Source organism: Rutilus rutilus (assembly GCF_951802725.1).
Source record: "Rutilus rutilus genome assembly, chromosome: 19".
NCBI lineage: Eukaryota > Metazoa > Chordata > Actinopteri > Cypriniformes > Leuciscidae > Rutilus > Rutilus rutilus.
The window spans coordinates 7,211,916-7,459,025 of record NC_140232.1 but is presented as its reverse complement, the minus strand read 5'-3'; the positions used below and the strand labels follow the sequence as shown (position 1 = coordinate 7,459,025).

General features: G+C 39.4%; 8 protein-coding genes and 1 pseudogene across 18 annotated transcripts; 7 read left to right on the top strand and 2 right to left on the bottom strand.

The window, feature by feature from the left end:
- The first annotated feature begins 4,241 nt into the window (after positions 1 to 4,241).
- tp73 (tumor protein p73) lies at positions 4,242 to 48,154 on the top strand. The gene is made up of 15 exons (XM_084389397.1): positions 4,242 to 4,258; positions 4,505 to 4,528; positions 4,775 to 4,843; positions 7,389 to 7,524; positions 13,076 to 13,321; positions 29,227 to 29,413; positions 30,366 to 30,481; positions 33,966 to 34,075; positions 34,295 to 34,437; positions 35,276 to 35,364; positions 35,478 to 35,602; positions 37,106 to 37,254; positions 38,805 to 38,937; positions 43,590 to 43,683; positions 45,949 to 48,154. Exons 4-15 carry the CDS (start codon positions 7,483 to 7,485, stop codon positions 46,261 to 46,263), a joined length of 1,749 nt encoding a protein of 582 aa, XP_084245523.1. The 5' UTR covers positions 4,242 to 4,258; positions 4,505 to 4,528; positions 4,775 to 4,843; positions 7,389 to 7,482; the 3' UTR covers positions 46,264 to 48,154.
- Positions 48,155 to 49,343: 1,189 nt separating this feature from the next.
- rer1 (retention in endoplasmic reticulum sorting receptor 1) lies at positions 49,344 to 62,326 on the top strand. 4 transcript variants are annotated; one of them, XM_084389623.1, is made up of 8 exons: positions 49,344 to 49,521; positions 52,493 to 52,578; positions 56,824 to 56,928; positions 57,156 to 57,255; positions 57,354 to 57,432; positions 60,509 to 60,644; positions 60,777 to 60,831; positions 61,846 to 62,326. In XM_084389623.1, the coding sequence occupies exons 2-8, from the start codon at positions 52,498 to 52,500 to the stop codon at positions 61,854 to 61,856; spliced, it is 567 nt and encodes a 188-aa protein (XP_084245749.1). In that variant the 5' UTR covers positions 49,344 to 49,521; positions 52,493 to 52,497; the 3' UTR covers positions 61,857 to 62,326. The 4 variants fall into 4 exon arrangements, with proteins under 4 accessions (XP_084245749.1, XP_084245747.1, XP_084245748.1 ...); XM_084389621.1 differs by having other exon boundaries at positions 60,777 to 60,905; XM_084389622.1 differs by lacking the exon at positions 49,344 to 49,521 and adding an exon at positions 49,953 to 50,069 and having other exon boundaries at positions 60,777 to 60,905.
- Positions 62,327 to 64,425: 2,099 nt separating this feature from the next.
- aak1a (AP2 associated kinase 1a) lies at positions 64,426 to 127,036 on the top strand. Of its 7 annotated transcripts, none has more exons than XM_084390327.1 (19): positions 64,426 to 65,261; positions 85,834 to 85,952; positions 89,087 to 89,195; positions 89,312 to 89,454; positions 90,469 to 90,590; positions 90,679 to 90,760; positions 90,889 to 91,021; positions 91,461 to 91,564; positions 93,640 to 93,719; positions 94,139 to 94,296; positions 95,480 to 95,655; positions 98,764 to 98,957; positions 99,764 to 99,942; positions 100,082 to 100,168; positions 105,152 to 105,253; positions 105,649 to 105,717; positions 109,487 to 109,642; positions 113,372 to 113,473; positions 124,299 to 127,036. In XM_084390327.1, exons 1-19 carry the CDS (start codon positions 65,108 to 65,110, stop codon positions 125,078 to 125,080), a joined length of 3,051 nt encoding a protein of 1,016 aa, XP_084246453.1. In that variant the 5' UTR covers positions 64,426 to 65,107; the 3' UTR covers positions 125,081 to 127,036. The 7 variants fall into 7 exon arrangements, with proteins under 7 accessions (XP_084246453.1, XP_084246458.1, XP_084246454.1 ...); XM_084390332.1 differs by lacking the exon at positions 124,299 to 127,036 and adding an exon at positions 115,318 to 120,512; XM_084390328.1 differs by lacking the exon at positions 105,152 to 105,253.
- A 1,537-nt stretch (positions 127,037 to 128,573) lies between these two features.
- Positions 128,574 to 143,149, top strand: ddx51 (DEAD (Asp-Glu-Ala-Asp) box polypeptide 51). Its single transcript, XM_084388403.1, has 16 exons — positions 128,574 to 129,000; positions 130,292 to 130,608; positions 131,566 to 131,756; positions 131,840 to 131,990; positions 133,017 to 133,162; positions 133,859 to 133,930; positions 134,037 to 134,143; positions 134,882 to 134,990; positions 135,956 to 136,098; positions 138,692 to 138,869; positions 138,960 to 139,075; positions 140,323 to 140,439; positions 141,237 to 141,338; positions 141,427 to 141,490; positions 141,680 to 141,814; positions 142,989 to 143,149. Exons 1-16 carry the CDS (start codon positions 128,978 to 128,980, stop codon positions 143,013 to 143,015), a joined length of 1,998 nt encoding a protein of 665 aa, XP_084244529.1. The 5' UTR covers positions 128,574 to 128,977; the 3' UTR covers positions 143,016 to 143,149.
- A 962-nt stretch (positions 143,150 to 144,111) lies between these two features.
- golm1 (golgi membrane protein 1) lies at positions 144,112 to 155,727 on the top strand. The gene is made up of 10 exons (XM_084390121.1): positions 144,112 to 144,270; positions 145,757 to 145,927; positions 146,393 to 146,563; positions 151,478 to 151,532; positions 151,613 to 151,715; positions 151,803 to 151,908; positions 152,014 to 152,194; positions 154,264 to 154,398; positions 154,485 to 154,667; positions 154,920 to 155,727. Exons 2-10 carry the CDS (start codon positions 145,796 to 145,798, stop codon positions 155,033 to 155,035), a joined length of 1,182 nt encoding a protein of 393 aa, XP_084246247.1. The 5' UTR covers positions 144,112 to 144,270; positions 145,757 to 145,795; the 3' UTR covers positions 155,036 to 155,727.
- Positions 155,728 to 171,477: 15,750 nt separating this feature from the next.
- Positions 171,478 to 195,885, top strand: LOC311278848 (taste receptor type 1 member 1-like; the record flags this gene model as incomplete). The annotated part of the gene is made up of 6 exons (XM_084389942.1): positions 171,478 to 171,659; positions 171,787 to 172,084; positions 172,230 to 172,976; positions 173,220 to 173,432; positions 174,162 to 174,282; positions 194,951 to 195,885. 6 exons carry the CDS (start codon positions 171,478 to 171,480, stop codon positions 195,883 to 195,885), a joined length of 2,496 nt encoding a protein of 831 aa, XP_084246068.1.
- A 10,717-nt stretch (positions 195,886 to 206,602) lies between these two features.
- LOC311278719 (uncharacterized protein) lies at positions 206,603 to 209,942 on the bottom strand. The gene is made up of 2 exons (XM_084389728.1): positions 208,473 to 209,942; positions 206,603 to 208,375 (listed from the first exon to the last, which is right to left on the bottom strand). Exon 2 carries the CDS (start codon positions 207,694 to 207,696, stop codon positions 206,761 to 206,763), a length of 936 nt encoding a protein of 311 aa, XP_084245854.1. The 5' UTR covers positions 207,697 to 208,375; positions 208,473 to 209,942; the 3' UTR covers positions 206,603 to 206,760.
- A 9,793-nt stretch (positions 209,943 to 219,735) lies between these two features.
- On the top strand, positions 219,736 to 229,765 carry LOC311278716 (taste receptor type 2 member 40-like; annotated as a pseudogene). Its single transcript has 2 exons — positions 219,736 to 219,885; positions 228,829 to 229,765. The product of its transcript is annotated as a taste receptor type 2 member 40-like (transcript).
- A 4,985-nt stretch (positions 229,766 to 234,750) lies between these two features.
- Positions 234,751 to 238,747, bottom strand: LOC311278714 (uncharacterized protein; the record flags this gene model as incomplete). Its single annotated transcript, XM_084389723.1, has 2 exons — positions 238,727 to 238,747; positions 234,751 to 238,587 (listed from the first exon to the last, which is right to left on the bottom strand). The coding sequence occupies exon 2, from the start codon at positions 236,107 to 236,109 to the stop codon at positions 234,751 to 234,753; it is 1,359 nt and encodes a 452-aa protein (XP_084245849.1). The 5' UTR covers positions 236,110 to 238,587; positions 238,727 to 238,747.
- Between the last annotated feature and the right edge of the window lie 8,363 nt (positions 238,748 to 247,110).

The window sequence follows — 247,110 nt, the reverse complement described above, 5'->3', positions numbered from 1 at the left end:
CTTACGCACACATATTTAAGTGAGAATGTAAACGTCAAGCTTTAATCGCATTTTAGCGACCTATTCGTTTGATATTAGTGTTTCCCGCTCGTGTGAGCCCAAACGGCGGCTAACGCCTCCTCCCGTCCCCCTCCAATTCCCCCAACCCAACCCTCCACAGCCAAGTGCACTCACACTCCGCGAGCCTATTTACCCTATAGGCTATACCTGCATAATCAGCCTCATCTGCCTCTCTCTCATCTTGCTTTTTTAACTATCAGGAATGGTTCAAGTTGCGTTCTGTTGTTCAATGGCTTAATTCGGAGCTCATTTGCTACATGACAAGGCTGTAGTTTACAAGGGTCAGCTGCGGGTCAAGGCAAGTGATTTTGGGGATCCACCGTAAGAACATCGTTTGTTCCAAGCCGCAGATAACTTGCTTGGTAAGTAAATCTATTATAAATATAGTATTTGTGGTTCGTTTGAACTCTTCGTTTTGTATGGGAAGTATTGAGCGCTCGTATTTCTGAAGGTGAGCATTTAAACCCACCCACTTTAAGTGAACGCAGTAAGATCTCCTCATGTTTTCATCATCCACTTCAATAGCTTCTTATAGACTAGATTTGTGTTAAAAGTAGCATTCGAATTCTTTAACGTTATATTTAATGCTAAAATGTATAAATATGTTTAAATCACTCAATTGATCGATTTATTTGTCCCATTATGTAACGTTAACCTAATTTAATTATTTTTTTAACTATAAAAAAAACAAAACAATGAGTGTACTGTTGCGATTAAAATGTTCTTTTTTGTCTATCAGTTAGAAAAATCGATGAGTGTCCTACAAAGGTGATGCAGTGGTCAGAGTTCACTATGATAAATGTCTGTCAACATGTAATACAGTAGACTAAACCTTATGCTTGATAAGAAACATGAATTTCTGTAGAGAGCGATTATGTTTTTTCACAAGCCACTGTTATCTGTTTCTCTACCCTATAGCTTAGTTTTACAGATATATTATATATATTTATATTATATTATGTTACAATATATTATATTATATGCACTTTAAAAATGATGGGTTGTTTCTACCCATGGTTGGGTCAAATATGGACTAATAATATTAAATATTATTTCCAAACAATGGCCTATATAGACGGCAAATAAAATGAAATAAATACATTAAAAATACCAAATATTAATAATAAAAAAATTGCTTGGTTTCAACCCATGTTTGAGTCAAATATGGACAAACCTGACCGTTGGTTTATTTTTTCTTTTAATTAGGCTACATTTTAAACCCAACCGTTGAGTTTGTCCATATTTGACATGGTTTAAAACAACAGCATTTTTTTTATTTTTTTATATATAATTTAATACATTTTAATTAAACAGCAAGCAGTGTAATGCAAGAGGTAAAATGAAGGCAGGAGATGTGTGACGGCTTTTGTGTAATTCGTTGTCAAGGCTGCTGCTGTATTAGTCCAGATACTGCGCTGAATAGAGTAGCCTAATGGTCGCTCGAAGGAGTTTGCTGTCTTTATGAATATTTTCGCAAAATGTCCTATGCATCTTAGGCTATTCTGTTTTAATATATGCTATGTTTTGAAATCCTGCCTGAAATTAACCGGGGCAAAGAAAGAATTTTGCACTTTTTGTCCATGACGCATTAACCGGTGAAGAATAAGCTGTAACGTTACTTCTCCAGTGTGCTCACTATGGCTGATACATTTTTTTGGGGGCTGTTCGGTATGAACATCGGTAAGATACAGCTTCATTAGTTCTAAAATACAAGGCCTTTGTCAAGTGATAATTCAATTCTCCGCTTGAATCCCTGTTGTGTGTGTGTAATTGCTGGCAGAGCTTTAACTCCTCTCCAGGTGGCAGCTACCACGGGAATACAGGTCAAAATTAGTAAACACGATGTTGCCTCGTTCGTAAAACTACAGAGTTTGGACTTGTAAACGAAAACCTCCACTCAATCCAATTCGTTTTATTTATATATATATATATATATAAAAAAACGATTTTATTTTTGCTTTACTAATGAGAACAGTGTCATTTGTTGATTTGATGAAAGTTACATCCGAAATTATTGGGAGAGTGGACTAAAATCCTCGCCGAAAAAGCTGATATTAAGAAGCATTTATAGGACAAAAGATGGTTTTATGAGGTCCTTTTTAAATGAGTTTTGTTTGAGTAAACATTAATTTGGCTTAGGCTATGCACTTTTCCAATAGGCCGTCTTTTGCACGCGGCGTTACCGAGGGAACAGACGCGACGCGGGTTGAGCAACAGTAAACAGGCCTGAAGGAACTTAAGATATGAGAAAACGTTTTCTTTCTTTTTTTTTATATAATTTTTAAATTAGCACATTTAGATTTAGGTACTTGTCTATTGTTTTTTTAAATTAAGAGGAGACCGGGCTAGTTGTCACAATAATTATCTCAGTAATAGGCTATCTTGAAATTTGTTTTCTCTAGCGGAACGTTGGTTTTAAACCTTTCTAAAATCTCTTAAAATTATTCGTTTAATCTAAATTACAATTATAATATCAAATTTTTGTTTTGTATTAGCTATAACAAGTGAACAAAATAAAACTACAGAGTCAGAATTGAACTAAAATGCTAAACCTTTTTCTCACAACAAAAGTAGGCTATTTGTAGCCTACATACGCGCTATAAATGTATCCAATTGATTAAGTTTACTTTAACATTTGTGTGTGTGTTTAACAGTTACGTTACTATTGAGATTTTGTTAAAGAACCTAGGCTGTGTAATGCCAGGTTCAAAGTCAACGTGTGTTTAATAAACTAAGCTATTTACAACAATCATTTTTCCTAGACAAAAATTTGGGGAATCTTCAGTCCCTTTTTTTAGCCCATACCGGAATTGAATTTTAAATATAAATGAGAAATATTCACTGAAGGAAAAAAAAAGGCTTTTTGTTGATTGATATATGTATATATAGCCTATATATTTTTTTTTCTTTCAGTTTAAACCTACTGTATGTGGAAACAACAATTTATCAAAGAAGAATAGCATTGTGATTGTCACCCATATTTATGGGTGTTTAATATGTTATTTGAGTTAAGTATAAACTCAAAGCTTAAAGCTTGAGTATAAAATAATTTGATTGCAAAACTCATGACCAATAAATTGCTAATTAAATGGCATAACCTAACCTGCTGATCTTAGTTGTCTATGAAATTTGAGATCTTTCTATTGGGTGTGTTATACTTACAGTTTTGATGGTCCAAAACTGCAACAGACTCACTTTCTGTGTTGACTTGCTCTTGTGTGGGTAGGATACACTCTTCTGGCCCTCATTTCCTGTGAGTAATATGATGGAGGAAGTATGTGGTCACTGTGGAGCAGTGCCAGGCAGGTTTGGACACGTCAAGCCTGGCATCTTTATTCTGAATCTGTGCATCCAGCCTCAAATTCTGCTGGGATTCAAACTCAGAAGATGCATTGGCCAGCAGGGTGGAAATTACTTTAAAATCGAATCCTGTGTGTGTTCAATTTCTACACAGTGATTCAGTTATTTTACAGAGCATGAGTTCAGAGCAGTTATAGTGTGCTCCTTTAATAGATAGGGGTCCATTAGAAAATTACTGGGTCCATTAATGCATAACGATTGTGATTAAAATGTATAATCATTAGGTATTAAATATAATTTGTAGAACTATAATGTTAAATGTTAAACATTTGAATTAACCTTTTTTTTTTTCAAGTATTCAGACCAATTTCAATCAAGATTCTGTAATCATTTATTCACCCTCATGCCATTTCAAACCTCCTTTTTTTCATGTAACACAAAATGTTTTTTCCCCATACAAAAAAAGTGGATGGTGATTCTTTCAGTCAAGATCCTGTCCAGACAAAAATATACTTCACTGTAAAACGTAAAATTGCAGTAACCTGCAAAATTTGTTACCTTAAAAACTGTTTTATTTGTTTTCTTGTTTTGTTGGCATAACTTAATGACTTTAGGTTGATTCAGCTATATTAATAATAATCTTGACTTGAATAAAACCAGTTAATTTAGATGTTATTTTCAGACGACCACTTTTTTTCAGCGTACTAAAGAAGTCTATGTGCGCTATACCTCATATTTCGCTAGTTTCAGTTGCATGTATACTGTATGTAACTGACTTGTAACTTTGGTATGTGGTTTTCAGTGTGATCTGCCCTGCGGTGGATTGTTCAACATCCAAAATGTCCCAGTCATCCACCGCTGATGAGGGTACAACCTTTGAACATTTGTGGAGTACCCTGTGAGTTTAACCAGCAGTTACATGCATTTTTGTTGTGTTGTCATATGCAGTGTTGGGGGGAAACAAATTACAAATAATGTAAGCTACTTAATCAGATTACTGTTTTCAAGTAACTAAAGTAACACATTACGTTTAAATTTACTATATATATATATATATATATATATATATATATATATATATGTATCTGAGCTACTTTTTCAAATAAGTAAACGCTAGTTACTTTGTTTTCCCATTTATTGACAGACACTTCTCCTGTCCCCATGCAATGTGAGCATGCATTTACTCATCTTGCACAAAAACAGATTCAGTATTCCTCAAATTGAACAAAAACAGTGAAATGCAAACTCAGAATATTACGCAAACCTGTAATAATTAAAAATGTTAAATTACACAAATATACTTTATGTATTTAATCTCACTTTATTAACCATCCAAACCAACCATATACTAATAAGCAAAATGACTTAACCTTAAACATCACATTTGTGTTTCATTTTGTTTTTATTGCTGAAGTAAAAGTGTTGAACTTTCTTCTCCTGGGTCCTATTCTTCTACATTCCAGAATGGCAGCGCAGCTGAAAGGTTTGTTTGAGCTGCGCCCTCTACTGTACAGGCGTGCATTTGCATTTCCTTACATTTTCCAAAAATATAACTTTTGTTTGTCATTAAAAAATAAACAAGCAAGCCCAGCCCAGGTGAGAAAAAGTAACGCAACACATTACTTTCCATAAAAAGTGACTAAGTTACACAATTAGGTAACTCAATATTGTAATGCATTACTTTTAAAAGTAACTTTCCCCACCATTGTAAGCTTTCGGTCCGAATGCAGCAGTATCAGATTTATTAACAAACCTCAAAACAAAATACTCAGAACACTTGAAAAGCAAGAACAGAACAACCGATTATGACGAAGAACAGACTACGAACAGAAAGAAACCCAGAGCTTAAAGTCGCCCTAGCAATAATTGTATCCCTTAAAACTCATCTTTGATGACAAAATGACATATTTAAAAAAAAAAATTCAGTGAAAAACATTTCTTCGTGCCTTAAAATAGCTTGTATGTACCTACACCCTTGCTTCATTTAGTATATGCGAATACATGAATATGCTAATTAGCCCCGCCTCCACTCACTCGCCGGCCCAGAGATCCACTCGCTCTGTCAACTTACTGAGGCAAATGCTGCACAATGGTATCGCTCTTTATAACGTCAGACACATAAAGGTAATTAACATGATTAGCCTTTTGCTTGATTACGTTATCAAACAGCTAATAATGTGTTGCTAATGTTACACAAACACAAACCGTTCGCATCTCAGAGTCAGACAGCTGCCATTTAAAAATCAGCCTCGCTTTGAACATCAGAACGTCAGTGGAGAAAGGCATATAGTTCATCATACCATCGCAATATACATTATTTGTATAATTCATAATTTTCATATAAAAAAAAAAGAAAGAAAGAAAACAAAAAATACCGGGATACCCTGGCTTCTCTTGAGACTCCCCTGAATCAGAGCGGTAATGAAATGCTAAAGTCTGCCCGCACATTGACATTGATTGGCTACAAGTTAGTTTGTGACATCAAAAACACCGGCGATTCCAAACTGCGTTTTTTAAAACTGTATTTAGTTGACTGGAGTTTTAAGGAGAAAATACTCAGCAATGGTAGGGTTTTTTTTTGCATATGGTTGTCATATAATGGTACATGCACTTTTACAAGTTGATTGCACTGAAATGTCTGTTGGCAGTGCCTGTACACAACCATCCTATCATGATTAAAATCCATCCAGTGGTTTTGTTTTAATCTCCTTATATGTTTGACCATCTATGAAATCAAGCCGTTCGATATTGTGACGTCATAAGATCGTACGCCCCTCCCACTATTGTGATTGACAGCCGTGCTTCAACACAAGACCCGCCCTGAGCAAGCTGTGACAGCCGTCGTCATAGTAGTCCGCCATTGTTGATATGCTGGAGTAGAATGGCGTCTACGCGATTGTGGTGTTCTGTTCTTAGATGTAATAAGGAACACAGCAGTCATTTGGATGTTCCTAAATCTGAGCCGTTATAGATGCAGTGGCTGAGTTTTGTTTTTGAAGCGATATGCCCAAAGGATTGACGCGGGGATTCCCTCACGAGGATTCCCCACGATCGTCCATGCTTTCATGTTTACGCGAATCATTTCACACCAGACAGCTTTACAAACGAGAAAAAACGGATCGGTACCAACGTGTTACTGCTGAACCTCCAGAAGATGTGAGTGTAATGTTTTATTAACCTTTATATTAGTATTTATATTAATCTTTGCGAAATTTGCAAACCTTGCTGCAGGCTTCACGATGAATGCATCTAAGGTTTACACTCAGGGTACATTACAGCATGTTTTCTATGTACGACGTTCTCAATATAATTCATAATCCCACGTTTATAATGAACAACGCGTGGTTATTGTGTTACAAACGGTGTACGCACAGAACAGAGGGGCGGGGTGAGCAAAGCTCATTATCATTTAAAGACACATGCACTGAAACGGCGTGCTGAAAACAGAGCTGTTTTTGACCAGGTAAAATTAGTGTTTTCTTACAATACTAATGAGAATTTTTAATTAAAGTATATTACAAACTTTTAATTTAGACCCTAAAGAATCATATTAGCTTGTACAAAAATGGCATTATATGACCCCTTTAAAGCACATTAAAAACACCATAGACATATAAACAACATTAAAAACTTGATTTTTACCACAGGGGGACTTTAAATACACAGACAAACCAATCAACAAAATTAATAACAGGTGCGAAAAATGTATGGAACCATTAAAAAAAAAAGAACTGAAAACTTGGACACAGAACCAAAACACGTGACAAACCCATCCAGAAACAAACCCAGATTATCCCTTAGTCATATGTCTGGTAACATTTAGCTGTAATATCAGCAGCACGTTTTGATATTAGTAACAATTAATTTGCACTATTTCGAGATAAACTACAATTTGTTTTCTTTTGAATTACAGGTACAAAAAAATTAAAACAGATGCACTATGGGAAAATCTTTTACATGACCTTTTAATATAAACTGGACCTGCTTATATAATCCTTTTCTTATTGCCGTACTGTGTCTTGTTACAGGGAGCCAGACAGCACATATTTTGAGCTTCCTCAGGCAGGACACTCAGGAGACCGGGCTTCCAGCAGCCTGCCCAGCAACCGCGCCGAAGTCTGCATGGACGTCTACCACATGAGAGACATGAACGACAATGTCATGGTAAGAAGCCGGCGGAAAAGTCTCTGAGTGCAGATTTGTGTCAAGCAAATACAGCTGCAATCTATTGATTCACAAACATTCAATACATTCTCAGTAAAATCAATCAAGTGAATCCAACTTGACAGGATGTGCTAGTATTTTTTTAATTTTTTTGTGGTTTATGTTTGTTTATTGTATTTTGCTTGTTTGCAGTTGTGCAATTATAATTAATATGAACTAATTCTACGTAATCTGTCGATTAAATTTGGTGACATAAAACTGGAAGTATAATAATTGTAAAAGAATCACAAAAATTAAGTGAAGAGTTTTAGTTAGAATATAGCAAAGTCATTTCAACCTCGCATACACACACACACGCACATGCACAAAAAATTTAAACTCAGCCTGTAATACTGAACTTTTCTGGTTTTCCCTCCTTATCCATCAGGATTCCCTCCTCAGTCCCTAGTTTCCCTCTCGTGCGCTGTTTTTTCCCTCCCTTCGGGCTCTGCAGGCTAGGGTATTGAGTGGAGGGTGTAGTGGGAGGTTGTGATGCCTTAATTAGAGAGAAAAGCCAAGCCAGGAACACGACACCTGCTACTGCCTCCCATCTGGGGCGCACGTGCCGGGAAACAGAGAGCAGAGAGATGGATGGATACATGGCGAAATCTCACAAGGTCACATTTCACCTCAAAAAAAAGAAAAAAAAAAGAAAGAAAATTATATATTTTTTTGCATAAAAAAAGGAAGCATATTTTAGCACCCATTTAAAACACATATTTTAGGATGTTGTGACTTTAATTATATGACAATTACGGTATGCACATTTCCCACAGTTCTTATTAGCATATTAATGCATACCGAACATTTGACTTTTTTGTGTGGAATTTTCATTATTCTAAGTTGTGAATCTAATTTGATTCTAAATTACTGTTCTTACTGTTTCTTATAATGATTGATCATAAAATAATTGTAATTAAATCAGCAAAAATTAAAGTAGTACAACAAATACATAAAATATTTAGTTAAAATATCAAATTATTTGTACTTTAATATTTTCAGTTATACAATTGATCATGTAGTAATACTATTATACAATAATGAGGATGAGATTTGTTTGCATTATCTTAATGAGAATGGGGGAAATATGCTTAAAATGTGATGAAAATGTTGTGATGCATAAAAATGGTAACTGTACTTAGCATTAATAACATTATATATATAAGCTATATATATAATATATATATAAAAATAATAATATATATATATATATATATTATTTTTTATTATCATTATTTTTATTTATTTTTATTTTTTGAGGTGAAATATGATGTTTTTGCGAGATGAATTCATTATATCTTGTACATGGTTTTGTGCAGTTTTTACTCTCTGCATCAGTGGTTCCAGAATTCTGTGAAATATCTATTCTAGGGCATATGGATTTCCTTTGGTTGTCCGCTTTAGACTTGGACAAGCATTTCCAAAAATGTATTGATTTTCAAGTGTTTGTTTTTCACTTGGCCCTTATGGGAAATTGCTCTAACCAGTTGGTTATCTCTCTTTTGTGAGGTCTAGCAGTAAGATTAATTTCACCATTAATTAAAAAAAAAAATATCCCAAAACATTTATAATTGGAAAGCCTAAGCTATCTAACCATCCCCCTTGCAAAAAAAAAAATGGTATAGTCTAAGACAAGTGGGCAAGTCTAGGCCTGCTTTTGTTGGTAATGAATAGTCATGAGGCCAAAAAGTGGGAGGGCCAAAGATTTGTTGTTGGCTGCATCTAGAAGCTGACAGGGCAAGGAGAACTGGCGGAAAATCAGAAAAAGCGACTCGCAGTGCGTTTACCTTTCCTGGAGTTGTTGTGTCAAGTTAGTTTCATTCAGAGCATCTAAAGTGAAGAGGTGAGACGTGCAGAACTCACCTGTGTATTCTGTGAGGTCACATGACCAGACCAGTGGGAGAATCTCCCCTGTCTTTTGCCTGCCTAGCGGGAACGTGACAATGCTGTGTGTCGGTGACCTGCCTCATTACTACAGCACGGTAGGTGAGCAGTTCCTGAATCATCCGCTTGATTTTTCCAGAGCAATGTTGTTTCTTTGCTCGCTGTCATTTTTATTTTATTTTATTATTTATTTTTTAATTAAAAAATATACTTAAAAAAAAAAATGTATTATATTATTTTGTATTTTATTTTGCGTTTTATTTTATTTTATTGATGACTTATTAATCATTATATTAACTTAAATGTATAAGTTAATCTTCTATTGCACCTTATATTGATGTCAGTCTTTGGTGAGGCTCTTCAGTGTAAGGCTTATCTGTAATTGAGTTTCAAATAATAATTTGATTATAATTGGTGAATATACATATAATGTGGTTTGATTATGTCCTATCTTGCTTGATAGAACACCTTCAGCTATACTGATGCTATAGTTTCAGCACATCTGTAAGATGGACACCTGTTGATGTTCCTGACTGTGCACTTTGGTATCGGTTTGATTCTTTTTTAAGGGGTTTCAGAGATTTTGTTAGTTGAACTAAGCAAATGCAGAATTTGATTGTTTTGGTTTTATTAATATTTTGCAATTTAGGGTGGTCATCTCACACCTGTTTGCGGAATCCAAAAAAAATCTTCATTAGGATAATAGTAATTCTTTCTGTTTTCAGCAGAGGGTGCTGTTTTTACATTATTATCATACAAAACTTTTCCCACAGACACATCTGCACACTGCCTACTGTTACTGCAAGATCTGACAGATGTACATGGGCTTGTTCTCACACTGTATGAGGAAAGTTATCACAACAGAACCTGGCATTAAACAGCATATTACAGGCTTTACAGCAAAATATAAACTGAAAAAAGTAAATAAATAAAAAGAAAAGATGTAAAATGCAACGCACAATTTTGTTGACAAATGTTTAATAAAATTAAATATGTAATTACTACATTAAATATAATATAATTTGTAACTTTTTTTAATGGAAAAGTGTGTTTTCGGTCAAAATTTGCCTTCATTATATAGTTGAATCTTGTCTGAATGAATGTCAGTTTGGTTTTATTTTGTACGTTTGTCAGTTGTATAAAAAATATTAATATTTAATCAAATATGTTCATGTTGATATAGATTTTAGTTTAATGGGCAATTCATTCATTCATCATATAGGCTATAGAGAGAGAGAGAGAGAGAGAGAGAGAGAGAGAGACATTGCATGTGTGTGCCAAAAATGAAACATTGAATAATTTACTCACACAGCACGTCTCTCTCTCTCTCTCTCTCTCTCTCTCTCTCTCTCTCTCTCTCTCTCTCTCTCCTCTCTCTCTCTCTCTCTCTCTCTCTCTCTCTCTCTCTCTCTCTCTCTCTCTCTCTCTCTCTCCTCTCTCTCTCTCTCTCTCTCTCTCTCTCTCTCTCACACACACACACACACACACACACACACACAGCAATGCTTCTGTTCTGTTTCAACTTGCCACAGAACATGTTGAGACTTACTGATGAGGCACACCTGAGTGTGTGTGTATGTGTGGTTAACTCTGAAACAGCGTTTCTCACATTTTCTTGTTCATTTTAAGAGATCCTTTATGGAAAGCCCCTTATATTTGAGCCAAAAACTAAATGAAGAAAACTAGGATGTATAGGATATACTGTAGGTACGTGCTAAAGCAAGTATCACAATTACTGCTGAACATACTTAGGGTTATGGATTTGAACAAACCCTAAAGTTTTAAACTTAAGCATGTAACTGCACCTTTTGTGTTACAAGCATGAATGATTCCTCAAATCTTGCTACTTGTTGAGGAGAGATGCGGCTTGAAGTGGTCAGATACAGTTGCCTCCTGGTGGATGATAAAACAGTTTGAAATGTCCCATTGACTCACATTGAAGGAGGGATATACATCTTTGGACTGAGCTTTTTGACTTGGGCCAGTAAATAACGACTCAGACCACCCTAGCAACCACTTAGCGACATCCTGGCAACACCCTAGAATTTTTATTGGTGAGTTTTGCACAGGAACCATGACTTGGTTCTAGTTTTCAATTAATTGCATGCATGAAAACTCACCTCTCTACCTTTGAACCATTTGCTTTTTGTTTCTCTTGTTCCCTTTTCTCATGTGCATGCTTGAATGGTGTTATTCACACAGGCAGAGTCTTGAGAAAGTGTATTCCGGCAAGTATATTCTTGTGCAGGTGTTGTCCGATGTGCCATAATTAGGACAATGTGTGGTTTCTGACCTCCGTCCCTTTGGACTCCACCTGCTCTCATTCACCATGTCCCACAAGGATCATGACTCCATATAGAGGAGATTTCTCGAGGAGAGAGAGAGAGACTAGCGAGAACAGGTGATAAAGTCTCAGGTTGAGTTGACTGTGAGAGATGAGTGTTTTACTCACTATGGTTTCTATGGGTTCATCGGTGTGTCGTTTGACAGCAGAGGATACGTGATTCTGTTGGTTTGGACAATGCACTATCTGAAAAAGAAGGTAAAGACTTTTCCCTTTGCTTGACTTGTGTTGCAGTTTGGTTATCTAATTTCACAGGTCTCTGATTGGTCTAGAGGTTTTGTGGGAATCATTACCCATCATGCTTTTTTCCTGAACTTTGAGTTAATATATCAAGACTGCATGAGTCTTGATTTAATCATGCTCTGCATGATAATGGTAGCATTTTCTTTCAATTTTTTTGAGGTTTTGAAGATAATTTTTATATCATATTTATATAATTATAGTGTAATTTTGATTTTTACTTTGGATTTCTGTGGAAAACGCAAGTGGTGCTTGTCCATGAAAACCATGAGTGTTCTGGGTGGTTGCTAGGGTGTTGCTAGGGTGTTTCTAAGTTGTTTTGGGTTGTTTTTTGGTGGGTCCTCACTGGCCCAAGTCAAAAGAAAGTCTCTTTGATATTATAATTTTTAGCTATCACTCCTGCTTCCAAGTGAATGAGTTTTTCTCCCCACATTTTATAGTCTGCCAGGTGAAATCATAAGTCTGATAACTTTTGAGCAAACTGCACAATTTGAAATGTCACACAAATGGTATGGGATGATTCACTAACCCTAAGTATGAGTAATAGCAATGTTAATATTTATAAAGCTTGGAATAAAAAAATGATGAAACAAATGAAAAACAAAGAAAAGGTCTATATTTGAGGACTTTGAACTCTTCAAAAGCATGAGAATACATCGTTTGTTACCAAATTTGTCCAGCTGAGCTTTACTTTTATCACACCTGTTGAGGTACTACTAGCCCAACAGTTATGGAAACATAATTTATGAGTGGTGGGTATGATCTGTGAGTTTTGTGTTTGTAAGTTAGAGAAGAGAATGGCAGGCAATTAGACATGGGACAGATTATGGTTGTGTTTTACAACCTACCCTTTGCCTGGAGGCATGGCTCCCTCTCGTACGTCCCAACAAGGTGTAACTGGAGCTGTAGAAGTGGAGTGGATGGAGTCTTATCTCCTCCCTCTTTTCTTTCAATATCAGCTTTTTTTTGCCTACCTCCTTCACCTGTCTCCCTCCCACTATTTTACCTGTCTCACCCTCCTTCACTGTCTGCCTTTTCACTCAGTCTCAGTACAGCCTACTGAGCAGCAGTATGGAACAAGGTTTGGGGAACAGACCAGCGTCTACCAGTCCGTACAGCTCAGAGACCACCTCCAACGTGCCAACGCCGTCACCCTACTCTCAGCCAAACTCAACCTTCGAGGCCATGTCTCCAGCCCCGGCCATCCCCTCCAACACTGACTACCCTGGGCCGCACAACTTCGAGGTCACCTTCCAGCAGTCGAGCACCGCCAAGTCAGCCACCTGGACGGTGAGTAGAGCGCCTCGGTTGTGGCGCAACTGCATCACGTGTTTCTTTATGAACCCATGCACACACTATGCTTTTCCCACACTAACTGGCGATCGCACGCAGAACTTTTACATTTCTCTGGTTGCTTTTGCCCTTTCTTCGACGTCGACTTCTCTAATAGATTCTCATGTTGGCTGCATTCCCGCTTTGTTCCTCTTTTTAATATGTTTCTGAGAACTAAACATCTGTATATGGGTAGATGACCTGAAATTTCAAGCAGTGACAGTAGTGTCATGTGGTGTGATATGCTATTAATCTCCTTATCGCCTATACCACCTTTAAAATGTTTGATTATGCTTTTGAAAAAAGGATCTTATGCTCACCAAGGCTGCATTTATTTAGTTATAAAAACAACCAGATACATTAATACTGTGAAATATTATTACAATTTACAATAACTCTTTACATTTTAAATTATATTAAAATAGTGAAGACAAAGCTGATTTTTTTTGCAGCCATTTGTCCAGTCTTCAGTGTCACATGATCCTTCAGAAATCAGAAATTGTGAAATCGCAATATGTTTTTCTTGCTTCAGAAAAACAATTAGTTATTGTTTAACGAATATAAAGTTCAAAAGAACAGCATTTAATTAAAATATAACAATTTTGTAACTATTTTGTTACTGTCAATTTTGATCAATGCATCCTTGCTGAATAAAAGTATTAATTTCTTTAAGAAGATTCTTAATTTTCTATCTTATTTTTTCTGTAATTATTATATATGCAGTATTATGACCACATTTTTGGAATATTTGCACTTCATTACATAAAAATGTTAAAACACTTGTCATGCAAAATGACTTTTAATGCAAACTGCAAAAAAAATGTGAAAATAAAACATTTTAAGAATTGAAAATATGATGACAAGTCACAAAACCTGCAATATATTCCTTCCCGTTAAAAGCGGTATGTTATTTGTCATCTATCCATAAATGTATATTTTTTTAAATAATTCAGTCTCTGTCAGGTTTCTTGTACTTCGATTGTTGTTTTGTAAGTTAACTGCGACAGTTCCCTGATATACTGCTCTCTCTCTGAGAAACAATCATTCAAAAAGCTTTATCAAAAAAGTTTGCCTTATCAAAAAAAACTTTTGTAATTAAATTACAGAAACATAAAGTTTAAATTCTTTAGTGTGTCTGAGTCCAACATGTTTGTTTGGATTTTAGAAATAGTTCGAGCTCGAAGCAAGTTGTTCACAAACTATAAAGATCTATATCATGATACTCTGCTCTGTTACCATTTCCACATGGTTCTTCTTGAGGTTTAAGGAGACTAATGAAACTTAGGAGCTGAATTGCATCTTTTTTTTTTTTATGTTGTTGATCAACATTTACCTTGTAAGTGGTCCGAAGTGGTTGCTCATGCACATGTTGCTTAACTGATGCTAGGGTGTTCTGTTTTAAGTGGTTTCTACAGCATTGCTAGATGGTTGCTGTAGTGTTCTGGTTGGTTGCTTAAAGAAATTATGCATCAAAGTTTAATACTTAGGTTTAGTGGTTAGTTCAGATATTTAATAAGAGACATAGCGCTTATACTTTCTTCTTATACATTATTGCATCCACCGAAGAAAAGAAATCACAGTGATGCTTGAAATGAGAGCAGTCAGTGTTTTCCCCAAAGTCCAGTGTCGCCCTGATGAAAGGTGCTACATCAGTCTGTCATGAAGATGACCCTCTGAAACAGGAGATGGGGCTCTTTCTTGTGTTGGTGGCTCTTAGGTTGTTTGTTGGATGAAGTCAAGCGTGAGGCTTGGTCTCTGACTTGATGTGGATGTGTAAGATGATAGCGGTTCCAGGAAGGTGAGTGCTATGGCCATCACTCAGTGTCTGCCTGTGAAGACTGTCACCTTTGACGCGCCACGTTCCGCTCCATTCTCAAAGACTAGGTCTCTGTGAACAACAATAACAGGAGGATAAGCTTCCAAAATGGGCATACGTGGAGTTTCCAGCACAGATTGCTGTTTACGTTTCAGGGTAAGAGAAGCAGGCTTTAAATGTGAGTGCGTTTGGTACCTCAGTTACCGCCATAGCTAAATAATGATACATGCTATTAGTCTTGTTTTCTTTATATTATATATATTGGAAATCTATATGTGAATATTCCTTCCCTGTTCAAAAAACACCTGGCTATCTTGTTTCACAAATTCCTGATTGGTCCATATTACCCATCCGACTTCTCTGGACTTTGAGCTATCACCTCATGTTTTCGAGTGTTAAATGTGCATGAATCTAAATATTAATGTTAGCAATTTCAGTAAAAAAATGACTTTACTGTGTTTTTAAGTAAATGTATAAATTTATCTTTGACATTTATTTTATCATATAGAAATAACTTTTAGAAATTATGTTATTAGCTTAACCCTAACCCTTTCCGAACCTGTAAGACTTTCTTTCTTCTTTGGAACATAAGATATTTTGATTAATATGTTTTTGTTTTTGTTTTTTTGTCCATGCAATGAAAGTCAATGGTGACCAAAACTACTTGATTGTCAACATTCTTAATTTTTAATTATAATAAAAAAAAAAAAAATTGTGTTACACAAGAAAGAAAGTCATGCAGGTTTAAAATCACATGAGAGTGAGTAGAGTGAGTGGTTTTTGGGTGAACTGTCCCTTTAAAAATGCACTCAATCATTTTCATGCGGTAAACAGTTTTGTTTAACAAAATATGAAAAAAGGTTGTAAAATAAAGATGACATGTTATTGGACACTTTTTCTTACAGAATAAATGAACAATGGCTGACTTCAAATTGCATTACTTCAATGGCATCCATATCTGAAAGGTTTTTTTTTTACTTGTTTTTTTTTTAATGCTACATGCAAATGATCCTCCATGCCACTAGTTGTCAGTATAAGTCCAAGATGACTGCTGTATGATCCTGTGCAACATAAACAAAAAGGGGATATATTTTTTGATTATTTTGCACTAGCTGATATCATACACTGAAGCAAATTTGGAAGGATTTACTTTGGGAAAAAAAAATTCACTCGTTTTTTTTGTAAAACATATTCCAAATACATAACCAATAATAAAATCCATTTTCAATGTAGTAGTTTGGGATTTTATAGTGACACTTACTGGTGTTGATGCAGCAAACAAAGTGGGTTACCAATATGCCACTGTAGAAATACCTCATTGTCCTAGTAATGTAAGGATTATCAAGATAAAGAAATTACTATTCAGCTGATCATGTGACATCAACTTTTCGGCCTAAATTTTTGCGGCATCAACTTTTAGTATGAGTGTGTGTATGGATGTAATCCGGACATACTACATTCGCCATGTTGTCATTATCGTGTGACCTACCAGCGTCAGTTACGTCGCTTCCCCGCCATTCACAAATCCACTGAATGCACACTTCAGAATCTCGCCAGAAGTAGGTTTTCTGGGTACTTTTTGCCTACTCTTTTGTATGTGAATACAATTCACTTTTGAGTGAATTCCGATGTACTTCTTTCAGATGCAGTACTTGTATTGGTTCTCCTATTTTAAGTAACATCTAAAGGTAGTGTCAGGGGGAGGAATGTTCGCATTCTTGCATTTGATTGTACAGAAATGTCTATAAGATCATGAGTGCAAGATGACTGACTATTATTCTTAGTCTGTGTTCCTGGTTGTAAATTTGTAAATGTGTCTGTTAAAAGTTAAATTACATATTTAATATCTTGTGGAAGTACACTAGCACATTAGTGTTTTGGCTTTAAATCTAAAATACATACAAAATGTCACAAAAGGTCTTTAAAGCCATATCTTTTTTTGAAATATTCTTTACATCAGGGGTCTTTAATGTTTTTCAGGGCAGGGACCCCCGATACAAAAAGTATCAAAAAGAGTTACTTATTAAGCATGTAGCCTTCCATATTAATAGAAAAATTAAATTGAGATTTATGCATCATACAAAATCACAATTCATTAATCGTTCACAGTTGTTGTAAATTATTTTAATGGATTTGCAGAGTCATAAATTGTACTAGTCAGATGGACAATTAAACATTTACCTGAACTTTGTAGCTTAGGTTAGTTCACCCAAAAATGGAAATTCTGTCATCATTTACTCAACCTCATGTCGTTCCAAACCTGCATCTTCATCTACCCAAACTGATGTGTGTTGATGATTCATTTAAAAAAAAAAAAATCTGTTGTTCATCATATAAAGCGATCAAATCTCTTCAGAAAATTTGAAACTAAACTGCTCAATTCATGTGGATTAGTTTTACGATCTCTTTATGAACTTTTTGAAGCGTCAAAGTGGTAGTTGCGTAGCTGTCAATGGAGGGAACCAAGATATTATAAATATCCTCAGTTGTGTTCCGAAGATGAACGTAAGTCTTACGGGTTTGGAATCTGAAATAGGTGAGGGTTCTCTAGTAAAGTGCAGATACAATATGTAAGCAACGGCTCCACCAAAACATGAAGAGCAATGTAACTAAGTTAGATGTTGTGGGAAGAAGGAGGCGGGAACCGGCCCATCACGGACGACTGCTGTCACATGAAAAAAAACATACACATCAAATAAAATAGCCCAAGCCTGGCCTCTCTCGTCCTTCGCTGTCGTCGCTCCTCCTTTTATGCTTCCGCTCCGCTCCTCTGTGAGAGATACGAGACCGGTGCGTCGCGCTCATTAGTAATCACGCCGCTGGTCTCTCACGGCCCTCGGCCTCGTCCTGCTCGCCACAAGCAATTTACAGTGAGACTTTTTTTTTTTTTTTTTGACTTTTGACTTTTATTAGGATAGGACAGTAGCTAGAGACAGGAAGTGAGGTGGGAGAGAGAGGATCGGGATCAGGAAAGGTCCACGAGCCGGGACTCGAACTCAGGTTGCCCGAAGCACAACGGCGCTACACGTCGACGCACTTGCCCACGAGGCTATTGGCACCGACTACAGTCAGACATTTAAGTCATTACTTTTACAAATAATTGGAACTGAATATCCCAAATATATTGATATGAATATTTTTCTATGAATCTATTAGTCTGCTTTTACATTGCGCACATCTATTTTGTCCCGTGCTAGTTATCACTATGTCAGTTGCAATTTCGAGAGTCAATCATGCATTTATATATAGATGTCACTTCTGAAATTTTGCAGCCGGCGATCCTCTTAGCAGCATGAAAAACTAAACTTTTTTTCAATGGATTATATATAGCCTCGAAAGCGTGAAAAGACTGCTCACTTTACAATCACTATAAAACTGTCACTTATTTCGCGATCTCACAGAGTTCCATTAAAATCAATAAAGTTGTGTACACTGCATAATGAATCTCTTACTTACATTGTGTCTTTGTTTGTTAATGAGATGATTTGTGTGCGTACAGAACTCTGAACAAAAACTCCTAAAACTGATTTAAACACCTCTGATTGGCCACTGCGTTCAAGAGATCAACAAACATGACTGTGATTGGATAGATGACTCAACGCTGCAAAAACACGTTGTAAACAGAAACATTTGACATTCTCTAGAGCGCAAACACAAAACCTCACTGCGCATTTGCCAAATCTGTTTCGCCAGTGTGATATTATTACAGTATCAACTGAGGGTTATGCTTTCATTTGAGGGTGCTAATATTTAATTTTGACTTTTTACCCATGTTTTAATTTACCCCTAGTGGTCGCGGACCCCAGATTGAAGACCCCTGCTTTGCATAGTTTCATGTAAAGAATATCTATAAATAATAATAATAAATAAATAATAGATTCTTGTTATTGTTTGTAACTCCAACACCTTTTTTTGTAACTTGATGTGAGTGTCAGGAAGACAAGAAGCTGCTTGCCTTGCTACTTTTTTTTTGCAACAACTTTCAGTTTCATTCTGCCGCTCACTCTAAAGACCAGTAAACGTTTTACTTTATCCTCCAAAAGAAACAGAGAAAGGTAAAAATGACTCAGGATTATTGTGATATGTGAAATCTCAACCTCAAATTCAGGGAATTTCCAGGCATAATACAAAGGCTTGCAGGATAAGGATATCTGAGATTAGTGTGTAAGTGGGAAGTGACTCATTGTGTGTCGAACTGAAGGGTTAAGACATGATGCTCTTGGATTTGTGTAGCCTCGGGATGCTTTGGGAGAGGCATGGGGGCATTTTGACTGTAATCTACTTGATCCGCAGTGGGCTTCACACCGCTACCTGAAACAACATTCCTCTTAGCCAAACTCATGGATGAACCATTTGTAAATCTGGAGTATTGCACAATTGACTGTTAGAATTGTAGGGGTAATGTTACCTCTGCTTGTGATGTTTGCCAATAATTATGCTTGCATTAATTGTTTTAATTAAGCCACGTCACATGATCAGGAATTGCACACGACCTGCTTAAAGGAGTGTGTGAGTGACATGTATAAATGTAAAATGTATAAATATGCAAAAGGAGATGCTTTGCAGAATGTCTTGACTGCTCTTTTCCATATGTGGAACAGTGGAATTTTGTAAAAAAATTCTGTTTAACTTTAACTTATTTCACTTTTAGTTTTAGTAATTTCAGTACTTCAATTTAAATGTATTTTTCAGGTCATTTCTAATGTTTGCTTAAGTTTTCTATTTCAGCTTTTTTTGTGTTAATGAAAATAATTTTGAATAGTTTTAGTTAAAAAATAATAACACTAATGAGGACTGTAGCTGTCCGGTTCCAAAATGACAAAAAACAAACAATAAAAGTACCTTAAATTTAGTCCATATGACTTTTGCACTATATTCCAAGTACTAAGGACCAGAAGTTTTATTCTTTATTCCTTGACAACATTCCTATCAGTTGTTTGTGCATATTTGAAATTAGTACGTCAAGACATGCTACACCAGGTTTGATATTGGAGGGGAATATTTTTAGGGAATAACAAATTACATTTTAGGCATTTCATCGCACATCACATGACATTTACATTTAATCATTTAGCAGACGCTTTTATCCAAAGCGACTTACAAATGAGTAGAGCAATAGAAGCAATCAGACCAACAAGAGGGTAACAGTATACAAGTGCTGTAACAAGTCTCAGTTAGTCTAGCACAGTACACATAGCAAGTTTTTTTTTTTTTTATCAGAAAAACAACAACAAATAGAATAGAAAAGGTAAGTGCTAGTGCTATTAAAGGCACACTATGCAGTTTCCGTTTTTCTCAAACAGCGACCCCTAGAGTCGCTGTTGAGTACTTGTATTTAACGTTACTGTCGTAAATACCGCAGAGTCGTCGTTTTCTTTTCCTTGACTCTTCCGACTGCGCCTTCTTCATTTTCTTCGTCGACTCTGCCATGATTCACGTCTGAAATGCGTGCTAGTGTCTTCCATAGAGGCTGCTTCATATGTTGTTGATGTGTGTGACGTCGTGCCGTAAAGCAAGTCGTGATTCTCGCGAGATTTGTCGGGGCGCCACCTCTCAAACCTGCATTGCCTGCGGCATCTTTGCCCACTTTGCTATCGGGATGATTCGCCCTACTATGAGTTTGTTTACCATCTAAATGATTTCGAAGCTGTTATATTAAGGTACAAATCTTGCATAGTGTGCCTTTAATTGGTCAGGCGCTGACGAAAAAGATGGCTAAAGACTCAGCTGCTCGAATTAAGATAGGCAGGTCATTCCACATGATTTCAGAAGATATCAGAATATAGTATTTATGATACTATCTTGCGTATATTTGACTGTTTAAGCTCAATAAGCAGCGAAAAATAACTCAATTTAGTGCTGAGAGGCGGCTTTATCTGCGCGCACTTTGGGTGTGAGCACAAAATATGTGTCAGAGAGATGAGAGAGCGAGAAAGCGCGGCTGGTATCAAGTATCTATTCTGTAGAAAATGAGTATCGGAAGCGTTCCAGATATTTCAGTATCGATATGTATCAAAAAAAGCGATATTTTTTGGCAACACTACATTGCAGGTTGGCGGGTGTTAATGTCAAGCCCTGTGTGTTACAGTCGGATTGGTGCAGAGTTCAGAGACCACGTCCCTGTCCTTGGTTCTGAACCCCTTCTGATCATTCAGCTTTCTCAAATGACCTTGTGCAAGCTCCTAAAGGTGTTTTTTTTTTTTTTATCGCTGAGCTTTTGTTAGGGTCATTTTATGTTATCTTCCTAAATCATGTCTGTTTCTGCCTGGGCCGTTGCCTCTGTCTTCTTAGGTCCCAATTAAAGTATGATATCACTGAGTGAATCATAAAAACAAATTGTGTGTTAGGGATAACTGTTTAAAAGCTCCCTCTCAAATGTACATTATAGGCTTAAAGCATGAGCTGTCATAAGGGATGAAAATGAGTTCTGACACCTCAGCTTTTCCAATAAAGACCCCAACACTTTCTTTTTTTTTTCATTGTTGGCATATAAGTTGGGCAAGCCTGAGCATGTTTATGCTTCTGGAATATTTGAGGCTGCTCTTCTTAGTTTTTACCCTCATAGTCAGCTAGCGGGTCTAAACACGCCCCAAAGCCAGCGCATCCTTCCTCTCCAAATGACAAAACCTAACAGCAAACACAAATGATGAGATTTCCTACATATGTGCACATGCACTGCATGCATACTTTGTTCATTTTTAGATGTAAAATCAGGTTGGCCCTTCATTCTTCTAGTTTGGTTTTGCCTTATTTGCAATGAAACTAGAGTGATAGTTCAGCTAAATATGGAAAATCATGCACTCAATTTCATGTTATTCCAAACCGCATGAGTTTTTTTTCTTGCACAAAACACAAAAAGGGAAATTTAGCAGATTGTACAAGCTACTTTCTTTTTTCCACACAGTGAAATTGAATGGGAACAATGGACATCTGTTCACTTTCATTGCGTGGAAAAGTACATCTTGGACATTCTGCTAAATATATCAGTAGCATCCTCCACAATATATATTTCTTACTTTTACACTTCCTTTTATAGCCAATTTTATTTGAACCTTTTACTCTAACCTAAAATTTTGTGCAAAAATGTTATTTGTCGTCTTCCCAGTCTCTGAATTCAGAGATCTTCTTATGCTGAACATTTTAACAAAACAATTATTGTTTTAAGAAAAAAAAAGGTCTGCCCCTCCCTGTAAAGAATACTTGTTTCCACATGTCTGCAAACAGCAACTCCAAACTAAGTCCCTCTAAAAATATGGAAATAAGTTAAGTGCTCTGAGCTCAGACGAGGCTCAAATAGAAGTTAAGTGAATCTGAAAAACTTGAGAATAAATGTGATCAGTGTGCTGTAAAAATGGCAAATAGTAGTTTTGACATGACATGGAGAAAATCTAGAGGTGATTTTTAGAGATTTTTATTTCTGTGACAGGGCCTTTTATTCAAGAACATCTGGATTATGTTAGAACTGCTTTTGTCCATACAATGAAAGTAAATGGGGTCCAAAAATGTAAAGCCTCACACGTCATGCAGAAAATACAGTATATATATACCGTGGCCACAAATTAAGGATTCATTCCCACAACTTATTTTTTTGTTCTCTCGTTTTAGCAATTAGTTTCCTTCCTTGATTCAATCAAAAAAAGGGAACAGGCCACAAACGAGGGAACAAATCCTTAATTCGTGGCCACGATAGATAGATATTTTCCTGCATGTAATATGCAGGGAAACCTACAAAACAACAATGGAAATGAGACATAAAAAAAAAAAAAAAAAAAAATCTATTTTGATCTATTGTGACAACATGAGGGCAAGTAAATGATGACACTTTTTTTTTTTTTAATGCTGTATGTTTTTTCTTGCTAATGCAAGTCTTTATTACTATTTAAAAAGTTCTTTATTTGTGGAGTGCAACTATTTCTCCCAAGCATGTCCTTGGAGGGACAGTGGAGCAGTATGTGATGCTGGCTGCAATTTCACAGCCGTTAGCATAGGCAGCACATTTGTGAATTTATCGACGGAGATGGGGAGTTGGCTGAATTTGCGGGTGGCATGCTGAAACATGTCCATCAGGCTGTCAGACTCGTCATTATCACTTAGGCCCGCGAGCCTGCCCGAACGTGTGCCTTTCCAATGCTCACCTTCCTCCAGCCCATCATCTTATTTTACCTTACATCACTTCACACCGTCTCCACACTGCAGGCGAGCGATGCAGCGCTGCATTATAATCAAGCAAGATGTCTACAAAGTGCACATTTCGTGCTTTGTTTCTTTTGCTTGCAGTGCAAATGGCTTTGTGTGTTTTTGTTCGTTGCATTGCTTACAATGGAGATGATGGGTTTTATCTTTATTCATGATATATACATATTCATTCACCTTGATTTCTTCTTCAAACTAATAACTTTATTATATTATATTATTTATAAAAGTTCTTCAGGGGTTGTTAGCAGCATCATAATGGCCTAAAGGGGCCATATGGTTATCCATAAGGACAACAAGTATGAAATGTTTTTGTGGAAAAAAAGTTTTTTGAAAAGCTGTTTTCAACAACACACTGTGTAACACACATTGTAAGCAATCATTGACCACTGTGAATTTCAGACAGGTGGGTCCAGCTTTCGGAAATCCAGTTTATTGGATTGCCGCTTGATTTTGATCCCTCAACAATAACACCCTTTATGGATGTTGCACATATTTTATTGAATCAAAATCCTTGAAGTGGAAGCACTCGTAAAAATGAATCCAATTAGAACCAAAAAGTTTGGTTCTGAATATCTAATATACTCTTATATAATAAAGTTTTTTTTTCATAAATGGTTCCACACTGTAAAAAAAAAAAAAGTTGAGAAAACTTAAAAGTTTAAGGCAACCAGCTGCAGGACATTTTTGAGTTTTCTCAACTTACGTGTTTGAGTTATCTCAACTTTTCTCAACTTTTTTCATGTTAAATAGTTGAATAAACTTTAAAAACTGAATTTGTCATACAAAACGTAAGTTGGATTTTTTACAGTGCATGAAGAGCCTTTAACATCCATGGACCTGTCGATTTCACAAAATTTCTTTATAGTAAAAAAAGATTTTTCAAATGATTAAAATGCTCTTCACACTTCACACAGAAAAGTGGTTATTTTAAGAACTTAGTGGTTCTTTTGGGAACCCAAAATGGTTCTTCTATGACATTGCTATGAAACCCCCCTTTTGGCATCTTTACTTCTAAGAGTGTAGGAGAAGCTTTTCAATTCTAATAACTATTTATTCTCTAGTTCTTATAAAAGTTAAGTTCTTTCAGAAAGAATCCAGAAACCAATACATTGATCTGGAGCACCTATAATGTAAAGTAGAATGATTAGCAACTCAAGAACCCAATGCAGCAAAAATGGTTCTTGATAAGAATTGTGTTGGTTGAAGATGTGCTACAAAGGAAGAATCTATAGAAGATACCGTAGTAGATCATTCACATCATTAAAAATAAAGGTTCTTTATTAGCATTTATGGTTCCATTAAGAATCGTTAACATTTAATTTGCACAAAAGGACCTTTTTAGTGAAGAAAGGTTCTTTTTACTATTTAAATGTTTTTCATACAAAGAAAAAAAAATGGTTGTTTTATATTTAACGGTTCACTAAAAGTTTCACCAAAATGGTTCTTCTGTAGCATCGTTGTGAAACCCACCATTTTGGGACCTTTATCCATTAGCATCACCAATTGAGCTCTTCTTGTTCCACTTTCAGTTGGTGGTATAAACACATTAATGTTCTTATCTTTCAATGAGTCCATTTTTGAATTATCACGCTTCTTTCAACTCAACAATAATTTCAACTAAATTCAACTGAATGATAAATGGTTTATGTCCAAAGTAGAGGGATTAAGTGTAAAACAGTGGTAAGATGATGTGAATAAGGGTGTGTGTGTCACATGGGCGTGTTGAGACGTCTCCCTGTGCTGACACATCTTCACCCAATGATCTATGCGGCTCTCTAATGTGTGTATGTGTGTTTATGTTACTCATTTACATAATCTCTCAGTGAAAGTTGTGCTGATGTTCTTACAGTGAAATAACTGCAAAGTTAAACAATACTACACAGAAAAGAGACTATTACGCCACTTTTACTGTATATTTATAGGTTAGCAGGGGAATCAAATCACTTTGTGGTGTTTTTTATTATTATGGCAATTGTAGATGAATAAATAAATAAAAATAATAATAACTTAGTGGTTCCTCATAATGGAAACATGTTATCCCTACTCAAATACCTTATGTATGATGAACTTAACTGAATTGAGTATTAATTGGGTAATAATTGACTCATCTCTAAGCTTTGATAAACAGATAAATTCTGTTGTAAAGAACAGTTTTTATCAGCTTAGATTGATTTCTAAGATAAAACCCCTTCTCAGTTATAAAGACTTGGAGATTGTTATTCATGCTTTTATTACTTCCAGACTGGACTACTGCAATTCTCTTTATGCAGGGATCCCCCAGCGTCAACTATGTCGTCTGCAGTTGGTACAAAATGCCGCAGCAAGATTTCTGACTGGCACTAAAAAAAGGGACCACATTACTCCAGTACTATCTTATCTTCACTGGCTGCCGGTTCAGTACAGGATTGAATATAAGATTTTATTAATGGTTTTTAAAGCATTGCACAACAGGTCCCCCAAATACATTGTGGATCTTTTAGACTCTTACACAACAGGCAGGACACTAAGATCCACGAACCAATCTTTGCTGGCGGTCCCCTTTTCTAAAAAGAAGTCAAAGGGTGACCGAGCTTTTTCAGTTGTGGCTCCTAAGTTGTGGAACAGCCTCCCCCTTCATATCCGGTTAGCTCAATCAATAGAAATATTTAAGTCGCAGCTAAAAACTTACCTTTTTAATTTAGCCTTTAGTTAAGGGTGGTGTACACTGTAGGTATACACTTTTATTTAGTTTTATTTCTTCATACACACTGATCTCATTATGCTGGTGGGTGAGGGAGATGTTTAAGAGTGTGAAATATGCCTTCATCCGCTAGGCTTGATATGTTCTGTTTTTATATATGTATGTCTTTTTACTGTAACTGTGAAGCACTTTGGGCAACAACGTTGCGGGTAAACGTGCTATATAAATAAATAAAAGTTGAAGTTGAAGAAGTTGAGTAAACTTAAACTTAAACATGTCCAAATAACTTGATTAAATCAAGTTCATCCTACCTAAAGTATTTGAGTAGAAATAACATGTTTCAATCACATGGATCATTATAACCATTATTTAATTACAGTAAGATATTTTTTAGTGTAGCTGCTAATAATAACTCATACTAACAAGCCAATCACAGCTTTTCTAGTATGACATCATGGTTACATCCATGGCATTTACATAGTAGTTACTTTTTTATTATTAAAACAACTAAAGTTCTTGTTAGCAGGTCCTCAACTGTACTAAAAGCTGTCATGGATGTTTGTTGCACAAAATCTGACTGAACGAATATAGCGTTAAAATAACGGTAATTTCCGTTTGTTATTTTAGAAGTGCGATAAGATTTAATTTATTTGAATGAATTCAAACAAATTAACGAGAAAGCGAGAAAGAGAGAGAGAGAGAGAGATTGTGAGTGTGAATGTAAATGTGCGTCTGTATGTAATAGTAAAGCTTGTTAGTTTATTTTTTTTAAAAGTGAATGTTATCACCTCTTTGCTGAGAAATGGCCTGTAATGTAGCTTTCAGTAGCGAAGCTCTTTTATTTTTTTTAAATCACGGGACAGAGGTTGGTCAGGTGTCCAGATATTGGATATGTATCTGATTTAAAGCCACATTTGGAAGTGGCTCAGAATGAATGTGAAAAAATCAGATTTTTGCAGATTTTTGTGTTTACACCAAGCGGCAACACAGAAGTGACTTAAACTGTTAATCGACTGGCCGCTAGAGACAGGCTGCAAAAGGGAGTCAATCCCATAGACCCCACATGTTAAAAAGCCCAACTTTACAGCAGAAAAAAAATGAGTTTACAGCCTGGTGCAAAAAGTGTTTTTGGTCTATATAGCAAATTTTGCCCTTCATGACAACTGTGAGGGGGGTGATTTTTTTTTTCAGAACTCATCCGTTTAAATTATATTAAGCGTTACATTTCTGCATAATTAAGGGCGTGGCCAGGTGGATTGCCGCTTATGTCACTACTAGCCGTTTGTCTGCTGTCTGTTAGCGTCACGTCACCTCAGCTAATCGCGCCTTTGTGCGGTGACGCGCTACAAAGATGGCGACGGCTGGCTCCGCCCACTTTGGGATGCAGTAATGCTCTTTAGAAACCTACGGGTGACGTCACGGACACTACGTCCATATTTCTTTACAGTCTATGGTTTACACATGTGCAACAAATTTCGATCTGTGTCAGATGTGGGTAAAAAAATCTGATATTTTGTGCTAGTGTAAACACAGCCTAAATTCATTTAGTCAGTCTCTACATGAGGGATTTTAAGCTGTGTTAACAACTGGCACAAAATATGTGATAACATCTCAAATGGATTAAGCAAAGTGGTTTATGTTGTGACAACATATTGAAAATATTGTGTTGGTTTAACTTGTTTTAAGTCAACTGAACAAGCAGCAAAATTCATTTTTGACCTACTTGATTGAAACATCATTTTCAAAATGAAAAATGAAAACATTGAATTAAGCCAAAAACGTCAGTTTAACACAAAGCAATCATGTTTAAACGAGAAAACCAAATCAATGGTGTAAAATCACAATGAATTGTTTAAATAAAGTGAACAGTATCAAAAAACGCTTTTTTAGTTTTTGTTTAGGTCTGAATAATTAAATAGTCATAATGACAATATGTCACAAATTACTATGCTGTGTGTTTGCTAGGGTTTTCTGGGTGGTTGCTTACTGACCCAAGTCAAATCTCTATAATACTCTTACCGCTATATGCCTCACATCTCTTTGATGATATTATAATTTATTGTGATATTAACTAAAATATTATGAGATTATCAATTCATCATTCAGTAATTGAAGTTGTCAGATCTGGGCTGAACTGGACTTTGTATTGAATTTTAGATACAATTATGTTAAGATAAAAAATATTTAGATAAAATTAATGTTTATCTACCAATATTAGAAAGTGAGTTGTGAACAAAGTCCGTAAGTAATATAAATATGTCAAAATATTTGTACAAATATATAGATATTTCTTGAGTTTCTTTTTGTCACAATTTACCGGCAAGTATTTGTTGACATTCGTTTTATTTTTTGGGGTAATGCATAGCCTTGTGTAATTACTTACTTCTAAATCAATAAATATATATAATTATTTCTAACATATTTCTTATTTGCTTCTCCAAAGCAAAAAAACTAATTTTATTGTTTTCTTGCTAAGTTCATTCAACTATTTTGGTTTTACAATGCAGTTTCTGTTCAATTCTAACACTTGTGACAGGTTTTAAGACGTCAGATGTCATTTGTACTATGTAAGTTACACAATTGTACAACTTCATGAACTCCATGAGCTTTAGTTCATGAGATGCATTAAAGATATGAGTATGATTGCAAAATCAGTAGCATTCAGCAAACAGTGCTCATCACATTTGTTCTTTTGCCGCACCTGGTGTACAATCTCCCTTTCATAAAATCTGAATCACATTAATACAAGTCCGCACAAAGCGGGCCTGTACATTTGGTTTTTGAGGGAATATCTGGGATGTCTTTATAGTTTTAGACAAGCTCTGACATGTGCCGTGTGTGTGTGTGTGTGTGTGTGTGTGTGTGTGTGTGTGTGTGTGTGTGTGTGTGTGTGTGTGTGAGTGTGAGTGTGAGAGTGAGAGTGAGAGAGAGAAACCTCGTCCAGTGATGATAAATTTGTCTTAATTTATCAAAGAAGGAAATTCAGAACAAATCTGGTTATTTAGTGTAATGAAAGACCAACATTTTGCCAAGACGGACTCAGGACCAAATTAGTTTTCAGAAAAATTTGCATTTTTAATATTTTGTCTTGGCTTCACTGTATAAGCAGTATTGATTCAAATGCTTATACATATGCATAACCCATTGTTTATTTCCATATTTTTTCTGCAGTACTCTCCGTTGCTTAAGAAACTGTACTGTCAGATTGCCAAGACCTGTCCGATTCAGATCAAGCTTGCTTCCTCGCCCCCAAACGGCAGCGTGATACGAGCCATGCCCATCTACAAGAAGGCTGAACACGTCACAGAGGTGGTCAAACGTTGTCCTAACCACGAACTTGGACGGGACTTCAATGAAAGTTTGTAAACTTCATTCTTGTTTGATATTGTGACATTTCATTGTGTAAATGCAACTTTTTCCGTTGCTTGACTGTTCATGTTAGTGTAATAAAATGTAAATATGCTTCATAACAGATCATAACAGATTGGACATCTGAAAGCATTTATAAACCAGTAAAAATAGACCAAATTGGTTAACAAAGACATTTGAATAACTATTGAAGTAAAGTCTTTAATTATTATTATTATTATTATCATTATTCATTATATGAACACAAAAAAGTTGCTGAATGAATTTCAAATAGGCAAATGCTTAAGAGTCTATTATTGGATCATTATTGCAGTGATTATTATGTTTCTAGCATGTTATGTGTTTGGCAACAGACCTTTACCAAAAATGTATGCACCTCTTGATGGAAATAACATCACAACATTTATTTCCATCAAGAGGCGCGTCAATTTATGGTCAATATATTGTATTGTCAATGCAAGAGTCCAGCTCTCTGTAAAGTCTCCTCCAGCACATCCCAAAGACTTTCAATGAGTTTAAGATCTGGACTCAGAGGAGCCGATTCATGTGTAAAAATGATTCTTCATGATCCTTACAACCATTCTTTCACAATCTGAGCCTGATGAATCTGCACATTATCATCCTGGAATATGGCCATGATGTGTCTTCCTACATGAATGTTTAAGAAATGAAAAGCTACACACTCCATCAATTAGGGTAAGAAGAGCATAACCAAACATATAACATGCTAGAAACATAATAATCACTGCAATAATGATCCAATCATAGACCCTTAAGTATTTGCCTATTTACATCCAGTGACAGTGTATTATTCTGGGTATTCACCTCAAAATAACCAAAGCTATCATAATTATGAGAAAGATTGTCAAACACAAACAGAAATATTCCTCTTGTCCTTCCTCCTCTAATTGAGAAGCTTTCTTTTCCTGCTCTCTGTCCAGGTCAGACAGCTCCTGCCAGTCACTTGATACGGGTGGAGGGCAATAATTTGAGTCAGTATGTGGATGACCCTGTGACAGGCCGACAGAGTGTGCTAGTTCCCTATGAGAATCCACAGGTTAGTTGAATAGTTGCAGATGCATGTCAGTTCACAATGTTCAACAATTCTCACGCCTACTCAGAACGCATTAGCAACCCCACATAAACAGGGTGAATCACTCACATTTTCATCAGAAAATGTAAAAAATGTATATTGTTTCTCACACTTAACCTTGTGAAAAACAAGTAGCATGCTTTACACTCTTTCCCTGCCAGCATTTTTGATAATTTTCACAAAAATGTCATGACTCCCATATCTGAACATGCAATATATCATAAGAAAGAACAGACCCTCTGCTTTTAAACAAAATTAAAGCTTCATGCATTCTTTTTTTTTATCAACCCTTGAATGTGGGTAAGTTTAATAAAAAATGCAACATTTTGAGCAAAAAGTTGAGAAAATCACGTTTTTGTCAAGCACTACATCCAGATGGGTTTCAGAATGATGATCAAAACATACCTCGTCCTGGGTCGACATTTCATTCGATAACTTTAGGCAGTTTTGATTTATATACTGTTTAATGTTGATGATTGCGTTATTTTACATTTCCATCTGCTTACATATGACATCGCTTGTTTCTGCATCTTCTTCCCATGTGCTTTGATCAGGTAATTCAGAACTCTTTCAGAAGATGTCATAGCGCCCCCCTAGCGTTTTACAGTGAAAACACGGAAAATTCTGTGTTTGGCGGGGAAGCGTTTCTCTCACAAATTAAGGAAAAGTGTATGTTTGGCGAGGAAAGAGTTAAAAAAGAGTGCTTATACGGAAATAATATACTTTAAAATATATATACTTAAGTGTGAACTAATTGCAATTATTTGCTAATTGTTATTGTCAATTAAATGAAAGTGTAATTTAGTTTAAATTTATATTAAATGCAGTTAGTTGATGTAAAGAGGGCTGTTTTTGACCCAATTAAGAAGGACTTAAAGGGATAGTTCACTTTGAAATTAAATTTTGGTATGTTTTAGCTTACCTCAAGGGCATCCAAGATGTAGGTGTCTTTTTTTCCGCAGTAGATTCAATTTTTATATTTTTAGGTCAAACCGTTCTTGTCTGTCAGTCATATAATGCAGGTCTATGGTCACCACCTCAAAGGGCATGCACAGAGTCCAAATTAAAACAATTCCCCATCGTCCAAATTAAACAATTCCCCATCGTAAGTACACATTGATGGCCTGAGACACGAAACGAGCGGTTTGTGTGAGAAAACGAACAGTATTTATATCGTTTTTACCTCTTGTACACAGCGACGTCCAAGTGATCTGATCTGACGTGTACGCAGACTGGTGCATAGATATATACACTAGATGTCGCCTTGGCTACGGCATTCGGTCAATGAACTGCCGTCGCCAAGGCGACATCTAGTGTATATAGCTATGCACCAGTCTGCGTACACGTCACACACTAGGAAGCGCCCGCGCCCTCAGATCACTTGGACGTCGCTGTGTACAAAAGGTAAAAACGATATAAATGCTGTTCGTTTTCTCACACAAACCGCTCGTTTCGTGTCTCAGGCCATCAATGTGTACTTACGATGGAGAATTGTTTAATTTGGACGATGGGGAATTGTTTTAATTTGGACTCTGTGCATACTCTTTGATGTGGTGACCACAGACCTGCATTATATGACTGACAGACAAGAACGGTTTGACCTAAAAATATCAAAATTGAAACTACTGCGGAAAAAAAGACACCTACATCTTGGATGCCCTTGAGGTAAGCTAAAACATACCAAAATTTAATTTCAAAGTGAACTATCCCTTTAAGTACATCTTTATAAGTTAATCACAATTAATAAAACCTAACTGTTAAAAAAAAATATGAGAACAAAATAATACTGCTGCATTATTAATATCATCAATGATTTTGAAAAAGAAATAGCCTATCTAAAAAGAATATGACCATCTCAAATAACCCATAGTCAGTAATGTTGGGAATTGCATTTGAGCTGAAACTGAACAGTTAATGAACAACGGTCGGTAAACTGCAGTGCTTTGCTATAGCTGGTTAATATACTCAACCCAACACGTCCTATATGAGATTAATCAGATATAGACAACATATTTTACAGTAATCTTAAAGTAATCTTACAACTTACATTTGCACAAAAGGACACGAATGCGCACGTATTTTTGAACCATGTAACCTTGTTAACAGTGCTTTAAGATTTTCAGGTCTAACAGGTAAGATATATATTGAATAACACTTCAAACTCTTTACAGTATTCACTGCATAAATTATCAATTAAATATAGATTAATCGTTCTTAAAGCTACAAACGTTATTCAGTCAAGAGATTTGAGTGATTTTCTCTGTCTTTTGTTCTTTGAATAACTTTAATCACAGACATCATAGGCTGCTGTCAGTTTAAGACCTGACGCACATCCTATTTTCTCACAACTCTTTACATACATTTAAGACTTCATTTAACTCATTTAACTGTGCTCGAGGATACTCGACAAAACAGCCATTTTGGCATAAATTTGTGTTTTTGTTCATTCAAGCGTTGTCTGAAGCAGCTTTCTGTTGCGCACGAAGGTGTGTGTCACACAAACAGGAGATTCACAGATGCGCACACCAATAGTACCGCACTCTTGTGTCTTGTCACGCATTAAAAGTAATAAGCCACAAGAAGCTGTGCTTTACAGTTCATTTATAACAGCTAAGGAACATTGTTAGGCACGACACGAAGCATATGTACGTATGTACATATTCATTAAAGTCTACTCTCTTTAAGTACACTTAAGTGGCCTTTTATTTGAGTAATATTGTATTATCTGCAAGTAAAGTTTTTAAAAAATATATATAAACTTTGAAGTACACTACGAGTGTGGTGTGCTTAATGCTTCAGAGAGAACATTTCTCGTTATAAACTGTTTCTATGGTTTTCTATGTGCAAAAGCACACATACACAAACATACTGTTCATTCATGCACATACTCTCATAACACACAACCCATATTTTCACAAATTTACACATATACATGTTTGATGGATTGAAAATGAGTGAAACCATGCAATGATCACTCGTTTCAGGACGCTTAACATGTTCTGACTGGCTATAAATAGCCTAAGGATTATTCTCAGTAACAATACCTGTAGTTATTCCTCTATTACTCTGTTGCTCCGTTTTGCGGCAAATTGGTGGCGCCACCTAGAGGCACATATTTCTTGCGTTCTGTCAGTGCTGATGTTTGATTAATAAATACATTTCTGGTTCTTTTTAATAGTTGATTTAAATAAATTCAGTGTTTTCAAGTGTACAAAAAGTATAGCCTATAACAAAAACTGCATTTTAAAAAATGCATGTAAAATAAAAAAGGGACATCTTTATTGACTGATGACAATTTTTTGAACTGGTTCATTTCAGTGTTTCTGAGTGAACTTAAATTAAATTATTAAAGTGAATTTGACTTTCCAATGCCGTATGATATGCTATATTTGCAATATAATGCAATTATAGAAAATGTATATGTTTCTCTTTGTTTCTCTTTCTCAAGGTGGGCACTGAGTTCACAACCATTCTGTATAATTTCATGTGCAACAGCAGTTGTGTCGGTGGAATGAACCGCAGGCCTATCCTCATCATCATCACGCTGGAGACACGGGAGTGAGTGAACGCCTTTACTGTTTTCTTCAGCAGTGATTCTTCACTTATTTTGCTTCAGACAAACATGTACTTAAAAATGAGCACTGAAATGTATTAATTTAACTGTGAACTGCATGACAACAACATGCTAATTATTAACATGACTAGGAAAACTGAATGGTTAGATTCAGTTTGGTTATGCCAAAAGTTAAAGCTGAACTCTACCATCTTTTCCCACAGCGGACAGGTTCTCGGTAGGCGTTCGTTTGAGGGCCGGATCTGTGCGTGTCCGGGTCGTGACCGCAAAGCAGATGAGGATCATTTCAGGGAGCAACAGGCGCTAAACGATAGCGTGGCCAAAAATGGAAATGCCAATAAACGAAGTAAGCCATGAATGCATTTCTTTCTTCATATCATATTTAAAATAAGTTTCTAATCTTTTAAATGTTATCATAGGGTGTTCACACTTGGCAGGTTTGGTTCGATTAAAACGAACCCTGGTGTGATTGCTCCGTTAGTGCTGTTCATTTGAATAAGTGTGAACACTGTCATCTGAACCCTGGTGTGCACCAAACAAGTGCACTGAAGCCCCTGAAAAGAAAAGAAAAGCCTCGGTCCACTTCCAGAAGAACTCTGGCGTGGTTCGACTGAAATATGAACGCAACACGGACCAAAGACATGTAAACGAATCCAAAACAGGACGTGATGCATCTTGTGACATCATGTCCTGTTTTGGGTTCGTTGACAGAATGCTCAAGAATGGATCGGAATGGATGGATTTAGGAATGGATTTAGGACAGAATACCCTAAAAATGACAGAATGCTCAAGCATACCTGATCTTTCTCGTCATAGGAGCTACGTTGCCCATTACAGTTCGGTACAGGCATCAGAAACACAATCACAATTCGTTTGTGTGCGACAGGGGTATTCCTGTTGCTGGTTTGACTCCTTTACAGTTCTCAGCTGGTAAAAATACCATCATATGTACGCACAAGATGTCCGTAGCAAAATATACGTCATAAAAGCCGTTTTTTTGTTTGGCATCTTTAGGTTTGTTGTTAAAAATGACAGTGTGAATGCTACATGAACCAAGACTAAATATATGATTTTCTTTTTTGGTCTGGACCAAAAGAACAAAGAGAACCAAAGTGCAAGTGTGAACACACCCTTAGTTATTTTATCTCTGGTTAAAACTGGAGATTCTGTTTATGAATTTACAGATTTCAAGCAGACTCCAGCCAATATTACAGGCCCTTCCATCAACATCAAGAAGAGGCGGCATGGAGAAGAAGAGATGTATTACATACCAGTGAGTGTGGAAGCATGCAAAACATACTTGTGTCATTTTTGTGATAAAAAAAAAAAAGTCCCCCCCCCCTCAAATGTCTTAAGTTATTGTAATATTTTTGGTTTGATTTGAAGGTGCGTGGTCGGGAGAATTTTGACATCCTGATGAAGATAAAGGACAGTCTGGAACTTGTGGAGTTTGTACCACAGCAGTTAGTAGACTCATACAGACAACAACAACAGCAGCTCCTACAGAGACAGTGAGTGTTTATATATGCATCACATGCTGCCGTTTAAAAGTTCAGAGTCAAGTGACAGACAATCAGCATTTCAAACAAATACTGTTGAAGAATCGTTCCTGGACGAATCCTGGAGAAATAATGATCAGTTTCCACAAAAATATGAAGCAGCAGAACTGTTTTCAACACTGATAATAGTTTCTTGAGTAGCAAATCAGCATATTAGAATGATTTCTGGAGGATCATGTGACACTGAAGACTGGAGTAATGATGCTGAAAATTCAGCTTTGCCAGCACAGGAATAAATTGCATTTGAAAATATATTCAAATTGAAACCAGTTCTTTTAAATTGTTATAATATTTCACAATATTACCGTTTAATTGTATGTTTGATCAAATAAATGCAACCTAGGTGACTTTGAAAAACATCACCAACCTCAAATCTTACCGCCCCCAAACTTTGAACAGTACTGTATATATACTTATACAACACTTCTCTGTTTTATTTTATATTTCTTTTTTTTTTTTTTTTTTTTGCATTTTTGCTACTGTTACTTTAAGACACAGTATATAGAGTAACATTTTTGGACGATTCTTTTGACTTAGACATATTTCTAACATGTAGTCCAGGGGTGCCCAATCCTGCCGATGGACTGTCCTGCACAGTTCATCTCCAACCCTAATCAAACACACCTGCCTTTCATTTTCAAGTGATCCTAAAGACCTTAATTGGTTGCTTCAGGTGTGTTTGATTAGGGTTGGAAATGAACTGTGCAGGACAGTCCATCGGCAGGAGCAGGATTGGGCACCCCTGATGTAGTCAAACGTGACACTCAACAAACCTAGCCAGTTCAGATATTTTGTGTGTTCTAGCTCAAGCACTCCTGGAGCAACTAATGAAGCCCTTGATTAGTTGCATCAGGTGTGCTTGAGACAACATCTGTTTTGCAGATTTGTGCTGTTGTGAGGGATTCAGGGGGTTGAATCATTTTGAGACTGCAGAAGTCATTAAAAGTTGCATTTTCAGTTGAAATTGGGAAACCACTTGAAACATTTGTTGTGTTGAGCTATTTCAATTACTTTTGTTTGATTTGTTCATTGCAAACAGCTGAAAGTCTGTACATTTTGCCAATAAACCTGATTTGCAATGAGGGTTGAATAACTGTGTGTAAATTACCTCTGTTATGATTTGCTGACAAAATTGCATGTACAGTCAATCAGTAATATCATACCTACCAATTTGATGAATACAGGCCTTGGTTAGTAAATGAGTCACAGTGTTGTTTGTAATATCATAACTGCCATAACTAAAATGTCATGCAAGCCAGCTCAGTTTCAGTATATGGCTTGGTGAACTGATGAGAGGGCTTTGCACTGTGAATAATAAAGTATGTCTACGTATCAGTAGAAAAGCATTTTCAGCTGTCCATGATATGGCCTCTTTCAGCTCATTCTTCAGCATCTAGTATTGTAGTGTTCCACAGAGGGCCGGAAATAATTGTGTTCCTCTCATGTGATTCACAGGAGTCATGTTACCTCTCCGTCTCCATATGGCACACTCAATAACATGAATAAGATGCACGGGTCCATCAGCAAGCTTCCCTCAGTGAATCAGCTGGTTACACAACAGACTCAGCAGAGCGCAGGACCCTCTGCATCCATGTCACATATGGGTAAGCTCCTCCACAACATTTATATATATCCGTATACATATTATATAAAACTGTTTTTTTATTATTTATATATATATATATATATATATATATATATATATATATATATATATATATATTATAGTTTTTCTTTTATTTCATGTCATATACCAGTTCATCTCTAAACAGCTCTTTAAAAAATGTTATTGATTTTGTCTATATATTTGAGTTATTTTAGTCTAAATTATTATAGTTTAACCCAGTCAAGTAGGACTTACAAGTACATCTTTATATTCTGCCAAATGTACTGACATTTATTTTACACTACAATACACTTTAATGTCATTTCTATTGAAACGTGTACTTCATGTGTTTAAATATATTTGTAATTGCACAGTTGTGATAATGTAGTTGCAATTTAGTACAATTAAAATATATTAACTTTAAATGTAATCTCAAATAACACCAGTTAAAATTATAATCAAGTACTTTACATGTGCTTTAGTATATTACTCGACACATCAAAATAGGTGTACTTTAAAACACAGCAAAAGATTAAAGTAACACTTTTAATTTGAAACTATTACAAAGTGCACTTTTCAAAAGTGTCTCTCACTCTTTAAGTAGACTTAAAGGGATATTTCACTGCTGGAAAGATGAATGTGTATTTAAATTGGGTCATATATGTAGTAGAAATGTGAAATTATTTTAAAAGTTGGTGCCTTCTAGACTATTTTTGGCTCATGTGGATGAAAGACAACGACTCCCAGAATGCACTTGCTTCGCTGCCCTACGAGGCCACTCCCAAGCCACGCCTACCGGTTACAGAGGGCAGTATCGGAAGAAATGATACAACTAGGCTACTAGTTGACTCGAAACTGAAAAGACGCCGTTTTATCGTGAGTCTCCGTGACGAGTTAGTTGATAAATTAATTTAAATACTAGCGTATTTTCCATCGAAATTGTGCTAAATTGCTTTGTACCGGGATGTACAGCCAAAACCAGGAAAGGACAAGCAGCAAGTTTGGGCGGGTTGAAAACATGCGGAACGAGCTCCTACTACTGGCTGTAGTCTCTCGCCTCTGGCCAAAAAAGCCTCCGATGACGCAAAATGATGATTTTTGCATCATCTGAGGTTTTTTCCAGACACACAACACAGAAATCTCTCGTCTCAGGGGGACATGAGGGAGGGAAGCACGGTCATTCGAAAATACTACCGGGTTTCTACTGATACAAAGCTTAATGCTAATCGGTGAAGTATCCCTTTAAGTGACCTTTTATTTCAGTAATATATTATCTGCAAGTAGTTTTTAAGATTTGAAGTACACTACAATTGCACATTCAATCAAGCACACTTCTTTTTTACAAGGGTATCTCTTTGATTTGATTTCCTTTCATTCAATGAAAGCGAGACTATTGTTCTAGCAATGACATTTGCATTCATGAAAAGCTACCAGACATTTGGCCAATAGCAAAGTGTTAATCTCTATATCCCATGTGATGCTCATTTGATGTTTGGTGAGTGTTCATTTAGGTTTTGACGATTGGCTCTTGTGGTTTTGTTCATGCAGGAACAAACATGCTGGGTGGACACCACATGCAGTCTAACGGCGACGTGAATGGAGCTCACCCGTCACAGTCTATAGTGTCCACCTCTCACTGTACCCCTCCCCCACCTTACAACCCCGACCCCAGCCTCGTCAGGTACTTCACCCTGCAGTAGCACCAACCTGACACACGCGTACACACAGACTACAAATGATGTTCAGCTTCTTTCATATGGATTCTTACAGCAGTGCGACTGAAATTAGCCTCATGTGTCTCATCAAGAGTGCCTTTAGATTGTCTTATTCTGTAGAGCAGGGGTGTCAGATTCAGTTTTAGAGGGCCAGTGTCCTGCAGAGTTCAGCTCCAACCCTTATTAAACACACCTGTATCAGCTTATCAAGGTCTTCGGGATACTAGAAACTGGTGTTTAGGAGCTGGATGGAGCTAAACTCTGCAGGACAGTGGCCCTTCAGGAGTGAACTTTGACACATGTGCACTAGGGCTTATTTACACCTAGTCACTTCATGCATTTTTTCCTATCCGATAGACATCTGATCGTCAAAAGACCAGGTGTAAATGCCCTACGAGACTAAGCGATCCGACCAGTGCTGATGCCGCTCTTTATCCTATTGCGGTCCTATTGATCCTATTGATAAATAAAATGCACGTTTATCTGTTTCATTCGTTGACGTGAACTCCGTTAAATTTGCATATAGCACGGGAATTGAATATCGGATTTACATCCGTTTTGCGGAGACACATTTATGTGGCCATGTGTAAATGGAACCGTTTTAACATATCAGATATCTATTCGATCAGTAAAACCGCATGAAGTGACCAGGTGTAAAAAGGCCCCTAGACATAAAGAGCAACCTTAAATCATTCAAAATGCCCCTTTAGATGCATCTCCATTTCACCATGACTTGATCATCTATCTTTACATAGTTACAGTTTTCGAATTACAGTATACAAATAATTTTTTTTGTGCTAATGCACAAAAGAGGATTTTGATTGTAAAGAAATCTTTGCTTTTTTAAAGAGGTTCCTATTTCAGACTTGTACATAAGAGTAATATCTTTTTTAAATAGTTCTCTGCTGGTCAGAGAAACATTTTGACTTTAAATCATACGGCCGATCACATGCAGTTATTTATCACATTGGGCTGGGTAGGGGGTGGTGAGGTGCCTATATGGCCTGTACAGTTTTCATCAGGTGAATCTCACAAAAACATGTCTGGTACACCCCAAAATCAAAAGGAAAAAAATGCATTTGCCTTGATTTGTTTTAAACGGATATTTCAGCCAAAAATGAAGAAATTGTAATCAGTTACTCACCCTCATGTTGTTCCAAGCCCATAAGATTTTCGTTCATCTTTGGAACACAAATAAAGATCTTTCTAATGAAATCTGAGAGATTTCTGATTTCTGTGTTGATAGAACACGCAACTACCACATTGACGCTTCAATAAGTTCATTAAGAGATCCTAAAACTAATCCATATGAATTGAGCGGATTAGCCCAAATTTTCTGAAGAGACACACTCACTTTTTATGATGAACAGATTTAATTTAGGCTTTTATTCACTTATAAACATTGATTAGTGAACATAAACAGAAGCTCAAACTAATTATCTTGATGTGCGAGATACATTGCTGAACCTCATTGGTTCTTGCTGAAGCTCAAACGTGCTGCGTAACATGAGAATGAACCTCATTGGTTCTTGCTGAAGCTCAAACGTGATGCGTAACACAAGAATGAACCTCATTGGTTCTTGCTGAAGCTCAAACGTGCTGCGTAACAAGAATGAACCTCATTGGTTCTTGCTGAAGCTCAAACTTGCTGCGTAACAAGAATGAACCTCATTGGTTCTTGCTGAAGCTCAAACGTGCTGCGGAACAGCAGAATGAACCTCATTGGTTCTTGCTGAAGCTCAAACGTGATGCGTAACACAAGAATGAACCTCATTGGTTCTTGCAGAAGCTCAAACGTGTTGCGTAACACAAGAATGAACCTCATTGGTTCTTGCAGAAGCTCAAACGTGCTTCGTAACACAAGAATGAACCTCATTGGTTCTTGCAGAAGCTCAAACGTGTTGCGTAACACAAGAATGAACCTCATTGGTTCTTGCACGTCAAGAAAGAATGCTTGAGCTTCCGTTTACCCATGGCCGTAGCCAGATATGAGGTCACTAAGGTCCGGATCTCAATATTTTTCAGAGGTGTAGGCTATATAATAAATGTTGTGACATAATTGCCTAATATAGTATTATCACTACTTTAATGGTGCAAGGATCAACATCACCAACACCGCTTGTCAATATCAAAATATTTGAGATGACCAATCAAATCAAAGTAGGTGGGCTTAATGTTCACAGAAGCTGCTGAGCGCGAATTCCAGCACAACTCTATGCTTCAGTAAACAGTCATAAAATGTGAGATAAGATGTAAGTAGCTAAACTAAACATTTCATATTTGACAGCGGTTTTAGGATAAAAATGTTAAACGACTGACAAAAATAATCAGGCAAACTAATAAACTTTTTTCTAATGTCGCCATTTTGAATTGAAAACAGGCCTATGTAATTTACATGATTCATATAACGTAATAATTAGTAACTGTCATTGTGAAGGAATAAGAAACATAAATCTCTCAGAATCTCTCCGGGGACAGAAATCTCTCAGATTTCATTAAAATATGTTAATTCATGTTTCGAAGATGAACGAAAGTCTTACGGGTTTGGAACGTCATGAGGGTGAGTAATTAATGACAGAATTTTCATTTTTGGATGAAGCACTTTTAATGGCCTCTGCATTGTGACAGATTTTCATGACAATTAAGCACATTTCCTCCATAAATACTAATTTCTGTCACCGATCTGAATTTTATTTTTGTAATTCTCATACATTTTTCATTAAATTCTCCCTACAGTATAAGCATTTATTAGAGACCACACAACAAATACTACAATTGTATTTAAACTCTTTACAATTTAAGTAACATTTCTTTTTTATTACAGTTTTATAAGAAATTAGGAAAATATTATAATGTTATAATAATTTATTATAATTAATGTTATTTAAAAAATGTATATTACACATTTTAATTATAACGAGGGCTATCACGATTCCTCGATTAAATTTGAGTACTCGATAAAAATAAATAAAAATCCTCGATTGCAATTGATGCAAGTTGATTGTTTATATTATGTATTTTAACAGTGTTGTTCTATAAAACCATATGATTACGTCAAATATCGTCAAAATAATCAACCGACTACTTGATTACCAAAATAATCGTTAGTGACAGCCCTAGTTGTAATATAATAAATGTCAAAAATGGCCACAATCTTTTTTCTTCATTTGATTTTTGGATTAAAATACGTATGATATATTCCATTCAGTTTTTTTGAGATTCACTTTCACCCAGTTATGTATTTTAGTCCATTGCCACCAACAACCTGTTTACATTATTCACTAAGTTAATAGCATTGTCATTGGTGCTACTTTGCCAACCAAGTCTTATATATTGGCACCTAGAGTGATATTTATTTTAAACTAAATGTGTCATTTTCCATGCACATTGCATTGTTTTACCGACTCCATTGTCAAAAATTTAATTTATTAATATCAATGTTCCATCTCCATTTAATTATCAATGTATCAGGGTGAAAATTAAGGGCAGCATCTATAATTATAACAAAGCAACCACATGTGTTGGAAACTATGTTTAGTTTAAAATGACCAAAACTGCTTTATTAAATCAGATATTGTGATCATTAAGCCATTTCAAAACACTTTACAGTCAGATGTTGAATTTGCTACACATACTTTACTCACTTTCTTGTAGTTTTGTTTGTCTTATTTGCTCTGCCTTTAAAATAACTCTGTCGGCTTTAAATTTGCTACATTTCCTGTTTTGATTGTATCAAGCAAATCTTTTTTTTTTTTTGGTGAAATATTTATAATAAAAAGATCAATACAATGAAAATCTTGTTATGCATCATTAATGTAATTGCATGTTTTGATTGCATTTTTTTTAATAAAATGAAATCCTATGCAAATTCTGAAAAAGAATTTGCATGCAGCATTTCATTTAACTACCATTCAAAAGTTTGGGGTCAGTAAAACTTTTTTATTTATTTAAAGAAATTAATACTTTTATTCAACAAGGATGCATTCAATTAAGAGTGACAGTTAAAACTTTTACATTCTTAAAAAAGATATATATTTCTAGTGAATGATTGTGCTTTTGTATTTTCTATTCATCAAAATGTATCACACGTTCCACAGAAATATTAAGAATTATATAAAAAAAATTAAGAATTATTTGAATTAAGAATGATTTCTGAAGGATCATGTGACTGAAGACTGGAGTAATGATAAAAAAATTCAGCTTTGATCACAGGAATAGATTACATATAAAAACATTCAAATAGAAAAGTTATTTTAAATAATTGTAATAATATTTCAGCCTTGGTGAGAATATGCGACTTCTTTAAAAAACCTTTATACATTTTTACCAAACTTTTGAATGGTGGCATATATTACATTCACTTCTAGCTGAACATTTCACCATATTTAACTGGTGTTTGTATAATCAAAGATTTAGATTAGAATACAAATGCTTTATTTTAATGAAGTATATTGTTGCCTAAATACACTGACATTATTATTCCATCAGTACTTGATAATAATCCCTGTGCAGATGCAAATGCCATGGTGCTTTGCTTGTTATGTTCTCCATGGGTGAATATGTAATTCACAGGACGCAGCCGCTTGGTCTTAGTGGGGTTCCTTTTGTCTCTGAACAGTTTCTTAACCAGCCTGGGCTGCCAAAACTGTATCGACTTCTTCACGTCCCAGGGACTCCAGAGTGTGTACCACCTTCAGACTCTTTCTATGGAGGTAAACCAACAGTTCGGTCAATATGGATTTTTCATTCTTCAATCATTTGTGTTTTATCCTTATAGAGTGCATTAGTGTCCAGCCAATTTTGGCCACTGTGATTTTGCCACATATTTTGTTGATCCCGGAACAACATTCCTGTCTGAAAATTTGATCCTAAACCGATCCCTACCCATAACTTATCCCTAAAATGAATCAGAGGGAAATGATAGGTGAATAACATCTAACCCAGTGGTTGAAAGCCTGAACTTGACATAAACTGTAAACTTGTCTCTCAGATCTGATTGGTTGATTGGAATGTTTCTCCAGAACCAACAAAGACGTTGATCCAGGAACATGTTACACTTGGTGAAATCAGATCTGAAATACTTGATTCTGATTGGTCAGGACTCAGCAGCATTTTGTGGACAAATATTTTTTGTATAACAACACAACATTTAGTGGGATACATAGATGTAACATGTAATAGAGTGCAACAGTGCCCGCCCACTTTTTCAGCGTAGTTGGGAAAGAACTACAATCCCATGAAGCTTTGTGAACAGAATAATTGAATTAAACACGATTGAGAAATATTTAAGAATTTTGAGAGCGTAGAGAGACTCGATTACGTCATTTGCAGTGCTTCATTAAAGTGGGCGGAGTAAAGTTTGGTGCGTTTGATTATCGCGATTCTCTGATCGGTGGAATTTTCTGTAGAGCATCATGGGTAATGTAGTGTTTCACCAAAATTTCGGCTGTTAAATGATTATTTAAAAAATAAGTTAAAAGAATGCAGTCTGAAGACTTCAACAAAAGAAAATACTCTCAATTAACTCTTTCCCGGCCATTGACAGAAATTCCCGGCTCTCTGTGTTTTCACCGTTCACTGGGTAGGGGGCGCTGTTAGGCATCTTCTGAAAGAGTGCTGAATCTCCTGATAAAAACACAGGTGAAGAAGCAGAACCAAGCTATAGCATATGTAAGCAGATGCATAAGTAAAATAACGTGATCATCAACATTAAACAGCATATAAATCAAAACGGCCTAAAGTTATCGAATGAAATGTCGACCCAGGACGAGCTTTAGGACTGTGAAGCTTTAGGAGTGTTGATGGACTTGATCTACTCCATCCATGTTTTGATCATCGTTTTGAATTCGATCTGGATGTAGTCTTTGACAAAAACGAGATTTTCTTTTTTGCTCAAAATTTTGCTTTTTTTATGATACTTACCCACATTCAATTGTTGATAAAAAAGAATAAAAAAAAGAATGCATGAATAATTTTTTTTTTAAAGCAGAGGGGTCTGTTCGTTCTTTTGATAAATTGCATGTTCAGATATTCATACATATTCTGGGGGCCATGAAACTTTTGTGAAATTGTCAAAAACGGTCGGTGACTGGCAAATTTTTTCAAAAACGCTGGCGGAGAAAGAGTTAACAACCTCGTAGCTCACAGTAGGTTTGTCTTTAAAGGAACACGCCGACTTTTTGGGACTTTAGCTTATTCACCGTATCCAGAGTTAGAGAAGTCTATATATACCCTTCTCATCTCCGTGCCTGCCGTAACCCTGTCTGATGCATGCTAGCCTAGCTTAGCACAAAGACTGGAGGTGAACGGCTCCAGCTAGCATTCTGCTCCCAATAATTGACAAAATAACGCTAACATTTTCCTATTTACATGTTGTGATTTGTATAGTCACAGCGTGTACAAATAACAAGGTCACATGAGACACAGCCATCTTCTAACCGTATACATACTGGGAACTATATTCTCAGAAGGCGAAGCACTGCTACTTGGGCGGAGGGATTTGCTCGCAGCACCCGAGAAGCGCCGTGGTGAGGAGCGGAGAGTTCGCTCAGAATTGGAGTAAATCACTCCGCCCAAGTAGCAGTGCTTCGCCTTCTGAGAATGTATACGGTTAGAAGATGGCTGTCTCATGTGACCTTGTTATTTGACCTGCACTTATTGGGAGCAGTATGCTAGCTGGAGCCATTTACCTCAAGTCTTTGTGCTAAGCTAGGCTAGCGGTGGGTGCGTCAGACAGAGTTACGGCACGCACGGTGATGAAAAGGGGATACGGTGAATAAGCTAAAGTCCCAAAAAGTTGGCTTCCTTTAAGTTATCATTAAAAATGTTAAAAGAGTTTTTACTTCCAGAACCCGACTCTTGCACTCTATAGTGAGATTTGATTCACAAAGGCCTGTTTTTTTCTACCGTGAACGTTCATAGCGTGATGTTTACTGTAAGCACAATGTACTAACTACCTGTGATCTTGTGTTCCTCAGGATCTTGGGGCCCTGAAGATCCCTGAGCAGTTCCGGCTGGCGATCTGGAGGGGCCTGCAGGACATGAAGCAGGGCCACGACTACATCCGCTCCAGCAGTAACATGGCCACGATGGCCATCGGCCCCGGAGGAGAACTGCAGCGCCAGCGCGTCATGGAGGCCGTGCACTTCCGAGTGCGTCACACCATCACCATCCCGAACCGCAGCGGGGCCGCGGGGGGAGACGAGTGGGCCGACTTCGGCTTCGACATGCCCGACTGCAGGATACACAAGCACTCCATCAAGGAGGAGTTTGCAGAAAGCGACCTTCGCTGAGAACTGTTTTCCAACTATATTGTCCGTACTGGGTTCTTAAAACTGCAATGGACGGTTTATATTTTCCATATAGTCGCACTTCCATGTTTGACAACTAATGATTTGACGAGTAGCAATTCCCCGGGGTTCAAGCGAATCATTTTATTAGATGGCCTTATGCTAATATTACATCACACACACAAAAAAACGTAACTAAAATGAATGGCATTATTAGGACGTAGTTATGAATGGTTAGAAGCAGTGTATGATTTCAAAACGTTGCCTTATTTATTTTTTTGGCTTGTTGTAAATTATAATTGTGCAATTATGTATGATAAAGGGGAAAAAAAAACGTAGCTAAAGTGGATACTTTGACCCATTAAATCATACTTTATATTCACTTATTTTGACAAAGCTATATATGTATGGCTTGGTCAAAAGGCATTCTGTATTTGATTTATTGTCTCATTTCAATGTCATCCCATAACTATTATTTGTACGTTATCAAAGTTTCACAATCACAGTGATGAAGACCGCACCATAAAAGTGCAGGTACATTTATAGGTAACAGAAACCATTATTATTATTTTTACTTTTACTGCTTTTGAAGTGGATTTTTTTATGCATTTGTTAAGTATTATGTTGTTGAAAGGGAGACTGTATCACCATAAGCATTTTTTTTTTCAATGCCTTTACAATCATACTTTTAAAGTTCACCTGTTTTGTGGTATTAGCCTTGCAGGACAAGGTTTTATTTATCATGCTGTACTGTTATAATGTCTATTTTTCCTTTATTAGATGCCTTATGTTATCGTTTTAATTGTCTCTAATTTTAGGATGTTTAATAGTAAAATTATGGCTCAGCCAAGGTACTAAGGTGAATCTTACAAAAACAATTCCCGGTCACATTTCATCCCAGAATTACAAGAAAAAATAGACATAGACATTAGGGCTATTATAATTTCGACATTGTGGCATTATTTGAAAAACGTCTCATCATAGTAATGCATTTTTAAATCAACATAAACTACCATGATGCATAAATACATAAATATTAATATTTTGTGCATTACCCCAATAAGAATTGTGGTGCTACAAATTGTAATGGCCTTAAAATGCTAAATTCGGTCTTTAATCAAAATATAATTCTATTTTATTTTTATGTTTTTATTTTGCAGCTGAAATATGACCTGAACATCATTTTGTGAGTCGCCTGTCTCAAGACAAAATAACTCAATCTTGTATCACTCTTTAAGACCCAAACTTTACTTTAATATCACTACAAATACTACTAAGAAGACAAAGTACTTTTTCAGCTGACCCACACAATTATCATGATATGATCCCATCAAAAACCTGATATAGACAGAGCCTTCATCAGAGGACATCCAGGAACATTGTCCTCTATTTATATTTCCTACTCCTATACAGTCTGTGTATAAAACTGAACTAAGAGCTGTCTTGAACATTAATAATTTGGTGGATTGTATGTAGTTAAAGGTACATCTGTAACCTTTATTCAACAAGCAAATGCATTCGTAAATAACTAGTGTTAACCATATTGTTCATGTGATGATAACAGCACATCTTAAATTGGATGCCATTTAAGGGTCCCAAGAGGTTCATTGAGGACGAAATGAGGTTTTTAAATTGGCCGTGATGGTTAAATGCCATCATAAAGATCCAAGCACTTTATGGCTTTAGGATATTGTAAACAATGTTATATTTACAGTAAATATCAGTCAGTATTATGTCACGCTGTGTCATTTTGACAACTACAGATTTTAGAAATGTTTTTAAGAGTTAATATCTTGTGTTTTCATTAAAGAGCTGTTATGCTGTTTCTTTTTTTTTTATATCGCCATGTTTGAATTATCATGTAAAGTGATTTCTTTTTCAAATAAATACTAAAGTGTGTAAAACTGAGGGTGTTTTAATTATGCAAGGTCAGTATTGGTTGAGGATCACCCACCAATGCATTGGTCTGTTCTGGACATAAAATTTCATATTGGCCATCTGTGAGACGACATCAAAAATGACTTTTGCCAATTATCTGAGGGAAGAATGTGCTCTTTTCGGCCTTTGGTCCATTTCTCACCATGTAAAACTAGTAAAACTGGTTGATCTGCCCAGTAAACAATCATGGAATGCCTACACATTTTAGTGGGTTAAAAGTATTTCAGACATCTTTATTCATTAAAAGCTATAGGCTAATTGAGTAAAATCATTCAATTTGAACCTGACATATCTTTGACATATCTTTAATTAGAATATTGGCAACTAAATATGTGTATATATTCATATGCCTGTGGCCTGTGGGCTTCTAAGACAGAATAATTTACATACCTTTCAGATTCATCTCTTTTACTGCTTGGTCTGTCATCGCTTATTCAAGTGTTTAAATAATTGGCAAAACAAAATTTAATTGATTTAGTGTTATATTAATGATACTTTAACACACACACACACATTATAGTGCGATCAATTCAATTAATTGCATCTAACATAAAAGTTTGAAAATGTATAATACTTGTATACACACACATAAAAGTACTGTCAAATCGATTCATATATATATATATATATATATACACACACACACACACAATATATATATATATATATATATATATATGCACATTCACATAACTACACACACATATTATACATTTACAAACTTTTATGTTAGATGCCATTAATTTGACAGCACTATATTGAGTGTGAGTGTGTGTGTGTGTGTTTTAAAGTGTTTTTAAAGTGGAGAAGCTTCTTGCCCCAGGTAAAGAAATTAAATTTGTCACAATTTTAAAAAGTAAAAGTAGATTGTTCTTAAGGGGGAATCTTCACCCATCTTACCCTACTTGGATTTTTTAACCCGTTCATATGGATTTGTGTTGATGGGCATATAGATACTTATAAAATCTTCTTATTCTCTTTTTCTAAAAAAAAAAAAAAAAAAAAAAAAAAAAATCACATACCCATTTTAAAAAATAAATAGTATCAGTATTGTAATCGGTATCGTTACAACTGTAACAAAAAGTATCGGTATCATATCGAAGAAAAAAAAGTTAGGTATAACTGGCGCTGAGTTTGGATCTGCTGAACAGGGAGTGATGTTGTCTGCACTCGGCTGATGTTGAACAGGGAGCGATGTTGTCTGCGCTCGGCTACTGCGGTCTGACGGCGGCTGCGTCTACAGAAGAACTGACGTGTTGTGTTCACAGAGAAGCAGCGCGACGCGCGGATCGGCAGCCGAGAGTGACACAGCGGCACAACCGGGTAAGAGAAACAGATTTCCTGTCATCTCACTCCTGTTATAAACCTCTCACAGGCGATCCGACTCCTCGAATATGTTAACTGTCCGCCTGATTTTATTTTCCTCATGTGGCATGACGATTGTAAATTTAGATTTTCTAAAAGATGCCGTAAAAGGCAGTGCTAGCAAAGTTTACCACTCGCCTGCGTTCGGATTTCCCCGGAAGTGAGTTGTCAACTTTTCTGCGTGTCTGCTGGTCTTTGTAGTTCATTCTCGATGCCTCCCAGAGGAAGTTTCAATTACAAATTCGAAAATGAAAACTACAACGCTTGCGTTTCCGTCTTGTTGTATATAAAATGGGAAGTGTAGTTTATAAGTAGTCGTTTGCGTTTTGCGTCAAACGCAGAAGATCTATTTTAGAAACTACATTAACCAGCATGCTTTACGCCTTAAAGGAATCGGCTACGGCTAACAAACCGATGCTAAATAGCAAATTAGCTTAGAATGTCTGACCACTAGCCTTCTAGTTAGGTGGTTACATTAACAGCGAGTTTATGAAATAAACATTGAGGTAAGTATCTGTCGCACTGGTTCGCTTATGACAACAGACTGAGAACAAGTACCGGAACTTTAGCTAGTGTTAATTTGCATGCACTGTCCTGTTTGGTTCAGATGTCAGGAAATAGGCTAGACGTATCTGGATCAAGAATCGCTGGTTCTGCTCTGGGATCACTATAGTTTATTTAGCAAATAAATACACATGTTAGTATTCTCTACAATGATGCATTAGATTCCACTGTAGCCGACAGCAGTGACTGAAAGATGAGCTGCTTCTACCTTTGGCAGAGACACCAAACCATTTATTTAATGCGCCGTTATACTGAAGGTGATCTTGATTGAGGTTGATTATTTTCCTCGAAGAACCTCTTGTTCATTGACGTGGTGGTTTTTGGACTTTGCCTCAGATTACATGTGTAGATCATCATCATCATCATCATCACACGGAGGCTTACCCTGTTGTACGATCAGGAAATCAATTCTTTTAAGCGCACTCGTGAGTGAATCGTATATTATCATCGACTGAAACGGGGGAAATGCACAGATCTGCAAGGTTGATAATGTAGTCAACAGTAATTTAGATTGTAAGACCTACGAACTTTAACGTAATACAACACCACCCTTATCCCCGCCTGTGAAATGTCATTCAGTCAGAAACTGTTACAGAGCAAATCAGGTGATCTAGAGAAAGAAAGAAAAGAAATCAAGGGATTCCTATTGGGATTTCTGGAACCCGGGTATCTTTATAAGAAACGTCCCCTGTTCAGAATACAGTATTTTAAGGAAAATTTTGTAAAATGTAAATAAGCTTTTACATATCTTTATTGGAAAGTGTTTCAATAGTGTTTTTCCATGCTTGTTCAATGAACCGTAATAAATGATTGCACATGTACTTGTGGAACAGTCCTTAAAGGATTAGTTCACTTCAGAATTAAAACTTGCTGATAATTTACGCACCCCAGTCCACGTCGTCCAAGATATTCATGTTTTTCTTTCTTCAGTCGAAAAGAAATTAAGGTTTTTGAGGAAAACATTCCAGGATTTTTCTCCATATAGTGGACTTCATTGGTCTGAAGGTCCAAATTACAGTTTCAATGCGGCTTCAAAGGCTCTACACGATCCCTACACGAATAAGGATCTTATCTAGCGAAACGATCAGTAATTTATATATATATATATATATATATATATATATATATATATATATATATACATACATGCATGCATACTTTTTAACCACAAAAAACAATCCTGGAATGTTTTCCTCAAAAACCTTAATTGCTTTTTGACTGAAGAAAGAAAGTGGGGTGAGTAAATTATTAGGAAATTTTAATTCTGAAGTGAACACATCCTTTCAGACACTAACAGATTAATGGTGGTTGACAATTAAAGTCACAGTTTCAATACTTTAGGACACTAAAGAGACCTTTTTACTGATTGGGAAAAACAGCAGGAGAAAGATGACCTGGGTCCCTGATCACCTGTGTGAACATGTCATGGTCCTGCTGCAGAAAGCATGAGGACTGCTGATGTGACCAGAGCAATAAGAGTCTAGAATCCGTAATTTAAGACGCCTTAGACAGTGTTACAGGGAGACAGGAAGAACAGCTGACTATTACAATTTTTTTTCTTTTTTTTTCACAATTTAAGAAATTGTTAGAAATAATATGAATTAAAAAGGAAGTGAACCCTGTAACCAACAGGGAAATGTGTTCGGTTTATGTCTTAGTCGTTTTTATGTGAATCTGTTTAAAAATTCAGAAGAGAGATAGTAAACCATACACAATGCAATAGGGCTGTAAAACATTAGAAAAGTATAAAATATCCTAAATGAATGTCAGATTTTCCAGTTGGATATTATTATTTTTTTGGTAGGGTTTTATATGGTCTCAATAGATTTATAGGAATTGAGTAAAGGATTTATAGAAATGTGGAAATAAAATATTTTTAATAATAAACGAAGGGATTGCTTCAAAACACTATTTTAGGACTTGTTAATTATGGAAAATTAGAAAATAATAGTGATAAAAACAAAATGAGAACTTTTTTCACATTCCATTTTATTAGGTTTAAAAAAAAAAGTTTTTAAATGAAGGCTCGATTTAGTCATACTAAATTTGCTGCAACTTAATGAATGCATCAGGTTGTAATTCTCCATGCTTTGAGCGCAAAACACTTAATTGTGTTGATGAGGCTGCTCAACACCATTATTAGCTATATGAACACTTATAATGTGCAAGAAAGCATGCTTGCTTAGGAGACATTAGGATGGAAATGTGCAGCTACACTCAGTTTTAAATATATATTTGAGTGAGCTCAATGAGGAGATTTATATTGTGTTATTTCTGGGTTGTTTACTGTCAATATAAAAATAGCAAGCAAAAATAATCCTTTTTTTTGTCACTGTATCCTCATTATGCTACCCCTCATTCACAGACAGAATGCCAGAAGGAGACAGTGCTGGTGAATCCATCCATGGGAAACCATCAGCGATCGGAAACTTCTTTAAACGGCTCGGGCAGGTGAGGCTCTTGGAAATGCCACTGTCTGACTATTTAAGCAATTTTAAGAAATGTATGCAAACTATTGAAATTGATCATTCTTTTCACCAATTTCAATATCACAAAAACACCCTAATACTGGCCTAGGTAAAAAGAAAAACTCTCAAGCTTACAGAAGATATGTGAACAGTCAGTGATAAAATAAGATCAAAGAAATTAATTACAAGCAAAACTACAATAGAACAAAGACTCAAATTATATAGACATACCTGAAAAATGTCAAGCACTAGAAATTAAAAATACTACATAAATTGAATAAAGTAATCAAATGTATAATAAAAAAAACAACACTGCATAGTCTTCTCTGTGATTCATTCAAGAGAAGTGATTTCTGTTGTTTGATTAGCATTAATTACACAGACGTCAGCAGGTATACATTACATTACCTTTTACATTAAAATCAAATGCACAGATCCAATTTACTGTTACACATGTGTTTTCTTTCTCAACCATTTACTTTCACTTAAGACATAAATGCCTGTGTTTGAGGATACTTTCAAAGATGGGCATTTTGACACGCAAGTAAGTGTATTTAACCGTTCAAGCCCAATTACGCAGCAGGCGATCTCCCAAAGTCTGGTTCGTTTGACTAGTGTGATTGCTGGGTGATGAGCACACTGCACCATGCCCTGGCCTGCTTGAAGAGGTGGGCTTGGGCACGGGTCGATTGGGCTCGAGTGCAGTACGCATGTATTGTGATCACTAACCGTGCCGGAGCATGGAGCAGTTACTGCTTTTGTGTGCGTTATTGTCATTATTTCCAAACTTCTATTACTACTACTTGGATGGTAAACTTTTCAATTAATTTGAGTATATTTATATTTATAACGTGTCTGCTTCTCACCTTATTGACGAACAGGAATTGTAGTTTGTGAGTAAAACTGCAAATTCCTCTATCAACGTCAGTTACCACCGTAAAAATTCTTTTGATATGTGCAGTACAGTGAAAATTCGCTGCATAAGTGATAAATCTAGTAGACAGTCATTCTGTTATTTTCTGCTATTTACGAAAGCGATTTTCTTCCTGTTTTCTTCAAAACAAAAAGGTCCATCGTAATGACGTAACCGTGCTACGGCCCGTAATGTTAAAGGCACAATATGTAACTTTTTTGCTTTAAAAATAGCAAAAATCACTATATCTATGTTATATATTTTTTTTTTTGTGTGTGTACTTACATTATCCCGACTGTTTCCAACAACTTTCAAACCAGGAGAAATTAGTAATTTAATTCGAAGACACGGACCGTTTCTTTATTTCCGTTTTGTCGCCGTCAATGGCGTCATATCCGCGTTCTCCCTGGTTTCCGCTCGTACTGCCGTAGCAACCAGAGCCCTCTGATAGTAACCAAGGCGACTGACGTGGACAACTGTGTCGTTCGTAATGTCTATCTGCACGCTGTTGTTGTTTCGTTCAAACATTATGGACCATGGCAAGCAGACTTTGGATAAAAAAGGATAACTAAAACGAGAATCAATATCAGCGCGGTGTTTTCGAGATGCCGAGAGCTCCCATAGACAGTATATAAACGAGAGCTCCACGTCTGAGACTTCGACCGCTCCTACATGTACTTTATTAAACAGGTGAGCACATTTACATAAAACTAATCAATGTTATATAGTGATATATATATATATATATATATATATATATATATATATATATATATATATATATATAATGATAAAATGTTAGAATATGATCTGTATGTTATTCTAATGTTGATCTAGCTTACTGCTAGTCTCATACAGACAAACTAACACATAAATTTCAACACATTCAAATGCAGTTTAGTGTGATAGTGTAATGTTAGACCAGGTGAAACAGCGCTGCGTTACCTCACAAGTTTAATTTGTCTAATAAACTGACCTGTGAGTTGTAATTCTGCACTTGCGTGTAGTTCGGTAGAATGTAAGTTAATGTCCATATTCCTTTTATATCCGCAGGACTCGCGTCGCATGTGGAGCTGATAGCTGTCAGCATATCACAGTCATGATAAAAGCATCGATGTATTCAGTCATCCATAAACATTATTAGATCGGTCGGCTTGACATTGACGACAAGATCCATAATTCTTAGCAAATGTTGCGTCATCAAACTACGCCTTTGTTATTGTAAGAGGTTAGCGACCCCTAGCGGCGAAAAATTCCATACTGTACGTTTAAAGAGATAGTTCACTCAAAAATGAAAATTGTCATTATTTACTCGACCTCATGTTGTTCCAAACCCGTGAGACTTTCGCTCATCTTCGTAACACAAATGAAGATCTTTTTGATGAAATCTGAGTGATGTCTGTCCCTCCATTGACAGCTACGCAACTGACATTTTGATGCTTCAAAAAGTTTATAAAGAGATTGTAAAACTAATCCATATGAATTGAGGGGTTTAATCCAAATTCTCTCTTTATAGCTTTATAAGATAAACTGATTGAATTTAGGCCTTTTATTCAGATATAAACCTTGATCAGCAAACATAAACAGAACCTCAACCGAACCTGCTTGACGCGCGAGAACAAACCTCTTGCTGAAGCTCAAACGTGCTGCGTAACACGAGAATGAACCTTATTGGTTCTTGTAGAAACTCAAACGTGCTGCGTAACACAAGAATGAACCTTATTGGTTCTTGTGGAAGATCAAACGTGCTGCGTAACACGAGAATGAACCTCATTGGTTCTTGTAGAAACTCAAACGTGCTGCGGAACACGAGAATGAACCTCATTGGTTCTTGTGGAAGATCAAACGTGCTGTGTAACACGAGAATGAACCTCATTGGTTCTTGTGGAAGATCAAACGTGCTGCGTAACACGAGAATGAACCTCATTGGTTCTTGCTGAAGCTCAAACGTGCTGCGGAACACGAGGATGAACCTCATTGGTTCTTGTAGAAACTCAAACGTGCTGCGTAACACGAGAATGAACCTCATTGGTTCTTGTGGAAGATCAAACGTGCTGCGTAACACGAGAATGAACCTCATTGGTTCTTGCTGAAGCTCAAACGTGCTGCGTAACACGAGGATGAACCTCATTGGTTCTTGTGGAAGCTCAAACGTGCTGTGTAACACGAGAATGAACCTCATTGGTTCTTGCTGAGGCTCAAACGTGCTGCGTAACACGAGAATGAACCTCATTGGTTCTTGTAGAAACTCAAACGTGCTGCGTAACACGAGAATGAACCTCATTGGTTCTTGCTGAGGCTCAAACGTGCTGCGTAACACGAGGATGAACCTCATTGGTTCTTGCTGAGGCTCAAACGTGCTGCGTAACACGAGAATGAACCTCATTGGTTCTTGTAGAAACTCAAACGTGCTGCGTAACACGAGAATGAACCTCATTGGTTCTTGCTGAGGCTCAAACGTGCTGCGTAACACGAGGATGAACCTTATTGGTTCTTCTAGAAACTCAAACGTGCTGCGTAACACAAGAATAAACCTCATTGGTTCTTCTAGAACAGGGTTCACCAATCTCGGTCCTGGAGGGCCGCTGTCCTGCAGAGTTTAGCTCCAACCCCAATTAAACACACCTGAACCAGCTAATCAAGGTCTCATTAGACATACTAGAAACTTTCAAACAGGTGTGTTGGAGCTGGTTGGAGCTAAACTCTGCAGGGACAGCGGCCCTCCAGGACCGAGATTGGTGAACCCTGTTCTAGAAGCTCAAACGTGCTGCGTAACACGAGAATGAACCTCATCGGTTCTTCTAGAAACTCAAACGTGCTGTGTAACACGAGAATGAACCTCATTGGTTCTTCTAGAAGCTCAAACGTGCTGTGTAACACGAGAATGAACCTCATTGGTTCTTCTAGAAGCTCAAACGTGCTGCGTAACACGAGAATGAACCTCATTGGTTCTTGTGGAAGATCAAACGTGCTGCGTTGCACAAGAATGAACCTTATTGGTTCTTGTGGAAGATCAAACGTGCTGCGTAACACGAGAATGAACCTCATTGGCTCTTCTAGAAACTCAAACGTGCTGCGTTGCACAAGAATGAACCTTATTGGTTCTTCTAGAAACTCAAACGTGCTGTGGAACACGAGAATGAACTGATAAGAAACTATAAGCTAACCATGCAGCACGTCAGCATCACATGAGTGTAACGGCAATAGAGAGAATAGTCCAAAATCTCAACCTGTTAATAGTGTCTACTGGTATATCTTCCGCCCCTAGTGAGTGTTGTTGGATAATGAGAACTACTTTTTCTCTTTTAAATGCAGATTTATCAGTCATGGTTGGACAAGTCAACGCCGTTCTCAGCATTCCGATGGGCAGCCACTCTTCTTCTAACGGCCATATATATGATCAGAGTATATATTCTACAGGTAAAAACACCATCTGTTTAGGAATGTTTGCAAAATACTTTCATTTATTTAATTTATGCTTTGACAATAAGGGTAGAGTTATTATGCAGTTGTAGACTTATGACAATGTTCTTGATGTGTAATTGCATCTTGCGGGTCTACAAAGTTAATTTGATTTGAGTAACTGTTGCATTTTTTTATCGCAAAACATTAATCAAATGCACTGAATCATTTGTGTCTTTTATTAGGGCTGGTACATAGTCACATATGCTCTCGGGATCTACCACCTTAACCTCTTCATTGCTTTCCTCTCACCAAAAGTGGATCCCTCATTGCTTGATGATCCAGGTAAGACCGGTATCTTCTTATCATCAGTGACATTTGCATCGCTGTGGTGATTTCTTTTATTTTTTTATTATTCCCTAATCGATGTCTCCCTTCACTAGATGAGGGTCCAGCACTACCCACAAAACAGAATGAAGAGTTCCGGCCGTTCATTAGGAGGTTGCCAGAGTTCAAATTCTGGTGAGTTGTCACATTAAGGGGTGACATTTTAAAAATCCCATGGAATCGCTTGATGAGTGCAGTTTTCTCCAGAGAATAAGTGGATTGGCTTGATCCAGTGACACACCGAAATACCAGAAATGGAGCCCAATGATTTCCACCACGTGGAAATGATAGGCAGAATCCAGTGATTAAAATTAAATTGTGTATAATACGTAATGTCACAAAATTTGGTGAAATTAGTATGAATAAAAAGTAGGGCTGTACACTTAATCATTATTAAAGCTACTTAAGAAATGTAATTATGAATACATCTGCTGTCTCACTATATGAGGATATGAACACATAAACTGAGTCACTTCATGATCATTTCATGCACAAAGAAACTTACTAACTGGACCTTTACAAAAAGACATTTCACGAGAATTTTTTTTTTTTTAAGGGTTATATTGCAAAACCACAATTTGTCGTCAACTTTTATTTTTGTTTGCCAAAAATTTAAACTTGTTCAAATGTAATTTTATTGCATTTTGAAATTAAATGAACATTTGAAATTAATTTGATTACCAACATTTTTTTTTTCATCTCAATTTAATCATAAAAAACACCAGAGAAATAAAGAGAAATTAAAACAGACAACAGAATTTCTGGCACATTTCATAGGAATGAAAAATTAACAATAATGTGGTGATCTGTAAGATATTAAAAATGAATGTAAATAACAACTGCACAATATTGCTACAATAAATGTAATATTTAAATTACAACATTTACTAAAACAATTTTCCAAATTAGTATTTTGGGGAAAAAAAGTGAACATCTATAAAAACAAAACAGGAGGGAGATAGAGAATAGGAGCTGTAAGCATGAGTGCTTTAAGGGTGCAATAAGTGATTTCTGAGAAACAATGTTGATATTTGAAATAAACCCAAACACACACACCCCTCCCTTCATTGCTCCGCCCCCAAAATGCTCGAACACGCAATGCAAGAGTGGATGTCTCTTTATCATAGCTGATGCGAAGCAAAATAATGCTTTGTGAAAAATAAAGCAAAGATAACAAACGACAAGGACGATGCAAGCAAGAGTTTGTTGTTAGTCGCCAGGAACACACAGATCTAGACAATGACACTCATAACTGTCCTGTTACTAAAGCTAACATTACAATAACAGCATATCTTGGTTCTGTGAAACAGTAAAACCATGTTACTCGCATGGAGCAGAAACAACAACACCTCAGCATCTGATTTCAGGCCTTCCTGCTTCGGTCTCTCTAACGCTCGAAAGCTTTTCTAATATTAACACGGCTCCAAAAGCTCTTGCCTGATCATAACCCTTCTTTGTCTGACCTTTTCTCTTTTGTAATGTCTCTCAGCCATCTCTTTTTCTAGTCTTTCTTCAAATGTCCCTCTTGCCCACTCTCTCTCGCGCTCTCTCTCCTCCCCATCATGAGTGGACACGCCCCCTTCTGCTGATTGGCTACAAGTGTGTTGTGCTGCTCGGGTCCGAGCCACTTTCAACAGAACATTTAAATATATCAGCACTTCCTGCACCTTTAAATCTCATGAGCTCGTGTGCATCTGTGCTGGGATAAAAGTCTTGCTTCCAACACTAATCGGCCAAACAGGAGAACTTAAATGCCAAACGATTTATCGTGATTGCTAATATATCAGTTGCCCACTACATATCGTTCAATTAGTACGTTACAATAAGCTCACAGTAATGTTGTTTTTTACATATTTAATTTTAGACCTTAACACCTGGTTTCACAGATAAGGCTTAAGCTAGTCCCAGACTAAAATGCATGCTTGAGCTGTTTTAACTGAAAAAGCAACTTGACCTGAAATACCTTTAAACATGTCATTGTCATTTTGTCTCAAGATGCACACCAGTAATGTTTTTTTCTAAGTCATGTTTATAAAAGCTGCTTAAATGTCCTAATTGAACTAAGGCCTAATCCTGGCTTAATCTAAGCCCTGTGTGTTAAACCGGGCCTTAGTAACTCATAAATGTGTGATTCAGTTTAAAGGGATACTTCAGGATTTAGCATTAAGCTTTGTATCAGTAGAAAACCTGTAGTATTTTCGAATTACCATGCTTTCCACCCTCATATCCCCCTGAAACAAGAGATTTATGCTTTTTTTTTTTTGTCTGGAAAAAATCCTCTGATGACGCAAAAATCGTACTTTTGCGTCATCGGAGGATTTTTTGGCCAGAGGCGAGAGACTACAGCCAGTAGTAGGGGCTGTCCCGCATGTTCTCAACCCGCCCATAGAGGGTGGGATCTCACTCACAGAATGTACACATAGTGTCAGCCATCTTTTTTTGGAAGCTAAGCTAGCAGGCTCTTGTTCTGTGGAGAAAGCTGAGTAGTAGGGGTTACCATCCTCTTTTTCCCGGACATGTCCGGCCGTCGAGATCGCCCAAAATGTCCGGGATTCGGCTTTTGCTTTCTGCGGTCACCATTCGTTGTTTACATGCACACCTTTTGTTTCAATCTAACTGAATTCATTCCGATTGGTGAATCTGAATGTAGTGTTTACATGAACGCTAAACATGTGATCGGTTGATGTGCGTTTTTAACATTGCTAAGAAAATTCCCGCTCCTCCGTGAGAGATACGAGACTGGTGCGTCTCACAGGTGTAGCTCATCAGTAATCACGTCACCGGCCTCTCATCGTTCTCCCGCGCCCCTCAGTCTCGTCCTGCTCGCCTCAGTAAACATAATGAATGGCGACTGTAGAACGCAAAAGCCGAATCCCGGACATTTTGGGCGATCTCGAAATCCCGGGCAGACTCGTCACGGAGACTCACTAGTAGCCTAGCCTTTTTGTTTAACTGCTGCGCTCTCTTACCGGTAGGCGTGGCTTGGGAGTGGCCTCTTAGGACAGCGAAGCAAGTGCATTCTGGGATTTGTTGTCTTTCATCCACATGAGCCAAAAACAAATTTTCTGGCTTTTCTCAGTCTAGAAAGCTCCAAATTAAAAAATAATTTCACATTTCTTCTACATAAATGACCCTTTTTAAATACACATTCATCTTTCCAGAGGTGAAGTATCCCTTTAAGTGTTTGTTGTATTTTTGCTTGATGTTTCAGGCATTCAGCGACGAAGGGCATCGTCATCGCTATGATATGCACATTCTTCGACGCCTTTGACGTGCCGGTGTTCTGGCCCATCCTCGTAATGTATTTCATCATGCTGTTCTGCATCACCATGAAGCGGCAGATCAAGGTTCGCCAATGGAAGCATTTCTTTTTTTATATAGCTGAGCTGTTAAAAGCAGCGTTGTCTAAAATTTGAGTTCCAGTGATGTAATGTTGTTAACTTGAGGTTTTGACACTTTTGTTTGTGTTTCCTCTACAGCACATGATCAAGTATAGATACCTGCCCTTCACACATGGGAAGAGGACTTACAGAGGCAAGGAAGACACAGCGAAAACCTTTGCTAGTTAAAATTCCCCTTCCTGAAATTAAAGTTATTGATGAAGAATGGTGCGTAACGGGGGTTGAGGTTTTTTTTTCTTTTTCTTTTTTTCTCTTTTGCTTTTTCTGAGTAAGAAAAAGCCATGCCTGTTGAACCTTTTGATTGACATTGAAACTGTAATGATGCCTTTAAGCGTTTGGGCCTTTGAGAAATGCTGTCGAGAGCTTCTACACTGGCAAACTTTAATATATTTGGACAACTAAGTATGAGATTTGACTGATTTTTTTTTTTGCTCAGTGGTCCCCATTCTTCTTCAAACCTAGAGGATTTGATACTCCTTTCCGGTTCATTTTAAAACCTTTTTCTCAGCGGAACACAAAAGGAGAAATTTTACAGAATGTCCCTGCTGCTCTTTTACATACTTTTAACTTTATGGAAAATGGCAGCAGGAATATTCTGCCGTGTGTGTTTAACTGATGAAAATAGTCATACTGAATTGGGACTAAGTCATGATGAGAAACGAGTTTTGGTTTAACTATTTCCTGATTATTTACAAACATGGGAATATAATATAATAGTGGGAAGTTTAATATTCGAACCCTGGTACATTTGATGTCTTTCATAAATAATAACACTGGATTCAGTATTCAGACTAACGCAAGACGCTTCCATGAAGAGAGAGGGAGACATTATTGATCATAGGGACTTAGTGGAGTTTCATCTTGCCACATGTTAATATTTGCCTTTTATGAACATTTATAAATCTCTTAATGTGCTGTAGCATTGTATTTAATTTTTGTACATAGTTGTCCACTTTATTCACATCCATTCGTGCTGTTTGTAAGTTATTCTTCAGTAGGTAAACCGTTTCAACCCCCCTCACTTTGTACGTCAGGATTTTTAAAGCAAACGTGCATTCCATTAAAATGTTGATACAAAAATATTGGCTGTATGTTTTTATCGTTTAAGCATTCCCAATTAAAACTGTCTCTCTTTTTTCTTTTACAGAGGAAACATAAAGTTGAGTGCTTTAACTATTACAAATGGATGGCGAGGGTTGAAGGTTGTTCTTTGTTTTTGTTTTTTCTTTTCTGTTTTTCTTTCTTTCTTTTTGAGCTGGGCCATAACTAGTATAGATTTTTTTTTTTTTTTTATGGGCAAATGGAGAGAACTTCAATAAGCATTTGAGATGAGATACATTTTTCCTATTAGAGTGCAGTTTTTTTGGAGGGGAGATATATATAAAAAATGTAAAATGTATAATTTTTTTTAATGGTTAGCATGTTTTTTTTTTTGAAATGCCATTTTTAATGTATTAAATTAATCTTCATCAAAACAAAATGATAGGTTTGTTAATTCCTGATTAAAGACATTGCATGTTTTAGGTTTTCTTGTGCTGCTGGTTAAGAGAAAACAAGATGATTTTAATAACCAATTGTAAATTTTTCACTTCAAATGCTATTAAAAAGCTGTGTCCCTTCACTGCTTATTTTTTTTTGTTTGTTTTTTATTTTATTTTTATATAAGTTTAGTGAATAAATCAATTGAAGTCTGTTGATAATTCTGGTAACACTTTATTTTATTGTCCTTGTTACTCATGTTACATGTTATAGTAACAACAGTAAATTATGCATAATTACATGCACCTAAACCAAACCCTAACCTTATGTTAATTAATATTACTCCGCACTTAATTCAATAATTACTGTAACAAGGACACCTTAAAATAAAGGGTAACCCATTTCTGTATTCTACTTGCAAGAGTGTTTGGTTGAGTCTGAATCGAAGATGAAGTGTAATGTATTAGATGCATTATTCTGTATGTATTATGAAAATTTGATAAACACGATCTTACAACATTTTGCATTTCCATTTACAGTACAGAAGCCCCTAAGAGACACTTGTGTTCCACCTAAAAATGCATGAATGTCATTGCATTAGATAGCAAAACATCAAACCATCTGGAATCTACAAGCATATGATGCGAGTACTTTACTCAGAACTAGGGTTATCTATCTATCTATCTTTCTTTTTCTTTTCTTTTTCTGAACAGGAAGGAAGTGTGAGATAAGATGTGCCGGTCATTACTGACATGTGATAATATATTTAGAAAGGGTCCTTCTACTACCCACAGCTGCCTGAGTAGCAAGTGCTAAGTAAGCTATTTTTGCTAAAAACATTAGCCTGTCAAAGGTTTAATGTGTGTAATTTGACAACGAATAAGATGAATCTAAAACTAAATGAAATCAAATAACAGTCAACTAGACAAACCAGTAATGTTGATAATCTTCCTCCCTTGCACTCATTTTCTGAGTTTAGTTTTGTGCTAATATACGTAAAAACATTTCCCTGTGGGGGGCAGCAATGCGACAGACATCGTGTCGATCTGGCAAGCGCATGTAATACAAACTTTTATTCCGTTTTGCATTTGCTATATGTTAGAATTCAAATTTGATGTTCTGTTATCCTACTGAGACCCATATATATATTAGCCTTTTTTTCCTTTGTAAAGGACATGATATTTTAGCGAATTTGTTTGGTTTCACAACAACAGCTTCCTCTCCTTGGTCTTTAAAAATGACTGACATTGACTGAATTATGGAATTGAGCACTCTTATGGAAATATTATAATATTTTGAAATTATCATTAACAATGTGATTCATTTTCAAATTGTTTGTCTTTAAATAAACATCTCAGGAAACCGTTATGGAGTTTCAAATCAGAATATGAAAACAGTGCATTGATTTCATACATGTCCACTGTAGAGAACACCAGGACTTACACCATGTTTATCAGGCATTCTGACAAGTGAATAAGGAAAGAAATTATATATCAACAGTGCTGTCAAATAAATTAATCGCATAGGCCTATAACATAAAAGTTTGTGTTTATATAATATAGTCTGTGTATACACACCTGACACACACACACACACACACACATAGGCCTACTGTATATTATATAAACACAAACTTTTATGTTTGATGTGATCGATTTGACAGCACTTCCTATGAAGTAATTACTCCCATTATTACACTTTTTTTTTTATTGTATGTTGCCTCTGGAACACATTAACATGCTAATTAGATTCAATGTATAGATACATAGAATCGGACATATTCCATAAAGTAAATATATTCAATCATTCTGTTAGGCTATTTGTTTCATAACATAGTTAAGAATCATTTTTATACAAAGTTTGGTTAAAAATTTGTCTGAAACCTAAAAATTGATTGGTAAATGAAACCAACAACAACAACATTGTTTTTGCCTGCACGTATCTTGTCATGCCATTTTATTTTATTTTATTTTATTATAAATAAATAAAATATTTTTTTCAAAAAAAAAAAAATCTCCATTTGTTTCTTATGCTCCAAGTCTAAACAATGTAATGACCATAGACTGTAAAAAAAGGTAATGACAACAAAATTAATTCACAAAAAAAAAAAGGTTTTCTGGTTCTCAGGAGGATTTAACGATAATGTTGTTGCGCGCATAGATATGGTTGCGCGTGTGTAATGATGCCCTCTAGTGGCTCTTATTGGACACGCACGTGCGCGTCCTCGCTGACGTCAGCGCGTTGTGTTAAACAACATCTACCAGAGAGCGTGACTGACTGTAAACGACCGAGTCCATCCTAACGCGCGGTTTATGCTTGCTCTTTACCTGTGTACGGCCGTTTCTTTAATCTAACCGCGCCAGCAGACAATGATTAAACACTATTATTCACTTTGCTTAGAGAAAACCCCATCGAACCGGCTGTTTCCCTGCGTATACGTTGCACTTCCGGGTTTTCGGGCAAGCGTCAGTTCTGAGGATCAGCTGAGATGATTGAATGAGCAAACGGAGAGGAGAGAGCGACTCCTGAACGCTGCGCTGCCGATAATCGTTGCTGGACACCAAGTGCATAATAAAAGACAGCGTGGCAAGAGGACTCGTGGAATAAAGCTGCTTGTTTATGCAGCTGGCACTCATCAGATATGTTATTATAAGCTAGTGTTTTAGGTACATAAGTATGAAGATAATGTGTCAATGGTGACTCATCCTACTGGTCTGATAACCGATTCCTCCTAATGCAGTTGAGTTGTTTGGGATCTCCTAACACTTGATGTCCGCTGAGTCTCGAACTGGACTGTTTTATATTAAGAGATTATCGCGCTTTTCTATAATTTGTGCATCTGTCAATCTTTGTTGGATCTGGGAAACGACACGTACGCGAGAGTCTGGTTGTTTTTCATGATTTAATGAAAGAGTGTTGCCGGTTGGACTATGAAGAAGTTCTTCGATACCCGACGGGAGATGGTGAGCTCGGGGCCCGCGTCAGGAGCCGTCGTGGGGGGCAGCGCGGGGTCCGGCGCGTTCATCGGACGCGTTTACACGATTGGACGACATCAAGTGACCGTGGAGGAGACTGTAGCAGAGGGTAAGCGACTTTAAGTGACTTTTTTGCTTTTCATAAGGACTAATAATGAATCAAATGTGCGTAGGCTACTGGTGATGCTTTTACGGTCCATGTCTATATAAATAAATAACGATGCCTTTTGAATGACTCCGAGCCTCTGTCGTCACTCATGCGTCATCTAAATATTTGCTGACTGCATGTAGTGAGGCGTGCTGTCCCAGCAGAGGAGGTTCAATTTAATATTTAACACCAAAATGAAAATTTGGTAATCATTTACTTACCTTTGTGTTGTTGCAAACCAGTAAGACTTACTTTCTTCCTGGAAGCCAAAAGGAGAGGTTGAGCAGAATTTCGACGCTGCTCTTTTCCGGATAATGAAAGTGGATGGAGACTGGAGGTTTCAAGCTCCAAAAGTGACAAAAAGCATCTTAAGACTACCGTTAAATAACCAAAAATGACTCTTGCATATGTTTCACAAGTCTTCTGAAGCCATATGTTAGTTTTGTGTGAGGAACAGTTTGAAATTTATATCATTATTCACTGAAAATATTGCCCCAAGTCAGCATGTATTCAACTGTCAACAGCAGGTTTGACTTTATGCCAAACTTTATTGGTTTTATTGATTTATTTAATCTGCCATGTCTGTGTTTTTCTCACACACCCTCAGTAAAACTTCCAGAGCAAATTACCAACTGTTTTTTGGCTAATTTGATGGTCCTCTGCTTTAAAAACTCTCATCCCGTCCAAATGCGAATGTCTGTGATTGCTGATGTTGTATGTATTGTCCTGATGCTTCTCCTCATGTGTATTTTGACCTACCGTTTGAGCACCAATCTTCAGCATGCTTTCATTTCGATATGGATGGTATCTGATGAAAAAATAACATAATAGTAATAATAAGAGCCAAATTGTGAAAAGCATTGACTGCCCAATTTCATATCAGTAGATACTTATGTTTCTCTGCTCAATTATATTATAAACAGCTGTCTATAAATTAATGCCATTTTATTTAAATAGGGTTTAATAAATTAAAATTATGCCCGCATCTAGAAAACACACACTCCCACCTCTGTAATAAACATGGAGATGCTAGTCCCGTTCGAATCGGTGCATGAAATCACAGACATTGGTTGATAAGAATTGTAGCTCAAACTTCACTTTAACGTTGTTCCAAACCTAGATGACTGACTTTTTGCTGTGAAACACAAAATTGATATACGGTGAGAAATTCCTTTAAAAATGATGGGTTTACCAGGGTTTCTGGAACTCATGCAGCCCCAGTAATGTGGTAATGGAACTGCATGGAAAGTTCTGAATTCACTGGATGCATTACATGAGTCATCAGCTTTAAGTCTCTTAAGCAGATTTGAAGAAGTCATTCCCCCTGCTGATGCACTGAGATCTTAGCAGACGAGTCCTGACAGGGTGTCGTATCAGGAACTCAAAACCTAGTTATGAAATTTCAAGCTACATCTTAGAGTTACAGAGGATGAGCTGTTCTCCAACTCAACATGTAAATGCAGACGATATAATGAAGACTGAGAGAGAGAACCGGTTGTCATATGTCCATGTCATGACCTCAGTGCATAGAGAGTTGTGAACGCCTTACACAAGCCATTTCTGTTATTGCCTGTAAGCACATTTGGAGTCACTGTGTCTCATGGGAGATCGGAGACATTCTGCCATTTAAAAAAAAAAGTCTACATCCTAGTGAGAATTTTGTATTTGATAATTCAGTATTGGACATTTTGCCACAGAATATGTTGCATTGGAGACGCATGCATTGTGATGTCATCCTCAGACCCTTGCACTTTATAATCTTTGTCAACCTGGTATTTTCTCACAAACTTTGAACTGCTGCTTCTGTGTGTCTCAACAAAACAGGGCTTGGCTTAATAATCTGGGGTTGTTTTTGTCTTTCATTCCGTTGCCCTTCCAGTCAAGCGTATTTTGTATACATTTGAAAGTCCCCTTGTAGTCAATCATTTTATACCTTAAAACTAATCTTTGATTTTAATTACATATTTAAAAAAAACTAAATTCTTTGTAAAAAACATTTGTCATGCCTTAAAATAGCTTGAATGTAACTCTACACTCTTGCCTCATTTAGTATTCACGGTTCCATGAATATGCAAATTAGCCCCGCCTCCACGCACTCTCTCCAGCTCAGAGATCCACTCGTTGACGATCACATGTTGACCTGATTGGTTACAAGGTAGTTTGTGACGTCAGAAACACCAGCGATTTCAGACCGCGTTTGAGACTGTCTTTGGTTCACTGCGGTTTTAAGGAGAAAATACTCAGCAATGGTGTTGACTTGTGAATTTGCACATGGTTTGTCTTAAAGCATATTAAAAACGCCACATGTACATATAAACAACATTAAAAGCTTGATTTTCAACACAGGGGGGCTTGAAAAGTGGATCGGACTGAGCAACAAAACACACTTGTAGACAGTCAGCAGTAAGGGGGGTATACACTCATGATGGGGGAGGAGAGAGAGCGCAGACATTAGCAGAACGACTATAGAAAGAGAGAGATGGCAGAGAAAATACAAAAGAGGAAAAGGTCAGAGGAATATAACTTAAAAAATAAAGGTTGCAATCAGACAAGAGGACTCATTAATATCGGAGAGGCTTTCCCTCTCCAGAGGCGCTGGAGAGACCTTAAGGAGCGGGAAGGCCTGAAAACGGACATCAATGTTGCTTATTATTTCTTCTCGATACATGAGTAACGTTGGTTTTGCTGAGTTTGACAGAACTAATATATGCTATCTTTTGCTTGAAAAAACTTGTCATCTCCTTGCATTAATTTTATTATGAACCTGGAACGTCTAAACCTCCACCGACCGTTTCAAGCATCGGCTCCCAAAGTGTGTCTGAAAAGTGAGATAACACTCCTAATATATGGATTTTCATTTGGTTCCCTTTTTAGTTGTCACTAATCCCTTAATCTTGTCACATTTGTATTATCTTGGACTATCGTGTTATGTAGGGAGATGTTCATGAAAACGGTGTTTGTTTTTTTTGGATTGAAGGGATGACTTGTCATCGAAGGAGATGAGCTAAATGACAATTAGACATTCGACCTGAATTAGTATAGTAACACAAATTGCTTTCACTTATTGATGACATCATTAATTATCATTGTGTTGGTGATTTCAAATATCAACCGTGTTTACCAGAAATTGCTCACTGCACCTTTAAAGGGGTAGTTCACCCAAAAATGTAACTTCTGTGATAATTTAGGGCTGTTCACATCAAGAACGATAACTATGAAGATAACTTCAACGATAGCTATATTAACGTTCACACCAGCGATATTGTTCTGTTCATTCTGAGCACATGCTGTCTGCTGCTTTAGCTCTTCAATCAGGATGGATTCCGATTGGATGTCAGAATTTTTATCGTTCATCAGCTAGAAACGTAAAGGTTTGAAAGTATTGTTTAGTTTCTCTGTACTGTTATCATTATAGTTGTGGTGTGGACTCTGCTCTTCTTTTATATTTAGAATGATTCTTAGAACTATATTCATAGTTATCGTCCTTACCCATGAGGACCCATAAGACGTTCGTAAGCAGATCATATGAAAACGTACAAATTCGATCATGCTAATTAGCCACCAATTCGCCAAAAAACATAAAATAGTTACGAATTGAATTTGTGTTGTAAAAATATATTGTTCCAAAGATTAGAAACAACAAGAGGGGGAATTATTGATGACAGAATTGTTATTTTTGAGTCTCTCAAAATGGGATTTTTATTTTGTATTTTTTTTATGTTTTGACTAGGATAGTTAATAATAAAAATTAAATAAAATGTCATGTGGTGCGACTTTTCAAAACCGAGATTTTTGGTTAAAAAAAGTATTAAAGGTGTAAGGACAATAATACTTTAAACTTGGTGAAGCCTTTGTCATTAAATTAAAACTTTTTTGAAAACCATATAAAGCCAATGGTAATGCAAGTGATATTTCTTGGAACTTGACAAGTTTTTAATCCTAGTTAAAATAAAATAAAAAAAGTACTCCCTTTGATGATGGACAAATGTAGTTTCTAAATAGCATTTAATAGAAACAAAGCAGAAAATGCACTATATTTCAGTCACTTGCATTTGTTACAAGGGAGTTTAGGAATCCCAACACAACAGCTGTACTGTGAATGGCTTCAGCTGGCTGCTCTGAAGAACAGCATCCAACCTTGTGCTCATGGCAGTCGGCCACCATAGTATAGTGGCCAGTTATGCTGTCTAAAACATTTTGCCAAGGAAAATCTGTCAAGGTCTAGAGGCTTTGACCTTGAAGCACAGTTCACTATATGTTTGACTTCTGCCTAGTCATCCAAATGAGTTCATAAGGCCTTCAAGCGATAAATCTCAATGTTGTTAAACCATTACATCACTGCTTCAGTCAGGCTGTCACCTTTCACTCTCTAAAAGACTAACAGGACCATTTGGAGGTTCTTACAAGCATGCATAAACTCACTGTAGGGACAAGAACGCTATGCAAGTACAAATGCAGGCACAAATGTTTGGGCAAACTATTTGCAGGTGTGTGTGGTTCTGCTGCACATTCTTCTCATTCAGGATGCCATCTATAAACAGATAAACAGTCACACTAACTTTTAACTCGCTCAGCAAGATTCTCAAGATATGACCAGCTTTGGGATAAATCATAATAAATAATCCATCCCGATCTTATGAGAAAACGTAACTATTTTAATGAAGTGGTATGAATTCATACAAGAGATTTGTACAAAAATGTAAGATTTTTTTTGAAAAAACACATGAAACTAAACTATAAGTGGAGGTAAGCAGCATAAAGTATGAAAATGCATGAATGAATGAATATACACATTTATATGATTTAGCCGCTAAAGCGTAAAAATTGTTGTGAATTGCTATGAGAGTGTGTTGAATATTAAAAAATACAACCCAACCTCATGTAGCTAATGTAACTAAGGGTATGTTTACATGCTTAAAACGGATAAGTTTTTCCTTTGAGTTTTCCGCGTACAGACAAAATGATTATGTGAAAATGACGAACGCTGTTTTCTTGATGCGTAATACGCATGTGCATGATGTCATCGTCTTCAGAGATCTGCGTTTTATTTTTTTTATAGGGTGACCGGTTTTAAAAACCAGTTTTCAAAATTTTGCGTTTTCAGGCACCCAAAACGCCGTTTTCGTGTAAATGAACGGACAAAAACGCATAAAAAGTTTTTTTTTTTTGTTGAAACAGGTGTCGTATAAACAGCCCCTAGTTTACAAGGTGGTGATTTCTTATGAATTCGTAGTGTGAATCATAAGTATGAAGAAAAGTAAGGATGATGGTCCTTCCCTAAACACGACCGCCAGTGCGGCATATACACATCGTATGAAAACGAATGAATGAAATCATACTAATTAGCTACCAACTCGTAGAATAGTTACGAATTGCCATGAGATTGTGTTGTGTGTTCCGAAGATAAACAAAGGTTATATGGGTTTGGAACGACATGATGACAGAATTTTATTTTTGGGTGAATCTCAAAATATCAGATCATTTGAACTTTTTATGGTTTGACTTGGCATGGTTAGTTCAGAAAAATGAAAAATTAGTAAAATGTCAAGTGGTGCAACTTCTCAAAAACTTGAATGAATAATATGATATTTGTTGATAAAAGCAATATATATTTAAATACTTTTTTTTGATAATAATGATTAAGATCAATCAAGGTTGACAATATTTTATTACTTTTAAGTTGGTTACTCCACATGACATTTCTTAAACTCATTTTGGAAATCATATACAGTTAATGTGTCAAACCATCAGTGGGGCATAAGCAGATTGTACGGAAACGTACAAATGAATGTAAGTGTAAAAATAGTTTCGAATTGACAGCATGTTGAATAATCCATTGGTAAGTTAAGTGTAAACACCATGACTCTGTGGTCTAAACATTGGATAGTTGACCCAAAATAAAAAATTTGTCATCATACACTCACCCTTGCAGTCAAAACTCGCATGAACAAAAACAAAACAAAAAGTGAATCAGTTAAATATAGTATTTAGGAGATAATTGTCCAGTCAACAGATTTGACTGCAGGCTCATTTTAGAGTCATTACCCACAAAGCTGTAAACTCTGCAATGATGCTTGACTTCAATTATGGTAAGCTCAGCGGTTAAATGTTTATGAACTATAAAAGTGTATTGAAGCAAATTGGATTAACACACTGAAGACATTGAAATGAAGGCCTGGCGCATTTAATTACATAACACTGAGAGGTTGTGTGTATGACTGAGCGAATGCTTCGTGTGTTACATGATCTTTACTGCAGGCAGATCTGAATTTAAACAGGATGGCTGAATGTCAACAGCTGTGAGTGTCACCCATGACACATGGGCTAGTTCGGAGACAGTTGTTACAGGAATTTGCATTTTTGTGACCTTAGAAATGTTTGTGGCTTAAATGTAAATAGGTTATTTGTGTGCGCCACACTACCAAAGAGGACATACACATACGCAGGGCATGTTCCGATCGTTATACAATGTGCTATCTTTGAAAGAATGCAGTATGCAGTTGTTATACTGTGCACAATATGCAAATGACACTGCACAATGTGAACGATCTTCTGTTTATATTGAGGTGATCAACTGAGAAGAATTAACCAAAAGCCATTTCATCTACAATTTCCTTTTCATGATTTTATCCTTCTGCCACAAGTTACAAAATAACAAATAAATAGGCAAAATAGATATATTTATTTCCAAAATAACTAAACAGTGCTTACTTAGGATAAACCTCATAATGTCAGTCAATTCTATTTAGATCTAGAATTGCTACATCCCAAATAACACACTATTTGTCCTGACTAGTATTCAATATTAGAACGAATGTGTCCCAAATTGTAGTATGATGAACTGAGAATCCCATAGGTATCCGGATGGTCTACTATTTCTGGTGAAAATTTGAAATCCAGATCCATGAACACTCTAAGGCCCTGTTTACACCTGGTATTAAGATGTGTTTTGGTCGATCCCATCACAAGTGGACATGTACAGGTGTAAACGGGGTCTAAAATGTTTTGAGCTTGTCCACTCTTCCACCACTTTCAGAGTTAGTCGAAAACGCATTCGACCGGATTGCTTTATAGTGTAAACGCTCATGTGGTTGAATGTGTACGAACAGCCACAAAAGACACAGTCTACTTTCCGAATGCTGACTTGACGCGTAAACATTATGGGAAGCACTATAGCCAAGCGGGATTTGGTTTGAAGACGAAAAATGTACCAAGCACAGTGTTCTCTCACCATTCCTGATTTAAAACACACACTCACCGCGTCGGTGCAATCTTGAAACTAAAGTTGATGCTCTCCATATGTTTTTCCGTCGTCTCTGGGTGAAAACTTATTTTGTCCATTAGATCGATAGACCATAGACCCTCCCCTCTAAGACACCAGGACAGAAGTGGTTGACAAAAGAGACGAATTAAAACACCAGGTGTAAACGGGTATGTGTCTCCTTCATCTACTTGTGATCCGATCGACCAAAACGCATCCTAATACCAGCTGTAAACAGGATTCAGTTCAGAACTACAAAAATGAATATAAAGTCTTAAAAACTACAAAAATGGTGAATGTTGTGTAAACCTTAAGAAAGGCTTTGGCAAAAGTTTATCTGTGTTATATTTCATCTGCAACAACATTGTAAACTTTTATATTTGTATATAATGAGATGACATTATTCTACTCATCCTTCAACCATCGAATATTAAAAGGAAATGTAAAAGTCTATAAGCATTAACAAATTATTACAACAGACCATGAATTACACCCGATTATTTCCGCAGCAATATTACGGACGTGTTAAATATCACTGTGGTAATATATGTCACTTAGCCAAAAATGTTCTTTAACGGGAACATTGAGTTATAATTTAATATTATTTCTGTCATTGTGACAGACAATACATATTCTGTTTACCTGCATTAGAAGCATTCCAGTAAACACTGCTAATAGAGATTAGAAGTGAAAAGTGAGACAATTACATTTAAAAGCATTCGTTTGAAATCAAACCTGGAAAGAGACGTGAGGATTTGGGGAGAAAAGCAAGAGATTCTTGGTGCATTCCAGTGAATTATTAATGGGATATATCGTAAATTAAATCGGGAAAGCAGACCACAAATGCGCAGTATAGCTATGTTGTCCTTTTTTATACTGTTACAGTAGAAAACAAAGGGGGAAAAAATTTATCAGGAGGAAATGAAAGCCATAGATATTCTTCATATCCCATGTCACATTAAAATACCAAATGTTACGTTATTCTCTTGAAGTCTGAACATGAGAACTTGAAGGAAATTTTACTGTTCATTCAGTCAGACTGACAGATAAGGATTATTTCTAATCAAAAAGTATGTACTTGCATACTTTTATGCAAGTACCAAATGTCTTGGTTCAGTTTGAAGCTCTGAGGTCATCGTTGATGTTTTTGTCATTGAGTAAACATCAGACTGCCCCTAGGAGAGAGTGTCTTTGCCTCATTCTGATTGTTCAGTGTGTGTGTGTGTGTGTGTGTGTGTGTGTGTGTGTGTGTGTGTGTGTGTGTGAATAATAGATGATCAGCAACTGACTTATTCATTAATGTTTCTAATGGCCGCCATCTGTCGGCCCTCAGCTGTCATGCTCATTGTGTTCTGGTGTGTTTGTTTCAGACTGTATTAGTGATACTGTTGGTTTTATAGGGTTAGTCTTTTAGTCGTATTTTGTCTAGCTGGGTTTAGTCTTTCTTAAAGGAGTAGTCCACTGGATGAATTAGTTTCCCATTTCACATATTATACTGGTAAATTATAAACCATAAAATGACCAGATTGACTTATCCTATGCTATTCACATAATCTTTTTACAGTTAAGATATCTTTCGCACACCAGCACCAAAATACCAGTAAACACTTGTGATTTCATTTGAGGTCTGATTCTATTGAAAAGTTTTCCGCTGTTTGGCCCCCAGTGACCTCTCTAAGGCTTAAAGGGATATTTCACCGCTGGAAAGATGAATGTGTATTTAAATTGGGTCATTTATGTAGTCGAAATGTGAAATTATTTTAGAAGTTGGTGCCTTCTAGACTGAGAAAAGCCAGAAAATGTATTTTTGGCTCATGTTGATGAAAGACAACAACTCCCAGAATGCACTTGCTTCGCTGCCCTACGAGGCCACTCCAAAGCCACGCCTACTGGTTACAGAGGGCAATATCGGAAGAAATGATACAACTAGGCTACTAGTCGACTCAAAACTGAAAAGACGCCATTTTTATCGTGAGATCCCCCTATGGGCGGGTTGAAGACATGCAGAACGAGCTCCTCCTACTGGCTGTAGTCTCTCACCTCTGACCAAAAAAGCCTCTGATGACGCAAAATGACGATTTTTGCGTCATTGGAGGTTTTTTTCCAGACAAACAATACAGAAATCTCTCGTCTCAGGGGGACATCCCAGAGGGAGGGAAGCATGGTCATTCGAAAATACTACCGGGTTTCTACTGATACAAAGCTTAATGCTAATCGGTGAAGTAGCTATCCCTTTAAAGGTACAATATGTAGTTTTTTTGCTTTAAAAGTAGCAAAAATCACTATATCTATGTTATATATATATTTTTTTTTGTGTACTTAGATTATCCCGACTGTTTCCAACAACTTTCAAATCAGGAGAAATTAGTCATTTAATTCGAAGACACGGACCGTTTCTTTATTTCCATTTTGTCGCCGTCAATGGCGTCATGTCCGCATTCTCCCTGGTTTCCGCTCGTACTGCCATAGTAACCAGAGCCCTCTGATAGTAACCAAGGCGACAGACGTGGACAACTGTGTCGTTCGTAATGTCTATCTGCACGCTGTTGTTGTTTCGTTCAAACATTATGGACCATGGCAAGCAGACTTTGGATAAAAAAGGAGAACTAAAAGGAGAATCAATATCAGCGCGGTGTTTTCAATATGCCTAGAGCTCCACGTCCGAGACTTCGACCGCTCCTACATGTACTTTATTAAACAGGTGAGCACATTTACATAAAACTAATCAATGTTATATAGTTCAACAATGATAAAATGTTAGAATATGATCTGTATGTTATTCTAATGTTGATCTAGCTTACTGCTAGTCTCATACAGACAAACTAACACATAGAATAACATAAATTTCAACACATTCAAATGCAGTTTAGTGTGATAGTGTAATGTTAGACCAAGTGAAACAGCGTTTAATTTGTCTAATAAACTGACCTGTGAGTTGTAATTCTGCACTTGCGTGTAGTTCGGTAGAGTGAAATGTCCATTTTTCTTTTATATCCGCGGGACTCGCGTCGCGTGTGGAGCTGATAGCTGTCTCTTAGCAATCCCGACCTGCTTCATATCACAGTCATGATAAAAGCATCGATGTATTCAGTCATCCATAAACATTATTAGATCGGTCGGCTTGACGTTGACGACAAGATCCATCATTCTTAGCAAATGTTGCGTCATCAAACTACGCCTTTGTTATTGTAAGAGGTTAGCAACCCCTAGCGGTGAAAAAATTACATATTGTACGTTTAAAATGCACATTCCTTCTGGGCACCTTGACTGTTAATCAGCTTTTTACTATTGCACTTTTATATATTGGACCAATTTTATTAATTTTTTCTTCTTCTTTTTCTTGTGTGTGTGTGTGTAGGCCGAGCCAGTGTTGTTTGTTCTGTGTTTTAACTTGAAAAATCCTTAAAGTAAAAAAACAAACAAAAAAAACTTGGGATTTCATCCATCAAAAATGACCGTTAAATAATTATTATCATTATTATTTTATAGCCATATTGATATACAATCACAATTTTTTTACCCCAAATCGTGCAGCTTTTTTATGAAGTATGAACCTCAACTAACTTGCACAGAAAGACTCTCTTCTGAATGTTTTGTCGCTGCGAAATTAGTTAAAAGAGAAAAATGTAGAAGACCGTTATGCTAAGGCCATGTGTGGGAGTACTTGGAAGTACAATGGGAGTGCTGCGTTTTTAAAATGGCAGCAGCGTAACAAGGCGCTGCGTGACTATTTCATGCTGAGCACTAAACGCTTTTAGCCGGTCGCCGAGAGTTGAAGAATGTTCGACTTTGGGTAAAACACAGCGCTCATCACTGTCACTTTTTACCCAGCCGTCCAATCACAGTGGAGGAGGGGCGGGACAAATACCACAATGACCAACCGTCACATTCTACTTGTACACAAGAAGCAAGTCCTTTCATCCAAAAACCAGTGCCACTGGTCTCAAGCATAGATATCATATATAAACACTAGATGTCTTATGGCGCAGTCACTTCCGGCATCATCGTTCGGCCATCTTGTGACAGTGCTCTGTGCATTAAGGTGAATGATCAGCACGCACACAAATCCTCTTATCTCGCTGAAATCTTGACGGATTTACAAACGGTTTGGTTGGTTTCTTACAAACGTTATTAACGTGGCTATAATTCCGAATGCTTGAACATGTATGTTATAATTTTTCATATGTATGCAGTGTATGTATGCAGTGTCATAACTACATCTCTGACGTTTATAACAAACCAAACCGTTTGAAAATCGGTAGAAAAATGAGCAAGTTATGGTTATTTAAAAGTACATGCACCATTGAAGTAGTGAGCGAGTACACTGTGGCAAGATGGCCGCCACGTGCGGACGTCGACCTCCATTGGCCAGCAGTGCGCACGAGACATCTAGCCTTTATATATGATATCTATGGTCTCAAGCAGCAAGGCGTTTTCAGAAGAGCGCTGGCCAAAAAAGCTTTGGTGGACACACTCCCTAAAGTAAAGTACAGTGCTCCTAGTGGCAACCCTGAGAATGCAACACTTCTGTGTTATGAATTGAGTCATAAATCAAGCTAGTGTAGCTATAGAAGCTTTTGCTTTCTCATAGTTGAGTATGTTTGAGGATTTCAGAGTACTGAAGGTTCAGTAGAATCTACGCAAGGTTTTTTATAATAGTTGGCTCGGTGCTACACATGCAGGTCTACAGTGTTTTGGTGGGAAGTGTGTGAGTCGATGCTGAACGGATGAGTCATAGTTCTGCTGCCGGTTCTGCCTGCTTCGACCTCCTGCGAGGAGATTTCTCACACACACAAGAAGGACGATAGGAAATGAGAGATGGAGGGTGAAAGGAAGCGATACCTCCTCTCCAACAAAGCTGTTTAAATTTAGCACAGTCCTGAGTCACTGTCTATGTGTGTTTTATGTTTGTGCGTATCTGTTTGTATTGTTTCTGTCCTGCTTGATTAACTTCCATTAAGTGAAAGGTGAAGTAGGCCGCTGTAGTTTCTGCGACACTAATGGCACCTTGCGGAATTGCAAAAATAAAGCATATTTTCAGACAACCTTGCAACTCAAACATCATAAACACAGCTCTTCAGGGCCCGATAAACTTCAAGCGAAATCAAAGAACAAACTGCAGTAACTTCATTTCAAACAAAATCAGGCCAAAACAAAGTTCGTTTTTGAGTCAGGTTTGGGAGTTTGAAACTACAATTAAATTACCCCAAAAAAATTGTACTTAAGTTCTGATGAAATGAGACACTGTTTTTCATGTTTAATACGGCAAAGCTGCTTGATTTTAAGCAATCTATTGTATAAAGTGCTATAAAAATAAACGTGACTTTACTACAATGCCGAATTGCAGAGCTTGTGCAAACATATCCACGTTGCTATGATCAGATGCTTTTCTTATGCTTTATTTAACAAAATGCTTGCTGTTTTCTCAATTTTGTTGTGTGTTTATTTTGTTATTGAGAGGAAAGCGCATAGCACATATTCACATAATATTCATCTAAACGCTGCTCTCAGCTTTGTGGGCGGCGTCAGATGTTCGCTAACAGAATATCTCTGGTCACGTATTTCGAACTTCATTTTGACCCCAAGCGAAGAACTAAAGCGAACTTTGCCGTGAGTATATCGGGCCCTCTTTACGGGTTTTTGTGAAGGCATGTCTCAACAGGGAAAAGTATGCTACTTTCAATAAATGTACATTTTAGGACTACTTTTAGCTGTGTTGATGTGTCACCATGAGTAATCAACTGAGTAGACTACGTGAGCAAGCATCTCGCTTATAATAAACTCATCCAACATATCCGGCTGAACCCCCTCTGGCTCCGCCTACTACAGTAGCCCCGCCCCCAAACTCTCACTATAGGTTGAGCTGGAAAGAAATGTTTTAAAGGTGCCTGGGAGGCTCAATGTTTTCACTTTTGGGTGAGATAAACCCATGAAAGGCATAACAATAGTCAATGAACAATAAACTGGATTAAGAGAATGTATTTTAACACAAAAAAATCTTACATCACCTTTAAGTCAGGGGTGTTTTCTCTCAGAGGAGGAATAAGAGGCAGTGCAAATTGGATTTCAAATCAGTAGAGAGAAATGTCTCAAAGCATTGTTCAACTTCATCATTTGCCCTTGAGTATTGCGTATACAAACAAAGCTGTAATTTTATATTTGTACCTGTGTAAAATAGCACAATACAGAAATGCCACATGAGACACACTGTGAAGAAACCTGAGTAGTGCATGCTGGGACACAGGGTTCACATCACAATAGAGATGGCACAGAAACAGTCACAGACTCTTTTCTCAGCCTTTTGATTGTCTCTGTCTCTAGATAGTGGATTGATGCCGCCACTGTTATTTGTCGTTTGTTATTTGTAACAATCTTTTAGAGGTGGGACTACTTTCATAGGTGGATTAATGTCTCATTATGGGTTATTGACATAATTCCTGTGTGTGTGTACTTTGTATTTAAGTAGCTTTCATACCATTTTCAAGAAACATTTCAATTTAATTACTCTAAAAATGTCCTGACGTGTTGATTATATGAATGTGTATCTTAATCATTATTTTCCAACAAGTTATTAATTCATAAATATCATGAACTGTTTTGGGGGTGACAACTCCTACTACTTTAATATATATACTACTATAAACTACTTTTGTTTGTATTCTTTTGTATAATGTTCGTCAGACCATTTTCAGGACAGTTTTTGACATTATGCCGCTAAAAAATAGATTAAAACGAATAAAAAAAATGAAACATGCTCATCATGGGGGGTTTAAGTCATTGTATGTATTAGTTACATTCGTAATGAATAAAAAAAGTAATAGATTCACACACAAAAAATAGTTATGTCGTTGACCCTGAAAATATTTGTAGGCCTATATGTTGTTACCACAGCATATACTTTTGAATTCTACTCCTTTATTTAAAGTCAAATTAATATGAATATTAACACGTGAAACAATAGAATATGGCATTAAAGTGTTTCTCAATTAAGTAAACGTAGCTTCAAGCTTTCCCTTGTGGTGAGAAGCGTGTACTTGTCTTTTTTCTTGTCGTTGTTGTTTGATTAATATTGATCAAATAAAAGACAGCGAAGGTTCTTTTAGGCTGCATTTACTGTAAAGTACTGGTTTCTTGACATCCTGAGGTACATTTCTCACACGTAAACCATGTGAAAGTGGCCGGATTTACTTAAGTTAAAAGATTAGGTATACATTTGCAGTCTCATGCCAACACGTGTAATGTTTAAGAGTCGAACGTGGAGTATTCCTTTAAGATGCTGCAGTTTGGAGGACAGTAAGCTTCTCAGTCCAGCCTATTAGAGATTCCTGGTAAGCGGCATAAACAAGATAGTGGGGTGATATTTATAGACCCTTACATAATCACATTCTCAGTTTACTTACGACTACACCCCACCTCATCCGAAGGCTGTGTGTGTGTGTGTGTGTGTGTGTGTGTGTGTGTGTGCTGCTTGCGTGTTTTGTGGTGAGGACACAGGCGTGGTTTGTTATTTTCTGAGTAATTGTCGTTTTCCGTGTGTTTATCTGAATGCAGACTGAAGCAGCTCTCCGTATGCAGGGATTACAGTGTGTGCAGAGCGGTGTACTGTATGTGTGCATATACTATTTTACCCAGCATTTGATTTAATCAGCTTTTGGCAGCAGGTTGAACAACCTGTGTCCTGATTTATATGTCCTGGTTTATATGAAACGGTTTGCTCTCTTAAGACAGGCTGTGAAAAGTACTGTGTGTACTGTTTCCATGAAAAAGCATTTGAAGTATGCTAGCTTAAAGCGTAACTCTCGCCAAAATGCAACCTAGGGTCTTTTTGTTAATCTACCCGAGGCAAACTTTCGTTTAAAAGCATAATCAATCTTAAAAGTGGCGTTTCCATTCTAATTATGCTTTTAAACGAAAGTTTGCCTCGGGTATATTCACAAAAAGACCCTAGGTTGTATTTTGGCGAGAGTTACGCTTTAAGGGATAGTTCACCCAAAATGAGTGTCTTTCTTCTGCTGAACACAAAAGAAGATATTTTGAACAATGTTGGCAACCAGACATTTGACTTTAGTTATTGACTTCCATAGTCTTTTTTTTTCCCCCTTTGGAAGTCAATGGCTACCTTCAACTGTTTGATTAACAACATTCTTCAAAATATTTTCTTTGTGTTTAACAGAAGAAAGAAACTTGAGGGTGGGTAAATGATGACTACATTTTCATTTTTGGGTAAGCTATCCCCTTTATCACAAGTATGCTTGAAGTTTTGCTAACATTATTTTTAAATTAATTTTCAACTCATTCTATTAAAAATATTAATTTGTGATGATTTTAAAAAAATTTTTTTATATATAATTATTGAAAAGGTCTGTAGGCAATTTTAGGTCTGTAGGCAAAAATTAAAACATGATGTTTCTTTAAAAACGTTAATTTAATTTAAAACAGCATCATTTATTTGTGCATTTTTATCATGTCCCTCCATCACACTTCTCATTTACCTCAAAACAATAGTAGTAAACAGTGATTTATTTTTTATTTGTAAAATAACTTTTGTACCCCAAAGTTTGGGGTAATTAAGATTAAATTAAGATTAAATTAAGAAAAAATAAAAATAAAATTAACAAGGACTCATGAAATTGATCAAAGGTGACAGTAGAGATTTATATTATTACAAAAGATTTCTATTTCAAATAAATGCTGTTCTTTTAAACTTTGTTTATCAAAGGATGTATCAAGGTTTCCACGAAAAATATTTTCATTATTGAAAAATTTCATTATTGATAAGAACCATTATTAATATTTGAGCACTACATATTAGAATGATTTCTGAAGGACTGTGGTGGATTTTCGTGAATGTGACAGCAACTCGGACTCTGGTGCGCACTTGCTCAGAAAGAAAAAAGTAAAACTGCTCATGCGTTTTAGCCGATGACGATATCATTAGTTCAACCAAACACATGTAAGGGATAACAGTGGTGAGGATTTCACCTTGGATACGGACATGGGTAATTCATGTTAGGGCAGCACGATATTAGAAAATAGCTACTGACATAGCGAAATGTTGTTTTTCTGCGGTATATATTGCGATATGAAAACAATTTCAACATATGATTTGAATAGCTCTATTTGTAAAGAATTAATCATTCTAGAATGATTGGGGTGATGTTGTAGGAGAGTGCATCTGAGAGTGCATTTATTATTTATTATCAAAATAAGACACAAGCATGGATAAATACAACAGAACAAATGAAATATGCAGTGCTTTATGTTTTTCAGGTAAATCTAACTGTATGCAGGTACAGACATTGAATAATCAAATGTAAAATAACACTGCATAGTCTTCACTGTATAAATTAAATATAATACAAAACTACAAAAGTGATTTTCTCTTTCGCTTTTGTTGTTTGGTTATCATTGGTGACACAAAAAGCTGCTGGTATATAAGGCTGCAGTCACTTTAAGATGAATGCACAGACCCAATATAATCATGATATGCATCCGTTTGATTGTTTACAACACATAACTGACTGTGCTTACGAGGATACTCGCCAAGACAGGTATTTTGACTTAAATTTGCATGCGTGTGTCTGTTCAAGCTAAAAAGAAAGAGAAAGAGAACTGAATTCGGTGTTCAGCTCCAGTCTTCTTGCGCTTGATGTTTAAACTGACAGGATTTGCAAATGATAAACTTTCACTATGATGGTTAAACTTTGCAATTAACCTGCGACTCACATGCGTTCCGAACCGGAGCCGATCAACTATGATCCCTATGCTTGACATCACACATCCACATTGCGATATCGATACTAAAACGATACATACTTCTCACAGCAGCCTGTCATGTATGTGTTGGCAGTAGCAAATCCTGTACTTACTAACTCTCCAGCCGCAGCAGTAGCAGATCTATTGTGCAAAGACCAAATATATCTACATTGTCGTATATTACCATGCCAAACACTCGTGACGACAGAAATATACTACTTTATGCATTTAATCTCACTTTATTAACCAATGTCTTTGCAGCTGACCTTTAATGATCCAGTTCAACCATATGAATAAGCAAAAATGACTTCAGATAAACAGCACATTTGTGGAAATTATTTTATTTTTTTGCTGAAGTAAGAGTGTGGAACTTTCTTCTCCTGCGTCCTATTCTAGAATGGCAGCACAGCTGAATTTTTTTTTATTTTTTTATTTTTTAGCTGCTCTCTCTTTAAAGACGTCAATTTACATTTCCGGCTTCAACCTGAGGCTATTCACTTCACTTTTGGTGTAAAAAGTTTTTTTTACCCAAAAATATACGGGTTTTTTTTCTTCATTTTTTGTTATTAAAAACGAACAAGCAAGCCCAGCCCAGCTGAGAAAAAGTCATGCAAAAGTAACGTAATGCATAACTTTTCATAAAAAGTAAACCAAGTAGTTACAGCAGTTACTTTTAAAAGGAGTAAAGCAATATTGTAACGCATTACTTTTAAAAGTAACTTGCCCCAACACTGATGACTAATATGCTGAAAACGGCTCCGTCAGTGTTAATTGTCTTGTCACATACATTGACAGTTAGAGATTATATTACATAAATCACTTAAATTATATATTTTTTCAATGCAAAACAGCAACATTTGACAAAAGTTGAGTAGGCATCCCTGAATATTACTGTCATTCCTTTATTACAATTCTATTGCAAATCATGCTTCAAATATTAATCTTACATCTCACTCTTTTACCGTTAAATCTGGAGCGCCACTTCTTTGATTAGCCATTTTGACGTTGTTGAGCGCTAATCAGCTCAGATGAAACATCTGAATCTTGGCACTGTACAATATCTTTGCAGATGCAAAGTATAGTTATTATTTGCCAATTTCACAACTTTTACTATATATAAAAATGCAGAGGTCCAGAACTTCAGTGGTGGGGTACGGTCATGCACACAGACTATTCATGGCCTTTCTGAAAATCTAAATTCTGAAAACATGAGACTTTTATGTGCTTTGTGACTAATTGTATCAAATTTTCAGACAATAAAGTTCATTGTTACTCTCACTATGCCTTTGACAGTTGCAGGTTTCTGGACAGAGCTCCTCTTGTTCAGTTGGACTGACATTTGTGACATTTTATTTTATTTTTGTTGGACCTCATGTTGCTTCATCCCAGCTAACAGCATAATCTGATGACCATACTTTTGCCGTGTCAGCGTAACTATTTATGCTGCGACAGTCAAGAAAGTGAGATTCCTGGATTTGTTGCCACAATGTAACTGATGTCAGATGTTAAAAGTGACATTGTTGCATTGCTATTCTGTTGGTAATATTTTACTTGACTGATCAGCCTGCAGGCAGACATCCAGTAGACCAACCAGTTCAACCTTGCACTGTGTCCTAACCAGACGCGATGCGATAAGATTCCAGCAACAAATCATTTGTCTGTCCACATTAGACGCGACGTGACTGCGAGATCAATCAAAACCCACAGCCAATCAGAACATCCTGTGGGCGGAGTCAGTTTAAAGGATATGCTAGTCTTTTTTTATAAAATGACAGGTAGAACTCTTAACTGAGTTCTTAACAGCAACCTTGGTCTTAACAGCAGCATTGATCGTATCTGCTTCTTTCTTTTTTTATGAGAAACCTCGCAAAGTCAGCCATATTGTTTCCATATTCAATGTCTGCACAACTAAATGGACAGCTAAAAATACATGCAAAAAAAATATAAAAGGTTTTGCTGTGAGTTGCAACAAGATCTCAGGTTTTAGGCTACATCATCCGGTTTGTGTCTAATACATTTCAGCTCTCACGTTTCTCTACAAGATTGGAAATCCTACCTCTCAAACAAAATGAAACATCTTAGGTAGATTCTGAAGGACAGTGCTAAATGAAAAACAATATTATCATGTTGCCGTCTTGAGCACCAGTGAATGCTTGAACCGTTTTTTAACAGTTGTGTATGAATTCCTCAAGTGTCCTGAGTGTGAAAAGATGGATCTTAGTTTAACTGCTCAGGACAAACAAGGGACTTGTGAATAACTATCACAAAACAGAAAAACAGCTGTTGATCATCCAGATAACAACAAACAGTATTAAGATTCAAGGGTATGTAAACTTTAAAACTAGTTAATTTGTGTCAATTATTCTGTCTTGTTGTGGTTTACATGTAAACATCGGTTATGTAAAACAGCTTATTCAGGACAATACTCAAAAATAACGCTATATATATAAGTATCTTGAATATTCTGCAAGGGGGTATGTAAACTAATCAGTAGAACTGCAAATGGGCCATAACTTGGTGTTTTTAATGTTGCTCTGCAGTTTCTAGGTTCTGATTCAATCTGATATTTATTTTGAGCTTATTATTCATATAATTTCCTATTGTTCAATTACTAATGAAACAAGTTGTCTAAGGGTACGTTTACATGACAACAATGTACTAAAAACAGAAAAGTTTTTCCTTTGTGTTTTTCAGAGGAAAACTTTGTCAAGCAAAAGCCTAAAAACGCTTTATTCTGCTGCCCGACCAGTAGTTGGCAAAGAAACACTACGCGCCTATACACTGAACACGTAAACATGCATGCGCATGATGTCAGCGTTTTCACTTTTTGTAGTTTAGACGGAGACGATAATGGTATCGTTTTCAAAAACGTGCACTTTGAAATACGTTTTCAAAAGTTTTCAGGCCCCCAAAATGCCATTCCCACGTAAATGAACGACCAAAACGCATAGAACGTTTCCCGTTTATAGTTGAAAACGGTGTCATGTAAACAGCCCCTAAATAAGTAGTAACTCTGAAACATCCAAACAGCAGTGAAGTGAACCGTGCAAGCGAAACTGAAACGGATTTAAAGTAATAGCACATGTCTCAATATTGTCTCAATATAAAGAGTCATAAAATTTGAGGTCACATTCCTAGCACAAACGGTCCGTGATGAGTTATTTCTTGAACTTTAAATCATTAATCCCAAGTATGAGCATTAGTTATTGTGATCCACCAAAGGTTTTTTTGGGAGTACTTTCTCTTACTGTCAGACATAATATAATTAAAATGAGGTTAACCTATCAGTAATGTGGTTATACACCGTGTCCACTGACAGTCGCTCTGAATGCAAAAGGGAAACCGTGTTCAATACCTCCTTATTTCCCTGGACAAAGGTTGCCAGTGTTCCTTGTGATGCTGTGTTACATTTGTTGAATTACAAATGAGATTGATTTGCGTTTCTGCATGTGAGCTCTCAGTAGCTCGACTGTCCTGTGTTTAAAGATTTTCAGGCTGTTGGTTTTCTTTCCACAGGTGGTTTTGCTATCGTATTTCTGGTGAGGACTCATCAGGGCGTCCGCTGTGCGCTGAAGAGAATGTATGTGAACAATGAACATGACCTTGAAGTATGCAACAGGGAGATTCAGATTATGGTGAGACATTGCCTTACATGGTTCTTTACATGCCTTACACATTTTTGTAATGTTCCTGCAGCTCAACTGAGACAGCATGACACTAAAGACACAAACATACTGATCAAATGTATACCCAAAGTTGCTTTTTTAAACATCTGCCAAACGAATGAATGTCAATTGCATTTCACCACAGGCAGCAGTTATCAGGGTCCAGGCTCTTTGAAAATGGGGAAATAATGACCACAATTTCCAGATATGCCATAACAGAAACATTATATTTGTGAATTTCAATGTACAGATATGTTAGTTATACTGTTCCCTATTGGTGGAATTTGACAAAAACTAATATCTGTCTGCAGAATGTCCTGTTATTGACGCCTACCAAATTTCATGCAGATGTGACTCTGTTCAGTGGGTATATAGCCAGTATGGGTTACAGCCGAAAATTTAATTAGCATTTGTTTGCAAAAAAAAAGAAAGCAGACAAACTAGCTTTGATTTGTACATATTTGTTTATTTATTTTGTGTCAGCAGGGATTGTCAGGGTTGAACGCCTTCAGATTTTTTTAAGTCAACATTTATGTGATTAAAGTCGAGTCGACGTTGGCTAGTCGCTGATGATGTCATTAATGAACAAATAAGCCTGAACACGGGTTGCCTTGTGCACAGCTATGGAATATGACACAGCGCTGCCCACAAGGCTATTGCTCATAACAGCTTATTTTTATAACGAGTTATTTTGTCTTTGGGTCGTTATATTTCTCACAGATTTCTACTTGTTCTATGTCATAAACAGATAAAGTAGAACAGTAAAAATTACAATTAAATGAATGCATTTGTGATTGCAAAAGTGATTGCGTGTGAATTATTTATACCTAGCAGAGTCTCTCTACTAATAGTAAAGCTGTGGGTTTAGTTACTAAGAAATATAAGAAGTATAGTCTTGTGGAGTGCTCTCGGAGTATGCATTTATTTAGCATTTTAAGTGCTGGAAATGGAGTGTAAAAGGGGACTTCATAGATTTCTAATCCTGTTGGGCTCTCTATATGGCCTGATCAGCGACTAGTCTGCGTCAAGCTTAAAGCGTCTTGGCAGAGCATTAAAGTCCACGAGTCTGTGCAACCCCTATAGCAAATGTCATGCGAAATGGAAAGACACTTCTAAAATAAGTAATTTGTTTTTACCTAGAGAGTTAAAAATAGTGAACTTAAAAAAAGAAAAAATAACAGGACATTCTGAGGACACTCACATACATTTTTGTCAAATTCCACCAATTGGAAGCAGTATAACTAAAAAAATCTGTATATTTATACTCTTAAGTCATACCGCTGATTCGCTTTCTCTTCATTCATACCAACACAACTGGTGCCATCTTGCTTTTAAATGATCGATTGTATTGAAAATTAAACTTGAGTATTTCACTAATACCCTTTACGGGTTATTTTGCGATAACTGACCTGCTGTACATTATTATCTTGTACATTAGGACTTAAATTTCAATCTATTGCTGACACAAAGGTATTGCATGGCTTCAGATGCATTCAGACGTCATTGTTATGTCCTTTTTGGGTACCCTATTCCTTACAAACATCCAAACAGATGTTTTCTGTAGATTCCCATCCCCCATCACCATTTTGTCCTATTTTTGATTTATCCTTTTAATATCATTACGATTAGACCTTCAAAACTGAGCCATGCACAATCTTAAAAGGATTTGAGGTCTGCTGTTCCTCAGTTTGCATGTAGTGCAGTAAATACAGCGCTGAGAACAGTTCAGTCCCAGTAAAGGTCATTCGTGTCCTCTGGGACTGAGTTCCGAATGGAAATCCAGTGTTCTTCACTGTGAGCTCTACTAAATAGACAGGGAGGAAAATGTCAGCACTGTTTTAGCTTCACAAAGTGTCTTGCTGTTTCAAAATGAGCAGCTGCTCACAGTGCACTCCTAAATAGACGACTAACTGAGGGCATTTCAAGTTTGTGAATGAATGAGTTGATTTGAAAGGACATTGACCAGCTAAGCTATTCCATTTAAAAACTAGCATTGACTTAGTCGCCTCAAAGGCCCATTGTCTGAGCTTTTAGCAAATGGTCGGAAAACAAAGCGAGCTTTCACAATTCAGACACTGTTCAGTAATTCTGTCAAACCTTCTGTCAATATTAATTTCGGGAATTTTTATAAAAATAAAAATGTATTTATTTTTTTACAGCAAATAAACTGCTTTTACACAGAGAGCAAATAGCATTTTTTATTGAAAGAGTTTAGTGATTAAATGAGTTAAGTCAAAAAATTAAGGGTGATTTGGGAATCTTTCCATTTAATATTGTAAATAGTCGCTTAGTGTTAATGTAGTGTGACATCCACTCTCCAAAGGACATTTCAAATTTGTAGATATAAATGTTTATGTTTGTATGTACACACAGATGTAAACATATTTAAAATATAAATCTATAATAGACAGAGAGAGCGAGAGAGAGAGAATTGATTTAATTATTTATATTTACATGCATGCATATATGCTCACACACCGTAACACTTTGGGTTTCCATGTTTTATGGGGACTTTCCTTAGACATAATGATTTTTATATTGTACAAACAGTATGTTCTATACACTAACCCTAAACCTACCCATCACAGAAAACTTTCTGCATGTTTACATTTTCAAAAAACATAATTTAGTATGATTTATAAGCTGTTTTTCTCATTGGACCAAAAAAAAGATTTCTAGTATGGCCATCCTACGCACACACTCATTTGAAATGGTACACACCTGTCTTAACCTGAAATGACTCTGATTAACTCCAAATAAATCTCAGCTCTTCTTGTAAGATTTTTCTGACATCTTGGTTGCATGCTATTACAAGAGCCATGGGCCACAAAGAGTTAATGAAACATCAACTTTAGCATTCAGTGGCATTGCTTAGGGTTTTTTTTTTTTTTTTTTTACATTTAAAGGTGCAAAGGTTCTGATATGGTTTATCTTTGTTTCATTTCGTCAAAAAAAAAAACAGCTATTTTAAAAGGGGTGTGAAGACGTTTTATATCCACTGTATACCCAGACATTTCTTTATGAGATTTTTCCTGCTGATGTCATGTAAAGCTATTTACAATTATTATTTTTTGCTCTCTAAATGTGCTGATCTTGTTGAACAGAGGGACCTTGTGGGTAACAAAAACATTGTTGGTTTCCTGGACTCCAACATCACAGCAGTGGGATCGGGAGATGTTTGGGAAGTTCTCATACTGATGGACTTCTGTAGAGGTCAGTGTGTGTTCCTCTCTCAAGATCTCTTTCAAATTGGGATGCAGACACTTTTTCCCACTACCTTTAGTGTTCTAGACTTACTATGCAACACTTGTGTTGGTGTGATGATCCAGGTGGGCAGGTTGTGAACCTGATGAACCAGCGCTTACAGACTGGATTCAGTGAGCCAGAGGTGCTGCAGATCTTCTGTGACACATGTGAAGCTGTCACTCGACTACACCAGTGCAAAACTCCCATCATCCACCGGGACCTCAAAGTATGAACTCTCTCCAGACATTTATTATTCTGTTTATTTCTTCAAGAAGTAGTTCACCCAAAAATGAAAATTCTGTCATCATTTAATCACCTCCATTTTGTTCCAAACCCATATGAATTTCTTATGAAACACAAAATAAGTGTTCAGTATTTTTTAGCTGCTCTTTTCCATACAATTAAAACATACAGAAACTAGTGTTTGTCAAGCTTCAAAAAGATGTTGCCATTGATTCCAACATGATGTGATGTTTTGATGACTCAAATGTGAATATTGCTTTAACCCTGTAAAGCCTGACATACAAAATATGATTTTTTTGGAATGGAACAGGTTTATTGAACCTTTAGACTTATGCACGTGTGTCTTTGCATATATATGCACATGTGTTTTTTGTTGAGAGTATAATATTTGATACATCAGGCTTTTATGGCTCATATAGTATGACATAGTGAGAATATGGAGCTCACACTCGAGGAAAAAACCCTCAGTTTTATTTAGAGGCCCAAACTAAGCAAAAATATGCCATTTGCTGATATTTATAAGGCCAAAAAGAAAGGTTTCTTTGATTGTAATGTAAATCAGTGAGAGCTTTATAACATGAAATGCATATAAATATCTGTTGTCACCATATCCCCCAATATTATGTCTTCGTATGATGATATTTTAATGCTTAGTTTTATGATCAAAACTGTAGTTTTTATTGTCGGGGGCAAAACGTTTATTTCTCACATATTTAAATGATTTTTCTAAAAAATTATGTATGGATAATCAAGTAAAAGTCAGTTGATTCAGTCTAGAAAATGTTCATCTTGAAATATTACTAACAATATAAAAGTTATTCTTAGATTTACTTAATAAAAATTAGTAAGATTTCACAGCAAAAAGACCTGAAGTGAGACGTTACATTTTTTCCTGTTTTAGAGCTCATTTGTGATCTTTTTTGAGTACTGCTTCAGTTAAGCTTTTCCAAAACAAAGGCAGAACCTCATGTGTCTCCTCTCTCTGTGTCTGTTTTAGGTGGAGAACATTTTGCTGCATGACAGAGGTCATTATGTGTTGTGTGATTTTGGCAGTGCCATTAACCGCTCCCAGAATCCACAAACAGAAGGTGTAGCGGCTGTAGAAGAAGAAATCAAGAAGTGAGCGTCAGTTTCTTTGTTTATATGGCACACCACAGTTTTACTTGTTTACATCAATTAAATCTTTCACTCTGTGTGTGTGTTTAAGGTACACTACTCTATCATACCGGGCCCCAGAAATGGTGAATCTTTATGGGGGCAAAGTTATCACTACTAAAGCAGATATATGGGTACGTTAAATAGGTGAAGACTGTTAGAGAATAATTCTGTTATCTACAACAACAGTGTAGTGCAGTTTTTTTTTTTTTTTTTTTTAGTATTCAGAAACACAGTGACGTTAGTATGTTTGTGTCCTCAGGCTTTGGGCTGCTTGTTGTATAAGTTGTGTTATTTCACATTGCCGTTTGGAGAGAGTCAGGTGGCCATCTGTGACGGCAGCTTCACCATCCCAGACAACTCCCGCTACTCGCACGACATGCACTGTCTCATCCGTAAGTTTCGCTGTTGATCCGTTATCTGATTAGATTTTTTTTTTATTAAAAATTATCTTGAAGATTTTGACACTTCATGCAAGTTTCATAGATAATATTTTATGTGTGTGTCCTAAATGCACACAATTAAATAGTGTTGTCAAAAGAAGTCGGTACTGAAATTTAAAAAATGTGATGATACCAGTATTTCCCTCTAGCATTTTGAGCATGTTGGATTCTTAAACACCTCTGATTGGCCACTGTGTGTTCATGTGCTCAATATATGTCTGTGATTGGCTACAATGATCAACGCTTCAATGTGACCTTCATATAACACAAAGAGAAAAAAAAGTAAAAAAAAATTGTAACAATTATTTTTTTATTTTTTTTGTAACAAAAAAAACCCCGGATTTTTACCTGTAGACTTTTTTTTTTTTGATTTGTTTTATTTTCCCAACAGGTTACATGCTGGAGCCAGACCCTGATGTCAGGCCAGATATCTACCAGGTGTCATATTTCGCCTTTAAACTGGCACGGAAAGAATGTCCAGTACAGAATATCGACGTAAGACCTGCTCATTCAGACTGTGACGAATGACTTAAGATCTCTCTTCCTTCTTCCTGTGCTATAGCTAGACAAACTACCATGTGCATTTGCCCTGATCTTCTCACCTATTTTCCTGCCACACTCATGGTTTTTGTTCTCTTTTCCAACACATTCTTCTTAATCCATGTTTAATTCATGCCCATCCCTTTCAGTAGTTATAGTAAGTGCTTGCACGTAACGGCAGAGGAAGTGGAATGTCGCTTGTTGCTGCCATTTGGCCCAGATCCAGTGGTCCCTCCCACTCTGAGCGGTATTGATAGCATAATGGAAGCATTGAGTCATGATCAAAGACATATTAACTTTGGCACCGCAAAGTGTTGTTTAGAGTTCAATAGGAATGACCTCCAACAAACAGTTTTTTCAATGTTGCTGCTACAAAAAGCCTTTTTGAAAAAATAAAATAAAATAATTTTCTCTGTAAAGTTAGTCTGATATAAGTCATATTTTTGTTATTAAAGGTTTATTTCACTTCAGAATAAACATTTCCTGATGATTTACTCACCCCCACATCATCCAAGATGTTCATGTCTTACTTTCTTCAGTCGAAAAGAAATGAAGGTTTTTTGAGGAAAACATTCCAGGATGTTTCTCCATACAGTGACTTCAATGGGGTACAACAGTTTGAAGGTCCAAATTGCAGTTTCAATGCAGCTTCAAAGGGCTCTACACGATCCCAGCTGAGGAAAAAGAGTCTTATCTAGCCAAACCATCTGTCATTTTCTTTAAAAAATGTTTTTACATTTATATACCTTTTTTACCACAAATGCTCATCTTGCGCTAGCTCTGCAATTTCATAATTACGTTGAAATGTCACACATGTTCTGGTTCAAAAGGTAGGCTAGGGTGAAAAACTCCCATCAATATAAATCGTTGTTTTACCTATTTTATTTTAAATTGTAAATGCCTTTAGTCTTTGCACGTTCGCTTTGTAAACAGTAGGTTGATACTTCCTGCAAAAAAAAAGTATATAAATGTTCATTTTTATTTAGAAAATGACAGATGGTTTGGCTAAGACCCTTTTTCCCTCGGCTGGGATCGTGTAGAGGCTTTGAAGCTGCACTGAAACTGCAATTTGGACCTTCAACCTGTTGGTTCCCTTTGAAGGCCACTATTTGGAGAAAAATCCTGTAATCTTTTCCTCAAAAACCTTCATTTCTTTTCGACTGAAGAAAGAAAGACATGAACATCTTGGATGACGTGGGGGTGAGTAAATTATAAGGAAATTTTAATCCTAACCTGAACTAATCCTTTTAGCACATGGGAAATCTCCCTGTAAAGTAAACAGGTTTTTAGGGTAGGGAAATCACCCTGATTGCCTATCCAGTGAGGTTTCCCTGACTCAGACTGCGTCTACAAATAAATATATCATTGCTAATGAACATGCCTTTATTACACATTTGTGTTTGTGCCAACAACATGACACTTATGGAGTGAGACAATTGACACTACATAAATAACTTCATAAGTTAAATTAATGATTAACTTATTCTATAAAAAAAACACATTTACTTTATTATGTTACTGGTCTTCATGCACAATTAATTGGCACATCTTATTCAGAGTTATTTTAGTATTATTTATATACTATTATAATATTTATTAATAGTTTGAATGAGCTTTTATTTTTAGTTTAATGTTTGGTAATTTTGTTACATGCTTTATTTGTTTATCTGTTTAGCTTTATTTTTTTATTTCAGATTTAGTAATTTTAGTAAGTTATTTCAGTTATTTGCCAAGACAGCATTTTTAGTTTATCTAATATTTATATTTTATTTCAGCTTTACCATTTTTTACAGTTTTAGTTTTGGTTTTATAACCACAATTAAAGAACACCTTTCTGTTTCGGCTACCTACAAACTCACTCCATATTGGTAATAAGTAGAAGTCCTAAATTCCACTCAGCATGTTTTTTTGTGTTGAATTCGAGAAATCTCAGAAATAAAATGAGTTGCAAATGTTTCATGTTGACTAAAGACAATCATATACAACATAACAATGTGATGGTAATTATAAAATTTCTCTCATTCCACTAGAATTCACCCATTCCTGCAAAACTCCCAGAGCCAATCAGAGCCAGCGAAGCCGTGGCCAAGAAGAGTCAAAACAAAGCCAGGTGAGACTTTCATTTATCTGTGTGGTCACAAATGTTGTTAAATTATGATGTGTTTTTTTTTTTTTTTTTTTTTTTTTTGGGATGCATATAGTGGTGCAGGGATGATGTGAAATAAGGTTTTTGGTAAACATAACTTGACAAATAGTTTTGTTCTACAGCGTAAATTTTTTTATTAGCATAAAGTTTTCAAAATGCACGTTTCCGATATGGGTGTGTGCAGTTTACATTGTAGAACAAAACGTTCAAGGATAGTCATGGTATGTTTCACACAGATCTTATTTTACTCATAAACTGAAAAACCCCATTATAAAAACCCACTGGAAAATCTCGATTAGTCGTTTTGACGTCATCCCTGCAGCATTCTTACTGTATATAGTGGTAGTTCTGACTTGACTTGAACTTTTTTTTTTGTCATTCAGGCTCACTGATCCAATCCCCACTCTTGAAACGTCCATTGCGCCACGGCAACGTCCCAAGGCTGGCCAAGCTCAACCAATCGCAGGCATCCTGCCCATCCAACCAGCACTCACCCCTCGCAAAAGAGCCAATGCACCTGCAGGACCCAGCCAGCCAATCAGTGAGTGTTTATTTTTTGCTCCTTCATCCAAAATCAAACACTATCTATGCATCACCACCAGAACAAACCCGTTTGTGTGGCTACACTCCTTCATCTCTTCGTGCTCGCTCTTTTTTTTTTTCACTTTTACTCTCGTCCCCTGACGACACTTCACCTGTTGTATTGACCGGCATGCGTCTTTGGCTGACACACCCGACTCTAGTATTCCCACTGGTTCAATCAGTGTGTTATTAGAGAGAGCTTTTAAAACCTCTCTATTGAACTCCTGACACACTGAATCCTACTGAGCTGACATTTCACTTCTTATTTCTGGTCAATGCTAATTAAAGTGCTACACAGTTCATTGATCATGAATATACTGACGTATTGTTATCCTCCTGAAATGTTTTAGCACCAGATTATCTGGGTCTGTCTTCATTTAGGATGACGTTTCATTTTTATCAAGTAATTTATTATAGCTGAAAATGCAAATGCTGCACAAAGTAACAAAATTGCTACCACACAGAACATGTATGTATTTTTAACATACAAAAACAGCAGTAAAGACATTAATGTTACCAAAAATAAGAATGCTTCAAATAAATGCTATTCTTTTCAACTTTCGATTTATCAAAGAATCCTGAAAAATAGAAAACTTTCACAATATTACAGTTTTTTTCTGTATTTTTGATCAAATTCATGCTTTGGTGACCATAAGACAAAGACAAAAAAAGACCAACCCCAAACTTTACATTGGTAATTTAAGTGAACATCTGGTTATTGGAAATCTGAATAAAAACACGTGGCTTATACCTGTATTAATCGTAATTTCTTATTACATAAACACTTTGTATGATGTATGTATATTTGGGATATGTCATGTAAACACATTAACCTGTTGACCATAACTTCCTGATTAAAATACTGTGTAGTATTACAAAAAAATGCTGATTAATAAATAATAACAGTGAGTTTCTTCAGGACTTCAAGTAGATAATTGTTTTGTTGTTGTTTGGGGGGGAATAAGCTGACTTAATATGTATACCTTGCTGTGGATTAGAACTAAAGTAGATTGAATAGAGACAGATTTTTTTTTTTTTTTTTTTTTTAATACTCGAAATATCAAATTAAATTACATTGTGAATATTGTGGTTTTGTGTTTTGTTTTTTAATTTTTAATTTGTGTTTTTCTATTTGTTCACAGGTGTTAACATGGCTTCCCAGCCTGTTTCTCTTGCCCAATCACAGGTTCCTGTCGCTCAGCAACAAGCCACTCCTATTCCAATACAGGCCACGCCCTCTCCACCGCAGACCACACCCCAGCACACACAACTGTTTGTACAGCAGCAAAATACAGCCTTCTTTACTGCTCAACAACAGGTAACTGCTACAAAAAAAGTGGATATAATCTTAAAAATAATATAATTCAAAGTCAACATGAAATCAGAATTGACCATATTTAGTTTCTTACTACACATTTATGTCTTACTGTGAACTTTATCCTCTGCAAACGCTCTTTTCATAAGCTAATCAAATCCAGATGGATCAAATTAAGTCCTACCTTGCATTTTTCCCCTCATCGAATACCCTATTTTCCTCATAAATATGTCACATTATGGAAGTAAAACAGGTTGTGATTTTGGTTTCATGTGAACTTAAGAATGATCATCTCTGAAACGCTACGTCGTGGATTTGAATTTTTACATTTGCAAAAAGAAGAAATGTGATGTCAATTGTTGCACCTACCTCCTATTTTAGCAGCATCACTCAACGCAGACGAGCGCCATACCTGCACAAACGGTTGCATCATCCTCCACCCCTGTTTCTACACACTCTAAACCTAAGAATAGGGCTCCCCCTCCACCCATACACCACCCTCAAACCAACCTCAAACCGACATTATCAGCAACCGCACAGACAAAAAGCAAAGCAACGGCCCCAGCTCCGCCTGCAGAGTGTTCACATAGTAATAACGTAGATGGTGATATCTCGGCCCAACCTAAAACCAAAGCTATGGCACCTCCACCCCCTTCAGCTCATGCCTCCACCCCTCCTCCACCTAAAACCACCTCAGCGCCATCCGCTGACTCTGAAGTGGACCCAGTGCAGAGGGTAACCCTCCCAACATCTGTGTCTGTTCTGTTAGAGTGATTCTCTTTACTTTCTAGAGCCTTTATCCTCCGCTTGTTGACTTGCCATGCACCTTAAAACTTGCAAAACTTGCATACATTGTCATAAAATCAGTATGTGTTGACAGTTACTGTATAATTATACCTGCAGGGCTAGGTGTCATGTACAACACAAGTGGAGTCGTTCTATATAATAGACCTTAGTCAGGGCCGTCGTCTTACTGAATTTTATTTAGATGAAAATGAAGCTGTGAGATATAGACTTATAGTCTTTACAATGGCATGCACCGAATAAAGGTCCTAAATCAAATGTAATTTGTAAACTCAACTAGGGCTGCAGGATTGATAATAATAATAATTTTACTCCTTTAATTTTACAGCTGATATACAATTCAAATACTATATTTGTTCTTAAATACTTGTATATTATATATTTTACAGTTAAACATTACAATAGTACTATATATATATATATATATATATATATATATATATATATATATATATATATATATATATATATATATAATATATATATTATTATTATTATTATTATTATTATTATTATTATTATTATTTTTTTTTTTTTAAATCTACTTTTTTTTTTTGTAGTTATGGAAGCTTGTGTCCGCCACAGAATAAAAAAGAAAAAAGGTAATTGCGACTTTTTTTTTCTTTTCTCAAATGCGAGATGTAAACTCGCAATTGCGAGTTATAAAGCCCAATTCTGAGGAAAAAAAATACTCACTGACTTCAGAATTGGACTTTATAACTCGCAGTGCGAGTTTATATCTCACATTTGAGAGAAAGAAAAGTCAGAATTGCGATTTATAAAGTCAGAATGGTGAGAGGAAAAAATTGCAATTATTTTTTAAATTGATTTATTCTGTGGTGGAAACAAGCTTCCATAACTACTATTACTACTAAATAAATAAAAAACAAATAATAAATATTACTATTGTAATGTTTAACTGTAAAATAAAAAAAAACAAGTATTTAAGAAAGAATATAGTATTTTAATTTTATATCTGCTGTAAAATTATGATGTCTTATATGACTTAATTTCAAGCTTTTATTTTGACGAAATCGCAGGGAAACTGAAAAAAACTCTCCTTTGTTTATAAGAACTTACATGTATGGAAAGATGGTTGGCGCATGTTGTGTTCTTAAAGTACCTTAAAACGACCCAAACTCAGAGCAGATGCAGAGATGATGTTCGTGTGGATCAGTGTTTACTTTGAACCGATTCGTTTTGAGACACTGCAAACACTTTTCAGTTGATAAGTTTATAACTAATGATTTTTACAACGGAAATTAATCAATCAAATATTCACAATGACTTTCTTCTAGAGCTGCTGTAAAGCCAAAACAATCAATTGTTGCATTAATTTCCTGCTTTGAAACAATCCGTATTATAAAAAGCGTTATATAAATGGAGACTTGACTTGACTTTACTTGTCATATTTACATATTTATTTAATTAAATATTTCACGGAAACGGTTTTGTCAGCTGGACTGACAGGGCACAGCTCAACAGTACAATCCACTGAAAACAGCACGTCTATCCCTGACAGCCTCGTTTTAATTTCTGTCAAAAATCATATATGGCGCTACCCTGACTAAAATCTATATCTTTGTCATGACACATCTGAAGTTCATCTTTGTTAACTAACTCTCATGTCATTCCAAACACATCTCATTTGTTGTTCTTTTCTAAAACATGAAAGGAGAAGTTTAGCAGAATATTCACATAAAGTGAAAGTATTTTAAATACCAAAATTCAGTTTTAAATGTTTCACATTTAAAAATGTGATTGAGGGAATAGCCCTCTGCTCTATTCTTAAGTTTAATTTGTGTTTGTATATTGGTCGCAACTTAGCTAAGTTTGGCACAAAGATTTGAGGGCAATGGCAAAAGATTTTTAGAAGATTTTCAATGAATAAAATCTTTCTGTTCCTATGGCTTCCAAAGAGCTGAAAAATAGAGCCTGAATCATTCTTCAGGTGAGCACAATAGCCCAATTCCATATCCACTTCCATTATGGACAAAAAGTAATAATCATACGGATTTGGAATGACATGAGGGTGAATAAATGTCCCATTCATCTAACAACAGACATTTAACCTTTCAAAGGTGAACCTTTGGCATTTTCTCATTTCATAGAAATCATTTTCATCAACTTTTTTCAACAAATCAGTGAGATATCAGATTTGTCTTTTTTTAAAAGCTCTCTTTCTGTACCTTTCAAAGATAGAAATGACTCATTTGCAATTTCAGAAATTAAATTCCCTTAAAAATATTCTTAAGCTTCCACAGGCTTTAATGTTACTTTGTCTTTATACCTTTCTTTCTGTAAAAGTCCATCGCTGGAAGTCGTGGGATGCATAAAGTCGGATCTTTGACTCCACCCTCTTCTCCTAAGACCGCCCCAAAGGGAGGCCACAGACGAATTCTGAGTGATGTCACACACAGCACCATATTCGGAGTTCCTGTGAGCAAGTCCACTCAACTGCTTCAAGCTGCTGCTGCAGAGGCCAGCCTTAATAAGTCCAAGTAAATCAAGAAAATACTTTATCAAACTTCAGTTTTAACCTTTACATTGTCCAGCATTGGGTAAAGATAAAGATTGTATTGGAGTAAGCACTACATTGACACTAGCAGTCATTTTTGACCGCGAACAGTACAAGTGTGACTATTTTTTTCAGGACCATATAACCTTTTCTAATCATGTCCATGATTTTTGTGTGTGTGTGTGTGTGTTCAAATAGCAAGTGCCAAAACCTTTACCAAGGTCAATAACGACCAAACAGCACCAGAGGGTTAAGCTGTTTAATATTTTTTTTCAGCAGGATTGATTATTTTTTGATTGCTAAAGGTTTAAAACCAATCAGATTTATCTCTCACCAATGTTTTTGACTGCAATTCAACACACTCAGTTGGCCGAAAAGGCTCAGATGGGGTTACTAGTGCCAGAACACACTGCAAAAAACTGTGCCACCAGATGCTCAACAACAGCCCTACATCAGCCGACCGTCGGCTTGATGTGTAATGGTCTTTTTACACAAAATCGAATTGAAAATGCAAATAGTTTTTATTTTCACTCATGCAACATGCTGAGATCATGTGAGAACAATGTAGCATACTGCTGTTTTATATATTTATAAGTGATGCTCCCCAGACAGACCAATGTCTTAGAATTAGTCATGGTTATGGCATAACCACCTTAAAGGTACAGTAGCAAAAGCAACCTTTTTAATTATAAGAGAGAAAAATTGACATCAAAACCAAATTATGAGTTTTGGTGCAAAAAACCTTGAAGTGGAACTTTTTAAAGTTTGCATTGTGTTTTTTGACTGTAGGTCAGCTAGCACCACTCCCTCTGGTTCTCCATGTTCATCACAGCAGAGTGTTTATCAGTCAGGGGAGGCTTCGGGACCCTCAGCTGGAGCCTCAGCGTCCTGGAACCCTTTTGGCGATGACAACTTCTCCAAACTCACAGCAGAAGAGCTGCTTAACAAGGATTTTGCCAAATTGGATGGTAAATCCAATGTTTTCGTTTGAAATCAAGTACTCAAAGTAATTTTAGCACAATATTTATTTTAGTTAGTATTCTGCACACTTTATTTAAGCAAACCTCTACAGAGAGACTTAAGTAATACTTGTGTCTGTGTTTCCAGCTAAGATGGCAGAGAGATCCTGTCCTGAAAATCTGATTCCTGGGTTGCAGTCTGTGTCTTCCAATAAAGGCTTTCTCCAGGGAGGAGGTACAGTCTGTTTATCACTCTCTCTGTCTGTCCCAGTGCTTGCTGGGAGTCTGTTAATGCTTAAGACAGAACTGCATTGCAAAAGTAGTTTGTTTTCCACTTTCAAAGCAATGTGATGCCACAAATGCTGTTAACTTCTACTGAACCTGGAACAGATTCAACCAATGGGTGCTGCCAGATTTTCGGGATGGGGGATAGTCCTCCACAATTTACTGCAAACTCTGGAAATGGAATGCCAGTTTTTCACAATCCTTGTTATTCCCAATGGATCAAGTCCCACCCTACATTTTTGTGTTGCATATCCTGTTTCACCCAGAAACATGCCACGTTGCTGAAGTCAAATGGGTTGTGAATGTTGATTCACTTTCAAAGTCTTTTGAGAGACTTTAAAATGGCATTAAATGTTCTTGACCTCTTCTAGCCTTCCAGAAATAAAGTAGCGTGCATTTCACCTGCTAGCAGCCTTGTGATAAGCCTTTCCTCTTCCTATTTATAGAGATAAAGACAGATACGGCACTCTTTTTCCACCTGGGTTCTTGGAAACATTGCGGACCCTTGTCAGTAATCAATTAAAGGGTAAATTCTGATCAAGATTGTTATTGGGTGATTAAGACCTTTAAAAAGGTGTAGTTTCTCTTTGTAGTGAAACTTTTTGTGAGACTTTTTCACTATTCCTTCAATTTAGGGTTAGGGATTTAGACAAACTTTGAGTACTGTAACTCATCCTGAACCGCCGTTTGTGCTACATACATGAATGATATTTGAAAGATTCTGGCTTATTGAGGAGAGGTGTGTTATTTGTTTTACTAAAGTGATCAGTCTTACAGCTTTCTCCTAGTTGACGGTAAAACTATCAAAATCCCATAGACTTGCATAGGAGGAGGAACCCGAGCCATATCCAAAGACCAGAATATCATAGGCTGCGTTTACACTTGGCATTAACATACGATCACCGTGTTTCGATCAAGCAGATCGGATCATAAGCCAATCAGGACATGGTGTGTTTACACCTGTCCATATCAAGTGGCTTCTGTATCTGGATAACAGATCGGATCTCGTATAAAAAAAAAAAAAAAAAAGGATGGCTCCGGTGCAAAGTGGTGGGTTTTCTTTTAAAAACAGTTTTCAGTCAGGACATTTTACAAATCTCGCAAAATGAGGAGGATGAAGAGGCTGCAAGTACTAACAATGTGGATAGATGCCGTAATGAAAACGGTACAGAGAAACGCATCCGAGAACATTGCCAGCTGTGGTGGGGAAAATGCGCGTTCTTTACAGAAAATGAATGGTTCTGGGGCGAAAGCAAACATTTCAGAATATTTGCGATGTACTTCGCACTCGACTGTATCGCAAAACCACACAGCTCTCAGTTCCGGAGAGAGGAGGGGGAATAATGGCATTGGGGGGGGTTTGTGTGACGTCCTCCTGTGAATGCAGACACGATGGCTGGATTGCGTTTACATTACACTGAGATCCGATCACAATGCGTCCTGGACTACCTCCGAACCTGGGCACGCTGATCGGATAACATTCCGATCAGAAGTGCATTTACACTTGTCTTTTCAATGTGTATGTGGACAACATCTGGATACAGGTCACATGTTAATGTCAAGTGTAAACGCGGCCATAGAGACTTGGGGCCTGGGCTCTTCTAAAAATGTGTCTGTAAGCGACTGATTAGCAATGCCCTAGCAACTTCTTAGAACACTCTTATCTGTCACATGGTAATAGACTTAAAGGGTTCACCCTCCAAAAAAAAAAAAGAAAAAAAAAAGAGTATTCTGTCATCATTCTCGCCCTCAAGTCTTTCCAAACCCATGAGACTTTTCTTTGAAACACAAATGAAGATATTTTTAATAAAACCTGAGTGATTTCTCCAGTCCATTCCAGCTAAACTTTAAAGATTCAAAAACATTATAAAAGTAATCCATATGAACTGAATGGTTTAATCAGTCTTCTGAAGACACACAATCACTTTATATGATGAACAGTTTTAATTTAGGCATTCATTAACATAAAAACATTGATCCACACACAAACTCATCAAATATGTTAAATGGAAGCTCAGATGTGCTTGCTTGATGCATGAGAACCAATGAGGTTTGTTCTCGTATCATGCAAGCAAATTTGAGATTTCGCAAGAATCAGTGAGGTTTGATGGGTTATATGTTTGTGGTGGGTTGTTCAATGTTTATAGTAAAATAATAATGAAAAATAATAAAAGCCTTAAGTAAATATATACCACTCTCCACAAATATGGTACACTGTTTCATGGCCTTTTTGTGAAGCGTTCGAGTGTTACTGTTATTTAGTATTAATTTATCATTGATGTATTTGGTTTAAAAATTTCAGGTTCTCATTTTGTGAAAAGTGCCATGCATCTCACATTGCCATTTAACCAAAAAAGACAATTATATTTAAACAACATATTCTGCTACACTGTATATAATGGCAGTGTATATGTGCATAGATATTCTTTTAAATGTTATTTTATCTTTTTGATTTTTAGTGTTAGAATTTGTATGTAAAAGTGAAGCGATGATTCTCAGCAGAAAGCACAGAGGATGGATTAACGCTTGAAAGTCTTACATAAGCACAGTCTGGTAATCCTCTGAATCTGATGACACACACCAGATCATGCTGGGTAAATTTAAGGCACAGGTAAACCTTTTGAGAGCTGAAGGATACAAGGTCATGAAATTGGCAATCATGTGTACCGTAGCTCCATGGAGATCTGACACACACTTTTCCCCAACAATAGTCAGTAGCCGTATCTAGGGACCAATCGAGTCCTGTAAGTAATCATCTCGGAAAAACCTTAGCAATTGCGTAACAATATGATTAAAAGCCACTCAGAATGCCCAAGAAACTATGTAGCTATGCCCTGGCAACCGTTCACAACACCCTTGTTGAGTCTGTTTACTCAGAGGAGGAGTGGTGTTCTCTAAGATTTGAAGACCATCCTTGATTCATTTATGTTTAAAGGTTGATGGTTTGCTCTCTGCCTTAGTGAAAGGGGGAAAGCGAGCGTTCTGCTGTTCTGTGACCTGAGTTCCCCCCTTCTCTCCCCATACCCTCATCCCAAAGTCCTCCTTTCGATCATAAAGACTGTGAGTAAGACCAGCATTGTAACAAAGAGTCCGATTCTCAACTGATCCGCATGCATCTGGTTGAATAAAACCGTGATAGTTGCACCATTACCAACGTTTGCCAGTTTAACTAATAGCTTGTCTGGTAGTCGAGTACTGTACCTTCGCTCTGCTTGAGTTATAACCCTGAGCCTGTGAAGTATGGATTGTCTGTCTAACACGAATAATACGTTTGTTTTAAACTGTAGTATACACCAGTGGTTCGCAATCCTGTTACTGTAACCCACTCCACAAAACTGCACATTTTGAATCTATCCCTGATCAGACAAATGAGATGTTCAAAATGTGCAGTGCTCGGGCCCCAGGAACAGGGCTGAGAACCTTTCTGCCACATGAGCCCAGTACAGTATTTCAGTGTGTGCTGTTTTATACTGCATGTTCTAGCAAATGTGGTAGATCATTTGGCTATTTCAGGCATTCAGAAATTACTATGCACTGTATACATTCTGCATACTGAAGAAAGGGAGCAAGTAGTATGCCATGCTGAACATAACAACTCTCAATCTCTATTGTCTTTCTGTTGTTTGTTTTAAAAGGATGTTGTTGGGTTTTCAGTTAGTTTGTGCTCTTGCATTCTTTCTTTTTTTCTACAGGATTATCTATGATTAATGCTTAAACTGTCTTAATAAATGTTCTTTTTCCTTATAAGCAACATTTTTGACTTGACTCAGTCCTGCTCCTGGAGGGACAGACCTGCAGAGTTTGGCTCCAACCCTAATTAAACACACCTGAAACAGCAGAGATAGTGAAGGTCTTCAGGACCTCTACTAACACTTTGAGGCAGGTGTTTTGGAGCAGGTCAGAGCTAAACTCTACAGGACATTGTCCCTCCAGGAGCAGGATTGGACACCACTGACTTAAATCTCCTCTCCACACTGTATACTCTCCTGTCTTTACTGTTTCCTCTCTCTGCTCATAACTGAGTCTCCTCTCCTCCTCACTGTCTCTTCTCCTCAATCTCCTCACTGTTTCCTCTCTCTTCTCCTCTCCTCACTGTCTCTTCTCCTCAATCTCTTCACTGTTACCTCTCTCTTCTCCTCTCCTCACTGTCTCTTTTCATCCTCACTTCCATGTCTCCTTCTTACTGTCTTCTCTCTCTTCTCTCCCGATTTAATCTCCTCTCCCTCACTCGTTCCTTTCTTTTACTTTCCTCACTCTCTTCTCTTTTCCTCTTCTTACTGCCTCTATTCTCCTCTTCTTTCTTTACTGTCATCTCTCCTCCTTTCATGCCCTGTCCTCCTCACTTGTCTCCTCTCTTTACTGTCCCCTCACTCCCCTCAATCTTTTCCTCACTGTCTCTTTTCTTCTGTCTTCTCTTCTTACTGTCTCAATCTCCTCTCTTCTGTCCCCTCTCCTCAATGTATCCTCCTCACTATCTTTGTTCTCCTCTCCTTTCTTTGTTTCCTTTCCTCCTCACGGTCTCCCTTCTCTTTGTCTTCTCTCTTTATGGTCCTCTCCTCACTGTCTTTCCTCTCCTCCTCACTATCTCTGTACTCTTCTCCTCTTTGTCTCATCTCCTCCTCACTGTATCTCTTCTCTTTCACTGTCTCCTCTCTTTACTCTCCTCTCCTTGCTCTCTCCTCTCCTCACGGTTTCTTCTCTGTTCCCTTCTCCTCTTCTCATTCTCCTCTCTATTTTACCGTCTATTCTTCTCTTTGTCTCCCCTCTTCCTTTCATCTCTTCTCTACCTCACTGACCAATTTCTTCTCCTTTCCTCTCCTCATCTTTTCTTTCCTTTCTGTTTCTTCTCTTCCCTTCTCCTTGCTCTCTCCTGTCCTCACTGTTTCTTCTCTCTTCCCTTCTCCTCACTGTCTCCTCTTCGCTCATGGAGTAGAGAAGTTGATTGAGGGTTTGAAGTCTCCAGAGCCCTCTTCCTCCCTGATCCTCCCTGACCTTCCCTTGAATGACCCCTTCAGCCCTGCAGACTGTAGTCATGGTAACCAGCCGCTTGTCTGTTTATTGTTGTTTTAGTTTTTTTATTGCCAATAACCCGACAACTGATGAATTGCCTCACTGGCCTTCATTGGTGTTTTAATGGTGATTGTTTTCTTAGTTCAGCTCATAGTAACACCTGGAACTCCTGGATCGTCCCCATTTCTGACATACTCCTTTCTGTCTCTTCTTATAACCCCACTGTGGTTTCATCTCTTCGCCTGTGTAGTTGTTGTAAACGTTGTTTTCATCAGGCATCTGTATATGTTTGAATGATCTGGTTTAAAGAGTGCTGCTTCATGCATGGAGTGAATTGACATCACCAAGACCACCTCTCTCACCTTTTTATTTGCTGCGTAAAATGTCAAATCTGTCTCTTTTCTTTTTTTCTGTCTGCAGTTGGGACGGATTCTCTGATCCCTGGTCTGGATCCTCTACAGACTGATCCTGGGTCAGCTGCACTGCCAGGTCAGCAATTCTGTTAATATTCTCCTTTTATACAGTGGCTCACTGAAGCACTGAATCTGCTGACGTTGGAAAAATCTGTAAGGTGTTCTGGATGACATTATCACTACCATTTGTGAACCTCCATTGAAATAATTAGATACCATTGTTATTACTCCAAGTATTACATTTTAGTCAAAACCGCTACCGAAGCATGGATAGATAGTGTTGTCGCACAGTTCTTTTTGGTAGGGTAACTTTTCTCACTGATCTGGCTGGATCACCAGTTTGTGATTACTGTATAAGGCGTAACATTTAATAATTTTATTAAGAATGGTTTGGCATATTTTCTGCTCTGTTTCAGGTATCAGTCTTTGAAGTTATTAGATTTACAGCTCAGTGTTTTCTATGTACCGTGAAATAGAGCAGGATCTTTGGTCCATTAGAAGCCTTTATTCACTGTGGTGTTCTTAAAAAAGGGAATCAATAACAGTAGTTCAGTTCCACTGATGAAAAAATGCTGATACTTTCTGCACAGTAACCACATGACCTCATCTGTCCTTGTTAGCAGTGAAGTAACTTGTCATCGCTTGTTGATGATAACATGTGGAGGGTTTGGTTGAATGATGAGTAATTCATTATTTTGGCAGCAAAAAGAATGAATCAATGGCACGTTGTTGGTCATGCCGGGGTGATGACCTACAGAATATTTCTTTAAAAGCCTCAAAGTGCTGTGTCACCTTTCTTGGTATTACAGTCCAGTTTGGTTTGTGTTGTTTTCTGTTTGTATTGTGTGTAGAGCCACCTGGTGACTAAATAGCAAACTACATCCCAGTGTGTATCAAATACATTCATAGGTTATTCCCAGTGTGTGTCTTATTGCTGGCTTGTTGGTTGTAGTTGTACTACAGCCTATGCTGTAGCACTTGTAGTTATTATTTGTTTTATTTGCATCACGGACATCGTTATGGCCCCTAAAATCTATTTTGAAGCTTGATAACATTTATTCAGTAATAGTCATTATTTTTGACAGGAATATTTTTTTACTCTTTCAAGTGGTTTCAGGACTCAAACATAATTTGCAGAAGTGTGAGAATTCAGACACGAGTGTTTGGCCACTGTGCACTCTTACATTACTCTGGTGGTACAAACCGTAATAATGGAATCCAGTAATAAAAATAGAATTTACCGTAAAATGGCGAATGTCACGAAATGTGGCAAAATTTGGATGAATAATTAAGTAGGACTGAATGCTTAATCAAATCACGAGATAGGCTAGTGTCTGTGAATATTAAACCTCAAAGATACTGTTATTTAAATATAAAGCGTGTATGTTCTGTTTGTCTTGGTGTGAATGAGTGGCGTGGTTTCGTCTACTACACATACTCAAGCACGTGATGCTCGTGTGCATGAACTTCATCCCCAAAGCTGCTCTGAGTCACTTCACCAACATTTCACCAATTTCATTTGATAAATCTATCGTCAGATAAACAGAAACTCAAAGGTCTTCACTACAATCCGCCAAAATAAATTATTACAGTATTACTATTGTACAGTAGAATGTACTTAAAAAATATGATATTTTAAGGAATATCAACATTTTGTCCATTCTTTGATTTAAACATTACACTTTGTGCACTTTGTTTTACAAAAACGAATGGAATTTTTCAAATTGCTTTGTTATATTTTAAACGATAAAATGAATAGTTAAAGTTTTATGCAGTAATTTGATAACCACTTTTTTGATAATACATTTGTATTAAATCATAAAACGTTAAAATGAAAAATGAGGGGACTAAATGAGGGAACAAATGAATAACACCTGTGACGATTAAATTAATGTCCATGACAACAAATGAGAAGCGGGAAACTGAAACAAAGGAACACAGGAACTCCCGAATAAAACCTAAAAGTCCATGAAAACGAAACACAACTGAATATCTGTGACACTACATCCCCTCCCGGAAGGTGCGACCTCGCAGCGTGAAGAGGAGGACGAGGACATGGTGAAGGGATGGCGACAGGAGATGGTGAAGAGATGTTAGGATGACAAGACCCCAGCGGCGATGATGGTAGATGCCCGGCGATGCAGACCCAGAGCTCAGCAGGGATGACAGCCCACGGCGGAGTCGACGGATAGAGAACCCCAGGTGTTGCTGTGGCTTACCACATCCTGCAACGGAGGCGTGGCCTCAGGATCCCAGGGCACAGACAGAAAGCCGATGGTACAGAGCGACATCGCTGGCACTGGAGACCTAGGTGAAGCCGTGGTGACGAACGTCTGAGGCGGAGTGCCCGAGGACTGAGGCAGAGCCGGTGTGACGGAGGATGCAAGGCCGAGGGTCTCTGGTCGAGCCGAAGGTGGGAGGAGCCAATGCGAAGCCGACAGGTCGACGGGCCGAGGTGGAGCGAAGGGATCAGAGGCCAGAGGCAAAGCCACAGGATCTTCTCACTTGGGCGAGGCTGGTGGTTGCAAAACCTGAGGCTTAACGTCACAGCAAGGCGTTCCCGGGGAAGACAAAGGGCTGCTAGCATCCAGCAGAGGCGGGGCTTCACTGGCTGAGCTTTGCAGTGAGGGTGATGGAGGTAAACTTGATGTGATCAATAACGGTAACTCCACTTCCCAACAAGTCAACGAAAGAGTCTCAGTGGTGTCTTGAAACAGCGATGTTTCAGAACAAACAGATAATACTGGGTGGGATATGGTGGGAGGCAGTACCTCCGTATCCATGTCAATCAGCTAGTCCTCGATGTCCTTTTCCACGTGCATTCCCTCAGCTGCTGATGTTGTGGGCTCACACCCCTGGTCAGACTCACTCTGCGGCTCCTGTTCCGGGGCTATTGTCGGCGCTGTCCTCTTCTCCTCGGGATCTGGCTCACTCATCGGTGCGGGCGGTCGCTCTCCGTCTGCAGGGGGAACTCGCGAATTCTCTGCGGTTGAGGGTGTTGGTGGGTTGGGCTCTTGGTCTGGTTTTGTTCTGGACCGGGGACCAGGCACTCTCCAGACACCTGATGATGGCCTCCCTCCAGTTTAGTCCTGAGGTGTCTGGGAGGTCTACTGGGTGGTGGTAGTTCGCCCCGATCCAGAACAAAGATTTCAGGGTCTCATCGTCGTAGGGACAGGTGACTACAAGATGGCAGAAACCCTCCATGTATTCCAACAAAATGTGGCTTCTCTGGGCCACCGCAGCAAATCTCGCTGCATATTCCATTTTCATTTTCAGTGGTCGGTTGTTCTGTTACGCGGACTGAAGATGAAAACAGACTGACAGAAGGCAGGATTAAAAAGTTTAAACGTGGTTTAATAAACAAAATATGGACTAGTGTAACAGTGTGTCAAATGCAAACACAAGCATAAACACAATTAACAACCGACAACTGAAGGAAAAACAGTCCATGAAAATTAAACCAAAAACAAACACAACTGAATATCTGTGACATATATAAATATAATAATATATATACACATACTGTACATAAATTCGACTGACATCACTAGCACTAGTTCTGACACATTTTGAACACATCATTATGTGAAATCAAGCTTTCATAGAGTATGCTGTGGGTCTCATTCACTTCTGCTGCAGAGCTTCTCTCTGATTTCTCACTGCCACCTTCTACCCATCCTCTTCATACTTCTCTTGCACTCTGTTTTATCTGTCCCACCTGAACCTTGTGGATGTCTTTTTGTTTGGAACTCTCTCTTTATATTCTCAATATTTTATTACTGTTGTCACTCATCCTTCTGTTCTCTGTCATTCTTTATTCTTCATGCTTGCCCTATGTCCTCCAGAGTCCCTGGTTGGACAGGATTATCTTTTGGATGGGCCGCTTCTCTCCCTCCCCACCACTGGGGGTCTAATACTGGCTTCATCCCCCTCATCTCTTCCTGCACCATCTATGGACCAGTTTACCACTACTGCTTTGAGCAGTGGACAGTCCCACCAGGGTAAGAACCGTATGCATATTCACCTCATTTGCATGTCGTATATCTAACGAGCCATAGATTGTAAAGTTAGATTTTTGTTTTTGTTTTTGTTTTTTTACAAATTTTGGTGGGACAAATTCCTTTAAAACAAAACATAAAAAGCCCCCTTAGTTTATTTGGCTTATCCCCTCATCTGGGGATAATACTAATTGCTATGCAAGTTCGATTTCACACATTGCTGCAATCCAAATTGTGTCCCAACCCAAATTTATGCTTTTCTGTCTCTTTCTGAGGCATTCCTGTTGCTCAAAACAATAGAACATGGCACTAGCTAGCAACATCAAGGTCAAAGGTTCGATGGTAAAATGTAAATGCCTAAAGCCTTTGAATAAAAAGCATCTGCCAAATGCATAAATGCAAAAGCATTGAGGTACTTCCAATATGGTCAGTTTTCTCTGTCAGTTCAACTACTGTCATAAACTTAATGATATTTACAACTTTTTGTCTCCACTCCTGAAATATGAAGCAGCACTGTTTTCAACATTGATAATAATAAAAAATGTTTCTTGAGCAGCAAATCAGCATATTAGAATTATTTCTAAAGGATCATGAGACGCTGAAGAGTTTTGCCAACACATGAATAAATTTTAATTTAAATATTTTCAAATAGAAGTCGGTTATTTATTTGTAATAATATTTCACTATATTACTGTTCTTACTGTATTTTTGAAGATAAATAAATGCAGCCTTAGTGAGAGACTTCTTTCAAAAACATTTACACATACAACATAAAGCATTGTGAATGTGACAAGACACAATCACAGCCAATCAGGATATATTTAATGTTTCAACGTATAGTCAGTGGAGTGTGATTTTTGGACCAATGAGATTCGCAATGGGTGGAGCTTCCCAATGAAACGCAGCCAAAATAGAAACCAATTTGAATCAGCCTGTGGTAAGTTTTTGTTTTTGCTGAGCAAATAAACAAAATTGGCCTAAACTGCCAGCTAAATTGGTGAAGATTTGTGCTCAGAATAGGCCTTGACAAATTAAAGGTAGGGTACGCAGTTTTCGGAGAGGCTAGCAATAGCGAGCTAGCTTTGAAACCATAAGATCCCATCCTCCTTTCAGAGCTTCTCCAAAGCCACACCTCCTTCAAGACACATGAACACTTGAGACGGTGTTAAACTATCTCATGTCTCACAGCACATAACATTACAATAGGCCTATGTCACACTTCCTGCTTCCGGAACGCGGAGTAGGGATTCAGAACTTCCGGTCAACAGTATTTCTCCATAAGGATTTAGATTATCAGCCATAATGTCTAAACCATCCGAGGTAGACTGACCACGAGCTATGAGGTTGTGAAACGAATGTTTTTGCTCCTGTAGAAGCTATAAGTTCGTATGAAATCAACCCTGTTTTAAGAAAAACATGTTTTATCCGCGATCTTATGAAAAAAAACTATACTACCCACAATCCTAAGCGTAGCAGCAACGTCTGCTGATTGGTCCAACTCCCTGTTACCATAGAAACGTTTACCTTACTGACGAACAGCCCGCCGCTGTTGTTGTAGTGTACCGGGTTGCTCTGCGTCAGGACGTAGACAGCCATTCCTCAGCTTTCACGCTTTTCCACTTGAAAGTTTTCATTTACCATCCTAACCACATCGTCATATGTGACTTCAGGCAGGTTGCGGAGATATTTGGTCCAGCGGTATCTATCGGACTCCGCCATTGTAAAAAGCTAACCGGAAGAGCCGTATCCCTACTAAAAGACGTACTTCCGGTCTTCAATTTTTTCGTGACATAGGCCTATAATAATGAACATAAACAACTTAAAGAGCGCTGACCTGTACCATCTGACTGCTGCAGATTCATTTCAGCGTTGATAGTGTTGCCATTGAAATGCATAAGTTCGAGTCCCGAACCGCTCCCGAGTATAACGTCACAGGCTTCCATCTCTTCCAAATTACTATGGTGTGTACGCAGCTTAAGCTTGTTGTTTTGGTTGAGTAGGAACTGTAAAAGGCGTCTGCTGTTTCGGTTGCGGTGCTCAGTGACTGACGTCTGTCTAACTCTGCATAGCATGAAACGCACTGATGATGTGTGATGTCTGCGCGGAGGTATGGAAATACCAACGCATTCTCATCCTAGGGCGTCATATACTGACACTTTTGACATTTCGTCTACATCGAACGCACATGGCACCCTTTAGCGTCAATATGACACGCAGATAGCTTTGTTCGGTTATGGGTAGGTTTAGGTCTGGGGTAGGGTTAGGGTTAGACCGCTAGGAGGCGCCTTCTGGCCCATATCTATCTGCGTCTCATATTGACGCTAAAGGGTGCCATGTGCGTTCGATGTAGACGAAATGTCAAAAGCGTCAGTATTATGACGCCTTGGGATGAGAACGGGCTGGAAATACATACGTTGACAGGCAGGTAGGACATTGTATCATTGTATTTGGAACGAGGGCAATGATTGGACGAATATTTTATTAAGACCACTGAACTTAGTGATCACTATCAGGTAGGGCTGTACCCGAATATTCGAATATTCGTTCAGTGGGTTGGTATTCGATTTGAAAATTTGACATATTCGAATATTCAGTTTTTTTTGGGGGTTTTTTTGCACACCTGGCATCCCCCTCGAAACGGTTCTCATTCGCGCTTGAATATGTTCAACACTATAAAATCTGACGAAATACGATACTCTTTTTTACAATTATCTTATATAGCCTATAGCCATTTTTAATAGGATGGACAGTTGAAGGAACCCAATTATTCTCTGGCTAGAGCGCAGAACAGCGGAGTTTGTGTGGACAGAAGTGCATGCCTGAGCTTGTATTTTGGGTTAAGCTGCGTTGCTTTGACATTGTGGAAAATAGAATAATAGAAAAAAATGTATTACGCTTTTTACCCGTTATTATCAATCTAAATGAATCTCGTTTTTAACTTAACTTAATTTCGTTTTTCTTTATTTAAATTTCGTTTTTTTTCTTTATTTAAATCTACCCTTTACTGTGTCAGTAATTTGTTAGTCAGAAAAATATTAGACTACCTTGTTAAAATGATTGCTTAAGTTAACAGACCTGTGTGTGTGTGTGTGTGTTACGTGCGAGTGTATTTACTTTGTGTTGTTCATGGGGAAGATGTGTTTAATATCACTAGTGCAGTGTCCGTTCTCGGAGCATAAGCCCTGCCCGTGTGAGGTGCGCCGCTTCCCGCTCGCGTTGTTCTGTAGTTTATTAAAAGTTTATTAATTCTGAACGTGTCGCGTCTCACGTGTCTATCTATATTGCACCAAATGTGACACTGCACTCCCGAGTGAAATCGATTGGATGAACGGTTCTCGAAATAATCAAAATGCAAACGGACATACAGACACATAGAGAATACTGCCTTTATTAGAGAGAAGAATATGTTCAGCCCCCTCTCTCCGAAGCTTCGAATATTCGATGTTCATTACTACCGAAGCTTCAAAGCTAAAAAAATGGTATTCGGACCAGCCCTACTATCAGGAGGTGAAGAGACTTTCAACCAGCGTAACAAAAAAATCTGGAACAAATTGCTTCCCCTGCCTTTAAGCACTCAAAGCACTATTTTTCTGGAAGTCTATGTGCTTGCATTTACTACCTGTTCTTGCTTATCTATAATCACTCTTTTCCCCCCTCTCTAACTCTCTTCCTAATCTTTCTTTTTTTGTTTCCTCTCACTCGGTCTGCTGTGGCACTAACCTCTTCCTGCAGCTTCTCCCCTCTCAAGCTTCCAGTCCTCTGAGACTGGGGACCAAAGCTCCGATAACCAGTTTGACCCAATTCCAGTGCTTATCTCCAAAAGCTCCAGCCAAGGTAAGGGAGTTTGGATACCAGCAAAAGTTTTTGGCACATGCTTTATTTACTGCATCTAATTCACACTGAAAAGTGTAGGCATGTGTTTGCAAACTTTTTGAGTGATCTAAGTGAAAGCGGTAGTGTAGAGTTAGATTGTTCTGAGATACTGGTGTTTTTGATGTTGTTGAACAATTGTTTAAGTAGAAGCTGATTGACCTGACTTTGAGTAATGCAAAAGAAAAGGAAATACTCCTTTGACACATGCTTACATTTCTCAATCGCGAACTGTCCTCGCCCTGTCGCAGTCATTTTTAAATGGGTGAATCATACAAAAACACTGTGTATGTCACAATGTCACTGTCATATTTCAATAAAAAATCAAAAGGCATTGGGACATTTATTTTCCCAAATTCTCAATACCTTTATATCTTAATAATAATTCCTTTATGAGATTTTTCCCATTATTGTCAGTGGTTATTCTCATTAAAAAGAAATAAATAAACCTTAAATTCTGTAATACAGATTTTTTTTTAGACAGTAATTTTAACATGAATTATAAATAAAAAATCATTATAGTTATTGTATATACACTACCATTCAAAACTTTGGGGTCAATATTTTTTTCTTATACTTTTACTTTTATTCTTAATACTTCAGTATACTTTTATTCATTAAATAGTTCAAAAGTGACATTTTATAATGTTCTATTTCAAATAAATGCTGTTGTTTGAACTTTTTATTCATTAAAGAATCCTGAAAAAATATGTATCATAGGTTTTCACAAAAATATTAGGCAGAATATTAGGCACAACTGTTTTCAAGATTGATAAGAAATGTTTCCTGAGCAGCAAATCAGCATATTAGAATGATTTCTGAAGGATCATGTAAAATTCAGCTTTGATCACAGGGATAAAATTACATTTTACATTGTAATATTTCAAATAAAACATAAAAAAATCTTATTGACCCCAATATATATATTCCTAAAAATGGCATGATTTTCTTAATGCAAAATATAATTGATATTACATTTCTTTTAGTTTTGTGGTGAAATTGGACATGGCTTTTATGATATTCAAGTATGTGGTTGTCAATATATTAAATCTAAAATGTAAACTATGACCATAAAGTAGCATTACAGCGAAACATACTGTAATTCTCCAAGACTTTAGACTTTGGTTTCTCTTTATTTTTATGGTCCCCTTTAGACATTCTGCTGACTATAAGTAATGTTGCAACTACATGCATGTCAACTAACTCTCATTAGAGTGTTAGTAGAGTATTAGTACATTGTTAGGTTTGGGTTAGAATAAGTGGACATGCACTTGCAATGTTACTTATAGTCAGTAGAATATCTGTTGGGGAGCATCACAATAAAGTGTTAGCAGATATTAAGCAGACAGTCTACTAATACTCTACTAATACTCTAATGAGAGTTAGTTAACATGTAGGTGCAACGTTACTTATAGTTAGTAGAATGTCAAAAGGGGACCATAAAAATAAAGTATTATCTTGGCTTTTTGGGGTTTTGTTTTACTTTCTAGCCATCCTCTTAAAAATATCTCACTTCGATTCCGATCTGTTATCTTTTAGCGTTTTATGCTTTCTCTTTCCTGCTATTCATCTGGTTTTTGCTTTTTCTCTTTCCTCCTTTCTTTTCTCACCCCTCATTCTTCACTCACCCTCCGTCAACGTCTTATCTTCTTTTCATCCTCATTCTTTCTCACACTTCTCATTCCTCACATCCTCCCTCTCTCTCTCTCTCTCTCTCTCTCTCTCTCTCTCTCTCTCTCTCTCTCTCTCTCTCTCTCTCTCTCTCTCTCTCTCTCTCTCTCTCTCTTCCTCTTTCCGGCATGTTCTAGGTGGTCATTCTCGCAGCAACAGTGGCAGTTCTGAGACCAGTCTGCCCTCGCTGGCACGCTCTCTTCTGCTGGTGGACCAACTCATCGACTTATAGAGGAAACAGAAAGAGAGGCAGATGAATAGAGAGGGAGGGAGAGGGCAGCGTGCAATTCTTAAAAATATAGCGAGAGTTTAGAAACCTCAACCTTAAGAAATCCCATAAACCTTGTGCACATTTTCCTTTGCCATTCTTTTCTCATTTGCTCTTTGTCTCTCTTCTGCTGATCCATAAACATTCTCATGACTCTATCATTGATTTATGCTTCATTCTTCAGGATGTCAAATAGCAACCAATGATGCTTTCTTTCAACTCCCAAAACAAACATCTCAATTATAACAAACCAAAAGTCAAAATTTGAACAAATACATAGTATTTGGATATGGTTCATGAAATGGCCCTCTGTCATGTGAAGTAAAAATTGAACAGAGGGAAACTTGTGACAGAATTAATTGGGATTTGATTGTTAAACGTTAGCCTGCCAACTTCCTAGCAACCACCCAGAAAACCCTAACCACTGCTAACTTGGTAACTTGCTAAAACTCACAATGACAGTCAAACACACAAACACAGTCTGGAAACCACCGACAACACCATAGTATTGTGATGAGGATGTTCGTCTGATCAAGCACCTCTAGATTTCCATTGCTGTCGGGCGGAAACCTCTTGTTTATCTTTTTCCAAAAACGGCACTTTTCAATGAATGGCAAAAAAACTATTTTTTAAAAAATAATAAATATTGTAGCATTATATATGGTCAGACACATGCATGTGTTATGCTCAGTGATATTAACCCTTTTGCTCACCAGCCACGGTGAGGATGAGGATAAAACCGCCATATAGATATTTTTAATATTATCTCATAATTTGGCAGCAGGAATATTAGGCTGCTGTCACTTTATGACCTGACGCACATATCTATTATACTGTTACACACGTGTTTTCTTTCTCAACTGTTTACGTTCACTTAAAACATAACTGACTGTGTTTACATGAATACATCAACTTAACGGGTTATAAAGTTTACTGTAGCTATGTGGGCGTACAGTCATGTGGCCAAAATCTCATAACCGAGAAAGTGCTACACACAATCTATTTTATACAGTATTGGCTATGACTCGACGATAAATGCTAGGCTAAGACACTCTTCTCCAATTCTCAAATGCATGAATCATTTGCCTTTATGCATGTATAAAATGCTGTACTTATTCAAAGCAAACAACCAGTTCTTTATTACCCCTGCATTGCAAACAAGCAAAGACGGATTGAGGATCCAATGCGTTAAGAGGTTTAGTCACAAGCTCTTCTTAATACTTTTCATTGGATAAATATTTGCAAAACCCACAGATAGACGTAAAGGATGAAAATAAAAATGACTAAATATGGAGATACAAGGTTTCCGCCCGACTGTGACGATCCAGAGAAAAGTTTACATTTTATTAAAGAATTATAAAAACAATCATTTATCTTTAGAATAACGTGAACGGTTGAATCATGCAAAACTACAACAGGGACATTTTGATTCCTCTGATTATTCATGTGGTCAGCCCACCAATCATTCTAGGTACTGGATAATGCCTTTTCCAATTTTAATCAGTTTAGTATGCAACGTTTTATGCTGGTTATACAGTGGCAGACAGACAATACAAAAGAAACGAGAGCAAGTAAGGGGTTAGGGTTTAACATCTCAAAAGGATGATTTTGCAGAAATAATTAGACTAAACTAAAGCAAGGACTAAAGCAAATAATAAGAAATTGAGCCATTACGGGCAGAAGCATACTCTACATAAGTATATAAACATAGACATAAATGCTTGGCCACCCGATACACTCTTAACCAGCTATACAACATGCTAGCAATGAAATATGTGTTAACACGTTACATTAAACTCCATATTACATTCATTTAGTTATTTTTAAAAAAAAAAGTATTCTTTGAAATGTCAAATTATGTATTCCAGCTAAACTAGTGTTATACCAAAAATATTTTAATATTTGAGAAGTTTTATTAGTAACACTTTACAATAGGGTTTCATTAAACTACTTTAGTTAACATGAACTACTGACCAATACTTCTACAGCATTTATTAATCTTAGTTAATGCAGTGTGAACTAACATGAACAAACAATGAACGACTATATTTTTATTAACTAACATCAACAAAGAATAATAAATACTGTAACAAATGTATTGCTCATTGTTAATACATGTTAGTTAATACATTAATGTTAATGAATGTGACCTTATTGTAAAGTGTTACCGTTTTATTTGAATATATCATTATATGATATTTATATGAACATATAAAATAAGAATTACTAGTATGAAATCAACTAGTATTGATTTTGTCGAAACCATGATATATGTTTTCAGGATTCTTTGGTGAATAGAAACTTCAGAGAACAGCATTTATTTAAAATGGAAATCTTTACTGACACTTGATCAAGTAAATGGATCATTACTGAATTAAATTATTCTGACCCCAACTTTTGAATGGTAGTGTACAACATGCTAACAACATGCTAGCAATGCCTAACATGTTAGAAGTCTAACATTGCAAGTGTTCAGGTGGAAACAAACCATAGTCCTCAAGAAGGTGATAGTTACTGTACCTTAAAACGTCTCCGCCATTAAAACAGAAAGTATCTAGAACTGTGAGCATTCACATACTTCTGCAGAGTATGTTTTGGCCCTCAGAAAGTTGCATTTAAAGTTTTCCCTTCCGTGTTTACATTAGATTTAGATTATCCTGCAAAGTTCTAGACAGATCAACATCACAGATGCTGTAAATGAACGTCTTATTTCTACAGAGGCGTTTCCCTGTGCAGTTGTTATAATCTGTCACAGTATTAATCATCTTGGATTTCATTCCTCTGTGATGTTCTTTGATCCCATCGTTTATTTTTTCTGTCATTCTGTCTCATCTCCTTCCCTTCATTTTTGTCTCTCTTGTTCATTCATACCCCATGCTTATTTTTCTTTGCTTTTTGCTCTATCTGACATGCGTGGAAAACTTCTTATGCCCTGTACTACCCCTATAGTGTAAATTTAATATTTAGAATTTCGATCCAGTTATGCATTGTCCCCTTTAAAGACACATAAAGGATAAATGAAAAGGAAACATACATGTGGGTAAATTAGGCCGTGATGGTATAGGATGAATGTAAAAACTGTATTATTCTCAAGATAAATATTATAAGATAAAGATTATTTATCTGTATATTAGAGCACAAAGTTGTAAAATGAGCTTTTCTGTCTGTTGGATTCTCTTTTGTCACATTTTGCCTGTTTCGGATAAACTTGAACATAGCGACTATCAGAGTTGTGTGGTTCTGAAGAAACTCAGTGTTCAGCAACATTTCATCCATCAAGCTCTAAATGATCAACGTAAATATAAGCTGTTCCAAAACCTCATGAGCTGTGCCTGTGGGCAGCTTTTTATTTTTATCCATTACCTTCTTAAATAACCTCTATTTTGAATCTTAATCTCTTAAAATTTCAATGAGACGTGTTTATTTTCTAAGTTAACTGAGTAAATGTGTTTGGACTGAGCCTATGACGGTCTGCTCCTCCTGAGGTTTCGTCTGCCATGTGACATTTACCAGAAATGAGAGATTCAAGTAAAACACAGTGTTTCATCCAGTTACATCCAGAAAATGTAAAAAAATCGAACCTTAATAAATAATTGTGCTTTTCAACAAGCAATTCTGAAATTGACAGGGTTCTCAATCATGAAAAACCTGGAGATTTTAAAAGTGTGTTTTCTGGGCCTGGAAAAGTCATGAATATTACAACAGTGATTCTGAACCCACTTTCGGAACCTTTATTTTTTAGAGTGATATAAAGCTGATAGTAATACAAATTGAGACATAAGGAAATTATTTAATTACTGAAATTAAATAAATACTTATTTACCTCCAGGTGCACTAAAATTCTCAAAGTTAAAACAAAAACAAAAATTGCTTCTTATCCTTCAAGTTAACTTTTCAGCAAATGTCAATATCTCAGAATGGTCAGATATTGGCCTATATATCGATCTATCACTATCCTAAAGCTGACGTCACATCGGTGTCCCGGCAGCACGTATCAGACATGCCGACACCGACTCTTGACGAATCTCCACAAAGTCACATTTTACCGACACATATCAAACATTAAACAGAGCTCAATGTAAGAAAACATGTCTGTATGTATATGTATGATGTTTGAATTTTCATAATTAGATGTGCGGAAGCAGTAACAATACACTATTATTTCTTTTGAGATGTAAACATTATAGTGTACTTAAGTGTTTTTTTGTTAAATGCCAAGAGCACTGTTTTATTTTGAGTGATTGTTTTGTCCGAAGCTTGTGCAAATGTTGCATCGGTAGAACGTTGTTGTGTAATATTCAACACGATCTCATGAGAATGCGTAACTATTTTACGAGACAAGCATTAAGGCCGACCCTTAATCCCACCTTTAAACCTAACCATCATTGGGACGTAAGCATATCGTACAAAAGCCTACGAATGAGATTGTATGAATTCTTTGGATTTAGCCAAAAGGTAAAATGGTCACAAATTACCATGAGAGTGTGTTGGCAATATTATGTTAGTTTCTCGTTTCTTTTTCCTCCCTTTGCTTGTTTTAATGTGGCTGACCTATGCAATCTGACTGTAGTGCTCATATTAGATCTTAGATGTAGTCTGACGTTGAAGTCTTTGTTGTGTTGTAGCGTGTATCACAGCCCATGTCAGGAGAAAATAATGACGACAACAAAAAAGTCTTATCTATACTGGAATGCCATCGTGTTATCCTTTTTTCCTCATGTTATCGAGCGCCGTATTCCTTCTGTTTTTATGCAACAATGGAAATTCTGAAAAGGAGGATATTAAATAAAAGTGTCAATGGGAACAGATAGCTGTGTCTTAGTCTTTGTTAATGGAGATCAGAAACATGTTGTACTTCAGGTTCTGCATTAATGGCTTGGACGAATGACATGATGGCAGTTTAGAGAAGACTGATGAAATAATGATTTATTTCATCACGCACAAGTATCTATCTGTTGCTGGGCTTTATTAATTAGCTTAATTCTGAGTTATTTCAATTACTGATCATAAATTACATCACTTTTCTTTCAATCTTTTTCTTTTCTTGGCCAGATTTAAATGTTGCTTTGTGTGATATGTGACAGCACACACTCTTAAAGGGATGGTTCGGAGTAAAATCAACCTAGGGTCCTTTGCACCATGACCTCGAGCCAAACACCCCCCAGAAGCCTTTTTTCCCTTGGTCAAACATTATTAAATTATTACACTATATCCTTATGCATCGCTTTCTGCCAGGACTTTTACGTGCTTTTCCCAAATCACGGAAGTGACCTTGACGTCCGGGTTAGCAGTAGAATGAGCCGTCAGGCAAGTGTTATTTAAATAAACTCCTGATGTACTTACAAACTTTCCAATGCCTCGTTTTATGAGTACAGAACCTATTTGTACTACTGTAGAAGTTTGGTACCATTCAGGGCATTATTAGTGGGGTAATTTACGGGATACATCCTTGGACCCGTTAGCGCCTGCACTAAGCCATCCGGCTGATATCTCTAAATAAGCTCTAACTTTAATAATGTTCAACCAAAGGAAAAAAGGCTTCTGGGGGGGTGTTTGGCTCGAGGTCATGGTGCAAAGGACCTTAGGTTGATTTTACTCCGAACGATCCCTTTAACACTACATGGGTCATTCCTGTTCTGCACCTTTTGAACTGATGAATGTGCCCATGTTGCTATTTAAATGAATCCTCAGGCACTTTGTCCTTATTCTTCAATTTAGCCATTGCTCAGTGAGGGATTGACAGTTAGCTTACATGCGCATGCCATCTTGTTGCCAATTATTATTATTATTATCAATGCATTCAAAAGGCTATTTTAAATTCTCTGCAAAATGTAAGTTTTCATTGTTTACTCACCCTCATGCCATTCCAAACCTGTGTGACATTTCTTTCTTCTGTGAAACACTTAAGACATTTTGAAGATTCTTGGGAACCGAACCGCTTTGGTGACCATTGACTTCATTTGTATGGACAAAAATGTCGTCTTTTATTTTCCACAGAAAAAAGTTAGTCATACAGATTTGGAACAACTTGAGGGTGAGTAAATGATGACAGAGTTTTCATTTTTGGTCATACTAGCCCTTTAAGGCCACCTTTTATAGTTTCTGCTGCATTGTACATGTTCATCTTTGTCAAATCAATAAATATCTCTGCACAGATGTGTAAGCTTTAGGTTTAGTGGCATTTCTCATATATATTTTGCATCGCACCTCATCAGTACATAGTGCTATTGTACATATATTCAAACAAAAGCACATTTTACACAGATAATAAACACTGCCAATGCCTCTGCAGTTTGTTAGGATGTAAGCACTAATATTTTAACTAAATCTTAGTGTGCACTGCTGTATTAATCCTGAGTTTAATGCCAACCATTTACTTCATCCTGAAGGTAAGACTTACATCATGTCTCTGCTCTGATCTCAGTTCAGTCATTGTGTTTTTTGTAACCTACTTGTTTCCATCACTCTCAATAATGGAATTTCGTTTATTCATTTTATAACTTCAGCACTGGTGAGTGAAGGGTTAATTCACCCAAAAACTGAAAATTCTGTCATTAAGTACTCTCCCTCATGTCGTTCCAAACCTGGAAGACCTTTGTTTATCATCAGAACACAAATTAAGATATTTTTTTATAAAATCAGAGCTTTCTGACCCCCTATAAGCAGCAGCGTCATTGCAACTTTCAAGGCCCAGAAAGGTAGTAAAGACATCGTTAAAACAGTCCATGTGACTATAGTGGTTCAACCTTAATTTTATGAAGCGACGAGAATACTTTTTGTGGGCAAACAAAGATAACGACTTTATTCAACAATTTCTTCTCTTCCATGCAAGTCTCTGCCGCTGTTCACGTGAGCACCATGATGCATGCGTTTGGTGTTGACACAGGATCCGGCCAATAGCCTACTGAGCCGGTGTTCTGACGTACAACCCGGAAGCGCTGCACTGTGTCTACAGTGTGAACAGCGTCAGAGACTAACATGGAAGAGAAGAAATTGTTGAATAAAGTTGTTATTTTTGTCTGTTTTTTCGCACAGAAAGTATTCTCGTCACTTCATAACATTAAGGTTGAACCACTGTAGTCACAGGACTATTTTAACTATGTCTTTACTACCTTTCTGGGCCTTGAAAGTGGTAGTTGCGTAGCTGTCAATGGAGGGTCAGAAAGCTCTCGGATGGCATCAAAAATATCTTCATTTGTGTTCCGAAGGTGAACGACATGAGGGTGAATAATTAATGACAGAAATTTTATTTTTTGGGTGAACTATCCCTTTAACCTTGTCTGTTGCTAACACGCCTTTCAAAAAACAAATGTGGGCTGTCAATGTGTGTATATTTCTCACACACTAAACCTGCCTGTTATCTTGACAGCCCTTTAAAAAAAGTAGTAGTTCTTCCAGTTAGTTTATGAACTTATAAGTTCTGCCTTGGCATTTCTTGGACAAGTGATCAAATGAAGGGCTAATAGACAATAAAATGACAGTTTGTGGAAACAAGGTTGCTGTTTGTCAGTGGTAGCTGTTCTAGACGTTGACTGTTCGTGGTATTTCCTGTGGTGTTGGTCAATAGTATTTCTTTGGATATACTGTAGTAGAATGTGCTTTATTTGTCCTGTATTACTCTATTGCTTCATTGTGTAGCCATCTTGTATAATGGAGTGCTACTAAATCATGTTTTTACTACCAAAACATAGTACATTTTGTTATCATTTACTCACTCAGGTTTTGCCAAACCTGTATGACTTTGTCTTCTGTGGAACATTTTGAGAAATGTCTCAGTGCTTGTTTTTTTTTTTTTCCATTCAATGGAAGTCAATGGTCACCAACATTCTTCAAAAGTCTTTTGTGTTTCGCAGAAGAATGTCATACAGGTTTGAAATGACACGAGGGTGAGTAAATGACACTAACCCTTAAACGCTTTTGAACACACAGATCCTCGTCTTGAGGGATGGTTCACCCACAAATTGTAATTCTATCATCATTCCATGCCATCATGTGGTTTCAAACTTGGAGCACAAAAGGAGAAAATGTCAGCAATCCTGTTTTTATTATTATTATTATTATTGAATTACAATGTATGGGAACTGGACCTTCAAGCTTCACAACACAAAAATATCATAAAAGTAGCAATAGCCTGTATGACTCATGGCTAGATTTGATGTCTTCTAAAGTAACAAGATAGCTATTTGTGACCAAGAGAACAAAAAATAATCTTCCTCTTCAGTGGGCTGTTAACTCTTGAACTGCTCTGACTGGTTCTTTGAGGCAATGAGATGAACTCAAGAATCTTGAGAACTCCGACTTGTGAACGAATCTTTCAGACTGGTTTTGTGAACTGGATCAGCCAATTGAAAAGATCTGACTCAAAATAATGATTGACATCTCTACTTCTCTCAATTGGATGTCCAGATTTTCATGGAATAATGACTTAAACTTGGCTTAAACAGTCTGATGCTCACACAAAGTGACTGTATGCCTTCAGTAGACTTACTTCCTTTTTGAAACTTGAGCTCTCCAGTCCGCATTCATTAAAAAAATGAATGAATGCCTCCTTTTGTGGTGAGCGGGAGTAAGAAAGTCATACGGGCTTGGAATGACATGAGGGTGAGTAAATGATACAGAATTTTCATTTTTGGGTGAACTGTCCAGTAGAGGAACAGTTTTGTCATTGTCCCGATACAGGCTGCAACAATAGAGGATTCTGGTTGTTTCAGCGATGTTTTTAATTCTGTAGTTCTATAGAACTACAAAATACTTTTTGGTCACAATCATTGATTGTTCATAATGATTCTCCTGCTGTTGAAAACGTCACCAACTATCAATTTTCTTTTTGCGTTTTGTTTTGTTTTGCAGAAGCCAGAAGGAAGAGTGATGGATATGGAATGCTGTTAGATGGAGAAGGTGTTGAGAACCCCGTTGAGGACTGTTTTCACTCCAGTGATGAAGACGATGGAGAAAAAGAAGAGGGGCGGTCACAGGTGAGTGGCGAAGAAACTCCAAGTTTGGACTGCAGTGGCTCCAGACCATTACTTCAAGACTCGGATGACGACGATGAGCAAAGCCCCGCATCTTCGAGAAACCTCCAGATGTCTTCCGAATCCGAGGTACCGGTTGAAAACCAGTCCTCTCTGGTTTCAGTCCACGCTCAGAACCACTCGCCACCGCTGGTGTCCCAAGCCCAACATCCGGGGGCGGATCCAAGCGTCGATGTCTTCTCCAAAGCTCCATTTCGGATCGGACAAGACGGGGACAGCGATGGAGATGTGTTCTCCAATGCGCCTTTTGCTCGTCCCCTGGTTCAGCCTCAACAGCCTGATATTTTCCTCCAGGCCCCCTTTGGTAGGAAGAAGGAAATTTCTGGAAAGGTTTACACCAATCCAGTGACCCAGCCGGGATATTTACACCCCCATCCAGGTTCTTCCCTTGACGAGAGCATCCTCGGCCAGGTGACGCCTCTGCCCTTTCGACCCCAGGCACTTTCTAAGTATTCCAGACACTATGAAGGACCCGTGAACACAGAGCCTGAACACAAACCGAGCGGCGAGCATCATCACAATCTGACGTCTGATGTGGCTCCCGGTGACCCGTTTGTCTCGGCGCCCTTCCACCTTAAAGGCCGTCATGATAAACGCTGAGAGAATAGCGTCTGAAACCACACCAGTACTTTCGCCCCCTAAAAGATTTGAGCTCGACATAATAAAATGCTGTATACTGAGTGTAATATATTGAAGAATGAAGCACATTTATGGCCTTTGGCTGTCTATCTCTGGGTAAACGTTTTATTTGTGACATCTTTTGCTACCTCAGATCATTCTGATGCTGTCAAACTTCACTTCTGTCCTGTGTCTCTACCACATCAACAGAAAACTGAACTGGGGTGTTGCTTAGCAAAAATGTTGAAATGTTTTCTATTATGAGCATGAGCTTAAAGAATTATTTCCACCATTATCAAATGTTTGTATTATTCTCCATCTGGTTACCGATGGCATTTCTACTATCATGGTATACCAGGCAGTTTTGTATAGCTCAGATCTGGCAGTGTCACACATCATAATAAAAAACAGGAAACATCCTGTCCCAACAATTGATTATTAATAAAACATATTTAATAAGTTGATTTTGTCTCTCAAAACACACAAAAGGTTATCAGCCAACATTTCTTTGGGCTGTGAAAATACTTTTAAATTTTAAATTATTCTTTCCCCTAATGAAGAAATATCCAGGTCACATTTCACCCCAAATGCAAAAGAAAACCAAGCACCAGGTTTTAAGCACCATTAATATTTTTGAATTGTAACGCGTCAATTTCATGACAAATATTTTCCATCTAAATTCTTATTACTATGATGTTAAAATAATAAACTAATGATTGTTTTTTTTACTGTCCTTTTTTTTTTTTTTTAAATCAGCATAAATTCAATACATTATCAATACATTATAGATTTAATTTGCAGTCTTGTTCCTGTAAACATGCTTAATTTTCATGAAAATAATGTATGTTACAATGAAAATCGCAATGGTCTTAACCTTGACCTGGCCTGATTATTTCTGTCAGATTCATCATTATAGCTATATGTATGTTACATTTGCACAACTGAATGAGGAAAGCATCAAATTGTCAAATTTTCCCTTGAAAATATGCCTGTGAAACCCTGAATGCATTGCAATTTTGAAATAATATATAGGCCTAATATCTATTTTTCATTAACTTTTTTAATTATCCATGTTGAATTACCTTAAAAAAAAAAAAAGTTTGACCCATAATTAGAGTTGCTCCAATTATTTCCCTAATAATCATGTTTAGCATGAAAGCCAATGAAAAGCAAGCAGACAAAAGCTCTAAATATTGTATAAGCAACACCTGATCTCATGCACCGTGTTTATGGAAGAGCAGTGCTAGTGTACAGTGATGTTTTTCATTTAGCACATTAGTGTTGGGCTCATATTATACAGCTGAATGTTAAATCCAATTGATGCTGGATTATATTGCACACAACTGTAATAGAATGTTACTATTCAATGTAATATTTGTTTTCTAGCTATAAATGAACACTGCACATTCCCTTTATTATGTTTAAACAGGCAGCTCGAGCACCAAGATGCTGTTATCTCTGCTGTTCACAACATCCACTCAATCTCTGATTAAATGCAATATAGTATGTTCAAATTCAGTCCCGACCCATGAAACACTTAACTTTTGCTGCACAGATTTTCAATGCACCTGTCATCCTCCGTTTGCCTCCTCAGCATTTCATCCCATAAATGCAAATGTGTAAATCGAGGCATTAAGGCTGTTGTTAATATACACAGGTGCATCTTACACTTTTTCACTATGATACTAAGAGTTATAAGGTGTAGTTTGTATTACGTGGGGTGAATTTTAGGTGTGTATCCACGTTGCTCTTTGTGGAAAGGTGTTTTATATGAGAGACTGGGGATTGTTCATATTTTTTATGTCTAATGTTGAAACAGCCATGATTGCTTGGTGGCCTTGAATGAATTTGGAGGCACTTCTCTTTTGGAAATACTTGAGCTACACAAAACACTCACTGGTGTAGAATCTCTATGTAATAAATGAAATGTGTTTAAAAGGTGTCATTGTATTGATTTATTATACTTTATTTGTATTATAATATTACAATATATAAAAATTTACTATATATATATGTGTGTGTGTGTGTGTGTGTATGTATATGTACATTATTGCAGTTATTATTATGTTTCTACCATGTTATATGTTTGGCAACAGTTCTTCTAACCCTAATTGATGGAGTGTGTAGCTTTTCATTTCTTAAACATTCATGTAGGAAGACACATCATGGATGTGTCCATGGCACAGACACATTCCAGGATGACAATGTGCAGATTCATCAGGCTCAGATTGTGAAAGAATGGTTGTGAGGATCATGAAGAATCATTTTCACACATGAATCGGCTCCTCTGAGTCCAGATCTTAAATTCATTGAAAGTCTTTGGGATGTGCTGGAGGAGACTTTACAGAGAGCTGGACTCTTGCATTGACTATACAAGATCTTGTTTAAGATGTTTTAAATAAAAAAAAAATTTATAAAATTACTAGCGTGGCATCTGATCTGAGGACTAATTATCCTTTTTTCCCTCAGTTATTTTGCTTTATTTCCATATTTATCAGTCATTGGCTCCTTCTTAGATGCCTACGTTTAAATCTCTTGACAAACTGTAAATTAAATTTGCATTCGAAATGAAAGATGTAAATTGTACTGAATGTCACCATACATTGTTCAAGATAGAGACAAATTAAGTCCACACGTCAAACAAACAAGAATATGGTTCAAACTACAGCTCGTTCCAACTTTTGCGAGATAACTATTGATAACGAGTTGGAACTTGCGACAATAGTTGGCTAACGATGCTTTTGGGAAACACACTCCTGTCTAGTTCAGTGTTGAGTGTAAATTGAGTCGTAAATTTCTGTGGTTCATCATTTGACAAGACATTAAAGGGATAGTTCACCCAAAAATGAAAATTCTGTCATCATTTACTCACCCTCAAGTTGTTCCAAACCTGTATGAGTTTCTTTGTTCTGCTGAACACAAAGGAAGATATTTGGAAGAATGTTTGTAATCAACAGATCTCGGTCCCCATTGACTTCCATAGTAGGAAAAAAATATACTATGGTAGTCAATGGGGACCGAGATCTGTTTGGTTACAAACATTCTTCCAAATATCTTCCTTTGTGTTCAGCAGAACAAAGAAACTCATACAGGTTTGGAACAACTTGAGGGTGAGTAAACAATGACAGAATTTTCATTTTTGGGTGAACTATCCCTTTAATCCAAGGAAAAGAATAAACCCTGCCATCTGGCGTTCTTATGATACTATTGGCTGGTGTGTGTGTGTGTGTGTGTGTGTGTGTGTGTGTGTGTGTGTGTGTGATGCTTCTTCCTCCAGGGGGCGCTAGGTGGATCAGGAGCCGCACTAAAGCCCCTGTCTTCGGCTGCATTCAGTTTTTAAAATATTATTTTTTGGGTATATCGGCAGACATTCATAAAGTCCAGTAATTAACAAAAAATGACTGAAAAAATACTGATTCAATCAGTAATCACAAACAAAATGTGATTGGTCTGTCATATCAGTCATTGGTTCCACGTGACAACACCTAGATCTAGATGTGTAAATAACGATAAACATCGAGGATTTAGAATAGAAAAAGGATTGACACATAATTAAAAACGACGTTTAGACCAACAACATATGGAAACCAGCAACCAGTATCATCAGAGATGGCATGATCGGCATCACAACGATTACCATTCTATTCTTTTTTTGTGCCCTTCTATTCTCCTGTAATTTCTGTGAGCATTCTCTACGTCATCACTGCGCGACTGCCAAACAGTACTCGGGAGGAATCCACATGGTCAACTGAACTCTACACTGTACTGTTTATTTTTTTCATTTATGAAAGCTGTACATGAATACATGCAGTCATTATAATTTTTAAGTGAGTCAAATAAATGTTTACGTGGCGCTGACACGAGCCAGGAGTCACTATAATGGCGCTATTTATGATAAACAGGTAACGTTATGCATATATTACAGTATCTGTCGTTTGCTGCACATTTAGTTGACTGACACAGAACTTCTTAGAGTAAGTTATTTGACCAGTTAACTTAAATTATAAGTAATGGCTCTCACTTCAGATTACATCACAGTAGTTGTAAAGTCTGGCATAGAATTCTCCGTTTATCTTACATTTCATCTGAAATGACTTAAAAACACTTCCTTCAAATTACTGTATAATTATCGACTGTATTATTGTATAATTATTTGACTTCCACGAAGTATTTATATTCTTAATCTCATTCCAGAGTTATTTAATTAAATTGGCGATTGCAATAATGAAACATATATATTACACATTAAAATAAAACATAAAATATAAAACAGTAAATAAACATAAAATATGCAGTTTCACTTTTACGTTGATATAATTTAACCTAAAATCTACATGTTGAGAAAAGGGTTATTCCGTGTCAAATCAAACAAATTTCGGAAACTTCCCCGTCTCAATTTTTTTATTTTGTTAATATTTTTTCTGTACAAAGACAAACAATAATAGTGATGAAAGCCAAAATATAAAATGTCACAGATGTATATTTACTGAGTAATACACTATTTTGTAAAGGAGACTTAAGATTTTGAGTCAATTTAGAGGGGTGTAAAAATGACTTTAGAAAGATGGCAGCATTATTATTTTAGTTTTACACAGAGATTGGTAGGTCTATTAGTAAAATCTGTTGTCTTTAGCCATCTGTGTTGCATTATGCTAATAGAAAAAAGCACTTCTTGTGTTTTTTGCGCAGTTTGGACGCCTGTAACACTTTGCACACAGCTGATACTTTTTTAGAAGAGGAATATCTAAAAACAAATAATGTTAAAACTAGAAATGTATCTCCTTTTTTTCTATCAGCTCAATTGCATAGAATACACCTGTATGTGTGCAATGAATAGTTTGCATGCCTGTAACTCTAAAAGTATTCAAGATATATTTATATCCTTCTAGATTCTCATTCTTAATAAACTTTTCTTTTGGAATCTTCATTTTTAAGGCCCCATATGGTTCAGTCCCAGAGATATTGGGACCCCAATGTGACTCCATGTCCAAATTGTTGATTTTTACCCATTTTCATTGGTAACATTTTAAACAGCTGATAGTTATTGTGTTCAGAATTTAGACATAAAAAATTTGAGCCGGGGACCTCTTGGTTGAGTTGACACGGAATGACCCCAAAAGAAGTTCATGTTATTTGTCAGCAACCCATCATCCCATGTGACGCCCTGTCTATTGATGTGTTGTATGTGATCAGGTATTTAGGGGAGGAGGAGGACAGTGAATCTAACAGAGAGTCTCGATCCAGAGCTTTGCTGGCTAAACTTCAGGAGCAGGTCAAAGCCAGAGAACAGCAGAGCGTCTCAAACACGGCTGATGAAGATGAAGACCATCAGGGGGAGCAAGAACAAAAGAAAAGAAAACGTGACCGGCAAGAGACTGAGAGAGTGCAGCGTAAAGCAAAGAAGAGTGAAAATGTTAAAAAAACAAAACTGGATGATGAAGCTGCAAGTTCAACTAAAAAGAAGAAAAAACACAAACCATTGTCCAATGAAAATGAGAGTGTGAATACAGGTAATGCTGGCTTACTACTATGTTTGATTGTTTTTAAATGAAACTAGTCAAGCTCGTTGATTTGTTGGGCTTAAAACGTTTTAGCACTTTTTTAGCACAAATAGGGTACAAATTGGTATTCCATTACTTTTCGTAAAACAATAAAGGCATTCCATGTTGCTTAGAGAGAGAATGATTAAATATGTTAGATAAAATATTGTCTAGTATTTAAAATGAAAGCTATGAATATGACATTGCAAAAATTGCCGTATGATATGCCAAAATATTATATTTAGCTTACCACATTTTTGTACAACCCTGTTACTGCTGTTGACTTCCCTCCATTAATAAATGGAACATACATAAAATTGTGATACCCAAGAAGTGATATCATTTGGAAAATCAATTTTTTTGTTGTTGCAGCATATCAATAAGACAAGTAAATAATATTCCATTTTCTCAATCTTTACACAAATTTAGTGTTGGCTGCATTTATCAAGCTCTCAAGCATTCAACCCAGTCTACAAAGTTATTGTAAGAAAAAAAGAATAATTTTTTCCTTATTTAAATAAAATACACATATTTTAGTGACTAGAAATCGGCATTTCCAAAACAACTAGCAAGGAAATTTACAACCCTGTTACCAATTCTACCATATTGTTTTTTGTTGTTGTTTTTGCATATTATTTATTTGTCATTATCTTTATTTTAACATTTATTGCTATAAAATAAAATCAGGATCTAAAAACTGGTTTAAAGACTAATTTTGGTTACAAAAATGGCAAACCTTACTAAAATGATTAGTAAATAAAATAGCTCATATGGCATTTAAATAAAATTTCTGATATGGGCAAAAAAAAATGTTTTTAAACTTAATCATCTCCTTTAACTGAGCATTTGTTGGGGGGAAAAAATGACTTTATTAAGAGTTTCAAACTCTATCCTGTACTGTTTTTGTGGAAATTGCATTCATTTTAGGAGATAATGAGTCAAATCATGAGAAGTCTGTGGAAATCACCGAAACAAGTGAAAGTGACCCAGAGGAAAGTAAGAAGACTGAAAAAGCTGTGGACCCTCAGATCGGTCAGTTCCAAGCAGAGGCAGAAAACAACACTTCCCAGACCGCCTTCCACATCCTGGGTGGGTTCAAAGAGAAGACCGTGCAAAAGGTAGCACTTATAAAAAAAAAGTTCTGAATGAAACTGTATTGAGGGTAATGTCTTTGTAAAGAACTGTTTTTGTGCTATTGCAGGTCAGAAGAGTATTGCCTCAGTGGTTGGCACAGCCTGACGTCATTCAGAGGGACATGAAGAATAACCTCATCCCCATCAGTCAGGTACCAGGCATCTGTCCGATACTGCTGAAGAAATTACAAGCTAATGGGATACAGAGCTTCTTTCCAGGTAAGAGGGGATGATAATTCACTGGCATTGTATTAAATATAATGTTGGCAGATGAACAACCAAATAGTGGAAATCTGGGGCCAGATTCACAAAACATTCTTAAAAATAAAATTCTTCTTAACTGCTATTTTCTGCTTATTTTAGAAACTTAAGAAAAAAGATAAGAACATTTTGTATCCCCAAAAATGTTTCTTAAGAATTTTCGTATCTTTTTTCACTCAAAAATGAAATTTCTTCATTAATTTCTCACTTCGTTTCAAATCCGTAAGACTTTAGTTCACACGCATCTAACACTTTGACGCTTCAAAAAGTTCATAAAGATATCGTAAAACTAATCCATATTAATCGAGCGGTTTAGTCCAAATTTTCTGAGGAGACTCGATTGCTTTATATGATGAACAGATTGAATTTAGTCTTTTATTTAAGATAATATTTATATTCCTGAAATTTTTTTTCTTAAAAATCATGGTAAATAACATCTTAAAGTTAGGATAACCTCCTACCTGTCTTAAATCCCCAAAGGTAAGTTTAATTCATTTATTGGGTAGTTTAAAATATTAATGTTCCCCTGTAGTCAATAACTGTATCCCTTAAAACTCATCTTTGATCACCAAAATGACATTTTTCCTTTAAAAAACATTCATCATGCCTTAAAATAGCTTGAACTTAGCTCTACACCCTTGCCTCATTTAGTATACGCTGTTCTATAAATATGCAAATTAGTCCCGCCTCCACTCACTCGCACCAGCTCAGAGATCCACTCGTCGACGTGATTGGTTACAAGGTAGTTTGTGATGTCAGAAACACCAGCGCTTTTAAATAGTTATTTAAACTTGACATGGCGCATTAAAAACACGACACGGAGTAATTAACTCCCGTTAAGCCAATCACCACAAAATAGTCTGTGCTCTTATTATGATAACTACAGTAATCTGCAGGCAATGCAAAAAAAACTTTGAATGTTCACAAGAAGCCATGCCCTTGATGATGCTAGCGCTGTGCTGTGTTTGTGTTGGTGTTTTTCAGTTCAAGCCGAGGTCATCCCTGCCGTTCTCGACAGCGTGAGCTCAGGGCTGCTGCTGGGTCCTGGGGGCTACAGGCCCAGAGACATCTGTGTTTCTGCACCGACAGGGAGTGGAAAGACATTGGCGTTCGTCATACCTGTTGTACAGGTATGAACAATGAGTTACATTCCAATGTGTTATTATTTCTCTCTTTAAAATTCTTTTCTAAAAAGAAAGGATTTGTACGACTCACTTTATCAGTTAGTGTTTCCGGTGGCTGGAATTTTGTCAGTCAAAAGTAGTCGATCTCCGAATGCAACGTAATGAACTGACTCCTTATGAGGAAATGTCATGAACTTGTAATTTCAATGAAAAGCATGATAACTTAAATAAAAAATGATCCGTGAATTAATATGGAAACAAGCTTTAGGAGCTTTCCATCTTTACTCTCCTCATGTTACGTTGCATTCGGAGATCGAATCCAGCCACCGGAAACACTAACTGATAAAGTGAGTCGTACAAAACCTTTCTTTTTAGTAAACTTTGCGTACACAACAATGTAGTCAATGCTCAAGTTCATGTATAGAGCCCCTGGTGATAAAAGAGCCATTACATTGAAAGTGCATGTACTGTGAAATAAAGTGCAACCCTATTTTTGATAAAATAAATGTAGCCTTGGTGAGCATAGAGACTTCTTTCAAAAACAAATTTAGTTTTTAAAATATTTCAGATTTTTGACCAGTAGTATTTATATTTCTTTATGGCACAGACTATAAATAAAAGTGGCAAAAGGCCAAAGATTTATAAGTAAACAGATTAAATTATTAGATTTTTTTAATATATATATTGCGTTTGCTAATGCAGGCGTTGTCCAAGCGTGTGGTGCGAGAGATCCGTGCACTCGCTGTACTGCCCACTAAGGAGTTAGCACAACAGGTAATGATTATTAATCATTGATTATTTATCAATTAATTATCTACATATCCACTTAATCTACAAATCTGCCTAAATTCATTGTTCATCCTTGATTTCAACCCCACAGGTGTCCAAGGTGTTTAGCTCGTACACTGAGGGCAGCAGTCTAAAGGTGGTCATGATCGCAGGCCAGAAATCATTTGATGCAGAGCGAGCAGCGCTCTCTGAAAACAGGTGAGTGTGTTTGTAGGCTCATGGATAGAGTTGCACGATTTTGGATAAATTGTGAATCACAATTTTTTTTTTTTTCAAATTGGGATCACGATTCTGAACGGACAATTAAACAAAATAACATGTAATGTACTAGAGGTTCTGACAAAATTTGCTGAAGTCTATTTCAATTCTTTTTTTAAAAATCGGTTTGAGTGAATGATTCAATGACTCACTCATAAATACTTTTTTTCATCATTCATCATAATTTTTTTTCATTACTGGATGAATCAGTGTCTCTGAACGAATCAAGTGAATGAATGATTCAATGACAAATACGTGTTTTAACAGTCACCTGTCGAGTCGCCACCTAGTTGTGTAACGATGTACATTTCAATCATTCAGTCGATTCAATCATTATTTAAAGCGCCAAGTTACTTTCAAAAGGTTATTTGCTCTATTTTGATTGCTTCTGTTAGTGTTTACATCCGAACGTTAATGTTCCGGTGTGATTTTGTCAAAGGTTTAATAGACATGGCTGAATCGTTGTCATTTAGGAATGAGATTGTGTAGGTGTTTGGTTCGAGATTGCGATCTTTTAGCGATTAATCGTGCCGCTCTACTCATGGAGTAGGATAATAGTAGATGCTTTGAATCGCCTAGAATATGTGACTAATGACCACCAGAGTAGGTGAAACTTGATGAACTATAAGTAATAACTTCAGTCATCTCCAAGAGTTTAACCTTTGCGTCTTTGTGTAGGGGAGGTGTTACCCACAGTTTGGCAGATATCGTCGTTGCCACACCGGGCCGACTGGTGGATCACATCAATAAAAACAACAACTTCAGTCTACAACACCTACGATTCCTGGTGAGCATCAGCACAAATCTACATCTAAATCTGGAACAATGTTCAGTGAAATCCTGAAGCAATCCCAAAGCAGAGAAAACTGAAGCAATAAACTCAATTATATTTATGTTTAAAGACCCCAATAGATCAAAATGGGAGTCTTGTTGAGTTTTATTCATTTATCTTAGCTTTGAGGTTATCTAAATGCTATTATACTCATAAATGTTGACTAAATGAACTTTAGTAGATATACAGTACATTACAAAAACACATTAAACTTTGAGGATTGAGCAATTACAGTAAGGATTGAGGAAGGAGAAGAGGCAGAGGGAATTACAATAGTCAAATAAGTAATAAAAGTGTGAATAACTTTCTCCAAATCCTAAAAGGACAAAAACAATGTTTAAGAACGAAGTTTAGAACTGATACAAACAAATCTCTTTTTTTAACAAAAGAGTCAATTTGTTTAACTAATCAAAAAGTCAAGAATAACACAGATTTGTTACTTGAGACTTAATAAATGGAAAATGATAACCAAGATTATTGACAAGACCGCATCTAGATTAAGGAAAACCAAGATCATTAGCTCTGTTGAGGGAAGTTATTTGCTAACCACTTTTTATATCAAGACAGTCCAGCAAAGCCTAAATAGAATCACTAGACATCAGGGGAAGATATAGCACTTTTTCAGCTGCAGTGCATACAAATGACAGGAAATATTGTGTTTCCTGATAATATTTCCAAGGGGAAGCATATTTCAGATTAAAGAGAATCCGCCCTAGAATGGAGCCCTGAAGGACCCCGCTGACAATAGGAGCTAGGGATACGGTGAATTTAACCACAGCTACAGAGAAAGTCCTTAACATATCATTAAGGCTAACTAAACCACTGTAATGCTGTGTTATTTTTGTTTTTCACTTTTCTCTATCATGGTATTCTTCTATTTTCTGTATATAAAGTATGTTTAAATAATGTGTATGTTGTAGATTATTGACGAGGCAGACAGGATGATTGACAGCATGCATCAGTCCTGGCTCAGTCAGGTGACTAAAGCAGTGTACAGAAGCCCAGGTGACACACAGACGTCTTTCTTCAGGAGAATAGTGCCTGGACCAATCACAGTGGCAAGGTAGGATGTCATCTGCTTTGTCCATTATTTAGAACAAAGATTTTCAGCCCCACCCACACTATAGGCCTCATTATAACTGAGGTTATGGAGTTTACCCCTTCCAATGTATATTACACAACAAATGTAAATCTTGGTGCTCTGGCACCTTATGTTAAGCCATATGTCAAAAACTTGGGTGTGGTGTTGGATAGTGCCCTAAAACTTGATAGACAGGTCAACCAAGTTGTAAAGTCAAGCTTTTACCAGCTACGAACCCTGGTAAAAATGAAGTCTTTCCTTTCATTCTCAAATTTTGAAAAAGTAATACATGGTTTATCACCACAAGGCTGGATTATTGCAATTCGCTTTATTTGGGGATTAGTCAATTGTCCATAAACCACCTTCAGACAGTCCAGAATGCTGCTGCCAGAGCTTTGACTGGAGTTTGTAAACGGGAACATATAACTCCTGTCCTTCAGTCACTTCACTGGCTGCCGGTGCGTCATAGGATTCATTTTAAAGTTCTGCTATTAGTTTTTAAGTCTTTAAATGGGTTAGCTCCGTCTTACCTTTCCGATCTGCTGACAGTCCATCAACCTGCAAGAGCTCTTAGGTCTGCAAACTTAGGTCTCTTAATGGCTCCTAGATCAAGACTTAAAGGGATACTCCACTTTTTTTTGGAAATAGGCTCATTTTACAATTCCCCCAGAGTTAAACAGTTGAGTTTTACCGTTTTCGAATCCATTCAGCCGATCTCCGGGTCTGGTGGTACCACTTTTAACATAGCTTAGCATAGATCATTGAATCGGACAAGACCATTAGCATCTCTCTCAAAAAAAAATCGATATTTTTCCTATTTAAAACTTGACTCTTCTGTAGTTACATCGTGTACTAAGACCGACGGAAAATGTAAAGTTGCGATTTTCTAGGCTGATATGGCTAGGAACTATACTCTCATTCCTGCGTAATAATCAAGAAACTTTGCTGCCGTACCATGAGTCCAGCAGGCGTAATGATATGACGCAGCGCCTGAAAATAGGTCTAATAGGTTAGACAAACTTAGTCCCGGTCACGTTGGAAGTTACGGAGCTGGGGACTATTTTCAGGCGCTGCGTCATATCATTACGCCTGCTGGACTCATGGTACGGCAGCAAAGTTTCTTGATTATTATGCAGGAATGAGAGTATAGTCAAAAAGTATCAGCCTAGAAAATCGCAACTTTTCATTTTCCGTCGGTCTTAGTACATGATGTAACTACGGAAGAGTCAAGTTTTAAATAGGAAAAATATCGAAACTCTTTGGTCATTTTTTTGAGAGAGATGCTAATGGTCTTGTCCGATTCAATGATCTATGCTAAGCTATGCTAAAAGTGGTACCGCCAGACCCGGAGATCGGCTGAATGGATTCGAAAACGATAAAACTCAACTGTTTAACTCTGGGGGAGTTGTAAAATGAGCCTATTTCCAAAAAAAGTGGGGTATCCCTTAAAGACTAGAGGAGATCGAGCATTTTCCATTGCTGCCCCAAGACTTTGGAACAATCTGCCTATTGAAATTAGAACTGCAGCCACCCTGTCCATTTTTGAAGTTAGGTTAAAAACATTTTTATTTGTTCTGTCTTATAAAATATGAATGTTGATGCAGTTGTCCTGTTTGTCCTTGTTGTCTTTTATTCTGTTATTGTTTTTCCTTTTTAATCTGTACAGCACATTGGTCAACGGAAGTTGTGTTTAATTGTGCTTTATAAATAAAGTGATTGATTGATAAGCCAACCTAGCGACCCCCAGTTCGACGATGTCTGTGCATTCCTTAACGTTAAACTTTCAAGTAACCTGGGTCTTGCTCAAAGACCCAGTAATACACCTGCCACAACTAGAACATGTGACCTGTATTTTCCATTAATTACCTAATCTCTGGTGGCCTGCCACAATCGATTGTGTCTCGAAAGTACATCTTCACCTCTCATTTAAACATAAAAGCTCTCTAAAATTGTGTCTTGGGCCATTGCTTTGGCAAAGCATGTCAATCAAACTAAATTTGAAATCAAGGTATGGCATTTTTTGTGCCCTTTTAATTCAGCTCATGATCCGGTGTTTTCCAAGTCAATTAGAGCAGCTCAATCCATGTCCTCATGTGCTGCGAGTTTCAGTTACGCTTTTTCACATTCACAATTTTTGTGGACATATGATTACAGCATTTCACTAGATTTGTTATGATAAGCATTTGTAAACCTGTTTTCATGTTTCAAACTTAAAGGTCTACCTGCTGTTTTTCACCAAAATAAAAGCTTGGAAGTGAAGAAATTAAGACAGTGTTGTAATTTTACCTTAGTAAACTAATAAATAATATACGTATTATGAAATTAATTTTTCATTTACAATTTTTTTTATAGTGCATTTGTATTAAAAAGTACTATATAACTGTGTTAGGAATAATAACAACAACAATACTAATAATAATAATATTCATAATAATAATAATAATAATGGCCCAGTCGAGGTCCCCCCACCGTAGTCACACAGAATTCTGTGGGAAACACTGCTGTGACTGTTGCGCTGTTAGTCTCAAACATGTAAAGCTCAATGTTTATGTCTGTTTGTTTGTATGTGTGTCAGTTTGTCTCCGCCACAGATTCCTCTGCAGAAGTTGCTGTTTTCAGCCACTCTCACACAAAACCCTGAGAAACTACAACTGCTGGACCTGCACCAGCCTCGACTCTTCAGTTCCACACACAGCTGTTCAGAGACCTCCACTCAAAGCCAGGACACGTTTAACTTCCCTCAGGGCCTCTCTGTGAGTTTAACGACATTTCCTGAACCATATGATCTGCACTGGTACAGTTCTCCTGTGCACACCTTTAACACATGTGAATGTCTTCTGCAGGAGTATTACGTCTCCTGCACCCTAAGCAACAAACCGCTCATCATCCTTCACTTCCTGCTTCGGCTCAAGTTCAGTCCTGCTTTGTGCTTCACGAACTCCAGAGAAGCAGCACACCGGTAATGATGGATTTGAAGCTCCAGCACAATGCAGATATAGGACATGTATTTATAAACGGGGCTCCAGGCCCTGACTAAAATAGTTGAAATTTTCAAAAAACAAACACTTGCAACAATGAATAGAAATCTAGTCGCCACTGGCAATAGAACTGAATATCTGATTCATTTTCACAAATCAATCTTTTCAATCAGTCCATTTAACTGAATCAATTTAGCAATTTGTTTACGTCATTAGTTAAAAGTGTTTATTGATGTGCCTACATGACATTAATTACATTACATTAATTATCTTTGAGTAATACTATTAATAAATATTGTTGCTTATTCTGCAATATGCCATACAGTATATGTTTTATTATGATTTGTTTATATAGATGTGTGTATATGTATATGTGTGTATATATATATATATATATATATATATATATATACAGTATATATATATATACACACACACACTTTAAATCAAAGTCGATAAGATTTTTTTTTAAATAAAAAGTATTTTATGCACATTAAAAATACAGTAAAAACTAATATTGTAAATATTATGAAATATTATTACAGTTTTAAATATATTGATAAATATTATTTAAAATAATAAAGTATTATTGCAATTTAAAATATCTATTTTAATGTATTTCAGAAAAAATTATTTTGTTTATTTAAGTGATGCAAAGCTGAATTTTTAACATCATTACTTGTCACATGATCCTTCAGAAATAATTCTAATATGATTTACTGTAACTTTTGCCAATATAAAATAACTGTCACTTTTCATTTTTGTTTCTTTCAATTTAATGCATCCTTGCCAAATAAAAGTATTAGTTTCTTTAAATAAAAAAAACGTGGGTAGTAAATACATAATTTATGGGTATATATTATTTTTTTCATAAGCTAATTTTATGTGGAAAACATGTCTTTAAATATGTATTTTAAACTCACAGGTTAAAGTTATATGATTGAGTAAAAGAATCTGTGATTGAAGATTTGAGATGTGAATCTGGTCTGGTATGGATATAAAGTATTAATGTTATTTATTCAGTTCATTATACTTTTGATTTGAAAAAACTTTGGAGCAGCCCTGTTAAGACAAACATGGAAATTACTTTTAATATCCATGTGTATTATTAATCATGAATAATTCACAAGGATGCGAAGTCATCCACATCAAGGAAAAATAAGCACACAGATAAGATTTTTAGCTGTGATCAACTGCCTGTGCAACTTGTGTATTTTTGTCTCACTAGACTTTATTTGCTGGTGAAGCTGTTTGGCGGAGTGGAAGTGGCTGAGTTTTCCTCTCGTCTGAGCCCAAGTGAACGACAGAAAACACTGAAAGACTTTGAGCAAGGGAAGATCCCACTGTACGTATTCCTTAATAATGTTCAAATATAATGCGTACAATGTTAAAGCCCATATATATATATATATATATATATATATATATATACACACACAGAGTTGGGTGTAATGCATTGCTAAGGAAATAATTACTGTAATTTAATTTATTTTCCCTCGAAAAGAAAATCCCGGTAAGAGGGATTACTCTCTTTCTGTAATTTAATTATAGTTATAGTACTTGTTTGGAGACATTAAGGTTTTTTAATGTTTTTTAAAAGTAGTCTCTTGATCTCACCAAGGCTGCATTTATTTGATCAAAAATACAGTAAAAATAGTAATATATTTTGTAAAATTGTTGTAATATATTTCAAAATGTAATTTATTCCTGTGATGGCAAAGCTGAATTTTCATCAGCCATTACTCCAGTCTTCATTGTCACATGATCCTTCAGAAATCATTCTAATAATCAGGTCTTATTATTATCAAAATTTGATGATATGTTAAAATGTATGTTTTTAATGTAATCTTCTCCCTTTAAATAGGGAGAAGAATAATTTGTGCAATTTAATATTATTTATTTGAGGAATTAAAAAAGCAGCTTCATGTCTATGCTTCAACTGTTCGAGGTCGATGTGGGATTTAGAAAGTAATGCGATACTTTTTGGAGATATTAGTTATTACAGTAATATGTTGAGCTACTGTTGAGCTAATTACACTAGCAATAAATTACTTTTTTAGAGTAACTTACCCAAACTGTGTATACATCAATATATTAAGTGTGTCTGTAATGATGTAATATTGGTGATGTTGTTCATGTCAGGTTGATAAGCACAGATGCTGCTGCCAGGGGCATTGACATCAACAGCGTAAAATGTGTCATTAATTATGATGCTCCTCAATACATACGAACATACATTCACAGGCAAGTCAAAATATTACTATAAAAACCACATCGAAGAATTATGATCTTCATATCCATCAGTGTATCTTTACCGCATTTTCACTTGCAGGGTGGGCAGAACAGCGAGAGCAGGGAAAGCTGGGTCGGCGTTCACCTTCCTTTTAAAAGTGCAGGTCAGGTTTTTCTCAGAACTGGAATGAAATCGAGCAATTGCGATTTAGTTGTGTTTGTTGTTTCAGTCAATTATCAAAGTTTATTATTTGCATGTACAAATAATAATTATGAGTGACTGTGATTAGTTGCTCTAACTGATTGTCACGTAAATTGTGCTTGAATACCTTTAGTCTTCGTTCATGTTTCAGGAAACGAGGTTTTTGAAGATGGTGTCAGATGCTGGCAGTCCTGGCATAAAGAGGCAGCTTGTGCAACCAGAAAGTCTTAAAGGCATGGAGGCTCGCTATGAGCAAACGCTGGCTGAGCTGGGCAAAGCTGTGAAGGTAAAAGCAAAGCTGCAGAGCTGTCTGAGACCTCTTTGGCAACTTTTCCAGACATGGATTAAACCTATTCCTGGATTACTGAAGTGCTTTTACTGTTGGACAAGGCTTAGTGTTTGTCTGGGGAACCTGAATTATGCATGTTCGCACAGTAGGTTTTCGCAGAATTCAGAATTTAAGAATCGCTCCATCCTCCAAATTCATGAGTGTGATTATAAATTGGATTGACAGGAATATGAACTAACTAAATTGCAGTAAATGAAGCCACTTGGGGAATCTCATTAGTTCAAAATATAACTAATTAATTTAATTCATTAAAAGTTAATTTGTTTCTTTATTTTATTATAAATGTTTTATTTTGATTGATTTTGCTCATTTGTTCTCTATGTATTATATTTAAGGTATAATTTTTCAGAAATATACTAAATTCATTACTGTCGAAATATATCTTATATAATTTAATACAGCACCACAGAATTTCCACTATTATTTTCAGATAACATTATAAAATTTAATTAAATTAAAATTTTAATTTTTTGAAATAACATTAAATCAAAATGAAATTTTTCTTTACTGATATATATTAATATTTGGAAAAACTAAATGGTTTAACTTTGCAACATATATGCATCTAATTTTATTGTAATACCGTAAAATTTATGGCTTCTGGAAATTAAAAACTAAGTATTGTTAGAACAGTAAAACAACACATGACAGATTATAATATTTTCAATAATTTTGTTTCTACTCATTTATGTTATCAGTAAATGGACATTAGGGTGTTTTGTGTTACATTTTCTGTTATTTAGTTAATGTTTATTGCATTTTAGTGTCTCGTGTTTAGATGGATTGTCTATATAAAAGTTCTGGCCATGTTTTACGGACAGGCCACTTATAATAAACTTTGATTTCATCTGTATTATCATGGTATTTATCAGTACATTTTAGTTTGAAAAGCAGATTTTGGTTGTTCAAGAACGGTTGTAAAATATATACAGGCATCAATATGCCATTCTGTAATACCAGAAATATTGTCAGCATATTTTTTATGATGACTTTTTGGTTTCTACTGTGAACTTAGCAGGATATATTTTACAGTGTTTACAGCCCTGTTACACAACCACTGCTGACTCAGACTATGTAACTTAACTAATGTTGGTATTTCTTTGTTTTTAAGGAGGAAAAAGCGAGGAAGCGTTTCTGAGCAGGAAATGACTGAACTATACATCTGTTTGCCTTTGAATTATGATTTCATGCCTTGTTTCTTAAAAAAATGCAATATCTGAACTATAATGAAATGGAATACAAATGTTTTTAATAAAATGTGAAAAGACTCAAGCTTGGGTTTTAATGCTTTGAAATTAAAATGGTAAATTGTATGCCCCGAAGAGCAGTAAGAAAAAGAAATGAAGCGTATGAATGACTAGAGACCATCACTTACCGTTGTGAAGTGCCACATGAGATGAGAGACGTGTCTCTGCACCACACACAAGAATCTTCATCACCTGAAAATCAGTTTTTGGAGTATGGTTTGTTCCAATTTCTTTTAATATTTCCAGTTTTGCAGAGTCAGACTGTCTCGGTGTTGCTTTGAAACAAGACATCAGGTTGGATGTTGAAGATCTATGTTTTTATCCATGTAAATTATGTTAATTTAAACAAACAGGATGAACTATTAACATCCAGAAAAAAATGCAATATATGCCTTAAATAACAAAAAAAAAATATTTCAAAACTTCTGTTCTGACTATTTTTGCTTCCATTTAACAAGGGGAAACTGAGGATAGTTCACACAGGGAAGCTCTGTATTTCATTAACTGGTTTACTGGGTCACATGGTTTTCAGTCAAAAGTCCAAGTACACAAATTCTTGTTTTCTCTTGCATTTTGGTCCAAAAACCAAGATCAAGTAATTCCTACTAATTTAACTTTATTAAATTAAGATAAATATTTTGTAACTTCTGTCCTTCATGATAAATTAACATAATTACTTTTTCAGTCAGGCAAAAACCAAACACAATAGAACCTCACTGGCATGAGATAAAGGTTTAGCTAAAAGGATGAACTGTACTCCCAAAAAAAGGGATTTTTCATAAATGTAGGTTTTGGGCATGTTGTCATATTTTATCTTACAAATGAATACAGTTTATAGATTTGTTGCCTGACAATTTGATACAAGTTCCATTGTGAAAACACATGTCCTGCTTTTATTTATTTTCTGGCTAATAAGAGTGTAAAAAGTCTGCTCAACTGTAGTACCTCAAACAACCATTCAGCGATGAAAGAAACTGTTTCCTGAAAACACTAGAAGTGAATCAGAATGAAGTGCGCGTGCGCGTTGCTGTTCAAGGCAAAACGCTGCAGTTTGTTGAGTGATTTCATCCCGGAAAGACTCCAACGAATATCGAGATGTCCATGTTTTATCCCTTTTCCTGACGAGACCTTTTACATTAATCGCCGGTAAGGGCAATTTGACACCAATACATTCAATTTTGACACTAATATATAACATTTATCTGTAAAAAAGAGGAAAGTGTAACTAACGTTAACGTAATAACAATAACAGTAGCTGTATTAGCAAGCATGCTACCAGAACAAAAGCAGTTTCGTACTAAATGGATTTACATGTTGAATGTGTTTGCAGTTTGTGGGGCTTGTTTAATATTATGTTTTTCTAATTCTCCTTTATTTAATCATTCGTAGAGTAAAATGGCTCTATCATTTGAAAGGCACAGTGTCAGTACAGTAGTAAAGTGTTGCCTCCTGCAAAAGTCTGGTGATGGTGAACATGATTAATTGCAGTCTCTGTTTCTACACCACACTGGTTTGGTTTGCATTTGGTCCTGCAGTACATCCTGAGCACTGAGTGTTCTCTATATTGCATCTGATTTGTGATTCATGCAAATAAAAAGTGCAAGATGTGTGTTGGTATCTGACGAACAACAGGTTTTCATTCAAGATAACATCCAAACAAACAATAGGAAACATTCCATCTTTTCAGGTTTTTTTTTTTTCTTCCTTATCTCTCTAAAGCCTGACATAAAATAATAGCCAGAACATTTTTTTAATTATTATTTTAAAACGGAACAGTTTGCACATCAGGCTTTAGAGGCTCTCATACTTGAGGAGGAAAAACATCTCAATAATGTATGGATAGTTAATCAAGTAAACCAAAGTTGCTTCAGTCTAGTAATGGTTAATCTTGAAATGATTACTAACAATATACAAGTTATTCTTTCTGTAATTTTATAATAATGAGTAAAGATTTCACAGCAAAAACACGCATAAACCACGAACTGAAGGGTGTTTACTTGCTGAAATGTATAAACTATCAATAAGACGACAGAAGGCATCATGTAGTAGATCGTGTATAACAGGTTTTTCAGCTAAGGTTTGATCATTTAGAGCCCTTAGAAATGTGTGAAAAAAATTCTACCAAACAGTTGAGAAGAAAGAAAAAATAACTAGAGAATAACTATATTTTCAACCCACAGACTCTAATGTGATTGTTACTATTAATAAAACATTGGCAATTGATCATTGCTGTGAAACATTATCTGCATGTCTTTGAATAGATTAAATCAACTAAATACTGAAACAAGTTTGGTGAGTTTTGAAAAAAGTCAGTCAGTCTCTGAAATTAATCTTCATGCCTTTGAAATATGACCATCTGACCCTTTTAATGACCAATTACATGCTATATTCTGACATTGTTGATGAAAATGGAATATTCTTGAAAACTGCAGCGACAACTAGTGACTTCTATGTTTAACACACAGTGCCCAAGTAGTAGGTAAGATTCCACAGAAATGTTGTGTATTTTCGCAGGCAAGTTTTAATTTAGCTAAAAATGCCTCACTTCTTTTTCTATTTGTATTTATGTGTTTGTTATATCCTGAATTATGGGGCTATACATGTCTGTACTAAGTTTATATTTCCCTTTCAGGAACCCATCTTTAAGGTGTTTGTGGAACTGTGATAAAGCATGATGGGTGCACTTGGGAACGGTCGACGTGGCAGCCGCTCTTCATCTTTGCTGTTGGTGGCTCTCATCTCCTGCATCCTCCTGCTTGGCTTCAACTATTGGGTCTCAAACTCAAGAAACGTCGAACTGCAGGTTTGACACTGTGTTTGGATATTGCCTTTGGCGAGTGGCGGTGTGAGTGGCTGCTTAACTTAATAGGTCTGTCTAGAAAGGAGCTTTGTTTAAACATTATAATTTAACATTTAATTTAATATTCAACAATAACATTAATTGATATTAAATGTAATATTCAACAATCATATTGATCTGCCTGCATTGACACCATTATATGAGAACTCAACTGAGCTGGACGATGACCTCATGGTTTTCTCCAGATTGCTATATATATAAATGAACTAAATGAATAACTTTTTTTACAACAAAAATGAAACATCACTGAACTTACTTAAGCTAGACTGTGATGCTATTTTCTTCTAGAAACAAACTTTGTTGCATTATTTTCCTGTTATTTCTATAAAGCTGCTTTGAAATAGTCTGTATTGTAAAAAGCGCTATATAAATAAATGTGACTTGACTTGACTTTGTGTTGTTCTCCAGAGCAAGATATTGGAGCTGGAGGACCGCATGAGGAAGCTGGCTGTAGAAAGCGACAGAGAGCAGCAGAAGGCCGAGGATGAGACGCGCAGACAGAACGAGCAGCTGGAGTTAATGGAGGAAACACACCAAAGACAGCAGGAAAGCGCTCTGAACACCTGGAAAAAAGAAAAAGTATGAAAACACTCGTCTTGCACTCACTGACAAGAGTTCAGGTGGAAACTCGGAGCTAGTAATCATCCAGTTACCTGTCGTGATTTAGGGAATGAATCATGTTTATTCAAATCATTTTACTCTATTGATTTGATTGGCAGTTCAGTAGGTTTTGATGCTGAGCAGGTAAGCTGTCCTGCCCTAATGCCCTACATCAGTGGTTCTCAGCCTTTTCAACTCAATGGCCCCCATATTGGCCATAACAATATTTAAAGGCCTCTTGACTTCTCCAGTGATTTTCTGGATAAGGATTAAGGGATATGTTTGCCATCATCCGGTGGACTTTTGACAGCTCTTTTGAAAACTACAGATAACATTTTTGGACAGTTTCCCTACCGTTTTGGCAAAAGGGTCACCACAGCCCACAGAGTCATGTAACACTGATTTAAAACAAAAATGTCACCTTTTTCTCCATAGACAGCCGAGTTTTATTTAAAGCCTGTCTTGTCAGCGGTGAATCACCCCTGTGTGGATGAGGATTTTTTTAAAATATGTTAGCTGTATTTTTTCTAGCGTAAATATAAAAAGGTATATTATAAAAATGCACATGGAGTTATGAGACTTTTTCCAAGTTAAGAAATAACACTTTTAAATTTGTGGCCTATTACACAAAGCCGTACAATGGGCTTCCAGGGTAACTTTGAATTTTGTTTGGGAAAACTCTAGTTTTTCAGGCTCAAAAAAATGGATTGGTTTTTAGCAGTGTTCGTCGTTTCTGCATGGTAACTTGAGCTACACGACTAACCTGCTCCTGAGAAGGTTTTATTCTGAGTAAGAAATAGCAAACTAAAATGCATTAGGCCTAATGCATTACACATAAGTATTATTTTACATTATTTTATTTTTAACTGTTAATATTTCACTTTTAATTTAAATTAATATAAATGTACATATAAACTTTAGAATATATAATGTTTTTGACATTTTCTTTCATGCTCTTTAAGCTATATAAATTATTAATTAAATAAATTCAGTTGATTCACTTGTGTTAGTACAGTCACATATTCTTCCAGCTGCCTTCTCGAACTTTTGTGGCAGCAGCAGTTTTTTTTCCTGCCTTGCAAATGTTTAGATTCATGATATTTTTCATAATGCTATCTTGGGGCGTTTTCACACCTGGCTCATTTGGAGCATTTGTTTCAGAACCTGGTGCGTTTTCTCCCTTAGTTCAGTTCGTTTAGGCATATATGAACACGGCAATCACGCTCAGATCCACACCAAAACAATCGCTCTGAGATCGCCTGAATAAGGTGGTCTTGGCACAATTGAAAACGAACTCTGTGGAGGTGAGAAAGCAATCCGACCCAACAGACCAATGAACCAAGCGGTATCATAATTCACAATGGCAAATGTGTTATTTAACAAGCAGCAGTGTCTGATTCTGTGAGTGAGCACATTAGTTATCGCAGTTGAAAACCAAAGTGCGTCACTTCATCTTAATATATATATATATATATACAGTGAGGAAAATAAGTATTTGAACACCCTGCTATTTTGCAAGTTCTCCCACTTAGAAATCATGGAGGGGTCTGAAATTGTCATCGTAGGTGCATGTCCACTGTGAGAGACATAATCTAAAAAAAAAATCCAGAAATCACAATGTATGATTTTTTAACTATTTATTTGTATGATACAGCTGCAAATAAGTATTTGAACACCTGAGAAAATCAATGTTAATATTTGGTACAGTAGCCTTTGTTTGCAATTACAGAGGTCAAACGTTTCCTGTAGTTTTTCACCAGGTTTACACACACTGCAGGAGGGATTTTGGCCCACTCCTCCACACAGATCTTCTCTAGATCAGTCAGGTTTCTGGGCTGTCGCTGAGAAACACGGAGTTTGAGCTCCCTCCAAAGATTCTCTATTGGGTTTAGGCCTGGAGACTGGCTAGGCCACGCCAGAACCTTGATATGCTTCTTACAGAGCCACTCCTTGGTTATCCTGGCTGTGTGCTTCAGGTCATTGTCATGTTGGAAGACCCAGCCTCGACCCATCTTCAATGCTCTAACTGAGGGAAGGAGGTTGTTCCCCAAAAAATCTCGCAATAAATGGCCCCGGTCATCCTCTCCTTAATACAGTGCAGTCGCCCTGTCCCATGTGCAGAAAAACACCCCCAAAGCATGATGCTACCACCCCCATGCTTCACAGTAGGGATGGTGTTCTTGGGATGGTACTCATCATTCTTCTTCCTCCAAACACGTTTAGTGGAATTATGACCAAAAAGTTATATTTTGGTCTCATCTGACCACATGATTTTCTCCCATGACTCCTCTGGATCATCCAAATGGTCATTGGCAAACTTAAGACGGGCCTTGACATGTGCTGGTTTAAGCAGGGGAACCTTCCGTGCCATGCATGATTTCAAACCATGACGTCTTAGTGTATTACCAACAGTAACCTTGGAAACGGTGGTCCCAGCTCTTTTCAGGTCATTGACCAGCTCCTCCCGTGTAGTTCTGGGCTGATTTCTCACCTTTCTTAGGATCATTGAGACCCCACGAGGTAAGATCTTGCATGGAGCCCCAGTCCGAGGGAGATTGACAGTCATGTTTAGCTTCTTCCATTTTCTAATGATTGCTCCAACAGTGGACCTTTTTTCACCAAGCTGCTTGGCAATTTCCCCGTAGCCCTTTCCAGCCTTGTGGAGGTGTACAATTTTGTCTCTAGTGTCTTTGGACAGCTCTTTGGTCTTGGCCATGTTAGTAGTTGGATTCTTGTGGACAGGTGTCTTTATGCAGCTAACGACCTCAAACAGGTGCATCTAATTTAGGATAATAAATGGAGTGGAGGTGGACATTTTAAAGGCAGACTAACAGGTCTTTGAGGGTCAGAATTCTAGCTGATAGACAGGTGTTCAAATACTTATTTGCAGCTGTATCATACAAATAAATAGTTAAAAAATCATATATTGTGATTTCTGGATTTTTTTTTTTGATTATGTCTCTCACAGTGAACATGCACCTACGATGACAATTTCAGACCCCTCCATGATTTCCAAGTGGGAGAACTTGCAAAATAGCAGGGTGTTCAAATACTTATTTTCCTCACTGTATATATATATATATATATATATCAGGGGCGTTTCCAAGGGAGGCAGTGCCTCCTCAAAAAATTGGATGAGAAAGTTGTCCATATTATAAAAATAAAACAACGCAAATATTATCTAATGTGACACTAAAAAGTGTATAAATCACTTGTTTTTCTAAAGTAACAATGTCCAACAGCGACACCAGCAGGTAAAGTTACAGCGAAACGCCATGTCCATTGGGTTAGGACAGACTCCCTAAAGCGTGCACTGGGTTAGGTGGGGGTAATTAAGAATGAATGGGGGAAAGTCACATGAGAGGAGGCAATGCCTCCACCGCGCTATGATTGGATATCGCTGGTTCGTGCGATAAATCCCGCCTCTTGTTTTCATGCAGGTTCACGAATCAGTCTGAATGAACAAAATGATGGCGTTTAATGGAAAGACTAATTAAACAACTCAGCCATTTAGATATCACTGCTTTATGTCATGTCAAAATCAAACTTGAAATGGACTGAAAACATGATGACTTGGAATTTTTTTGTGAGTAATCAGCTTGGTGAAATTAAAGGTACATCATCTGTAATTAGTGTTTACCGAGCTTGATAACTGATGAAAATAAGACAAAGAGAGAGAATATATATACCTGTCCTGTATATTACAAAAGTAATTGAAATTGCTTAACACAACATATGTTTCCCCTTCTCAGAAATCTGGTTGCAGCCGTTGATAGCTTCCTTCCCTATAACCACTGTTCCTTTAACTTTGAACTTGCAAACTATGCTTCCAGTGTTGTCTCCAGGAACATTTAGTGCCTTCGCTATCTTTTGGTATCCTGTTCCTTGTTTGTGAAGGGTGATGATGTCTTCTCTTAACTTTGTGGACCATTCTTTTAACTTACCCATATTTCTAACATGCAGTCAAACAAACCTAGCCAGTTCAGATATTTCATGTGTTCTAGCTCTAACTAAGCTCTAACTAATGCAGCCCTTGATTAGTTGCATCAGGTGTGCTTGAGACAACATCTGATTTGTGCTGTTGTGAGGGATTCTACTCAGGGACACTGAAGTCATTAAAAGTTGAATTTTCAGGTGAATTTGCAGAAACCACTTGAAACATTTGTTGTGTTGAGCTATTTCAATTACTTTTGTTTGATTTGTTCATTGCAAACAGCTGAAAGTCTCGACAGCGAACTTGTCAATCCATCTTAATGGATGACGTGGAGGAAACTCATAAGACAAATAAGAGTACAGTTTTACTCTCATGTTACTTACTTAGACTCATTTTGGTAAGTTTTGAAATGTTGCCTTGTGAAAGCCAACCAAAGCAGGAAGAAAATGCAACATTGTAAAAAATTAAGATCCTGTTTCGGAACAAAGCAAATTATCAAAATTTCTTGGAATGCCCCTAATCTTCAGCAGACAAGTGAATCATAGCGATTCGCCTGCGATAAGTGAATAAAACGGACAATTTTTAAATCATTTTACATCTTGAGGCCTCCTTTGAAATTTGTTCAGGCCTCCTAGTGGGTCCTGACCCCCTGGAACCACTGTTCTAGATGGGTTGCCCACTAGGTTTTAATGCACATAAATGCTCTTATTAGGTTTTGATGCCCAGGCCAGAAATGCTGTCTGTATATGCAGGTATGCTAGCAGCCTAGCATGTTCAAAATGGCGCTACCTTGACTAAGTGTTATTGATGCCCAGAAATGCTATCTATATAAACAGCTATGCAATTATACTCAAAATGACTCTGTATGTAGGCTGGTCACTAGGTTTTAATGGCGAAAATTGGATTTTGGATATGCTCAGTGTATGTTTTTAGGTCTAAAAGTTTTCTCTCTGTCATAGGAGAATCTGAAGATCAACATTTCCTCCAGTGCTAAAATGGTGCAAGACATGAAGAGTAAGTGTTTACCTCATATTTGTGCTACTGTATTTAACTCTGTAACGCATATCATCTTTCCTTCACATTTTTGTTATTAGACCGTATGAAGTCATTACTGCAGGATGCGAGCAAAATGCAGAGTGAGCTGAAGTCCTGTCAAATGAACATGGACACGCTCAGTAAGAAAGCCAGCAGTGAGATGTAGGTCCATTCTGAATGCTCTAATCTACAATCCCAAAGACATTATACTGCTTGATCAGTATGATAATGGCTGTATGTATTGTGCAGGTCTCAGTGCAACAAACAAATTGAGGCCATGAAAGAGGAATGCAATGGGAAAATGGCAGCTGCCAAACTGGAAAAGCAAAGGACGTCTGAAAAGGAAGCTCTACTGGTACGGCTATGAGAAAAAAAAAAAGGCCTTAAATAGTTCCTTTGTGATTCCTATTTATTTGCTGTCTCTTACCCCTTTTCCACTGACATAAACTGTCCTTCACAGAATGCTGATGGTTCCATGCCGAAAGTCTCTGTTTCAAAAGCCAAATCTGATGTTCCCGCCTCAAACCATTCAAATAAAAGTGTGGCAGAACCTCCAAACGGCAAACCAGATGGGAATTCACAGCCCAAAAATGATGCTGAGGTCCAAAACAATGAGTTAGCGGTGGAGAAAAATGAAGAAGGTGAGAATTGCCTGTTTGAGCATGGTTTGTAAATGGTCTCTATATATGGGTGAAGGCCCTCATTTAATGCATGTCCGATAACTTAAGAGTACTAGCTAGGTCTGTGACATTGGCCGTTTCTTTTTTTATAGTGGCTGGAATTAATTATAGCCTATTATTCACACAAATAATACACAATGCAGAAATTATGGCTGTAATGTGATTCTTGAACATAGAAAACAATAGAAATTATACAAAATTTTGAAACTAAGCCAAGTTTAAATATATTTCCCCACAAAGATAAATTCGCCATCATATATACCGTTCTGCGATTTGAGAGGAATGTGGGACAGGAGCAGGACAGAGTCTATCTCTAGTCTAAAATCTTCATTTCTTCTCCTGACGTTCCAAAGCAACTGACCTTGTAAAAGGTCTGAAGAGAACATTTTATCTTCCGCCGGTGCAAGGCATTTAGGATATAGTATATTTGATTTTGCACTGCCAGAAAAAAATTAATTACAGGCATGTGTGCAAAAAAAGGTCCGTCCTACAGCCAATATAGTAATTAAAAGTGAATGAAAGGAAGAAACGTTTATAATCCCTGCAAAAATGGGTGAGACGTGAGTGAAGATTTGGTAATTTTCCATTTTCAGTGGAATAACTGAAATCAGGTGACCTGATCGCAAAACAGATACAAAGCCGTCAAATGGCTTAAATTGATGGGCTCCTGTACCTCTCTCATTCCTCACGTATCCAAATGTTTGCGATGTAACATTTAATTGCTTACCTATTATTTCTTTTGTGAACAAAGCTTTGTGCTTCACTCGTGTTGTAATATTCATGTAAAACTGCATTCACATACAAACCACAGTGGTGTGGCGGTTGTCAGGTTGAACAGCTCGAAGCTTGAAGAAGCTTGAAGAAAACCTCTCCACAATAAACCACATGATTTTCATGCCGGTAGCACAATGAGTACCCGTATCGGCATGAAATGAATATTCACTCCATCTCTTCTCTAAACGCACATTATTGATCGGATTTCAAATGACTCAGATCCTCCGGTGAAACGACAGACATCTCTCTGATGGCGTATGCAGGACTTTTCCAATCATTTAATGTGCTTATATTCGCCCCTGCAAGCTTGTGTTCGTCCGCCTCTGTTTGTGAGTGCAATGCCCACATCTCAAAATCCAATCAACATCCGATGCCTAGAACCAAGTCCTCGTCTTTTATCTTTTCTTTTTCAATAGTCTGTTCGGATAAATACTTGGAATTACATCATAATATGGAAGAAAAGGTATACATCACAACTTTAATCTTTTCACTTACTGCAAACTCATAATAACATTGAAATTTGCTTCCCAAGCCTGCTGTGTAAGAATAAATCATTTTTATAATTATACTTTTTTTTTATTCATAACCATCTATTCAGATGTAGCAGGTGTTTAGGATAGAATTAGTAAAAAAAATTGATGTTTTCCTCCTTACACTCATTGTTTTAATTGGAATACCTCCCATTTGGTCAGACGGCTGCGTAATGTTTTGTCGCTCAACATTTTCTGTAAAGCTGCTTTGAAACAATGATTATGTTAACATGCACCCTCATATTAGGCAATATTGCGATTAAACTGTACTTCGTAAACACAATACTTCAATCAAATACCAATCAACCAACCATAATCGTAGTAAAATATATGGTGTATGCTGATTTTAAACGCTATAAACAGGCATGTAAACACTTTAAATGTGTATTGTGAAAAGCTAAATAAATTTGAAATATAGTCTGTCGTTTTTCATAAGAAAAATCATAAAAAACGTACGTTTTAGCGTTCCGTACTATCACTCTTATTAAATGTGCACCGTTAAAGCCCTTCACACCAACATCATTGTCCATTGGTGTCCATAGTTATTGTTCTTGGTGTGAATGGGCCTTTAAGTCTTGTCAGTTTTTTTTTAAGAAATACTCTATTCTCTGTTCCTCCAGCATGTCAAGTCACATTTATTTATATAGTGCTTTTTACAATACAGATTGTTTCAAAGCAGCTTTACAGAGATAACTTGTTTAACAACATTCTGTCTGCTCCTCTAAGATGCTGTGATTTTGCAAGACTTACCCACCCCCACCTCCAAACGGACCAATAAGAGTGAGACTCTTAACAGACCAGCCAATGAAGAAGTTCCAGGAGCAGTGGTGGACATTAAAGGACAGGCTTCAAAGGCCATAGGTGGGGTAACAGAGAGAATCCAGCCATTAAAGCACAACACACACACACACACACACACATTACTAATTTTATCTGTCATCATGCAGATACTGTGCTGGATGAAGCAGGGATTTTAGAGCCAAAGGAAAATGACATTGGGATTGGAGACGAGGAGGAGGATGATGTCAAAATTGGGTACAGGAAAGAGGAAGATGCAGCAAATGGGAAGGAAGACGCCGTTATGTACGACAATGAGGGCGAGATAGAAAAACAGCTCTCTAAAATTAAAGGTGGGTCTTCAACATCATGATCATCATACAAGTAGACTTTTTTTTCCATTTTAAAATGACTATATAAAGATGTTAGGAAATTTCAAGTGTAACACTTTTTTTGGTAGCTTTTACAAACTGAGGGATGACGTATTATATGTGGTAATTGACAGCAAGTCGATTGATAAAGTTGTGAATAATAATCATCATTATATGTCAAAAGTACTTTTGTCCCATGCAATAAGATTACGAATAATTTTCTTGTTTCCACAGATGAAAATCAAGGTGCAGGTCTAGATCTAGAGGATGATGTGGCTAATTATAATGGTGATGATGACAACCAACCGGAGTCTGAGGACGATAAGCAGGCGGAGCTCGCAGCGATGTAACAAACATGCTCCTGATCACGACGAGTCTGCTGACAGCAACATTTTCTTCAGCTGAAGACTGTCACAAACCCTTATTAGTGTCCTCCCAACTGCTCGGCAGACGTTTAAAAGGTGGGAGAGGAAACCTGCTGTAAAGACTCATTTGTGCTGGTGAATTCTGCACTACTGTGTAATGAAGGATATGAGTTTATGTCATTAACAAACTATCTCATATGTCTTACCAGGACAGGCATGAAGAAGACATTCTTTTGCTAGTACTGATTTTAGTTTAAACTTGAATGTAACTACTTATGACAACAAGCCTTTCAATTAATGCATCATGGTGAATTTTCCCTACGTCAAACCTCTTATTAAATGTAAGATGCTTTGCTCTTGTACAAAAACAACTGCTGATTTGTTACAAAAACGGCTTTATCTTGTCTTTATGTTCCGTTTTGAGGAAACTGGATGTCAACATTTTAGCTACTGAAAACACAGGAATATTAGATGTTCAGACTAAAAGACACGTTCCTCTTCACTCATTTAATAACAGTGCAATCCAGGCTTTTATTTGCTGTAAAAGTATATTTTTATGTTGATTTAATAATTTTTTTACATTTTCATGTTGGGAACTGGAATATGTTTTTAAAAAATATGGGTTTCTTACTGAATTTCTGATCTCATAATAAAAATTATTTTGTTGCGCTACTCTACTTATTGTGTGCATTTAATGGGTTAACCATGTAGATGAGCAATGACTGCGGCATTTTATAATGGAATGAGTACTGCATGGTACATGCTGCATTGTCACAGGACCTCACTATGTCGCATATTAATTTAGCAAGTAACATCCAGTTATCACAGTAGTACTCCATTGCACTTTTGTGTAAAAATGTCAACTTTGGCACTATCAAATAGTTCAAGAAGATGTTAAAATTCGTAGTTAATTTCTGTCTTTTTCATCACACTGGAAATAGAAGAATGTATCCACATTGTTGGATATATTATCTATTTAGTATGCTCTGTGGTGTGCTGCACATTTTGCCAATGCAGTAGGACAGGTCATGGAGGTATTCCTTGCGTACTGATAATTTATTATACTGAGCACAGTGTATATTCTGCTAAATAATAGTATGCCATTCTGAACGTAGCCTGTGTAGTGTGCTCTCCTTTAGGAACCTAGATGCTAGTTAATGAACATCTCATAACAATATTTCATGCTCTATGTCTATAATACATAACATAACATTTTAAGGACCTATCAGCCTGTGTCTTCTGGAGTTTCATGACAAAACTTTGTATTAATGTGAGTGGCAGCAATGCTGATGCAATAAGCACATTAACTTTTTCCCTGCCATTGATGAAAATTTCCATAATTTATAGCTGCGTTTCTACCAAAATTACCCGGAACAGTTTGTCCCAGACCTGTTGCTACCTGCTCCATCGCGGTCTAAAGTTTCGTGAAAATTAGGCAAATTTGTCCGGTGACATAGGACTGCGCGCAACTTTCCAGTTCCTACTGGATTTCATTCTCCACATATAAGCGTAATGAAGCCTGAACCTTGTTGTCGGTCCATCGGACGTATTTTGTTGACAACAACTCCATTGTTGATTCGAATAGCAAACAACTCTTACTTAACGCACCGTAATAAACTTGTAAAAATAGTGGTTCTAATAAACTTGTAAAAGTAGTGGTTGAAATAAAATGCTGCGTGGAGTCAACCAATCAAAATGTTGCGTTAACTCAACCAATCAGCATGTTCAGCACCCAAGTCCCATCCCCGAAAGTTCCTGAACTTTGAAAAAGTACTACCTCGCGAGCAGGGACTTTCTAGGGGGGAAATTTTGACCCGGAACTTCATTTAGACCCTGGTTCTTGCGGAGGAAACACACAGAGTACTACCCCAAAGTCCCTAGTTTCTGGGGAAAGTTCCTGTGGGGGAAATGCGGTTTATGAGACATCGCTTTCCCCTCATTGGTGGAAATTTCCAGCTTTCCATAGGGGGCTCTATGACACATCTTTTGAATGTATGCTGAATCTCCTGATCAAAATACATGTGAAGAAGAAGCAGAATTATCAACCTGATGCTAAAAAGCTGTGGCCATGTAGACTAGAATGTGGAAAGCACATGGCCGTCATCCAAATGCTCCAGTAAAATGGACAGAATAATTGACACAAGCTAATTCATCGGTTCCTCGTTTTCATGTCCTGCACCAGATAACATACTCTTTTCTCTTATGGGCATAGAGGTGTCTAATAGAAAGAGCCTGTTCCTATGTGCTCGCTGTGGTAACACATCTGATGCCGGCAGTCTCCGCTGAGCAGCCAGACATGCAGATTCCACAACTACAGATTGTGCCGTCCGCTTGAGAGAGAAGATCCCTCCTCAGCGGGATAGTCCAGGGAGGTGCTGTCAACAGCTCCACTAACTCCAGGAACCATGGCTCATTGAGGCACTCCTGGAGGGGATTGGGTCAGGGATAAGAATAGTGGGCATTGAGTGTTTCCTGCCGAGGCAAATAAATCCACTTCTGCTTCCTCGACATGTTGTATATCATATTGACAGTATGAGGGTGCAGCCACCATTCTCCAAGGACTACAGTCTCCCTTAATAACAGGTCTGCGCCGCAGTTCACATGGCCAGGAACAAGCAAAAGTGACTTGTAGGGCTCCATGTGGCTCCATGCAAGCCTCTGTAGGGGCCATCTTTGTGATTTATGTCTGCCAGCACTGGCATGTTGTCTGCATGATTGAGAATGTGGCGGTGATGAACCTTTGGGGGGAAGAACTTGTCCCATTGCCACATTCTAAAGACTTCCACCAATCCGCTGATGTTCCGCCGGTTTAAAAGGCCCATTGACAAGGATTGAGGAGATCAGCGCCAGATCTCAGTCAACATCCATGCCTTGAGCTGTCTGTGTCTATGTTTTGTAACGTCATTTACACCTCTTCAGGCAGGGTAGGCAGGATTTTTCTAAAAAACTTTTTCCCAAATATGTTTAAACTGTCTTTATATACCAATACATAATTAAAATGTAAGTACTCTGAAAAAGAGAGTATAAAAATCGAGTGTCTGTAGTCCTCGCAGGACTGCAATAAACACAGCTACTGATTCCACCCCCTCCCTTCTGGGCTCCTTCCAAAGCCACGCCCCCAAAACACATGAACGCGCGATGCCTCAGCTGGAGGTTGCCAGCGCCGAGCGGAGAGGAGCGCAGTGCATGTAGTGACATCATGTCAGAATTACATGTAATAAAATACCTACCTTTATCATTATGAATATAAACAACTAACATGGCTGTTAGTACTCACTATCAAGCTAGCATATCGATACTGGTAAAGTTTAAAATATATTGAGTTTGATTCGGTAAGCAGCTAGTAACATAAGGCAAAGCTAAAAACAGGTTGCATTGATACACGGTTTCCCATTACCATCAGTTACACTGTGATGAAGGTGAATTTCGTGTAAGATTCATAACATATACGGTGTTTTGCATGTAAGAGCTTCCACGATGAAACTTAAGCACTGTTGGCTCTGATGAGGATTAACGTTACACTCAGGTGACAAGTAGCCTACCTTTCTACCTTTCTAGTTCCTTTTTTTGCCTTGTTTGCCTTCGCTGACTGTATATGCAGGTACTGGGAATTTTGACTGCTCTTTCTCTGCCATAATTCTCTGTGATTCTTCCTAGCTTCCGTGCCTCTCTCCGTGCCTCTTCCCCTCCTCGAGTCAAACTGGTGCACGCATGTGGGCAGATCCTGTAGTAGCGGGGGTGGTAGCCATGGTAGCGAGGGAGAGTGACAGTCGCCCAGCCAATCATTTCATTCGTTCCGAATGGAAATAAGTAGCTGTTTATTGCAGTCCTGCGAGGACTACAGACACTCGATTTTTATACTCTCTTTTTCAGAGTACTTACATTTTAATTATGTATTGGTATATAAAGTCAGTTTAAACAAATTTGGGAAAAAAGTTTTGTAGAAAAATCCTGCCTACCCTGCCTTTAACTCTGTCTTCCTGGCTGTTTCAGCTACTCGCACACATGGAAACAGTTGTATCTCATGTAAATGTTGCGCAATCATCCCGTTTACATCTTTAAGCACGTAACATTTGGTGGTGGCAGCGGTGGGATATTCCTTTAAAGGGATATCTTATTTTCTTGGGATGAGTCTTGTGAGGTATGCTTTTGCTTGTGTGCTGGTGGAACAACCATGAAAGGTGTATTGCTTGTATGAAAAGCAGTGAGTGCAGGTTCCGTATGAAAGGGTATATATTGGAGTTTAGTGTTTGTCGTGTTAAGTTTAATTAGCATGGCTGATTTTGATCTGGTTAGTTTTGCGAGTGCACCGACTGTCGAACAACTGGATAAGTGCAGGAAGGATGATTTATTGAGTTTCCACATTAAAGTTTCTGACAGCAACTTAAGCGAGAAAATAAAACAATTATAGTACAGGAGTTGGGGAAGTTAGGTGTGTTAAACTGTCTGATCGATCTGAGCGGGATCCTCTTGGTTCTGAAGCGTGCCCTTCTTGGACTGGTGAGGAGGATGCGAGAGAGACTGATGAGGCGGAGGGTTCCGAAGCCAAAGCAGTTTTGCCGCCCTTCGAACCTTTTTCTCCAACCTTGACTGGGTCTGGAGGTGAGTTGAGTTGATTATGTTAGAAGAATTTAAAAGCTGTATTCCTGATCGTATTGTTGTCTACCTAAATGAACAGAAGGTGACATCATTGTCTCAGGCTTCTGTTTGTGCTAATGAGCCTTTCGTGATGGAAGGATTTGTGTCTGTAAGTGACCAGCCAATGGATCAGGTCAAAGTGACCATGTTGCGTGATATGGGGGCTATGCAGTAGTTTATAGTGGCAGCTACATTGCCGTTCTCTGAATGTACTTTTTGTGGTAGATTGTGGATTCTGAACCCTTCTTGTTAGTACGCAGCCTTGAAATGAGCACTATGACGGTTCCTTAGCATCAAATTGATTTGAAGTCAGATTTGTTTTCAGGACTTGTGAAGGTGTGTGACAACCTACCAGTGCCTGGAGTGAACTTCATTCTTGGTAATGATATAGCTGGTGGTATAATTTTGCCGCTGCTAGAAGTTTGTGATAAACCGGTTTAGTCTGATCACACTGATGAATTGTTCGAGAGATTTCCTGAGGTCTTTTGTGTTTGTGCTGTGACGCGATCACAAGCTCGTAAATTCGCTGATGCAGATGATTTGTCCTTCACTTTCATGGCACCTACGTTTGTGAATGAGGCTCTGGTGGCTGAGAAAATGAAGAAAACCCTGCGAAAGTGTATTTCCTCTGTCGTTCCTGTTTTAGTTTTTTTTGGGGGGGGGCGGGGGGGGGAGTGTTACGTTCAACATGTGTTTGTGTATTTTTCGTACACACGTTCCATGTGTGCTTTTGTTTCTATATGTTACTCTTAGGTTGTGATCATTGGCTGTCCATCAGATACGTGACGTCACAACGTCACACATCAGAACGTCTCGGTTACGGATGTAACCCTCGTTCCCTGAGTGGGAACGGAGACGTTACGTCGGATGACGACGATTGGGGTTTCGCTTAGAAGCCTATCACCTTCGAGTATATAAAACGAGCCAATGGCAATGAAATGCCATGGGTCTGCGGAATTTGCATAGCGTAACTCCGCCCGCCGCAGGGGGTATATAAGGAAGTACGCTGCACAATGCAGACATGCCTTCGCTGAGGAGCCGAGACTGGCCCCAGGCGTTTTTCAGCGGTACAGCGGAAGTGGCAGGAAGACGTAACGTCTCCGTTCCCACTCAGGGAACGAGGGTTACATCCGTAACCGAGACGTTCCCTTTCGTGGTCACTCCGAGTTACGTCGGATGGCGACGATTGGGGTTCCAGTCTAATCACGCCACCTCGGCTGTCTTCCAGTGCCCTGCGTAAGTCTGAGCTCCCTGTTGTGAGACTAGCACGAACGAAGGAGTCCTACTTAACACAGGGATACCAAGGTACACTGGGAAGCATATCTCCAGAGAGAAATATGCAATCATGCCCAGCCATGATGGGGGGGACTTAGAATACACATATGACCCAGAGGGATGCATATGGAGAATCACTGGGGTGTCCAGCCGCAGGTGGAATTTTAAACCCCAGGGGTGGCAAGGTGGCTTGCCAAGGGAAAGACACACGCTCACAAGGAGACTTACAGTGGAATACACATGTGGGGGTCGCCCAGAGGGGGAACCATGCACATGGAGGCACCTAGTCAAGCGCAAAAGCTGCGTTATGGCAGATTGGCATAACTCAGGCGTTGACGTCACCAGTGCTGGAGGAACTCAGAGCTTATCAGACTCACCTGAGAGAATATCGCACGTATCCCGTCCGTGGAGAGGAATGGCGAGCAAGCGAAGACACCTGAGCAGAATCTAGCACCGGCTGGTTGAAGCGAGTACATGAGAAGAAACTGGCTCTACGCGGAGATTATAGAATCTCGCGAATGTGTTGGGTGTCGCCCAGCCTGCAGCTCTACAAATGTCTGTTAGCGAGGCGCCATGCGCTAGAGCCCAAGAGGAAGCCACACTACGTGTGGAGTGGGCTTTCACACCAAGGGGGCACGGGCGACCTTGCTGCTGGTATGCCAAAGCAATGGTATCCACTATCCAGTGAGATAACCTTTGCTTTGAGAGAGCCTTTCCCTTCAGCTTCCCACCATGACAGACAAAGAGCTGGTCTGAGGTCCTGAAACACCGCGTTCTGTCTACGTAAGCACGGAGGGCGCGTACTGGACAGAGCAGTGCCAAGGCTGGGTCTGCCTCCTCCAAGGGCAGCGCTTGCAGGTTCACCACCTGGTCTCGAAAGGGGGTGGTAGGAACCTTGGGCATATATCCAAGCCGGGGTCTCAGGATCACGTGAGAGTCAGCCGGCCCGAATTCCAGGCACGCTTCGTCAACCGAAAATGCCTGCAGGTCCCCTACCCTCTTGATGGAGGCCAATGCAACCAGGAGCGCTGTCTTCATTGACAGGACTACTTAAGCTCCACTGATTGCAAAGGCTCAAATGGAGCACTCTGCAGGGCAGTTAGAACCACTGAGAGGTCCCAAGAGGGAACGAGGGGAGGACGAGGAGGATTTAGTCTCCTCGCTCCCCTCAGGAACCTGACGATCAGGTCGTGCTTTCCCAGAGACTTACCATCAACTGCTTCGTGATGTGCGGCAATGGCGGCAACATACACTTTCAGGGTGGAGGGAGACAGCCTTCGCTCCAACCCTTCTTGCAGGAAGGAAAGCACGACACTGATCGGGCATTTCGTGGGTTCTTGATGTTTAGAAGAACACCAGTTGACGAAGAGGTTCCACTTCAACGCATAGGCATGTCTCGTGGACGATGCTCTAGCGGAAGTGATGGTAGCCACCACCGCAGGTGGTAGGGTACTCAAACCTGCCTCGTCCCGTCCAGGAGCCACACGTGGAGGTTCCAAAGATCGGGACGAGGGTGCCATAAGGTGCCCCGTCCCTGAGAAAGGAGGTCCTTCCTCAGAGGAATTGGCCAGGGAGGTGCTGTCGCGAGGAGTACTAGTTCGGAGAACCAGGTCCGGTTGGGCCAATACGGGGCAACCAAAATGACCTGCTCCTCGTCCTCCCTGATCTTGCGCAAGGTCTGCGCAAGAAGGCTCACTGGGGGAAACGCATACTTGCGTAGGCCCCGCGGCCAGCTGTGCGCCAGTGCATCCGTGCCGAGCGTGCCCTCGGTCAGGGAATAAAACAGGTCGCAATGGGACGAGTCGTGGGAGGCAAACAGGTCTACCTGTGCGTCGTCGAACTGATCCCAAATCAGCTGAACCGTCCGGGGATGGAGTCGCCATTCTCCAGCGAGAGGCCGAACTCGAGACAGCTCGTCGGCCGCCTGGTTCAGGTGTCCCGGGATATAAATGGCTCGAAGCGACCTCAGATGCTTCTGACTCCATATGAGGAGGTGGCGAGCGAGTTGCGACATACGGCGGGAGCGTAGACCACCTTGATGGTTGATGTACGCTACTGTTGCGGTATTGTCTGATCGGACTAGTACGTGCTGACCCCTGAGCAGCGCATGGAAGCGGTGCAGGGCGAGACGTACAGCCAGCAACTCGAGGCAATTGACATGCCAAAGGCGCTGGGGTCCTGTCCAGGAGCCCGCGGCAGCATGACCATTGCACATGGCGCCCCAGCCCGTGTTGGAGGCATCTGTTGATACAACAACATGCCGGGAAACTCGTTCTAAGGGCACTCCGGCCCGTAGAAAACTGAGGTTCGCCCACGGGGTGAAGGTCTGACGGCAGGCTGGAGTCACTGGGACTTGGAGCGTGCCGTGTTGCCATGCCCACCTCGGGACTCGATCGCGAAGCCAAAGCTGAAGCGGTCTCATATGAAGCAATCCCAGCGGCGTTACTGCGGCTGCGGATGCCATATGCCCCAGGAGCCTCTGAAAAAGTTTCAGTGGAACCGCACTCTTGCCCTCGAACTGACGAAGACAAGTCAGCAGTGACTGCGCGCGCTCGCTCGTAAGCTGCGCGCACATGGCGACCGAGTCGATCTCCATACCGAGAAAAGAGATCCTCTGCACGGGGCAGAGTTTGCTCTTCTCCCAGTTGACCCGAAGGCCCAGACGGACTAGGTGCCGGAGCACTAGGTCCCTGTGTTCGCAAACCTGGTCTCGAGAGTGAGCTAGGATCAGCCAGTCGTCGAGATAGTTCAGGATGCGAACCCCGTGTTCTCGGAGGGGAACAAGGGCTGCCTCGACGACCTTCGTAAAGACGCGAGGAGACAGGGCTAGCCCGAAAGGGAGAACCGCGTACTGGTATGCCTGCCCCTCGAAAGCAAACCGTAGAAACGGTCTGTGTCGAGGTAAAATGGAGACATGGAAGTAGGCGTCCTTCAGGTCGATCGCTGCAAACCAATCCTGCGGCCGCACACACTGGAGGATGTGTTTGGCCGTGAGCATCTTGAATGGCAGCCTGTGAAGGGAGCGGTTCAAGACGCGCAGGTCGAGGATTGGCCGTAACCCACCGGACTTCTTGGGTACAATGAAGTAAGGGCTGTAGAAGCCGGACTTCATTTCGGCTGGAGGGACAATCTCGATCGCACCCTTCGCCAGCAGGGTGGCGACCTCCGCTCTCATGACAGGGGCATTGCCACCGACCATAGTGAAGCGGATTCCCCTGAAGCGGGGAGGAGATCTCGCGAACTGAATCGCGTAGCCGAGCCTGATGGTTCTCGCGACCCAGCGGGACAGTCTGGGAAGCTCTAGCCAGGCCTCCAGAAAGTGCACCAGCGGGGACATACGAACCACAGACGTACCGTCGGTGGGGCAGCGAGGCGGAATGACCGGCACCGGCGAGGGTGGCATAGCGGCCCTGTGCGGGGGCACGGTCATTAACCGCGTCCTGCCAGAGGAGGCCAGGGGAGGGCGCGCGTCCCACGGGGGCGTGCTCTGGCAGGGGTCTGGCGACAGAGGGGGATGAGAGGAGCGTGGCCCGTGGGCGGCGCGTGCTGTCATCCCACACCTCTGGGACAGAGGAGGGCGGCAGTGGCGGGACCCGAGGGTGGCGCGCACTGCGGCCCTCGGACTCTGTCGGCTCAGGATTGGGGAATTCAATTCTGTCTTCAACCACATCAAAGTACTGCTCGTCGTTGGACGAGCAGCGGGGAGTGGAGAACAAAAGATTCTCCCCCGGCCCTCCACCGGGGGAAGGAGTGGCCCTGCTACCAGCTCCTGGGACAGAATTGAAGCCAACCCTGAGCAGCCCGTCTCGGGAGCGCCGCTCGGCCTGGCGTTTAGCGGGCGGCGGGGCTAGAGAGGGCTGTGGCGCCTGCCTGCGGCTCTCTCCACAACGCGGCCCGGGTGAAGGTTGCTGCTGGGGCCGTGCGGGAGGGGCGGCCGCGGGAGGGCGCCCTCGGCGGCGAGCAGGCTGAGGATTCTGTGCCGACAGCTGAGCAGCGGAGCGTCGGGGCAGAATGTACTTGATAGCCTCAGTCTGCTTCTGGGCGGTCGAGAACTGTTGGGCAAAATCCTCGACCGCACCGCCGAAAAGGCCGGCCTGGGATATGGGAGCATCAAGCAGACGAGTCCGCTCGGGCTCACACATATCAGCCAGGTTCAGCCAGAGATGTCTCTCCTGGACCACAGCTGTGGACATCACCAAACCCAGGGAGCGCGCGGTCACCTTCGTCGCTCGGAGAGCGAGGTCGGTGGCGGCGCGCAGCTCATCAACGAGCCCTGGGTCTGTCCTGCCCTCGTGCATGTCACGAAGCATCTGGGCCTGGTAGACCTGCAGAATGGCCATGGCATGCAAAGAGACAGCTGCCTGTCCCGCCGCACTGTAAGACTTCGCCACGAGAGTGGACGAGAATCCACAGGCTTTGGACGGGTGCTTAGGATCACCACGTGATGAAGCGCCTGCCGGACACAGCTGCATCGCGACAGAACGTTCAACCGTGGGAATCCCAGTGTACCCACAAGCATCAGCTCTATCGAGGGGAGGAAAGGCGGAGAAAGCCGACGAACGATCGCGGGAAGACATGGGAGCCTTCCAGGACCGCGTGACTTCCTCATGCACTTCCGGGAAGAATGGTATTGGGGTTGGGCGGCGACGAATGTCAGCGGCCGCTCCCAAAAACCAATCATCCAGCCGCGAGCGCACTGGATCGAGCCCAATGGCCGCGGCTGCCCGGGAAAGCATGGCAGTCAACTCGGGATCAGACTCGGGCAATGCTGGCACGCCCGAGGGCGGCAACACAGCTGAATCCTCACTTCCCGAGGACTCATGCCCACCTTGTGATGCAGTGATCGACATTGCATCCTCCTGTGGAACGCGAAACGAAACGCGCGGGGCCTCCGTAGAGGGACCGGCGGTTTCGGTTTGCACGCTCGCGGGTACCAATGCTGAAGAGGGGTGTGTGGACCGTGGACGTATCGGCGGTTTGTCCCACACAGATACCCTCAGGTCACCCTGGCCACCAGCCGAAGTACAGCCTCTCGGGGAGACCGTAGATCGGGGTGTGGATGAGGGGACTCTCGCTCTGATGAGCTCATTGAGTCTCGACCGCAGCATGGAGATGGTCATGTTCCCGCAATGAGAACATGAATCATCCACAAACGCTGCTTCAGCGTGATCAACGCCCAAACACGCTAAGCAGAGATTGTGCCCATCAGGAGAAAATACATCGCGACCACAACCAGAAGTGCACGGGCGAGACATCTTTAAAAAGACGTGCCACATGCAATGCTCTTTTTGTGAGAGGAAAACTCCGCGGATGTTGAAGCGAACAGGGAGAAATCACACTAACTGTCAGATCACTGACAAGATCAGCAGGGAAGTGTGCACTCGCTGAAATCGCCGTCACACCAACACCGGAGAGCTCGCTCGTCTCGAAGGTAAGAGAAGACTAACTCAGAATCTTTGGCTTGCAGGAGTGGAGAAGTTCTCGGCTCCGAAGCGAAAGCATGTCTGCATTGTGCAGCGTACTTCCTTATATACCCCCTGCGGCGGGCGGAGTTACGCTATGCAAATTCCGCAGACCCATGGCATTTCATTGCCATTGGCTCGTTTTATATACTCGAAGGTGATAGGCTTCTAAGCGAAACCCCAATCGTCGTCATCCGACGTAACTCGGAGTGACCACGAAAGGGAACTGATGTTCCACCAATCCGCTGATGTTCCGCAGAGGAGTGAGGAGATCAGCTCCAGATCTCAGTCAACACCCATGCCTTGAGCTATCTGTCGAACCATGATCACGTTAATGCTTATGTTGTGGTTTTGAGATTAGTGGTTTTCAACAGTAACTCTTGTCTTTCTGGCTGTTTCTGCTACTCGCACACATGGCAACAGTTGTATCTCACATAAATTTTGCGCAATAACCCCGTTTACATCTTTAAGCACGTAACATGAGATATCAAGAGAATTGGGCATTTCCAATTAATGTACTAAATAATTATTAGGGCCAAGCGAGGAAGGTGCGTAGGCACCTATTTTAATCGTTAGTGTTCTTATTATTCTTCCGCTTCTTCTTCTTGTTCCAGGGGGCTTGGGAATCTAGCGTGTTAGGGGCTCCGCTATAACCCCCAGTGCTGGCTTGCGTCGATAGACACTGATATGGTATATAAATGATAGCATCAGCTATCTGGGCATTTCCAATTAATGGCCAAGCATGGAAGGTACGTAGGCACCTATTGTAATTGTTAGTGTTCTTATTATTCTTCCGCTTCCTCCTCTTCTTCTTCCGCTCTTGAGTCCATAGCAGCTCATAGCACCGCTTGCGGGAAAGTAATGAAATTTGGCACATAAATAGAGGACAGTCTGAACATTAACCACAGTGATTTTGGAGTCTCTAAATCAATCCGTCTAGCACCACAAAACTGTACAAATGTTCATTTACTTTTTATGCTAATAACCTTTGAACTGTAAGGGCTAGAAACAAATTAGGGGCCAAGCACTGAAAGTTCTTCTGCTCTGGAGGTCTATGGCAGCCCATAGACCCGCTTGCGGGAAACTTATGACATTTGGCACACTGATAGAGGACAGTCTGATCTGTCAACATAGCAAATTTGGAGTCTCCAAATCAGTCCCTCTAGCGCCACCAACTGTCCAAATTTGCACTCATGTTTATGCGAATAACTTTTGAACCATAAGGGCTACAAACTAAATTTCCTCTGATTCCATTCCTTTGAGAATTTTTCCGCCATTTTGAATTTTCTGAATATTTCGAACTCGTCCTAGAAGGTTGCTCCGATTTTCGGTACTGAAAGTACTCAAAATGTTTCAGGGCAGCGACACCTTTCGATCAAAAGTTATAATGAAATTTATACCGTAATTTATACTGTTTGGTGACATATTGACACCAAACTTTGTATGTGTCATTGTCACCTCACTCTGACAACATCACATCAATTTTGTAATTGCGCCACCTATTGGTCGAAAGTGATAATCCATTAAATCATATTTTTAATTACTGGTTATATGATTTTTTTGCCTAAAATCCTCTTTAAATGTCTTTAATTGCTAATTTTTGCAGTTGGTCTGACACTCCCAGCCATGTTGGCATGTCTTATCGTCTTCTTTGCGCTTGGCCCTGATAATTGCTGCTTGAATTGCTGATTCCTTGGCTCAAGACGATTCAATTCCTTAATGACATTTTTCCGCCATTTTGAATTTTCAGAAAAACCTACTTTTACTAACTCCTTTTGGTTGTTGCTCCAATTTCCACGAAAATGGATTTAGATCATCTTCAGATCTTGCTGACAAAAAATGAAGGAATTCAAGTTTATCCGTCAAAGCAAAATAATAATGTATTTTAGGCTACATCTCTGTAATGCTTTAGCTGATTCTGACCAAACTGGCTGTTTTATGACTACCATGACCTGAGGGTATCTGCACAGTTTCAGCGTAGTGCCACCTAGTGGTCAGGAAATATGGAAAATAAATGTTTTTGCTTTTAACTTTTGAACGGTTTGACCAAAACTGGTCTCTTTAGATTTGGTGCAGCATGCCGGGTCGAAAAATAACCAATTTTTCCATATTGGTCATTTTGGACATCGGCCATTTTGATTTTTGTTATAAAATGCTATATTTTAAATGAACACATTGGCATATCATTTCGAAACTCTGTACGTGTCATCTGCACCATGCCCTGAAGGAACTTCAAAAAGTTTAGAGACAACGTCAAAAGTTATAATGAAAATTCCAAGAATGCTAATAACTTTTGTTTAAATTAGCCTATTGTAAAGAAACTAAATAGTCTAAATAGATTCCTTGGGTCATGCCAAAAACATAGATTCCAATTTTGCCATAGTCGGCCGAACTTCCTGTTTGCCATTGTGATTTTCTTTAAAAGCCTACTTTTTCTAACTCCTCCTGGACCTAGACCGTTGATCCGATTTTCACCAAAATCAAATCGTATCATCTTCAGATCATGCCGGCAAAAATGTTGGGATTTTGTGTCGTTAGACAAAATCATTTTCGTATACCGCATCAACAAATTTGATGGCATGATGCCAAAATGACTCTGAGGCTGGATCTCTGCAATGCTTTGGCAAATTGACAAACAAACTTTGTATGTGTCATTGTCACCTTTCTCTGACCACATCAGTTTTGTAACAAGCGCCACCTATTGGTCAAAAGTGACAAACCATTAAATCATATTACTCGTGACTGTATTTATGATTTTTCAGCCATTTTGCCTAAAATCATCTTAATATCTTTAATTGCTCATTGTTTCATTGGTCAGTTGCTATATTATTATTATTATTATTATCATTAGGCTACTTTTATTAATAAATTAATATTGCGATTCATTTGCCCCACAATAATTTCGTAGTGCATCACTGCATAACCAACACACTGCAAGGATAATAAAAGATAAGTTAGATTAGCTTACTTCTCGTTTAAAAAAACAACTTGTTTAATGAAGATTTTTTATTTATTTTTTAATTCACAACGAATGGGCCACAAGAGAAATTTTAAGAAAATAAATTAAGACAATTATCTACCTTCATCTGCACAACATGTTGAAGTAGATTTAGCTCTCATCATCTCTGATGAGAATATGCGTTTTTAATGCAGTGTCAAATGCAGTTTTTCCTTTCACTTTCTGTAGTAAATAATTTAATTCTTCACCGATATGACTCTAATGCAAAGTTTGCACATTACTCGTGCGATATCCACTGGCTCGCCTTCATGGTTTAAAACGGAAATTTAAAACGGTGCGCGCCATTTCCCGTGATAATAAAATTCAGTAAATTATTAAATAAATGAGTGAATAAACAAGTAGGCTCAATTAATCTAGCCCACACACTCCAGTTCAGTTGATGGTTGTAATGCACAAAAAGCTGGTCTGCAACGACCAATAAACTGAAATGAATAAGAAGAATTTGATTTAACTAAGAGAAATCAAAGACTATGCGACTATGGCTGTGCAATATGTTCAAAATGTCATGTCCTAAAAGTCAGATAAGCAGTATGTACCTACGACCTGTAACGCAACTGGCTTACACCGACAGAGAAGCTAATGTTAGCATTGGGCTAATACTAGCTACAAAAGTAGCTACGTTGCCTAACGTAACATATGTCATGGAAATAACAAATCCCCCCTTTAGCAAAACAAATAATTACCTGTCCAGCAGAAAGACCGCAACCTCGGCATCGCTTTTCAGGCCCTTCAGCTCCCTCAGTTGTCTCCACCGTTCAAATGCTGCACCGATGTTGACGCGAGTTTGTCCTCTGGCTTTATCCAGTGCCTGTTTTGTTGCAGCCTTTTCTGCCTCCGATTTTCTTTTTTTAGGCTTTTTATCAGGGCGAGCAGTTACCAGCAAAGCTGGCATTGGTAGTTTTTGCTGCATTTTCTCTTCCATTGTGCCGCAAACTCCTGCTTACTCGGTGTAGTGAGCTGAATATTTCCGGGAACGGTGACATGTGACGAGTGCATGCAGGGCAGCGCACACAGTGGGACTCGGGCACGAGACATGAAGGCATCTGATTGGTTCTTTACATTCGCACCGAGTGGCAGTGATTGGTCAGAGTTTTTACTGTCCTGCAGCTGCTACAGAGGTCTGATTGTTTTCATTCCTTTTTCTGAACACATAATGTATTGACTACTCTCAGGATGGAAGGACCATTTCACCCAGTATAAAAAAAAGTGTTTCTGAACAGGATTACCTACTATAGCTTTAATGGGTTTTCACAGTGAGCTCCAATGAGAGCACCCAGCTTTTATCTTACACACGCATACATACAAGCGGCTCCTGAAGACAAAAAAGCTGATGGCATGTATCACAGGCTTACGGGCACTCCGCTTGTGACTTCATGGACTGTCATTAGCCAATAAATTGACATGTTTGTCACACTAATGGTGTGGGTTGACACACTTGTGGGTCGACAAATCTGGATTAATGTCAGATATGCAAAATAAATTAAATTTATCCAGGAACTGGGTTAAGCAAATTTAAAAATGTAAAGTATATGTGAATAGCCATAGTGTTGCTAGCCATTCGAATCAATGAATTTTCTATTTCAGCATTGTTTTCAGCATTAAGCATGAACTATTTTTATACTAAAAAAATAACTTGTAACACCACAGTATTCACGTCAACAGAAGTTGCATAAAATCTCTAATGTATACATATCCTAGAGTATTTTTGTTTTTTTGGCTCACCACCTCTAAACCTCAGTGATTCTAATCCAACTGTAAACCCCTGCTGAGAGTTCAGAAGGGTACAGTTTGTTTCACACAGGCTTGTAAAATTTGTTTTTTATGATGAGCATTGTGGTGTAATGCTCTATTTAATAACTGACTGACATATGCTTTTCGAGTTTAGATATGGAAATGGCCATTTGTATCACTGAATATAGTGGTTTAAGAAAATTAAAATGAGTTTTAAGAAAATTAAGAGTAGAATATAAGCCCGATTCTCAAACGACTAGCCACTGCACATCTGCCTTATGACCAACAGGCCAACTTAAACAATGTCTCTCAGTAGCATTTACATTTTCCTTGTTGGCTTTACTAATTGTTTCTTTTTCGAAGTTTCTTGCTCAAAATCTGAGTTCAGCTTGGAAGGAGATTACTTATTGGGTGGCCTTTTCACTTTACATGAAATTGACCATGAGACACGCCTGTTCTCCCCAGAGACCACTGAATGTGTCAGGTAAGGAAGGACATTTTTATCAGCTAGGTTGCCTGTATTGTAAATCAAAGTAGCATTTCCTCATAGTCACATTTATAAACTGAAACTTTAATGACATGCTATTAACTTCATCATTGATGTTTTCAAGGCACAGTCCCTCAAAATCTGGCTATCAGATGTTGCAAGTAATGAGGTTTGCTGTTGAAGAGATTAATAACTCCACCACTCTTCTGCCCAATGTTTCTTTGGGCTATGACATTTTTGACCATTGTTCTAATACATTAAATTTCCATTCAGTCTTAAGTTTTATCTCAAGTAATGGATCAATAAAACCTAAAGAAAAACGGAACAACTATCAGCCTAAAGTGATTGCTTTAACAGGGCCATTGGGAAGCACACAAACTATTACTACTGCACCACTATTCACAATGGACCTTATACCTATGGTAAGTTAAGCTTCTTTTTATAGTTTGCATAATGAAATACTTACACACTTCCTTACTGCCATTTGTTCAGGACTACACAGTTGCTATATATACAGTAAAATGCTAATTAATGGTTTATAATATTTTGTTGTCTTCTGTTTCAAAGGTGAATTATGGAGCTTCTAACTCTGCATTAAGCAACACACTTAAGTATCCTGCTTTTGTAAGAACAATGCCTAGCAACAAAGACCTGATAGAAATGATTATTCACATCATTCAATGGTTTGGATGGAACTGGGTTGCCTTTCTTGGTAGCCAAGATAATTACAGTTCAGACGGACTAAAGCTGTTTAACGCGTATATAAGAAATACTGGCATTTGTTTGGCCTATGAAGAGCGTCTAAGCCTAAATGCAAACTACAGTCTAACACTTCAAAAGATTGACATGCTCAGTATCAATGTCATTGTTGTTTTTGCTCAGCCACAATATGCAAGCAAAATTATCAAAGCAGCCATAGCAAACAACATCCAAGACAAAGTATGGATTGCAAGTCAAGCATGGGCTATTAATCAACAGCTTCCCAGAGAGCCAGGAATTGGGAAAATTGGCACAATCATTGGTATTACGGAGAGATTGTTGACATTGCCTGGATTTGATGAATTTGTCTATAAAGACAAGAGATCAACTGATGTCACCCATAATGAAGAGAGTGACATCCAGAGTAAGAGTAAGACATGTAATCAAGTTTGTGATTACTGCACATTGTTGACCGCAGAGGAGATTATAAATGAAAATCCCACATCCTCTTTTGCCATCTATGTTGCCATATACACCATAGCTCATGCATTACATAAGGTTCTGCAGTGCGACATGAATGGATGCCGCAAAAACACAGTGGTAAAGCCATACATGGTAAGAGAATTCATTTGAATTTATGACAAGTGGATCAATATATTAATTACATTATTGAAGTAATAATGTTTTAATTATTGGTCATATTTTTATGAAATCGTATATTATATTATTTACAATATTTACAATAATTGAATAACTAAATAAAACAATATTTATATTAATTTATTAAAGTTATAGTAATATTATATTTTGTCTTTTTTTGTTAAACAATGGGGGTAAAATCACCACAACTCACAACAGCTTATGGGAGAAATGAAGACGTTGGATTTTCCACTCAATGGTCGTCAGGTGAAATATGATGATTATTATGATCCACCCATCAATTATGCAGTTGTGCTCTGGCACACTGATGTAAATCCTCCACAGTTTGAGATGGTGGGCACATATGATACATATCCAGAAATTACTTTTACAATCAACAACTCTCTCCTGCCCTGGAATAACAATGATTCTGTAAGTCTTAATTTGATGAGCCTTTATCTAAACATTTAGCTTTATAGATTCCAGTTTGTCTCAATCAAATTTAAAATATTGACATCAAGACTATTAGATTGTTCTCTGTTAATTCATTTTTTCATAAAGCTGGTAACACTTTATTTTAATGTGTCCTTGTTACATGTTACATGTAATTACTATATTAATAACTATAAATTATGCATAATTACATGCAACCATAAACCAAACCCTAATCCTAATCTAACCCTATAGCACTGGGCACAGGTGCTCTCAACCCTGGTCCTCAAATAGCCACTGTCCTGCAGAGTTCAGCTCCAACCCTAATCAAACACACCTGAACCAGCTAATTAAGCTCTTCAGGATTACTAGTAAGATACAGACAGGTGAGTTTGATCAAGGTTGGAGCTAAACTCTGCAGGAAAGTTCCCTCGAGGACCAGGGTTGAGAACCCCTGCTATAACCCCTGCAAGTACATGTAGTTAATTAATATTACTCAGTAAATGTATAATTACACTGTAACAGGCAAAATGATAACTAAACTGTAACCAAATATCTATTTTTTCTATGTTTGGAAGCAAGATTTTAGAATTTTTGGGGTGTTTAAGGGAATGTAATTTGTGTTCAGGTGAGTTAATTGTTAAAGAATACTGACACAGTTTAGAAAAATGTGTAAAATCAGTTGAGAAAAACTTTAACATTAATAACGCATTTTCTTATTCTTTAAAGGTTCCTTTCGCAAACTGCTCTGCTGAGTGCAAGGAGGGATTTTCAAGGAAACCTAGCATTTTTCATAGTTGCTGTTTTACGTGTAAAAAATGCCCACGTAACAGCTATGTGGATTATTCTCGTAAGTACATATTAAGTTTCCAAAAATTAAATGTTTATTAACATTACATTCAGTTCGAATTTACAGTTTTTTTTTTTTGTGTGTGTTACAAAAAGTGCTACATTTTTAAAACTCTTAGACGTAATCTCACAAAACAATGGTCAAAACCACAATGTTTAAAAAGGATGTGTGAGTCTGTGTGATCCTGGTAAACTCTACATTATGAGGACAGATGGCAATATCAAAAATCCTTCTCCTTGTGAGGCCATTTTTGGTCCCCATGAGGAAAACAGCTTATAAATCATACTAAGTGATGTTTTTTGTAAATGTTAAAATGCACAAAATTTTCTCTGATGGTTAGGTTTAGGGGGTAGAATATACAGTTTGTACAGTATAAAAATCATTATGTCCATTGAATGCACAAAACATCATGGAAATATCATATCTTTTAATCCCACACTGGAGGGATACTATCACAAAAATTATGGAGGTCTGTTTTTTTGGAGGTCTCCTACAATATGTTTACATGCATCAAAGGCCAAAAATCACTTTCATTTTCTCATAATATCCATTGCACATCACCACATTTTCCAATGATTCTCAAAAGACTCATCCAAAGACTCAGTCTCTCTAAACCCCTCCTTTCTGCGAGCCTACTCTGCTCTGATTGGCCAGATGTCCCAGTCTGTGGTGATTTGTCTACCGTTTACAGCAGGGGTGGGGAATGTTGGTCCTGGAGGGCCACTCTCCTGCAGAGTTTAGTTCCAACCCTAATCAAACACACCTGAACAAGCTAATCAATGTCTTCAGGATCACTAAGGCTACAATCAGGTGAGTTTTTTTCAGGGTTGGAGCTAAACTCTGCAGGACAATGGCCCTCCTGGACCAACGTTCTCCACCCCTGGTTTACAGCATATGTTGGAAACTAAATGACCATAACTGAATTTCAGCTCCAGAGGCTTGTACACACTGTAAAGACAGTAATGATGGCGTAGATTTTACCATATCAATCCGAGCGTGAGTCTGATGATGAAACATTGAAAGCTAGTTATTCAACCCGAACCTCCGTCGCAAGGATGACTTTGAGCAGAACGTTTCTCAGTGATACACTACTCAGTTTGACGTTCATCATGAGATGTTGCAACTGTAATTCCTCACCATCAGCATTAACAAGTGGATGTCCATCAACAAACAAATGTGTATATTGCTAATTTATAGCAGTGCACATGCGGGAACTGTATCATTTACTGTATCAGTAACAGCGTGTACATTATGCGAATGACTGATGTAACATTAAAGTTTGTAAAACAAGGATGTCTTGCTACATCCTTTTCATCATTACTCAAAGTAGAAAGAACAACAGACAATCTGCATTAATGGATTCAATTTCAGGTAATAGGGTCACACTGCTGATTAGCAGAAGTATTTCAGGAAGACAGTAGTAACGTGCGTTAGCCCGAGACCTACACAATATAAAACACAAAACTACGTATTTTTGAACACCCGGTAGAAAATACATTCATCGATGTCTGGCACTGTAATTTGGAGTGATGAGATACTTAGTAGACTGTCCTCACTCATTGGCTGGCTGTCTGAGTGGTGTCCGCACTAATAGAATATAGAATTATAAAATTATTCTATAATATAGAATTCATAGACAATTGGTCTAGTTGTTTCCTGAAGGTTGGGTCTTCATATGCAGGTGTGTAGGTCGCACCATATGCACCATATGGTTCTCGGGATAACCGTCAAGTGGTATCTGCACAGAGTTAAAAAAGAAAAAACAAAAGAGAACAACGGCAACAGAGCAGTATTCGTTGTAAAGACTGCAAACATTAGGGTTGTATCCTCTGTTCAATCTGAGTCTGCTATTGTTGTTCCTTCTTTCCCTATTTCTTAATTCATGAGACACCTAAAAGGAACAGTGAGGTGAGGATGGACTAGTGGTTGGGAAGGCCTATGAGGGAGTCTTCACCGCAGGGTGGGCCCCCGAAGCATGTTGCATTCGGTTCTTCCCTGGGCTCCTCACTGGTCCGTGTTGGAAACTCAGAATCGAAGACCAGGAGACTTGGTTCTTTCTTCAGCAGGATTCTTTATTGAGAACATGAGCTGTCAGTAGCTGCAGTCACCAAAGTCTAATCTAAATACAGTATTCATGGTAGTTATACACATTCAAAAAGGGGAGGGATTACATAGAGGTGGAGACTCTGAACAAAGCATGCAAATTAAGTATACAGGTTAAGGAACCCGCCCCAGACTCCAGCGTGTTACCAGTCTCAATCCAATCAGCATAACCATTCAAACGCATATGTGCTAATCCAATCAGCCTACGATTCAACGTCTGGGCTGTGGCTCTGGCTCCAAGAGCAATTAAAGACAATAAAGAGAAAACAGGAATTGCAACTCTGCTGAGCAGATAAGAATCATTCTTGTGATATCATCATCTTAACCCTAAAAGCTAAATACAAGATTCTTAAAGCATATCTGACTTAAATTCTTAAATTTGTAATCCTTCAGTCCCCCGTTTGAGAGTTCTAATAACTCTCACAAAATACACATTTAGACACTTAAAAGTTCATTCTTGTAACTTGTGATTGTTACAGGCACATATAACTTATTCTGTGTAGATTTTCTGTAATTGCATGTTGACACAGAACAAACATGCAATTAGGGTCCGTGAAGTCCTTACGGGTAATAGTCTTTTCTGGTTGGAACCGTTATTTCCTTGTGATACTAACATGTTTCCGAACCATGAAGAGTTATCTTCAGTCATCTGGTGTCATTTTGTTGAAAGATCAAGAATGTCTTGTTGTAGTTTGTTCAAGTTCTCTGATGGATGACTGAAGTTCCCGTAGGTGAGTCTCAGCGTTGTGTATTATTTTCTTTTTCTTTTGTGATAGTTCATTCAGCAGTGGGTCTAGTTGTCTTCTTGAGGTTGTGGCTTCATATGCAGGTGAGACGGTCATTGCATATGGATCTCGGAACAACCATCAAGTGGTATCTGCACAGAGGAAGAAAGAAAACAGAAAACAAAAGACGACAGAGCAGTATTTGTTCAAACACTAGGGTTGTAGCAGTATTTGTTTAAATACGGGTTGTATCGTTTTCAGAGTCTGCTGTTGTTGTTTCATTCTTTCCCTATTTCTTAATTGATTTGACACCTATGGACCAGTGAGGTGGGGATAAGAGGGGGAATGAGGAAATCTTCACCACAAGGTTTTGCCCCCGAGGCCTGTTGCACTTCGGTTCTTCCCTGGGCTCCTCAACTGGTCTGTGTGTCCTATTCTGTCCCTGTAATTGCTGTGAATGAGTTAGCAGATGACAGAAACGTATTGTACTAAGCAACAGCATATCCTGCCTGTTTGTTGCCCTTCAATAACCTTATGCACTATGCAATTATCATTATGCAATAACATTTATATCAATTTACGAAAATTCCCAAAATAATGCAATTATGAATTGCCATATTTCCATTCTCCAGTGTAACATCAGTCATAATAGACATCATAATAGAGTTAGAGCATAAAACTAATAGAGCATAATAGGGTTCCCCAAAGGAAGGCTGAGACAGTCACTTTCCATTTGTTCTATTAAACAAAAATCAGTCTTTCATCTTTGTTGTTGTTTCTGGCACTCACAGCCTAAATGGTTAACACATTATCAAGTTGCCCTACAAGTTTAACGAGGAGGGGAGGGGCTGCTTCAGAGTAGCAAGCAGGCTGAGCAGAAGCTGAGTAACCTTGTTAACTTCTTTAAAGTTCTTTTTGTTTTTCCTACACTCTCTCATCCAATGCCCAGGTTTACCACAGTAATTACAGCTGCCCTCTCTCTTAGGACTATTGCGTTTCTGTTGATTCTCTGTGTTGACATTAAAGGATGCTGCTGCAATTTTTACTCTTGCCTTGACATCAGAGTCTCTTTCCCAAGTAGCTAACCTGTCCAAGTTGTTTTGCAGGGTTCTACTGGACCATGTTAATTCTAAGTAAGGCAATGCATTTTTATGTTCTGACAAAAGACCATCAAACCATGCCCTAAAGAGGGGACCATTATCATCTAACGACTTCTCTGAAGTGTCAGCAATCCCGCTGTAAGCTGCAGCGGTCTGGCAAAATCTTTCTGTGTACTCACATACAGTTTCACCCTTCTTCTGTACACAACTGGTGATATTGGTCCAACAATGTTCTTTAACACTCTCAGAACTCCCTCTCTCAATTAATCTTTTCTGGCATTTTGAAACTCCGAATTGTTTACAGCATTTTTAAAATCATTGAATTCTGACTCAGTCAAGATCTGTGATACCAGCTGGGTGACGTCAGCTAGAGACATATCGTAGAGCCGCATCTTTTTGGACAATTCTCTCCTAAACTCAGAAAAATGTATTTGCACTGATGGCAAACTTTCAACAAGTCTCTCTATATCTTTAGGACCTAAAGCTGTGTTGACTGCTTGTATGGGGGTTGCAGATGGAACTGGATCAACCCCTTTTCCCCTACCCTGAGCCTTTTGCCTTGCTCCACACACTTCAACTGCATGTACATTTTTCATCAATCCAGCATTGACATTGTCCTCTATTCTATCAAAAGACTGTAAATCAGGATAGCTTTCATCTGACTGTTGGTCTTCTGAGTCACATTTGGTTGAGGCCTTATGGCACACCTTTTTCTTGAGACGGGACACTTGAGTGTGCAATTGTTTATTCTGTTCTTTTAACTTAGCATTACACTGAGCTTGTTCTTGTGCAATGGATAAGCTAAATTCTCTGTGACAACAGATAATGGCTTTCACATTGTTCTTGCGAATACTTGCACCTAGTATCTTTTTACAATCTTCAATTGACCATACTTTTTCTGCATCAATACCAATTTTCTTGGTCAAATCCAATTTGACCGACTCGGTCACTATGGAGTCCATGTGCTGTGCTAACAATGACTTGAACTCACTGTCTGTCCATAAAGGAATCGAAAGACCACCTTTTTCAGCTGTGGGGATTAGTCTAGCATCCTTCTAACCATTTTATGAATTTCTTTGTTACCACACAAACAAACACTAAATACTTATCTGTTCAACAGATGGTACACTTGTAAACTTTCCAATTTATCAACACTTCACACTTAACTTCCCTGCCGACAAGAACAGAGGATAAACAGAAATAACTAGCATGTAAAGCTAATCCTTCTCTGCCTAAAGCAAAGGATACAAAATATTAGCACATGCTGCCAACCGTCCCTGATAAAGCAGAGGATAAATTTTCACTTACTTTACAGAGGATAAACCTTCTCTAGCAAGAGGATAGAACAATATTAACATGTAATGCTAATCTTCTCTGCCTGGCAGAGGATATCTTTCATCTCTAAAAGCAAACTTTTTAGAGGATATCTTTAGTTGACCAAACTCTACAGCTGTTTGTTAAAGTCCCTGTAAAGGCAATTCTACAAAAAAATTCTAAACACATTATAAGTGCTAGAAATGTATTGCTAAAACATGTTACAAAGACTGAGAACTGTGAAGTACTAAATTGTGGAGTTAGACCGTTTAACAGTTTTTCACCCTTGCTGTGAGCCGGATTTTTTGGGCGGGGCTAAAACGGGGGATTGATGACGCACTGCGACCCCCTGAGCTTGATTGGGCCCCTACTTGATGACGCACGGAGTCACTAAGCCTATCGCTCAATCACGAGTTACTATCAGACAGACTACAGTTTGCTAGCTACTATGCCCACGGCTCTGGCTATGCCTTTGTCATGTAAATGCGTATTTCCTGGATGCAATCACTTAGAAAACAGATCGGTGTCCTTATTTAAATTTCCGAAAAATGATCATATCAAGAAGAGGTGGATTTATCTTGTGAAGAGCTAACGTTACCTTGATGGAGAGCTGATGATCACCACCACACCCGCCTCTGTAGAGATCAGGATAGTTTACTTTCATTGGAGACAACTGGAATTCACTGATAATCCGCTGTTACTGGTGAATGGGGCCGAACCGACTATCTCCCGCTGTCCGCTTCGACCTTCATCCTCCCGTCGCGCCGACATGCACGAGCTGTGCGCGAGTCATATTTCCCGCGAGTGGGCGTGGTTTCAGCGCAGCCAGCGGACACGCCCCCAGCGTTTGAGAGCTGAGACTACTGCTCATTTTTTCGAGATTTTGATAGCTTATTTTATTTACTTGGCGGCTTTTTTAATCATTGAAATTGGGCTGGGTGGCTAATAACACATTTTTCGGTGGTATGACAAACTCAGAACACATACTTAATTTTGACTTTACAGGGACTTTAACTTCTTCTCTGTCGGCGCAGAGGAAAACAAATTTGTACTGGTCTGCATCGGTTCTTTGAATAGAGTGAAACTCACCGAATCATTGGTTGTACAGAAACATTTCATCTGGAACTCAGTCAGAGCAGTTAATTCTTTGAGATCTTTTTGGAGCTTGAAGTTTTCAATCTGGATTCAGAAGATTCAGTCTGGAACTTAGTCAGATCTTTGTTGAGCTTGAAGTTTCAATCTGGATTCAGGTGATTCAGTCTGGAAATTAGTCAGATCTTTGTTGAGCTTGAAGTTTCAAGATTCAGATCTTTGAGCTTGAAGTTCTTTGTTGAGTTTCCTTTTCTCTGTCCGGGTCACGGGGCACCAAAACTGTTGGTCTCAGAACTCAGAATCGAAGACCAGGAGACTTGGTTCTTTCTTCAGCAGGATTCTTTATTGAAAACACAAGCTTTCGGTAGCTGCAGTCACCAAAGTCTAATCTAAATACAGTATTCATGGTAGTTATACACATTCAAAAAGGGGAGGGATTACATAGAGGTGGAGACTCTGAACAAAGCATGCAAATTAAGTATACAGGTTAAGGAACCCGCCCCAGACTCCAGCGTGTTACCAGTCTCAATCCAATCAGCATAACCATTCAAACGCATATGTGCTAATCCAATCAGCCTACTGATTCAACGTCTGGGCTGTGGCTCTGGCTCCAAGAGCAAATAAAGACAATAAAGAGAAAACAGGAATTGCAACTTTGCTGAGCAGATCAGAATCATTCATATGATATCATCATCTTAACCTTAAAAGCTAAATACAAGATTCTTAAAGCATATCTGACTTAAATTCTTAATTTTTTTTATCATTCAGTGTCCTATCCTATCCCTGTGGGGGAGGAACAACTTTACAGTGTGAAACATGAGTCCAGGTTTTCCCTCCCTGAGACAATACTGCAGCTGCTGTAATCAACATAACTTGATGTGGTCCTTGCCACTTAGGCTCTAATGGTTTGTTTTTGAATGACTTTATCATGACCCATTGACCTGGGACGATTGTGTGTCCACCTTCTGGTGGAGTCTGCCAACAAGACTCAACTCTCTCTTTGGCACTCTGCACTGCCTTTGTGAGGTTTTCACAGTAAGCGATCAGGGCATCTGAGGCAATGTGTACATCAGCATTTCTAAGATCAATCACACCTGGCATTTGCATTGGGCGTCCAGTAATAATCTCATGAGGACTCAGTCCTACTGTTCTGTTAGGTGACGCTCTCATACTACATAGTACTGCTGGCAGCGCTTCAACCCATGGTACTCCTTCCTGATGCATTTTGCTTAACCTGATTTTGATTGTTCTGTTTGATCATTCAACCTGTCCTGATGCCTGTGGCCTATAGGGACAGTGCAGATTCCACTTAACCTTCAACATTCTAGACACCTCCTTGACTACCTGTCCTGTGAAGTGTGTACCTTGATCTGAGTCAATGCAATCTGGTAATCCCCATCTGGGAAAGAAATCAGTCACAAGACATTTAGCGGTATGTGCAGCTGTAGCACACCCTGTTGGATAAGCTTCTAACCATCTTGAGAACTTGTCTATTACTACCAAAACGTCAGTTTTTCCCTTACAACGAGGCAACAATATGTACTCAACTTGCAGGTGACGAAATGGTCCTGGTGGAGCTGGGGTATGTGTTGCTACTGTAGTTGCTGCTGGCACATCATTATTTTTCTGCCATGTAACACATCTCTTGACTGTTTCGGTGGCTACCTGTCTGAATTTTGGATTCCACCATTGATTTGAGAACCTATGATTCATCGTTGCTGGACCACTGTGACCCAAATTGTGTATTTGTTAACCCCCTGAGGTCGGCGGTATCGCCGGCGATACCAGCTCGCTTTTTTTTTATCAGTGTAAAAGAAACTCATAAATACTCTGTTGACTTTGATTTTCCATAGGAGTTTCATACATCAATCGATTCTGTTAAATGTGTATTCTTTTTGTGTATACTCACAATAAAAACAAAGTGTTGTGCTTTTTGCCAAATAAAGAAAAATAAACACGAAGCGAGTTCTGCCTTCTCTCTGCCAGTGAAGTCCATTCTGAAACGCGTCCGAAAATGAACAATAACTCAGCGAATACTAAGTCAAACAGGCATACAGACACACAGGCATGAAGCTTGAATTCTCTTCTTTTAAATGAAGTAATTTATATAAAAAACAAATATTCTCATCTTGTGAAATCTGTATTAAAAGAGAACGATTCCAGTCGAGCTCATTACAGCTCATTCAGATGTAATGTGACACGCCCACGGAGAGCGCGCGCTATTCAAACGCAAATGATTGAGGCAATCCTGAAAACCTGTGAACGCCCCCATATCAGCTCGAGAAAACACAAGTTTATTCAGATCATTACTTGTTTACACCGTCTCGCAGCGCTGTGAGGAATAATAATAATGGAAAATGTACCTCAGAAGTGCGGGTATATCGAGGAGCGAGCTGAGGAATACTGTAGTAAGTTTTTTTCCTTCTCACGTGAATCGCGTTTCTGTTTATGAATGAATGAACGGCAGAGATGCGCGCTGTTTACCACAGCTCGCAAAAAGACAGTTTAAATTTAAATCGCGTGTGTGAATGAATGATGATGTTTTAGCAAACTGTATTGCTATACTGAGATGAGTAAAAATCGACTGAAATATGTTGAAATAAAATGTAGGCTATTTGTATAAGCAACGTATTAAACTGCAAATTAACATTTATATGCCCTAATATTTCATAAAAACAACGTTACAGTCAGGCGAAATATGAAAGACAACATTTTGTTGACTAGATTTGGGTACAGTTTTTAATGTAGAATATACTGCCACATCAAATAAGCTTTTGTTTAGCAATTTCTATATATATAAAATACTATTTTTGTCAAAAATAAAGTCATCAACTAAGATGTTAGCTGTTCCAATGTTGGCTATATTCAAACTAATGAATACATAGATAAAATGTAGGCCTATAATACATTTTTTTTTTTTTACAAAGAAAGAGTACACTTGAAATATTGTTGAAATTGTAATTATTGTTGTAATTGTAACCTTTTTAATAAAATAGCAAAACATATTTACAAGATAGATGTAAGCAAAATCTTAAATGGTCAATATAAGTCTTCTTCTAAATATATCTTTTGTCCTTGCATTGTGGCTCAGTCAGTGTCACACCTGAATGAATGGCTAATTATGCAGAGTCATTACGCATAATGGGTGGGACATTGTAATCTCAGGTGTAAACCACTCCTCGTTCACGCTCCCCTCGCATATTGGCTTTCCAAACTAAAAGTGTTTCACAAAACTTAAATCAATGTATCGTTTTATGTGAATGATTAGGCAGGAAGATTTTCCCATCATTTTGAAGAAAAAACTCTAGGCGACGACATCCATTAGTCAAAGTCTTATTGCCACATATTTAGTATGTGTTTTGTGGCCTTATTTCAGAAACTTTAATTTTTAGTTTTTTCGATAACCATGCATAAACATTATTCTCTCAAAAATGAAAACATGTACATACATGTGGCTCACATATTATGGTAGTCCTGTTTGTGCTATATAGAGTGAATTCACACCTTTGCCATTAATATGTTTATAAGCAACTGAAAAAAGCACAAATGTCAGGGCATGTCAGAACATCTCAAGGACCCCAAAAACACCCCAGACCCCAGAGGGTTAAGCCAAATATGGCAGCAGTGATTCGGGAGCGACATACTTTTCCCCTTTGGTCCAGCAGCCGGATGAATCAACGGTGGCTCCTTTGTCTAACCATGTCCATGCTTCATATAGAGGAACATCTTTGTACAGATCAATGATAGATTCAGGAGGCAAAATTGTACAGTTATATAGGAACAAGCCTGTTTAGCTGCTACATCTGCAAGAGCATTACCTTTAGCTTCTATAGTGTTAGTTGTGAGATGTGCTTTCACTTTGATCACCGCTAATTTCTTTGGAAGTTTCATGGCAAACATAAGATCTTTCACTAATTCAGCATGCTTAATGGGGGATCCAGCAGAAGTTAGAAACTGTCTGCTTTGCCAAATGACACCAAAATCATGAATTACCCCAAAAGCATACCTGGAATCTGTGTAGATATTTGCAACTGATCCTGAAGATAGCGTGCATGCTCTAGTTAAAGCTACCAGTTCTGCAGCCTGAGCTGAAAAATGATCTGGAAGACGACCTGAAGCAACCACTTCAGTGGTGGAAGTTACTGCATATCCTGCACATTACCTTCAATTACTTGAGCTGAACCATCAACAAACAACTCAAATTCTGAATTTTCTATGGGAGTTTCTTTTAGTTCACTTGTTCCCTGCGTATGTAAGCGTAACACTACCATGAGTCATTTCGACTTCATCCTCTAACACAACTTCAGTCATTACAGACATCATACATGAGGAGGGGTTTGTGACTGGTGCATGCTGTAAAACAATGTTCGGGGCTGTGAGGGTTGCTAACCAATTTCCCCAACGAGAGGAAGTGACAGAAGTGACTTTTTCTTGATTCATTAGTGCGGACACTGCGTGAGGGTATTTTACTTTTACAGTCTGTCCTTACACCATTCCTGATGAAGCCTGAAGCGCTAGATGAACTGCCTGTACTGCTCTGAGGCATGGGCCCATACCTTGAGTGATGTCAAGTTTACCAGAATAGTAATGGATTGGGTGTAAACTGCCCCCATGATCTTGCATTAGACATGCAGTCATGAAGCCTACGTGTTCATGGACATAAAGCACAAAGGGTCTATCAGATTGGGCAATTCCTAATGCTGGTGCTTGACATAGTGCTCTCTTCAAATCATTGAATGCTTTAGTATTCGGCGGCATGGCTAGCATGGTAGTAGGCGGAGGCATGGCTTTGACTGAAGCCACTCGATCCTGTGTAATGGATCTATTTCCTTCACCAATTTTTTGATGTGATTTGCTTTTTGGCAATTTGAGCTTTGTGAAAGCTGCATTTGTGTCCTTTTTTATGCAAATAGTCCAACAATGCTGCCAATTCAGTTTGATGTACCTCGTGATCTGTTGAGGCAATCAAAATATAATTGACATATTGGATCATAGTGGACTGTTTTACCGGACATTCTGGGTCACACAAATCACGTCTGACAGCCTGATGGTATATGGTCGGGGAGTTTTGAAATCCCTGTGGTAATCGTGTCCACTGGTATTGTTCATGGTCAACTGTGAAGGCTAACCATGGCTGGCTGTCAGAGTGTAACGGTACAGAAAAGAATCCATTAGACATATCAATTACTGAAAAAATTGTACAATCTAATGGTAAGCCATTACAAATTGTAGATGGATCTGCCACTAGCGGGGTGATTTTATCAATATGTTTATTGGCTACTCTTGTAGTCTATTGTAAGTCTCCATGTTGCATTGGACTTCTTGATGGGCCATATGGGTGAATTACATGGACTGTTGGTTTTAACTAGCACTCCTTGCGTCAGCAACTTTTCTACAATAGCTTAAATCCCCTGCATAGCTTCCTTATTGATCGGATATTGTTTGGTGACCGGAGGAGGAGTTCCCGTCAATTTGACTGGTTCTACACCTGTCAACAAACCACAATCATCCTTGTCTTTAGCCCAAATTGGATGATTCTGTAAGAAAGCATACTCTGGAGGGGTTGCATTATTGGTAGAAACTTATGCTGAGGAAATTGTAATGCTAGCAGATTCTGAGGACATCGCTAAAGTTAGATGTACTTGTCTCAGGAGATCCATGCCTAAAATTGCACCTGTATTCAATGGAGCACATATCAATTTTATAGTCAGAGTTTTCGGGCCAAATTGTACCTCTATGGGTGGGGTTTCATACAAAACAGAATCTTTACCTATTACGCCAGTTAAACAAAGTTTGGTTTTCTTGTACGGGATGTCTAAACCTTTAGACAATTTTGTAGGAATTATTTTAATCTCTGCACCTGTATCAAGCAAAAAATCAATCTCTTTCTCTTGTAGCATGTACTTTCTTTTTTAGTCCATCTATTGTCTTGTTTCATTGGGTTAAACGTAGCTGCTGCTACTCTCACTTGGGTTTTAACATTAGCATCTCTTTGCCATGTAGCTAACCTGTCTAGGTTACTTCTGAGAGTTCCATTAGACCACATAATATCTAGGAATGGCAAGGCTGATCTGTACTCAGCTATAAGACCATCTGCCCAAAGACCATCTATAAGACCAAGAGCTCCTTTATCATCTAGCACCCTTTCAGGGTCATCAACGATTCCACTATAAGTTACAGCTGCCTGACAGAACCTCTCAGTATATTCACTCACAGTTTCTTCTTTCTTTTGTACACAGCTAGTAATTCTAGACCAATCTATTTTGGGTCCTAAGATATTCTTTAGGATTTTCAAAACACCTTCTCTCAAATCGCCTTTACTGGCATGTTGTAGTTCAGATGTAACAGCAGACTCAAAACTGTTTAATTCAGATTCAATTAGAATTTGTGATATCAGCTGTGTAACTTCTGCCAATGACATGTCATAGAGACACATTTTATTGATCAATGCTCTTCTAAATTCAGAAAAATGTGTGCGTGCTGAGGGTAAGCTCTGGGATAATCTCTCTATATCTTTTGGTCCTAGCGCTTTGGCAACAGTTTGTATTTGGACAACAGAAGAGTTGGGAGGAACACTTTCAGTTCCTTCAATTCCCTGAGACCTTCTCCTAGCGCCACATACCTTTACTGAGTCTACAGGCTCATCAGTTACTGATTGGATCGCTACATCTGTTTCAAAGAAAGCTTGTAAGTCAGGGTAAATGTTATCCGGCTGACTAACTTCTTCTACATCAGTTTTTCCTATAGCTTTGTTGCGGTTCAATTTCTTGTTCAAAGAGGAAACTAGCACGGAGCTCTTTGATCTCTTTCTCTAGCTCTGAGTTATACTGCGACTGTTCTGTAGCTTTTGCTAAAATAAACTCTCTGTTGCAGCAGATAATGCCCTTCACATTGTTTTTTGCGGATGCTTGCTCCAAGCACCTTTTTACACTCATCTACTGACCAAGTTTTGTCTGGGTGAATTTCATATTTCTGAGTTAGTTCCTGTCTAACTTTTTCAGTGACTATTAGGTCCAGTTGTTCTCCTAACATTTTTTTGAACTCACTATCTGACCACAAAGGAGTTGCAAGTCCACCTTTTTCAGTTGTGGGCATTAGTCTAGCACTTTTCCTAAAACTTTGTTACCACACAAACAAACACTAAAAAAACCTTCCCTGGTTAACAGAGGGTACACTTGTTAACACAGCTTAACTATTGTTAACTCTCCAAATGACCAACACTTCACACTTAACCTCCCTGCCTACAAAAACAGAGGATAAACCAAAATATCAGCACATAATGCTAATCTTCTCTGCCTAAAGCAAAGGATACACAAATTACTAGCAATTTACGCTAATCTTCCCTGCCTGAAACAGAGGATGCAAAATATTAGCACATGATGCTAATCTTCCCTTTAAAGCAGAGGATAAACCATCTCTAGCAAGAGGATAAAACAATATTAACATGTAATGCTAATCTTCCCTGCCTGGCAGAGGATATCTTTCATCTCTAAAAGCAAACTTTTTAGAGGATAACTTAGTTAACAAAACCCTGCAGCTGTCTGTACTCTTCTCTGACGGCGCAGAGGATGACAAAATTTTAAGGGTTTTTTGGGGTCCTTGAGATGTTCTGACATGCCCTGACATTTGTGCTTTTTTCAGTTGCTTATAAACATATTAATGGCAAAGGTGTAATTAAACTCTATTTAGCACAAACAGGGCTACCATAATATGTGAGCAACATGCATGTACGTGTTTGTATTTTTGAGAGAATAATGTTTATGCATGGTTATTGAAAAAACTAAAACTAAAGTTTCTGAAATAAGGCCACAAAACACATACTAAATATGTGTCAATAAGACTTTTGACTAATGGATGTCGTTGCCTAGTGTTTTTTCTTCAAAATGATGTGAAAATCACCCTGCCTAATCATTCACATAAAACAATACATTGATTTAAATCTTAATAACATTTTATTTCATCATATTTCAGTCGATTTTTACTCATCTCAGTATAGCAATACAGTTTGCTAAAAGCGGATCATTCATTCACACACAGAAACGCGATTCAAATTTAATCTGTCTTTCTGCAAGCTGTGGTAAACAGCGCATCTCTGCCGTTCATTCATTCACACACAGAAACGCGATTCACTTGAGAATGAAAAAAAACTTACTACAGTATTCCATCCGTTGCTCCTCGAAATACCAGCACTTCTGAGGTACATTTTCCATTATTATTATTATTCCTCACAGCGCTGCGAAACGGTGTAAACAAGTACAATGATCTGAGTAAACTTGATGTGTTTTCTCGAGCTGATATGGGGGCGTTCACAGTTTGGACGGATCGCCTCAGTCATTTGCGTTTGAATAGCGCGCGCTCTCCGTGGGCGGGGTGACATTAAAAATAATTCGCTGAGATGAGAACGACTGACATCTCGCTCTTTTCATACAGATTACATAAACTGAGAATATATTTTTTCTTCTTCATTCACTTCTTCATTTTCTTCATTTAAAATAAGAGAATTCAAGCTTCATGCCTGTGTGTCTGTATGCCTGTTTGACTGAGTATTCGCTGAGTTATGGTTCATTTTCGGACGCGTTTCAGAATGGACTTCACTGACAGAGAGGAGGCAGAACTCGCATCATGTTTATTTTTCTTTATTTGGCAAAAAGCACAACACTTTGTTTTTATTATGTGTATACACAAAAAAATACACACTTAACAGGATCGATTGATGTATAACACAAGCATATAAGATAAACATTTATATTAGAATTTTGATTCTTTTTTGCACTGATAAGGAAAAAAACGAGCCTATCGCGCCGGCGCGATAGCCGACCTCAGGGGGTTAAAGGTTCTTTTGAATAGAGTGAAACTCACCGAATTGTTGGTTGTACAGAAATCTTTGTCTGGAACTCAGTCAGAAAAGTTCATTCTTTGAGATCCTTTTTGGAGCTTGAAGTTTTCAATCTGGAGGAAGCTGGAAAGATTCAGTCTGGCAATCTTTGTTTAGCTAGATGTTTTGCTCTGGATTCCAAAAGATGCAGTCTGGATCTTTGTTTGAGCTTGAAGTTTCAATCTGGATTCAGGTGAGTAGCTCTATCCAGGTCACGTGGCACCAAAACTGTTGGGAATTTCTTTCTTCAAATCAGAGACCAAGAGATGTTGGGATATCGTTCAAGTAGAAGTTATTCTTTATTGAGCGTTGCTGCAGTTCATCCAACAATCTAACTAACGTAACTTTACATGGTATCTTATAGGCAATTCAGTGGGCTGTCCTTAAAGGTGCTGACCTTACACACAGCCTTAGGGATGACCACTACATCTAATCATCTAAAGACAATTTATTGGTGGCAATTACCCCCAACTGGAGATAATGGTATTCCCCAAATTGTATAAACAACACATGGTCACGAGAACTAAGACTATGTAACATTCACACATAGTTCAACTCTTAGTAGGAAGATCAAAGACTTCCCCAAATGGTATAAACAACACATGGTCACGAGAACTAAGACTATGTAACATTCACACATAGTTCAACTCTTAAAATATATATGCATATTTTTAGGAACACTGCTACAAAAATATGCCTGTATTTCAAGTTGATAAAATAATTTCAAATACACATCAGTTTATTTGTTTATTTGTGTACTTTTACTTTTAAAATTTCATCATAACCGCGCGCATCATAACTTGCAGTCTTCAAGACGGATGCTAAGGAGTTGAAGAAAAGAATAGCTAGTGGAGATGGTAAAGTTGTTGACAATACGTCATCAAAAATCAAGTCCAGTGTGTGGAAGAAATTTGGAGTTATCTGAAGAAAACAATATTGTGAAAGGCTTTGCTCATGTTGATAAGCCGCAAATGTGGAACTTCATCACTGAGGAAGCACGCAGATAACTGTGGTAACAAACCAAGCAGTTCTATCGAACAGTATTTTTCAAATTTAACACTATTAAGTATGTGTGGTGTGCAGGGCATGTTTGAACCCAAAATTGTCAGATGTAGGCTAGACGAAATTGCGTGGCAGATATAGTGTTGTAGCAGCATCTGTTCGATTTGTAAAATGTAATAAGGCTATTCAGTTTTGTGGTAACATTAGCCATGTTCTTCATGTACCGGCCTTTTGACAGCTTTGGCTAAAGTTGTCCTTGTGTTAATGGTCGTGTAAAAACTTCTGTATGACCTGGCAATAAACATTTTTGTAAGTGTCTATACTGTGATAGTCTAAACTGATTTTATTTCGGTTGCGGGTCGGGTGGTCGGTTTTTAATTAGTGCTGCTGTCGGAAAACGGGTTGGATGCGGCTTTAAGCACTGCGGGTACAGACGCCACTCTTCCAATGCCAACTTGACTGCCAACAACTCTCTGTTACCAATGTCATAGTTAGGTTCAGCAGGTGATAAACGGTGGGATAAAAACGTGCAAGGATGCATCTTGTCGTCTGTCGAAGAGCGTTGGGAGAGAACTGCACCTACCCCCACCTCTGACGCGTCAACCTCCACCACGAACTGACGTGAGGGATCAGGGGCAACTAAGATGGGAGCCGAGACAAATTGACTTTTGAGGTTGGCGAATACAGCCTCGGCTGTATCGGACCACCTGGTCGTTCTGGGGGAGGTCAAGGCGGTCAGAGGTGTGGCTAGTTGGCTGAAGTTGCGAATGAAACGCCGATAGAAGTTGGTGAAACCCCAGAAACCTCTGTAGGGCCTTACGGGAATATGGACTTGGCCAATCTATCACAGCCTTAACCTTGTCAGGATCCATACGCACTCCCTCAGAAGAGACGATGTAGCCTAGGAAAGGGACAGACTGTGCATAAAAAGTGGATTTCTCCGCCTGGACAAAAAAGCCCATTCTCTAGCAACCTTTGAAGCACTCGTCTGACGTGCTGAACATGTTCCTGGAGAGAAGAAGAAAAAATCAATATGTCATCCAGGTAGACATATATGAATTGGTCTACCATGTCTCTCAACACGTTATTGACGAGTGCTTGGAAAACCGCTGGGGAGTTGGATAGCCCGAATGGCATAACCAAGTATTCAAAGTGGCCCCTGGGGGTGTTAAACGTGGTTTTCCATTCATCCCCCTCCCTGATGCGAACCAAATGATAGGCATTACGTAAATCCAGTTTTGTGAAGACGGAGGATGCCTGAAACCGCTTGAACGAAAACCCGCCTCATCTCTTCAGAAAGTGCCTGGAACGAGTAACAGCATAGTTGTTGGTTCACCCACACCGCCATTCCCCACAGAGCCGCCCGCCCTGAGAGTAATGTGAGCATGAAGGCCAGCTTAAATTCCTCCATGCTGAAAGTCTGTGGCTGGAGGGAAAAAAAAACATTGAGCATTTAGTAAAAAATGCCCTACAATAGTTCGGCTCACCAGAATACAGTTCAGGAGTTGATAGACGTGGTTCAGGTTGGCGGCTGGATGCAGGTGGAGTGGGGGGAACAAGCGGTGGGCTGGGTGCAGTGGAACTAGCTAGGTGTTAAAGCTGTTGGGTGAGCTCGGATAATTTTCTATCAGAGTTAGTACTGGCTGCAGATAAAGTCCTACTTGTTGGTGATTTTAATATACATGTAGATAACGAAAAAGATGCATTGGTATTGGCATTTAAAGATAGTTAGACAACACATGTCAGGACCTACTTATTGTCGTAATCATACTCTAGATCTAATATTATCACATGGAATCAATGTTGATGGTGTTTACATTCTGTAGCAGAGCGATGACATCTCAGATCATTATCTAGTCTCGTGTAAATTTCATTTAGCCAAGGCTGCAAAGCTGACTCCGTGTTACAATTATGTTAGACCTATCACTTCTGCTATTAAAGATTGCTTTATTAATAACATTCCTGATCAGTTTCATCTCCTCAGCATCCCAGATAGCTTAGAAGAACTCGATAAAACCTTTGACTCTCTCTTTTCCAGCACTTTAGACACAGTTGCTCCTTTGCGCTTAAAGCAGATTAAAGAAAATAGTCCACGCCGTGGTACAATGAGCACACTCGAGCCCTTAAGAGAGCAGCCAGAAAAATGGAGCGCAACTGGAAGAAAACAAAATTTTAGTTTTTTCACATTTCATGGAAAGAGAGCACGAGAGGCTGCGAGACTCTGCTTATTTTTCAACCCTATTAGAAGAAAATAAACAAAACCCTAGGTATTTATTGGAAACAGTGGCTAAATTAACAAAAAATAAAGCTTCAACCCCAGACGTTTCCAAGCAGCACAGCAGTAATGACTTTATTTAACTTCTTTACTTACAAGAATGATAATATCAGGGAGAAAATTTTAACTATGCAGCCGTCTCCTACAGTTTCGCATCAGACAGTGCATTGTAGTCTCCTTGGGGAAAATTTCGATTCATTCATTGCTTTAGGAGAGGAAGAATTTTCTAAACTCGTTAAATCATCTAAATCGACAACATGTATGTTAGACCCTATACCGACTAAGCTATTGAAAGAGATGCTTCCAGAGGTCATAGATCACCTTCTTAATATCACAAATTAATCTTTGTCACTAGGATACAAACCAAATCTTTTAAGCTGGCTATGATTAAATCGCTTGTTAAAAAAGCGCAACTTGATCCTACAGAATTAGTCAATTACTGGCCGATCTCAAATCTACCTTTTCTGTCAAAGATACTAGAAAAGGCAGTATCCTCACAACTATGTTACTTTTTAGAAAGAAATGGTATCTGCGAGGATTTCCAGTCAGGATTTAGACCGTACCATAGTACTGAGACAGCTCTCATTAGAGACACAAATGATTTGCTCTTATCATCGATTGAGGTTGTATCTCTCTATTAGTGTTACTTGATCTTAGTGCTGCATTTGATACTATTGACCACAACATTCTTTTAAATAGACTCGAAAATTGTTTTATTATTAAATTATTGCATTAGCATTGGTTTAAATCATAATTATCTGACCGTTATCAGTTTGTTGTAGTAAATGAAGAGATGTCTTATTGATCACAAGTTCAGTATGGAGTACCACAAGGTTCAGTACTAGGACCGTTGCGTTCACTCTGTACATGCTACCCTTGGGAGATATCATTAGGAAGCATGGCATTAGTTTTCACTGTTATGCTGAAGATACTCTGCTCTATATTTTTTCCAGCCCGTTCTCAACCCAAGGCGTCATAATACTGACGCTTTTGACATTTCGTCTACATCGAACGCACATGGCACCCTTTAGCGTCAATATGAGACGCAGATAGATATGGGCCAGAAGGCGCCTCCTAGCGGTCTAACCCTAAACCTACCCCAGACCTAAACCTACCCATAACCGAACAAAGCTATCTGCGTGTCATATTGACGCTAAAGGGTGCCATGTGCGTTCGATGTAGACGAAATGTCAAAAGCGTCAGTATATGATGTCCTAGGATGAGAATGCGTTGATTTTTTCACGCCCTGACGAAACTTACCAATTCACAAAATTAACGGAATGCATAGCTGATATAAAAAACTGGATGACTAGTAATTTCCTACTACTTAACTCAGGCAAAAAACATCCCATAAATCCTGATGTACTTGTTACATCATAAGAAGAATGGCGTCTATGCTAATATTAGTCTCTCTGTTCATCCCGGGGTTTACCGCAGTCTGCCGGATCCAGGCAGTATCCAGATCCGATGAAGGGCCTGCATCTGGACACGACAACAACGCAGTCCTGATGTGTCAACTAGTCTCTCCCCTGTGAAGGCCCCTTCTCCTTCCCTTTACCTCTGTACAGATAAAACGTTGTCAAAATATTTCCGGTTCACATGGCTACTCAGAAGCGATAAATAATTCTGTATTATACATTTTTAAGGCCAGACAAGCAATCGTGTTCTCTCTCCACGAAATTCGACGTGGAAAAACGAAAAAACGTCTAGTTGTGTTTTCTTCCAGTTTTGCTCCATTTTTCTGGCTGCTCTCTTAAGGGCCTGAGTGTGTTCGTTGCACCACAGCATTGGACTGTGTCTAAAAGCAACTGTGTCTAAAAGTGCTGGAAAAGTGCTCGCAATATCGAGTTATTCTAAGCTATCTGGGATCTGAGGAGATGAAACTGATCAGGAATATTATTAATAAAGCAATCTTCAGTGGTAGAAGTGATAGTTCTAACATATTTGTAACACGGAGTCAGCTTTGCAACCTTGGCTAAATGGAGTATACACAAGACTAGATAATGATCTGAGATGTGATCGCTCTGCTGAAGAATGTCAACAAGTTAATCATCTCATTAGCTCCTTTGTTTGGTATTTAAGCCTTGTGTTTTGTTCTGTTCAGTTGTCTGTTAATGTTGCATTTACGCCATTGTTCTGTCTATTACTAAACATAGCTACATATTATTTTACTGTTTTTCAGGGGACCCCTTTACCTGTTTTCCATGTGCAGAGAGTGAATGGTCTGATGAAGGCAGCACAACATGTAAAACACGTTCTGTTGTCTATCTTGAGTTCACAGAAATCCCCTCAATCGCTGTCATGGTTTCTTCCATATGCATAATTATTTTACTCATTGCCATATTTTGCCTTTTCTCATACAATTACAACACACCAGTGGTGAGGTCTGCTGGTGGTAGTATGTGTCTTCTTATGTTGATATGTTTGATCATGTCTAGCTTAAGTGCATTCTTTTTCTTTGGAAAACCCACATTTGCACATTGCCTCCTGAGAAAGGTCATATTTACATTTTTCTTCACTGTTTGTATTTCCTGTTTAACTGTCCGTTCCTTTCAAATTATTTGTGTTTTTAAAATGGCTGCTCAGTTCCCAAAGGTGCACAGCCTTTGGGTAAAGCACAATGGACAGTGGCTCTTCATTGCATTTTCTTCTGTCATTCATTTAATTTCTTGTGTGATATGGATGACTGTCTCTCCTGACAAACCCATCGCTGACTCATGGACTTATAATGACCAAATTATGCTCATCTGTGAAATGGGGAACTCTATAACATTAACCATAGTTGTGTTTATAGGTTGGTTTCTTGGTTTCCTGTGTCTCCTGTTTTCTTACATGGGAAGAGATCTGCCAAAAAATTACAATGAGGCCAAACCAATAACCTTCAGTCTCATTTTGTACTATCTTAGCTGGATTGTGTACTTCACAGCATACCTCTCTGTCAAAAGCAAGTATGTCACCCTTTTGAATGCAATGGCCCAGATATCCAGTATAAATGGAATTCTCTTTAGCTATTTCATACCAAAATCTTATATCATAATATTCCAACCACAAAAGAACACTCCCGCATACTTTCAAACATCTATTCAGAATTACACCCAAACCATTAGTAGGACTTAGACATTATTATGACCGCTGCTAGCGTAGCTAGCGAAAGCGGTCATATAGGGATTGTCAAAGTTTTTTTTTTTTTTTTTTTTCGTCATCTACTGAATTTTTCGTCAACGATACCAGGGACACCGAAACACCGGGGAACATGAAATTTGGTGGGCATGTAGCCCCACTAGACTTTTACGGAAAAATTTCGTTTGGTCCCCGGGGGCCACTCCCCCCCCGCGCTGGGCCCCCCCAAACCCAAAAAATGCAGTTTTTCCTAAATAACTACCTGAACCGTGGCACCGAGGATGAAGAAATTTTTATGGTATGTTGGTCTTAAGGGCCCACATCAACCTAGCCCATAATCACTCATTTGTGATTTGCGCCCCTCCCATAAAATGAAATGAAAATGAAAATGCAAATGAAAATGCAATATTATTCTGCTTTAATCGCCCCTATCCTCAGTTGAGATGTTCAGAACTGCACCATATTTCATGTGTATGATTAACTTGACATCCTCTGGGGGTATGCTAAGTTTCGTAGAATTTCATCCATGGGGGGGTATAAAATAAATTCATTTATGTGCACATTTAGTGACTGTACACTCATCGGCCTGTAGATGGTGGTGTTGAGCGAAGGGTTGCTGGTTTAGGATGATACTGTCACTAAGGTTGCCAACTGTCCCGAATTAGGCGGGACGTCCCGTATTTTGGGCCTAATTTATTTGTCCCGTGCGTGACCTCCCGTGTCCCGTTTTTTGACAAGCTGATAAACCACTGACTGATACAACAGCAACAGCAGCAGTGCTGACCACGACACTTGAGAATGATCACAGACACCTGTCATCATCCAATCACAGCTTTTTTTAATCACTGTTTTGAGACAAATCATTGTTTGATTTGCGAACATCCTCTGCCGTCTGGTCGCTTCCGCTTCAAGCCGGACTCGTCTCGCGCTAACGGTAATTTCCTTTCACTGTCCACGTTTTGGTTTCGGCTAATCAATTTTGGCGAATGCAAACAACGTGATTATTGTTCATGAGTCTAACATCCAGCCACGCAAGAAAACATGTAATCTACCTGAGGGAATAATATGCTCAAAAAACATTTCTGATTATTATTAATGTTTTAAAGCTTTTAGAAAGTACATAGAAAGCTTTTGTAACATTATCTTAACTGTCACTTTTGATTAATGTAATGCATCCTTGCTGAATAAAAGTAGGCAATTACTTTCTTTATTTTTTTTCCCAAAAAATAATCTTACTAACCCCAAACTTTTGAACTGTAAGCCTAGTGTATAATGTTAAAAATGCTTTCTATTTTAGATAAATGCTGTTATTTTGAACTATGGTTTGTTTGTAATGTGACTTTTTTCATGTATGACATTAAAATTATTTTTAGAATTAAATACATAAATAGGTTAAGCAATACAAATGTGTTTATGTCTGATAACCTTTTAAACACAAACTTAACTGCAGACACTGAAATGACGTACACTGTGTGATACAGTACAAATATTTTGAGTGTCCCTCATTTTCCTATAAATAACCACGATTGTCCCGCATTTTCCTTTTCTGAAGTTGGCAACCCTAACTGTCACACACACACATGCAGGAATACAAACAAACGCAAGCATGCACACACACTGACATCCACACGCACAGACACACACCCATACACACACATACAAATCCACATACACAGACACACACACACACACACACACACGCGCACACACATGTACGCACGCATACATACACGCACAGACACACACATACACACAGACAGACTTGCACATACTACTACTTTTTTTAGGTATATACATAAACACGCAATACAGCCAAATTGCTCCACGTCATTTATTTTTGTGGAAAGCCAGTGCAGGCCTGAGCGGCGGTCATATTTTGTACCGCCATGCGGTACATCTAGTTCTTTGTATATCTACCTTATTTTTTAACATAAGAGCAGATGCTGCTATTTATAAATTGTGCGAATGTGCGAAGCTTCTGGTCTCGTCCGCTTCCAGTTATTTTAGCTGTGCAAAAACATTCCTTTGTACTGGAATTTGTTATCATATCTAAATCCATTATCATAACCATAAACACACTGATTTGTAGAACAAATAGTTTTAGTTTACTACACTTTGTTATTCTTCTTGTTATAGAGGCTAATGAATCAGAAGTCTCACACATTCACAGAGATTATCTTACTTTCGAGTTGCAAAATAACGTGGATAGGATGTGAACGTAGTGTAACAGCGCAACGCTTCTGGGTTGTACGTCAGAACGTAAGCTCATTTCCACGGATTCTGTAGATTGCAGAAACAAAAGATTTAAAAAAAAATGCTGAGTCCTCACACTGTTTTCTCCCCTCCAGGTCTCATTCAGTCATGCAAATCACATAAACCTACTGCCTCCAGCTGTTTTATGTGAGGGCAAAATAAATACTTCTGTTGTGAATGGTAAAGGGGTTTCATTCCCGCAGCAGCAGAACAGTCAGAAAAAAGAAAACAATGCCTGTTCTTCTGATGTGGGAGATGCCCCAATAAAGATCGTTGATAATTATTTGTCTTTATCCCCCAAACTCAGGCGTGACCACTTGGGGCACAAGAAAGGGTCCAACGAAAGCTGAATAAATATTTGGGTGCTAGATGTTTATTGTTCTTTTGTTCCACTTGGGTATTTAAAGGGAATTGGCAAACCGCTCAAGGAAGCATCTGTAAACAGATCTTCCCACACTGTTGCTGTGTGTCTCTATTGCCTGGTATGCTGACTATTTGAAACTATTTTGATATTGCATTTTGAATGATGTCTCTATTATATGCTGATCAGTTGTGTACTATGTATTCTTTTTAATTCTTTTTATTTGATGTTTAATCCTGCCTGGCAAAAATAAATGTTAACCTTGATTTATTCTGCATTATTCTGAAATCATTATTTCCAGTAGATTAATGTGCAGTCTGGTGTTTCCGCAAATCTCTGTCCAGGATAGATCAAACCGAAGGCACTAATGAATGGAGCATGGGGCACCTCATTAAGGAGACCTTCCGATTTTTGACTATCACTGACTTAGCACGTTGCAAGCTCGCAACTATTAAAAAAAATTACAGCTTTGTTATGAGTCAGCAGTGAGTGGCCGCTTAGGGTAAAATAGTTGCACTGCACCCTCTGACTTCAAAACTGGCTAGATTGTGTCCGTGAGCGCACGTTCGCAATGTGACGTCTCAAAGCGACCCCGGGTCCTTAATGAACGAATATTTAAAATTATGAGATGGCCAGAATAATCCTTGGTCTAAATTAAATCACAACTAATCTGAGGATCAGGTATTAAGATAGCAAATTTGTAAAAACAAAGAGTCACTTAAATTTGGAGTCAGATTAAATTATTCATGGAGTCAGAATTAAAATTAGAAATCAACTGTTAAATAAATTAAAGTGATTTTTTCAGAAGCGCCTGAAAAGACATACACGCTGAATTCCTTCGACCACGACACTGGATACTGTTTTTGGGCCAGTGGGTGGAGTTTACACCATTGTCTCTAAATGCACAACAGCAATGTTTTTTTCCTAAGGCATGTTTATAAAAGCTACTTAAATGTCTTAATTGAACTAAGGTCTAATCCTGGCTTAATCTAAGCCCTGTCTTTGAAACCAGGCCATAGATTTGTGAAGTTTGGATCAGCAGTCTTATATGTTTGATTTCATACTAACTGTCTATTCAAACTCACGTGTAACAGTTTATAATACCCAGTTCACCCTGTAGCCCAAGACTCATTGCCCACTGAAGCTAAGCAGTGCGCTGGCAGTGCACCACTGAGCCTGGTTAGTGCCTGGATGGGAGACCTCCTGAGAAAACTAGCTTACTGCTGGAAGAGGTGTTAGTGAGGCCAGCAGGGGGTGCTCACCCTGTGGTCTGTGATGGGGACATTATACTGTCAAAAAGCACCGTCCTTCAGATCAGATGTTGAAAACCAAGTTCCTGACTCTCTGTGGCCATTAAAAATCCCAGTAGGGATTTAAAAAAAATCGGGGGTTTAACCCCGACATCCTGGCAAAATTTGCCCATTGGCCTCTGTCCATCCTCATGGCCTCCTAATCATCCCCATATATACTGATTGTCCTCATTACTCTGTCTCCTCTCCACCAATAAGTTGCTGTGTGGTGGGTGTTCTGGTGCAATATGGCTGCCGTCACATCATCCAGGTGGATGCTGCACATTGGTGGTGGTTAAGGAGATTCCCCCCTTCCATGAAAAGCGCTTTGAGTGCTGAGAAAAGCACTAGGCTATATAAATGTAACGAATTATTATTATAGTATAATACATTTAATGACAGAATCTGACCTTTTATACAAAGGACTTTGTACAAAGCATAGTGCATATCAAAAATGAATAGTGACCTACAAATAATAACAAATCTGTCCTGCAGTGTATACACTCGTAGTACATTTGCATCAGTGAAAAACATTCCTTTCCTTGTAAAGAATATGTCAACGGTACACAGTTGAAGTACACATCAGCATTGGAAAACCTTTGCTCAGTGAAACATGTTGCATTGCACATGTCACAGGTCGGGATGGGCCAAGCCGGACTGCGCCCACCCCTGAACCAGGACCACCCTGAGGAGCGTGTCAGAGACGAGACGGAAACAGAATTCAAGGGAATAACAGTTCTTTTTATTAAAGTTAAAAGTAATTTGAATAACCTAAGCTAAAATCTTCCTTTCCTCTTCTTCCCCGGAATCGAGGCAATGCGGCAGTCTCCGGGGCCCACTCCCACGCCGATACAAGGTTCGCAATGGCCTGAGATGGATCGATGGATTTCCACGGGTGTGTATGCGGTCGGGGCTGTTCCCCTTCCCGCACTGATGCGGGGTCCGCAGGGACCTACGACAGACAGGTGAGTTTCCACAGGTGAGCAGACAGTCGGGCTGTTCCTCTTCCCACACTGATGCAGGGTCCACAGGGACCTACGACGGACAGGTGAGTTTCCACAGGTGAGTAGACGGTCGGGCTGTTCCTCTTCCCACACTGATGCAGGGTTCACAGGGACCGACGACAGACAGGTGAGTTTCCACAGGTGAGTAGACAGTCGGGGCCCTTCCTTTTCCCACACCGATGCAGGGTTCACAAGGACCGATGACAGACAGGTGAATTTCCACAGGTGAGTAGACAGTTGGAACTCTAGGGCTACAGCAGACTCGAGTCCACAGGCTGAACGGAGCTTCTCTAGGGCAGACAGTTAGAACAGACAGAGTCAGCTTCAACAGCAGTATATAGGCCTCACGTGTGTTGCCGGGGACAGGTGACTCCACACCATGCAGATGGGCCGGGGGCTATAGCAGACTCAAGGTGCAGGCCGAGCGGAGCTTCTCCTGGACAGACAGAATCAACTTCAACAGCAATATACAACTCTCACGTGTGTTGCGGGGGACAGCTAACTTCGCACCATGCAGATGGACTTGGGATTGTAACAGACTCAAAGTCGCAGCTGAGCAGGGCTGCTCTAAGACAGACAAAATCAACTTCACCACAGTATACAGTTCTTACATGTGTTGCAGGGGACAGATAACTTCACACCATGCAGATGGACCGGGGGCTATAGCAGATTCAAGTCGCAGGCTGAGTGGAGCTTCTCTAGAACAGACAGAATCAACTTCAACAGCAGTATACAATTCTCACGTGTGTTGCAGGGGACAGATGACTTCGCACCATGCAGAATGGACTTGGGGTTGTAGCAGACTCAAGTCGCAGGCTGAGGTGAACTTCTCTAGGACAGACAGAATCAACTTCAACAGCAGTATACAGTTCTCACGTGTGTTGCAGGGGACAGATAACTTCACACCATACAGGTGGGCTTAGGGCTGCAGCAGACTCAAAGTCAACAGGCTGAGCGGAGCTCCTGCTAAGACAAACAAAATCACAATTGCAGATAGAGTGTGCAGTCTCACGTGTGTTGCAAGGGGGGGCAAACCTTCTCACCATACAGGTGGGTTGACAGGCAAGGAGCGAACTTAAGTCAACAGGCTGGACAGAGCTTCTTCTAAGACGGTCAGAATCACTACTTCAAAACAGAGAGGTTAGTTTGACTCACAGATGCTATTCCTTCTAGTCCTCAACAGATGGGGCCGATCGAATTATTAAGCTCCAATTACTGACAGTAGACCAGCATGGCACGTGGGGAGTGCACGGCAAGAGAAAATAAATCTTCCACACACACACGGCAATTTCACTCCAAACATGCAACGTGAGGGGGGAAACGTCAATTTAAGCACTGCAATCCACTTCAATAAGTGCAGATAAGGCCAGCACTCACCCAGGGGTCTCCGTGCCACAAGCAACGAGCTCCAATGTTGGGAAAAAGATGTTTCAGGGTTTTCCTCCACAGACATAGACGGATTCACATCACCGTTCCAACACGGGGGAAGAGGGCAAGAGATCGAACATGAATCAGTATAATTCACTCAGTGACGTTTAGGTAGCACAATCAAAGCACTCCAATCCACCTCAAATTCAGTGTTGAAACATGCAGGTACGAGATACGATGGTCGATTACTTATCTCTCTCCCTTCCAGGCAAACGGTGTGTTTTCACAACTCTTCCACACTCCTCAAGTCCCCTCCAGCAGCACTTCCCTTTGCACCCCGCAATTCCTCTCTGCAACACTCAAATAGAACGACTTCTCACGGGAGAGAACCACACCACAGTCTCTCTTCGCTGGCTTTTTATATCCTTCTCCATGCCCACATAGCTTCGTCATGGCTCTAGATTAATTCCCCACACCTGATGTCGATTTCCTCATCCCGGTTGGCAAGGCAACAGATACACATTTACACGGGGGGTGGTGTTTCCTTGTTATTATACCGGAGGGGACACAATTGCGGCGAACTTTAGTTCCGCCCTCATTTGTCACACCGTGACATACTCCCCCGCCAAACCGTTCTAGTCCCGAGAACGGGAGCCGGACATCCAGTCTCCATATCTAGCTGGGGGCCGACCTCGGTTCTCCCGCTGGGGCCGCCTGGGTGGAGAAATAGGCTCTTCAGGCCGTGGCTCTATGCCTAGTCCCCTCGGGACCACCGCCCATCCTACCAACTGGGGCATCCATGCTGTTTCACCGGGGGGCTTTTCGGCAGCAGGAGTCGGATAGTTCGGACAGGGGCGAATCAGGTTGCGATGCAACACCCGCTCTGGACCGGCTCTCCCTTCGGGACGGATGGCATAAACCGGCTGGTCTGGGTGTGGTTGCCGCTGGACTACATAGGGCTGTGACTCCCACCGGTCGCTTAATTTGCCCTTCCCCTGGCGACGGTTGTCCCTTACCAATACTCTCTCCCCTGGTAGTAGCGGTGCTTCCCGAGCCGTCCGGTCGTATAGCCTTTTGTTCTTCGCTGCAGCCCGACTGATCTGATCCGAGACCTGCTCATAAGCCGACTGAAGGCGCTGGTGGTGCCTGGTCACCCAATCGGTCAGACTGCTCCCTTCTTCCGCCGCCATGGTCCCCAAAAGCAAATCAGTTGGAAGCCTCACATGCCTTCCAAACATCAGATAAGTTGGGGCGTAGCCCGTAGTACTGTGTACGCTATTGTTGTATGCCTGAACTAATGCCGGAAGTCTGTCGGCCCAATGGCCCTGCTGGTCCTCCTCCAGGGTCCCCAGCAGGCTCAGCAGCGTCTGGTTAAATCTCTCACAACCCCCGTTCCCTTGGGGGTGATAAGGGGTCGTATGGGTCTTCTTCCCTCCATACAGCTGGCACAGCTCGTGGATCACCCTGGACTCAAAGTTAGGCCCCTGATCAGAATGGAGTACTTCGGGACACCCGAACGGCTGGATCACGTACTTCCACAAGGCGTTGGCGGTGGTAATAGCGGTCTGATCTAGGGTCGGAACGGCCCAAGCGTACTTCGTGAACAGGTCCGTCACCACAAGGATATACTGGATCCGGTCCACCGGCCGACCCAGGGTCAGATAGTCCATAGCGACAATGTGCAAGGGTGCCTTGGCCTGAATTGGAACCAGGGGAGCCCGTACCTCTTTCTTGGTCTTAAACAATATACAGCGTGGACACTTCTGTAGATAGGCCCTCGTTGTGCCCTCCATTCCGGGCCAATAGAAGTGTCGCCGTAATAAGGCTGTCGTCCTCTCTTGCCCTTGATGCCCCATCCTGGTGTGATAGGCTTCCAACAACGCTGGCCAGCGGCCCTCTGGGACCACCACCTGACAGACCCTGTCACCCCTCTTGGGATCTTGAAGGGCCCTGCAGATCACCCCTTCCTTCAAGTAGAGTCTCTCTCTCTGGCCCAACAGTCCTCGCACTGTCCGGGTCTGAGCTCGGCATTCCGCACCATCGGGCCATGCCTTCCGCCTCAGCCAAGTCCGGACCACCAGCAGATCCTCGTCCTCGCCCTGCCATACCCTCCAGCGCTGCGGGTCCCATCCCCAACAACCCGGGGATTCTTCCAAGGGCTGGCCTGGTGCCTCCACAATCCCCACCATTAGTCCTTCGTCATGTCCTGCTTCATGAGCCAATACCGGGCCCGAGGATCCTTCCTCTGGCAGCCTAGATAGGACATCGGCGTTGGTGTGTTCCCTCCCTGGCCGGTACTGGAGCTGGTAATCGAAGTTCGCCAGTTGTGCCACCCATCTCTGTTCTACCGCCCCCAGCTTGGCGGTCTGCAGATGTACGAGCGGATTATTGTCCGTAACCACTTGCACCCTGGCTCCCCACAGGTAATCTTTAAATTTTTCACTCACCGCCCACTTCATTGCCAGCAGCTCGAGTTTAAAGGAACTGTAATTGGCGTCGTTTCTCTCGGTGGGGTGCAGGCTTCGGCTCGCATAAGCGATTACCCTCTCCTTTCCTTGTTGCTTCTGAGCCAGAACAGCTCCTAACCCCAGGTTACTGGCATCTGTGTACAGGATGAAAGGTTGTGTGAAGTCGGCATAAGCCAAAATCGGGGCCTGTAATAACTCCTGTTTGAGCCTCTGAAAGGCCTCCTCACACGCCGGATCCCACTGGATCGACGGCGACCCTCGACCCCGAACTCGTCCCGTACCTCCCAGCAGCTGGTTGATCGGCTTGGCGATTCTGGAGAAGTCTTTAATGAACCGCCTATAATATCCGACGAAGCCCAGGAAGGATCTAACCTGCCGTACCGTCTTAGGGGTGGCCCACCCCTGCACAGCCGCCACCTTCTCCGGATCGACAGAAATCCCTCCAGCACTCACAATGTGGCCCAAGAATTTTACCTCCTTTCGGAAAAGCTGACATTTCCCCGGCTGGAGTTTCAGCCCATACCTCTCCAGGGAGAGAAAGACCTGTTCCAGGTGTTGGAGATGGGACCCGAAATCCGGAGAATAGACGATCACGTCGTCGAGGTAGACAAGCGTGGTCTCCATTAGTTGGCCGCCCAGGCAACGCTGCATGAGCCGTTGGAAGGTGGCTGGGGCGTTGCAGAGGCCAAAGGGCATCCGGTCCCACTCATATAACCCAAAGGGGGTAGTGAACGCAGTCTTCTCCCTGTCCCGCTCATCCACCTGGACTTGCCAGTATCCGCTGGCCAGATCGAGTGTCGAATACCAAGCTGCTTGTGTAAGGCTGGTGAGAGAATCTTCTACTCGGGGCAATGGGAAAGCATCCCTCTTGGTCACCTGGTTGAGCCGCCGGTAGTCCACACAGAACCTCCAAGAACCATTTTTCTTCCGTACCAGTACTATCGGCGCGGCCCAAGGACTGCTGCTCTCCCGGATAATTCCCTTATCCAACATCCCCCTCAGGAGGGTGCGAACCTCTGAATACAGGGTCGGAGGCACGGGTCGATAACGCTCCCTGCTGGGTGTGGCCTCTCCGGTCGGGATCTGGTGCTTAACTGCATCCGTACGGCCGTAGTCCTCGTCGTGGGTAGAGAACAAATGTTGCCATTTCGTCAAGAAACATTGGAGTTGTTGGACTTGGTCCTCTTTCAATCCCTCTCCACGTAACGACTCTCCTTCCAGGTGTGTCGGCAGTCTTCCTCCAACCTCTTCCACGTGTCGACCCGTTTGTGCTAGGGCCACCTCTACCACTGTTGGACTTACTCGACAGAATTCCACTTCTCCCTGTTCTCGAATTTGATGGGGCTTCACCGAGGTAACTCGGGCCAGGCGTTGGTGGCGGTATAGATGGATCGGGAAAGAATTTGTGTTTCGGACTCTAACTGAGACTCGGCCTCTCCTTGCGGACGCCAGCCCCCGAGCAACTTCCACCTTGGGGCCATCCGGGTAGGGCTCCACCAAAACCCACTCCTGGGGGCTATAAAGCCGAGAGGGCACCCTGGCCCAGACCACGGCTTCACTTCGAGCGGGAACGGACAAGGCATAACGGCAGGCCACTCTCCCAGTACTCTCCCGTTCGCCCTGCTGCTCGGCCAGGCAAACCCGGCGACAGTCGGCTCTCACCCGATCCCACTCCTGGCCATCCGATGACGAGGCAGCTCGCACTGGGCTGCCCCGGAACAGTTCCTCCCAACACTCAGAGATCACGTTCATGCCCAGTAGGGCCCGATGAGACCCCAGACAGCCATCTCGCACCACCACTACTCCCTTCTGGGGTACCACAACCCCGTGTATCTCCAGATCCATCACCAAATATCCAACGTATGGTATGTCAAGTCCATTTGCCCCACGCAGGGTCAACCAGGGGGCTTCGGCCGTCGACCGACCCTGGGCACCAAATAACTCATGAGTCAGGCTCTCCGCAAACAAGGTTACTTGCGACCCGGTGTCCAGGAGGCATTGCACTTCCTGGCCGTTGACCTGAATCGCCACAACCGGGCAACGGCCCACCAGGTGTTCGTTGGGGAGTGTGGGAAGCTGAGGGTCTAACAAGGGGGTCCCGACCACTTGACCCACAGTGGCCGGACGCTCTAAAAACCCCCCTGCGATGCCCGTCTGGAGGAGCACTGACGGAAATAATGACCCGGTTCTCCACAGTTATTGCAGAGAGGACGACCCTGTTCATCCCACTGGAATCGAGGCCCCAAAGGCCGAAGTGGACGGCGTTCTGGGAGATGGCCCCCATCGGAGTATGCCCGCTCCCGTGGCGGAGGCAATGAACGGGGATATTCCCGGCGAAGTTCTGCCACGAGGGACTTAGACAGTTCGGACAGTTGCTCACGTACGTCCTTCTTCAGCTCCTCCCGAAGGGCCTGTTTCCAGTCCGATGTAGCAGGGGGCGGTGGAACACTAGTGGCGTTGGTAGCCAGACAACTGGGAGGGTCTACGCTCGCAGCATGGTCACGTTCAAGGGCTAAAGCTTCTCCACGCAGCTCTTCAAAAGTGAGGTCGGGTTCTCGTCGTAGTTGGACCCGCAGACTCTGACGCACAGGGCCTTCTCGTAATCCTAATAGAAACTGATCTCTCAACAGGACTTCCTCATCACCCAGACCGTGATCCTGTCTTCCTTTCAAACGGGAGAACTGTTCCCTCAACTGTAGTGTGAATGCACGGACATTTTGTCGAGGCCCTTGTCTACAATTGAAAAACTGCGTTCGCAGGACAGCTACCGGGGTGGTGTCTCCATATTGCCCCGTGAGAAATTCAAAGATTGCTTGGACCGTCGTTCGATTTGCTTCCGGCGCTGCCTGTACCTCTCTTCTTGCTTCTCCTTCCAAGGAATTTAAAACAAACTGTACTTTCTGGGGGGCACTCAGACCTTGAAGTCCGGCTAAGTACTCGACCTGCGCTTTCCAACATGACAAACTCACTTCTGATCCAGGGCCTCCGTACTTCTGGGCCCACGGGGCTCCCATAAAAATCGGCATTGCCGGTTGCCGCACTACTGGCTCTTCTTCTTCAGCCATCTCACTCTGATCGCTCAACTCAAGGTGGTATCCTGCCGACTTACGCCAAATCTGTCACAGGTCGGGATGGGCCAAGCCGGACTGCGCCCACCCCTGAACCAGGACCACCCTGAGGAGCGTGTCAGAGACGAGACGGAAACAGAATTCAAGGGAATAACAGTTCTTTTTATTAAAGTTAAAAGTAATTTGAATAACCTAAGCTAAAATCTTCCTTTCCTCTTCTTCCCCGGAATCGAGGCAATGCGGCAGTCTCCGGGGCCCACTCCCACGCCGATACAAGGTTCGCAATGGCCTGAGATGGATCGATGGATTTCCACGGGTGTGTATGCGGTCGGGGCTGTTCCCCTTCCCGCACTGATGCGGGGTCCGCAGGGACCTACGACAGACAGGTGAGTTTCCACAGGTGAGCAGACAGTCGGGCTGTTCCTCTTCCCACACTGATGCAGGGTCCACAGGGACCTACGACGGACAGGTGAGTTTCCACAGGTGAGTAGACGGTCGGGCTGTTCCTCTTCCCACACTGATGCAGGGTTCACAGGGACCGACGACAGACAGGTGAGTTTCCACAGGTGAGTAGACAGTCGGGGCCCTTCCTTTTCCCACACCGATGCAGGGTTCACAAGGACCGATGACAGACAGGTGAATTTCCACAGGTGAGTAGACAGTTGGAACTCTAGGGCTACAGCAGACTCGAGTCCACAGGCTGAACGGAGCTTCTCTAGGGCAGACAGTTAGAACAGACAGAGTCAGCTTCAACAGCAGTATATAGGCCTCACGTGTGTTGCCGGGGACAGGTGACTCCACACCATGCAGATGGGCCGGGGGCTATAGCAGACTCAAGGTGCAGGCCGAGCGGAGCTTCTCCTGGACAGACAGAATCAACTTCAACAGCAATATACAACTCTCACGTGTGTTGCGGGGGACAGCTAACTTCGCACCATGCAGATGGACTTGGGATTGTAACAGACTCAAAGTCGCAGCTGAGCAGGGCTGCTCTAAGACAGACAAAATCAACTTCACCACAGTATACAGTTCTTACGTGTGTTGCAGGGGACAGATAACTTCACACCATGCAGATGGACCGGGGGCTATAGCAGATTCAAGTCGCAGGCTGAGTGGAGCTTCTCTAGAACAGACAGAATCAACTTCAACAGCAGTATACAATTCTCACGTGTGTTGCAGGGGACAGATGACTTCGCACCATGCAGAATGGACTTGGGGTTGTAGCAGACTCAAGTCGCAGGCTGAGGTGAACTTCTCTAGGACAGACAGAATCAACTTCAACAGCAGTATACAGTTCTCACGTGTGTTGCAGGGGACAGATAACTTCACACCATACAGGTGGGCTTAGGGCTGCAGCAGACTCAAAGTCAACAGGCTGAGCGGAGCTCCTGCTAAGACAAACAAAATCACAATTGCAGATAGAGTGTGCAGTCTCACGTGTGTTGCAAGGGGGGGCAAACCTTCTCACCATACAGGTGGGTTGACAGGCAAGGAGCGAACTTAAGTCAACAGGCTGGACAGAGCTTCTTCTAAGACGGTCAGAATCACTACTTCAAAACAGAGAGGTTAGTTTGACTCACAGATGCTATTCCTTCTAGTCCTCAACAGATGGGGCCGATCGAATTATTAAGCTCCAATTACTGACAGTAGACCAGCATGGCACGTGGGGAGTGCACGGCAAGAGAAAATAAATCTTCCACACACACACGGCAATTTCACTCCAAACATGCAACGTGAGGGGGGAAACGTCAATTTAAGCACTGCAATCCACTTCAATAAGTGCAGATAAGGCCAGCACTCACCCAGGGGTCTCCGTGCCACAAGCAACGAGCTCCAATGTTGGGAAAAAGATGTTTCAGGGTTTTCCTCCACAGACATAGACGGATTCACATCACCGTTCCAACACGGGGGAAGAGGGCAAGAGATCGAACATGAATCAGTATAATTCACTCAGTGACGTTTAGGTAGCACAATCAAAGCACTCCAATCCACCTCAAATTCAGTGTTGAAACATGCAGGTACGAGATACGATGGTCGATTACTTATCTCTCTCCCTTCCAGGCAAACGGTGTGTTTTCACAACTCTTCCACACTCCTCAAGTCCCCTCCAGCAGCACTTCCCTTTGCACCCCGCAATTCCTCTCTGCAACACTCAAATAGAACGACTTCTCACGGGAGAGAACCACACCACAGTCTCTCTTCGCTGGCTTTTTATATCCTTCTCCATGCCCACATAGCTTCGTCATGGCTCTAGATTAATTCCCCACACCTGATGTCGATTTCCTCATCCCGGTTGGCAAGGCAACAGATACACATTTACACGGGGGGTGGTGTTTCCTTGTTATTATACCGGAGGGGACACAATTGCGGCGAACTTTAGTTCCGCCCTCATTTGTCACACCGTGACACACACATACTTCTATGCAAAATATAGCTCATCCGATATCTCTTCTAAGCACTTATGTATAACATAGTCTGACTTCACAAAATACATTTTACAAATTATTATGAACATTAATAAAAAAAATAAAAAAAAAGAAGTCATTCAACAGTAAAATTTTTATCTTCAGCGGCAAGCCATTGAATGTGGAGTTTTTTTTTTTTTTTTTTACCCAAACTAAGATGGCTGACAGCCAATCAGAAATGCCAAGGAATGCTCTGGAACGTATCAATCCATTCCTTCTATCCTAGGTGACTCTTGCAGTTAAAAAAACAAAATGTTGTAGCATCAAATAACATCTAATGAATCATTTCATTTTTAAAGTTTCCAAGTATTGATTTTAGGTTGGGAGGAAATTCTGATTAATCATCTGTCCACTAAATTGGACATAATGTATTAATACCTCTGACAAGGACCTGCTGGACACCCCCCACACCAGGTTGCAGACTTTTGGGGATAGGGCTTTCTCTGCCAATGCTCCCACACTCTGGAACAGTCTACCCCTCCACGTCCGCTCTGCCCCATCCCTGCCCATGTTCAAAATGCACCTCAAAACATTTATTTTCACTAAGTCCTTTAACCCCTAACCCCCCTATTTGTTAAACGACCTTGGGTACCATGAAAGGCGCTATATAAGTCCAAGTTATTATTATTATTATTAATAGCTTTTCAGCTACAATTCAGACTATTACTGACTATTCTTGAAAATACTTCATCTGCAGTAACTTTTTTGGCTGTAAATAAATGTATTTGTGTTATTAGAATGTAATTTGCAGTTACATCAAAAAAGTTATGTGATTACATAATGTACGTTACTTGTAATGCATTACTCGTTACATCAGAAAGGTAATCTGATTACATAATGCATGCTCCTTGTAATGCTTTACTCATTACATCAAAAAAGTAATCTAATTTCGTAATGCATGTTACCTAAAATACGTTTCTTTACTCGTTACATCAAAAAGTAATCTGACTACATCATGCATGTTACTTGAGGTTATGCATGTTATCCAAGGTTTTTCCAGAGAGGAGAGCTATGGTAGAAATGTGTCCATTTTGAACATAATTGGAATTATCAGCTAATAAGGATAAATTAACATACAGTGCTATGCATAAGTTTAGACACCCATGCTAAAGTTGACTAAAAAGAGGAATAAAAAATCATCTTTTGGAAATTGAACTTAATGCCTTAATTTAAAAAATTAGGAAAAATCCAACCTTTAAGGATACCAATTTTCTTTGTGAATGAATAATGTATCGTAAATAAATAAATGTTCTTCCTTAAAATACAGGGTGCATAAGTTTGGACACCCCTATGTTAAATTCCCATAGAGGCAGGCAGATTTTTATTTTTAAGTATTTAAAAAAAAAAACATTTTTAGGATACTATGCATCCTGATAAAGTTCCCTTGGCCTTTGGAATTAAAATAGCCCCACATCATCACATAGCCTTCACCATACCTAGAGATTGGCATGGGGTACTTTCCATAAGATCATCTCTCAATGCAAATCAAACTAGCTATTAGGCTAACTGAAATAAAATCATGCCAATCTCTAGGTATGGTGAATGCTATGTGATGATGTGGGGCTATTTTAATTCCAAAGGCCAAGGGAACTTTATCAGGATGCATAGTATCCTAAAAAATAAATTAAAAAAAATACTTAAAAAATAAAAATCTGCCTGCCTCTATGGGAATTTAACATAGGGGTGTCCAAACTTATGCACCCTGTATTTTAAGGAAGAACATTTATTTATTTACGATACATTATTCATTCACAAAGAAAATTGGTGTCCTTAAAGGTTGGATTTTTCCTAATTTTTTTAATTAAGGCATTAAGTTCAGTTTCCAAAAGATGATTTTTTATTCCTCTTTTTAGTCAACTTTAGTATGGGTGTCTAAACTTATGCATAGCACTGTACTCTGGTAGACTGGAAAGAGCATGAGTTTTTTCTACATAGATTGAGTTTGATTTCCACAGAGTTGTACCTTCACCAGTTGTAATCTTTAATGGAATCATGTCTTCATGTTCTGATATCAAAGACACGTGAAGTTCAACTTGTATGAAGTTCTTCGTCTGCTGGTCACACAGGAACAAACTCAATTGTGTTTGCAATAGTTGAAGCTTTATTATATTTTTTACATGATTTTATATAATTTTAATCATTGGTTTGTTAAATACTTTTCTTTTTTTTCTTTTCTTTTTCTTTTTTTTTAACCAAAATATTTGTAAAAAACAAATCTTTTCAAATCTTATTTTCATGGCCTAAAATCCTGACTGGGGTAGTCATAATTCATGCATGAAAGGGTTAATGTCTAAATAAATATAAGAGTGCACATGAAGCTAGAAATTTTGAGAAAGGACACAATTACCAATTTTGTGGGATGTAACGGAGAAGAAATATAATGAGTAGGCAGGGAGTAAGTAAAGTAATAATATTACTTTTGAAACCGAGTAATGAGTAATAGGCCTATATTAATTATTTTTTACTACCGAGACCAACACTGGTCAGGAGTGCACACACAAGTATTTTAACGTGTTTCACCTGTCCCTCTGTTCAAACTGTAATCAATCTACCCTTAATTTTAGCATTTTGAAAATCCTAAAAGGTTATGAAGAAAATAAAGGAATATAAAGATTTCTGTACATAGAAAGTGGATTGTACCATGTGTAAGCATTAGCTATAGGTCCCATTTTAAAAATAGCAACATGTTTTTATAACTTACATGGAATTTGTAAGTTCCTCAATGGTGTATATAAGCTCAATCCTTTTAGTGTAGCGCCCCAGAGAAACACATCAGCTGGCAGAGAGGGGATGAGAGGAAAGAGATGGGGAGAGAGGACAGAGAGGACAACAGAGAAATCTGGAATGAAGACCTCGCCTGTAACCTTTCTCTTCTATGCCTGTTTCTCTCGTATGTCTGACACATAAAAATAATAAATAAGAGATCTCTTGGTGAAAATAACTGGTGTTGCTTCCATGATTAAAAGTTTAATTTTCAAATCTACACCACTTGGTGGAAATGTATAGGATGATGCACTATGATGTACTAGTGTCCACTGTTCCTGAACTCTCTGTGCTCCCTTTTTATCTGTACCATGTCCTCTTAAGGGGATAGTTCACCCAAAAATAAAAATAACCCCATGATTTACTCCCCCTCAAGCCATCCTATAGTGTACATGACATTCTTCTTTCAGACAAATACAATTGGAGTTATATTAAGAAATGTCCTGGCTAATCCAAGCTTTATAATGGGAGTGAATGGCTGGAGAAAATTTGAAGCACAAAAAAGTGCATCCATCCATGATAAAAATACTCCACACGGCTCCAGGGGATTAATAAAGGCCTTCTGAAGCACAGCCATGGGTTTTTGTAAGAAAAATACCATATTTATAACTTTACAATCTAAAATAACTAGCTTCCAACAGACGACCGTACGCATCGATTTACGGCGAAAGAGTAACCCTTGACCTAGACGCACAACACAATGACAAAATGTGGAAGCGCAGAGGATAGAGCAAAAAAAACAAAACACCAGTCACGAATTAGAAGTCTAAAACGACAAAGCATATGCTTACTCCTACATCCTACGTCATACATCGACAAGTGTTACTCTTTTGGCGTAAGTTAACTTGTGTAGGCCGTCTGCCGGAAGCTAGTTATTTTAGTTGATAAAGTTTTAAATATGGATATTTTTTCTCACATGAACGCATCGCTTCACTTCAGAGGGTCTTTATTAACCCCCCAGAGCCGTGTGGAGCGCTTTTATCATGGATGGATGCACTTTGATGGACTTTGATGGACTTAAAAAAACATATGGCCATTCACTTCCATTATAAAGCTTGGAGGAGCCATGACATTTTTTTTTTATATAACTCTGATTGCATTTGTCTGAAAGAAGAATGTCAAATACACCTAGGATGACTTGAAGGTGAGTAAATCATGGGCTAATTTTCATTTTTGGGTGAACTATCCATTTAAAGTACTTTAATCAGCTTCACATTCCTTCTTGCCTTCTTTTTAAAACAACTCACAGATCCATTTCTGGTTATGTTTGTCTCTTGTTGCAACCCAAATAAAGAGCATTTTACAAGTGGATTACTTGCATCTCTTGTTTCACCACACAACATGTCACACCATTGTTCATCTGCACCATGTCCTCTTAAACACTTTACATAGCACTGCCATCTAGTGGTACATCTAACAGACAGCAATAATCTATTGAATGTTATACAACATGAGTTCTATCTCTGGCAGTGGTCCCTGGCTCTGCCTTGGTTCCCTACTCCAACATGGTGCTATCTAGCTCATTCTGGATGCTCTCCAGCCCTTGGACTCTTGTTCTCTAAAACATGTAGGGTAAAGTGGGGGAAAACGCCCCCCTTAAGGAAAATGTGACATTACAGTGAAACAAAACATAAATGTGACTAGAATTGCCATCCCGGTTTTGAGTGACTATGGCAGGAGTTATTCACCAAATATTAAAATTGCTCAGCCTTCATAATTAATTAGTATTTTCACTGAAAATATTTTTGTACAAAGGGGGCGTTTTGCCCCAGCGGTGGGGTAAAACGCCCCCCAAGGTGGGGTAAAATGCCCCCTTTCTTACCAACCAGTTTGCTTCATAGATCAACAGCAAAATTAACAGACAATAGTTTTTAATCTCTAAAGGTAAAAGGCAAGTAATGTATCAACATGTATATATATTTATATTTATTTCAGCAATCTCCAAAATAGGCAAAATTAACTACCTTCCATCAGTGAGCTAACTTTGCTAGCAAGCTAGCTAGTTAATGCTCACTTGAGGTAATTTTTTCATGTTTTGTTCAAATATTTAGATTTTACCACCTAGTTATACTGCATTAAGTGTAAAACAAAGGATGTGATAGACAGAAATATTTTATTATAGTAATTATGATAGAGAAACTATGCCCCCAGGGGGGGGCGTTTTACCCCTCAGCGTAGGGGGCGTTTTACCCCACAAGCTATGACTTTTTAAAAATTTGTTTAATTTTTAAAATATAATTATATTCCTTAAAAATAATATATGATCTCAAACTACAGACTTCACTATTCATCTATCATACATCACTGCGATATCCTGCAGAACAATATTCTCTTAAACACTTATTTACTAATATCTGAAAATTATAGCATTTACCATTTAATCCTCTTCTCTTCAAATGTGTCGCTGGTGTCAGCTTCTCCATAGAGATTTGTATATCCCCGTTATCAACGTAGTGCATAGCAACAGTAAAAATGTATCTTGACTACTTTTAGTGGTTATTTTGGGAAAAACAGGTGGGGGGCGTTTTACCCCAGGGGGGCGTTTTCCCCCACTCTACCCTACCTGGTTCAACTATCTGATTTATCAAAACTATTCCATTTACACCTGGTCACATAAATGTGTTTTTGCAAAATGGATAGCCGATCTTCAATTCCTGCACTATATGCAGATTTAATGGAGTTCACGTCACCGAAAGTAACAGATATGAGCAGCATTTTATTGATCATCAGCTAATTTCAAAAACAAAGACCGCAATAGGAGACAGCGGCAACATCACTGGTAAGATCATTTTGTTTCTTTACTTTTAATAAAGATGATTGTGTGTTAAGCATCTGCGACTTTCACTTTAATTTGCCATAGCTCGATGAATAGATCGCTCAGCTTTCTGAAATGGGGTTTCAAAAACCAGATGAATTTATACTTGTCCAGGTTCGTCTGGAATGCGGCCCAGACCAACTCCATTGGCATATACACCTGGTCTTTTCACGATCGGATAGCTATCCGATCACAGTTAGTGGCCAGGTGTAAACAGCCCCATAGTCAACAGAATGTGTAAAGGGGACCATTTAAATAAAGTGTTACCAAATTTGTGAATTACGATTTTAATCCAACTGAAACTTTAACTGTTTGTTTGAAGAGAGTTTGAATTATTTTGCATCTTTTGTTGTTTGTGATGTGGTGTAATGCTCTACCTAACTGATTGATGCAAACTTTGTGAGTTTAGATATGGAAATCTAAATAATAATGGAGTTCTTTCTATTGCTCTGGATGTGCATCTAATTAATATGGATATGAAAACAAAATCGAGGGAATCTTCCTCGCAATCCACCGGCCCAAAGGCAAGCTCACACTACAGGACTGTAAGGGCACATTTACACAACAATGATGTACTAAAAACTGAAACGTTTTCCTTTGCTTTTTTTTGCATACAGATGATAACGTTGTCAAAATGATCCCTGTTCACAAGGATCTGTAAAAATGACTAAAAACGTTATGCATGTTATGCGTGCCAGGCCAGTAGTTGGCGATGCCATTTTGTAGAGAAACATCACGCCCCATTAGACTGAACACGTAATATACATTAACATGACCGTCATCGTTTTCACAAATTTGCTTTTTTGTTCGGGTCTTACCCTCTCCCCCGCCAGCGAGACATCTACTATTTTCCTCCAAGCCTTACAGTCTTACAGTCATGTGAAAAAGAAAGTTCACCCTTTTGAATTCTATGGTTCCCTTTCGAAAGGGAACTCTCACTGCGTTGATTGATGCTAAGGGGAATGCCTCAGGCGTGACAGGTGTCTGAAATCACAATAAAATCACGGCAATCCTATTGACCGGCGACAGCCCATGAATCATGGAAGTATATAGGGCGCCTTGCAAGCATGATAATCATATTTTCGTCTTCAGGGACTGTTCTGTCTGTAAGCGCTTGAAAATCAGGTAGTTATGAAATGCACTGAAAAGGCTGAGTGCTTTCAGAAGTGTGCAGACCCGTGCTCAAGATTTCTGTCAGGACCACTACCGTCAAATATGATTGACAATTAGCATACAGTTTGGATTGGCGGTATGGTTCCGTTCTGGGCGAGAACTCCCTGCGCATCCATGCAGCCTAGCATGGATAAGAGCAGGGAGAGCAGCAATAATCCCCCTTGGGGTAAACAGAACAGAACCAACATGAAAATTTGCAAATATATTTAATTCAAGATTTTAAAGTACAACATTATTCGATAATTATTCTGATTCAAGGGGAATCAGAATGTCAAATCCTGACTGGGCTAGAGGAGGAGCTGGGGATGGAGGAGGGTAATTAGCTCCTGAGAAACGCGATAGCTGCTGATCATACTGAAGGAGCTTATATGTATATGGTGATAGGCGTCGTATTCCTATAGGTAGATGAGGGTCAGCTGATGCGAGCTTGACTAACGTGACCTGCCAGAACTAACGCTACGCTTGATATTTGACACCGGGTGACACACACAAACCGTGCGTTTTCTGTCTGCAAAGGAAGAGGTGCAAATTGTGAGCATTTTTCTTTGAGAACGCTCCGCTCTTGTCTGGCCCTCCTCTCGAGAGAAGAGGGTTCGGCGTCTGCACCTCGCGGTTCAGGTCCCGCTCGTGCTTAAAAAAAGAAAAGGTGTCTAGAACGATAGAGAGAAGCACCAGTTGTATGGGCTTCTTTTGTGAGTATGTGGTGGCTTCCCTTGTTGTCATATGTAAGATAAAGCGAGGTGTGCCACCGCTCATTCTTGTTGTTGAACTATGTTTATAGCTTAGGCTTCCTCTCATGGTGAGAGCATTTGAGGCCGCTACTCATTCATATGAAATATGTTATCAGCGGAGAGTTAAGTGGCAGAACGTCATTCTGGAAAGAAGAATGGGAAAGTTTATGCTACCGCTTGTTTTTTTCTACACACACCTGTGTTAGCCCTCGGCTGTTAGCCACTTCAGGGTAGAGTAGCGTGTCTCTCTCTCAATTGTTTTGCCGTATACACTGAGGCTGGAGCATCAGATAGATCTTATCTCTGGCCCATAGGAACGTCTAACATCTTTTGGTCCTGAGTACAGCGATTTTGCAGCCTCTCGTATGAAAATAAAATGTATATAATTTCTCATGGCTGTGGCTACTCCAAGCCTTCAGGTAGATCTATGCTAACAGGCTGGCCCTCACCAATTTCTGTCACCTCTAGAGCCGTTGGCGGGTCTGCACTCTGTTAAATCTCAGGGTGAGGTGGTAGTATTCCCCTGTGATACAGGGTAGGTCTGAGTACTTCATTTTCAGCTCTGTATTATCCTACCTCTCACCATTATGGCTCGGGTCGAGCGGAAAGTTCTAACCTTCACTTCTTTTTGGTTTTCGAAGTACACTCCCATGAAGCCAGAGCATTGCCATGAGCTGACGCCCATGCATACAGATGGTAGGCCCCTGACTTTGGGGCCTCTGTTGAGGCAGAGTGGTGTATGTTGTACTCCCCTTGCTTAAAGGGTGCTGTGTTTTTTGCTGAGTACACTGCCATGGTCAATGTGATTAGGTACCAGGATGCTGCAGGCGCTGTGTAAACAGCTTATCTGCCAACGAAGGCTGCGCCGGTAGATAGTAGGCCTCAGCAGGCCTCCTTGACTGGGCAGCCCCCAAGAGAGTGCGGTAGGCCAGCTTACCTCAGGTGGTTGGCCTTAGTAGTTCGGGCAGTAGACTCACTGATGGGTAGTAGGCCTTAAACATACAAATTAGCTGCGACCAGGTAGCTAGCCTTATTAGGCCTCCTGTGGGTGGCCTCAATATTTGTGTTGGTGTAGTATGGTTCCAAACGGTATATGTGTGTAGCAGAATAGACTGGCTATCAGCTAGTAGGCCCAACCAGGCCTCACTGATGGCGAGTCCCCGGCAGTATGAATTTGGCTGACAGCACTGACTTGCTTCAAGGCCTTAGCAAGGCCTCCCTGACCCTGAGCGTCATCAGACAATTGGCTTCAGTGGGCCTCTCTGGAAGCTAGCCCCAATTAGCCGAATAGGATTGACCACTGTCAGGCGGTTGGCCTTATCAGGCCACCATGTAGCTAGGTCCCCAACCTTATGGCCATTGCAGTCAGTTTCTTACCTAAAGAAAACTTTCAGACAACCGGCTTTAACAGGCCACTCCGAGACTGAGCCCCAAGACTGGCAGGCCTTAACAGGCCGCCCTGGGACTGACACTCAGAATCAGGATTCATAGCAATAACCAGTTTTTAGCTAGCTATTAGGTAGTAGGCCTCTCCAGGCCTCCCTGAAGGCAGGTAGTAGGCCTCATCAGGCCTCTCTGAAGGCGAAGTCCCAAAGATGGGCAACTGCACAGCTAGCTTTACTGGCTGCCAGGTAGTAGGCCTCACTAGGCCTCCCTAAAGGCAAGTTCCCAAATACGGGTACAAGGTAGCCAGCCCTCTGGTAGTAGGCCTCACCCGGCCTCCTTGTAAGTGGTCTCCCAGCGACGCTGGGTTCCGGCAGCTAGTGGCTGCTTGCTATCAGTTCGGCTGGCCTTAGCATGCAGCTTCTGAGGGCGAGCTTGAGCCCTAGCATGACTAATGGTCGTTTTCTGCTACTGGTTCCCTCCCGGAACCACTTTCATCTAGCCTACAGCCTGGTTTGCCTACCAGGCAGGCCATGTGCTCCCCTCACTGAGCCTCCTGAGTCTGGTCAGACGGTCATAGGCCTCTCGTGAGTTAGATCAGTCCTTAGGCCTTTTCAGGCCTCCTCGGTGCTTTGAAACACAAGCGCTGGGTAGATCTGTGGATCGAGCAGAGAAACTCCCCTCGCTGGCAAGGGTTGTAAGCGCTATGCTGAGTCATGCTCTCCTGGATACCCAGTCCCTGAGATCTGGGCCGAGTGGTTCGCAGTCCCTCGGGTTGGATGCCTTATCTAAAGGCAAGTGTCCAGAGGCTCTGTCTTCGGACAGACAGGAATTTGGCCAGACTGAAATGTCCAATGTAAGTGACGCCAGGTCAGGCCTTCCTGGTGGCATTTCGGGTGAGTATGTTCCCCTGAATAGTGATTGGCTGGGGCTCCTTCGGGTTCCCTAGCCACATTCCCTAGAAGGGACCCCTTCTAAATTTGAAGCTGTTGTCCAAGCCCTTGAGCAGGCCCAGGTAGGCCTTTCATTAAACATTTTTTATGGAGGTTTTCCTGTGGAACGTATAGCTTGGGCTTTGACCATAGGGAATGCTGTCACTGACAGCCCAGTGTGACCTGAGGGTGAGTGGTTCTGGCATTTCATTTGAATTTGCTGGTTTTGACAGTTGTCACTGCCAATGGGTATACACTCCCCTTAGCAATGTGATGTTGGTATATCGTTCCCCTTAGCGTCAATCGACGCAATGCGAGTTCCCTTTCGAAAGGGAAAGTCTAGGTTACGACTGTAACCTCTGTTCCCTGAGAACAGGGAACGAGACACTGCGTCTTTTCGCCATGCCTCGGGGCCTGCCTACCAAACAGTCCCTTCATACGAAAAGGTGATTATCATGTTTGCAAGGCGCCCTTAAATACTTCCAGGTCACACGTTAATGATTTATGTGAACAGAGGTTACAGTCATAACCCTAGACGTTTTACGTATCAAGACATTTAGGGAAATACAGCCTCAGATGAACTACAACACATGACATATCACACCGTGCCATTTAGGGCTGTCCCTTAATAGTTGACTAACCGTTGGTCCACTAGAAGAGGTTTGGTCGACAAAGAGTTTATTAGAAACAAACTCCAGAGGAACTGGCAAAATCACACAGGCTGTAACGGACAGATTGTTGACGGCAGGAAATCCAAACATTCGCCTATTATTCATCGACCTCAAATATGGCTTATCGCTTGAAACATGTAAGTAGCAGCACTTTACAAGTCCGCTCGCTCTTAAGTTTTCTTAAGTAAACCTAGACAAATGTGCGTTATTAATAGCGCATATTCAAGTGTTTGTGAGGAGAGCACACTTACTGCATGAAATACAGGCGTCGGCGTGATCACTTGCATTTAAATTAAATAATAATTTTTGTTAGTCGATAAGAGTAATGCATATTTTTAAATATATCGGAAATATAAAATATATAGGAAATATATCTATAGAGAGCTTGAAATGTCTACATTTGAAAGAACAGATTCAATGGAAAGTAAATAATTTCAGATTATGTAATGGGTATGAAATGTGCATATAGGGACGTCCACTACTTTGGAGATGACGAGTCAGCATCGTTGACTTACTATCTGCAGCCGAAATCACAGAAAACATTACCAATAAAATATTTAAATGTTTAGACAGTCTCCTCCTGTTTTTTTTAACGTTATCATTATCATTATATTTGCCGGTGCACTGTGGCAAGCTTTATGTGTGCAGTATCAGGTTGAGGTCTGGACTTTGACTGGGCCAGTACAACACCTTGATTTTTTTTTCTTTTTTAGCCATTCTGTTGTAGATTTGCTGGTGTGCTTGGAATCATTGTCTCGTTGCATGACCCAAATTTACCCCTCTGCCACCGTGCTTGGCAGCTGAAATTAGGTGTTTGTGCTGATATGCTGTGTTTGAATTTCGCCAAAGGTGGCACTGTGCATTATGGCCAAACATCTCAACTTTGGTCTTGTCTGTCAAAAGGACATTGTTCCAGAAGTCTTGTGGTTTGTTCAGATGCAACTTTGCAAACCTAAGGCATGCTGCCATGTTCTTTTTTTAGAGAGCAGACTGTTGATTAGCAGTGACTGACTGCTACTAACCTCTTAACTCCTATGGAAGCAGTAATGGTGTACTTGGTTTGTTACACATGGCTTCTCAATTTTGGCCTAGTTTTTGTTAAATAAACCATGACATGGTGTAAAATGTCATGTGTTGTTGTTCATCTAAGGTTGTATTTACCTAAATATAAGAACTCCCAAGGACCAGATGATTTTTTTATTATGTTCCGATAAAACCATATAATATAAAACGTAAAACCACAGAATTTAAAAGGTTGTATTTTCTTTTTCACATGACAGTTGGCAACTAATGATCTTTGCAATGGAAGTGAATCAATCAAAACTAACTTTAGCTGGACAATTACTTTATTCTAGAGCTGCTGTAAAGCCAAAACAATCTCAGTTACTTTAAGTTACTATTATCACTTTAAAGCCGCTTTGAAACAATCTATATTGTTAAAAGCGCTATATACAGTGGGTACGGAAAGTATTCAGACCCCCTTAAATTTTTCACTCTTTGTTATATTGCAGCCATTTGCTAAAATCATTTAAGTTCTTTTTTCCCCCTCATTATTGTACACACAGCACCCCATATTGACAGAAAAACACAGAATTATTGACATTTTTGCACATTTATTAAAAAAGAAAAACTGAAAAATCACATGGTCCTAAGACCCTTTGCTCAGTATTTAGTAGAAGCACCCTTTTGATCTAATACAGCCATGAGTCTTTTTGGGAAAGATGCAACAAGTTTTTCACACCTGGATTTGGGTATCCTCTGCCATTCCTCCTTGCAGATCCTCTCCAGTTCAGTCAGGATGGATGGTAAACGTTGGTGGACAGCCATTTTCAGGTCTCTCCAGAGATGCTCAATTGGGTTTAAGTCAGGGCTCTGGCTGGGCCATTCAAGAACAGTCACGGAGTTGTTGTGAAGCCACTCCTTCGTTATTTTAGCTGTGTGCTTAGGGTCATTGTCTTGTTGGAAGGTGAACCTTCGGCCCAGTCTGAGGTCCAGAGCACTCTGGAGAAGGTTTTCGTCCAGGATATCCCTGTACTTGGCCGCATTCATCTTTCCCTCGATTGCAACCAGTCGTCCTGTCCCTGCAGCTGAAAAACACCCCCACAGCATGATGCTGCCACCACCATGCTTCACTGTTGAGACTGTATTGGACAGGTGATGAGCAGTGCCTGGTTTTCTCCACACATACCGCTTAGAATTAAGGCCAAAAAGTTCTATCTTGGTCTCATCAGACCAGAGAATCTTATTTATCACCATCTTGGGAGTCCTTCAGGTGTGCTTTCATGTGTCTTGCACTGAGGAGAGGCTTCCGTCGGGCCACTCTGCCATAAAGCCCCGACTGGTGGATGGCTGCAGTGATGGTTGACTTACTACAACTTTCTCCCATCTCCCGACTGCATCTCTGGAGCTCAGCCACAGTGATCTTTGGGTTCTTCTTTACCTCTCTCACCAAGGCTCTTCTCCCCCGATAGCTCAGTTTGGCCGGACAGCCAGCTCCAGGAAGGGTTCTGGTCGTCCCAAACGTCTTCCATTTAAGGATTATGGAGGCCACTGTGCTCTTAGGAACCTTAAGTGCAACAGAAATTTTTTTGTAACCTTGGCCAGATCTGTGCCTTGCCACAATTCTGTCTCTGAGCTCTTCAGGCAGTTCCTTTGACCTCATGATTCTCATTTGCTCTGACATGCACTGTGAGCTGTAAGGTCTTATATAGACAGGTGTGTGGCTTTCCTAATCAAGTCCAATCAGTATAATCAAACACAGCTGGACTCAAATGAAGGTGTAGAACCATCTCAAGGATGATCAGAAGAAATGGACAGCACCTGAATTAAATATATGAGTGTCACAGCAAAGGGTCTGAATACTTAGGACCATGTGATATTTCAGTTTTTCTTTTTTAATAAATGTGCAAAAATGTCAACAATTCTGTGTTTTTCTGTCAATATGGGGTGCTGTGTGTACAATAATGAGGAAAAAAAATGAACTTAAAGGGACTATGTGTAGCTTTTTAGGTATTTTATTATCTAAAAGCAATATTTTTATTAATAAATATGCCCTCAATGGTGTACAAATACCTATGCCAATGATCAGACTAATCCTCATAAACGAAGAATTTATTATCTTTATATACATGGGACGGGTAGGTCCATGGAGGCTTCCATGTAGTTCCGCCATCTTGAAAAACTATAATAGCAGAGAGGGACAAAAAGTACTAGGCCAACGCGTTTCCACAATGCGTTTTCGTTCAGAACCAGCGTCACGTGACTGAAGCCAGCAGAAACGGAGGAGCAGAGCAGTGAGAGGCGCTTGTCACTGCCCCGGCAAGTTTAAAAGGCTGCACTGTACGGTTATTTATACACCGTTCATTCATACATATGCTGAGTCACAGGATGAGTCCTCGTCGTCGAAAAAGTCCAAAATAGACCGTAAAAGGAAACGTGACCGGAGATTACAAAATCAAGGGTTAATGTCGGGATAGCTAATGCAGGAGAAAGCTTTCAAAATAGACCCTGAAGTTGCCTGCTTTCTTCTCGACAGGTAAGTCAATGTTACGGTCTTAATTACAAGCTTTTTTTTTCATTGCTTGGTTGTGTACTTTATTATATAGACAGTAGAACATTTATAGTTAAAAGTTAAACAGGCTCTTTGATGAATAGCAGCCATAGGCGTCGCGGGCGGGCGGTGGGTACGCGTTCCCACCAGATTTCGTCATGAGTCATTTTGTACCCACCACTTTTTTCAGATAACATCCATAATTATTAGACTTTGGGTTCGATTTTTTGACAGTTTTCAGTGGTTTGAGGAGCAACATGAGAGAGAAATTTGGTGCTCGTTGTTTGGGTACATTAAATCACATTAAATCTGCAGCCAGGGCACAAATTGCATCTTCATGTAACATCACCATGGTTATGTTGGTCAGACAACCCTTTCTCGCAATCTTTGTCTGGTCAACAGCTTTCCATGTGGTGGGACCTGAAGTAGAACATATGAATGGTAGAACAACCAAGTAGAACAACAGAAGTAGACCATCTGTTGAATGGATTATATTTGTCTTATATGGACAATGGAGATTGAGTGGAGATTCATGGAGATATAATCATCACTAAATAAAATGGGCCACAATGGAAATAAATCTTCAAGACTTGAGATATACTTCGTATTGCAACTGAAATAAAAAGTACCTGCACTTACCTCTGGGCAATTACCTTGTTTTTGGTTCTTTGTGACTATGACATTTGTCGCAACAAAAAATGAGTTTTTTCCCTGCCGAAATAAAACAACAACAACATTTCATGACTTTTTAACTTGTTTTCAAGAGTTATTGGAATACAAACCTAAATCTACTTAAGAACACTTTCATTGTGGTGTAAGACTGGAAAAACTGGAAGAACTGGAAGAGAAGGCAACTCTCTGAGAAAACAACATCTGAACTCTCTTGCTATATTAAACATCCCCATTCGAGACACAATCACACTTGAGTTGATCACCTCCCAATTTACAATTCTCTCCCTTCCCCATCTCGTCTCTCTCTCTCATGCTGAGATCACCTGAAATTCATCCAAACATCTACAGTATATGGTTTAATGTAAACAATTATCATACAACACTATACATGTTTGGTATGGGGTTCCATTTGTGTCGAAATTATGTCGACATGCTATCTGTCTATGCTGTGTGTCGTCTTCCATGTCTATGTGTCTGTTCACTGTCTATGTCTATGTCTGTCTGTCTATGCTATGTGTCGTCTTCCATGTCTATGTGTCTGTTCACTGTCTATGTCTATGTCTGTCTGTCTATGCTATGTGTCGTCTTCCATGTCTATGTGTCTGTTCACTGTCTATGTCTATGTCTGTCTATGCTATGTGTCGTCTTCCATGTCTATGTGTCTGTTCACTGTCTATGTCTATGTCTGTCTGTCTATGCTGTGTGTCGTCTTCCATGTCTATGTGTCTGTTCACTGTCTATGTCTATGTCTGTCTGTCTATGCTATGTGTCGTCTTCCATGTCTGTGTCTGTTCACTGTCTATGTCTATGTCTGTCTGTCTATGCTATGTGTCGTCTTCCATGTCTATGTGTCTGTTCACTGTCTATGTCTATGTCTGTCTGTCTATGCTATGTGTCGTCTTCCATGTCTATGTCTGTTCACTGTTTATGTCCATGTCTGTCTGTCTATGCTATGTGTCGTCTTCCATGTCTATGTGTCTGTTCACTGTCTATGTCTATGTCTGTCTGTCTATGCTATGTGTCGTCTTCCATGTCTATGTGTCTGTTCACTGTTTATGTCCATGTCTGTCTGTCTATGCTGTGTGTCGTCTTCCATGTCTATGTGTCTGTTCACTGTCTATGTCTATGTCTGTCTGTCTACGCTATGTGTCGTCTTCCATGTCTATGTGTCTGTTCACTGTTTATGTCCATGTCTGTCTGTCTATGCTGTGTGTCGTCTTCCATGTCTGTCTGTCTATGCTGTGTGTCGTCTTCCATGTCTATGTGTCTGTTCACTGTCGTGATTGCCCACATGACTCAACTTTTGTCTTTGTCCACTCAACTTACTCCTGTCATCTGTCCTTGTCGTTTGACTGTGTCGTCTTGCGTGTCAATGCTGCATGTGTCATGTGTTTTTTCATTCATTCAATTTATATTTTAAGATATTTTAATTGCATTTTCATCTCACTCTACCATTCACAGAAAAAAATAAAGAACCTCATGAATACAAGGATTATTCCTGCCGAAAATAAATAAAATAAAATATTGAATAATGAAATAATATTCTCATCAACACTACAGTTCAAATGTTTAGAGTTGGCAAGATTAATGTTTTTGAAAGCAGTCTCTTATGCAGGCTGCATTTATCTGAACAAAAATACCATTATATAAATATATATAGGCTAAGTAATATTGTGAAATTTAAAATAACTGTTTTCTATTTTGATATATTTTAAAATGTAATTTAGGCTATACCTGTAAAGACAAAGCAAAATTTTTAGCTGCCAATATTTCAGTGTCACATGATCCTTCAGAAATCATTCTAATATGCTAATTAGATGCTCAAGAAATATTTCTTATTATTATCATCAATGGTGAAAACATTTTTATAATATTTTTTGTGGAAAGAAGATATAAATCATTTATAACATTACAGATGTCTTTACTGTCACTTTTTACTGTCACATCAATTTAATACGCCTTTGCTGAATAATTTCTTTTAAAACTCTTTTAAAAAATGACTGGTAGGGGGAGAGTGGGGTGATTTGTGCCAGGGGGGAAGTAGTTCCACCCTTTTTTCTGGAAAACCATAGAAGAAATTGGTCATGTGTCCACATAATTTTGAAAAGCAATCACTTTTACTCGTCCTCCAAAGACGGGAGACACATGGCATGAGAGTTAAGCATATTTTAGTGCAAAAAACTGTTTTTTCCCTTTCAAAGTAAAATTTCTATGATTAAGGTTTTTTGATTGTAGTGTCTGAACAATTATAGACAAGTTTGAAAACATTTCACACATGTTTTAGTGCTTTAGTAGGCTACACAATGAGTCTATACAGTTAGCATGATGTTAGCTCTTAACTGCTGGATCATGCTAGTTTTTCAAACTTGTGGGTCCGGGGTGATTTGTGCCAAAGGGCCTGGGTTAAGTTGTGCCAGATCCAGACCACCTAGACCTACATTCTCACAGGGGATAATCTTGAGAAGTGAGGAGATGGGCATGCCTCATCATTGTTTTACTTGGGCCTGCCCAAAATTTGTTTAATTTAGCTAACACTGATTTCAGTTTTGAGTTTGCTCTATGTTATTAAAGAGAAGTTTTATTCCGTTTTTAAGTGGCCTATGTCAGGATGTTTAGAAATTAGCCTAGTCACTTTATTCTTATATGTTACATAATTGACAGACAGCGCTATGTCAACAGGCATCTATTGCCAAAGCCTTTTTGCCTGAAATGATATCACAAATATCATATATTGTGTTGCTATGGTGCTCTAAATGGTTGCTAGGGTGTAGCTTGATAGCTTCACAATGATCCTGAGAGACTTATTGGTCGTCTGAGTAAAATGAGCCTGCCCCCTTGTCTCTATGACACTGTGATCCAGAGTTATGTTCAATACAAAATCCCTATGCAATTGACCATAGTAGGAAAAACACATGCTATGGTATTCCAGGGTGACAATATCTAAATAAACCTTAAATGAGTAATTTTGTATTGAATTTATCTTGCTTTCATATAGCATTATGGTTCATAACATTAAAATGTTCTGTTTTACTTCAGAAATCACTGGCACAATTTACCCCCAATGTATTCCCCCAAAGGCACAACTTCCCCCACACCAGGGGCAAGTTGTGCCATGAGAACACTTTTTTTCCAAGAGCTATATTTCTGAAACAATTTATTTCAGATCCAAAGTTATTGTTCTCAGGGATGCACCACATCCTGAAATATATGTACATCCTTAAGTTGAAGGCATTACTGCCATGGCCTCACTTTAAAGTCACTTTGAGTAAAAACTGGCACAACTCACCCCACTCTCCCCTACTGTATAGGCCTATGTCACTGAACTTGCTACAACACTGTAGGCTACATATCAAATCCAATTTAGCTTATTTAACACCCTGCATAGAAAAATCTATGAGGTTAAAATTATTCCCCATCAATCATTGTCCCTACTAGAATGACAGACTTTGACAGTGGAAAACTCAAGTCCCTACATCTTGTAGGAGATTTGAATAGTAAAATTTTACAGACTGCATTTTATCCAATATAATTCCAAGTAGCCTACATCTAAATAACAAACAAACAAGGATTTGAATAGGCAAATTTCGAACACTGATAACATGAACATTTAATACTGATTGTATTGTGAAAACAAATGTAGTCTCAGTGTGTAAATGACAAGCATGAGTTGTGTATATTTACCATCAGCGAAGACAATATAATAAATTCACAAATTCTCTTGTTTTATCATTTTGTTTTATGTAAGCTGAACTGTAATGAACATGGTGCATTTCTCTCATTTTACCTAATTTGTGTTTTCAGCTTTGAACAAAGCCTGCTCTGATTCACTCACGCAAAGCCACTTTGCATATGAGATTCATTCCCTGTTTCTCTACAAGACAATGCGCATCTCTCCAGATCTCATATCAGTGCAGGACTCTGGTTTGTGTGCTTCGCTCTCTGAAGAGAACATCATGATCTCGACCTGAATTGAGCACGTTCTTTTTTATGTTGGACTTGCGCTTATTGGTGTTTCTGGAAACTTATTTAACCTCATTTTCACTATACAACAGCAAGTGAAGACCAGGACCATTCAGACTGTGGGTCTGATCCTAAACGTCATCTCCATCAGCAACATTATCTTGGTCCTCGCCACCTTCTCATTGGTGATGGGTGTTTTTCAGAATCCCCAAATTTGGTGCATCACACCATATCCTTTATCAATCCGGATCGAATTTTATCTGATGATGACTTCCAGCTTTAACAGCTTCTGGGCCATTGCATGGCTGAGTCTCTTCTACTGCATCAAAGTCGTGAGTTTTTCCTCTGAGTGCTTCCAGACGCTGAAGAGGAAAATCTCGTCTGTGATCAACGCTGCAGTGCTGCTCTTTCTCCTTCTTGTTTTTCACTCCTCTGTTCTCAGTTGACATTTCACTGGATGAAAATGACAACGTGAATGACACCGCTAACATGACCTGTTCGCAGCCCTTTTTCACTATCGATATTAACACAAATGCATACGCAGGTGCTACCATTTGTCTCCTCTGCCCGATCCCTCTGATGATCATGCTGCCGACCTCTGTCCGAATGGTCGTCCATCTGTGCGCCCATACTCTGGCTCTCCAGAAGAACAAGACCCAGGTGCAAGGATCTGACTCGTACCTCCTGGTGTGCAAAATCACCATCTCCCTGGTGGGAGTTTATCTGTCCACTCTGTTTATTGTGTCTTTGTTCATCATTATAAAGTTAATCGGGGGAGTTATCACCTACCAAATTATTGCCGGTGCCTTTGGTTTTTACGGTGGCATGACTTCTTTACTTCTGACAGCTTCAAACAGGTATCTAAAAGACAAGCTCTGGAGTCTGTTCTGTTGTAGGAAGGCACAGGAACAATCTAGCAAAAGCCAGACAGTTGAGACAGGGGATGTTTGATATGATAAGGATTGTTTACCAGGTGACTTGATTTATAGACAACTAGCACTCACTGTAATATTTTTACTCGCTTTTTTAAGTCGCTTTGGATAAAGCATTAACTATATTTGCGTCAACGCCAACGCACAACAACATTCTCTTTATTATAAGCAGACACGGCAGTTTTGTCATCTGCCACTTTAAATGCTCAACCTCTTTAAAAGCTGGATGAATTCTGATTGGCTGTCAATGTTTTTATCCTTCATCAGCTGGATTTAAAAAAAAAATGATTCAAATGATATTGTTCCTCTGTGTCATTATTGTTTTAGTTGTGGTGTGGACTTTGCTATTCTTTAAATTTAGAACAATTTGTAGAAAAATAGAAAACAAAAACTTGCCATATATCTTTAGCGTTACTGCTATATCATCCTTGGTGTGAATCTGCTTTAATTCATATGCATTTATACAACCTTGTTAAATATTGACATTTTCCCATGAAACTGGGTTGTAATAACTAGAAACAAGTTAGTATTTATTTAATATAATATTCATATAAATTGTTCTCGTAGAGTAATGAAAAAGTTATTTTTGTCTTGGTGATCTAAATGTAGTTGTGAAAAATACCAATAAAATGTCTACGGATTGAATGGACGAATACTGTTTGTGAACAACAGAGCGTGGCCAAAGACTTGTACAGACATGTTTCACTCATTTGACTCATATGTTATTCATACTGCAACTGCTGTTAGAAGATTGGGATTGCACATGCGCATTGGCTAAATCAGCCTGAATTAGGGGTTTTTACGCTTTTTTTTACGCTTTTTAATTCTATTTGAGCATAAGAAACAACATTTTTGGGACAGTATACATGTCAGATGTTTTGCTGATTTGAAATGTCCATCCATCCATCCATCCATCTTCTACCGCTTATCCGGGGCCGGGTCGCGGGGGCAGCAGTCTAAGCAGGGATGCCCAGACTTCCCTCTCCCTAGACACTTCCTCCAGCTCTTCCGGGGGGACACCGAGGCGTTCCCAGGCCAGCCGGGAGACATAGTCTCTCCAGCGTGTCCTAGGTCTTCCCCGGGGTCTCCTCCCGGTGGGACATGCCCGGAACGCCTTCCCGGGAAGGCGTCCAGGAGGCATCCGGAAAAGATGCCCGAGCCACCTCAACTGACCCCTCTCGATGTGGAGGAGCAGCGGCTCTACTCTGAGCTCCTCCCGAGTGACCGAGCTTCTCACCCTATCTCTAAGGGATCGCCCAGCCACCCTGCGGAGAAAACTCATTTCGGCCGCTTGTATCCGGGATCTTGTCCTTTCGGTCATGACCCACAGCTCATGACCATAGGTGAGAGTAGGAACGTAGATTGACTGGTAAATCGAGAGCTTCGCCTTGCGGCTCAGCTCCTTCTTCACCACGACAGACCGGTACAGGGACTGCATTACTGCAGAAGCTGCACCGATCCGCCTGTCAATCTCCCGTTCCATCCTTCCCTCACTCGTGAACAAGACCCCAAGATACTTGAACTCCTCCACTTGAGGCAGGAGCTCTCCACCAACCTGAAGCGGGCAAACCACCCTTTTCCGACTGAGAACCATGGCCTCGGATTTGGAGGTGCTGATTTTCATCCCAGCCGCTTCACACTCGGCTGCAAACCGTCCCAGTGCATGCTGGAGGTCCTGGTTTGATGAGGCCAACACGACAACATCATCCGCAAAGAGCAGAGATGAAATCGTGTGGTCCCCAAACCTGACCCCCTCCGGCCCCTGGCTGCGCCTAGAAATTCTGTCCATAAAAATTATGAACAGAACCAGCGACAAAGGGCAGCCCTGCCGGAGTCCAACACGCACCGGGAACAAGTCTGACTTACTACTGGCAATACGAACCAAGCTCCTGCTCCGGTCGTACAGGGACCGGATAGCCCTTAGCAAAGGGCCCCGGACCCCATACTCCCGGAGCACCCTCCACAGGCCGCCGCGAGGGACACAGTCGAATGCCTTCTCCAAATCCACAAAGCACATGTGGATTGGTTGGGCAAACTCCCATGAAAACCACACTGTTCCTCCTGAATCCGAGGTTCTACTATCGGCCGGATTCTCCTCTCCAGTACCCTGGCATAGACTTTCCCAGGGAGGCTGAGAAGTGTGATCCCCCTATAGTTGGAGCACACCCTCCGATCCCCCTTCTTGAAAAGAGGGACCACCACCCCGGTCTGCCAGTCCAAAGGTACTGTCCCCGACTGCCACGCGATGTTGCAGAGGCGTGTCAGCCAAGACAGCCCCACAACATCCAGAGACTTGAGGTACTCAGGGCGGATCTCATCCACCCCCGGTGCCTTGCCACCGAGGAGTTTCTTGACTACCTCGGTGACTTCAGCTTGGGTGATGGATGAGTCCGCCTCCGAGCCCTCAGCCTCTGCTTCCTCAATGGAAGACGTGACGGCGGGATTGAGGAGATCCTCGAAGTATTCCTTCCACCGTCCGGTGATATCCCCAGTCGAGGTCAACAGCTGCCCACCTCCACTGTAAACAGCGTTGGTAGGGCACTGCTTCCCCCTCCTGAGGCGCCGGACGGTTTGCCAGAATCTCTTCGAGGCCGACCGATAGTCCTTCTCCATGGCCTCACCGAACTCCTCCCAGGCCCGAGTTTTTGCCTCCACAACCACCCGGGCTGCAGTCCGCTTGGCCCGTCGGTACCCATCAGCTGCCTCAGGAGTCCCACAAGCCAGCCAGGCCCGATAGGACTCCTTCTTCAGCTTGACGGCATCCCTTACTTCCGGTGTCCACCACCGGGTTCGGGGATTGCCGCCTCGACAGGCACCGGAGACCTTACGGCCACAGCTCAGAGTGGCCGCGTTGACAATGGAGGTGGAGAACATGGTCCACTCGGACTCAATATCTCCAGACTCCCTCGGGATCTGGTCGAAGCTCTGCCGGAGGTGGGAGTTGAAGATCTCTCTGACAGGAGATTCGGCCAAACGTTCCCAACAGACCCTCACAGTACGTTTGGGTCTGCCGAGTCTGTCCAGCTTCCTCCCCCGCCATCGGATCCAACTCACCACCAGGTGGTGATCAGTTGACAGCTCCGCCCCTCTCTTCACCCGAGTGTCCAAGACATACGGCCGGAGGTCGGATGAAACGACCACAAAGTCGATCATCGACCTCCGGCCTAGGGTGTCCTGGTGCCATGTGCACTGATGGACATCCTTATGCTTGAACATGGTGTTCGTTATGGACAAGCTGTAACTACATTTTACATTTTACATTTAGTCATTTAGCAGACGCTTTTATCCAAAGCGACTTACAAATCAGGACTAAATTAAGCGAGTCATCATGAAGAGGCAAAAGACAACAACGCAAGAAGTGCTCAGAATACGAAGTTCAGGCATTATTCAGAGTAGCATAAGCATGATAAGTGGGATTTTAAGGGAAAGGTTTTTTTTTTTTTTTTTTTTTTTTTTTTAATGAGTTTAGGAGCTCATGGAAGAGATGGGTTTTCAGCTGTTTTTTGAATGTTGTCAGGGATTCAGCATTCCGGATGAGGGTGGGGAGAGTGTTCCACCAGCATGGAACTGTGAATGAGAATGATCTGGAAAGTGATTTTGTGGCTTTCTGTGATGGAACCACGAGACGTCGCTTGTTGATTGATCGTAGGCGTCTGGTGGGGATGTAGGCTCGTAGGAGTGAGTGAAGGTAGGAGGGAGCTGAGCCTGTGATAGATCTGTAAGCAAGCGTCAATGCCTTGAACTTGATGCGAGCAGCGAGAGGTAGCCAGTGCAGAGAGATTAACAGAGGGGTGACGTGGGCCCTCTTGGGCTCGTTGAAGACAAGACGAGCTGCAGCATTCTGGATCATCTGAAGAGGTTTGGTAGCACATGCTGGAAGTCCGGCCAGAAGAGCATTGCAGTAGTCAAGCCTAGAAATGACCAGGGCCTGGACGAGGAGTTGTGTTGCGTGCTCAGTTAGGAAAGGCCTGATCTTCCTGATGTTGTGCAGCGCAAACCTGCATGATCGAGCTGTCTTTGAAATGTGATCTGTGAAGGTCAGCTGGTCATCAAACGTTACTCCCAGATTTCTGACCGACCTTGATGGGGTGATTGATGATGAATCAAGCTGGATGGTGAAGTCGTGCTGTAGAGACGGATTGGCAGGGAGGACAAGCAGCTCAGTCTTTGCCAGGTTGAGCTGCAGGTGATGTTCCTTCATCCATGTGGAGATGTCTGCCAGACAGCTCGAGACCCGTGCAGCTACTGTGGGATCATCTGGTCGAAATGAGAGGAAGAGTTGTGTGTCATCAGCATAGCAGTGGTAGGAGAAACCATGTGCCTGTATGATGTGTCCCAGTGATGTAGTGTAGATGGAGAAGAGGAGGGGACCAAGAACTGAACCCTGGGGAACCCCTGTGGTCAGTTGATGTGCTCTGGATACCTCGCCTCTCCATGCGACTTTGAAGGACCTACCTGTGAGATAGGATTCAAACCAGTCGAGTGAAGTTCCTGTGATGCCCAGTGATGAGAGGCTGGACATAAGGATCTGATGGTTCACGGTGTCGAAGGCAGCAGACAGATCAAGGAGAATGAGGAGTGAAGATTTGGAAGCAGCTTTTGCAATCCGTAGGGCTTCTGTGACCGACAGTAATGCAGTCTCAGTTGAATGCCCTTTCTTGAAGCCAGATTGGTTGACATCCAGCTGGTTGTTTAGAGACAAGAAGGATGTTACTTTGTTGAAAACAGCTCTTTCAAGTGTTTTTGCAATGAATGGTAGGAGAGAGATGGGTCTGTAATTCTCTACAAAAGATGTGTTTAGCGTTGGTTTTTTAAGCAGTGGAGTGACCCGAGCCTGCTTGAATGCTGTAGGGAAGGTGCCAGTATGGAGGGATGAGTTGATGATGTGTGTGAGTGCTGGTAGAAGTGTGGGAGAGATGGCTTGTAGAAGGTGTGAGGGGATGGGGTCTAGAGGGCAGGTGGTAGGGTGACTGGAGAGGAGAAGTGTAGATACTTCTTCCTCTGTTAGCGGCGAAAAGGAGGACAGAGGGTATTGGCTGTGGAAGGGGTCGGTCTGGGTTCCTGTGTGTGTGGAGCTGAGAATTGACTGCTGATAGTTGTTGTTTTGTTGGTGAAGAAGTTTGCAAAATCATCGGCAGTTAAGGAGGAGGAGGGTGGTGGTGGAGGTGGACAGAGGAGTGAGTTGAATGTCTTGAAGAGTAGTCGTGCGTTGGAGGAGCTGTTGATCTTGTTGTGGAAATAAGAAGATTTTGCAGCATGAACATCAGCAGAAAAGGACGAGAGGAGAGATTTATACATACTCAGGTCAGATGAGTCTTTTGATTTGCGCCATTTCCTCTCCGCTGCCCTGAGTTCGGTCCGGTGTTCACGGAGAACCTCAGATAGCCAGGGGTTAGAAGGAGTAGCGCGTGCTGGCCTGGAGGAGAGAGGGCAGATTTTGTCTAGAGTAGAGGTTAGTGTGGAGCATAGGGTATCCGTTGCAGTATTCACATCCAGAGATGAGAATTGTGAGGGTGGGGGAAGAGAAGAAGACACGGCAGAGGAGAGATGGGAGGGGGAAAGTGAGCGTAGGTTTCGCCTGAGGGTGACTGGTGGTGGGGTTGGTGGCGCAGGGGTAGCGAGTTGTAGACTGAAGGTGATGAGGAAATGATCTGAAACATGGAGAGGCCTCACCAAAATGTTGTCTGTGATGCAGTTGCGTGTGTAAACCAGGTCCAGTTGGTTGCCTGATTTGTGAGTACCTGTGGTGATGTGTCGTTTGAGATCGAAGGAGGCTAGTAGAGAGGTGAAGTCTGTTGCATGTGGTTTTTCGAGATGAATGTTGAAGTCACCGAAGACTAGAAGTGGGGTGCCGTCCTCAGGGAAAGAGGACAGCAGCACATCCAGCTCCTCTACGAAGTTACCCAGCTGACCTGGGGGGCGATAAATTACTACAATATGGATCTTACTGGGAGTTGTAAGTGTGATAGCATGATATTCAAATGAATTGTTGTTGCATAGAGAAGAGAGCGCTGAGTATTTCCAATTGTTGGAAACGAGAAGCCCTGTCCCGCCACCCCTCCCAGACTGGCGAGGGGAGTGAGAAAAGGAGAAGTTGCTAGAGAGAGCAGCGGGGGTTGCTGAGTCTTCAGGACGAATCCAGGTCTCAGTCAAGCCCAGGATACTGAGAGTAGAATGAGATGCAAAGGCTGGAATGAAGTCAGCTTTGTTGACTGCTGACTGACAATTCCATAGACCCACGGAAAGAGAGAGAGGAGTGTGTGAGGATGAGAGAATGGGACGCAGATTATTAGTATCGCGCTGCCTTGTGCGCGTGATGAAAGGGCGTTGTCGAACGATAACAGGAATGTGTTGAAAACACATGCTGATTCGGGAGAAAGATAAGATAAGAAGTGGAAAGGGAAAAGGCGAATGTTAAGTGCCTTTCTGGTGTCCCTGCTCGGTGGAGTCGCGCAGGTAGAGTCGATGGTCTTTACCCGAGTCGGTCTTCACACGAGGAGGCTGAACACGAGAGCTGAACGCTTCCGCTGACGCTTCCGCGACAGCGCGCAAAATACACAGATATACAGAAAAATACTTTCACCGCTTGAGTGAGTACAGCTGGTTCGGTCTTGCAATTAAGTGGATAACGCGATAATGGGCCAACTTTCGCTTTGAAAGTGCTAGGAGCAGAGGCTTAAAGTGCAAATTAGACTTTAACAATAATACTTTTCACTCGCGGCTGTTTGTTTAATGTGGCAACGCGTCCAACTAAAATACACAATTATGTGAAGTTAAAAATATAAGGGAAGCTGAGAATCGAAGATGGCCTTACCTTGACTACAAAGCAACGCTGACAATAACAGGAGAGCAGAGTATTCCAGAAAACACACAGTTGCGCGTTTCAGTCGAGCCTCTTGTTGCTCGCTTGTCCAACGGGAGTGAACTGAATCTCGTCTATTTAAAGGTATTCTAACAGATGCTGGTTCGGTCTTGCAATTAAGTGGATAACGCGATAATGGGCCAACTTTCGCTTTGAAAGTGCTAGGAGCAGAGGCTTAAAGTGCAAATTAGACTTTAACAATAATACTTTTCACTCGCGGCTGTTTGTTTAATGTGGCAACGCGTCCAACTAAAATACACAATTATGTGAAGTTAAAAATATAAGGGAAGCTGAGAATCGAAGATGGCCTTACCTTGACTACAAAGCAACGCTGACAATAACAGGAGAGCAGAGTATTCCAGAAAACACACAGTTGCGCGTTTCAGTCGAGCCTCTTGTTGCTCGCTTGTCCAACGGGAGTGAACTGAATCTCGTCTATTTAAAGGTATTCTAACAGATGCTGGTTCGGTCTTGCAATTAAGTGGATAACGCGATAATGGGCCAACTTTCGCTTTGAAAGTGCTAGGAGCAGAGGCTTAAAGTGCAAATTAGACTTTAACAATAATACTTTTCACTCGCGGCTGTTTGTTTAATGTGGCAACGCGTCCAACTAAAATACACAATTATGTGAAGTTAAAAATATAAGGGAAGCTGAGAATCGAAGATGGCCTTACCTTGACTACAAAGCAACGCTGACAATAACAGGAGAGCAGAGTATTCCAGAAAACACACAGTTGCGCGTTTCAGTCGAGCCTCTTGTTGCTCGCTTGTCCAACGGGAGTGAACTGAATCTCGTCTATTTAAAGGTATTCTAACAGATGCTGGTTCGGTCTTGCAATTAAGTGGATAACGCGATAATGGGCCAACTTTCGCTTTGAAAGTGCTAGGAGCAGAGGCTTAAAGTGCAAATTAGACTTTAACAATAATACTTTTCACTCGCGGCTGTTTGTTTAATGTGGCAACGCGTCCAACTAAAATACACAATTATGTGAAGTTAAAAATATAAGGGAAGCTGAGAATCGAAGATGGCCTTACCTTGACTACAAAGCAACGCTGACAATAACAGGAGAGCAGAGTATTCCAGAAAACACACAGTTGCGCGTTTCAGTCGAGCCTCTTGTTGCTCGCTTGTCCAACGGGAGTGAACTGAATCTCGTCTATTTAAAGGTATTCTAACAGATGCTGGTTCGGTCTTGCAATTAAGTGGATAACGCGATAATGGGCCAACTTTCGCTTTGAAAGTGCTAGGAGCAGAGGCTTAAAGTGCAAATTAGACTTTAACAATAATACTTTTCACTCGCGGCTGTTTGTTTAATGTGGCAACGCGTCCAACTAAAATACACAATTATGTGAAGTTAAAAATATAAGGGAAGCTGAGAATCGAAGATGGCCTTACCTTGACTACAAAGCAACGCTGACAATAACAGGAGAGCAGAGTATTCCAGAAAACACACAGTTGCGCGTTTCAGTCGAGCCTCTTGTTGCTCGCTTGTCCAACGGGAGTGAACTGAATCTCGTCTATTTAAAGGTATTCTAACAGATGCTGGTTCGGTCTTGCAATTAAGTGGATAACGCGATAATGGGCCAACTTTCGCTTTGAAAGTGCTAGGAGCAGAGGCTTAAAGTGCAAATTAGACTTTAACAATAATACTTTTCACTCGCGGCTGTTTGTTTAATGTGGCAACGCGTCCAACTAAAATACACAATTATGTGAAGTTAAAAATATAAGGGAAGCTGAGAATCGAAGATGGCCTTACCTTGACTACAAAGCAACGCTGACAATAACAGGAGAGCAGAGTATTCCAGAAAACACACAGTTGCGCGTTTCAGTCGAGCCTCTTGTTGCTCGCTTGTCCAACGGGAGTGAACTGAATCTCGTCTATTTAAAGGTATTCTAACAGATGCTGGTTCGGTCTTGCAATTAAGTGGATAACGCGATAATGGGCCAACTTTCGCTTTGAAAGTGCTAGGAGCAGAGGCTTAAAGTGCAAATTAGACTTTAACAATAATACTTTTCACTCGCGGCTGTTTGTTTAATGTGGCAACGCGTCCAACTAAAATACACAATTATGTGAAGTTAAAAATATAAGGGAAGCTGAGAATCGAAGATGGCCTTACCTTGACTACAAAGCAACGCTGACAATAACAGGAGAGCAGAGTATTCCAGAAAACACACAGTTGCGCGTTTCAGTCGAGCCTCTTGTTGCTCGCTTGTCCAACGGGAGTGAACTGAATCTCGTCTATTTAAAGGTATTCTAACAGATGCTGGTTCGGTCTTGCAATTAAGTGGATAACGCGATAATGGGCCAACTTTCGCTTTGAAAGTGCTAGGAGCAGAGGCAGCAACTAGCACAGAAGTCCAATAACAGAACACCACTCGGGTTCAGATCAGGGGGGCCGTTCCTCCCAATCACGCCCCTCCAGGTGTCACTGTCGCTGCCCACGTGGGCGTTGAAGTCCCCCAGTAGAACGACGGAGTCCCCAGTCGGAGCACTTTCCAGCACCCCTCCCAGAGACTCCAAGAAGGCCGGGTACTCTGCACTGCCGTTCGGCCCGTAAGCACAAACGACAGTGAGAGACCTATCCCCGACCCGAAGGCGTAGGGAAGCGACCCTCTCGTTCACCGGGGTGAACTCCAACACATGGCGGCTGAGCTGGGGGGCTATAAGCAAACCCACACCAGCCCGCCGCCTCTCACCATGGGCAACTCCAGAGTGGTGAAGAGTCCATCCTCTCTCGAGGAGTGTGGTTCCAGAGCCCAAGCCGTGCGTAGAGGTGATCCCAACTATCTCTAGTCGGAATCTCTGAACCTCACGCACAACCTCAGGCTCCTTCCCCGCCAGAGAGGTGACATTCCATGTCCCTAGAGCTAGATTCCGCGTCCAGGGATCGGGTTGTCTAGGCCCCCGCCTTCGACTGCCGCCCGATCCACTTAGCACCGGCCCCTTACGGTCCCTCCTGCAGGTGGTGGGTCCACGGGAGGGTGGCCCCACGTCGCTCCTTCGGGCTGAGCCCGGCCGGACCCCATGGGGGAAGGCCCGACCACCAGGCGCTCGCATACGAGCCCCAACCCCGGGCCTGGCTCCAGGGTGGGGCCCCGGCTGCGCCATACCGGGCGACGTCACGGTCCTCGTTTTTTTGGCATCATAAGGGTTTTTGAACCGCTCTTAGTCTGACCCGTCGCCTAGGACCTGTTTGCCTTGGGAGACCCTACCAGGGGCATATAGCCCCAGACAACATAGCTCCTAGGTTCATTCGGGTACTCAAACCCCTCCACCACGGTAAGGTGGCAGTTCAAGGAGGGATGATTTGAAATGTGTAAATTTAAATGTGAGTTTGGGAAAGTTTTTTAGATTTATGTATTTCCCCATTTAAGTAGATACGAGTTGGCCTTGCATGCCCAAAATAATGGCCCGGAGGTCTTGCAAAAATGGCCATAGTGTGAAATGACTTACCTTGACAGGGATTTTAGCATGGCACTACCATTGCCAGAGGTCATGGGTTTGACTCCAAAGAAACACACTCTGATAAATGTATGCATGATTGTATAAATGCATAAATGCGGGTATCATTTTAATATAGTGTTTTTATTTTGAATACAGTGAATTTATTGATTTCGTTTTTTTGAATACAGTAACATTTTCTAATCCATATTTGATCTAGTCCACCATATTACCGCAAAATAACTTGATGAAAAATTAAAGTTTAAACATAAAACTAGACTAATAGACCATGCAAAACAGACTTAGTTAAACATTTTCTGTAGCTTTAGTTTGTGAAAATTCCAGGATGGAATACCTGAAGAATCATGATATTGCCCTAAAGATCAAAGATATCTATAAACATTGGTACTGATCTAGGCACCTCAGCGCCGGGCAAAAACAATGTTGAGTGGCTCCCACGCTAGCACATAAGAGGGGGCAGCACCACCACTCTTCCAGGGAGTAAGACGAGCAGGAAGCAGACTCAATAGATTCTTCTATATACTCATATATACTTATATATACTCGTATGTGTCACCCACAGGACATGATGGGTACCAGGGATAACCCATCAGCCTGATGCCAACAGGCTGGATGAAAAGGATTCATCCTCCAATCTACAGGAACATGGAGTTTCAGTGGGAACGTCCCTTCGAGAACACCCTTAGAGGCTTGCAGAGGGCACTGAGGCCGCCACAGAGGCCCTAAGCATGAACAGGAGATCCCGTTAGAGAGCGGGATGGAACACCAGTACTGAAGCCAGTGGGCAGTAATAAGCTGGGTTCAATGCCCCCCCTAACTTAATTGTTTAGTTCCTAGTAGAGTGGGGTTCTAGTATGGATGTCCTGACCACCTCGGTGGAAAGGGCAACCTAATTATGGGTGGGACCCCCTCAGGGGCCAGACCCATAGTCTCCATAACTCTGGTCGGGGATGAAATAATGTACCATCAGCCTGAGACAGAAGATCTCTCCTAATAGGAATTTTCCATGGAGGACTCTCCAAGAGACTAATAAGGCCCGAAAACCAAATTCGGGCCGGCCAGTACGGAGCTACAAGGAGCAGTCTCACTCCGTACCTCCTGACCCTTTCTAGAACCCCAGGGAGCAGAGCGATCGGGGGAAAAGCGTACAGACGTGACCTCGGCCACATCTGTACCATGGCATCCAGACCCAAAGGAGCTGGATGTGAGAGAGAGTACCAGAGCGGGCAATGAGAGTTCTCATGAGAAGCGAACAGGTCAACCTCCGCCCGGCCAAACTCTCTCCATATAAGCTCAACCACTTCAGGGTGGAGCCGCCATTCCCCGGGCCTCAGCCCCCGCCTCGACAGGATGTCTGCTCCCATATTTTCAACCCCAGGAATATAAATAGATCTGACAGAGAGAAATTTGTCCTGTGACCAAAGAAGAATGTGATGAGCCATTCTACAAAGAGGGCGAGATCTCAAACCTCCTTGGCGGTTGATATAAGAGACCACCGACATATTGTCTGTCCTAACAAGAACATGATGGCCTCTGAGGTCCACAAGGAAGTGCCTCAGGGCAAAAAAAACTGCCAACATCTCCAGGCGATTAATATGCCACGTGAGATGATGGTCCTTCCAAGTACCTCGGGTATAACGGCCCTCCATAACTGCACCCCAGCCCGCGAGGGACGCATCCGTAGTCAGAGTTCTTCTCTCACATGGTGCTCCCAAGACCGGGCCTTGAGACAGGAACCCTGGTTTCTTCCATATGACAAGAGAACGAAGGCAACTGCGCGTAACTCTGATCACACGAAAAGGGTTTCCCAGAGGAGAAAATCCCTTGTTCCTGAGCCACCACTGCAGGGCCCTCATGTGGAGCAAACCAAAGGGTATTACCGTGGAAGCTGCAGCCATAAGACCCAAAACTCTTTGAAAGTGTTTGACAGTGATAGCCTGGCCTAACCTAACACTCATCATTGTATTTAAGATAGTATTAATACGAGCAGGAGACAATTGTGCCCGCATCGTAACCGAGTCCCACTCTACTCCCAGGAACGTAGTCCTCTGAAGAGGAGTTAAGGAACTTTTCTTCACATTGAGTCTTAACCCCAAGCACCTCAGATGACGCAAAACAACACCTCGATGTTGGATTGCCAGATCTTTCGACTGGGCCAAAATAAGCCAGTCATCTATGTAATTTAAGATACGAATCCCCTGAAGTCTCAATGGAGCAAGGGACGCATCCATACATTTAGTAAAGGTGCGAGGGGATAAGGCTAGGCCGAAAGGAAGAACCCTATATTGATAAGCTTTTCCCCCAAAAGCAAATCTAAGAAACTTCCTGTGTTGTGGGATGATGGAAATATGGAAATATGCATCCTTAAGATCTATCGTCACAAACCAGTCCTCGGATCTGATTTGTTGAACGATCATAGGTATAGTTAACATCTTGAACTTAAATCTCCTCAAAGATTTATTCAATACCCTAAGATCTATAATGGGACGCAGCCCACCATCCTTCTTTGGAACTATGAAGTACCGGCTGTAGAACCCGGAATCCCTCTGCTCTAGGGGCACATATTCTATGGCCTCCTTAGCTAAGAGAGTCTGAACCTCATCTTCCATCACCTGAGCCTGATCAGGAGATACCAGCGTATGAATAACCCCGTTAAATCTAGGTGGTCTATACTGGAACTGGATTTTATATCCCTTCTCGACTGTATTCAGGACCCACTGAGATATATTTTGAAGACCCTTCCAGGTGTCTAAATAATCTACTAAGGGAATCAGTCTCTCAGGACTGACCTCAGGTATTAAATCCACAACATCATTACCATATTTATTTTTATTTACACTTTCGGTGACCTGAAGCAATCTTTTGGCAGGAACTAACCGAATTATTTCTTTTCCAGGTCTCTTGAGAGGTAGCGAATGTTTCAGAACCCTAGATTTTATAGGAACCTTTTTTGTGACATATTCGCTGGAAGTCGATGCATCCCGAGGCGCACTTGGCGGCGGAAAGCAACATCGATTTCCTGAGGGCTCCGCGGAGCGAAGATTTAAAAAGCCCACACGGAGGGGGATGCCCTCAGAGACCTGGACGTCCCATCATGGCCTCTTAGCCGAAGCCTTCTTAGCCTGAATAACAGTCCTCAGATCTGTTTTCGACTTAGAAGGCTTCGGCTGAGAGTGTTGCCTCTGTTTCCGGGCCCCTTGGGGGGGAGCACGAGAAGCAACACTCTCCTTCTGCTTAAGCAGGTATGAGGAGCTGGCGGCGGCCTCGTGGGACTGCCCCTGGCAGCAGACCCACGAGACCTGGGACGACGGCGGGGGATAAACTCCTTAAAAGCGGCTGATTGTCGTTTCGCCTCCTGAAACCTCTCGACGACGTTATTGACACCGTCGCTGAAAAGGCCAGAAGGCGAAACTGGGGCATCAAGGAGACAAGCCCTGTCCTTGTCCCCGATGCCCGACAAATTCAGCCACAAATGTCTCTCTGTGGCTACCAGAGCTGCCATGGAGCGGCCGATGGCACGGGCCGTCTCCTTGGTAGCACGGAGAGACAAGTCAACCACTCGACGCATCTCCCTGACGTCGTCGAATGTGACCTCCCCGCTGTCGTCCGCCTCTGTGAGGAGGTCGGCCTGGTATGCCTGCAACAGCCCCATTGTATGCAGACAACTACCAGCCCGACCTGCCGCCATATATGCCTTCCCGACCAAGGCCGATGTTGTACGGCAGGGCTTGGTGGGAAGCGCCGGAGCCCGCAGGGATGATGCAGCATCAGGGGAGAGATGTGTGGCAAAGGACTCTTCAACCCTGGGCATCATCCCATAGCCCTCCTCCCTGGCACCCATAATATCTGAGTATATGTGTACATTGGGGCCAGATACTCTCGAGGAGAAGGGCTTTCCCCACGATCTCGACACCTCAGTGTGAAGATCGGGGAAAAATGGCAGACTCCGGCGTAGAGGTTGTGACCGAGGCTGCAGGAAGCGCTCATCGAGCTTGCTTTTTACTGTCGCTTCCTGCACCTCAGCGGGCCAATCGATGTTTAACTTGGCCACTGCTCGAGTCACAACCTCTAGCAGCTCCTCATAGGCAGGGGAATGGGGTGGCGATCTTTCACATTCCCCTGCCTCGATGCCCGAAATATCTAGCTCCTCGGAACCAGATAATTCGAGCATCGGTTCCTCTCTGGGGACGGAAGAAGCCGCAGCGCGGGCTTCCGTCCCCTGAGCGGAACGGGAACTAGCTTCAAAGGGCCGAAGCCGTCTCAACGTTATCCACTAGGTCCCTCTGCGATCCCCATGAATGCAGACGCCGCGCTGCCTCGACAGACGCGGGACCTGATCCACGGGGATCGCGAGGCTGGCCAGCCTCATTAAACATGTTACGCCGGGAGCGGAGCGTTCTCAGGGGCATGCTTTCACAGTTAGCACAGACAGCACCCTCGAGTGCTGCCTGTGCATGCTCCGCTCCCAAACAAACAACACAAAGCGAGTGTGTGTCACCCTCAGCCAAGAAACGTGGGCAAGGGGACGCACACTGCCTGAATTGTTTCTCAGTCGCCATCACTTCTAAATATATTCACGGGACAAACAACACCAAATAGAACAGACAAGTTGAAACATAGAGCGCTTGCTGAAGACCAGAAGCTAACATTTCCTGGTTCCTGTGACCGTTTTATAGCTTCCGGATCACCGTCACATGCGACGTCACGGGTGACGTAATGACGTTGCACCAATCACGATTGGAATAGTTGCATAGTTGGCTTCAGACGCTTCATGCCGAAGGCATTCCCCAAAGTATCGAGTATCGATGCAGCGGGAGTTCCCTTTACGAAAGGGAACTCCGTCTTTGAGAACAGGAACTTTCCTTATGATGCTGACCTTGCCAAATTCATCTCCATATTGTTCCCCTTTGTGCACAGAGAAAAACAAAACAAGATTTTGTATTGATGCCTATATAATGCAGAACCTATACAAATCTATTTCATTGAAACCAAATGCGTTTGCATATAAACTGTGATAAAATATTAACCTAAAACCATGCTTCATGTGGAAGCATCTAAATTAATTTCTTGCTGATAAGTCAAAAATATTCACTGTACATCAACCTAAATACATTATGTTAAAACAAAACAAAAACATGTAATATATCAGGTAAAACAGCTTGCATCAAGATTGCAGTGCACAAATCCATTAAACAGCTAAATTAAAACAAAAATTAAAATCACCTGTAAATAAATCCACGGATTTGAATTCAAATGGAATTTTATTTATCTTGGCAAACAGGAAGACTGAGCGACATGGCTGAGAATGCAGATCGAGATACAACTCCAGTGGCATTTTGGCTGTGAAGTGTGTGTCCAAGAAGAGCGATTCCTCCGCGTCTAATCCTCATATGTTCTGTGTTTATGCTCCGCTCTTCAGGGGTCAGTAGTACAATGTTCTTGCGACACCTAAAATTAGGTTACCATGTTGTGGCTGTCTGCTTCGTTTATCTAATTGCTTGCTGCTATTAATGTCATGATCAAAGACAAATGGCAGGAGCTGAGAAAAACTTGCATGTCATAAGGAATTTGCCTGAGATATGGTGAAGGGATGAGAGCAAGAGAGAGCTACACACTGTTAAGAAACTCATGACAGCATATGTTTTACTTTAACTCATCAAAATAAATTAAACAATTTTCAACTTCAACTGTCAAGTTGATTGTAGGCTACATAAATTTAAGGCAGCTTTTTGTACATTGTGAAGAGAAGCTTCAAATATTGCTAATTCGTGCACTGGAAGAGGTGTTAGCGAGGCCAGCAGGGGGTGCTCACCCTGTGGTCTGTGTGGGTCCTAATGCCCCAGTATAGTGACGCGGACACTATACTGCCAAAAGAGCACCGTCCTTCGGATGAGACGTAAAACCGAGGTCCTGACTCTCTGTGGTCATTAAAAATCCCAGGATGTCCTTCGAAAAAGAGTAGGGGTGTAACCCCGGCATCCTGGCCAAATCTGCCCCTTGGCCTCTGTCCATCATGGCCTCCTAATCATCCTCATACACTGATTGGCTTCATCACTGTCTCCTCTCCACCAGTAAGCTGGTGTGTGGTGGGCGTTCTGGCGCAGTATGGCTGCCGTCGCATCATCCAAGTGGATGCTGCACATTGGTGGTGGTTGAGGAGATTCCCCCCTTCCATATGTAAAGCGCTTTGAGGTCTCAGAAAAAGCGCTATATAAAATGTAACGAACTATTATTATTATTATTACTTTTCCCACAAAGTAATGGTTAACTTGATTTTTTGAGTTTGGGGGTGTGTGTCAATAAAGATTGCTGTAATAGGCCAAAGTCCAATCACATTCACCCCATCCGTAACAACTCTTCCTCACTTGTGTTGCGTTTCATAAGTTAATTCTTAATCACTGAAAAATATTACAAAATATTATTATAGAATGCTGAAAAAATAAGATTTAGACTCAATTTCACAAGCAAAACCTGTTAAGATTTCTTGTTTTGTGCATGCATTCCTCAAGAATTTCAAGTAATTAAGTAATTTTTTTACCCCCAGTGCATACATTTTCTCCTATTACTGTAATTTCAGCAAAGCAGATCAAAATCCATATGCATCTCTTTCATGCTTAGTGTTCTTTTTTTCTTTTAGAGGTATCTTTCCAGCATCAAATGATTAAGTGTAACCTAACACATTTAGGCCTACTGCTTTAGACATTAGCTGAAAACAGTTTGGAATGGCCTATGTAATAAGTTAAGATTTTTCGGTTTTAGACATTTACTTTGTATATTTTATAAAAAAACCCTCTCAAGTGTCATGATTTGAGACCTTTAATGCCAATTCAGAAAGTAATGAAAACTTATTAGAAGTTTCATAATTTTTAATTGAAAAAATTGTTGCCACATGATGGCACAAAAACACTTCTAAAAAATGGACCCAAAAGAATGAATTAGTGGTGGATCGTTCCAACACCTTTATGATTTTCTTTCTCCTTGGACAGAAAGTTATGATTAATATTTAGTCTATTTATATATCAATTTGTCAAGCTCTAT

Coding starts and splice junctions, on each gene's coding strand:
- tp73 (XM_084389397.1), top strand. CDS start 7,483: ATGGACGTCTACCACATGAGAGACATGAACGACAATGTCATG. Junction 13,322..29,226: donor CCAAGTCAGCCACCTGGACG/GTGAGTAGAGCG, acceptor TTTTTTCTGCAG/TACTCTCCGTTGCTTAAGAA. Junction 29,414..30,365: donor TGGACGGGACTTCAATGAAA/GTTTGTAAACTT, acceptor CTCTCTGTCCAG/GTCAGACAGCTCCTGCCAGT.
- rer1 (XM_084389621.1), top strand. CDS start 52,498: ATGCCAGAAGGAGACAGTGCTGGTGAATCCATCCATGGGAAACCATCA. Junction 57,256..57,353: donor CTCATTGCTTGATGATCCAG/GTAAGACCGGTA, acceptor TCCCTTCACTAG/ATGAGGGTCCAGCACTACCC. Junction 57,433..60,508: donor TTGCCAGAGTTCAAATTCTG/GTGAGTTGTCAC, acceptor TTGATGTTTCAG/GCATTCAGCGACGAAGGGCA.
- aak1a (XM_084390327.1), top strand. CDS start 65,108: ATGAAGAAGTTCTTCGATACCCGACGGGAGATGGTGAGCTCGGGGCCC. Junction 100,169..105,151: donor AGGCTTTCTCCAGGGAGGAG/GTACAGTCTGTT, acceptor CTCATGGAGTAG/AGAAGTTGATTGAGGGTTTG. Junction 105,254..105,648: donor CCCTGCAGACTGTAGTCATG/GTAACCAGCCGC, acceptor TTCTGTCTGCAG/TTGGGACGGATTCTCTGATC.
- ddx51 (XM_084388403.1), top strand. CDS start 128,978: ATGGCGCTATTTATGATAAACAG. Junction 131,991..133,016: donor GATACAGAGCTTCTTTCCAG/GTAAGAGGGGAT, acceptor GGTGTTTTTCAG/TTCAAGCCGAGGTCATCCCT. Junction 139,076..140,322: donor TCCAGAGAAGCAGCACACCG/GTAATGATGGAT, acceptor TTGTCTCACTAG/ACTTTATTTGCTGGTGAAGC.
- golm1 (XM_084390121.1), top strand. CDS start 145,796: ATGATGGGTGCACTTGGGAACGGTCGACGTGGCAGCCGCTCTTCATCT. Junction 146,564..151,477: donor ACACCTGGAAAAAAGAAAAA/GTATGAAAACAC, acceptor TCTCTGTCATAG/GAGAATCTGAAGATCAACAT. Junction 151,533..151,612: donor AATGGTGCAAGACATGAAGA/GTAAGTGTTTAC, acceptor TTTTGTTATTAG/ACCGTATGAAGTCATTACTG.
- LOC311278719 (XM_084389728.1), bottom strand. CDS start 207,696: ATGGCTGAAGAAGAAGAGCCAGTAGTGCGGCAACCGGCAATGCCGATT.